At 40.1% G+C, this 254,818-nt stretch overlaps 5 protein-coding genes, 2 long non-coding RNA genes and 2 pseudogenes across 11 annotated transcripts; 6 read left to right on the top strand and 3 right to left on the bottom strand.

Moving 5' to 3' along the window:
* Positions 1-2,347: 2,347 nt before the first annotated feature.
* On the bottom strand, positions 2,348-42,442 carry LOC131397311 (uncharacterized). The gene is made up of 4 exons (XR_009216742.1): positions 42,352-42,442; positions 10,724-10,801; positions 8,710-8,867; positions 2,348-4,067 (listed from the first exon to the last, which is right to left on the bottom strand). It is a non-coding gene; the product is annotated as an uncharacterized LOC131397311 (long non-coding RNA).
* LOC131397310 (vomeronasal type-1 receptor 4-like) lies at positions 31,126-32,141 on the top strand (annotated as a pseudogene).
* A 13,965-nt stretch (positions 42,443-56,407) lies between the features above and the next one.
* On the top strand, positions 56,408-61,059 carry LOC131397681 (vomeronasal type-1 receptor 4-like). Its single transcript, XM_058530752.1, has 2 exons — positions 56,408-56,493; positions 60,038-61,059. The coding sequence occupies exons 1-2, from the start codon at positions 56,408-56,410 to the stop codon at positions 61,047-61,049; spliced, it is 1,098 nt and encodes a 365-aa protein (XP_058386735.1). The 3' UTR covers positions 61,050-61,059.
* Positions 61,060-78,479: 17,420 nt separating this feature from the next.
* On the top strand, positions 78,480-79,492 carry LOC131397905 (vomeronasal type-1 receptor 4-like; annotated as a pseudogene).
* A 20,229-nt stretch (positions 79,493-99,721) lies between these two features.
* Positions 99,722-114,891, bottom strand: LOC131397314 (zinc finger protein 677-like). 2 transcript variants are annotated; one of them, XM_058530109.1, is made up of 4 exons: positions 114,799-114,891; positions 111,056-111,146; positions 107,959-108,085; positions 99,722-101,872 (listed from the first exon to the last, which is right to left on the bottom strand). In XM_058530109.1, the coding sequence occupies exons 1-4, from the start codon at positions 114,825-114,827 to the stop codon at positions 99,804-99,806; spliced, it is 2,316 nt and encodes a 771-aa protein (XP_058386092.1). In that variant the 5' UTR covers positions 114,828-114,891; the 3' UTR covers positions 99,722-99,803. The 2 variants fall into 2 exon arrangements, with proteins under 2 accessions (XP_058386092.1, XP_058386091.1); XM_058530108.1 differs by having other exon boundaries at positions 107,920-108,085.
* An 834-nt stretch (positions 114,892-115,725) lies between these two features.
* On the top strand, positions 115,726-215,462 carry LOC131397350 (zinc finger protein 836-like). The gene is made up of 4 exons (XM_058530151.1): positions 115,726-115,771; positions 139,115-139,164; positions 206,676-206,801; positions 213,453-215,462. The coding sequence occupies exons 3-4, from the start codon at positions 206,765-206,767 to the stop codon at positions 213,968-213,970; spliced, it is 555 nt and encodes a 184-aa protein (XP_058386134.1). The 5' UTR covers positions 115,726-115,771; positions 139,115-139,164; positions 206,676-206,764; the 3' UTR covers positions 213,971-215,462.
* Positions 116,259-126,843, top strand: LOC131397352 (uncharacterized). Its single transcript, XR_009216745.1, has 3 exons — positions 116,259-116,959; positions 118,063-118,320; positions 123,311-126,843. It is a non-coding gene; the product is annotated as an uncharacterized LOC131397352 (long non-coding RNA).
* Positions 153,739-168,761, bottom strand: LOC131397317 (zinc finger protein 677-like). 4 transcript variants are annotated; one of them, XM_058530120.1, is made up of 5 exons: positions 168,704-168,761; positions 167,114-167,181; positions 166,754-166,960; positions 161,441-161,594; positions 153,739-156,521 (listed from the first exon to the last, which is right to left on the bottom strand). In XM_058530120.1, exons 4-5 carry the CDS (start codon positions 161,499-161,501, stop codon positions 154,954-154,956), a joined length of 1,629 nt encoding a protein of 542 aa, XP_058386103.1. In that variant the 5' UTR covers positions 161,502-161,594; positions 166,754-166,960; positions 167,114-167,181; positions 168,704-168,761; the 3' UTR covers positions 153,739-154,953. The 4 variants fall into 4 exon arrangements, with proteins under 4 accessions (XP_058386103.1, XP_058386102.1, XP_058386100.1 ...); XM_058530119.1 differs by lacking the exon at positions 166,754-166,960 and having other exon boundaries at positions 161,468-161,594; XM_058530117.1 differs by lacking the exon at positions 166,754-166,960.
* A 15,643-nt stretch (positions 215,463-231,105) lies between the features above and the next one.
* Positions 231,106-249,630, top strand: LOC131397313 (zinc finger protein 665-like). Its single transcript, XM_058530107.1, has 3 exons — positions 231,106-232,754; positions 238,013-238,139; positions 245,787-249,630. Exons 1-3 carry the CDS (start codon positions 232,740-232,742, stop codon positions 248,108-248,110), a joined length of 2,466 nt encoding a protein of 821 aa, XP_058386090.1. The 5' UTR covers positions 231,106-232,739; the 3' UTR covers positions 248,111-249,630.
* The last annotated feature ends 5,188 nt before the right edge of the window (positions 249,631-254,818 follow it).

Consider the following 254,818-nt stretch of genomic DNA (forward strand, 5'->3'; position numbering starts at 1 on the left):
ATTAGAAAGAAATTGTGCTTATAAATTCTGAACAAGCTGCTGGATAGTAAAATGAGAGACTGAATTCCTTCAGCTCTGAAGAGAAGTAACACCAGCTCCTTCCAGCCATAAGGCATTGTCAGGTGATTGAGAACCTAATGGAGTTGTCTGAGATTGACCCTCCTGACATGCAGTGGCCCCACAGGGAATTCCAACATGATCATTCACTTTAAATAATTAAAGGCCCTTCTGGAGACATACACATAAGGATTGGTCATCCAGCACTCTGAGCCCCCATGGTAGGTTAATATTACCAGCAGGAGAAACCCAGTCACATAAGAGAATGTTCAGAGCCTTTCAGGAAGTGGCACTCACAAGCAGTACACTTCTGACACACTACGCTGTCCTTAGAAACGGTTCAGACTTCACAATAAAATGAAACTAAAAGAAAATGGGAAACTGCTTCTAAAGCCAGCCAACTCCTGAACAGAGAGCCACCCAATGGAACTCCCTTGGCTTCATGTACAATATGAATGGATCAATACTCACAAGTACTTAACAAAATGGGAAGGTTTAACTAAAGCTGAATTGAGTCTTAAATGGCCCAAATGGGGAAATTCAAACTAATTCAAAGTTAGTTTACCTGCATACTCAATTGGAAAGAGCAAGCTATAAAACTAAACAAATAGAATGGGAAGCACATTATAATTGGTATTTAGAAGCTTCAAATTGTGGTAACAATAAAATGACATATTTACAGGAAATTAATCAAAAATTGGTAGAGACTGTGGCTCAATTAGAGAAAGAGAAAAATTCAGAGGCTGTCCCACCTCCTTCACCTCCTCCACCACCTCTGCTGCTGCTTTCAGCACCTCAGAGCTCAGCATTTCCCCCTCCACCTCTTACTTTTCATTCAGCACCGTCACCCCCACCTCCTTCATTGGAAACTTTGTATCCTCTCTTTTCTGATTTCTCATGCCCTGACTTGTCTACTTTGCCTCCTCCTTCACCTCTTCTCCTAAAGGAAACAATAAGCAAATGCCAGGGAACTAATACTGAAAGTAAATCTCAGGAAACAAATACGGAAAATCCTGAGGTCATTGCACCTCGCTATAAGGAAAGACCTATTGGGAGAAGTGAGCCTGCACTTGTGTATACTCCCTGACCTAGAACTGAACTAGAGAATTTAAATAAGGACTACCCAGGCCTTTACAAGGTCCTTTAAGTTTGCTTGGGAATTTGACCTAACTGTTAAAATATGTGAACAAGGAACTCAGATTTATATCAATTTGTGCATTTGCTAGTCTCCAAAAGTAAAGGTAAGGATTGGCTAAGGAGGCAAATTGGAAAGCACCCATAGAAGATTTTCGTTAACATGAGGTTGCTGACTTTCAAAAGTGCAAGGAAATTGCTCTCAACTTGTACCAAGCCATTCCCAGGATTTACCTGAGAAAATAGATTGGGCCAACAATGTAAAGAGATACCCGGAGAAACTATTTTTGATTTTTTTGAAAGATTTGAAAAAGCTATCAAACAATACTCTAGGATGGCGCTTAAGAATTTTCTGCATCTTGTTAATGATCTAATTTTAAATTCCATCGTTCTGGAAGGATTAGTTGAAGAATTAGCCAGCCTAATCAAAAGATATGAATTGGATTACACACTAGTGCACTTGTCACTATTGCAGATAAACTCTCTAAAACTGTAGAAAAGAAAGAAAAAGAGAGCCACTAAGGTTATGAGTGTAAGACTACAACAGCTTAGTGGCCTGATTAAGACATCTTTTGCAAACCCTGACCAGAAGCAAAATGACGACACTTGTTTCTATTAGAAAATCCTGGCCATTTCAGTGTGCAGTGACATGAGATTGCTGCAGGCTTAAATGGAATTTAGAACATGGCAAAGTTTAAAAAATGAGGGACGCTTCAAGAATTATAAAAGGGCGTTTCCCCTCCTCCTCACTAATACCTTAAGGGAAATTGAAAGAACTATCAGAGGGGAAAATTCAAAGACCCTTGTTGATACCCAGGCTACATCATCTGTTCTTAGTCTTGTTCATTGCCCTCTCGCTCAGAGTAAATGATCAATTCAAATCGCAGGAGTTTCTGAATTACCAATTCAGAATTGGTATTACTGAATTACTCAATTACCAATGCAAGTCTTTAAATCAGAGCCAATAACATTTTAATTAGGAACCATCACAGGGAAACACGTGTTTCTGCTGGTAGAGTGTGCTCCAATTCATTTGATTGGATGAGACCTCCTAGAAGCATACAACGCTCACAATACATTTGCAAAAGGGTGAAATGCTTCTAGATTTAGAAATTTTGGATGCTGACCAAATTTTAATTACTGGAAAATTGATGATTATATAATCCATGATTCAAATAGACCAAGAAAAATTTGATGACCTCTTATTGCATGTGCCTAAAGAACCGTGGTCATCATCTTCTTCAGATATTGGAAACATTATACAGTCTACTCCTATTGAAGTGACTGTTGACAACTCTATGCCTCTACCCAATATTTGGCAATATCTACTTCAACCAGAGGCATTAAATGCAGTAAGACCTCTTGTTCATAACTTTCTTGAGAAGGGACTTATAATTCCTTGTACCAGTCCTTGTAATACACCTATCAACAAACAAGAACACCAAGTGGAAAAAGCTGGATGTTTGTTCAAGATGTGAGGCTACAAATAAGATTGTGATTCCTCAACATTCTGTGTTGCCAAATCCACACACTCTGCTCACAGCAATTCCAACAGCTGCTATTTTTCAGTAATTGATTTATGCAGTACCTTCTTTAGCATTCCAGTAGAAAGAGGCAGTCAATATCCCTTTGACTTTATGTAGGAAGATACTTGTACTTTTCTCAGGTACTCAAGGCTGATTTAGCTATTGTAGATTCCTCTAGCAACTCTACCTTATTTCAATGTGTAGATGATTACTCTTATGATCAAAAACAGTACTAGTCTCTCAAAAGGACACAATCCATCTGCAGCAACAACTGGCATCTGAGGGACATAAAGTATTCAAAGGTAAACTCCAATTTTTTTGCCTATTGTAAAATATCTAGTGCATCTAAAATCTAAACATAGACTGTTAACAGATTCTGAAAGGATTAGAGAAATTTTGACTTTTTCTCTCCTGAAAACAAAAAACAATTGAGGAGATTTCTAGGATTAACTAGATATTGCTGGAACTGGGTGCCTAACTTTTCACTTATTGCTCAACCTATATATGCATTACTTGAGTCCAACCAGCCTGACCTGATTGAATGGTGCCAAAAGGAGAGAAAGCAGTAAATACCTTAAAGTCTATCTTGGCTCAGGCACCAGCTTTAGGACACCCTAATTACAGCTTGCCAGTTTTTCTCTTTTTGAAGGAAGATAAAAGAAATACTTTAGGTGTTTTACTCAAAAACATGGTAATCAACATTGACCTGATAGTATAGTCAGCAATTAGATTTAGCAGCAAAAGGATTTGCGTCTTGTACAAGAGCTATTTCAGCAACAGCCCTCTCATGCAAGGTCACTGAAGAAATGATGATGGGGTCTCCTTTAACTATTTATATGCTAGTCAGTTGAATCTCTTCTAAATTCTCGTCACACTCAGCATTACTCTGTAAGCCAATTAACCCCTTATGAAGTTCTGTTGCTTTCTACAGCTAATATTACCTTAGCCTGATATAATAATCTTAATCCTGCTCTTCGCTTCCAGCACCGAAGGAGGAAAATGACCACGACTGCATTTTATTAACAGATTACCTTCTTCCTCCTAGGAATGATCTACAAGAAACTTCACATGATAATTATGACCTAATTTGGTTTACAAATGGGTCTTAAAGAATAGACAAAGACATTCCTGGGCTGGAAATGCAGTAACGTCCTGGACATCAGTGAGAGCTCTTACTTAACAGAAATAAAGTCAGCACAGCAAGCTGAACTAATTGCATTACCTTGAGCTTGTCAATTGTTAAACTCTGGGTTGCGTATATTTATACTGACAGCCATTATGCTTTTGGAGTGCCATCTGATTTTGGAATGCTATGAAAACATCAGGGGTTTTTAACGTCTTCAGGGCAACCTATAATGAAAATGAAAAACAGGTTGCAGAATTATTAAATGTGATGCCACTACCAAAACAAGTGGCAGTTATTACAATACCAGGCCATTCCAAATCTGACACTTTGGAACCTGAAAGAAACCTGCTTATGTAGCTGCTTAGAAGACAGCATTAAAAACCTACCCTGCTCAGCCTCCAAAATGCCCACTGCTCTCTGTTAACCCTGGTAACCCAGTGAAAGAGTTCCTTCTACAGGCTCAAGAAATTGCCACAGAAGAGGAGAAACAAATACGGCAACAAAAAGAGAGAATTTTTGCCCCTACCACACAAATGTGGCTTAGGCCCAATAAAAAGCCAATAGTGCCTATTGGCCACGATTGCCACTGCTCCAGCACATACATCAATTAACTTACCGAGCACCCGAAAAGATGATTTTGTGGGGGAAACAATATTGTTGGAAACTTTCTCACACAGTGGCTCATAAAGCCTATGCTCATTGTGCTATATGTCCTAATATAATCCCAGAAAACCACTTCATGGGTCACAAGGCCACTTTCCCCTTTCTAAGGGGCCCTTTGATGTATGACAATTGGACTTTGTTCAAATGTCACAATCTTAAGGAAATAAATATATGTTAGTATGATTTGTGTGTTTTCACCTTGGGTTGAGGGTTTCCCTTGAAAAAGAGCAACAGTTTTAACAACAGATTAATTGTAACTATGGAAAATAATTCTAGTTTGGGGAATTCTATGGAGTTACACAGTGATGGGGAACTCATTTCACCCAACAAATAAGTAAACCATTTGTGACATTTGGCCAATAATGAAACACTCTCAGTGTGTTTATCATCCCGAATCCTCAGGATTGGTAGAAAGAACTAATGGCACAGTCAATACTCAATTGACAAAACTTTCAGAAGCATTTAATCTCTCATGGCCAAAAGCTCTTGCACTAGTGCTCCTCAATCTTAGGTCTATACACTTTGGTAAACATCAGTTGTCACCTTTCAAAATATTAACAGGACAGCCTATGCAATTAGACGAAAGAATGTATGAACCAATTTGCTCAAAGGAGATATATTTCATTACTGTCAAGGTCTTATTCAGACACTAAAAAGAAATGAAAAATTGGTAGCAGATTATTTTCACAGTGAGCTCCAATGAAATGAAGACCTAAAGGATCACTGACTACAACCTGGAGATTTTGTTTATTCAAAGACACACCAAATTAAAGACTCTTGGCAACCTTGTTGGAAAGAACCATACCGGGTACTTTTAACCAATCCATGCACTGCAAAATTAAGAGGCATAAACTCATTAATTCACATTTCTTCTTTAAATAAGACCCTTCCTTGTGAGTGGATTTCAACTCCTGCTACTGACACCCAGCTTCAACTGACTAAGACAAGTACTACCAAACCAGGATGAGAAGAAGCTGACAGCTGTTGTAGACAGCTGTCCCAAGTTCCCAGACCAGGCCTGTATTGCCAACCTTCTATCTCCCCTTTAAACTCTGGTAATGCTTAAGCTATAAACCATTTATAATTGTGTTAGTAATCATATTCTTGACTATATTAGCAATTTTCATACTTTTACATGACACTAGTCACCTTTCTTGTGTTTTAATTTGCCTTATTGGTACCTTTAATTACTAGTTCTGTAAGCCTAATGCTATCTTTCTACCCCTCTAAACTAGAACAGATCACAGCTTAAGTACAAAATTTTTTATTTAACTAACAGAATGTCATTTAAGGTTTTTTTGATACTATAGTTGTTTATTCAGCCCACATTTGAATGGACTTCTACTGGCAATATCTTCTTACAAAGGCTCATTCCTTTGCTTCACATAATAATCAGTCCAGTTATTGACTATGTTGGCCACCTTCCCCTTTCTAGTACATCTGGGATATCTTTGTGGGGTTTTCCCTTTTAAGGCACAGACTGGAAAGCTCTAAAACAATTAATTATGACAGACAAGTCTAGCTCCAATGTTTACAGTTCATGTGATGTACTAACTATGATCCTGAAACCTGGCCAATATTATTAATGGCATAGGACATGGTTATTCCTTTTCTGTTGCTCAACTTATTCAATTATCTCAACAATTTGCCACTAAACAAAAGAATTTGGATTCTACAGCAAGAACTATGAGAGGTTTCACACAAACCTAGGTTGGATTTGTTTGGCTCACTCCTAGTTGTGAGTCCTTAACTATATCAGTAGCTTCATGCTTGGAACAGAATATATGTTCCAAACAAAACTTACCTGACTGTTCTTGAAAACATGGGATGGATACTGGAAGAATCATGTCAAAATACCATCATTCTTAAAGAAAGTGATTGGCTTGAAACAGACTGGTCTTGAAGGCCAAGCATTTGTTAGGTGGCACCTAATGGAACTCAGTGGTTACGTGGAACAGATCTTTGGCCTTGGCTACCACTTCCATGGCTGGACACTGCTCCCAGGGTTTCCCTTGGATACAGGGAAGAATTCATCCTAATGTAACAACTGTTGCTAATCTTTCTCTCCTTAAAGCAGGATGGTCTCATTCAGTGCTCCACTGGTATGACCACCTGACGACTATATTTGTTCCCTCCATAGGATTAGAAGATGTCATGTTGCATATAGAAGTCCTGAATAAATTTAGTCAACAGGTCTTTAACGATAGCCAAACAGGTATAGCTTATTGAATACTGAGTTGTCTTTAAGGAGAAAGCCTGTCCTTCAAAATAGAATGGCCTTAGATATTCTAACTGCATCCCAAGGTGGTAGTTGTGCTATAATTCAAAATGAATGTTGTTTTTATAGCTGATGAATCTTCCAATGTGTCATCTCTGTTAAACACATGAAAAAACAAGTGAATGCCCGAGGTGATCCCTCACCAAGTCTCGATTTGTTTAGTTGGGTCCCTTCAAATATTAGTTCCCTTCATTGATCCAGATTACAATTCTTATTTTTGTTACTTCTTGGAATTCTTGTATTAGTCATAGTATTCAAGCTAATTAAAGTTTTCTTTACTCAATATTATAAGACTGATATGCAAGATAGAGTAATGATTACTCAACAGCTTGAGATGGTCGATCATTCTTATAACTCTGAATGAGTCTCTTTTCCTGAGAAGGATTATGCTTAAGACTTATTCTTCTGAACTAAACAATTCATTATCATTACTACTACACCTACTCTAGAGTTGTTTACTGTTATAAGTGATGATTAGAAAACCTTGTTTAAGCACATGAACAATGTTTGTGTGACAATCCAAAATTATTGACCTAAGGAATTTTTCCCCTATCAGCATATACCTCTATGTCTACTTACTAAGCTCAGCTAGTGAGCTGCATATGCTCCCCCATGTGCATAACTGGGCAAATCAATAAAATAAAAGCCAACCTCCAGGAGACAGGACGGACCCAGGCAGGAAGCAACCACCCTGGCACTGAGGGACAATAACTTGACCATCAATGCTTTCTATCAAAGGTTTATCAATCAGAAGTGGGAAACTAATGAAGATAATAAAAAGAAGTTTTCACCTATTGAGGTATATGAGGAATTGTTTTGGTTTATAATTTATAATCCTAGTTGGTGGTTGGTGAACATTGCTCCCCTAATTTCTGAGTGTTTTCCTGCTGTCAGCCCCTTTCTGCTCATGAGCCGTGACTCAACTGTATCCAAGCTCTGCTTTGTGTGGATAAGGAATACAAAATTTACTAATATCATCATAAAATATAAATCGTATGTTTTTGTGCAACGTTCAGTTGTTTATTCACTCACACACTGGAAAAGTCAATATAGAATCTAAGGAGATGCTACATGTCTTTCTAAGGAAGAACCTATGGGTATTGGCATTGCATTAGCTAGTTGAATATGAGACATATGTGGGAATAGTCTTGGTGAATACAGCAGCTTTGCATCATTTTGAGGACTAATATCCTGATGAGTGTAGTTTTAATCAAATTCTACTTGGGGCAAATTGAATGAATTTGGGTCTAGCCTCTGAATGAAATGATTCAGAGTGGTTGATCAAGTGTTGTACTTGCGGGAATATCAGGCAGAGTGAATACAGTTAGGAAATGAGTGTTGGATATTGTTGGAAGACAATACTCTGTGGCTTTCCAATGTATGTACGTGTCTTCTAGTAAGCAGCATTGGCAGCTTTTATTCTGAATTGCAGGTCATAGATATCTGTGTAAAAAAAAAGGAACAGTGGAACATAGGGGTAGTTTTACCTTTGGGTCAAGAACAGATTTTTTTGCTGTACAGGAAACCTCTTTGTCTGGATGTTTGTCCGCTAGGCCCACAAGGGTGGCAGCCCTGCCTTCTGGGCCCATTGGAGCATCAGTGATGCCCCCAACATCCTGAGCAAGACCCTGTACCCAAAGCCTAGCCCAGGTCGCAGAGGCAGCCCTGCTGTTCTCTAAATCACCTTCAAGGACATACTTCCCTTTACTTGAGGAATAACACATGTTTACAGCCAGTAAGTTCTATCATCCCATTCTGTACAATCCCAAATACCCAACAGCCTTCCTTCTGAGGTGGGGCCCATGAATATGCATTTTTCACACAATCCCTGGTGGTGCTGATGCTTCTTTCCCCAGAACCCTGCCTCAATAGCACCCCGACCCTCTTTCAGTAGCACTAAGCCAGAGAAAGCAAGCACAGCACACCTGACATCTCACCAGAAATACCGGTTCCAGTGTTTAGCATATGGTGGTGAAGGAATGGAACCTGGATGAGTGATTCCCGTGGAGAGTGAGAAGGCTGCTCCATCGAAGCTCTGAGGGCCCCAAACAAGATGCAGGCTTTGCAGTGGCAGGGACAGATTCTAGGAGAAATGCGGCATTCATAGGTGACCTCTGCACAAGCATGAGCATTTAGTGATGCTGGCCAGATGGGAGAGGCATCAGAACAGGCGGGTTGGGACATGGGTGTCTTTGTACACATGCACATTTGGTTGCAGATAAGGTGGTCTCTTACTTTCTCTGCAGCAGTTACAGGCCTCAGGACAGGGTTAGAGACAGGGTTAGAGCTGTGGATTGCACAATTTGGCTGATACTTTTGAAGAAATAGGGGATGATGATGTTCTTTTAGAGCCTCCAGACCCCAAAGAGGTAGAGTACTGTGTACCAGGTGCAGATTCTGTGTGCAACTGAGATCTGTGTTCACAGTTACACGTCAGATCGCCCACGTGAGGTGGGAGTCCTAGTGTCATCTGTGGGGGACCATTTTGGAATAAGTACTGCTGGTGCCTTAGCTTATTCGTTTCTATTCAAAGTCAAGTCCCAAGACCCTGTTGCTGCCCACGAGGACATCTAGATTTTAGGAGGCCTTGCATTCAGGTATATTAGGTCATGCCCCAGATACTCTGTGTGTGTACATGCATGAGGATTTGGCTGGAAGAACTAGGCAGAATTTAGGGAGAACCTCAATTCATCCAGGGGATAGCACATGTTAGCAGGAGGACAGGTTTGTGCTATGGATCCTGGTTCAGGTAAGGCTAAAATCTGGACTTAGGTAGCTTCAAGATTCTGGGCAAGTGGTTAAGGGGTCCAGATTGGTGGAGGGAACAGGTTGCTGCTGCTGTTTCTAGGCTGGGAGGGGACAGAATCTGCCATGAGATCTTTGGGCACAGGTGTGGATTTGAGGAGACGGAATCTGTAATAGAATAGGCGCTGTTAGGAGGGATTCTGTGTTGCAGCATTTGTTTATGTGGGCAGCACAGCAGGCAGCTGCCTGGGACCAAGCCCCAGTGTTGCCTGGGAGACGGGCACATGGCCAGGAGAATAGCACATGGCTTTCAGGACAAAACTTCCATGTAGACATCCCAAGTCCTAAGTTCCAGCCACTAAAAGGAGGAGACAGGGACTTGAAGCCTGTGTACAGATGCCTGAATGTGCCATCCCTGCCCCTGGCTGTAAAGGCATCATGAATGGATGGCGCAAGAACCAAGGACTACTGGCTATGGAACCGGAGCTCCGGGATCAAGTTAGAGAGGTCTTGGACATTCTCCTTGCCCTTTAGGACCCTGAGAGACCTGACTTTGTGGGCATGATATTGCTTGCTTTGCTAGAGCGCATATTAGAGCAAAGAAGACTTAATGCCTAGCTGACCACAGATGAAGACTAAACATCTAGCTGACCCCAAAAGAAGACTTAACACCTAGCTGACTGCAGACGAAGACTGAACACCTAGCTGACCGTAGAAGAAGACTTCACACGGCTGCATGGACTCCTCCCCTACTCCTTCCTCCCCCTCTCTCCCCGAAAGCTTCTGTACTCAATAAAATCCCAAGCACACCAAGGCTCTGGGAGGCAGACTCCTGGAGTTGACCTTGAGTGATGCAACTGCTCCTCGGTCCTCCGGCCTGGAGTTGACCTTGAGTGACGCAGCTGTTCCTCGATCCTCCAGCTCTCCCACCCCCTGCTGAGTCCGCTGACCGGGTTGCACCACACTACTTGGGTCCGGACCCTCATTCCAAACTCTTTCTTGAATTTCCATGGGTAAGCTCCCCCTAGCTTGGTAGGTAGATCCCCTCGTGGCCCGCAAGGTGCCGGTCGAGTCCCTGCCTCTGCCCTGGGTTCCCGAGGTCACCCAGGGTGCCCAGAGGAGGGAACCTGTCACTGGCCACCCATGCCGGGCGCCTGTCCTAGCCTCCCACCAATAATAGAAAATACTCCTAACCTGTGTCTCTGAGGTCATGAGCTAAGAAGGTCTCACCATCATCTGTGTAGAAGTTCTTCTCAAAGGTTGTACCTGATTCTAAGGACAAGCGACAAAAAGAGAGAAATCCACACTGAAGAATACTCTGCAAACAATGGGTGTGCATTCATCAAAATTGTCAGTATCACTGAAGACAAACGAGTGGCAACTGATACAGGGTAAAGAAACTAAAGAGTCCAGACAACCAAATGCAATCCCTGGACCATGCCTGGATCCTAGATTTATGAAGATATCGTTGTATCACTGAAGGTATCTGTACATGGACCTTCTATTAAATGGACTGTCTAGTGTTGATTTTTTAATTGTGATAGGTGTATTGTGTTACATAGTAGAATGACCCCAACATTAAGGGATCCAAGATCAAATTGCCAGCAAGTTTGATGTCTGGTGAGGGTTTCTCTTCCTGGTTTCCAGACAGCCACCATCATGCTGTCCCTTCACATGGCAGCGAGAGACAGTGCTACTCTCTTCTAAGGACACTAATCCCAATCCCAGCTCCACTCTCATGACTTCAGATAAACTTAATGAACTCCCAAAGGCCCCACCTCCAAATTCCATCATATTGGGCATTAGAGCTTCAACATATGAATTTGAGGGACACAACTATTCTGTCCATAGTAGTAAATATGCACCCACAGTGAGAATGCAATCATGATGCTGTGGCAATCCCCTACCTCAGACCATAAATATATACCACATGTGCACATATCACCATGATCACTGATCCACACTCCGTGATGTCTGTGACGAAGGGCATTCACTCTTTAAATGTAGATAGAGGGGGTGTTTCAATAAAGATGATTCAGTAATGATCTCCAGGGAATAATTTGTGGTATTTCAGTGAATAAGATAGATCTATGTCTGCCAACGATCAAATATTCCCTTCATGGATCACTGATTGTGGAAGCAGTTTGATTAGAATATAAGTTCAGTATGACTATTTTTATGCAACCAACTTGAACCAGGAAAGAGTATGTTAATAGAGTGTTTGTGTGATTGAGAGATAATGGAAAATATATATTGGAATTTGCTCCTGGTTCCTGACAGCGGGCTCTTGAACATCTTGTATTATTCTGAGTGATAAGAGCATTAGGAGCATCCTTTGTTTTAGTATTTAGTTTTTGACCCTAGTTCCAGATAGAGGGCTCCTGAAACACTTCTAATTTCCTGGGAAATTAGGAGTGTCTTTTGTTCTAATAAAGTGACTCTTAGTGGGCTCTTGAATGGTATCTAGATGAGGGGTGGTCACCAGAAAGACCCAGCCATGAAGCTTAGAATTTTCAGACCAGTCACCCCTTTTTCTTGAAAAGGGAGAAGAGCTAAAAACAGAGGTAGTGACAGCTCATGCCTAAATGATGAAACCTTCATAAAATCCCAGTATTATGGTGTTCAGAGAGTTTCCAGGTTGGTGAACACATCCACACAAGGACAGTGATACACCACAACTCCACGGGGACAGAAGCTCTTACTCTGGAGACCGTCCCAGTCCTCCTCTTCGTGTCTCTTCATCTGTATCCTCCATAAAAGCCATTAATAAACTGGTAAGCCTAAGTGTTTCCCTGAATTCTGTGAGCCACTCTAGCAAATTAAATGAACACAAAGAGGAGGTCACTGGAACCTTTGATCTGTAGCCAAGTCAGACACAAGTTTTGGGTAACTTCTGGACCTACCACATGTAATTGGCATCTGAAGTGGGGTGGGAGCAGTTTCTGGGACTAAGCCCTTAACCAGTGGGATTTGACACTATTTTCGGGAAGATAGTGTTAGAATTGGATTAAATTCCACGACACCTTGCTGATGTCCAGAGAATTTCTTGTTGTGGGGAACAATCTCCACACATTTGGTGACCAAAAGTGTCAGAACTGAAGTGTTCTGTGTAAAAGTAAAGGAGACTCACAGGAAAGAAACACACGGTAGAGAAGAACTGGGTTTTTCCCTACACAGAAGACAGTAAAACTGGATTTTTCCTATTGAGTGATGTTAATTTCATTTTTGTGCAATTACAGGTAAAATCTCAGATATACTCTGAAACTAGATAGAAAGAAGGATAAACCTAAAACTTAGGAAACGTGTTGCTGCTGTAAATCACAATGGTTTCAGTTGTGGAGCAATTTTTGTGTAAATATTTTGCACTAAATGTGTTTCTCTAACTTTAGATTTCTATTGCCGCTGTAATAGATTTCCAGGAATTTAGCAGCTGAAAACAACACACATTTGTTTTCTCACAGACCCACAGGTCTGAAAGCTCAAATCAAGGTGTTGGCTGTCCTAGTCTCTTAACTGGAACCTGGTGGAGAATTGCTTCCAGGTTGATTCATGTTGTTGGCAGAATTCATTTCCTTGTACGATTCCCACATGGCTCCCTCCATCTTGAAAGCCAACATTAGCAAATTGAATCCCCCTCCTGTTTTGAATCTCTCTCTTCTTTCTGTTCTATTTATTTGACTTCTGTTATTTAAAGCCTGTGTGATTACATTGAGCCCACATTGATAATCCAGGACAATCTCCTGTCTTAGTCTGTTAGGTCCGCTATAACAAGAATATCACAGACTGGGTGATTTAAACAACAAACATTGATTTTTCACCTTTTTAGAGGCTGGGGAAAGCCAAGAACAAGGTGCTGGCAGAGGTGGTGTCTGGTGAAATAACTTGTCCTGGATTGCTGATGGCCCTTGATTCATCCTATCCTTATGTGGTGAGAGAGAGAAGGCAAGTTTTCTCCTGTAGCTTCTTATAAGAGCACTAGTCCCACTCATGAGGGCTCCACCACGTAACATAATTACCTCCAAAGGCCCCACCATTTAGAACCATCACATTAGGGGTTAGACTTACAATGTATGAATTTGGGGGAGAAATTTCACAAGAATTCAGTCCACAACATAAACTGATGATTAGTAACTGTAATCACATAGTCAAAGTTCCTTTTACCATATAATGTATTATGCCCAAGGTAGTGACACCAAGGAATGGAGATCTGCCTACTTCACTGTGAGACCAGTCAATTTTTTGCAATTATAAAATATTTTTTAAGTGTTTCATAAGAGCAAAACTGTTACCAGAGTTTATCTCTTAGGATAGTTTCATACAAAGGAAAAACATTACGTACGTTATTTCAATTCTGTTTTATTACGTTTTGTTTTTAATGAAAGTATGTGTTACATTTTAGAAATACTACAATAAACAAAGGGACTTGCATCAAGTCAGCCTTCGGTTAAAAAAGATCTTTAAGACATAGGTATTTGAAGGGGTGAGATCTCTTGCCCACACTGAATGCCCATTACCAGTAAACAAGCTCTCCTGTCAGACCCCACTGTGTTACACGTTCTATCTGGAATTCCATTAAAAGAGAGAAATGGTTGGGTGTTGTTCACTCAAAATTCTCCCTCTGGTCCCACAGTATGTAAAATTAAGTGTTTTGCAGAGGCATTTTAAATGAGCAAGACTTGCATCATGGGCTGAATGTACAAACAGTCCAAGAGGTGCTTCCTAGGTAATGAGGGTATTATTGAATGGAGGAATGAATTGAAGACCTCCAATGTGCCCCCGACACCTCCTACCCCTAATTCTCCATATTGCCTCTCTCTCCACCTCTATCGACAATGACCTCCATTCCACCCCCAATAAGGTCTTTAACCGTTCCTTGATCCACCACCATCACTCTCCAACCTGCACCTGTCCCCCCACCACCACCTGATTTCTATGCCTCCACAGAGGCACAGATTTTTCATTCCATCCCTGTTTCAACTCCATCCTCCTCAGTCTTGGGAAGCTCAGACAAGTACTCCTCACCTTCTATCACGTCCACATCCTCCTTCCCCCTTGACCTGTATTTGCCCCCGTCTCAATGAACTAGGCCAATACTCATGTCCTTTTGGCCACCCCCTCAAAATCCCAACCTCAAATGGTGGGTACCATCAGCTCCCTCTGACCTCAATTCATGCCCCAATGTTTGCCCTTTCTCTGGGTCCTTTAGCCTACTCAAGCCCAGCCCCCCTCCAGCTCACTTTGTCTTCTTTTTTTTTTTGGAGGAGATCTGCCCTGGGCTAAGATCTGCAAATCCTCCTCTTTTTTTGCTAAGGAAGACTTGCCCTGGGCTAACATCGGTGCCCATCTTCCTCCACTTTATATGGGAAGCCGCCACAGCATGGCTTGCCAAGCAGTATGTCAGTGCGCACCCGGGATCCGAATCGGTGAACCCCGGGCTGCAGCAGCCGAGTGCCCGCACTTAACCGTTTGCGCCACCGGGCGGCCCCTCACTTTATCTTCTAAAACCATTTTGTCTCCTTGTGCCCGTTACCCCCCTGCAAGGCTCCAGCTCCCCTTCCCACCCTCTGTTGCTGCTTTGGAGCACTAACTACTCACAGGACATCCATACACCAATGATGTCCTGCAATATATTTGCTCTTTCTTTTATTCTCTCTTCACTCACTTTTGAGGCCCTGGCTAGAGGGTGATCACGCCCGCCTTGAGTAGTAGATTAAGTCCACACCCAAAACATTTCCCTAATTGGGCTCTCACATTCTAGGCTACTAGGCATGCACACATATCACTCCAGGACCAGGTATCAGAAAACTGGGGACAACCCCGACATTCCAGAGTCCATGAAATTATTCAAATGAGCCAATTCACAGGGTGCCTGTGAAAGCTAGCTAACTGCACCCTGTTTGCCATGCATGAGGCCCCCCAGAGCTCCAGATTGCATTACCTTTTCCCCATGTGCAACCTGTGTGGTCCACCTGGCATCCTTCTCTGGTGTGGAGCTCCCAGTAGCAGAGTACTGTCTTTCTCGTATCCGAGTGTTGGTGCGCTATGTCCCACCATCAAAAGAATGTTTAAATATTACAAAACATGTATGCTTCCTTCCACTGTGTTCTTTAATCCCTTGTGTACATCAACTCTTTTGTGCCTTTTACTCACCCTGCCCTTGACTCACATCTGCCCACTGTCCCCACATCCCATTACCCACTTTGTTCCCATGACCTCTGTACCCCTTATCCCCTCAGAGCCCAATGTGTGCTAAAATCTTCACTTCTTTGCACATTTAACTCCCTGTGCCCTTAAACCCCTCAGTGCACTTTAAATACACTACACTGTTTAGCCCCCATGTGCATTTACCCACTCAGTCCCCTCTCTCCTCCTGCACTCTCTATCTCCCAAAATACCTATTCTCTCTGGTCTCATCTTACTCTGGGTGGCCCTTCCCTGGGTGGTGTTCCCTCTCATCCCTCCCTCTCTATGACACCTATTCCCAGTGAGACACACACACTCCAACTTTCTCACTACACTCCCACCTAAAAAGGCAAAGCTCTTAGCACCTTTTGAATGCTGTGCATTTAAAATATTATCCCTGTGGGCTGTGGCAGTTTGGAATGAGTACAAAGTGCTGACATTTCCACCCTTTTTCTGGCATTCCTGCACTAGGAGAGATGCACAATTTTCCACATATGAACACATGATTGAAATACTAACCCACCTGGTGACTGTGTGAATGATTATACAATAGTGAGTTGGAGTGTGTCGTTTGTGTGCATGTGTGCATTGTAAATGGGGAAGAATGTGAATGTGAGTGTGTCATTTGTACATGAGTGTGTGTGACTGAGTGCATCAAGAAGGGAATGACTGTGCAGTTGTATAATTGAATGTGTTTCAGTATACGAGTGTGGGTACTCTGTGCTTCTATGTATGTCTTAGTGTGTAAATGTATGTTTGTACATAATATGTGTTTGGAGTATGTGTTGTCAACCATATGGCTCCATTCCATGACTTGGAAATAGAAGGTGTGTTTAGAGAAGAAATACCCTACACAAAGTGTGGTCTAGCCTTTGCCCTCCACAGCTACTGGAAGATGATCTCTAGACCCTTGGAATGTCATGCCTGACACAAGTGTCTTTGTTTGCTTGTGGGCTTGGCCACCAGATAGTATCACAATGTGATTTGTGATTGGGGCTTTGGGCTATGCAGGGTCAGGTCAGCCTCTGAAGGAGCTGGAGACCAAAGCTATCAGCCACACTTTGACAACAAATGGAGAATAAAGGTCAGCCCTCCACACTGTATGTGATCAAGCTCCAGTAAAAACTCTGGACACCAAGGCTTGGGTGAATTTCCCTGGTGTCAATACTCCATGAGTTGTCAAAGAGCAGTGTCAGGAGAGTAACACATCATCATTGCACCAGGACAGGACAACTGGAGCTCTGCTTTTGGTACTTGTCTGGAATTTTGCCTCATGCATGTCTTCACTGTCTGATATTAATTTGTATCCTTCCCTGTAACAAACCATAACAGTGAGTAGAACTGGTCTCACTGCGTGCTGTGAGTCCATCTAGAAAATGATTGACATTAAGGGTAGTTTTGAGAACACTATAAACACCATGCTTTCTTATATGGATATTGCTGTGTTGGCATATCTTATGATCATTGAGTCAGTATTGGGGAAGTACAATATCCAGGAAAATTTCCACATCATCATCTCCAGTTTAATTTGCATTTAGTTATACAAACAAGGCCAATGATTTCCAATGTCAACTACTGACACATTCTTTCTTTTACTCTTATCTCATTAGAAATTATTCCTGGACTCTGTTGTGTTCAGGTATCTGGTGAATACTTTAATAACAATGCCTCTTAGGAGTCTGAACATTAAGAAAGAACTTGATTTTTAGTGGAAGAACTTCTCAGGGAATCCTGTGAGACACACACACCTCACTGCCAGGCCCTCAAGAGGCAGAAAACACTATTTACTATTCTTCCCATATGAGACCCTGTCTTCATCATAGATCACAAAAGAGTAAGAGTCTCTCCAAATGCATCAACAGTCTCTTTGGAAATACTCACAAATACTTGTAATTTGTTTTGGTAATTAGCGACTACGAAAAGGTTTTTCAGAAGTATTATCAGCTCTTCAAGACTGCACTGCCATTGTCGCCACAAGTGAAATGATAATTGTAGTTTTCAGGGGAGGTGAGGTCACAGAGTCACAAACCCATATCTCAGGGTCCACCCACACATGGACTGCCTGTCATGACCATCACACTGAGCCAACCGTCCTGGCAACAAAAAGGAGTCAGATGAGCATTTTCTGTATCAGCCTGAGAGCAGAGTCTTTAAGGAGGGAAATCTAAGTAAGTAATCTAAAGTCTGGAAAAGGGCTTCTGGGGGTATAACAAGGTCCAGTTGCAAAACTATACAGGGAGGCAGAATAATTCCTTAAGAACGAGCTGAGCTTGTAAACAGAGATGAGGATGCTAGACCCTATACCAATACCTGATGGCTTCTAATGTAATTTAATGAAATAGTCACTAAGGATGATTATTGATGAACAATCCCAGTGATTATGAAGAATCATTTTGAAGGGCCTTAAGGATTGTAGTTATGAAATCAGTCTGCTTCACATCACATTAGAGGAAATATAGGCTAAATATTCAGTTTTATTAGACCTGTGCTTATAATGCCTTCATGGTTCTAATACAGAGTAGGATAGAACTGTCACAATTTTTCTAATTTTCTACAGAAACCATACATATGAATTTTTTCTGCAATAAAAAAAGTTCTTATCTATCTCTGACTATATGAGTATATAACTTACTTGAGACTGTCATTGTTTCTCTACTGAAAACATCCCATGACTACGACAGGACTGCTTTCCCTCTTGAAGTTAGGGAGACAGCACATGAGGAAAAAGTAACTTAATGGGTTTCAGACAACAGTTGTCAAGACCAAATGTATGTTGTCTTATTTTCTCTGGTTTAATAATATTTCAGCATCAATCCCAAGCTCACAACTCATTTCCTTATATTTTCAAGTTATGATACACAAGAGTCCGTATTCTACACATTCCACTTGACATGTCTCTTGTATTTTCATATCGTTCACAAATCTTGCCTTATTACTGAATAATTTCACTCAACATAGGTATCAATAAAACCTAAGCATTTGAAAAAAAATCTTAATAATTTAATACCTATCCTACACTGTGTTGTCACATATTAGTATTTCATGCATCATGGTTTTGGGAAAAAGGTAATATTGCTCCATAATTCATTTGATAGATGCCATTGTGTTTTTGTTCCTGGCATGGTGGCAAATGTGTCTTTCTGCTGCCAAACTAATATTGAGCAAATCTTGCATTTTTTAAATCTAATGTGGATGTAGGGAAGTTTCCTTTAGGATTGTGGCTTGTAATTATTATTATGATCTCTAAAGCTTTATCACATTTAATTTTGACCTAGAGAAAAAATTGTTAAAGGAAAATGGAAACTTTTTATAACCAAAATTATAAAATAAAATAAAAATGATATGAAATAAAATGGAAAAGTATAAAATGAAATACTAAATATAGGTCTGGATTATTTGAAGAAACAGCTGACATGCTTTGTTAGTGTAACAAAGGGGTTAGAGTATTGTCTTGGCAACAAGCATAGCCAACTTCATATCTCCACTTGGCCCCCAGCCAGCATATGGATTTAGACAGATCATTTAATCTCTCTGTACCTAAGACTCCTTACCTTTACAATGAAAATAATGCCAGTGCCTACATCATGCAGTTAGGAAAATCAAAGAAGCTACCATATGTATGGCAGTGTAGCGGTGATCCTTACATTCTAAGTGCTACTGAAAGGTTCACATTCCACTCTGGGAAGCCTCTTAACAAACAAAACTTAACAAAATATTTCTCAGAGAGTATACTGGATTTCAGTTGATATGATACACGTAGTCCACACCACATGTTTCAGTGCAGGATCCTCTGGCTCTAAAGACAAATTTCAGTCACTGGGAAATGGCAGAATGGCCTCCAGGGATTTGGCAATAAGAATGGTCTACTTATCTCAGACTATATTTGGAAGTCATTCCCTTTAAAGCTGTCCCTAAGACAATGGCAGCTTTAGTTGAAATATTTCTTTAGTGACTTTTGAATGCAAATTTTTTTTTCTGTCCTCACAGAGCTGGCAAGTTGTGTCCATTGGCACCATCTGCCTCTTATGTGTCTCCTGCCATTGTGATCAACCCTGTGAACTCCAGATGGGTGGAAGTTAAAGTAAATATCCCAAGGATGTTGGGATTTCCGTTTTCCTCTCCTGGATCCTGTATATGCTGGTAAATATCAATTTTCCTATGTATATGATTGCCAATCAGAGCAAAAATCATCACAAAGATTTAGGACTCTACTCTGCTGAATTTCATGACAAAATCACAAACTCACTCTAAACAGTATTGTTATCATGCCCTCATGTTTCATTGCTGGGCTTATCATTTGGGCCAGTTATTCTGTAAGTTTCATCCTGTACAGACACAATCAGCAGGTCACACACATTCACAAGAACAACTTTTCCCCACCAACTTCCAATTAATTTGGGGGGAGGTATGTATTTTTAAAAATTAAAGACACATACACAGGTTATAAATGCACAGCTCAATGGAATTTCACAATGACCACACCTCTGTACACAATACTTAGATAAGGAAACACAATGTTGGGCTAGCCCTGGTGGCCTAGTGGTTAAGTTGGGTGTGCTCCACTTCAGTAGTCTGGGTTTGGTTCTCAGGCATGGACCTACACCACTCGTCCATCAGTGGTCATGCTGTGATGGTGGCTCACACACAAAAAGAGGAAGATTGGCAGTGGATGTTAGCTCAGGGTGAATCTTCCTCAGCAAAAAAAAAAGAAAAAATGAAAAAGAAACACAATGTTGTCAGTCCCCCAGAAACTTTCTTGTACCCTAAGTCATTCTTCCCAAGGCTATTGTTTTCTTGGATATATTTGTAGGAATTAATGTAATTGTTGGAAATGAGTTTAGTACTATCTAACATTGAAAGATTAGATCACTTTTGCCTGTTTAGTATTTTACATAAATTGAAATAAAGCACAGAACATTTAATAATCGCCCTTTTTCCATTCCATATCATTTTTGTGAATTATCTGCATTGTTGCTTATCATTGTTGGCATTCATTAGCATTGCTATATAGAGCATCATTGTATTACTAATACCAAACCAGTAATTGATTCATTCTACTATTAGTGGGCAAATGAGTAGTTTTGCATTTGGGGCTATTTTCAGTAAGAAATAGTGCTGGTATATAAGTTCTGTAAGCAGTCTCTGGTGATACGTGTACAAATTTCTGTTGAGTGAATTCATAGGAGTGGCATTGTTGGAACACAGGATTTCATTTGGCCAGCTAAAGTAAATCTACCACACAGTTTTGCAAATGTTTGTACCAATTTTCACACCCACCAGCAGTGTATGAAATTCTTGGCTTATTCACATTCGTGGCAAAACTTATATTTCTGTCATTTTGATTTTAGATTACCAGGTGGTGTCTGATGATACCAAGTAGTGATATATTTGAATTTTTCTGATTACTTAGGACAGTGAATATTTTTTACACATCTATTATTCATTGAATAATCAGTTTTTGAAGTGATTAAAACATAAGAAGAAGAAGAAGTTTTCACATATTGAGGTATATGGGGAAGCCATTCTAGTTTACATCTGATTCTGCCTAAAAGTTGTTTTTCCCAGAGCAGCCTTATCTGTGGCCCACCAAACATGCAGTCTACATCTGTTTCAAACATTTTCCCAAAGCAAAGAAAGCACTCTTTAAAGATAGGGATGACTCTCTCCCTTTCTGTGATACTAACACCAGTACTTCTTTGAAGATAAGCTTTTCCTCCCAGAGAACCAAGGTCAAGTTGACCTGCTGTACTAAACTGGCAAAACATGCACTAAACTGGCAAAACATATCCTTGTGACTTTGGGGAAAAAATTGTATTCCTGTCATGCTTGATGCATGTTCTGTGCTCTGAAATAGTATATAACCATGCTGTAAACCATGTTTTCCAGAATTCTTTGTTCCCTGGGTAACACAGCACTTCCAAGCTAATCCTCACAGTAGCTCATTGAATATCTCTCTTATCCGTAGATTAGTTTTTGATGATTTGCATTGACATTTTCTGACATAGTCAGCAAGATTTCAGAGAAACTCACCTGAGACCACCTGAAATTTACTTTGAACCAGTGTTGGGAAGCAGCAGAGGCCAATGAGCCCCTCCAGCATGACTGCACTCTTCAGGGACCTCGGTGAGTTCTCTTGAAATCTAGACCTCCTTGCTTCAGTTGACCTGATATTTCTTTGAGCTATTTCAGGTCTTAAGAGTAAGTGTCTTAAGAGAATACTGGTACATATCCTAGGTAAGAGGAACCTAGGGGGACATTTCCTAGGGAAGAAGAACCTAGGGGGACGTTTCCTAGCTGAGAGGTCTTCGGGGGAATTTAGGAGTGAACTGGGTTTTGGCTGTTCTTTTATTTTGGCTTTAATTGGAAAGGAATTGTGCTTATGAAGTTTGAACAAACTGTTATATAGTAAAAGGAGAGATTGAATTCATTCAGCTATGAAGAGAAAGGACATCAGCTCCTCCCAGACATAAGGTGTTCTCAGGCAACAGATAACCTAGTGGAAGCGTCTGAGGATGACCCTCATGATGTACAGTGGTCCCATAGGGAATTCCATCATGATTTTTCACTTTAAATAATTCAAGGCTCATCCACGGACGCACACTTCAGGATTTGTCATCCAGCACTCTGACCACTATGGTAGTTTTTTAGTTTACTGGCGGGAGAAACTAAGACAGTAAGAGAGTGTTCATGCCTTTAAGAAGTGGCACTCACAAGCAGCACTCTTGACACACTACACTGTCCTTAGAAATTGTTCATACTTTACAATAAAATGAAACTAAAAGAAAATGGGAAGCCAGCCAACTCCCAGACAGACAGCCACCCACTGGGACTCCACAGACTTCATGGACAATGCATATGGAGCCAATGCTTTTAAGTAGTTAACAGAATGGGAGGGTTTAACTAAAGATGACTTCAATCTTAAAAGGCCCAAATGGGGAAAATTACCCTATCAAATTAGTTTACTTGCACACAAAATTGACAAAAGCAGGCTATGAAATTAAACAAATAGATTGGAAAGCATATTGTAATTGGTATTTAGAAGATTCAAAGTGTGGTAATAGTAAAATGACATATTCAGAGGAAACTACTCAAAAATTGGTAGAGACTGTGGCTAACTTAGAGAAAGAGGAAAATTCAGAGGCTGTCCCACCTCCTTTACCTCCTCCACCACCTCTGCTGCTTTCAGCACCTCAGAGCTCACCACGTCCCCCTCCACCTCTTCTCCTTTAACACCTCCTCCTACACCTGTTTTTTGGCAACTTTATAGCCTCTCCTTTCTGAACTTTCATTCCCTGACTTGTCTACTTTGATTCCTCCTCCTCGTCTACTCCTAGAGGAAACAATAAGTAAATCCCACAAAAGTAATACTGAAAGTAAGTCTCAGGAAACAAATACTGGATGTCCTAAGGTCATTGTGGCTCCCTTTAAAGAAATCTATTGGGAGAGGTGAGCCTGCACTTGTGTATCCTCCTTGGACTAGAATTGAACTTAAGGATTTAACTAAGGACTTCCCAGGCCCTTTACTAGATCCTTTAGGGTTTTGCTCAGAAATTTAACCTAACTGTTAAAACATATTAACCAGGATACTCAGATTTATATCAGCTTGTACATTTGCTAGTCTCCAAAAGTAAAGCGAAAGGTTGGCTAAAGGAGGCAAATTGGAAAGCACCCGTGGAAGGTTTCCATAAACATGAGTTTGCTGACCCAAAAAAGTGCTAGGAAATTACTTTCAACTTGTAACAAGCCATTCCCAGTGTTTTTCCTAAAAAAATAGATTGCACCATGTCCATCACTGTAAACAGAGGCCCAGAGGAACTATGTTTGATTATTTTGAAAAGTTTGAAAAAACCTTTAAACAATACACTGGGATGGCTCCTGAGAGTTTTCTGCATCATCACAATGATCCAATTTTAAATTCCATCTTTCTGGAAGGATTAGATGAGAAATTAGCAAGGCTAATCAAAATACATGAATTGGATTGGGCCACAGTACACACTAGTGCACTTGTCACTTTTGCAGATAATTCTCTAAAACTTTACAAAAGAAAGAAAAAGAGAGCCACTAAGGTTATGAGTGTACAACTGCAACAGCTTAGTGACCTGATTAAGACATCTTTTTCAGACCCTGACCAGAAGCAAAATGATCACACTTGTTACTATTACAAAACATCTGGTCATTTCAAACTACAATGAAATGTGATGCTGCAGGCTTAAATAGGATTTAGAAAATGGCACAGTTAAAAAGGAAGAGGGATGCTTTGAGAATTATGAGATGGCATTTCCCCTCCTCCTCACTAGTAACGTAGGGGAAATTGAAAAAAATATCCCAGGGGAAAATGCAAAGGCCGACATGGTCCGGATTGTGCATTTTCTATTCTTAACCCTACTCTTTTTCACTGCCTTCTTCCTCAGACTAGCAATCAACTCAAATGGTAGGGTTTTCTGAATTACCAATGCAAGTCTTTGAATCAGAGCTGATAACCTTTTCATTAGGAACCATCACAGGGCAACACGTGTTTCTCTTGGTAAAATGTGCTCCAATTCCTTTGATTGGATGAGACCTCCTAGAAGCATACAATGCTCATATTGCCTTTTTGAAAAGGGGTTAAACGCTTCCAAATTTAGAATATTTGGATGCTGACCAATGCAAATGTTAATTAGTCAAAAATTGACAATTATGAAATCAAGGATTCAAATAGACCAAGAAAAAGTTGATGACCTTTTATTGCATGTGCCTAAAATACCGTGGTCATCCTCTTCTTCAGACATTGGAAACATTATATAGGATACACCTATCGAAGTGACTGTTGACAACTCTAAGCCTCTACCTAGTATTTGGCAATATCCACTTAAACCAGAGGCAATAAATGGAAAAAGACCTCTTGTTCAGAGATTCATTGAGAAGGAACTTATAATTCCTTGTACCAGTCCTTGCAATACACCTATTTAGCTATAAGAAAGCCAAATGAAAACGGCTGGAGATTTCCTCAAGATCTGAGAGCTATTAAATAAGATTGTGACTCCTCAACACCCTGTGGTCCCAAATCCACACACTCTGCCCTCAGCCATTCCAACAGCTGCTATTTTCCTGTAATTGATGTGTTCAGCACCTTCTTTAGTATTCCAGTAGAAAGAAACAGTGAATATCTCTTTGCCTGCATGTAGGAAGATACTTTTACTTTTCTCAAATACTTCAGGCTGATTTAGCTAATGTAGATTTTCCTAGCAACTCTATCTTAATTCAATGTGTCGATGACTTGCTCTTATGCTTAAAAACTGAATTAGACTCACAAAAAGATACAGTCTATCTGCTACAACAACTGAATTCTAAGGGTATCCAAAGATAAACTCCAATTTTGTTTGTCTATTGTGAAATATCTTGAACATTTAATCTCTAAAGATCGACTATTAACTGATTTTTAAAGGATTGCTGGAATTTTGGCTTTTTCTCTCCCTAAAACAAACAAAAAAACAAAACAATTAAGGGAATTTCTAGAACTAACTGGACATTACAGGAACTGGATGCCTAACTTTTCACATACTGCTCAACCTATATATGCATTACTTAAGTCCCACAAGCCTGACCTGATTGAATGGATTCCAAAGGAGAGACAGTAGCAAATACCTTAAAGTCCATCTTGGCTCAGCTTTAGGACACCCCAATTACAGCTGGCCATTTTTCCTGTTTTTGCATGAAGATAAAATAAATACCTTAGGAATTTTACCCAAAAACATGGTAATCAACATCAACCTATAGGATGTTATAGTCAGCAATTCAATTTAGTAGCAAAATGACTGCTGCCCTGTATTAGAGCTATTTCAGCAACAGCTCTTTTATGCAAGGCCACTGAAGAGGTAGTGATGGGGTCTTCTTAACTATTTGTGTCCTATACTAAGTTGAATCTTTTCTAAATTCTCATCACACTCAGCATTACTCTGTAATCCAAATAATCACTTATGAAGTTCTGTTGCTTTCTACACCTAATAGTACCTTAGCCTGATGTAATAATCTTAACCCTGTATCTAGCTTTCAGCACGAGAGGAAAAAAATGACCACGACTGCATTTTAATAACAGATTACATTCTTGCTCCTAAGAATGATCTACAAGAAACTTCTATGGATAATGTTGATGTAATTTGGTTGATTGATGTGTCTTCCTTAAAGGATGAGCGGAGACATTATTGTGATGGAAAGGCAATAACGTCCTGGACATAATTGAGAGCTCTTATTTATAAGAAAAAAGTCAGCACAGCAAGCTGAATTAACTGCTCTAACTTGAGTTTGTCAATTGGCTAAAGATTAGGTTGCAAATATTTATACTGACAGCCCTTATGCTTTTGGAGTGATTTATGATTTTGGAATGCTATGGAAACACTGGAGGTTTATAACATACTCAGGGCAACCTACACAAATGGAAAACAGGTTGTAGAATTATTAAATGCTATACCAATATCAAAACAATTGGCAATTAATAAAATATCTGGGCATTCAGATTCGGACACTTTAGAACATGAGGAAATCAACTTGCTGATGTAGCTGCTAAGCAAGTAGCTTTAAAAACATGCTGTTCAGCTTCAAGAATGTCCACTGCTCTCTGTTAACCCTGCTGCCCAGGGAAAGATTTCCATCTCAGGCTTAAGAAATTGCCATGGAAGAAGAGAAACAAATATGGTAACAAAAAGAGGGAATGTAGACCCCATCATACAAATGTGGTTTGGGCCCAATAAAAAGCCCATAGTGCCTATTGACCACAATTGCCACTGCTCTAGCATATTCATCAACTACCTCATTGGGCACTTGAAAAGATGAATGTGTGGGGAAATAATATTTTTGGAAACTTTCTCCCACAGTAGCTCATAAAGACTATGCTCATTGTACTATATGTCCTAAAAATAATCCCAGAAACCCACTTCATGGGTTACAAGGCCACTTTGCCCTTCCTAAGGGACCCTTTGAGGTATAGAAATTGGATGTTGTTCAAATGTCACCATGTCAAGGATATAAATATATCTTAATAATGATTTGGGGGCCGGCTCCGTGGCTTAGCGGTTAAGTGTGCGCGCTCTGATGCTGGCGGCCCGGGTTCGGATCCCGGGCATGCCCCAAGGCACCACTTCTCCGTCCAACGCGAGGCCGAGTCCCACGTATAGCAACTAGAAGGATGTGAACCTATGACATACAACTATCTGCTGGGGCTTTGGGGGGAAAAAAATGAATAAATAAAATCTTTAAAAAAATAATAATAATAATGATTTATATGTTTTCACATTGAGTTGAGGTTTTCCCTTGCAGAAGAGCAACAGCTCTAACAGTAAGGAAATTGTTAATGAAAAGAATAATCCCTGTTTGGGGAATTCTATGGAGCTACACAGTGACTGGGGAACTCATTTCACTGGACAAATAATTAAATCTATTGTGACATTTGGCCAATGATGGAGCATTTTCACGGCGCTTATTATCTCAAATCCTCAGGATTGGTAGATAAAACTAATGGCACAGTCAATACTCAATTGGCAGAACTTTGAGAAGCATTTAATTTCTCATGACTAAAAGCTCTTCCACTAGTGCTACTCAATCTTAGATCTATGTCCTTTGGTAAACATTGGCTGTCTCTTTTTGAAATAACAACAGGATGGCCTATGCAATTGTATGAAGGAATGTATGAACCAACTTTGCTTAAAGGAGATATCTTGCAATATTGTCAAGGTCTCATTGAGACACTAAAAAGAAACAAAAAGTTGGTAGCAGCTTCTTTCACAGTGACATCCCGGGAGACAAAGACCTTAAGGATTATGGACTACAGCCTGGAGATTTTGTTTACTGGAAGAGACACCAAATTCAAGACTCTTTGCAGGCTCAGTGGAAAAGACCATACCAGGTACTTTTTAACCAATCCATGCATTGTAAAATTAAAAGGCATAAATTCATGAATTCCCACTTCTTATTTAAAAATGAACCCTCCTCCCGAGTGGATTTCAACTCCTGTTACGGACACCACACTTTGACTGACTAAGCCAAGCACTACCAAGACAGGATGAGAAGAAGCTGACATCTGTTATAGACAACTGTCCCAAGTTCCCAGACCAGGCCTGTATTCCCACACTTATACCTCCTCATTTAAACCATTGTAATGCTTAAGCTGAATACAATTTATATTTGGTATAAGAATGATATTCTTGACTATCTTAGCAATATTAATTTTTTTACGTTATGCTAGTCACCTTTCTTGTGTTTTAGATTGCTTTTTCGTACCTTTGAATTATTATTCCTATAACCATAATACTTTCTTTCTACCCCTCTGGACTAAAATAGATCATAGCTTAAGTACAAAATCTTTTAGTTAACTACCAGAATGTCGTTTAAGGTTTTTCTGATACTTTGGTTGTTTATTCAGTCCACACATGGGTGGACCTCTAATGACAATGTCTTTTTACAATGGACTCATTCCTTTGTTTCACATAATAATCATTCCAGTTGTTGGATATGTGAGCCAACTTCCCGCTTCTAGTACTTCTCGTTTACCTTAGTGTGTTTCTCCCTTTCTTTTTTTTTTTTTTTAATTTTTATTTATTTATTTTTTTTCCCCCAAAGCCCCAGTAGATAGTTGTATGTCATAGTTGCACAGCCTTCTAGTTGCTGTATGTGGGACGCGGCCTCATCATGGCCGGAGAAGCGGTGCATCGGTGCACGCCCGGGATCCGAACCCGGGCCGCCAGCAGCGGAGCGCGTGCACTTAACCGCTAAGCCACGGGGCCGGCCCCATGTTTCTTCCTTTCAAGGTACAGATTGGAAAGCTCTAAAACAATTAATTATGACAGAGAAGTCAAGTTCCAGTGTTCACAGATCATGTGATATTACTAATTATGATCCTCAAACCTGGCCAATAGTCAATACTATTAATGGTACAGGACACGGTTCTTCCTTTTCTATTGCTCAAACTATTCATTTATCCCAACAATTTGCCACTAAACAAAAGAAATTGGATTCTACAGCAAGAACTATGGAGGATTTCACACAAATCTGGGATGGATTTGTTTGGCTTACTCCTTGTTAGGGGTCTTTAGATATATCAGCACCTGAGAAGAGAATAAACATTCTAAACAAAACTTACCTCCCTGTACCTGAAACAGGGGATGGATACGCCCGGAATCATGTCAAAATACTTTCATTCTCAGAGAAAGTGGTAAGTTAGGAACAGACTGTTCTCGAAGGCCAAGGATTTATTAAGTGGCACCCAATGGAACTCAACGGTTATGTGGAACAGATCTTTGGCCTTGGCTACCACCTTGATGGCTAGGATGCTGTTCCCTGGGGTTCCCTTGGATGCAGGGAAGAATTTATCCTAAATTAACAACTGTTGACAATCTTTCTCTCCTTAAGCCCAGATAGACTTGTTCAGTGTTCCATTGCTATGACCACCTATCAGTTATATTTCTTCCCTTAAAGGATTGGAAGATGTCATGTCACATATAGAAGTCCTCACTAAATTTACTCAGCAGGTCTTTAATGATATCTCACCAAGAATATCTTTACTGAATTCTGAGATGTCCTTAATGATACAGGCTGTCCTTCAAAATAAAATGGACTTAGATATTCTAACTGCATCCCAAGATGCTACTTGTGCTATAATTCTAACTGAATATTGTTTTTGTACCTGATGAATCTTCCAATCTGTCATCTCTGTTAAAACACATGAAAAAACAGGTGACTTCACAAAATGATCCCTCACCAAGTCTCAATTTGTTTAGTTGGCTCCACTCAGATATTCCTTCCCTTCTGTGATCCAGATTACAATTCTTATTTTCGTTACTTCTTGGAATTCTTGTATTAGGCATAATATTCAAGCTAATTACAGTTTTCTTTACTCAATGTTACAAGACTGACATGCAAGATAGAGCAAGGATTACTCAACACTCTTGATGGTTGATCATTCTTACAATTCTGAATGAGCCGCTTTTTCTGATCAAGATTATGCTTAAGACATTCTTCCAAACTAAACACTTTAGCATAATTACTACTATATCTGTTTTATAGTTATTAACCGTTATATGGTAATGATACAAAATCTCTTTGAAGTGCATGCACAATCTTTGTGAGACAATCCAAAATTACTAACCTAAGCAATGCTTCTAATATCAGCATATACCTCTATGTCTGCTCACTAAACTCAGCTATTTGCCACCGCCCACCCCCCACCATGTGGATAATTGGGTAAATCAATAAAATAAATGTCCAGCTCTGAGGAACATGTTGGACTCAAGCCAGGCAGCATCGACCCTGGCACCAAGGCATAATAACTTGATCATCAATACTTTTTATCAAAAGATTCCCAATCAAAAGGGGAAAAATAACAAAATAATAAGAATATTAAGAAGTTTTCACATATTGAGATATATGAGGAAGCCATTCTGGTTTAAATCTGATTTGGTTTAAAACTTGTTTTTCGCAGAGCAGCCTGACTTATGGCCCACCAAACAGCCACTGTACATCTGTTTCAAACATTTTCCCAAAGCAAAGAATGCACTCTTTAAAGATAGGGATGAATGTCTTCTTTCTCTGACACTATCAGTATTTCTTTGAAGATATGTTTTTCTTCCCAGAGAACCACAGTCATGTTGACTTGCTATGTATGGACTAAATCGTGGCAAAATGTCTCCTTATGACTTTGGGAAAAGAATTGTATTCCTATTATGCTTGATGTATGTTTTTTTTCCTGAAACAGTTTCTAACTATGTTGTAAACCATGTGTCTCTCGAGTGCTTTCTTCCCTGGGGAAGAGAACACTTGTGGGATTCTCCTCACATTAGCTCATTAGATATCTCTCATCTATAAATTTAATTGATTATTTGCCTTGACAGAAGTTTATGTTGGAAAGATTTTCCCATTGTTTATTCCATTGCATGGTCTTTAGGAGTTCGTTGTGATGGATACCAGTTATATTTCTTTCTGTGTGTGTGTGTGTCTGGTTTGATGAGAAAGAGCCTTAATTTTAATATAATCTGAAGTCATTTGATCCATATGACTAATACGTTCTTTGTTGTTTAGCATATATTTTCTTATTGTAAGATCATGGAAATAGTTTTTGTTTATCTATGAAAATATATTAAATCTTTAACATTTAGATCAGCAATCTATTCAGTGTTGACTGGTTTTATGATGTGGGTCGTGATTAAGACTTTTCTTTTTTCCCATATGGCTAGCAAATTTCAGCTTATTCTGGAAACATTGTGTTATACTTTCTTTCCATTTGCTCTCACTTCTCATTGCTTCCCCAGGTTAAAACCACTTCATCCTTAGTGCTGACTTTTCCCTGAAATATACTGGTTATCTCTCCATCTCTTCCTGTCTTGTGAAGTCTTGGCAAACAAACAGGAGCACACATCTCAAGTTACTCTTGGTGACCAAAATCATCAATGAGGCTTTTGGCTCAGAGGAATGACTGTTGCCATAATATAAAGGAAAATGTGTTGAATGACAGAATAGCCTACAGGGACATGACAATAGCAATTATCTTCTTGGCACAGACTATAGTTGGAATTCTGGGCAATTTCTCTCTTCTTTACCATTATCTCTTCCTTTACCACACTGAATGCAGGTTGAAGGCCACAGATTTGATTCTCAAGCACCTGACTATATCCAACACTTTGATCATTCTCTCTAAAGGAGTCTCTCAGACAATGGAAGATTTTGGGCTGAAATATTTTGTCAATGATTTTGGATGCGATCTTCCTTTGTATGTTCACAGAGTTGGCAGGACTGTTTCCATTGGCACCACTTGCCTCTTGAGTGTGTTCCAGACCATCATGATCAGCCCCATGAATCCTGTTGGAAGGATCTTAAAGTCAAACTCCCAAGGTACATTGGCTTCTCAATTACCCTCTTCTGGATCCTGTTCATGTTTGTAAATTTAATATTTCCTATATATGCATTGTGTGAGTCTAACAAATGGAGCATGAAAAATATGACAAAGAAAAGAGATTTTGGATACTGTTTTGCTATGGATCCTGAGATAATCACAGGCTCAATATATGTAGCATTAATAGTATTTCCTGAAGCTTCATTTTCTGTGATCATAATCTGGACCAGTGGTTCCATGATTTTTACCCTGTACAGGCACAAGCAGCGGGTCCAACACATTCACAGGCAAAATGTTTCACCCAGATCCTCCCCTGAGTCTAGAGCCACCCAAAGCATCCTTATTCTCCTGATCACCTTTGTATCATTTCAAACCCTGTCCTCCATCTTTAACCTTTGTATTTTTCTAATTTATAAGCCTAATAGGTGGCTGGTGAAAACTGTTTCCCTAACGTCTGGGTGTTTTCCAACTGTCACCCCCTTTCTGCTCATGAGCCGTGACTCCACTGTATCCAGCTTCTTCTTTGCGTGGATAAGGAAAAGAAAATTTGCTAGTCTTACCGGAAAAATGTAAATTGTATGCTTTTGCACAATTCAGTTTTTTATTCACTCATCACGCTCAAAAAGTCAATATAGAATCTAAAGAGAAGGCACATGTTTTTCTAAGAAAGATCCTATGCGTCTTGGCATTTCATCAGCTTCTTGACTATGGGACATATGTGGGAATAGTGGTGGTGAATAAAGCAGATTTGCCTCATTTTGATGACAAGTATCCTGATGAGTGTAGTCTTAACTGAATTCTGCTTGAGACAAGAATGAATTTGGGCCTAGCCTCTGAATGAGATGATTCAGAGTGGTTGACCAAGTGGTGTACTTAAAGAATATTATGCACAATGAATACAGCTAGGATAGAGTGTTGGATTTTGTTGGGAGACATTACTCCATGGGTTTCCAAAGTATATGCATGTCTTCTTGTAAGTAGCATGGCCAGCTTTTATTCTGAATTGTATTTCATAGATGTTTGTGTAAAAAAAAAAAAAAGAACATTAGAATACAGGAATTTTGTCACTTTTTGGGCAGAGAACACATTTTTTTGCTATACAGGAAAATGACAGGCCACAACTAACGAATATCAATGCCCGAGGTGACACAAATTTTGGAAGTTCAAGAAGAAAGTTAAGTCTGAGAAGTCCCCTGGTCCTCAAGCAACATTAAGAAAAGTCCTGAGACATAGTGGAAAACATTCAAACGTTAAAGGAGGATCAGGGTCAACACTGGCTCCAGAACCACAACATGCTCTCTTGAAATATGAATGATACTTGGCAATGTACTAAGGAAGTCATTCCTTAAAATTCACCTGGCTGGTGAGTAGGAGCTAAAATTGGAGTTAAAGCCCCAAAGCCAGCTTCAAAATTGTCCCACTACAATGCCCCTTCCTTATAACACTTGGCTTTTATTTTCTCCTGCCCCCTCTCCAGACTGTGGTGGTAGAAATATACGAGTTACCACATGCTATATAGCCTATTGGAGGGTAGAGGGAGCAGCCAGGTGTAGTTGTATCCCTCTGCTCCAAAAACAGAGGCACCAAAGATCCTGGAGAAGAGTTTAATCCCTACTGCACAGAGAGATGATCCTAGAAAATTGAAATCAGGAGAATATTAAGGGAAGAATACACAACTAGGATCTTCAATTCCAGATGGAAGTGTCCACCTGCGTCATACAAACATGTAGCAGAAAACATTGTGGACAAGATAATCCATTCCTTGGAATGGAAAGGGCAAGCTCTTCCAAGACTTCAACTTGAAGAAAGGGTCAGGCGTATGTATCAGTCACTTCATCTCAGGAAAGAAATCATTGGAAATTATTTAACAAAAAGCCAAGCCAGTGTCAGGCTCTGACAAAGTCCAAATCCACTTAAAACCAGAACTTTCTTCATGAACAGTAGAGACACTGAAACTCAGGAGAGCAAGACAGTCATTAGCCCTGTGGGGGATCAGAATTGGCCACCCCAAAATGTGTCTCTTTGCCTTGGCTTGATTATTTTTAAGAATGAAAGACTGTGAAAGAAACTTTGGCCTTCCCCCAAACTGCCTAAAAGAATTTAAGACAAAAGGCCTTTGCCCAGTACAGACCATCAGCATGGATAACTCTGTGTATCTACAGACTGTGAGGGTCCTTGCTAAGCCCATCCTTATCAAAGTTCTGTTTACCAAACATTTGCTTTTCCTTTTCCATGTGAATTGCCTTCCTCCCCTTTGAAGTCCCAAATCACTACCCTCAACATCTTCCTTTGTCTTTAGCTGAAAATGCTATTTAAGATGACAACCTCAGCCAGAATGCTGAATTGCTCAGTTTTCCTGAGTCTCTCCCATGTATACATGTTATAAAGCTTTGTTTGATTCTTCTCCTGTTACTCTTTTTCATGTCAATTTAATTCATAGCCCAGCCAGAAGGACCTAAAGTGTGTAGAGGAAATCTCTTCCTCCCCTACAGCCCAATCCTAGGGAAGAAACTGGAGTTTAGGCATTAACTGCATGCATGGGAGGAGGATCAGCTCCAGATGTGGCTCCAGGCCCAGGGAGAGGCCATGAATGGACGTGTTAGTGGCTAGAAGTTATGAGCAATGGACACTGATAAGGGCTTCATTCAACACCCAAAGAACCACCTCAGAGAATCATAGATTTCACTTCTCAATATGTTCTCTCTCTCTCCTTCTTGTTTCATCCCGAAGGCTTCACTGGAAACCTGGAATTGAACAGGCCAGTCTAGGAATAGAGATGCAGGAAAGAGAGGAAGAGGTGAAGTCATTCTGAAAAGGAAATAGAGGGACACACAGTAACTCTGATTTGTTTTGTTTTGCTTTTTCTGACCAACTCTTTGTTCTAATTCTGTTTTAGTAGACTCTGCACCTCTCTTTTTGGTATCCTTTCATCACAGGACCTATTATATTTACCGTATTTCTTTATTTTCTAGACTCTTAGAGATCTGACATTTGTGACCTTGATGACTAGGGAGTTACTGCCTCTCTCATGAGTAGCCAATTTTAGAAAGAGAAAAAGACTTGACAAAGGCATCCCTTTCATATGCAGCCTAACCAATATGGAGCTCACACTCCTAACCATCTCCTTATCCAACTTTCACACTCCAAGCCTGTTTTTCCACTGCCCTAAATAAACCCAGGACGAAGTATCAATTAGAGACAGTCCCTGTGCCCCAAGGTCCATGGGAATTATTCATACCAGCCAATTGTAAGCTGTCTGTCCTGTCTTGACTTTGCCTGGTAAACCACAATAAAGGCTCTGGCCTAGGCTTTGCCTCCTCTCCTGCTTCTTTCTCCTTATTAAAACATGATACTTTCCCTGTGTCCCTGCATGGTACGTGGGACCTTCTTCTCAGAAAATATAAGTAATAAAAGTCATCTTTCTCAATGGAATAGAATCGAAAGCCCAGAAATAAACCCACACATCTATGGACAGCTAATTTTCAACAAAGCAGCCAAGAGCATACGATGGAGAAAGGAAAGTCTCTTCAACAATTGGTGTTGGGAAAACTGGACAGTCACATGCAAAAAAATGAAAGTAGACCATTTCCTTACCACATACGCAAAAATTAACTTAAAATGGATTAAAGACTTGAATGTAAGACCTGAAACTCTCAAACTTTTCGAAGAAAACATAGGCAGTATGCTCTTCGACATCGGTCTTAGAAACATATTTTCAAGCACCATGTCTGACCAGACAAGAGAAACAATAGAAAAAATAAACAAATGGGACTACGTCAAACTAAAAAACTTCTGCACAGCAAAGGAAACCATCAACCTAACGAAAAGACAACCTAGCAATTGGGAGAAGACATTTGCAAACCATACATCTGATAAGGGGTTAATCTCCAAAATATATAAAGAATTCATTCATCTCAACGCCAAAAAACTAACAACTCAATTAAAAAAATAGGCTAAAGACCCGAACAGACATTTCTCCAAAGAAGATATACAGATGGCCAACAGGCACAAGAAAAGACGTTCAACATCATTAACTATCAGGGAAATACAAATCAAAACTACAATGAGATATCACCTCATGCCCGTCAGAATGGCTATAATTAACAAGACAGGAAACAACAAGTGTTGGAGAGCATGTGGAGAGAAGGGAATACTCATACACTGCTGGTGGGAGTGCAAACTGGTGTAGCCACTATGGAAAACAGTATGGAGATTCCTCAAAAAATTAAGGATAGAGCTATCATACAATCCAGCTATTCCACCACTGGGTGTCTATCCAAAGAACTTGAAAACACCAATGTGTAAAGATACATGCACCCCTGTGTTCATTGCAGCATTATTCACAATAGCCAAGACTTGGAAGCAGCCAAGTGCCCATCAAGGGACGAATGGATAGAGAAGCTGTGGTATATATACACAATGGAATACTACTCAGCCATAAGAAACGATGAAATCCAGCCATTTGTGACAACATGGATGGACATTGAGGGTATTATGCAAAGTGAAATGTCAGAGGGAGAAGGGCAAATACCGTATGAGCTCACTCATTAAGTAGTAAATAACAACAACAACAAACAAACACATAGAGACAGAGATTGGATTGGTGATTACCAGAGGGGAAGGGGGGAGGGAGGAGGGTGAAGGGGATAATTAGGTACATGTGTGTGGTGATGGATTGTAATTAGTATTTGGGTGGTAAACATCAGAACATGATGTATTTCATGCAGAAATAGAAGTATAATGTTGTACACTTGAAATTTACACAATGTTATAAACCAATATTACCAAAATAAAAAAAAAATTTTTAATTAAAAACAAAAAAAGTCATCTTTCAGCAGCTTTAGTCGCTCTGTGTTGTCACTCAGTCACCTTTATAAATTAAGACACAGTCACAAAACACTCTCCATGACAGCAAATAGCAATCTGGTTTAGATGTGGGAAAAACAAAAGCACAAGGATTTTATAGGAGGGTGAGGAGAATGCCCTTTGCGGGAAGAGACTAGTAGTTTTAGATTCTAATAACATTCAGGAACTAGGATTCAAGGTCAAAAATTCTAAGACTATAATATAAAGGCTCACACATGTGAAGTGTTTTCTATTTATCAAGTGTTTTCACAGGCAGAATGGCCCATGGGACTCACAATACACCTGTGAGGAATGCAGGCAACATGCCATCTAACCAGAAGATTCTGAGAATTAGGCAGGTTGCCAATATGTCCAAACTCAGGACCAGAAACTTCTGTTTCCAAAACCAACCAATAGTCCTCTCACTACATCTCAACAGATCCTGTAGTGGAGAAAACTCTTTGCTGCCTCCATTATCCTTTTATTCTCATAGATGGGCAGACTATATTTTAGAAATGTCCCAGGACCTGCTTTCTTCCTACAACCTCCTTCCAAGGGCTCGGCTATCTGAAGGGTCAGTGTCCCAAATCTGACATCCTCAGAGACTGGGGACCTGGGACACCATAGAAAGAAGAGATTAAGAGTAACCCTTGAAGGTCCCAGAATTGAATAAGCAGATCCTTAACTTTTGTATTAATTTGCCACAGCTGCTATAGCAAAATACCACAGATTCGGTGGCTTAAACACCAAAATTTATTTCCTCACATTTCTGGTGACTAGAAGTCCAAGATCAAGGTGTGGACAGGTTTGGTTTCTTCTGAGGTCTCTCCTCTTGGCTTGCAGATGCCCATCTTCTCGCTATGTCCTTCGTGATCTTTCCTCTGTGCTCACATAGGTCTGGTAACTCTCTGTGTGTCCAACTTTTTGCTTACTATAAAAACACCAATCATATTGGATAAAACTCACCCTATTGGCCTAATTTTAACTTATTCACCTTCTTAAAGGCCCTATCTCCAAATACAATCACATTCTGAAATACCGGGGTTAGGGTTTCAACATATAAATTCGTGGTGAGGACCAGTGACCCCTTAACTCTCAGCACTCTGAATTCTCCAAATTCATGTGCTTCTCACATGCAAAATACAAGTGTCCTGATCCCAAAATCCAAAAAGATTAACCCATTCTAGCATCAACTATAAGGCCCAAATCTCTTCTAAAAATCATCTGAATCATGTGTAAGACTCCAGATATGATTCATCCTGAGGCAAAAGCCGTCTCCAGCTGTGAACCTGTGAAATCAGACAATTTGTCTGCTTCTAAAATACTATTGTCAAACAGGCATAAGATATTCATTCCCATCCCAAAAAGAGAAATTGCATGGAAGAAAAAAGTCGTAGTTTCCAAGCAGGTCTAAACCTACAGGGCAAATTCCGTTGCATTTTAAGTCTCATCTATTATCCTCTTTGGCTGGATGTTTGTCCTCTGGGCCCACAGGGGTGGCAGCCCTATCTTTTGTTCCCTTGGAGCATCAGTGATGCCCCCAACATCCTGGGCAGCAGCCCTGTACCCAAAGCCTGGCCCATGAGGCAGATGCAGCCCTGCTGTTCTCTGAATCACCTTCCGAGTCATACTTCCATTTATTGAAAAATAACACATTTGCAACCAGATCGTTCTACCATCCTATTTTGTACAAACCCAGAAATCCAATAGACTTCTTTCTGAGGTGGGGCCCATGAATTTCCATTTAACAGAATCCCCGATGGTGCTGATGCTTCTCTACCCAGAACCCTGATTCAAAAGTAAGCCCCCTAATCCCTCTTTCAGAAAGAAAAACCAAGCACATCGCACGTGACCCCCTTACACACTACCATCTCATCTCTACAGAAATATTGTTGGTTCCCTGTATTTTGCATATTACAGGGAAAGAATGGAACCAGGGGTGAATCCTGTGTAGAGCCAAAAGAATATGCAGGCTTTGCCATTGCAGGTACAAATGTTAGGAGGCGACCTCTGTGCAAGAAGGAGCATTTAGTAACACTGCCTGGGAGAGGCATCTGGGCTGGCAGGATAGGAAGGAGAACGCCTCCATGCGCATGCATTTGGGTGTGGATAGGGGTGGCCCCTGGATTTCTCTGCAGCAGTTATAGACCTAAGGTCACCCCTTGGCTGAGAGGTGGGGTTAGAACTGCAAATTGTAGAACTGGGCAGGTACCTCTGAAGAAATCTCTGACAATAATGCTCTTTTACAGCCTCCTAACTCTGAAGAGGTAGAGTACCACATACAGGGTGCAGATTATGTGTGCAGCTGAGATCTGTCCTCACAGTTACCTGTCTGGCTGTCCACATGAGGCAGGAGTCCTAGTGTCATCTGTGGGGTATTGTTTTGGAGTAAGTTCTGCTAGGACATTATCTTACTCATTTCCATTCAGAGTTCAGTCCTAGGACCCTGGTGCTGCGCTCAAGGACATCTAGGCTTTACGGAGACCCGCATTCAGGTCCATTAGGTGATACCCTGGAGACTCCGTGTGTGCGCATGCAGGAGGGTTAGGCCTGGAAGGAAGAGATGGCTTCGAGGGCGATCCAGGACACCTCCAGGGGATTCCTGTGTAAGCAGGAAGACAGGTGTGTGACATGGATCCTGGTTCCAGGTAGGGCAGAAATCTGCACTTGGATAGGATTAGGATTCTCGGTGAGTGGCTCAGGGTCCCAGGCTGGTGGAGAGACCAGGTTACTGCTGCTGATTATTAGGCTGGGAGGGGACAGAATGTAACATGAGAACTTTGGCAACATATAGGGTTTGGGGAGACAGGACTTGTAATAGAACAGGCCCTTTAGGAGGCATTCTGTGTTGCAGAGTTTGTTGATGTGAGTGGCACAGCCAGGCAGGTGTCTGGGCGCAGACCCAAGTGTTGCCTGGGAAAGTGGCGTGTGGCCAGGAGCAAAGCACGTGGCTTTCAGAACAAAACATCCCTGTAGCAACCCTGAGGGCTCAGGCCCAGCCACTAACAGCGGGAGATGGGGCCTCACAGCCTCTGTGCACATGCCTGAATGTGCCACCCCTGCCTCTGGGCCACCTGTGTCTGGTGCCTGTCCTAACCTCCACCAAAAATAGAAAAAACTCATAACCTGTGCCCCTGAGGTGATGCACTAAGAAGATCCCACCATCGTCTGTGTGTAGAAGTTCTATGCAAATGTTGTACCTGAGTCTAAGGCTGAGGGACAAAATGAGAGAAATCCATACTGAAAGACATTCTGTAAACAATGGGTGTGCATTCTTCAAAACTGTCAGTATCACTGAAGACAAAGGTGTGGGAACTGATCTAGATTAAAGAAACTAAAAAGTCAGACAACCAAATGCAATCCTTGTACCATGCCTGGATCCTAGATTTATGAAGACATTGTTGTATCACTGGGGGTATCTGTACATAGACTCTCTATTAAATGGATTGTCTAATGTTTATTTGTTAATTGTAATAGTTGTACTGTGTTAGATTGCACAATGACCCTGACATTAGGGGATCCAAGATTAGATTCGTGGCATGTTCGATGTCTGTTGAGGGTCATTTCCCTGGTTTTCAGACTGCTACCATCATCCTGTATCTTCAATGGCAAAGAGAGAGAGCTCTGGTCTCTTATAAGGCGACAATAATCCCCACCTAAGAGCTCCACTCTCATGACCTCATCTAAAACTGATCAGCTCCCAAAGGCCTCACCTCAAAATTCCATCATATTGGGGATTAGAGCTTCAGCATATGAATTTGAAGGACACAACTATTCAGTCCATAGCAGTAAATATGCACCCACAGTGAGAATGCAATCATGGTGGTTCACCCTTCCCCTGCCTCAGACCATCAAGATATTCCACATGTGCACAAATCAACATGACCACTGATTCACATTCCTTGACGTCTGTGGCAGAGGGCATTCACTCTTTAAATGTAGATGGGGGACTGCTTCAACAAAGATGACTCATTAATGATCTCTATCAAATAATTTGTCATATTTCCGTGAATAGGCTAAATCTACTTATACCAACAATAATATATCCCCTTCATAGATAACTGATTGAGGATAGCACTTTGATTGGATTAAAAATCCAGTATGACAATGTTTCTGCGAAACTTTGAAACAGGAAAAAATATGTTAATAGACTGTTTGCGTGACTGAAAGATAGTAGAAAATATATACTGGTCTCTACTCCTGGTTCCTAACAGAGGGCTCTTGAAGACCTTGTAATTTTCTTGGTGATAAGAGCATTGGGAGGGGCTGACTCGGTGGTGTAGTGATTAGGTTTGTGTGCTTCACTTTGGCGGCCCGGGGTTTGCAGGTTCAGATTCCTGAAGTAGACTTACACGCCGCTCATCAAGCCATGCTGTGGCGGCATCCCACACACGAAAAGTGGAGGAAGATTGGCGCAGATGTTGGCTCAGGGCCAATCTTCCTCACACCCCCACCAAGAGAAAAAGAGCATTAGGAGAATCTTTTGTTCTAATATTTGGGTTTGGCCCTGGTTCCTGCCTCAGGGCTTCTGAAACTTGTAATTTCCTGGGTGATAGGAGTTTCTTTTGTTCTTATAAAGTGACTCTTGGTGGACTCATGAATGGCATGGGGATGAGGACTGGTCACAAGAAAGACCAAGCCAGGATTAGAAGCTTGGAATTTTCACCCCAGCCTCCCCATTCTCCTGAAAAGGGAGAAACGCTGAAAACAGAGTTAACAATTGATCATGCCTACAGGATGAAATCTTTATAAAAATCCCAATAGTATGGTGTTCAAAGAGTTTCCAGGTTGGTGAACACATCCATGCCAGGAGGGTGATGCACCCCAACTCCACAGGGACAGAAGCTCCTACTCTGGCCCTCCAAGACCTCCCCTTTGTGTCTCTTCATCTGGCTGTTTGTATCCTTTAACACAGCATTTAATAAACTGGCAAGCCTAAATGTTTCCCTGAAATCTGTGAATCATTCTAAGCAAATTAATTGAACCCAAGGAGTCACTGATACCTTTGATTTGCAGCCAAGTAAGACAAAAGTTGTGGGTAACTTGTGGACAATTACTACATGTAATTGGCATCTGAAGTGGGGTGGGAGCAGTTTCTTAGCCCATGAGATTTGACACTATCTTCGGGAAGATAGTGTTAGAATTGAATTAAATTGCACAACAGCCTGCTGATGCCCAGATGTGGGGAAAAATCTCCACACATTTGGTGACCAAAAGTGTCAAACTGAAGTGTTCTGTGTAAAAGTAAAGGAGACTCACAGGAAAGAACCATACAGTAGAGAACTGTGTTCTTCTCTACATAGAAGAAGAAAAAACTGAGTTTTTCCTATACAGTGATTTTTTTTCATTTTTGTGCAATTGCAGGTAAAATATCAGATATACGCTGACACTACATAAAAAGTAGGATACATATAAACTTTTGGAAAATTGTTACTGCCAGAGATCAAAATGGTATCAGTTGTGCAGTAATTCATTGTGTAAATATTTTTCACTAAGTGTGTTTCTATGTCTGCAGATTTCTATTGTTGCTGAAACACACTTTCATGAATTGAGCACCTGAAAACAACACACATTGTTTTCTCACAGATCGACAGGTCAGAAAGCTGAAATCAAGTTGTCCACTGTTGTAGTCTCTTAAGTGGAGCCTGGGGCAGAATTGCTTCCAGGCTGAATCATGTCGTTGGCAGAATACATTTCCTTAGAGGATTCCCATGTGGCTCCCTCCACCTTGAAAGCCACCGTCAGCAAATTGAATCCCCTTTGGGTTTTGAATCTCTTCCTTCTTTCTACTCTATTTGACTTTTGTTCTTAAAGGCTCATGTGATTGCATTGGACCCACTTTGATAATCCAGGAGAATCTCCTATCTGAGTCCATTAGGGCTGCTATAACAAGATTATCACAGACTGAGTGGGTAAACAACAAACATTGATTTCTCACCTTTCTAGAGGCTGGGATGTTCGTAAATCAAGGTGCTGGCAGATTCAATGTCTCTTGAGATGTCATACTGGTTTGCTGATGGCCCTTAATTCCTCATACCCTTAGGTGGTGAGAGAGACAGAAAGCAAGTTTTCTCCTGTAGCTTCTTATAAGAGCAGTAATCCCATTCATGAGGGCTCCACCATGTGACAGAATTACCTCCAAAGGCCCCATCTTCTAATACCATCACATTAGGGGTTAGAATTTCAATGTATGAATTTTGGAGGGACACAAACATTTGATCAACAACATAATCTGATGATTAGAACCATAATTACAACTTCAAAATCCCTTTTGCCATGTAATGTAATATAACCAAGGTAGTAACACCAGGGAATGGAGTTCTGCCTACTTCACTAGGAGACCAGTCAAATTTTTCAATGAAAAATGAATAGTTTAATTGTTATCAATATGAGCAAAACTATTACCAGAAGTTACCTCTTAGAATGGTTTCATACAAAGGAAAAACATTACTTACAATATTTCAGTTCTGTTTTGTTATGTGTTATGTCTTATAGAAAGGTGGTGTTACATTTTAAAAATACTACAGTAAATAAAGGGACTTTCATCGAGTCAGTCTCGGGTCAAAAAAATTCTTTAAGACATAAGTATTTGGAGGGGGTCAGGTCTCTCACCAACACTGAATGCCCAGCACCAGTAAACAAGCTCTCCTGCCAGACACAACTGTGGGCACACCTTCTACCTTGAATTCTATTATAAGAGAGAAATAGTGGTGGAGTGTTGTTCCCTCAAAGTTCTCCCTGAGGTCCTACAGTATGAAAAAGTTTAAGGTTTGCGGAGATATTTTATATGAGGAAAATTTTTGCATCATGGGCAGAATAGGGAAACAATCCACGAGTAAGTTGTGAGTCTGATGTAAATGAGGGTGTTATTGAATGGAGGATTAATGATTTCCAATGTGCCCTTGCCACCTCCATCCCCTTATAATTGATACTGCCTCACTCTCTGCCTCTATCAACCATGACCTCCATTCCACCCCTATTTAGATCTTTAACCATTCCTTGATCCAGCACCATCACTCTCCAATCCCTGGACCTGCACCTGTGCCCTCCCACTACGACCTGACTTCTACACCTCCATAGGCCAGCTCTGTCCTGCCCCTACTTTGCACTCCATCTCATTATCCTCTCCTTCCCCCTCACTCCCAGGAACCTCAGCCCAACACTCTGTGCCTTCCATCACCTCCACATCATCCTTCCCCCTTGAGCTATATTTGCCCCCATCCCAGTGAACTCAGTCCAATTCCATGTACTATTGGCCTTTCCCTCAAAATCCCAGCCTTCAAATATTGAGTGCCATTAGCTCCTCTACTCCCCATTTCATACCCACATATTTCCCCTTTTTTTCGCTGCTTTAGCCATCCTCAAGACTGGTTTCTCCCAGATGACTTCATCTTCTAAAACCATGATGTCTTCCTGCACCCATTACCCCCCTGCAAGACTCCAGCTACACTTCCCACTCTCTGTCTCTGCCTTGGAACATTTACTCGCAGGACATACATACACCAACAATGTATTGCAATATATTTGTATTATTTTTATTTTTTTAATGCTCTCTTGACCCAATTTTGAGGCTTTCGCTACAGCGTGGTCACTTCCCCAACTGGAGAAACTGATTAAGTCCACACCCAAAACATTTCCCTAATTAGGTTCTCACACATTGAGCTACTAGGAACACACCCATGTTGCCCCAGGTCCAGGTACCAAAAAACAGGTGACATCCTCTACACCCTAAAGCCAGTGGAATTATCCAAATCAGCCAATTCACAGGGTGCCTGCGAAACCTAGCTAACTCCACCCACTTGCCCTATATAAGCTACCCCTACAGCTCCAGAATGCATTACCCCCTTAGAAGCCCTGTGTGGTCTGCCTGGCATCCTTCTCTGGGGTGGAGGTCTAAGTAACAGAGTTCTGCCTTTCTTGTATTCAAGTATTAGTGTGTTGTGTCCCACCACCTAAGGAATCTTTAAATCTTACCAAACATATATGCTTTCTCCCACTGTGTTTTTTAACCCCTTGTGGACAGGAACTCTTTTGTACCTTTTACCCACCCCGACCTTGACTCGCATCTGCCCACTGTCCCCACATACCATTACCCTCTTTGTTCCCATGCCCTCTGTACCCTTTATCCCCACAGAGCCCAACATGTGCTACACCCTTCACTTCTTTGCACAGTGCACTTTAACCATACTGCACCCTTTAACCCCCATGTGCATATTACTCCCTCAGTACCCTCTATCCTCCCACACACTTTATCCCCCCAAGCTCCCATTCACTCTGTGCCCTCATCTTACTTTAGACTCCCTTCCCCTGTGTCCCCTCTCATCCTTTCTCCTCTTTCACACACATTCCCAGTCATCCCCGCACACTCCAACATTCTCAACACATCCTTTACCTCAAGAGCCAAAGCTCTCAGCACCTTTTGAATGCTGTGCAATTAAATTATTATCCTTGTGGTCTGTGTCATGTTGGAATGAGTATAAATGGCCAACATTTCTGTCTGTCTGGAATTCTGGGCTAGGACAGATGAACAATTTTCCACATATGAACACATGGTTGAAATACTAACCCACCTGGTGACTATGTGAATGATTATATGACACTGAGTTGGAGTGTGTCACTCATTTGCCTGTGTGCAATGTGAATGTGGAATAATGTGAATGTGGGTCATATATGTGCATGAGTGTGTGTGTCAATGTGGGAATAACTGTGTAGTTCTATATTTGAGTGTGTTTCAGTAGGTGAGTGTGGATATGCCGTGCTTCTATGTATGTCGGAGTGTGTAAATGTATGTGTGCATGTACTATGTGCTTGGAGTATGTGTTGTCAACCATGTGGCTCCATTCCATGACTTGGAAATAGAAGGTATGCATAGAGAAGAAATAACCTACACAAAGTATAGTCTGGCGTTAGCCCTCCACGGCTACTGGAAGATGATCTCCAGACACTTGGAATATCATGCCTGATACAAGTGTCTTTGTTTGCTTGTGGGCTTGGCCATCAGACAGTCTCACAATGTGATTTGTGATGGGGGCTTTGGGCTATGCCAGATCAGGTCAGCCTCTGAAGGAGCTGGGGACCAAAGCTATCAGCCAGACTTGCACAACAGCTGGAGAATAAATGTCAGCCACCCAGACTGTGTGTAATCAAGCTCTAGTAAAAACTCTGGGCACCAACGCTTGGGTGATTTTCCCTGGTGTCACTACTCCATGAGTTGTCAAATTACAATGTCAGGAAAGTAACACATCATCACTGCACCAGGACAGGACACTTGGAGCTCTGCTTTTGGTAGTTTTCCGGGATTTTGCCTCATGCATGTCTTCACTGTCTGATATTAATTTGTATCCTTCCCTGTAATAAACCATAAGAGTGAATAGAACTGGTCCCAGTGAGTGCTGTGAGTCCATCTAGAAAATGACTGACACTAGGGTGCTTTTGAAAACCCCCAAACTTGTAGTTGGTGTCAAAAGTGTGTGGGGTTTTTGAGTAGACTATGCTCCCTCAGGTGGACTGAAAACTGTCACAGAGGGAATGGATACAAGACCTTGTTCAAACTGTGAATTTGTCTGTTGGAAAATCCAAAGGAGTGATTTTGGCTTTTAAATGTATGTGTCTTCATTATTTGGGTAACCAATGAATGCTCCTTAATGAAAATTCAGCAAAGATAGGAGAAAAGAGCTCTGGTAACTCTCAATGATCTTAAATTGAGAACGTGGCATTAGCTTTTGTGATTCTTAAAAGAATGTTAGAACCTGTCTGTTAAACCATCTGATCCTGATACTTTTATTTCTGAGGGACGCTATAAATACCATGATTTCTTATATGGATATTTCTGTGTTTGCATGTCTTATGATCATTGAGTCAGTATTGGTGAAGTACAATATTCAGGGAAATTGCCAAATCATCATCTCCAGTTTAATTTGCATTTAGTTATACAAACAAGGCCAATGATTTCCAATGTCAACTACTGATAAGTTCTTTCTTTTACTCTTATCTCATTAGAACTTCTTCCTGGACTCTGTTATGTTCAGGTATCTGGTGAATACTTTAATAATGATGCCTCTTAGGAGTCTGAAGATTAAGAAAGAACTTGATTTTTAGTGGAAGAACTTCTCAGGGAATCCTGTGAGACACACATACCTCACTGCCAGTCCCTCAATAGGCAGACAACAGTATTTACTGCTCTTCCCATATGAGACCCTGTCTCCCTCATAGATCACAAAAGAGTAAGAATCTCTCCAAATGCATCAACAGTCTCTTTGGAAATACTCACAAAAACTTGTAATTGGTTTTGGTAATTAGCGACTACGGAAAAGTTTTTCAGAAGTATTTTCAGCTCTTCAAGACTGCACTGTCGCCACAAGTGAAATGATAATTGCAGTTCTCAGGGGAGGTGAGGTCACAGAGTCATATACCCATATCTCAGGGTCTATTTGCCTCCCTCCCACACATGGACAGCGCATCACGACCATCACACTGAGCCAACCCTCATGGCAACAAAAGGAATCAGGTGAGCATTTTCTATATCAGCCTGAGAGCAGAGTCTTTAAGGAGAGAAATCTGAGTAAGTAATCCAACGTCTGGAAAAGGGCTTCTGGGGGTATAAACAGGTCCAGTGGCAAAGCTATCCAGGGAGGCAGAATAATTCCTTAAGGATGAACTGAGCCTGTGAGGAGAGATGAGGATTCTAGACCCTATACCAATACCTGATGCCTTCTAATGTAACTTAATGAAATAGTCACTAAGGATGATTATTTATGAATAATCCCAGTGATTATGAAGAATCATTTTGAAGGGGCTTAAGGACTGTACTTACGAAATCAGTCCGCTGTTCCTATTACATTAGACGAAACTTAGATTAAATTTTCAGTTTTATTAGACCTGTGCTTATAATGCCTTCATGCTTATAATACAGAGTAGGATAGAACTGTCACAATTTTTCTAATTCTCTACAAAAACCATACATATGAATTTTTTCTGGAATGAAAAAAGTTTTTTATCTGTCTCTGAATATATGAGTATATAACTTACTTGAGACTGTCATTGTGTCTCTACTGAAAACATCCAATGACTATGGCAGGATTGCGTTCCCTCTTGAAGTTAGGGAGGCAGCATTTAAGGGAAAAGTAACGTTATGGGTTTCAGACAACAGTTGTCAGGACCAAATGTATGTTGTCGTATTTTCTCTGGTTTAATAATATTTCAGCATCAATCCCAAGCTCACAACTCATTTCCTTATATTTTCAAGTTATGATGCCCAAGAGTCCGTATTCTACAGATTCCACTTGACATGTCTCTTGTATTTTCATATCTGTCACAAATCTTGCTTTATTGCTGAATAATTTCACTCAACATAGGTTTAATAAATACCTAAGCATTTGAAAAAAAAATCTTAATAAGTTAGTCTCTATGCTACACTGTCTTGTCACATATTAATATTTCATGCCTCATGGTTTAGGGGAAAATGTAATATCGTTCAATAATTCATTTGATAGATGCCATTGTGTTTTATTTCTGGCATGGGTGCAAAGGTGTCTTGCTGCTTCCAAACAAATATTGAGCAAATCTTGCCTTTGTTAAATCTAATATGGACCTAGGGAAGTTTCCTTGAGGATTGTGGCTTGTAATTATTGCATCTACACTTTATTATGACTTGTAAAACTTATCATATTTAATTTTGTCCTAGAGAAAAAATTGTTAAACTAAAATGGAAACTTTTTATAACCAAAATTATAAAATAAAATAAAAAAGATATGAAATAAAATGGAAAAGTATAAAATGAAATATAGGTCTGGATATTTGAAGACATTACTAACATGGTTTTTTAGTGTAACACAGGGGTTAGGGTACTGTCTTGGCAACAAGCATAGCCAAGTTCATATTTCCACTTGGCCCCCAGATAGCATATGAATTTAGACAGATAATTTAATCTCTCTGTACCTAAGACTCCTTACCTTTACAATGAAAATAATGCCAGTGCCTACATCATGCAGTTAGGAAAATCAAAGAAGCCACCATATGTATGGCAGTACAGCAGTGATTCATACATTGTAAGTGCTACTGAAAGATTCACATTCTACTCTGGGAAGCCTCTTAACAAAACAAAACTTAAGTAAATATTTCTCAGAGAGTGTACTGGATTTCAGTTGATACGATACATGTAGTCCCCACCACATGTTCCAGTGCAGGATCCTCAGGCTCTGAAGACAAATATCAGTCACTGGGAACTGGCAGAATGGCCTCCAGGGATTTGGCAATAAGAATGGTCTACTTATCTCAGACTATATTTGGAAGTCCTTCCCTTTAATCATGTCCCTAAGACAATGGCAGCTTTAGTTGAAACATTTCTTCAGTGACTTTTGAATGCAAATTGTTTTCTGTCCTCACAGAGCCAGCAGGGTATGTCCATTGGCACCACCTGCCTCTTATGAGTCTCCCACCGTTGTGATCAACGCCATGAACTCCAGGTGGATGGAAGTTAAAGTAAATTTCCCAAGGATGTTGTGATTTCCATTTTCCTCTGCTGGACCCTGTATATGCTGGTAAATATCATTGTACCTAAGTATATGATTGCCAATCAGAGCAAAAATCATCACAAAGAACAAGGATTAGGACACCACTCTTCTGAATTTCATGACAAAATCACAAATTCACTTTAAACATCATTGTTATTATTCCTTGATGTTTCCTTGTTGGGCTCATAATCTGGGCCTGTTGATCTATAAGTTTCATCCTGTACAGACACAATCAGCAGGCCACAGACATTCAAAAGAATGACTTTTCCCCACCAACTTCCAATTATTTTGAGGGCATGTATGTATTTTTAAAAATTAAAGACAAACACAGGTTATAAATGCAGAGCTCGGTGGAATTTCACAATGACCACACCTCTGTACACAATACTTAGAACAAGAAGCACAATGTTGGGCCAGTCCTGGTGGCCTAGAGCTTAAGTTGGGAGTGCTCCTCTTTAGAGCCTGGGTTTGGTTCCCAGGCATGGACCTACACCACTCGTCTGTAGGTGGTCATGCTGTGGTGGCGACTCACACACAAAAAGAGAAAGATTGCAGTGGAGGTCAGCTCAGGGAGAATCTTCCTCAGCAAATAAAAAGAAAAAAAAGAAACACAGGGATGTCAGTCCCCTGAAACTCTATGGTACCCTGTCAAAGTCATTATTCCCCAGGGTATAGTTTTGTTGGATATATTTGTAGGAATGCAATTGTTGGAAATGAGTTTACTACTGTCTAACACTGAAAGATTAGATCACCTTTGCCTGTTTAGTATTTTATATAAATTGAAATAATAAAGCACAGAACTTTTAATAATGGCCCTTTTTCCACTCCATATGATTTTTGTGATTTTATCTGCATTGTTGCATATCATTGTTGGCATTCATTAGCATTACTATATAGGCCATCATTGTATGAATACCAAACCAGTAATTGATTCATTCTACTGTTAAGGGGCAAGTGAGTAGTTTTGCATTTGGGGCTATTTTGAGTAAGAAATAGTGCTAGTATATGAATTCTGTAAGCAGTCTCTGGTGATACCTGCACAAATTTCTGTTGAGTGAATTCATAGGAGTGGCATTGTTGGAACATAGGATTTCACTTGGCCAGCTAAAGTAGATCTACCACACAGTTTTCCAAAATGTTTGTACCAATTTTCACATCCACCAGCAGTGTATGAGATTCTTGGTTTACTTACATTCTTGGCAAAACTTAGTATTTCTGTCATTTTCATTTTAGATTACCAGGTAGGGTTTGTTGATACCAAGTAGTGTTATATTTGAATTTTTCTGATTACTTAAGACACCCCAATATTTTTACACATGTATTATTCATTGAATAAGCAGTTATTGAAGTGACTAAAACAGTAATAAGAAGAAGAAATTTACACATATTGAGGTATATAGGGAAGCCATTCTGGTTTACATCTGATTCTGCCTAAAACTTGTTTTTCCCAGAACAGCTTTATTTATGGCCCACCAAACATGCATTGTACATCTGTCTCAAACATTTTCCCAAAGCAAAGAAAGCACTCTTTAAAAATAGGCATCTTTAAAGAAAGCATCCCTTTCTGTGATGCTAATACCAGCACTTCTTTGAAGATAAGCTTTTGTTCCCAGAGAACCAAGGTCAAGTTGACCTGCTGTGCATGTACTAAACTGGCAAAACATATCCCTGTGATTTTTGGGAAAAAAATTATATTCCTTTCATGCTTGATGTATGTTCTTTGTTCTGAAATAGTATATAACCATGTTGTAAACCATGTTTTCCAGAACGCTTTCTTCCCTGGGGAACACAACACTTCCAGGCTAATCATCACAGTAGCTCTTTGACTATCTCTCTTATCTATAGATTAGTTTTTTATTATTTGCATTGACATTTTCTGGCATAGTCAACAGGATTTCAGAGAAACCCACCTGAGACCACCTGGAATTTACTTTGAGCCAGTGCTTGGCACCAGCAGAGGCCAGTGAGCCCCTCCAGCTTGACGGTACTCTTCAGGGACCTCGGTGAGTTCTCTTGAAATCTAGACCTCCTTGCTTCAGTTGATGGTCCTGCTACTTATTTGAGCTATTTCATTTCTTAAGAGTAGGTGTCTTCAGAGAATACCAGTCCACATCCTAGGTAAGAGGAAGCTACAGTGGCCTACTGGCCACCTAGGAAAGAAGAAGCTAGGGGGATGTTTCCTAGGTTAGAGGTCTTAGGGGGAATTTAGGAGTGAATTGCGTTTTGGCTGTTCTTTTATTTTGGCTTTAATTGGAAAGGAATTGTGCTTATGAAGTCTGAACAAACTGTTATATAGTAAAAGGAGAGACTGAATTAATTCAGCTATGAAGAGAAAGGACACCAGCTCCTTCCAGGCATAAGGTGTTCTCAGGCAGCTGATAACCTAGTGGAAGTGTCTGAGGATGACCCTCATGACGTACAGTGGTCCCATAGGGAATTCCATCATGATCTTTCACTTTAAATAATTCAAGGCTCATCCACAGACACACACTTCAGGATTTGTCATCCAGCACTCTGCCCACTATGGTAGTTTTTTTAGTTTACTGGTGGGAGAAGCCAAGCCAGTAAGACAGTGTTCACGCCTTTTAAGAAGTGGCTCTCACAGGCAGCACACTTCTGACACACTATACTGTCCTTAGAAATTGTTCAGACTTTACAGTAAAATGAAACTAAAAGAAAATGGGAAATTATGCTTCTAAAGCCAGCCAACTCCCAGACGGACAGCCACCCACTGGAACTCCACTGGCTTCATGTACAATACGTATGGAGCCAACACTTTCAAGTACTTAATAAAATAGGAAGGTTTAACTAAAGATAACTTTAATCTTAAAAAGGCCCAAATGGGGAACATTCAACCTATCCAACTAGCTGACTTGCACACAAAAGTGGAAAGAGCAGGCTATAAAATTAAACCAATAGAATAAGAAGCATATGGTAATTGGTATGTAGAAGCTTTAAAATGCAGTGATAATAAAATGACATATTTACAGGAAACTAATCAAAAATTGGTAGAGACTGTGGCTAAATTAGAGAAAGGAGAATTCAGAGGCTGCCCCACCTCCTTCACCTCCTCCACCACCTCTGCTGCTCCTTTCAGCACCTCAGAGCTCACCACCTCCCCCTCCACCTCTTACTTCTCCTTAAGCACCTCCTCCTACACGTCCTTTTTTGGCAACTTTATATCCTTTCCTTTCGGAACTTCCCTGCCTGACTCGTTACTTTGCTTCCTCCTCCTCCTCTACTTCTAGAGGAAACAATAAGTAAATCCCAGAGAACTAATAATGAAAGTAAATCTCAGGAAACAAATACTGGAAATCCTAAGGTCATTGTGGCTCCCTTTAAAGAGAGCTATTAGAAGAGGTGAGCCTGCACTTGTATATACTCCTGGACTAGAACTGAATTTAAGAATTTAACTAAGGACTTCTCAGATGGTTTAGAAGATCCTTGAGTCTTTTGCTGAGGAATTTAACCTAACTCTTAAAACATATGAAGGAAGATACTCAGATTTATATCAGCTTGTACATATTCTATTCTCCAAAAGTAAAGCTAAAGATTGGCTAAAGGAGGCAAATCGAAAAGCACCCATGGAAGATTTTCATAAACATGAGCTTGCTGACCAAAAAAAGTGCTAGGAAATTACTTTCAACTTCTACCAAGCCATTCCCAGGATATCCTAAGAAAATAGAGTGGACCAAGGTCCATCAATATAAAGAGAAGCCCAGAGAAACTATTTTTGATTATTTTGATATATTTGAAAACACCTTCAAACCTTCCTCTGGGATGGCTCCTGAGAATTATCTGCATCATCAAAATGATCCAAATTTACATTCCATCTTTCTGGAAGGATTAGGTGAGGAATTAGCAAGGCTAATCAAAAGACATGAATTGGATTGGGCCACATTACATACTAGTGCACTTGTCACTTTTGCAGATAAACTCTCCAAAATTTTAGAAAAGAAAGAAAAAGAGAGAGCCACTAAGGTTATGAGTGTACAACTGCAACAACTTAGTGGCCTAAATAAGACATCTCTTTCCAACCCAGACCAGAAGCAAAGTGACCACACTTGTTTCTATTACAAAAAGTCTGGTCATTTGAAACTACAATGAAATGTGATACTGCAAGCTTAAATGGGATTTAGAACACGCAAAGTTAAAAAAAATGATGGATGCTTCGAGAATTATGAGAGGGCATTTCCATTCGTCTTCACTAGTAACTTAGGGGGGAAATTGAAACAAATATCAGAGGCGAAAATGCAAAAGCCGATGTTGGTACCGAAGCTATATTATCTATTCTTAACCCTACCCTTTTTAACTGCCCTCTCCCTCAGACTAGCAATCAACTCACATGATAGGGGTTTCTGAATTACCAAGGCCAGTCTTTAAATCAGAGCTGATAACCATTTAATTAAGAACCATCACAGGGAAACACGTGTTTCTCTTGATAAAATGCGCTCCAATTCCTTTGATTGGACGAGACCTCCTAGAAGCATACAATGCCCATACTGGCTTTTTAAAAATGGGTTAAATGCTTCCAGATTTAGAAAATTTGGATGCTGACCAAATGTTAATTACTCAACAATTGACAATTATAAAATCAAGCATTCAAATAGACCAAGAAAAAGTTGATGACCTCTTGTTGCATGTGCCTAAATCTCTGTGGTCATCATCTTCTTCAGATACTGGAAACATTACATAGGATACACGTATCAAAGTGATTGTTGACAGCCCTAAGCCTCTACCTAGTATTTGGCAATATTCACTTAAATCAGAGGCAAGAAATGGCATAAGACAGCTGTTTCAGGGATTTCTTGAGAAGGAACTTATAATTCCTTGTACCAGTCCTTGTAATACACCTATTGAGCTATAAGAAAGCCAAATGAAAAAGGCTGGAGATTTCCTCAAGATCTGAGAGCTATTAAATAAGATTGTGATTCCTCGACATTCTGTGGTCCCAAATCCACACACTCTGCTCTCAGCCATTCCAACTAACAGCTGCTATTTTTCTGTATTTGATGTATGCAGCACCTTCTTAAGTATTCCAGTAGAAAGACAGTGAATATCTCTTTGCCTTTATGTAGGAAGATACTTTTACTTTTCTCGAATAGTCAAGGCTGATTTAGCTAACGTAGATTTTCATAGCAACTCTGTCTTAATTCAATGTGTTGATGACTTGCTCTTATGCTCAAAAACTGAATTAGACTCACAAAATAACACAGTCTATCTGCTACAACAACTTGCATCTAAGGGACATAAAGTATCCAAAGATAAACTCCAATTTTGTTGGCCTATTCTGAAATATCTAGAGCAACTAACATCTAAAGATCAACGAGTAACTGATTTTGAAAGGATTGTAAGAAGTTTGGCGTTTCTTTCCCTAAACGAAACAAAAAAAATTGAGGGAATTTCTAGAACTAAGTGGATATTACAGGACTTGTGTGCCTAACTTTTCACATACTGCTCAACTATACATGAATTACTTAAGTCCAACCACCCTGACCTGATTGCATGGACACCAAAAGGAGAGAAAGCAGTAAACACCTTAAAGTCCATCTTGGCTCAGGCACCAGCTTTAGGACACCCTAATTACAGCTTGCCATTTTTCCTATTTTTGAAGGAAAATAAAAGAAATACTTTAGGTATTTTACCCAAAACATGGTAATCAACATTGGCCTATAGGATATTATAGTCAGCAATTCAATTTAGTAGCAAAATGACTTCTACCCTGTGTCAGAGCTATTTCAGCAACAGCTCTCTTATGTAAGGCCACTGAAGAGATGGTGATGGGGTCTCCTTTAGTTATTTATGTCTCACACTCGGTTGCATCTTTTCTAAATTCTCACCACACTCAGATTACTAGGTAATCCAAATAACCACTTATGAAGTTTTGCTGCTTTCTACCCTGATACTACCTTATCCTGATATAATAATCTTAACCCTGTACTTTGCTTTCAGCACCAGAGGAAGACAATGACTATGATTGCATTTTAATAATAGATTACCTTTTTGCTCCTAGGCGTGATCTACAAGAAACTTCTATTGATAAATGTTGATGTAATTTGGTTTACTGATGAGTCTTACCTAAAGGATTAGCGAAGACATTACTGGGCTGGAAATGCAATAATGTCCTGGACATAACTGAGAGCTCTTATTTACCAGAAAAAAAGTCAACACGGCAAGATGAATTAATTGCTTTAACTTGAGCTTGTCAATTGGCTAAAGACTAGGTTGCAAATGTTTATACTGACAGCCCTTATGCTTTTGGAGTATATACGATTTTGCAATGCTATGGAAATATTGGGGGTTTATAAAATACTCAGGGCAATCTACACAAATGGAAAACAGGTTGTAAAATTATTAAATGCTATACCACTACCAAAACAAAGGCAATTAATAAAATACTGGGGCATTCAGAACGTGACACTATAGAACCCAAGAGAAATCAACTTGCTGGTGTAGCTGCTAAGCAGGCAGATTTAAAAACTTATGCTGTTCAGCTCAAGAGCTCCCACTGCTCTCTGCTAACCCTGCTGCCCAGGGAAAGATTTCTGTCTCAGTCTTGAGAAACTGCCAAAGAAGAAGAGAAACAAATATGATAACAAAGAGAGGGAATGTTGACCCAACCATACAAATGTGGTTTGGGCCCCATAAAAAGCCCATAGTGCCTACTGGCCACAATTGCCACTGCTCCAGCATGTATATCAACTAATTCATCGGGCACTTGAAAAGATGAAACTGTGGGGAAATAATATTTTTGGAGACTTTCTCCCACAGTGGCTCATAAAACCTAAGGTCATTGTACTATTTGTCCTAAATATAATCCCCAAAAAACACTTCACGGGTCACTAGGCCACTTTCCCCTTCCAAAGGGACCCTTTGAGGTATGGCAATTGGACTTCATTCAAATGTCACTATCTCGAGGATATAAATAAATCTTAGTAATGATTTGTGTGTTTTCACATGAGTCGAGGTTTTCCCTTGCAGAAGAGCAACAGCTCTAACAGTAAGGAAATTGTTACTAAAAAGAATAATCTCTGTTTGGGGAATTCTTTGCAGTTACACAGTTACTGGGGAACTCATTTCACTGGACAAAAAGTTAAATCTATTTGTGACTTTTTGCCAATAGTGCAGCACTTTCACTGCACTTACCATTCCCAATCCTCAGGATTGGCAGGAAAAACTAATGGCACAATGAAAACTCAACTGGCAAAACTTTCATAAACATTTACTTTCTCATGACCAAAAGCTCTTCCACTAGTGATCCTCAATCTCAAATCTACACACTTTGGTAAACATTGGCTGTCTCCTTTTGAAATAATAACAGGATGGCCTCTACAATTAGGTGAGGAGATACATGAAACAACTTTGCTCAGGGAGATATCTTGCAATATTGTCAAGGTCTTATTGAGACACTAAAAATAAATTTAAAAAATGGTCACAGATTCTTTCACAGTGACCTCCCAGGAGACGAAGACCTTAAGGATCATGGACTATGACCTGAAGATTTTGTTTATTGGAAGAGACACCAAATTCAAGACTCTTTACGGCCTCACTGGAAAAGACCATTCCAGGTACTTTTAACCAATCTATGCATTGCAAAATTAAAAGGCATAAACTCATGAATTCACATTTCTTATTTAAAAATGAACCCTCCTCCTGAGCGGATATCAACTCCTGTTACAGACACCACACTTTGACTGACTAAGCCAAGTACTACCAAGCCAGGATGGGAAGCAGTTGACATCTGTTATAGACAGCTGTCCCAAGTTCCCAGACCAGGCCTGTATTCCCAACCTTATACCTCCTCATTTAAACCATTGTAATGCTTAAGCTGAATACAATTTATATTTGCTATAAGAATGATCTTCTTGACTATCTTAACAATTTTAATATTTTTACGTTATGCTAGTCACCTTTCTTGTGTTTTAGATAGCCATTTTGGTACCTTTGAATTATTATTCCTGTACCATAGTACTTTCTTTCTACCCCTCTAGACTAAAATAGATCAGAGCTTAAGTACAAAATCTTTTAATTAACTAACAGAATATCATTAAACATTTATCTGATACTTTGGTTGTTTATTCAGTCCACATCTGAGTGGACGTCTAATGACAATGTCTTCTTGCAATGGACTCATTCTTTTGCTTCACATAATAATCAGTCCAGTTGTTGGATATGTGAGCCAACTTCCTGTTTCTAGTACTTCTCATTTACCTCAGTGTGTTTCTCCCTTTTGAGGTACAACTTGGAAAGCTCTAAAACAATTAATTATGACAGAGAAATCTAGTTCCAATGTTCATAGTTCAAGTGATATTACTAATTATGATCCTGAATCCTGGCCAATAGCCAATACTATTAATGGTACAGGACATGGTTCTTCCTTTTCTATTGCTCAAACTATTCATTTATCCCAACAATTTGCCACTAAACAAAAGAAATTGGATTCTACAACAAGAACTACGGACGGTTTCACACAAATCTGGGATGGATTTGTTTGGGTTACTCCTTGTTAGGGGTCTTTAGGTATATCAGCACCTGGGAAGAGAATAAACATTCTCAACAAAACTTACCTCCCTGTACCTGAAACACGGGATGGATACTCCCGGAATCACGTCAAAATACTTTCATTCTCAGAGAAAGTGGTAAGTTAGGAACAGACTGTTCTCGAAGGCCAAGGATTTATTAAGTGGCACCCAATGGAACTCAACGGTTATGTGGAACAGATCTTTGGCCTTGGCTACCACCTTGATGGCTAGGATGCTGTTCCCTGGGGTTCCCTTGGATGCAGGGAAGAATTTATCCTAAATTAACAACTGTTGACAATCTTTCTCTCCTTAAGTCCAGATAGACTTGTTCAGTGTTCCATTGCTATGACCGCCTATCAGTTATATTTCTTCCCTCATAGGATTGGAAGATGTCATGTCACATATAGAAGTCCTCACTAAATTTACTCAGCAGATCTTTAATGATATCTCAACAAGAATATCTTTACTGAATACTGAGATGTCCTTAATGATAAAGGCTGTCCTTCAAAATAAAATGGACTTAGATATTCTAACTGCATCCCAAGATGCTACTTGTGCTATAATTCAAACTGAACGTTGTTTTTGTACCTGATGAATCTTCCAATCTGTCATCTCAGTTAAAACACATGAAAGGGCCGGCCCCGTGGCTTAGCGGTTAAGTGCGCACGCCCCGCTACTGGTGGCCCGGGTTCGGATCCCGGGCGCACACCGACACACCGCTTCTCAGGACATGCTGAGGCCGCATCCCACATACAGCAACTAGACATACAACTATGTCTAGTGCAGCTATGACATACAACTATCAACTGGGGTTTTGGGGGAAAAATAAATAAAATTATTAAAAAAAAACACACACATGAAAAAACAGGTGACTGCCCAAAGTGATCCCTCACCAAGTCTCAATTTGTTTAGTTGGCTCCCCTCAGATATTCCTTCCCTTCTGTGATCCAGATTACAATTCTTATTTTTGTTACTTCTTGGAATTCTTGTATTAGGCATAATATTCAAGCTAATTACAGTTTTCTTTACTCAATGTTACACGACTGATATGCAAGATAGAGCAAGGATTACTCAACAACTTGAGATGGTTGATCATTCTTACAATTCTGAATGAGCTGCTTTTTCTGATCAAGATTATGCTTAAGACTTATTCTTCTGAACTAAACACTTTATTATAATTACTACTATATCTGTTTTATCGTTGTTCACTGTCATATGGTGATGACTACAAAATCTCTTTGAAGTGCATGCACAATGTTTGTGAGACAATCCAAAATTAATGACCTAAGGAATGCTTCCAATATCAGCATATACCTCTATGTCTGCTCACTAAACTCAGCTTCCCCACCCCGCCACCATGTGGATAATTGGGTAAATCAATAAAATAAATGTCCAGCTCTGAGGGACATGTTGGACCCAAGCCAGGCAGCATCGATCCTGGCACCAGGGCATAATAACTTGATCATCAATACTTTTTATCAAAAGATTCCCAATCAAAAGGGGAAAAATAACAAAATAATAAGAATATTAAGAAGTTTTCATATATTGAGGTATATGAGGATGCCATTCTGGTTTAAATCTGATTTGGTTTAAAACTTGTTTTTCACAGAGCAGCCTGACTTATGGCCCACCAAACAGCCACTGTACATCTATTTCAAACATTTTCCCAAAGCAAAGAATGCACTCTTTAAAGATAGGGATGAATGTCTTCTTTCTCTGACACTATCAGTATTTCTTTGAAGATAAGTTTGTCTTCCCAGAGAACTACGGTCATGTTGACTTGCTATGTATGTCCTAAATTGTGGCAAAATATCTCATGACTTTTGGAAAAGAATTGATTTCCTGTTATGCTTGATGTATGTTTTTTTTCCTGAAACAGTTTCTAACCATGTTGTAAAACATACTTCTCTTGATTTCTTTCTTCCCTGGGGAAGAGAACACTTCTGGGCTTGTCCTCACATTAGTTCATTAGATATCTCTCTTATCTATAAATTGATTATTGATTATTTGTCTTGACAGAAGTTTATGTTGGAAAGATTTTCCCATTGTTTATTCTATTGCATGGTCTTTAGGAGTTCGTTGTGATGGATACAAGTTATATTTCTTTCTGTGTGTGTGTGTGTGTGTGTGTGTGTCTGTTTTGATGAGAAAGAGCCTTAATTTTAATATAATATGAAGTCATTTGATCCATATGGTTAATACATTCTATGTTGTTTAGGACATATTTTCTTATTATAAGATCATAGAAATAGTTTTGTTTATTTATGAAAATAGATTAAATCTTTAACATTTAGATCAACAATCTATTCAGTGTTGACTGGTTTTATGATGTGGGTCGTGATTAAGACTTTTCTTTTTTCCCATATGGCTAGCAAATTTCAGCTTATTCTGGAAACGTTGTGTTATACTTTCTTTCCATTTGCTCTCACTTCTCATTGCTTTCCCAGGTTAAAAACACTTCATCCTGAGTGCTGACTTTTCCCTGAAATATACTGGTTCTCTCTCCATCTCTTCCTGCCTTGTGAAGCCTTGGCAATCAAACAGGAGCACACAATGCAAGTTGCTCTTGATGACCAAAAACTTCAATAAGGCTTTTGGCTCAGAGGAATGACTGTTGCCATAATATAAAGGAAAATGTGTTGAATGACAGAATAGCCTACAGGGACATGACAATAGCAATTATCTTCTTGGCACAGACTATAGTTGGAATTCTGGGCAATTTCTCTCTTCTTTACCATTACCTCTTCCTTTCCCACACGGGATGCAGGCTGAAGGCCACAGATTTGATTCTCAAGCACCTGACTATATCCAACTCTTTGATCATTCTCTCTAAAGGAGTCTCTCAGACAATGGAAGATTTTGGGCTGAAATATTTTGTCAATGATTTTGGATGCGATCTTCTTTTGTATGTTGACAGAGTTGGCAGGACTGTTTCCATTGGCACCACATGCCTCTTGAGTGTGTTCCAGACCATCATGATCAGCCCCATGAATTCCTATTGCAAGGATCTTAAAGTCAAAGTCCCAAGGTACATTGGCTTATCAATTTCCCTCTGCTGGATCCTGTTCATGTTTGTAAATTTAACTTTCCCTATGTATGCACTGTATGTGTCTAACAAATGGAGCATGAAAAATATGACAAAGAAAAGAGATTTTGGATACTGTTTTGCTATTGATCCTGAGATAACCACAGGCTCAATATATGTAGCATTAATAGTATTTCCTGAAGTTTCATTTTCTGTGATCATAATTTGGGCCAGTGGTTCCATGATTTTTACCCTGTACAGGCACAAGCAGCGGGTCCAACACATTCACAGGAAAAACATTTCCCACAGATCCTCCCCTGAGTCTAGAGCCACCCAAAGCATCCTTATTCTCCTGATCACCTTTGTATCTTTTCAAACCCTCTCCTCCATCTTTCACCTTTGTATTTCTCTAATTTATAAGCCTAATAGGTGGCTGGTGAAAACTGCTTCCCTAATGTCTGGGTGTTTTCCAACTGTCACCCCCTTTCTGCTCATGAGCCGTGACTCCACTGTATCCAGCCTCTTCTCTGCGTGGATAAGGAAAACAAAATTTCCTAGTCTTACTGGAAAAATGTAAATTGCATGCTTTGCACAATTCAGTTCTTTATTCACTCATCACGCTCAAAAAGGCAATATAGAATCTAAAGAGAAGGCACATGTTTTTCTAAGAAAGACCCTATGTGTCTTGTCATTTCATCAGCTTCTTGACTATGGGACATATGTTGGAATAGTGGTGGTGAATAAAGCCGATTTGCCTCATTTTGATGCCAAGTATCCTGATGAGTGTAGTCTTAACTGAATTCTGCTTGAGACAAGAATGAATTTGGGCCTAGCCTCTGAATGAGATGATTCAGAGTGGTTGACCAAGTGGTGTACTTAAAGAATATTAGGCACAATGAATAAAGCTAGGATTGAGTGTTGGATATTATTGCGAGACATTACTCCATGGGTTTCCAAAGTATATGCATGTCTTCTTGTAAGTAGCATGGCCAGCTTTTATTCTGAATTGTATTTCATAGATGTTTGTGTAAAAAAAAAAAAAAAAAAGAACATTGGAATATAGGAATTGTGTCACCTTTTGGGCAGAGAACAGATTTTTTTGCTGTACAGGAAAATGAAAGGCCACAGCTAATGAATATCATTGCCCGAGGTGACACAAATTTTGGAAGTTCGAGAAGAAAGTTAAGCCTGAGAGGTCCCGTGTTCCTCAAGAAACATTAAGAGAAGTACTGAGGGCCGGACCCGCGGCTTAGCGGTTAAGTGCGCGCGCTCCGCTACAGGCGGCCCCAGTTCGGATCCCAGGCACGCACCGACGCACCGCTTCTCCAGCCATGCTGAGGCCGCATCCCACATACAGCAACTGGAAGAATGTGCAGCTATGACATACAACTATCCACTGGGGCTTTGGGGGAAAAAAAAAGGAGGAGGATTGGCAATAGATGTTAGCTCAGATCCAGTCTTCCTCAGCAAAAAGAGGAGAATTAGCACAGATGTTAGCTCAGGGCTGATCTTCCTCAAAAAAAAAAAAAAAAGAGAGAGATAAGTACTGAGACATAGTGGAAAACCTTCAAAAGTTACAGGAGGATCAGGGTCAACAATGGATCTGGTAACCACAACATGCTCTCTTGCTCTATGAATGCTACTTGGCAATGTACTAAGGAAGTCATTCCTTAAAATTCACCTGGCTGGTGAGTAGGAGCTAAAAATGGAGTTAAAGCCCCATAGCCAGCTTCAAAGTTGTCCCACTACAACGCCCCTGCCTCATAACACTTGGCTTTTATTGTCTCCTGCCCCACATCCAGATTGTGGTGGTAGAAATATACGAGTTACCACATGCTATATAGCCTATTGGAGGGTAGAGGGAACAGCCAGGTGTAGCTATATCCCTCTGCCGCAAATATGGAGGCACCAAAGATCCTGGAGAAGAGTTTAACCCCTACTGCACGGACAGATGATCCTAGAAAATTGAAATCAGGAGAATATTAAGGGAAGAATGCAGAACTAGGATCTCCCATTCCAGATGGAAGAATCCACCTGCGTCATGCAAACATGTAGCAGAAAACATTGTGAGCAAGATAATCCATTCCTTGGAATGGAAAGGGCAAGCTCTTTTGAAACTTAAACTAGAAGAAAGGGTAGGCATATGTATCAGTCACTTCACCTCAGGAAAGAAATTACTGGAAATTATCTTACAAAAAGCCAAGCCAGTGTCAGGCTCTGACAAAGTCCAAATCCACTTAAAACCAGAACTTTCTTCATGAACAGTAGAGACACTGAAACTCAGGAGAGCAAGACAGTCATTAGCGCTGTGGAGGATCAGAATTGGCCACCCCAAAATGTGTCTCTTTGCCTTGGCTTGGTTATTTTTAAGAAGAAAAGACTGTGGAAGAAACTTTGGCCTTCCCCCTAGCTGTCTAAAAGAATTAAAGATAAAAGGCCTTTGCCCAGTACAGGCCATCAGCATGAATAACTCTGTGTATCTGCAGACTGTGAGGGTCCTTGCTAAGCCCATCCTTATCAAAGTTCTGTTTACCAAACATTTGCTTTTCCATTTCCATGTGAATTGCCTTCCTCCTCTTTGAAGTCCCAAACCACTACCCACAATATCTTCCTTTGTCTTTAGCTGAAAATGCTATTTAAGATAACAACCTCAGCCAGAACGCTGAGTTGCTCAGTTTTCCTGAGTCTCTACCATGTACACATGTTATAAAGCCTTGTTTGATTTTAATCCTGTTACTCTTTTTCATGTCAATTTAATTCATAGCCCAGCCAGATGGACCTAAATTGGGTAGAGGAAATCTCTTCCACCCCTACAGCCCAATCCTAGAGAAGAAACTGGAGTTTAGGCATAAACTGCATGCATGGGAGGAGGATCAGCTCTAGGAGTGGCTCCAGGCCCAGAGAGAGGCCGGGAATGTACGTGTTAGTGACTAGAAGTTATGAACAATGGACACTGATAAGGGCTTCATTCAACACCCAGAGAACCACCTCAGACAGTCAGAGATTTAACTTCCAAATACGTTCTCTCTCTCTCCTTCTTGTGTCATCCCTAAGGCTTCACAGGAAACCTGGAATTGATTAGGCCAATCTAGGAACAGAGATGCAGCAAAGAGAAGAAGAGGTAAAGTCATTCTGAAAAGGAAATAGAGAGACCCACAGTAACTCTGATTTGGTTTGTTTTGCTTTTTCTGACCAACTCTTTGTTCTAATTCTGTTTTAGTAGACTCTGCACCTCTCTTTTTGGTATCCTTTCATCACAGGACCTATTATATTTACCGTATTTCTTTATTTTCTAGACTCTTAGAGATCTGACATTTGTGACCTTGATGACTAGGGAGTTACTGCCTCTCTCATGAGTAGCCAATTTTAGAAAGAGAAAAGGACTTGACAAAGGCATCCCTTTCATATGCAGCCTAACCAATATGGAGCTCACACTCCTAACCATCTCCTTATCCAATTTTCACACTCCAAGCCTGTTTTTTCACTGCCCTAAAACAACCCAGGATCAACTATCAATTAGAGACAGTTCCTGTGCCCCAAGGTCCATGGGAATTATTCATACCAGCCAATTGTAAGCTGTCTGTCCTGTCTCGACTTTCCCCAGGAAACCCCAACAAAGGCTCTGGCCTAGGCTTTGCCTCCTCTCCTGCTTCTTTCTCCTTATTAATACATGATACTTTCCCTGTGTCCCTGCATGGTATATGGGACCTTCTTCTCAGAAAATATAAGTAATAAAAGTCATCTTTCTCAATGGAATAGAATCAAAAGCCCAGAAATAAACCCACACATCTATGGACAGCTAATCTTCAACAAAGGAGCCAAGAACATAGAATGAAGACAGGAAAGTCTCTTCAACAAATGGTGTTGGGGAAACTGGACAGCCACATGCAAAAAAATGAAAGTAGACCATTTCCTTACCCCATACGCAAAAATTAACTCAAAATGGATTAAAGACTTGAATGTAAGACCTGAAACTATGAAACTTCTAGAAGAAAACATAGGCAATATGCTCTTTGACATCGGTCTTAGTAACATATTTTCAAGCCCCATGTCTGACCGGACAAGAGAAACAATAAACAAATGGGACTACATCAAACTAAAATCTTCTGCACAGCAAAGGAAACCATCAACAAAATGAAAAGACACCCTAACAATTGGGAGAAGATATTTGCAAACCATACATCTGATAAGGGGTTAATCTCCAAAATATATAAAGAACTCATGCATCTCAACAACAAAAAAACTAACAACCCAATTAAAAAATTGGCTAAAGACCCGAACAGACATTTCTCCAAAGAAGATATACAGATGGTCAACAGGCACATGAAAAGATGTTCAACATCATTAACTATCAGGGAAATACAAATCAAAACTACAATGAGATATCACCTCACGCCCGTCAGAATGGCTATAATTAACAAGACAGGACACAACAAGTGTTGGAGAGGACGTGGAGAGAAGGGAATTCTCATACACTGCTGGTGGGAGTGCAAACTGGTGCAGCCACTACGGAAAACAGCATGGAGGTTCCTCAAGAAATTACAGATAGAGCTACCATACAGTCCAGCTATTCCACTGCTGGGTATCTATCCAAAGAACATGAAAACACCAGTGCGTAAAGCTACATACGCCCCTGTGTTCATTGCAGCATCATTCACAATAGCCAAGACTTGGAAGCAGCCAAGTGCCCATCAAGGGATGAATGGATAAAGAAGATGTGGTATATATACACAATGGAATACTACTCAGCCATAAGAAATGATGAAGTCCAGCCATTTGTGACAACATGGATGGACAGTGAGGGTATTATGCAAAGTGAAATAAGTCAGAGGGAGAAGGGCAAATACCATATGATCTCACTCATTAAGTAGTAGATAATAACAACAACAAACAAACACATAGAGACAGAGATTGGATTGGTGATTACCAGAGGGGAAGGGGGGAGGATGGATGGCGAAAGGGATAATTAGGCACATGTGTGTGGTGATGGATTGTAATTAGTATTTGGGTGGTAAACATGAGAATATGATGTAATCCATGCAGAAATAGTTGTATAATGATGTACACCTGAAATTTACACAGTGTTATAAACCAATGTTACCACAATAAAAAAAAATTTTTTTTAATTAAAAAAAAAGAAGTAGCAAGAGCAGGAAAAAAAAAAGTCATCTTTCAGCAGCATTAGTCGCTCTGTGTTGTCACTCAGTCACTTTTATAAATTAAGACACAGTCACAAAACACTCACCATGACAGCAAATAGCAGACTGGTTTAGATGTGGTAAATACAAAAGCACAGGGATTTTACAGGAAGGTGAGGAGAATGCCCTTTGTGGGGAAAGACTAGTAGTTTTAGATTCTAAAAGCATTCAGGAACTAGAATACAAGGTCGAAAAGTCTAAGACTATAATATAAAGGCTCACACATGTGAAGTGTTTTCTATTTATCAAGTGCTTTCACAGGCAGAATGGCCCATGGGACTCACAATACACCTGTGAGGAATGCAGGCAACATGCCATCTAACCAGAAGATTCTGAGAATTAGCCAGGTTGCCAATATGTCCAAACTCAGGACCAGAAACTTCTGTTTCCAAAACCAACCAATAGTCCTCTCACTACATCTCAACAGACCCTGTAGCGGAGAAAACCCTTTGCTGCCTCCATTACCCTTTTATTCTCATAGATGGGACACTATATTTTAGGAGAAGTGTCCCAGGACCTGCTCTCTTCCTACAACCTCCTTCCAAGGACTCAGCTATCTGAAGGCTCAAGCTCCCAAATCTGACATCCTCAGAGACTGGGGACCTGGGACCCCATAGAAAGAAGAGATTAAGAGTAACCCTTGAAGGTCCCAGGATTGAATAGGCAGATCCTTACCTCTTGTATTAGTTTACTACAGCTGCTGTAACAAAATAGAACAGATTCCTTGGCTTAAACACCAAAATTTATTTTCTCACATTTCTGGTGACTAGAAGTCCAAGACGAAGGTGTGGACAGGTTTGGTTTCTTCTGAGGTCTCTCCCCTTGGCTTGCAGATACCCATCTTCTCACTATGTCCTTCATGGTATTTCCTCTGTGCCCACACAGGTCTAGTATCTCTCTGTGTCCAACTTTTTGCTTACTATAAAAACACCAATCACATTGGATAAAACTAACCCTATTGGCCTAATTTTAACTTATTCACCTTCTTAAAGGCCCTATCTCCAAATACAAACACTTTCTGAAATACTGGGGTTCAACATATAAATTCGGATTCAACATATAAATTCATGGTGAGGACCATTGACCCCTTTACTCCCAGCACTCTGAATTCTCCAAATTCATGTGCTTCTCACATGCATAATACAATTGCCCTGATCCCAAAATCCAAAAGGCTTAACGCATTCTAGCATCAACTATAAGGCCCAAATCTCATCTAAATATTATCTAAATCGAGTGTGGGTTAGACTCGAGATACGATTCATCCTGAGACAAAATCCCTCTCCAGCTGTGAACCAGTGAAATCAGACAATTTGTCTGCTTCTAAAATACTACTGTCAGAAAGGCATAAAATATTCATTCCCATTCCAAAAAGAGAAATTGAAAGAAGAAGTCATGGTTTCCAAGCAGGTCTACCCCTACAGGGCACATTCCATTGCATTTTAAGGCTCATCTATTATCCTCTTTGGCTGGATGTTTGTCCTCTGGGCCCACAGGGGTGGCAGCCCTATCTTTTGTTCCCTTGGAGCAATAGTGATGCCCCAACATCCTGGGCAGCAGCCCTGTACCCAAAGCCTGGCCCAGGAGGCAGATGCAGCCCTGCTGTTCTCTGAATCACCTTCAGAGTCATACTTCCATTTATTGAAAAATAACACATTTGCAACAAGATCGTTCTACCGTCCCATTCTGTACAATCCCAGAAATCCAATAGACTTCCTGCTGAGGTGGGGCCCAAGAAAAAAAGTGCTGCAATCTGCACTTGGGTAGCATTAGGATTCTCGGTGAGTGGTTCAGGGTCCCAGGTTGGTGGAGAGACCAGGTTACTGCTGCTGATTCTAGGCTGGGAGGGGACAGAATGTAACATGAGAATTTTGGCAACACATAGGGTTTGGGGAGACAGGACTTGAAAGGGAACAGGCGCTTTAGGAGGCATTCTGTGTTGCAGAGTTTGTTGATGTGAGTGGCACAGCCAGGCAGGTGTCTGGGCGCAGACCCAAGTGTTGCCTGGGAAAGGGGCATGTGGCCAGAAGCAAAGCACGTGGCTTTCAGGACAAAACTTCCATGTAGCAACCCTGAGGGCTCAGGCCCAGCCACCAACAGCAGTAGATGGGGCCTCACAGCCTCTGCGCACATGCCTGAATGTGCCATCCCTGCCTCTGGGCCACCTGTGCCTGGTGCCTGTCCTAGCTTCCACCAATAATAGAAAAACTCATAACCTGTGCCTCTGAGGTGATGCACTAAGAAGGTCCCACCATCGTCTGTGTGTAGCAGTTCTACTCAAATGTTGTACCTGAGTCTAAGGGTGAGGGACAAAATGAGATAAATCCACACTGAAGGACATTCTGTAAACAATGGGTGTGCATTCTTCAAAATTGTCAGTATCACTGAAGACAAAGGTGTGGCAACTGATCTAGATTAAATAAACTAAAGAGTCCAGACAACCAAATGCAATCCTTGTACCATGCCTGGATCCTAGATTTATGAAGACATTGTTGTATCACTGGGGGTATCTGTACACAGACTGTCTATTAAATGGACTGTCTAATGTTTATTTGTTAATTGTAACAGTTGTACTGTGTTATATTGTAGAATGACCCTCATATAGGGGATCCAAGATTAGACTGGTGGCAAGTTCGGTGTCTGCTGAGGGTCGTTTTTCTGGTTTTCAGACTGCTACCATCATCCTGTATCTTAATGGCAAAGAGAGAGAACTCTGGTCTCTTGTAAGGGGACACTAATCCCCACCTAAGAGCTCCACTCTCATAACCTCATCTACACCTGATCACCTCTCAAAGGCCTCTCATGACCTCATCTACACCTGATCACCTCCCAAAGGCCTCATCTCAAAATTCCATCATATTGGGGATTAGAGCTTCAGCATATGAATTTGAAGGACACAACTATTCAGTCCATAGCAGTAAATATGCACCCACAGTGAGAATGCAGTCACAGTGGTTCAGCCTTCCTCTACCTCAGGCCATCAAGATATTCCACATATGCACAAACCAACATGACCACTGATCCACATTCCTTAATGTCTGTGGCAGAGGGCATTCGCTCTTTAAATGTATATAGAGGGACTGCCTCAATAAAGATGACTCATTAATGATCTCTATCAAATAATTTGTCATATTTCCGTGAATAGGCTAAATCTACTTATACCAACAATAAAATATCCCCTTCATAGATTCCTGATTGAGGACAGCAGTTTGATTGGAATATAAGTCCAGTATGACAACGTTTCTGCAAAACTTTGAAACAGGAAAAAATATGTTAATAGACTATTTGTGTGACTGAAAGATAGTAGAAAATATATACTGGTCTCTACTCCTGGTTCCTGACAGAGGGCTCTTGAAGACCTTGTAATTTTCTTGGTGATAAGAGCATTAGGAGGGGCTGACTCGGTGGTGTAGTGATTAGGTTTGTGTGCTTCACTTTGGCGGCCCGGGGTTTGCAGGTTCAGATTCCTGAAGTGGACTTACACGCCACTCATCAAGCCATGCTGTGGCAGCATCCCACACACGAAAAGTGGAGGAAGATTGGCACAGATGTTGGCTCAGGGCCAATCTTCCTCACACCCCCACCAAGAGAAAAAGAGCATTAGGAGAGTCTTTTGTTCTAATATTTGGGTTTGGCCCTCGTTCCTGCCACAGGGCTTCTGAAACTTGTAATTTCCTGGGTGATAGGAGTTTCTTTTGTTCTTATAAAGTGACTCTTGGCGGACTCATGAATGGCATGGGGATGAGGACTGGTCACAAGAAAGACCAAGCCAGGATTAGAAGCTTGGAATTTTCACCCCAGCCTCCCCATTCTCCTGAAAAGGGAGAAAAGCTGAAAACAGAGTTAACAATTGATCATGCCTACAGGATGAAACCTTTATAAAAATCCCAATAGTGTGGTGTTCAAAGAGTTTCCAGGTTGGTGAACACATCCATGACAGGAGCGTGACGCACCCCAACTCCACAGGGACTGAAGCCCCTACTCTGGAGACCCTCCCAGACCTCCCTTTTGTGTCTCTTCACCTGGCTGTTTGTATCCTTTAACACAGTGTTTAATAAACTGGCAAGCTTAAATATTTCCCTGAAGTCTGTGAGTCGTTCTACGCAAATTAATTGAACCCAAGGAGGGAGTCACTGATACCTTTGATTTTTAGCCAAGTAAGACAGAAGTTGTGGGTAACTTGTGGACAATTACTACATGTAATTGGCATCTGAAGTGGGGTGGGAGCAGTTTCTTAGCCCATGAGATTTGACACTATCTTCGGGAAGATAGTGTTAGAATTGAATTAAATTGCACAACAGCCTGCTGATGCCCAGATGTGGGGAAAAATCTCCACACATTTGGTGACCAAAAGTGTCACACTGAAGTGTTCTGTGTAAAAGTAAAGGAGACTCACAGGAAAGAACCACAGAGTAGAGAACTGTGTTCTTCTCTACATAGAAGAAGAAAAAACTGAGTTTTTCCTATACAGTGATTTTTTTCATTTTTGTGCAAGTGCAGGTAAAATATCAGATATACGCTGACACTACATAAAAAGTAGGATACATATAAACTTTCGGAAAATTGTGACTGCCAGAGATCAAAATGGTATCAGTTGTGCAGTAATTCATTGTGTAAATATTTTTCACTAAGTGTGTTTCTATGTCTGCAGATTTCTATTGTTGCTGAAACACTTCCATGAATTGAGCACCTGAAAACAATACACATTTGTTTTCTCACAGATGAACAGGTCAGAAAGCTGATATCAAGTTGTCCACTGTTGTAGTCTCTTAAGTGGAGCCTGGGGCAGAATTGCTTCCAGGTTGAATCATGTTGTTGGCAGAATACATTTCCTTAGAGGATTCGAATGAGGCTCCCTCCATCTTGAAAGCCACCATTAGCAAATTGAATCCCCTTTGGGTTTTGAATCTCTTCCTTCTTTCTACTCTATTTGACTTTTGTTCTTAAAGGCTCATGTGATTGCATTGGACCCACTTTGATAATCCAGGAGAATCTCCTATCTGAGTCCGTTAGGGCTGCTATAACAAGAATATCAGACTGAGTAGGTAAACAACAAACATTGATTTCTCACCTTTCTAGAAGCTGGGAAGTTCGTAGATCAAGGTGCTGGCAGATTCCATGTCTCTTGAGATAAGTCATCCTGGTTTGCTGATGGCCCTTAATTCCTCATACCCTTAGGTGGTGAGAGAGACAGAAAGCAAGTTTTCTCCTGTAGCTTCTTATAAGAGCAGTAATCCCATTCATGAGGGCTCCACCATGTGACAGAATTACCTCCAAAAGCCCCATCTTCTAATACCATCACATTAGGGGTTAGAATTTCAATGTAAGAATTTTGGAGGCACACAAACATTTGGTCCACAACATAAACTGATGATTAGTAACCATAATTACAACTTCAAAGTCACTTTTGCCATGTAATGTAATATAACGAAGGTAGTAACACCAGGGAATGGAGATCTGCCTACATCACTATGAGACCAGTCAAATTTTGCAATGAAAAATAAATAGTTTAATTGTTATCAATATGAACAAAACTGTTACCAGAAGTTACCTCTTAGAATGGTTTCATACAAAGGAAAAACATTACTTACAATATTTCAGTTCTGTTTTGTTATGTGTTATGTCTTATAGAAAGGTGGTGTTACATTTTAGAAATACTACAATAAATAAAGGGACTTTCATCGAGTCAGTCTCGGGTCAAAAAAATTCTTTAAGACATAAGTTTTTGGAGGGGGTCAGGTCTCTTGCCAACACTGAATGCCCAGTGCCAGTAAACAAGCTCTCCTGCCAGACCGCACTGTGGTCACACCTTCTACCTTCAATTCTATTAAAAGAGAGATATAGTGGTAGACAGTTGTTCTCTCAAAGTTCTCCCTGAGGTCCTACAGTATGAAAAATTTTAAGGTTTGCAGAGATATTTTATATGAGCAAAATTTTTGTATCGTGGGCTGAATGGGGAAACAATCCATGAGTACGTTATGAGTCCAATGTAAATGAGGGAATTATTGAATGGAGGAAAGAATTAATGATTTCCAATGTGCCCTTACCTCCTCCATCCCCTTATAATTGATACTGCCTCACTCTCCGCCTCTATCAACCATGACCTCCATTCCACTCCTATTTAGATCTTTAACCACTCCTTGATCCAGCACCATCACTCTCCAATCCCTGGACCTGCACCTGTCCCCTCCCACTACGACCTGACTTCTACACCTCCATAGGCCAGCTCTGTCCTGCCCCTACTTTGTACTCCATCTCATTATCCTCTCCTTCCCCCTCACTCCCAGGAACCTCAGCCCAACACTCTGTGCCTTCCATCACCTCCACATCATCCTTCCCCCTTGAGCAATATTTGCCCCCATCCCAGTGAACTCAGTCCAATTCCATGTACTATTGGCCTTTCCCTCAAAATCCCAGCCTTCAAATATTGAGTGCCATTAGCTCCTCTTGTCCCCAATTCATACCCACATATTTCCCCTTTTTCTTGCTGCTTTAGCCATCCTCAAGACTAGTTTCTCCCAGATGAATTCATCTTCTAAAACCTTGATGTCCTCCTGCACCCATTACCCCCCTGCAAGACTCCAGCTACACTTCCCACCCTCTGTCTCTGCCTTGGAACATTTACTTGCAGGACATCCATATACCAACAATGTATTGCAATATATTTGTTTTATTTTTATTTTTTTAATGCTCTTTTGACCCAATTTTGAGGCTTTTGCTACAGCATGGTCACTTCCCCAACTGGAGAAACTGATTAAGTCCACACCCAAAACATTTCCCTAATTAGGTTCTCACACATTGAGCTACTAGGAACACACCCATGTTGCCCCAGGTCCAGGTACCAAAAAACAGGTGACATCCTCTACACCCTAAAGCCAGTGGAATTATCCAAATCAGCCAATTCACAGAGTGCCTGCGAAACCTAGCTAACTCCACCCACTTGCCCTATATAAGCTACCCCTACAGCTCCAGAATGCATTACCCCCTTGGAAGCCCTGTGTGGTCTGCCTGGCATCCTTCTCTGGGGTGGAGGTCTAAGTAACAGAGTTCTGCCTTTCTTGTATTCAAGTATTAGTGTGTTGTGTCCCACCACCTAAGGAATCTTTAAATCTTACCAAACATATATGCTTTCTCCCACTGTGTTTTTTAACCCCTTGTGGACAGGAACTCTTTTGTACCTTTTACCCACCCCGACCTTGACTCGCATCTGCCCACTGTCCCCACATACCATTACCCTCTTTGTTCCCATGCCCTCTGTACCCTTTATCCCCACAGAGCCCAACATGTGCTACACCCTTCACTTCTTTGCACAGTGCACTTTAACCATACTGCACCCTTTAACCCCCATGTGCATATTACTCCCTCAGTACCCTCTATCCTCCCACACACTTTATCCCCCCAAGCTCCCATTCACTCTGTGCCCTCATCTTACTTTAGACTCCCTTCCCCTGTGTCCCCTCTCATCCTTTCTCCTCTTTCACACACATTCCCAGTCATCCCCGCACACTCCAACATTCTCAACACATCCTTTACCTCAAGAGCCAAAGCTCTCAGCACCTTTTGAATGCTGTGCAATTAAATTATTATCCTTGTGGTCTGTGTCATGTTGGAATGAGTATAAATGGCCAACATTTCTGTCTGTCTGGAATTCTGGGCTAGGACAGATGAACAATTTTCCACATATGAACACATGGTTGAAATACTAACCCACCTGGTGACTATGTGAATGATTATATGACACTGAGTTGGAGTGTGTCACTCATTTGCCTGTGTGCAATGTGAATGTGGAATAATGTGAATGTGGGTCATATATGTGCATGAGTGTGTGTGTCAATGTGGGAATAACTGTGTAGTTCTATATTTGAGTGTGTTTCAGTAGGTGAGTGTGGATATGCCGTGCTTCTATGTATGTCTGAGGGTGTAAATGTATGTGTGCATGTACTATGTGCTTGGAGTATGTGTTGTCAACCATGTGGCTCCATTCCATGACTTGGAAATAGAAGGTATGCATAGAGAAGAAATAACCTACATAAAGTGTGGTCTGGCCTTAGCCCTCCACGGCTACTGGAAGATGATCTCCAGACACTTGGAATATCATGCCTGATACAAGTGTCTTTGTTTGCTTGTGGGCTTGGCCATCAGACAGTCTCACAATGTGATTTGTGATGGGGGCTTTGGGCTATGCCAGATCAGGTCAGCCTCTGAAGGAGCTGGAGACCAAAGCTATCAGCCAGACTTTCACAATAGCTGGAGAATAAATGTCAGCCACCCAGACTGTGTGTAATCAAGCTCTAGTAAAAACTCTGGGCACCAACGCTTGGGTGATTTTCCCTGGTGTCACTACTCCATGAGTTGTCAAATTACAATGTCAGGAGAGTAACACATCATCACTGCACCGAGACAGGACAATTGGAGCTCTGATTTTGGTAGTTTTCCGGGATTTTGCCTCATGCATGTCTTCACTGTCTGATATTAATTTGTATCCTTCCCTGTAATAAACCATAACAGTGAGTAGAACTGGCCTCAGTGAGTGCTGTGAGTCCATCTAGAAAATGAATGACACTAGGGTGCTTTTGAAAACCCCCAAACTTGTAGTTGGTGTCAAAAGTGTGTGTGGTTTTTGAGTAGACTGTGCTCCCTCAGGTGAAAACTCTCACAGGGGGAATGGATACACGACCTTGTTCAAACCATGAATTTTTCTGTTGGAAAATCCAAAGGAGTGATTTTGGCTTTTAAATGTATGTGTCTCCATTAATTGGGTAACCAATGAATGCTCCTTAATGAAAATTCAGCAAAGATAAGAGAAAAGAGCTCTGGTAACTCTCAATGATCTTAAATTGAGAACGTGGCATTAGCTTTTGTGATTCTTAAAAGAATGTTAAAACCTGTCTGTTAAACCATCTGATCCTGATACTTTTATTTCTGAGGGACGCTATAAACATCATGCTTTCTTATATGGATATTTCTGTGTTTGCACGTCTTATGACCAGTGAGTCAGTATTGGTGAAGTACAATATCCAGGGAAATTTCCACATCATCATCTCCAGTTTAATTTGCATTTAGTTATTCAAACAAGGCCAATGATTTCCAATGTCAACTACTGACATGTTCTTTCTTTTACTCTTATCTCATTAGAAGTTCTTCTTGGACTCTGTTATGTTCAGGTATCTGGTGAATACTTTAATAATGATGCCTCTTAGGAGTCTGAAGATTAAGAAAGAACTTGATTTTTAGTGGAAGAACTTCTCAGGGAATCCTGTGAGACACACACACCTCACTGCCAGGCCCTCAAGAGGCAGAAAACAGTATTTACTGCTCTTCCCATATGAGACCCTGTCTCCCTCATAGATCACAAAAGAGTAAGAATCTCTCCAAATGCATCAACAGTCTCTTTGGAAATACTCACAAAAACTTGTATTTGGTTTTGGTAATTAGCGGCTACGGAAAAATTTTTCATAAGTATTATCAGCTCTTCAAGACTGCACTGCCATTGTCGCCACAAGTGAAATGATAATTGCAGTTCTCAGGGGAGGTGAGGTCACAGACTCATATACCCATATCTCAGGGTCTATTTGCCTCTATTTCTTATTTAAAAATGAACCCTCCTCCTGAGTGGATATCAACCCCTGTTATGGACACCACAATTTGACTGCCTAAGCCAAGTACTACCAAGCCAAGATGAGAAGCAGCTGACATCTGTTATGGACAGCTGTCCCAAATTCCCAGACCAGGCCTGTGTTCCCAACCTTATACCTCCTCATTCAAACCACTGTAATGCTTAAGCTGAATACAATTTATATTTGGTATAAGAATGATATTCTTGACTATCTTAACAATTTTAATATTTTTACGTTATGCTAGTCACCTTTCTTGTGTTTTAGATTGCCTTTTTGGTACCTTTGAATTATTATTCCTATAACCGTAATACTTTCTTTCTACCCCTCTAGACTAAAATAGATCAGAGCTTAAGTACAAAATCTTTTAATTAACTACCAGAATATCATTTAAGGTTTATCTGATACTTTGGTTGTTTATTCAGTCCACATCTGAGTGGCCCTCTAATGACAATGTCTTCTTACAATGGACACATTCTTTTGCTTCACATAATAATCATTCCAGTTGTTGGATATGTGAGCCGCTTCCCGCTTCATTTACCTTAGTGTGTTTCTCCCTTTTGAGGTACAACTTGGAAAGCTCTAAAACCATTAATTATGACAGAGAAGTCTAGTTCCAATGTTCACAGTTCATGTGATATTACTAATTATTATCCTGAAACCTGGCCAATAGCCAAGACTATTAAAGATACAGGATATGGTTCTTCCTTTTCTATTGCTCAAACTATTCATTTATCCCAACAATTTGCCACTAAACAAAAGAAATTGGATTCTACAACAAGAACTATGGACAGTTTCACACAAATCTGGGATGGATTTGTTTGGGTTACTCCTTGTTAGGGGTCTTGAGGTACATCAGCACCTGGGAAGAGAATAAACATTCTAAACAAAACTTACCTCCCTGTACCTGAAACATGGGATGGATACTCCCGGAATCACGTCAAAATACTTTCATTCTTAGAGAAAGTGATAGGTTAGGAACAGACTGTTCTCGAAGGCCAAGGATTTATTAAGTGGCACCCAATGGAACTCAACGGTTATGTGGAACAGATCTTTGGCATTGGCTACCACCTTGATGGCTAGGATGCTATTCTCTGGGGTTCCCTTGGACGCAGGGAAGAATTTATCCTAAATTAACCACTGTTGACAATCTTTCTCTCCTTAAGCCTAGATAGACTTGTTCAGTGTTCCATTGCTATGACCACCTATGAGTTATATTTGTTCCCTCACAGGATTGGAAGATGTCATGTCTCATATAGAAGTCCTCACTAAATTTACTCAGCAGGTCTTCAATGATATCTCAACAAGAATATCTTTACTGAATACTGAGATGTCCTTAATGAGAAAGGCTGTCCTGCAAAATAAAATGGACTTAGATATTCTAACTGCATCCCACGATGCTACTTGTGCTATGGTTCAAACAGACTGTTGTTTTTGTACCTGATGAATCTTCCAATCTGTCATCTCTGTTAACACACATGAAAAAACAGGTGACTGCCCAAAGTGATCCCTCACCAAATCTCAATTTGTTTAGTTGGCTCCCCTCAGATATTAGTTCCCTTCTGAGTTTCAGATTAAAATTCTTATTTTCATTACTTGGAATTCTTGCATTAGGCATAATAATCAAGCTAATTACAGTTTTCTTTACTAAATGTTATAAGACTGATACGCAAGATAGAGCAAGGATTACTCAACAACTCGAGATAGTTGATCATTCTTACAATTCTGAATGAGCCGCTTTTTCTGATCAAGATTATGCTTAAGACTTATTCTTCTGAACTAAACACTTTATTATAATTACTACTGTATCTGTTTTACAGTTGTTAAATGTTATATGGTGATAACTACAAAATCTCTTTGAAGTGCATGCACAATCTTTGTTAGACAATGCAAAATTACTGACCTAAGGAATGCTTTCATTATCAGCATATACCTCTATGTCTGCTCACTAAACTCAGGTTTCCCCCCGACCCCTGCCACCATGTGGATAATGGGGTAAATCAATAAAATAAATGTCCAGCTCTGAGGGACATGTTGGACCCAAGCCAGGCAGCATCGATCCTGGCACCAGGGCATAATAACTTGATCATCAATACTTTTTATCAAAAGATTCCCAATCAAAAGGGGAAAAATAACAAAATAATAAGAATATTAAGAAGTTTTCACATATTGAGGTATATGAGGAAGCCATTCTGGTTTAAATCTGATTTGGTTTAAAACTTGTTTTTCACAGAGCAGCCTGACTTATGGCCCACCAAACAGCCACTGTACATCTGTTTCAAACATTTTCCCAAAGCAAAGAATGCACTCTTTAAAGATAGGGATGAATGTCTTCTTTCTCTGACACTATCAGTATTTCTTTGAAGATAAGTTTGTCTTCCCAGAGAACCACGGTCATGTTGACTTGCTATGTATGTCCTAAATTGTGGCAAAATATCTCCTTATGACTTTGGGAAAAGAATTGTATTCCTGTTATGCTTGATGTATGTTTTCTTTTCCTTAAACAGTTTATAACCATGTTGTAAAACATGCTTCTCTCGAGTTCTTTCTTCCCTGGGGAAGAGAACACTTCTGGACTTGTCCTCACATCAGTTTATTAGATATCTCTCTTATCTATAAATTGATTATTGATTATTTCCATTGACAGAAGTTTATGTTGGAAAGATTTTCCCATTGTTTATTCTATTGCATGGCCTTTAGGAGTTCATTGTGATGGATACAAGTTATATTTCTTTCTGTGTGTGTGTGTCTGTTTTGATGAAAACAGCCTTAATTTTAATATAATATGAAGTCATTTGATCCATATGGTTAATACGTTCTATATTGTTTAGGATATATTTTCTTATTATAAGATCATAGAAATACTTTTTGTTTATCTATGAAAATAGATTAAATCTTTAACATTTAGATCAGCAATCTATTCAGTGTTGATTGGTTTTATGATGTGGGTCGTGATTAAGACTTTTCGTTTTTCCAATATGGCTAGCAAATTTCAGCTTATTCTGGAAAGGTTGTGTTATACTGTCTTTCCATTTCCTCTCACGTCTCATTGCTTTTCCAGGTTAAAACAATTCATCCTTAGTGCTGACTTTTCCCTGAAATGTATTGGTTCTCTCTCCACCTCTTCCTGACTTGTGAAGCCTTGGCAATCAAACAGGAGCACACAATGCAAATTACTCTTGGTGACCCAAATCTTCAATGAGGCTTTTGGCTCAGAGGAATGACTGTTGCCATAATATAAAGGAAAACATGTTGAATGACAGAATAGCCTACAGAGACATGACAATAGCAATTATCTTCTTGTCACAGACTATAGTTGGAATTCTGGGCAATTTCTCTCTTCTTTACCATTACCTCTTCCTTTCTCACACAGAATGCAGGTTGAAGGCCATAGATTTGATTCTCAAGCACCTGACTATATCCAACACTTTGATCATTCTAAGGGAGTCTCTCAGACAATGGAAGATTTGAGGCTGAAATATTTTGTCAATGATTTTGGATGCGATCTTCTTTTCTATGTTCACAGAGTTAGTAGGACTGTTTCCATTGGCACCACATGCCTCTGGAGCGTGTTCCAGACCATCGTGATCAGCCCCATAAACTCCTGTTGGAAGGATCTTAAAGTCAAAGTCCCAAGGTACATTGGCTTCTCAGTTTCCCTCTGCGGGATCCTATTCATGTTTGTAAATTTAATTTTTCCTATGTATGCATTGTATGTGTCTAACAAATGGAGCGTGAAAAATATGACAAAGAAAAGAGATTTTGGATACTGTTTTGCTATTGATCCTGAGATAACCACAGGCTCAATATATGTAGCATTAATAGTATTTCCTGAGGTTTCATTTTCTGTGATCATAATCTGGACCAGTGGTTCCACGATTTATACCCTTTACAGGCACAAGCAGCGGGTCCAACACATTCACAGGAAAAATGTTTCATCCAGATCCTCCCAAGAGTCTAGAGCCACCCAAAGCATCCTTATTCTCCTGATCACCTTTGTATCTTTTCAAACCCTCTCCTCCATCTTTAACCTTTGTATTTCTCTAATTTATAAGCCTAATAGGTGGCTGGTGGAAACTGTTTCCCTAATGTCTGGGTGTTTTCCAACTGTCACCCCCTTTCTGCTCATGAGCCGTGACTCCACTGTATCCAGCTTCTTCTTTGCATGGATAAGGAAAACAAAATTTCCTAATCTTACCGGAAAAATGTAAATTGTATGTTTTGCACAATTCAGTTGTTTATTCACTCATCACTCTCTAAAAGTCAATATAGAATCTAAAGAGAAGGCACATGTTTTTCTAAGAAAGACCCTATGAGCCTTGGCATTTCATCAACTTGATGACTATGGGACATATGTGGGAATAGTGGTGGTGAATAAAGCCGATTTGCCTCATTTTGATGCCAAGTATCATGATGAATGTAGTCTTAACTGAATTCTGCTTGAGACAAGAATGAATTTGGGCCTAGACTCTGAATGAGATGATTCAGAGTGGTTGACCAAGTGGTGTACTTAAAGAATATTAGGCACAAGGAATACAGATAGGATGGAGTGTTTGATATTGCTGGGAGACATTACTGCATGGGTTTCCAAAGTATGTGCACGTCTTCTTGTAAGTACCATGGCCAACTTTGATTCTGAATTGTATTTCATGGATGTCTGTGTAAAAAAAAAAAAACAACATTGGAATATAGGAATTGTGCCACCTGTTGGGCAGAGTACAGATTTTTTTGCTGTACAGGAAAATGAAAGGCCACAACTAACGAATATCAATGCCGGAGGTGACACAAATTTTGGAAGTTCAAGAAGAAAGTTAAGCATGAGAAGTCCCCTGGTCCTCAAGCAACATTAAGAGAAGTACTGAGACATAGTGGAAAACTTTCAAAAGTTAAAGGAGGATCAGGGTCGACAATGGGTCCCGTAACCACAACATGCTCTCTTGCACTATGAATGCTACTTGGCAATGTACTAAGGAAGTCATTCCTTAAAATTGACCTTGCTGGTGAGTAGGAGCTAAAATTGGAGTTAGAGCCCCATAGCCAGCTTCAAAGTTGTCCCACTACAATGCCCCTGCCTCATAACACTCGGCTTTTATTGTCTCCTGCCCCATCTCCAGACTGTGGTGGTAGAACTATATGAGTTACCTCATGCTATATAGCCTATTGGAAGGTAGAGGGAACAGCCAGGTGTAGTTATATCCCTCTGCACGAAACATGGAGGCACCAAAGATCCTGGAGAAGAGTTTAACCCCTACTGCATGGGGAGATGATCCTAGAAAATTGAAATCAGGAGAATATTAAGGGAAGAATGCAGAACTAGGATCTTTAATTCCAGGTGGAAGAGTCCACCTTCCTCATACAAACATGTAGCAGAAAACATTGTGGGCAATATAATACATTCCTTGGAATGGAAAGAGCAAGCTCTTCCAAAGCTTCAACTCCAAGAAAAGGCCAGGCATATGTATTAGTCACTTCACCTCAGGAAAGAAATCATTGGAAATTATTTAACAAAAAGCCAAGCCATTTTCAGGCTCTGATAAAGTCCAAATCCACTTAAAACCAGAACTTTCTTCATAAACAGTAGAGACACTGAAACTCAGGAGAGCAAGACAGTCATTAGCCCTGTGGGGGATCAGAATTTGCCACCCCAAAATGGGTCTCTTTGCCTTGGTTTGATTATTTTAAGAACAAAAGACTGTGAAAGAAACTCTGGCCTTCCCCCTAACTGCCTAAAAGAATTTAAGATAAAATTCTTATCAGACAGGCCATCAGCCTGGATAAATCTGTATCTGCAGACTATGAAGGTCCTTGCTAGGCCCATCCTTATCAAAGTTCTGTTTACCAAACATTTGCTTTTCCATTTGCATGTGAATTGCTTTCCTCCCCTTTAAGTCCCAAACCACTACCCTCAACATCTTCCTTTGTCTTTAGCTGAAAATGCTATTTAAGATGACAACCTCAGCCAGAATGCTGAGTTGCTCAGTTTTCCTGAGTCTCTCCCATGTATACATGTTATAAAGCCTTGTTTGATTTTTCTCCTGTTACTCTTTCTTGTGTCAATTTAGTTCATAGCCCAGCCAGAAGGACCTAAAGTGGGTAGAGGAAATCTCTTCCTCCCCTACAGCCCAATCCTAGGGAAGAAACTGGAGTTTAGGCATTAACTGCATGCATGGGAGGAGGATCAGCTCCAGATGTGGCTCCAGGCCCAGGGAGAGGCCATGAATGGATGTGTTAGTGACTAGAATTTATGAGCAATGGACACTGATAAGGGCTTCATTCAACACCCAAGGAACCATCTCAGAGAATCATAGATTTCACTTCCCAATATGCTCTCCCTCTCTTCTTCTTGTGTCATTCCCAAGGCTTCACTGGAAACCTGGAATTGAATAGGCCAGTCTAGGAATAGAGATGCAGGAAAGGGAGAAAGAGGTGAATTCATTCGGAAAAGGAAATAGAGAAACACACAGTAACTCTGATTTGTTCTGTTTTGCTTTTTCTGACAAACTCGTTCTAATTCTGTTTTAGTAGACTCTGCACTTCTCTTTTTGGTATCCTTTCATCACAGCACCTATTATATTTACCATATTTCTTTATTTTCTAGACTCTTAGAGCTCTGACATTTGTGACCTTGATGACTAGGGAGTTACTGCCTCTCTCATGAGTAGCCAATTTTAGAAAGAGAAAAGGACTTGACAAAGGCATCCCTTTCATATGCAGCCTAACCAATATGGAGCTCACACTCCTAACCATCTCCTTATCCAACTTTCAAACTCCAAGCCTGTTTTTCCACTGCCCTAAATAAACCCAGGACCAAGTACCAATTAGAGACAGTCCCTGTGCCCCAAGGTCCATGGGAATTATTCATACCAGCCAATTGTAAGCTGTCTGTCCTGTCCTGATTTTGCCTGGAAAACCCCAACAAAGGCTCTGGCCTAGGCCTTCCCCCCTCTTCTGCTTCTTTCTCCTTATTAAAACATGATACTTTCCCTGTGTCCCTGCATGGTACGTGGGACCTTCTTCTCAGAAAATATAAGTAATAAAATTCATCTTTCTCAGTGGAATAGAATCAAAAGCCCAGAAATAAACCCACACATCTATGGACAACTAATCTTCGACAAAGGAGCCAAGAGCACACAATGGAGAAGGGAAAGTGTCTTCAACAAATGGTGTTGGGAAAACTGGACAGCCCCAGGCAAAAAAATGAAAGTAGATCATTTCCTTACCCCCTACACAAAAATTAACTCAAAATAGACTAAAGACTTGAATGTAAGACCTGAGACTACGCAACTTCTAGAAGAAAACATAGGCAGTATGCTCTTTGACATCGGTCTTAGCACGTATTTTCAAGCACCATGTCTGACTGGACAAGAGAAGCAATAGAAAAAATAAACAAATGGGACTACGTCAAACTAAAAAGCTTCTGCATAGCAAAGGAAACCATCAACAAAATGAAAAGACAACCTAACAATTGGGAGAAAATATTTGCAAACCATACATCTGATAAAGGGTTAATCTCCAAAATATATAAAGAAGTCATGCATCTCAACACCAAAAATCTAACAACCCAATTAAAAAATGGGCGAAAGACCTGAACAGACATTTCTTGAAAGAAGATATACAGATGGCCAACAGGGACATGAAAAGATTTTCAACATCATTAACTATCAGGGAAATACAAATCAAAACTACAATGAGATATCACCTCACGCCCGTCAGAATGGCTATAATTAACAAGACAGGAAACAAGTGTTGGAGAGGATGCGGAGAGAAGGGAACTCTCCTACACTGCTGGTGGGAGTGCAAACTAGTGCAGCCACTATGGAAAACAGTGTGGAGATTACTCAAAAAATTAAGGGAGAACTACCATACAATCCAGCTATTCCACTGCTGAGTATCTATCCAAAAGAACACGAAAACACCAATGCATAAAGATACATGCACCCCTGTGTTCATTGCAGCATTATTCACAATAGCCAAGACTTGGAAGCAGCCAAGTGTCCATCAAGGGACGAATGGATAAAGAAGATGTGATATATATAAACAATGGAATACTACTCAGCTATAAGAAATGATGAAATCCAGCCATTTGTGACAACATGGATGGACATTGAGGGTATAATGCAAAGTGAAATAAGTCAGAGGGAGAAGGGCAAATACCGTATGATCACACTCATTAAGTAGTAGATAATAACAACAAACAAACACATAGAGACAGAGATTGGATTGGTGATTACCAGAGGGGAAGGGGGGAGGGAGGAGGGTGAAAGGGATAATTCGGTACATGTGTGTGGTGATGGGTTGTAATTAGTATTTTGGTGGTGAACATGATGTAATCTATGCAGAAATAGAAGTACAATGATGTACAACTGAAATTTTTACAATGTTATAAACCAATGTTACTGCAATAAACAAAAAATTTTAAAAAAAAACATGAAAATATTTAATACTTGGAAATTAAGCAATACACTCCTATGTAATTGATGGGTCAAAGAACAAACACAACAGGTATTAAATAACACTCAGAAATGAATTTAATAAAAATATTTCATGTCAAAAATAAAAAAATAAAATAAATGGACTGTCTAATGTTTATTTGTTAATTGTAATAGTTGCATGTGTTAGATTGTACAATGACCATGACATTAGGGGACCCAAGATTAGATTGGTGGCAGGTTTGATGTCTGGTGAGGGTTGTTTTCCTGGTTTTCAGACTGCTACCATCATCCTGTATCTTCAATAGCAACAAGAGACCTCTGGTCTCTTGTAAGGGGACACTAATCCCCACCTAAGAGCTCCACTCTCATGACCTCATCTAAACCTGATCACCTCCCAAAGGCCTCACCTCCAAAATCCATCATATTGGGGATTAGAGCTTCAGCATATTAATTTGAAGGACACAACTATTCAGTCCATAGCAGTAAATATGCACCCACAGTGAGAATGCAATCATGGTGGTTCAGCCTTCCTCTGCCTCAGACCATCAAGATATTCCACATGTGCACAAATCAACATGACCACTGATCCACATTCCTTGATGTCTTTGACAGAGGGCATTGACTCTTTAAATCTATATAGAAGGTCTGCTTCAATAAAGATGACTCGTTAATGGTCTCTATCAAATACTTTATCATATTTCAATGAATAGGACAAATGTAATTACACCAACAATAAAATATCCCCTTCATAGATTACTGATTAAGGAAAGCAGTTTGATTGGAATGTAAGTCCATTTAGACAATGTTTCTGCAAAAATTTGAAACAGGAAAAAATGTTAATAGAGTGTTTGTGTGCCTGAAATATAGTAGAAAATATATACTGGTCTCTACTCCTGGTTCCTGACAGAGGGCTCTTGAAGACCTTGTAATTTTCTGGGTGATAAGAGCATTAGGAGAGGCCGACTCAGTGGTGTAGTGGTTAGGTTTATGTGCTTCACTTTGGCGACGCGGGGCTCACGGGTTCAGATTCCTAAAGTGGATCTACATGCCTCTCATCGAACCATGCTGTGGCAGCATCCCACACAGGAAAAGAGGAGGAAGATTGGCACAGATGTTGGCTCAGGGCCAACCTTCCTCACAACCCCACCAAGAAAAAAGAGCGTTAGGAGTCTTTTGTTCTAATATTTGGGTTTTGACCCTCGTTCCTGACACAGGGCTCCTGAAACACTTGCAATTTCCTGGGTGATAGGAGTTTCTTTTGTTCTAATAAAGTGACACTTGGTGGACTCTGGTATGGCACCTGTTTGAGGGCTGGTCACCAGAAAGACCAAGCCAGGATTAGAAGCTTGGAATTCTCACCCCAGCCTCCCCATTCTCCTGAAAAGGGAGAAAAGCTGAAAACAGAGTGAACAATTGATCATGCCTACAGGATGAAACCTTTATAAAAATCCCAATAGTGTGGTGTTCAAAGAGTTTCCAGGTTGGTGAACACATCCACGCTAGGAGGGTGACGCACCCCAACTTCATAGGGACAGAAGCTCCTACCCTGGAGACCCTTCCGGACCTCCCCTTTGTGTCTCTTTATCTGGCTGTTTGTATCCTTTAACACAGCGTTTAATAAACTGGCAAGACTAAATGTTTCCCTGAATTCTGTGAATCATTCTAAGCAAATTAATTGAACCCAAGGAGGGAGTCACTGGTGGCTTTGATTTGTAGCCAAGTAAGACAGAAGTTGTGGGTAACTTGTGGACAATTACTACATGTAATTGGCATTTGAACAGGGGTGGGAGCAGTTTCTGGGACTAAGCTGTTAGCCCATGGGATTTGACACTATCTTCTGGAAGATGGTGTTAGAATTGAATTAAATTGCACAACAGCCTGCTGATGTCCAGAGAATTGCTTGTTGTGCGGAAAAATCTCCACAAATTTGGTGATCACAAGTGTCAGAACTGAAGTGTTCTGTGTAAAAGGAAAGGAGACTCACAGGAAAGAAACACACAGTAGAGAACTGTGTTCTTCTCTACACAGAAGAAGGAAAAACTGAGTTTTTCCTATACAGTGATTTTTATTTCATTTTCTTGCAATGGCAGGTAAAATATCAGATTTACACTGACACTACATAAAAACTAGGTTGCACCTAAACCTTAGGAAAATTGTTACTGCCAGATTTCAAAATGGTATCAGTTGTGCAGTAATTCATTGTGTAAATATTTTTCACTAAATGTGTTTCTATGTCTTTAGATTTCTACTGCTGCTAAAACACACTTCCATGAATTTAGCAGCTGAAAACAACAGACATTTGTTTTCTCACAGATTGACAGGTCAGAAAGCTGAAGTCAAGGTGTCTGCTGTTGTTGTCTCTTAACTGGACCTGTGGCAGAATTGCTTCCAGGCTGAATCATGTTGTTGGCTGAATACATTTCTTTAGAGGATTCTCATGTGGCTCCCTCCATCTTAAAAGCCACCATTAGCAAACTGAATCCCCTTCCTGTTTTGAATCTCTTCCTTCTTTCTATTCTATTTGATTTCTGTTCTTAAAGGCTCATGTGATTACATTGGACCTACCTTGATAATCCAGGACAATCTCCCATCTTAGTCTGTTAGGGCTGCTATAACAAGAATACCGCAGACTGATTGGGTAAACAACAAACATTGATTTCTCACCTTTCTAGAGGCTGGGAAATTCATAGATCAAGATCCTGGCAGATTCAGTGTCTGTTGAGATACCTGATCCTGGTTTGCTGATGGCCCTTGATTTCTCATACCCTTAGACAGTGAGAGAGGCAGAAAGCAAGTTGTCTCCTGTAGCTTCTTATAAGAGCAGTAATCCCATTCACGAGGGCTTCATCATGTGACAAAATTATGTCCAAAGGCCCCACCTCCTATTACCAACCCATTGGGAGTTAGAATTTCAATGTATGATATGTGGAGGGACACAAACATTTGGTCCACAACATAATCTGATGATTAGTAACCTTAATTACAACTTCAAAGTCCCTTTTACCAGGTAATGTAATATAACCAAGGTAGTAACACGAGGGAACGGAGATCTGCCTACTTCACTATGAGACCAGTCAATTTTTTGCAATTAAAATGTATATATTTTGAGTGACATCAGCATCATGGCGAAGTGAGCTTTCCCGTAAACTCTTCCCCCAATAACATACAACAAAAGGAACAGTCACAGACCAACAACAGACCCCTAGGAAGCAAAAAGGAAGATCAGAGAGATCCACACTGCCTCACATCTGAGAGTGGATGTACTGGGGCCACCAGAGGAAGTGGGGAGAGGTAAGGAGATATCCTCTCCCTCCCCATCAGATCAGCGATCTGGGTCCGCGTGGCTCCCAGAGAGGGGGGAGGGGTGGCCCTCTGCAGGGAAACTGTAGCTCTTCAGGCTCTCTCAGCCAGTGGGAAACTCCCACACAGAGGACTCAGAACTGCTGCAGGGGTGACATCAACATCTGAGCACCCCAGGAGAGCAGATAACGAAGGGCAAGTGAGAAGCCCCCCACGCCAGGGACCCAGTGGGTGAAAGAGAGAACCCCCCCTCTTCACATGCCTGACACTGAAGCTCAGCCAACCAGACCAGACTGAGAAGCCTGCTGATCACAGTGAGCAGCCAGGGCAGAGCACAGGGGTCTCAGATTACACAGCCCTTAACCCCTACATGGTGGGGGCCGGTGGAAATTGCAACCAGATATTTCCAGGATGAGGAAAACAAAGTGAATTCAGGAACCACAATGCAAAGGTACATGAAATCACCAGACCAGAAGGAAAATGACAAGCACCCAGAAACCAACCCTGAAGGCACAGAAATCTGTAACCTAAATGACAGAGATTTCAAAACAGCTACCATAAAAAAAACTCAATGAAATACAAGATAACACAGTCAAACAATTCAATGAGATAAGGAGTTTCTTCACAAAAGAGATTGAAATCATAAAGAAAAACCAATCAGTACTGATGGAGATCAAGAACACAATGGAGGAGTAAAGGAGAATCTGGAATCTTTAAAGAACAGAGCTGACAATACGGAGGAAAGAATTAGCATTATAGAGGACAGGAATACAGATATGCTCCAGATGGAAGAGGAGAGAGAACTAAAACTAAAAAGAAATGAATAAAGTCTCCAAGAAATATCTGACTCTATTAGGAAATGTAACATAAGACTTATAGGTATTCCTGAGGGAGAAGAGAGGGAAAGAGGAACAGAGAGCCTATTCAAGGAAATAATTGATGAGAACTTCCCAAATCTGGGGAAGGAGCAGGAAATAACAGTAAGTGAAGCCAATAGGTCACCTAAATATGTCAACAGGCAAACGCCCACTCCACGATATTTAGTGGTAAGGCTGGCTAAAGTCAATGACAAAGAAACAATATTAAGGGCAGCTAGACAAAAACAAAAAATAACATACAAAGGAACTCCCCTCAGGCTCTCAGCGGATTTCTCAACAGAAACTTTACAGGCTAGGAGAGACTGGAATGATATATTCAAAATACTGAAAGACAAAAACTTTCAGCCAAGAATACTCTATCCAGCAAAAATATCCTTCAAATATGGTGGAGAAATAGTAACTTTCCTGGATAAACAAAAGCTAAAGGAGTCATGGCCACAAGATATCCACTACAAGAAATACTCACGAAGGCCCTCAGGCCTGAAAAAAAGAAGAGAAAGGGAATACAAAGCTTGGAGCAAGGAGAAAAATAGGTAGATAAAATCATAAAAATAGTAGATCTTTATCGGAATAGGCTAGCAACCACTTAAATACCAAAATCAAAGATCAAAGACGGAAATCACCAAACATAAATATAACCTCATCACTGTAAACACACACTCACAACACAAGATAGAATAAGGTATAACAAGAACGACTTAGAAGGGGAAGAAGAAAGAGATTGAATTGACTCAGTATAAGGAAATAAGAGGCCATCAGATAATGGACTATCTCATACACAAGATTTTTTTACACAAAACACAAGGTAACCACTAAACAAATAATCAAAACAAAATCACAGATGATAAACAAAGAGAAAACTAGAAGAGTCATAAGACAGAACAACCATAATGAATTGGCACTCCGAAACAAATGGGACAAGAAACAAAGGAAATGCAAAAGAACCAGAAAATAAGTGATAAAACAGCAACATTAAGCCCTCATATATCAATAATTACCCTAAATGTAAAGGGACTGAACTCTCCAATCAAAACATACAGAGTGGCAGGATGGATTAAAAAGCAAGACCCAACAATATGCTGCCTTCAGGAAACACATCTTAGCACTAAAGACAAGCACAGCCTCAGAGTGAAAGGATGGAAGACAATACTCCAAGCTAATGGCAAATAAAAGAAAGCAGATGTTGCCATACTCATATCAGACAAAGTAGACTTCAAGATAAAACAGGTTAAGAGAAACAAAGAAGGGCAATATATAATGATAAAACGGACACTCCACCAAGAAGATTATAATCTTAACTTAATAATATCAATTATAAATATATATGCACCCAACATAGGAGCACCAAAGTACACAAAGCAACTATTAACAAACCTAAAAGGAGAAATTAACAACAACACAATAATAGTAGGGGATCTTAATATCCCACTTACCCCAATGGAAAGATCATCCAGACAAAAAGTCAATAAAGAAACAGTGGACTTAAATGAAAAACTGGACAAGATGGACCTAGTAGACATATACAGAGCACTCCATCCAAAAACAGCTGACTACACATTCTTCTCAAGCATGCATGGCACATTCTCAAGGATACACCATATGTTGGGAAACAAAGCAAGCCTCAATAAATTTAAGAAGATTGAAATCATAACAAGCATCTTTTCAGACCACAATACTATGAAATTGGAAATCAACCACGAAAAAAAAACTGGGAAAGTGACAAAAATGTGGAGATTAAACAACATACTAGTGAACAACCAATGGATCATTGATGAAATTAAAAGAGAAATCAAAAAATATCTGGAAACAAACGAAAATGAAAATATGCCATACCAAATCAAATGGGATGCAGCAAAAGCAGTCCTGAGAGGGAAACTCGTAGCGATACAAGCCCATCTTAACAAAAAAGAAAAATCCCAAATAAGCAACCTTAATTTAAACCTAACAGAACTAGAAAAAGAACAAACAAAGCCCAAAGTCAGCAGAAGGAGAGAAATAATAAACATCACAGCAGAAATAAATGAAATTGAGGCAAAAAAAAAACAGTAGAAAGGATTAATGAAACAAAAAGTTGGTTCTTTGACAAGATAAACAAAATTGACAAACCCTTAGGCAGACTTACTAAGAACAAAAGAGAAAAGGCTCAAATAAATAAAATTAGAAATGAAAGAGGAGAAATTACAATGGATACCACGGAAATACAAAGGATTATAAGAGAATACTATGAGAAATTATAAGCCCACAAATTGGACACTCTAGAAGAAGTGGATAAATTCTTAGACTCATACTACCTCCCAAAACTGAACCAAGGAGAAATGGAGAATCTGAATAGACCAATCACAAGTAAAGAGAATGAAATAGTAATCAAAAACCTCCCAAAAAATAAAAGTCCAGGACCAGATGGCTTCTCTGGTGAATTTTACCAAACATTCAAAGAATACTTAATACTCATCCTTCTCAAACTATTCCAAAAAGTAGAGGAAGATGGAACACTTCCTAACTCATTCTACGAGGCCAACAACACCCTGATACCAAAGCCAGACAAAGACAATACAAAGAAGGAAAATTACAGGCCAATATTGCTGATGAACATAGATGCAAAAATCCTCAACAAAATATTGGCAAACCGAATACAGCAACACATTAAAAAGACCATACACTATGATCAAGCGGGATTTATACCAGGGACGAAGGGATGGTTCAACATCCGCAAATCAATCAATGTGATACACCACATTGACAAAACAAAGAATAAAAACCACATGGTAATCTCAATAGACACAGAGAAGGCATTTGACAAGATACGACACCTGTTTATGAAAAAAACTTTCAACAAAATGAGTACGGAAGGAAAGTATCTCAAATAATAAAAGCTATTTATGACAAACCCACAGCCAACATCATACTCAATGGGGAAAGGCTGAAAACCATTCCTCTCAAAATAGGAACGAGACAAGGCTGCCCGCTCTCACCACTCTTATTCAACATGGTACTGGAGGTTTTACCCAGAGCAATAAGGCAAGAAAAAGGAATAAAAGGAATCCAAATAGGCAATGAAGAAGTGAAACTCTCACTATTGGCAGATGACATGATTTTATATATAGAAAACCCTAACGAATCCACCAAAAAACTTTTAGAATAAACGAATATGGTAAAGTTGCAGGATACAAAATCAACATACAAAAATCAGTTGCATTTCTATACACTAACAACAAAGTAGCAGAAAGAGAAATTAAGAATACTATCCCATTTACAATTGCAACAAAAAGAATAAAATACCTAGGAATAAACTTAACCAAAGAGGTGAAAGAGCTGTACACGGAAAACTATAAAACATTGCTGAAAGAAACTGAAGAAGACACAAAGAAATGGAAAGATATTCCGTGCTCTTGGATCGGAAGAATTAACATAGTTCAGATGTCCATACTTCCTAAAGCCATCTATAGATTCAATGCAATCCCTATCAAAGTCCCAACAACATTTTTCACAGAAATAGCACAAAGAATCCTAAAATTTATATGGAACAACAAAAGACCCGGAATAGCTAAAGGAATCCTGAGAAAAAAGAACAAAGCTGGAGGTATCACACTCCCTGATTTCAAAATATACTACAAATCTATAGTAACCAAAACAGCATGGTACTGGCACAAAAACAGACATACAGATCAATGGAATAGAATTGAAAGCCCAGAAATAAACCCACACATCTAGGGACAGCTAATCTTTGACAAAGGAGCCAAGAACATACAATGGAGAAAAGAAAGTCTCTTCAACAAATGGTGTTGGGGAAACTGGACAGCCACATGCAAAAAAATGAAAGTAGACCCTTCCCTTACACCATCCACAAAACTTAACTCCAAATGGATTAAAGACTTGAATGTAAGACCTGAAACTATGAAACTTCTAGAAGAAAACATAGGCAGTACGCTCTTCGACATCGGTCTTAGCAATATCTTTTCAAGTACCATGTCTGACCGGGCAAGAGAAACAATAGAAAAAATAAACAAATGGGACTACATCAAACTAAAAAGCTTCTGCACAGCAAAGGAAACCATCAACAAAACGAAAAGACAATCTAACAATTGGGAGAAGATATTTGCAAACCATACATCTGATAAGGGCTTAATCTCCAAAATATATCAAGAACTCATGCATCTCAACAACAAAAAAACTACCAACCCAATTAAAAAATGGGCAAAAGACCTGAACAGACATTTCTCCAAAGAAGATATACAGATGGCCAACAGACACATGAAAAGATGTTCAAAATCATTAACTATCAGGGAAATGCAAATGAAAACTACAATGAGATATCACCTCACGCCCATCAGAATGACTATAATTAACAACACAGGAAACAACGTGTGGGAGAGGATGTGGAGAGAAGGGAACTCTCATACACTGCTGGTGGGAGTGCAAACTGGTGCAGCCACTATGGAAAACAGTATGGACATTCCTCAAAAAATCAAGGATAGAACTACCATATGATCCAGCTATTCCACTGCTGGGTATTTATCCAAAGAACTTGAAAACACCAATGCGTAAAGATACATGCACCCCTGTGTTCATTGCAGCGTTATTCACAATAGCCAAGACTTGGAAGCAACCTAAGTGCCCATCAAGGGACGAATGGATAAAGAAGATGTGGTATACATACACAATGGAATACTACTCAGCCATAAGAAACGATGAAATCCAGCCATTTTGACAACGTGGATGGACATTGAGGGTATAATGTAAAGTGAAATAAGTCAGAGGGAGAAGGTCAAATACCGTATGATTTCCTTCATTAAGTAGTAGATAATAACAACAATAAACAAACACATAGGGACAGAGATAGGATTGGTGCTTACCAGAGGGGAACGGGGGAGGGAGGAGGGTGAAAGGGAAAATTCGGTACATGTGTGTGGTGATGGGTTGTAATTAGTATTTGGATGGTGAACATGATGTAATCTATGCAGAAATAGAAGTATAATGATGTACACCTGAAATTTATACAATGTTATAAACCAGTTACTGCAATAAACAAAAAACTAAAAGAATAAAAACAATGTTCAAAAAATGCAAAAAAAAAAAAAAGAAAAGAAAAAGCGATGGTAAAATAGAGGAAGGGGCAAGTGGATATGGAGAGACAACAAGAGTGAACCGGAGAAAAGAAGAGGGAGAAAAGAAAATAGAAAAATCTAGATTAAAAGGTATTGCCAGAGAGGTGAAGGGTGGCAAACTGGATGAGAGAGACTTAACCGGTGGTAACAGTGGGGACAGCAAGGGGCAGGTACATCAAACTGAGTGAGGAGGAAATAAAAGAGGTGGGGCCATGGAAGATGGAGAGATGTGGTTCTGGGACGGAAAGAGGGGCAAGACTTACAGGGAGGGCAGAGGGACAAACGGAGTTGGGAGACAATCCCCTGGCATTAATCCCTTCAATGGCTTCCCATTGCCCTCAGGACACTGATTCAAAAGTACTCCCCCTAATCCCTCTTTCAGTAGCACTAAGCTAGAAAAAGCAAGCACAGCGCACCTGACCCCTTTACACACTACCGTCGCATCTCAACAGAAATATTGTTGGTTCCCTGCATTTTGCGTATTATAGGGAAGGAGTGGAACCTAGATGGGTGATTCCTGTGGAGAGCCACAGGCTGCTATAGCAAAGGTCTGAGGACACCAGAAGAAGAAGCAGGCTTTGCCATTGCAGGTACAGATGTGCAAGAAGAAGCAGTTAGTAACACCGCCTGGGAGAGGCATCTGGGCTGGTGGGATAGGGAGGAGACCGCCTCCATGTGCATGCATTTGCGTGTGGACATGGTGGCCTCTTCCTTTCTCTGCAGCAGTTACAGACCTAAGGTCACCCTCTTGGCTGACAGGTGGTGTTAGAGCTACAGATTGTGGAATGGAGCAGTTACTTCGGAAATAAATCTTTGATGATAATGCTCTTTTAGAGCCTCTAGACTCTGAAGAGGCAGAGTACCATGTACAGGGTGCAGACTATGGATGCAGTTGAGATCTGTGCTCAGAGCTACCTGTATGGCTGCCCAAGTGAGATGGGAGACCTAGTGTCATCAGTGGGGTATCATTCTGGAGTAAATTCTGCTGGGACCTTGTCGTATTCATTCCCAGAGTTCAGTACCAGAACCATGGTGCTGCCCTTGAGGACATCTAGACTTTAGGGGACCCTGCATTCAGGTCCATTAGGTGATGCCCTGGATACTCTGTGTGTGCCCATGCAGGAGGGTTTGGCCTGGAAGGAAGAGATGGCATTGAGGTTGATCCAGGACACCTCCAGGAGATTCCTGTGTTAGCAGAAAAACAGGTGTGTGATATGAACACTGGTCCCAGGTTTGAGTGATCAGCAACAAGTCATCACAAAGGACAAAGATTTAGGATAAGCTCTGCTGAATTTCATGACAAAATCACAGACTTACTCTAAACAGCATTGTTATTATTATCTGATGTCTCATTGTGAGCTCACAATACAGGCCTGTAGATCTGTATGTTTCATCATGTTCAGACACAATCAGAAGGTCACGCACATTCACAGGAACAACCTTTCCCTAGTAACTTCCAATTTTGGGGGGGAGACATGTATTTTTTAAAAATTTAAGACACATACACAGGTTATTAGTGCACAGCTCAGTGGGATTTCACAAATGACCACACCTCTGTACACAATACCCAGATCAAGAAACAGAACATTCTCAGTCTCCTAAAACCCTCTTTTGCCCCCTCTCAGTCATTATTCCCAAGGGTGTAGTTCTGGTGGGTATATTTGTAGGACCAGAATTGTTGGGAATAAGTTTACTACTATCTTACCATTTGAAAGATTAGATTACCTTTGCCTGTTTTGTACTTTATATAAATGGAATCATACAGCACAAAACATTTAATAATGGCCCTTTTTCCATTCCATATGATTTTTGTGAATTTATCTGTATTGTTGCATATTATTATTGTGATTCATTAACATTTCTACATAGGACTCCATTGTGTGAATATCAAATGATTCATTGGTTCACTTTATTGTTAATAAACAAGTGGGTAGTTTTGCATTTGGGGCTATTTTGAGTAATAAGTCGTGCAGTATATAAATTCTGTGACTAGTTTTTTGGTGATACAAATTTCTGTTCAGTATATTCACAGGAGTGGAATTGCCAGGACACAGGATTACATTTAGTCAGCCAAAGTATATACTACACAGTTTCCCAAAATGTTTGTACCAATTTTAACACCCACCAGCAGTGCATGAGATTCTTGCTTTATCCACATCCTTCACAAAACTTGGTATTTCTGTCATTTCATTTTAGATTTCTGGGTGGTGTTTGATGGTACCAGGTAGCGTTATATTTGAACATTTCTGATTATTTAGGACGTTGAATATTTTTTACACATGTATTATCCATTGAATAACCTCTTATTGAAGTTTCTATTGGAATGATTTGTGCATTGTCTGTCCTATCTTTGGGAGTTCTTTCAGCTTGTTACAAGCATTTCCGTGTGTGTGTGTGTGTGTGTGTGTGTGTGTGTGTGTGTGTGTTTTGATGAGAACCAGCTCTTAATTTTAACATAATCTAAAGTCATTTCATTCTTATGGTTAATATATTCTGTGCTGTTTAGGATATAAGAATATTTTCTTATTCTAAGACCACAGAAATATTTTTTTTTGTTTTTCTAAAACAGCACAATATATTTAGATCAGCAATCCACTCAGAGTTAACTTGTTTTATAACGTGGGTAGTGATCAAGGTTTTTCTTTTATCCAAAATGGCTAGCAAATTTTAGCTTATTCTGAAAATGTTGTATTATGCATTCTTTCCTTTTGCACTCAATTCTCATTACTTCCTTCAGGTTAAAACCACTTCATCATTAGTGTTGACTTCTCCATGAAATATACTGGTTATCTCTCCACCTCTTCCTGTCTTGTGAAGTCTTGGCAATCGAACAGGAGCACACAGCACAAGTTACTCTTGGTGTCAATAATCTTCAGTGAGCCTTCTTGCTCAGAGGAATGACTGTTGCCATGATTTAAACGAAAATGTGTTGAATGACAGAATAGCCTCTAGGCTATTGACAATGGCAATTAACTTCTTGTCACAGACTATAGTTGGAATTCTGGGCAATTTCTCTCTTCTTTACCATTACCTGTTCCTTTACCACACAGAATGCAGGTTGAAGGCCACAGATTTGATTCTCAAGCACCTGACTATATCCAACTCCTTGATCATTCTCTCTAGAGGATTCTCCCAGACAATGGCAGCTTTGGGGTTTAAACATTTTTTCAATGATTTTGGATGCAAACTTTTTTGTATGTTCAGAGAGTGGGCAGGGGTTTATCCATTGGCAGCACCTGCCTCTTGAGTGTGTTCCAGACCACCATGAACAGCCCCATGAACTTGGAAGGATCTTAAAGTCGAAGCCCCAAAGTACATTGGCTTCTCAATTTTCCTCTGCTGGATCTTGTACATGTTTGTGAATTCAGTTTTTCCTATATGTGTTGTATGTGTCTAACAAATGAAGCAGGAAAAATATCACAAAGAAAAGAGATTAGAGATACTGTTCTGCTACAGATAATGAGAAAATCATAGGCTCAGTACATGCACCATTGATAGTCTTTTCTGAAGTTTCATTTTCTATACTCACTATCTGGGCCAATGACTCCAAGGTTTTTATCCTATACAGACATCAGCAGTAAATCCAACATATTCACAGGAATAATGTTTCCCCCATATCCTTTGCTGAGACCGGAGCCACCCAAAGTATCTTTGTCCTGGTAAGTACCTTTGTATCTTTTTACTCTTTCTCTTTCACATTTGTCTTGCTCTTATTTATAATTCCAACTGACGGTCGGTGAAGATTGCTTCCCTCATCTGTGTGTTTTCTGACTGTCAGCCCCTTTCTGCTCATTACCTCTGACTCCACTATAACCCAGGCTCTGCTTTGTATGGCTAACAAATACAATAATTCCTAATCTCATCAGAAACATGTAAATTGTATGTTTTTGTGCAATGTTCAGTTGTTTATACAATGTTACCCTCAAATACTCAATTCAGAAGCTTATGAAGAATCACATGTCTTCCTAAAGTACACCCTAATGGTTATTGGGCTTTGTTCAGCTGGACCAACATTGGTATAGCAGAGGCAAATAAAGCAACTTGGCCTCATCTCGATGCATAGTATCTTGTAGCTAGCATCGATGCATAGTATCTTGTAGCTAGCAAACCTAACCAAATATTGTTTGAAGTAAATTGAATAGATTCTAGTCTTATCTCCTGTGTCAATTAAAGAGAGTGGTTGACAACTTGTGTCACATGTATGGGAAAATTGGTCAGAAGTGAATATAGTGAAGAAATGAGGCATGAACAGCTTTTCTTCTGTACTGTTTTCACAAATATTTGTGAGAAAAATAGTTTTGGAAGATAGGGACAGCATCACCCTCTGGAACAATGGACAGACTTGTTTGCTATACAGGTAAATAAAGATAATGTTTCCCTTTTAGGCAAAGGGTAGGGCAGGTTTGCTAGTAGTTCCCTTTAAAAGATTGGGTTTTTCTACACTTAAAAGTTCCTCACCTGTGATGCAAACCCATTGCATGTGCTTTGTCCACCAGTCCCTCTCCACATCATCCCGATAGGAATTAGGGAGGCATTGATGAAATCACAATGTTCTTGAGACTGCTGTACCATGGATAATAAAGCCTTTGTGTTTTTTCTGTTTTGCTGTTTTTTTAAGACTTTATTTTTTAGAGCAGATTTAGGTTCAGAGCAAAATTGAGTGGAAGGTACTGAGATTTCCCATATACCTCCTGCACCCCATGCACAGCCTCCCCAACTATCAAAATCCCACACCAGTGGTACATTCATTACAATTGAAGAACCAACATTGACACACCATTACCACTCAAATTCCATAGTTTGTATTAGGTTCACACTTAGTGTTGTATATTCTATAGATTTGACAAATGTAATGACACATATCCATCACTATAGTATAACACAAAAGTAGTTTCACTGCCCTAAAAATCATCTGTTCTCCGCCTATTTGTCCTTTCTTCCCCCTAACACCTGGCAACCACTGATCTTTTTACTGTCTCTATAGTTTTGCCTTTTTCAGAATGTTATATAGTTGGAATCATACACTATATAGTCCTTGCAGATTGGCTTCTTTCACTTACTGATATGTATTTAAGGTTCCTCTATGGCTTTTTTTGGCTTAAAAACTCATTTCTTTTAGCACTGAATAATATTCCATTTTCTGGATGCACCACAGTTTAACCATTCACCTACTTAAGCACATCTTGGTTGCTTCCAAGTTTTGGCAATTATTCATAAAACTGCTATAAACATTCACATGTAGGTTTTGTATAGATATAAATTTTCAACTCACTTGTGTACATACCAGGGAGCGTGGTTGCTAGATCATATGGTAAGACTATGTTCAGTTTTGTAAGAAACCATACACTAAGTGGCTTATAAACAACAGATTTTTCTCACAGTTCTGGAGGCAAAGTCCAAGATCAAGGTGCTAGCTGATTTAGTGTCTGGTGAGAGCCCTCTTTCTGGTTGCAGATGGCTGTCTTCTTCTTGTATCCTCACATGGCAGAGAGTAAGAATGTTCTCTGAGGTCCCTTTTATAAGGGCACTAATCTCTTTCATGAGGGCTCCACTCTCATGAACTAATTACCTCGCAAAGATCCCACCTGCTCATACAGTGACATTGTGGGTTAGAATGTCAACATATGAATTTTGGATGGGAGACACAAACATTTGGTCCATTGTATTCACTTTGTATCCTTCAATCATGCTATAATCACTTATTAGTTCCAAAAGTTTTTTGTTGATTCTGAGTTTCTACATAGATAATGTCATGTGTGAATAAAGACAGTGTTACTTCTTCCTTCCCATAATGATGTGGGATAGGTTTGATTTGATAGGGAAAAAACATGATTCATTCAGAATTTTGAAAAAATTATTAAATTTTATTAATTAAAACATGACAACTATGATACATTCTGAGTAAAATGGTCTTGATGATATAGTGGTTAAATGTGAATCCTATACACGTACACCATACTCTGGTTAATTAAATTCTTGTCTCTGATAATTGCTGTCTTTAATTTCCAAGAATAAGACTAATTCATCTTTGATATACAACAGCTATTTTCTTTAAAAGGAGAGGATGGCAATCACTTCTTCTCCATTATTTCTACTACATAAGCAGTCCCTACTAACCTATCATCACATTCTCATTAAAATCTCAGTCTCTCAATCCTAAGGCCTGCTCTGTTTCATGCTCAGCTGGTACAGCAAAGGTTTCTGATAATCCAGTGGCCCACTGTTGTACCAATAAACCTGTAGAAGAGTATCCTGAACATATGATGATTTACATCATTGTTTTACATATATTCTTCTCCCAATCCCATGCTCTCATTGAAAACCACACAATATTGTATGTTAAAATTCAGCATCCCTGTTCCTTCAGGAAACATGGATATGAATAATCTCCATCTAATAAAGTAGGCCTGTTTATCTATCTTACTGATCCCCTCCCAGAGACCATGAAGGTAACACATGAAATGCATGTGATGAAGGCATAACATCACATTTCAAACTTCAGGTTGAAAGATATCAATAGTAATATAGCCTTTTCAAGAAACCTCAAATAATAAAAATATTTTTAAAATGAAGAAATGGTACACTACCAAAGATCTCCTTGCTCCACCAATACTCATCATTACATGAGTTTCACATGATTTTGACTTTTAATTATTGTGAAGAATTTAATATCTGAGGTCAATTAATCTTCTAGGACTAGAGGCTTAGTTCTCCCTAGTATAAATTCTCTGATACATAGTCTGTTGTGAAAAATGTTTAAATGATTTACACCATTCATTATATTTCTTTACACCATTCATTATATTTCTAAGATTTCTCTCCAGTATGAATTCTTTTGTGAATCCTGAAGTCAGACCATTGTCTAAAGGCCTTGCCACATTCAATACATTTGTATAGTTTCTCTCCAGTATGCATTCTCTCATGACCCCAAAGGTGTGAACGTTTGATAAAAGCCTTACCACACACGTTACATTTGTGTGGTTTCTCTCCAGGATGTATATTTTGATGTCTAGTGAGGCTTGAGTACTGCTTAAAGGCTTTGCCACATTCATTACATTTGTAAGGTTTCTCTCCAGTATGAATTCTCTGATGAATTGTAAGGTTTGAATTTTGACTAAAGGCCTTGTCACACACAATACATTTATATGGTTTCTCTCCAGTATGGATTCTCTGATGTCGAGTAAGGCGTGAACACCAGTTAAAGGATTTGCCACACTCATTACATTTGTAAGGTTTCTCTCTACCATAAATTCTCTGATGAACCCCCAAGCTTGAGCTTTGAGTAAAAGCATTATCACATGTAGTTGATTCACGATGTTTCTTTTCATTATGTATTTTCTGATGTCTAGTAAGGTGTACAAATTGTGCATAAGCTTTATCACATTCATTACATTTATAAGGTTTCTCTCCAGTATGGTATCTCTTATGTTTAGTTAGGCTTGAACGAACAGTAAAGGCTTTGCCGCACTCATTACATTTGTGAGGTTTCTCACCAGTATGAATCCTCTGATGTTCCACAAGACTTGAACTTTGGATAAAAGCCTTACTACATTCATTACATTTGTATGGTTTTTCTCCAGTATGAATTTTCTGATGTTTCACAAGGCTTGAAATGTGGATAAAAGCCTTACCACACACACTACATTTGTGTGGCTTCTCTCCAGGATGTACATTTTGATGCTTAGTGAGGTGTGAGCACTGCTTAAAAGCTTTGCCACATTCATTACATTTATAAGGTTTCTCACCAGTATGAATTCTTCGGTGAATCCTGAGCGTAGACCACTGCCTAAAAACTTTGCCACATTCAATACATTTGTATGGTTTCTCTCCAGTATGAATTCTCTTATGATCCCAAAGATATGAACGTTTGGTAAAACCCTTGCCACATTCATTACATTTGTAAGGTTTCTCTCCAGTATGAATTCTCTCATGACGCCAAAGGTCTGAACATTTGATAAAAGCCTTACCACATTCATTACATTTGTGTGGTTTCTCTCCAGTATGAATTCTCCAGTGATTTGTAAGATGGGAATTTTGATTAAAGACCTTGTCACATATATTACATTTATATGGTTTCTCTCCAGTATGGATTCTCTGATGTCTTGTGAGGTTTGAGAACTGCTTAAAGGCTTTACCACACTCATCACATTTGTAAGGTCTCTGCTCAGAATGAATTCTCTGATGACTAGTAAGGACTGAATAATGGCTAAAAGTCTTTCCACATTCATTACATCTATAAGGTTTTTCTCTAATGTTTGTTTTCTGATGATGTGTAAGCAATGAAGGATACATAAAAACTTTTCCATATTTCTTACAAATGTTGCTTCTGATACTAGGAGGAGGAAATCTTTGAAGTGGTAAAATTGAGGAACAAGTTTTGATAGACTTCTCAACTTGATGACATTCATAAATTTTCTCTTCAGTTTGAAATCTCTGCAATTCAGCCAGATGTGACTGAAAGCTTAATCCAATCCTATTTTCAAAACATTTTGTATATTTGTTTCCTGCAGAGAGTATGTTACTTTTTATTTTTAACAAATTCTTTATAAATGACTTCCCATGTTTGAAGTTATGATACGCACTTTTTATTAAAGAAACACTCTGCTTTAAAGGTAAATTAATGCAAGATTTGCTGTCGTGTTTCTCTTTTTTACTAGTGAGACTTACATTACCTGTCATAAGCACTTCTTTGAAATTTCTTTCTTCATATCCACAGTTACTCTCAAATTCATACATATTTCCCCAGACTTTCCTGAAGTCAAAATCCTCAATGTCATGGCTTTCATATCTTCCCAAGACCATTGGTTGGTATAATTCACCATTATTAATGTCTTTCTTTGGTAATAATTCCTTGATCATAAATCTACCAGAGATATCTGAAAGATATTAAAAAAAGTCTTCATATTAACTAGAATTGGAAGATGAATATTACACTAAAAGTAATATTTACATTGAAGAGATAAAAACTTCTCAAGCAAGGTCTACGAATGTTTAAGAACAGAACTCTTTAATAAAAGATTACATATATTTCAAATTATTTTTAAGGGAAGCCTACTTTCAAACACCCTAGGAAAAAATCGCTCACACTATGTAAACTTACATAAGCTCTGAAAGAAAGTGTATTCTTTGACTACCACATCAAAACACACACTGACTGGCAGTAGACAAACTGGTGTCTCATATTACAAGAGACACAAATATTATATAAATGCATATTTACTGCATAATTATTGCATGCAAAAAAATGCTATAGTATAGCATTATATGAAGTAATGATAATTCATTAAAAACATAATGAATATGATAAATACATGGGAATTATGAATTGCAAAACTAAAAAGCTGATAGGAAAATCAAAAAGAATTTAAGAAAACATCGTTGGAATAACAACATATTCTGAATATCTTCTATAAAACTATCTCTACTCATGCAGAATAGGTATTTTGCAACATTAACAATTGGTAAATTGCAGTCCTATTCTATACTATATACTGAAATCCATAATCTGTAAATGAGAATTAAATTAATAAAAATTTTTAATAAACCAAGATAAATCCAACAGGTAAATAACAAGAAACCACAATTATACAAAATCACAGACTGGAATTCTAATGCTTTCTCCCTTAAGAACAAGAGAAAGACTTATATTCCATAAGGAGTACACAATATGAGAACTGAAAAATATGTTGAGAAAAGTTCCCACATATTCCTAACACTCTAAGTTATGCACATGCCCCCTGATTTTTGAAATATCAGTTTCAGATAAATATATAGTATTATAAAGGTAAGAATGGGGTAAAGCTAATAGCATGAAAATCGTGAAGTATGTTACTCCAAAAGTACATCTCTCCATAAAAACAGCAAATAAATTGGCAAAAACTATCAGAATTATGGAAACTAAACAAATGTTTACAGCAAACGTGTAGATACTTAATCAAGAAAGAGGCAGCTCATGCTCAGTAGGAGAGCTTTCTGGCAGTTTAATTTACCCTGGCCCCATCTCATTCTCTCCAGCACAGAGACAGCCTTGAAAATAGCAGCCCACATTCCTGGCACAAGTCCCTTGTACTGGGAGTGGCAGAGCAAACTTTATTCTCTAACAATTGTGATTTTTACTATGACTTGCCTGGGGGTTCCCTGAAGAACTGAGTCAAAGAGCTTTGCCTTTATTTTGCCTAATTCAAAACTCTCCGAGGGCAGAGGCACTACACAGGGGTGCATTTGTCAAACATTTAAAGGCAAATATAGTAGCTGCTGAACACTTGGGGCAAGGGATTAAAGATGGAGAAAAGAGAAGACACATTGAAAGACCTAGGAAGAAAGGCTGGGGAGTAAAATGCTTTGGGGAATAAGGGCTTTTAAAAGCTGCCACATGGGGCCAGCCCCGCAGCTGAGTGGTTAAAGTTCTGTGCACTCCGCTTTGGTGGCCCGGGTTTGCAGGTTCAGATCCCAGGCGTGGACCTACTCCACTCATCAGCCATGCTGTGGAGGCGTCCCACATACAAAGTAGAGGAAGACTGGCACAGATGTTTGCTGAGGGTGAATCTTCCTCAGTGGAAAAAAAAAAAAAAAAAACTGCCACATATTCCTAGGAATCTAAGTCATACACATGCCCAGGGCTGAGTGATTGCTCAGAAAACATATGAGAAGACCCTAAGGCCTTACCTCCAGCTAAACTTCAGGCTCAGCAAAAGCAGGAGGTAAAGGCTAAGGCAGCATTGTAAATTGCCAGGCTGAGTTCTACAGGTATTCCCAAACACACAAAGTTTATCTCCAAAGACTGGGGTTTTCGTTTCTGTTTTTCTGGGTTTTTTTTGTTCCAGGTATTTGAGAAATTTTATGTCGAATCACTAGCTGACCACTAAGCTAACTAAAGAGAGACTTCAGAGACCACACGTGACAAAGAATATGGACTTTACAAAATTAACTCAGAAAAATTACTAAACAAACAATAGCAACTACAACAAGCAGGAACAACCAATGCTGGGGTGGCGAAGTGGGTGGGGAAGACTGTGACTTCCTGAGTTGCCATATTATAAAATTCAAAATGTTCAGTTTAAAAAAATATATATATGAGGCATGCAAACCAACAATGATGTATGGCCCATACACAGGAAAAAATGGAATTGAACAGCAATTGTCCCCAAGGAAGCCCCGACATTGGACTTTACTAGACAAAGAATTTATATCACTATTTTAAATATGCTCAAAGAGCTAAAAGAAACCATGTGCAAAGAACTAAAGGAACCCAAATAGAAAATACCAATAAAGAGAAATTTTAAAAAGAAACTAAATAGAAATTCTGGAGATGAGAAGTACAAAAACTGACAAAAAAAAATTTTAAAACCCTAAAGGGGTTCAACACAGAACTGAACAGGCAGAAGAAAGAATTAGCAAACTTGAAGATAAGTCAATTGAGATTACCTAACTTTAGGAGCAGAAAAAAAAACAATGAAGAAAAATGAATAGAGGACAAGAGAACTGTGGGACACCTTCAAGTGTACCAACATAGATAATGGGAGCCCCAGAAGGAAATAACCAAGAAATGGGCAGGAAAAATATTTGAAGCAACAACACAGAAATATTTCCAAATTTTATGAAATACATGAATCTACATATCCAAGGAATTCAACAAATCCCAAGTGAGATAAACTAAAAGAGATCCACAGTGAGACACTTTATAATCAAACTGTTCAAAGGCAAAGAGAATCTTGAAAGCAGTAAGAGACAATTTCTCAGGTGAAAGAGTCCTCAATAAGATTAACCATTGATTTCACATCAGAAACCATGGAGGTCAGAAGGCAATGAGATGACATTTTCCAAGTGCTAAAGAGAAATAATTGTCTACCAAGAATTCTATGTATGTCAAAATTATCCTTTAAATAAAGGAAAAATTAGGACATTGCCAGAAAAATAAAAACTGACAGAGTCCCTTGTAAGTTGACCAGTCCTACAAAAAAATGGTAAAGGGAATGCTTCAGGCTAAAATAAAAGAAGAGACAGTAACTCGAATCCACATAAAGAAATAAGGAAAAGTAATAAAGACACTACTCAGGTAAGTATAAGGTCAGTATTAACATATTTTTGGTTTGTAATTCCTTTTTTCCCCTATTGATTTAGAAGACAACAACATAAAACAGTAATTCTAAATCTACATTGATTGATACACAATGTATAGAGATGTAACTTGGGACAATAACAATAGAGGAAGAAGGGACAGGAGATACGTGTGTGTTTGTGTATATATATAGTATATCCAAGTTTTTATATACTATTGAAATTGAGTTGGTATTAATTTTAACTGGATTGTTATAAACTAATATTTTATTTGTAATCCTCAGGGCAATAACTAACAAAACAATTAAAAAATACATAGTAAAGGAAACAAGAAGGGAATCAAAATGGTACACTAGAACGTACCTAACACAAAAGAAGGCAGTAATGGAAGAATTGAGGAGAAAAAAACGACAGAAGACACATTGAAAACAAACAGATAGAGGGCAGAGGTTCTTCTTTATCACTACTTACATTAAATGGAAATGGATTAAGCTCTCTAATTAAAAGGTAGAGGTTGGCAGCATGGATAAAAAAATAGGATCTAACTATATTCTGTATGTAGGAGATTCACTTTAGATATAGATATGTAAACATGCCGAAAGTGAAAGGATGGCAAATGATTCTGTTATGGGCTGAATTGCATCCTCTCCCACAAATTGATATGTTGAATTTCTAACCTCCAGTACCTCAAAATGTGACTATATTTGGAGATAAGGTATTTAGAGGGGTAATTTAGGTTAAATGAGGTCATTGGAGTGGGCCCTAATCCAACGGCTGGTGCCTTTATAAGAGGAGATTAAGACACAGACACACACATAGGAAAGACCATGTGAAGAAGGAGGGAGGAAAAGACAGCCAACTACAAGCTAAGGAGAGTAGCCTAAGAAGAAAAAAACTGCTGACACTCTTATCTTGGACTTCTAACTTCCAAAACTGTGAGAAAATAAATTTCTGTTATTTAAGCCACTCAGCCTGTGGTACTTTGTTATACAGCCCTGGCAAACTATTACAGATTCCATGCAAATAGTAACCAAAAGAGACCTGAAGTGGCTATACCAATAACAGAATTTAAGTCAAAAATTTTTATGAGACAAAGAAAATTGTATACTAAAGAAAGGATAACTTATCAAGGAATTACAACAAATATGAACTTACAACTAAACAAGAAAGCCCTACAATGTATGAAGCAAACACTGACAAAATTAAAGAGAGAAATAAAAACAGTTCGAGACTATTTGGAGACTTCCAGACCCCACTTTCAATAATGGAGAGGATAGCTAGAGAGAAGTTCAATAAGGACAGAGGACTTGAGCAAGACTGTAAACCAAATAGCTCTGACAGACATATATAGAACACTCCACCCAATAACAGCAAAAGACACATTCTCCTCTAGATGCACATGAAACATTCTCCAGGATAGACCATACATTAAACCATGAAGCAAGTCTCAATAAACTGAAAAAGACTGAAACTATACAAAATATTTTCTCCAACCACAACAGAATGAAAGTAGAAATGAATAACTGCAGGGAAACTGGGAAGTTTACAAATATATGGAAATTTAAAAAAACACTTTTATCAGGTGTATAAGCAGTACCATACTATACCATACCATAAGTTTTGGTATGTTGTGTTTTGTTTCTTTCCTCTCAAAGTATTTTCTAGTTTCCCTTTTGATATTTTCTTTTATCCATTGTTTTTTTGAGTAAAAGCAGTTTTACTGCTGGATCAAAAGATCCACCCCACTCCCCTGTTACACATACTTCTTGACGTGAGGCAAAAGCAGAACTGAAGAAATGGCTGGGGCATCTGAAGAGGCAGAGAGGGCTTGAGACAGCCCCATGCACTTTCCTGGGGCCCAATATGCCAACATTTTCCCATCCTGTAAGAAGGTCTCTCAAGTACATGAAATGGGAATGGAACCTGGAGAAGGCCTGGGGCCTGGAGTATGGAGGCTTCAGCTCTGATCTGTGTGGACTGAGAACTGAGTATGAGAATCAGGAAGAAAGAGGACTCCTTATAACCAGCCCTCCTGGTGCACCTCAAGGTCAAGCTACCAAAGAGGACCTAGAGGGCAGATAAGAGTATATTAGAGGTCACGATAAAGATTTTGCCTTGGTCTTTGCATGAGCTAGAGGTTGGGAGGATGAACTTTTACAGGTCTGAAGAAAAGAGTGATAAGTGGAAGGGAAGAAAACTTTCCTTTGAGAGGTCACAAGAAATAAACTTTGTTTTCCCATAGAACTCTTCCACTTGTGGAGAGTTTCTCAAACATTATTAATGGTGCAGCTTCCTCTCCATCCATCTGAGCTCTTTCCTCTGGTCACATCTTTGATACACTTAATTTTTCCCTATATTCACCTGGCTTTGCACAGTCCAGGGCTCGTGCCCTTGCTCCAAAATGGAGATAATATTCAGGTCAGAAAGAGAGATTCCTGCTTATAAGAAAGCCACATGATGTGCTGTGGCTTTTCCAGAATACAATTCCATCCCTTTGTTCAGCTGAGAAGAGAGGACATTACAGATATGTCTAGAAAAATATTTCACAAATTTGTTCACTGTCTGTCTCCCTCTGAATGCTTAAGGAATATTTTTAAAATACAGATATCTAGCTCTCCTCCAAGAACTACTCTATCAAAAGTACAGGGGTAAAAGCAGATCCAGAAACAGATATTTTTCAACATTTGCCGTAAGATTTTGTGATTACTCAACTTCTGGAACCACCACTAATCTAGTGTGGAGTGGGCAGATCATCTGAAGAAAAGGGAAGGTGAAAGTCTAGACGCTACATCATGAAGCTTTTTAGTTCAGAGTCAACCCAGCATCAATTCCAGGCAAGCAAGGCAAGGGCTCCCAAGAGACTCACTAGGGCAGATCCCAACTTCTGGAGGGATGCTATTCTCACCCAGGGAGAGCAGGTTCCTGTAGTTCTCCAACATCACATCCCTGTACAAGGCCCTCTGAGCAGGGTCCAGGCATTCCCACTCCTCCTGAGAGAATTCTACGGCCACATCCCTGAAGGTCAACAGTTCCTGAAATGAAAAACACATTTCACTAATGGACAGTAGGGACGGTTCTTATCTTCACACAATACGTGAAAAGGAGAGAGGTGTAAGGATTGATTCAATTGAAGTGAATGTTCTGACAGATCATTTTGAGCAAGATAATTGTGAACAATTTATATATCCCTAGTTTTGCTTTATTATATTTTTCCATCAGAGGATATCAAATCCACTAAATCACTGTAGATTTCCCATTTTTGAGGACAATAAAAGAAATACATAAATGAAAAATATTCAACACAGGTTGTTTATACGGATGTAGTATATATTATGTTCTACACATTGAGTGATATTCAACACCTAGACGAGCTAGTGCATGAGTGGCATTTTCAGGCACGACAAAGTCCACATATATGCAAAAATATAAATACAAGTTCCCATTTAAAGTCAGATATTTAGCCATTATGGAGTTTATTAGCCAAACGGAGTTTAATCCACTCATAAAAAAACGATTCAAGATGAAAAAATTGACTAATGTTGTATGTTAATTTAGCAGATTAAATAGAAGAAAGATTTATCACAGCAGTAGATCTTTGAAGAAATACTCGATTAAAAATCATGCCAGATAAGAAATTAAAAGAACTGTTATCAAGCAAGACACTTTCACCAAGCATCATAATCTGCAGTAAGCACTAGAAGCATTTCCACTAGAGGTAAGGCTGAGGCAAGTGGGCCAGCCAGGCTCCTGTCATTCACCACTGCACAGGATGCCTGAGCTGGGACGAGAAGAGGGAGAAGCAAATTCCCATCAGGAATTTTACGTGACATCTAATTACAAGAGATTTCCCAAGCTATGTGAAGAAATTAGAAAATTTTATTAAAGAATATACTGATGGATATAACAAAAATATAATCAAAGACTGACAAACCCAATTCTTATTGGAAGATGTGGTGATATAAAGACCTCAGTCATTTAGAAATTCAGGGCAATTCAAATGTAAAAGAAATGTGGAATTTCAAATAAAAAGTCTCCATTGTGTTGAGAGAGAAATAATTTTAAAAAGAAAAATAAAATGGAGGGCCCTGCCAAACAACATGTGAACCTATTAGTATATGTGTATGCATGTGTGTGCGCGAGGGTGTGTAATATACGAAACTTTGAAATCAACAAAATAAAATGGCTAAAAGATATCCACAAAAAAGCCAAATTAAAAATATTTCATTAAATCCAAGTTAAAGAGATAATTTTAAGCAAAAAAAGATTAGCACTAAATGGAACACAATATTTTGAAACTATGCCAGGTGAGGCCTTCTAAAGCAAGATCAGAAAGCAGAGGGCAAGAAGGAAAGAAGATGTATGTTTCATTGCAAAACAATGATAAACTAAGAAAGACACCAGGGCACATGTAAGAATTAAACTACAAAATATAGAACAGCTCCTAAAAATATATCAAAGGAGAACTGAGTAAAGTATGAAAATCCATGTTTTATTTCTACAAAATAATGAAAGTTACTCACAAGTAGTTGGAAAATGGAAATACAAACTAAGATTGCCATTTTCCTCCAAATTTTCAAAATGCAAAAAGATTACAGTACCTGTTTGGTTACATCAGGGGAAATCTCACATGCTGTTGGTGGGAGAGAGTACCTTTGCAGCTTTAGGAGAGGGCATCTGACAGACTCTACCAAAATACGAAATGCACCATGCTTGACCTAGTAATCACATGTCAAGTTGCCCAACCCAGAGAAATCCTCAGACACCAGGAGAGAGGTCAGCCTGCTCATAGAGAGCCACTGTGGCATCCTTTATAACAGCGAAAAACTGTAAAGGTCTCATGTGTCTTCATCAAGAGATTGCCCCAATGAGGATCTATCAAAGGCAAGCTATATCTGTGTTTACTAACATGAAAACAACTTCCAGACATATATTGTGTAAATTTTTTAAATTTGCAGAACAAAATATTACTTTAATAAGCTTCATTGAAGAATTTTTTCTAAGATCTCATTAGGATGCATAAATGCATTTTTATAAGATTTCAGCTGACTCTTGCTACAGAACTGACAACAGTGGTCCCTCACTGAGACATGAGGGATGGTGGAAGACTTGACAGGGAAGAGGATGCTTTACATCTTAGTGCCTAAACTGCTTCTTTGTTTGCAGTTTGACCACAAAATCACACAAATATATATCATGCAACGTTTAAAATAAAAGAAAGGTAATAGTTAATAATAATGGTGGAACCAGAATTTGGCCACAGCCTCTTTGATGACAAAGATAAAGTTTCATGCTCCACGTCTTGGCTTAATTATAACCATTTTTATCTAAAAGATCTGCTGCATGAGAGTCCCTGCAGGAAGACCACGGTCTCTGTGGGATGGATATGCCGAGAATGATTTTTTTAAAACCTGTTACTGTTATATATTTAGGTTGATTGTCTATCTTAAAACCAATTATGGAATAAAACATACTCTATCACTGATGTCTGTTTCTGAACTTTATTCTCAATCATTAATATTCTGGAACCAGAAATGCCATGATTCACTTGTTTAGCTCTGAATGCATTATCAAGTCAGGCAGAGCTGGTTTCCTCTTATCACTCTGGCAGAATTTTCCAACTATTCCTCTACATTAATACATGACTTCCATGTGCAACTTCTTTCATCCTGGTCTACAGAGAGTTGACAGTGAATCCACATGGGGCCCCTAAACAATCCTTGCTGTCCTCAACTGCACTGATACCACAGTGCCCACACCCACCTCCAATCCGTGGATGTGAAGCCCTGCCTAGGACCACACCCAGTGGAGCCCCTTCACAAGTTCCATGTCACCGGGTCACGGTGAGATGGAATCTAAGTGGAGATGAGAGGGACTGAGGGAAGGCCCTGAGTGAGTATGAAGGAACACATCAAGCAGGACACTCAGAGTCAGAGATTAGCAAGTCCAAAGATGGACACTTCATGAAGGAGAGACAGAACAATCAAGTAAGAACATGACTTTACCTGAGGAAGAGCCATTTTTGACTCCTTTTCTTTCCTCTTCCTCCTTTTCCAGGCTTTTTCCTTGGGCAAGATTGGTCTTGAGAAGTTAATCCTGAGTGTCAAAAATATGCTGTTTAATGCTTAGATTCAACATATCTCCTTCCTGTGCCACAACCACACACACAGGGAAGTCCTCACCATGTGGAAAAGACGGTCCTCTGCTGCCCACTACCTCAGGAGGGATTCAGGGAAAATAAGCTCCTACACAGAGACCAACAAGTGAGTTTTTTGACCTCTTTCTTCAGAACTTGCTCCCCTCCTGATGAAGCCCTAACATACACTGCAGCAGTGGGGATCTGGGCTGGACTGACCCTCCCCTTCAGGTCAGACCCGGCCCTGATCAAACCCCATGCAGAGTAGAGCCCCCTCACCTCTCCCTGGATCACAGGCTGATCTCATCCTCAGAAATGGAGGACTCAGAGCCTTGATGCTCAATGCTGGATACAGATCAGAATCAATGCTGGATACAGATCAGAATCACCTGGGATACTTTAAACATCACGGAGGTCCCATTCCACTTGACCATTTGAAGGGCAATCTCTGGGGACAGTGCACAAGCACTGTATTTGCAAAATGCCTCAGCAATCCAATGTAAAGCCGGAGTTGAGCACCACTCAGAGGATCCAAGCCCAGCACACCTCCCACCTGGTGGCTCTGCTCTCCCCTAGGGCATTGCTGTCATGTGTATCCAGCCAGTGGAATGGGAAGGAGCAGAGACAAACATGCAGAGCAGGCAATATGGACCAGAAGTGGGGGTGAGGGAGTAGCTGGATGTTAAAAGGGGGATAGGGGAGGAGACAGAAGCCAGAGAAGGTGCCACTGAGAGATGATGTCAGAACAAAGACCTGAGGAAAGAAGGGATTTTGCCACCTACAAGTGAGGGGTCACAGACTTCTAGGCAGAGGGACACGTATGTGAAGGCCTGAGGTGATGGTGTTCCTGGCTCCAGAAAGGGCAAAGAGGCCTGTGCGGCTGGAGTAGAGTGAGTGAGGAGGAGACAAAAGTAAGAGATAAGATCAGAAAGGGCTGTGGCCTTCAAACATTTTTCCCTGTCCCCAAGATTTTTGGAAACCATGTATTCCCTTATCCATTTTAAGTAAACATCGGTTTTTAAATTTATTTTGTCCTAAGTTAAAATAGTAACAAATAAAATAATATCTTATATATTTTGAAAACATGCTGAGATGTTCACCTAAGCCCCAGGAAGTACAGGGTTGCCCAATACTGAGATGTGGAAGACTGCAGGAGAACACATTTGGGGAGTTCAGGGGGCCATTTTTGGACATATTAAGATGCAAATGCCAGTTGGTTGTCCTGAAAGAGATGTTGAAGAGACAGCTGGATACAGGACTCTGATTTCAGGGGACAAGTCTGGGTGAAGAGGTGAAAAGAGACATTAGTGTTTAAAGTCGAGATGGGATGGGATGGGGTGGGGTGGGGGGGATGGGGGGGGTGGGATGGGATGGGATGGGATGAGATGAGATGGAAAAGCAGTGGTGTAGACAGAGAAGAGGTTCAAGGACTAAGCACAGAGGTGCTCCCATAGTCAGAGACCAAGGAGTTAGGAGAAACAGGCACAGGAAGCTGAGACATCAACAGGGAGAAGAAAATTAACACAGATGATTGGTAGATAGATTTATTTTCTAAAAATAGTGTGATGTGAAAGCCAAGAAAAAAGTGCTTCAAGAAGAGGGAGTGCAGGGGCCTGCCCCGTGGTGTAGTGGTTGGGTTCGTGTGCTCTGGTTTGGAGGCCTGGGGTTTGCAGGTTTGGATCCCAGACACAGACCTACACACCGCTCATTAAGTCATGCTGTGGTAGCATCACATATACAAAATAGAGGGAGATGGGCATGGATGTTAGCTCAGGGCTAATTTTCCTCACCAAAAAAAAAAGAAAAAAGAAGAGGGAGTGCAGCATGCTGTTGACAGGACAAGATGACGACAGAATAAAATACTGATTCAGAAATGGGGAGGTCACTGGTGACTCTGATGAGGAAAATATCAATGGAATGTGGATGTGAAAGTGAGAACTGGAAGCAAGAATTGAAGCAAAGAGTATAAACAAGGTTTTAGAGTATTTTGCTCTGATATGGAGCATAAGAAAGTGCACTTACTACAGTGGGAAATGCAGCTAATAGAGGATTTTTTGTTTTAAAGATAGGAGAATGTAGTAAACGGCTTTTTGTTGTTTTTTTAAAGATAGGACAATATCACCATCTATGTATGCCGAACATAACAATTGCCTAGAGGTAAAATTTGACAACACAGTGGCAGTAGCCAAAGGATGCCATACCGTCCTGAGACTGTTGTACTGCTGGCCCTTTAGCCCCTCCACAGTTATGCCCAGAGACCCACCTCCAGCAAGCTTGCCCCAATGAAAACTCCCCTTCCTGTCACTTCCTGCTTCCCTTCTTGACTCAGACACTCCTACAAGCTCCCATGGTGTTCTACCACTCCCAGTGGACACTTCATGATATTACAGAACCCCATAATCATCAACACATTCTGCCATAGAATCCCACACTGCAATCCTAACATCAATCTTCTTTTCTGGCAGGAAAACACCCACCAACCCATGATCCCATAGTTCCTTCTTGGAGACCTTACCCTAAAGTCAGGCACCGCCATAATGTCAAAATACAAGAGTAATGTCCCCAGTGACCCACATACTCCAACAAGACTCCAATATCTCCTAACAAAACACCCCAAAATGTCATCTGTATTCCACAAAAGACGTGACACCTTCAGAAATGCTTGGCCTGTAATGAGATCCCGCACCAAAACCATTACAGATTATCCCCAAAATGATCCGTGAAATTTTCCCTTTAACCTCTTAGGTCAATGATCCTTGCACTGCTAAGAGACCCCATAGCAGTCACTACGTAGACTGTATATCTTTACAGACTATGATGCAATTCCTGACATCCCTCAGGATGAAGGCGTGAATTGCCCCACAGCCAGGCATCTGGCTGCTGAAGGCTCACAGTTCAATCCCTCCTTGTAAACTAACTCAGCCAAAGGGAGCTGCCTGACCATCAGCATGGCACCTCCCTAGGCAGTGAGTATCCAATGACTGGTCAGTGCAGGATAGAAAAGCCTGTTTCTTCCCTCACACTGGACCAATTCTGGAAGGTTGCCCCACCTCCAGAGCCCCCTGCTGTAGCCAGACAGTGGAAACTGGATTTTTGTCCCGAGGGCAATGGGAAGCCATTGAAGGGATTAATGCCAGGGGATTCCCTCCCTACTCCGTTTCTCCCTCTGCCCTCCCTGTAACCTCTTGCCCCTCTTTCTGTCCCAGAACCACATCTCTCCATCTTCCATGGCCCCACCTCTTTTATTTCTTCCTCACTCAGTTTGATGTACCTGCCCCTTGCTGTCCCCACTGTTACCACCGGTTAAGGTCTCTCTCATCCAGTTTGCTACCCTTCACCTCTCTGAAGATACCTTTTAATCTAGATTTTTCTATTTTCTTTTCTCCCTCTTCTTTTCTCCGGTTCACTCTTGTTGTCTCTCCATATCCACCTACCCCTTCCTCTATTTTACCCTCGCTTTTTTATTCTTCCTTTCTCTCACACAGTTTTTCTCATTCTCTGTCAGACTGTCTCTACTCCGCCCCCCATCCTGCACATTCACAGGTATGGAATAAACACGTCCCTTGCCCAGGAACAGTGCTTTCCAGTAGGGCTTCAGGAACGTAAACGCACCACGGCAAGCACAGCCAGGGGGATGCCATTCGGGCAGGAGAAACACGGTGTCACCGAACGGGTGCAGGTCTCCTCCCCCCGCGCATGGATCAGAGATCTCTCTCAAGTCGGCGACTGCAACGTGGGGGACTAAGGAGGGAGGAGCCCGACTCTAGAGGACGCGTAGATGGAGGGGGTGTCAGGAAAGAGGTGGGGTCTGCAGAGTCCCAAGGCCAAGGAAATGTGTGTACTGCCATCTCTGCCTTGGAGGGACAGAGAGGGGCGAGGCTGGGGGACGAGGGAGGGAGAACTAGAATCCACCTCCGGAGTGAGAACTTCACACAGCGCGGCTGAGAGGGGGAGGGGACGGGAGCCTCCGGGAGTCACCGAGGGGCTGTGAGCAGGAAGACGACGCGGCAGGCGGTGTCTACCTGGACCCAAGGCAGAAAGGCCGGGGGCGGGGACCCGCCTCAGAGCGATTTTAACCCGAAACTGACACGGACCCCCGGACCCGCAGCGGAGCTCCCAGGCCTGGAACGTCTCGCGATTCTGCCTGGACTCATCGAGCGCGGAACGAGCGGATGAAGGGGTTTTGACGTTCGTGGCGACCCCTGAACCTCGGGTGTTGCAGACGCGGGGGCGAGGGGGATGGGGCACCGCAAAGATCAGCATTCAAACAGAAAAGCGAAGACCGACTCACCCGACTGTGCCCCTCGCTCCGCTTCCGGGTCGGCAGAAAACTGCGCGTGCGCGGCGGCGCAGGGGGTGGGGCCCGTAAGGTGCGGGGCGTGGACAGTGGCCCCGACTGGACAGAAAGTGCGCTGCGAGACAGGCGGGGGCCGAAGTAGGGGCGGGGCCTGGAGGGAGCCGGGTCTGGATCTCTGGCCGCCCTTGGACTTTTGCGGAACTGTTTCTCGACTCAACGGTACCAGCTTCTCTGCTCCTGAATTTCCTTAGTGTCCTGTAGACCGAGCTGCTTCCTCGCTATTTTAAGGTAATGTTTCAATTTAAGGTAAAAGATTAGAGTTGTGAGGTCTGCTTCTATTAGAAGCTGAGATGTTTTCCTCTTAAATTGAAAATGGTTGGGGCCGACCACGTGGCATAGTGGTCAAGTGCGCGAGCTTCGCTGCTGACAGCCCGGGTTGGGATCCCCAGCGCTCACGAAGTCACCGATTGTCAGGCCATGGTGTGGCAGCGTCCCATATAAAGTGGAGGAAGATGGGCACAGATGTTAGCCCAGGGCCAGTCTTCCTCAGCAAAAAGAGGAAGATTGGCATGGATGTTAGGGCTGATCTTCCTCACAAAAAAAAAAAGAAAGAAAATGGTTGAATTCAAAGCTCTTTTGGCCAGCAGGTAGTGTTGAGGAATATAATTAAAAATAAAATCATCTCCCAACCCAGAAATCCTCTCCACAAAGGTAGTTGAGAAAGAAAACAGTTGTATTATTGAATAAGCATTAATCTAGAATGTAATGTGCTATCTGCTGAGAGATTGCAAAGACAAAGAAATCTCACCCTGTCATATAAACCAAGCAGATACAACCCTTCGCTTTTTACGTACATGTTCTCAAGATAAAAAATAACTAGTCTTCAAATAAGAAGGCATGACAGCACCATTTGTCACACATAATTCATCCTAGCTTCACTAGGTAATTGGGGTGACCATCGGTGTTAGCTAGTTGGCTTTATCCAGAGGAAGAACAAACTTCTCTTATCTTTATGACAAGAGGGGAATTTTGCAACTTGGAGGAAGACATCTGCTGATTTAGGCACCTACCCTCCCCATAGAAACAGTGAGATGTATGCTATCTCCCTTGATTTACATTTCAAAGAGATGGCTCCCAGGTCCTTGAGGATGCATTCCTGGGTTACAAAATTGGCAAGAGACTTATTTAGCTTTGAAAAAGATACATATACATTTCAAAGAGGCAGAGAAGTAATTTACAAGTTTTCTAAAGGAAATGCTCTAAGAAAAGGGAGGGGAGAAAGTCTCTTCCCTTTCTTTCAACAGAGAGAATTGCCTTTTTTGTCCCCTCTCTTATTTTTGGTTTGTATTTGCCCTTACAGAAACAACATGTGTTCATTCATTCAAGCAATATTTTTTGAACATCTGCTATGTGCTCACAAGAACGGTAGCGTGTACTCTGTCTCAGGAACTGTGCTGGGAACCTCACATAAATTATGTGAGTTAATCCTGTAAATACCCTGGGAGTTGGGTATTATATGTCTGTCTTCCCCAGGAGGATTTAGGTGCCGGGCTTTGCCTTTCTGGGGGTAGAGATTCTCTGTCTCTTCTGTTTCCCTATCATTGATCATTAAAATGATCTTACATGTGATGGTAGCTCAATATATATGGAAGAGAGGAGGCACGAAGGAATGGTGGGACTAGAAAATTCTGAGGGATTTTCTGGTTGTTCATTTGTGTTCATGTATTTTGTTTGTTTTTGACATATGAAGCAACCATTGGGCCCCCAAGAGTTGGAGACATGGTACTTCCAGGAGTTGTCTATGCATAGGTTATAACCAAAAAAGTAAATTCACTTATCAAATTTTAAGTCCTTTGTTCCCCTTTATGTGCATCTGGGTGTCTGGAAATTCTGAGTACCAGTTCCAAACGGGCAGCAGGAGGAGCCACCCTGAACTAAATTCTCCCCTAAACAGTTCTGAGATGGGAGGACCTGAGGGTGGGGGGCAGACGGGAGGGGTGCGAGAGGCAAATTCCTTACCTATGAGGCTATTTTAGAGGGGACCCGGACTGATGATTCTGTTAGGCCCTGGAGACCCCAGCTAAGCAGAGGAGATCGCCTCCTGGGTGCAGATTCTGGAGGCAGCTGAGCTCTGTGCACACAATCATGTAACGCCAGAAGTATGAAGTAGAAATCCAGGAAGTTTTGGGAGGAATAATTTTAGCCAGGACCTATGGGCTAATTATACGTTATATAGCACAGGGTAGTTCTGGGCCCCAGTCCCAGAATTACAGTCCTTGTGCTCTCCTAGGGAAATATGTATTGTAGGACACCCTGAGGGGCTGCCCACTTCCCTGTGTGTGCGTGCCGGAGGGTTTGGGCTGGAAGGAAGAAGCAGAAAGGTGGGGGGAGTAGAGGAGATCAGTTACCCTGGGGGACAGCGCGGGATGGTGGTAGGACTGGTTGGTGCTACAGATTCACATCCAGGTCAAGGCTGAGCTCTGCAGCTTCTTCCTGTGGGCTTGGGGTCAGATTGGGTTCTAGCTGGATGATCAGAGCCCCGAATCGGTAGAGGGACCAATTTGTTGATGCATGTTTAGATCCTGGCTAAGGGGTGCAGATGACATAAGACTTCATAGCAGAAGTGCAGCAACTTGGGCAGAAACGTATAGCAGCACAGTGGGGCTCCAGTAGGAGAAGTCTGGTCCAAGAGGGGTGGAGCCACATGAAGGTCCTGTGGACATGTGCCTGTGTAGGTGCAAAGTGCCATGAAGTGGCGTGGGGACCAAGCTAGGTGCCCAAGGATCGTCGCTTCCAAAATTCCTTGGAGAAGACTTGTCCCAAAGACTTGTGCTCAGGTGAGGTCATGCCCTCTCCCAGTAACCCTAATTTTTTTATATTGCTTCTGTTGTCTAATCGTGACCATAAAATTTATGATGTTGTCTTCAGGTTTTTTTCCGTAATCAGTGGAAAAATGGCAAAGGGAAAAATATTTTTCTTAATATAGCCTCTAGGTTCTTGTTCTATTTAACAGTCCTGGAGACCTCTGACTTTGGTGACTTAGAATGTCTTCCAACAGTTAATGACGTCTCATGTATGACAGTATGAAATAATAGAAAATATATTTATTGGTCTCCGCCCCTGCCTGGTTCCTGGCGTGGATCCTCTAAAAACCCTTGTCATTTCCTAAGTGATAGGAACACTAGGAGCATCTTTTGTTCTAATATTTGGTCTTGAACCTGATTCCTGTCACTGAGCTCCAAAATCCCTTGGAATTTCCTGGGTGATAAGAGTGTCTTTTGTTCTAATGAGGTGAATGTTATTTGGCTCCTGGGTTGGGCCTGGTCACCAGAATGACCAAGCCCTGATTCCAAGCTTGGAACTTTCTACCCTGCCCACCCCCAGTTCTCCAGGTAGAGGAAAGGGGCTGAAAATGGATTTAGTGATCCATCATGCCTATGTGATAAAGCCTCCATAAAAATCTCAAAATTACAGGGTTCAGAGAGCTTCTGGGTTGGTGAACATGTGGAGGTGCTGGGACAGTGGCTTGCCCAGAGAGGATATGGAAGCTCTGAACCCCTTCCCACATAGCTTGCCCCATGCATTCTTCCAAACAGCTGTACCTGAGTTATATCCTTTTATAATAAACTAGTAATCTAGTTAATAAACGGTTTTTCCTGAGTTCTGTGGACCACTCTAGCAAGTTAATCCAATCAGAGGAGGGAGTCATATGAACCTCCAATTTATAGCTGCTCAGTCAGAAGCACTGGTGAGAACCTGGACTTGCGATTTTCGTCTGAAGTGGGGGAGGGAGCGGTCTTGTAGGACTGAGCCCTTAACCTGTGGGATCTGACACTACCTCCAGGTAGATAGTGTCAACATTGAATTGAATTGTAGGACACCCAGGTGCTGTCACAGAGGATTGCTTGGTGGGGGAAACACTACAACACACTTGGTAGTCAGAAGTGTCAGAAGTGTTTGTGAGTAAAAGAGAAACATGGGTGGGAAAGTGTTTTTCCAACTCAGACAGTGACACAACAGAGCCACAGTGAAGACACAGGGCTCTTCAGTGCCATTCAAAGGACAGAAATACTAAGGTTCTTGGGCAAATTTTTTATCATCAGTAAAGTTTCCAATGTTCCATTGTTCAAATATAACATGTATTTATTATTTTTTGAATTTTGCTTGGTGTCGTACTATGTAGTGACAATGTTGAACTGTATTCCAACACTATAATTCTGGGAAATAGCAAAAGTTAAAGAACCTCTCACCCCCACCCACATGTTGCAGGAAACAGCTTACTGCAAAGAACAACCTTTCCCATATGACTTGAGTAAGACTTATGATAGCCCCCTTGTTACCTAGGAACACGGAAAATACAGACCTCCAGATCCCCATCCTTTGTCTCATCAATGATTACTGAATTGTTTGCCCCACTATCAACAGGAACTGCAGGAAATCAGAATAGTATGTCACTTCAAAATATGTCACTTTGGCATATTGATTATTTTGAATTAAAGGCTTAATTCAAACTTAAGAAACAGCCAGTGCAAGAAAGGCACTCTGACCCTCCATTGTCTTCCTGAAAGCAGGAGATCAGTCTCCCATGTGAAAGGTACCGTCCTTGTAACAGGAGGAAGGAAGACATTCTTATCGCCAGAGACAGGGAATTTGGGGCCAAGAAATCTGTACAAAGAAACCTTGTTAAACTAACCCTTATTTTCCTTGTTACTTCTTCATCACTTACTGCCCCTAGCCCGAATCTCTCTGTCTTGTCAGTTCTTCACAGATTTATTGTTTTTTTGTCTAAAAGGTATAAAAACTTCCTGCTCTGGCCACTTCCTCGGGTCTTCATTCTCTTGTGAAGGCTCCCATGTACATGTAAAAATTTAATAAAATTTGTATGCTTTTCTCCTGTTAATCTCTATGTCAGTTTAATTCTTAGGCCCAGCCAGAGACCCAAAGAGGATAAAGGAGAATTTTTCCTCCCTTATGAAATAATGCTTATTAATATGAGTTAATCAAACTTTACTTAAGCTTCTGTCCTTCCGAAACACCCCTGAATTTTAGATCTCTCTGGAGCATTGTAATTCAGAACAAGCCCTAATTCGGAACAACCCTGCCATCATAACAGCCCCTCTCAATGGTAGGCAACTTCAGGGTGAAACATTCCCTGATCAATTATATGTCGTGCCATATGCTCATCTAATCTCCTGTACCTTTTTTTTCTAGCCTTGTTTACCCCTCCTTATAAAAGAAAAGCTCTTTTCTGTCTGGCTTTTGAGACTTTTGCAGATCATGTGGTTGGAGCATTCTCCCTATTGTAACAATCCTTTCAAATAAAACTTCTCCTTAACTAAGTTCAAATCTGTTTTTTATTTGGCAGTGGTAAATATTTTAGTTTTTCATTTGTTCTAGAAAATGTGTATTCTCTATTTTTGTATCACAGGCTTTAAAAGCTATTCATTAGGTCAAACTAGTTCCTTGTGTTTTTCATATTTTTGAATCTTTAATAATTGGCATCTGTTTTTTAATGACATTACAAGGAGACATATGTCAAAATCTTCCTGTGATTTGAGGAAATATCCTTTTTTATTTCTCGTGAATATATCTATTTTGCTCTTACAGTTTTACAAGCAACAAAATCCCTCATAAACAAAATAGATTCATGACTTTCACTTATAATGAACTTTTCCTCTACTGTTCAGAATTTAATGAAAAGTTCCACCATCAGCTCATTTCTTTGCTTAGGATTATGGAAGTCCATGCTGAAACTTCCTTCTTGCCAACACAGTATAGGGAAGGAAAAATAATTTTCTATCTACTCTGAGTTCTTGGCTGAGATGCCTGTAATAAAACACGGATTAACAGGAGAAAAACAGAAGTTATTAAAAAAAAAAAATCTCAGAAGTTTATTAACACCTATACCTCATGTACATGGGAGATACCCAGGGAAAGATGAGTAACTCCCAAGATGGCCTAAGCCAGCTGCTTAAATACCATCTTCAGCTAAAGACAAAAGAAAGATGTGGCAAGGCCACTTATGAGGACTTTACCAAGGACAGCTGGGGTAAACAAGGGTAAAGTTTGTTATGCCTTTGATAACATTCTCATGTGATTTAGAGTTGTGCTTCTCTTCCCCTGCAGAGAGGGAGACACCCTGACAAATGGAGATTTCTTTTAAATGTAATGTAATTCCCCTTGCAAAAGGGTAACTTCTACTCTGTTTTCAGAGCTTCTCCTGTGTCTGCTGTTTCTCGAAATAATCCTTATGCCAAAGGGGCATATTTTGGGATGGCATATTCTGCTGCCCTCTAATGGTTAGTTAGCCATATCACATCACACAGAATAATCTACCTTCTAAAGATCTCAAAATCCATCCCAGACACCGTATATTTTTAAAATGTGCTAATATGTCGTCATGTGTTTACCTTTGGGCCATACCAGGATATTCTGCTCATTTTACCTGAAAATATTTTAAATATGCTAATTTTCTTACCTAAACATCATATTTCAATTGATTACCATTTCTCTATGATGAAATCTTCCACATGTAGGAATGTGAGAGAAACACATATTTCATAGTAGATGTTCACTCACAGATATTGCCATAAAAATTATTGAGGGTGTGGAGAGAGAGGGAGAATCCCCCTCTGCCCTTTCCCTTAAGGTTCTTATGGCTGGCCAAATAATCAACAAGACAGGTTAGCAGGAGAAAATAATACCAAGTTTAATAACATGTATACATGGGAGAAACTCAGAAATGAGCAACTCGTCCCTCTGTCTAAGCTGCTTGCTTAAGTATTGCAGCTAAAGGCGAAGAACGTGTTGGGGGTGGGTAGTGGTCTGGGACTTCAGAGGGCAGGAAGACAATTCTTTTCAGGGTCATCTATAGATAATGTGGTCAGGGAGAGACAGTTTTTTGATAAAAGGGGCTTGGTGCCCCTCCCACTGTAACATCTATTTTACATTATCATTACAGCCATCATGATAGAAGATCTGTTCCAGGAAGGAGCCACCATGTCAAATTCTTTAGGCAGTTAGTGGGGGAGGTCAAATGTCCCAAAGAGAAAACAATGAAGGTAAAGAGATATATTTCAGGGTGGCCAAATCTTGATCTCCCACAAGGGCAAATACGAGGCTGTTAGAAATTTGAAAATCTAATTTTACATTCCTTAGGGGTCAAATAAAAAAAATAGGTATGAATACCCTTAGAAATATTGCAAAATTAATTATTCTTTAGGTGAAAATAAATCGAAATGTCTTCTAAGGACTGTATTTTACAGGCTTTGTTATCCACACCTGACAGAACACTCAGCAATAGAAAACAACTAAAATATATTAGAATTTTTAAATAAAAAATGCTTTCTAATTACCTTTGGAATGATTGTAAAGTGAAATTGAAATTACATTATATTCAGAAATTATTGACAACCATATTGTGATGCCAACAAAGTTTGTCTCAAATGTATTTGAGTATAATTCATCTCAAGTGTGAAACAATATAACAAGTAAAAAAAGAACAGTGCAATTTAATCTATTTTTTTTGAAGTTATTGCTTTTTTAAAGCAATGGTCAGTGACCTAAATTATCACATGCCTTAGCCCTCCAAGCCCTACACCTCAGGTCTTCTCCCTATGAAATTTTCTGGAACTGAGCATAGAGTTGAGCCTCTTACTCAGAGGTGAATGAGAAACATAAATGGAAATGATGTTCTGTTGGGCACACTACATGGATATTGCAGGGTGCGCCCAGACGAAATTTGCATTTCACATTCTAGTTTGCATCGCCTACGCAGACAATTCCAGTCTTGTTTAATTAAATTGCTTAAATTAATTTTAAATGCAGGAAAGTTCCTGGATCCAACCACTGCCCCCCATCGACCCCCCGCCGAGATCCCAGTTCCCAGCCAGACCACTGAATTGTTTCAGCCTCACTAGCAGGACTGGCTTTCCAACTTGCTCGAAAAAATAGCTTGTGACTTGGACGGTTTTCAACTTAAGAAGAAAACATCTTAGTTTCCAACAAGAGTGAGCTACACAACTCTAAGCTTTTACCTTAAAACTGTTTGAAACATTAACTTGAAATAGTTGGGAAGCAACGCTGCCTCTCAGGAAGAGAAACGGGCTCCAACGTTTCCAAAACCCAGAGGCGCTGGGAGCAAAGCCTGGCCCCGCCTGTCCCAGCCCCTCGCGTCCCCGCCTGCTCGTGCTCCCGCCCAAGCCTGCCTCTTTCTACGTCCGGTATCTATGGTTACTGACCCGCCCAGGCTCCGTCTCCAGGCCCCGCCTCTTCTCTCCGCGTGAGTCCAGTTTCCTGCAGACCTGGAAGTGGATAGTGTGGAGGGAAGGTCACTCTGTGGAGACTGAGTTTCATCTTCTATCTGCATTCTGCAGTACCCCTCACCACGCCTGGGGTCTAGGGGTGGCTACAGATCTTAAAATCCTCGCACCCGCCTTCGTGCCTGGGGTCTGGAGGTGGCTACAGATCTTACAATCCGCGCACCGCCTCTCCACGCCAAGTAAATTTAGATGTCACTGTGAGAAGCTGAGGGCGCTTCCCTTTTGGTTTAAAATGTGCGAGATGGGTCCACACCCTTCATGCCCCTCAAGCCTTACCTTTCTCCTCCCCTGGGGGGTGTCACCAACTAGTGCCTGGAGAAATTCAAGGGTGGGTTTGGAAGCAATTAACTTTTTCCAGGTTGTTTCTTTTCCTTTTGTATGTTAAGGAGGTGTAAGGAGCAGCCAGCCTGAAACTGACCAAGTGAGAAACTGAAGGGAGTTGTAACCACCAGCCATCCTGAAACTGACCAAGGCTTGCCACAAGAGCTATGCCCATGACCTTTGCCTTATTTTTAATGCAAAGATCTCTCCAGGAGGAGCCTAGACTTCATTATGTGGAAGCATGTCCTCCCACTGAGCCTGTGCAAGCGAATACCTGACTCTCCCTTTTGAATATTCATTCCCCAACTGAAATAAAAGTTCTTGCTTCACTTTGTTCAGAGATGCCATGACTTTGGAAATGATTCCTTATGGCCTCTTATTTGCTGCAAATACACTTTACTTTGTGAAACAACTTCTAGTGGTGTAGAGTCTCATTTAACTCACCAGGAGGCGGGCTCACTTGGTTCAGTAACAGAGGCAGCTCCAGCCACCATGCTCCAGGAGAGGCTGCGTGTTGTCCCAGGTCCTGGGATTCTGGACCCCACCTGTCTGCTGAGACCCAGCCACTTCCACTCACCTTGCATCATCCTCCGCCAGGTCTGTCCACTCCCCAGGCACCCCCCTCATTAGTCACAGCTTCTCCTCACCTTGCACTAGGGGAGGTGACTAAAAAGGACCTGTCTTGAGACACCCAGTGTTTTACCGTTCCAAATTCCATTCCACTGGATAATATGCTCTCGAGGGAAGCAGGCATCTTATCCTTAGCTCAGGTTCCCTGGAACACAGATGCTGAGACTGAGATTTGCATGCGTGGGTTTAATTGGGAAACTCCTGATCACATCTGAGGAGGAATGAAGGAAGTGGAATTAGGCAGACAGAAATGTTATCCTGCAATGTAGTTAGAACAAAGGCCTGAGCTGAGCCCACAAGGAGCTCTGGCTGCAGGAGGATGGGTGCCTTGGTGCTGAGGGGGTGGATCTAGGAGGTGCCCGTTTTGTGCCAATCTCAGCCTATCGATAACCAATATAATTGTTGAATATTACAGTAACAGGTTAAACTAGGTTTAGACTAAGATAAAAGATTACTGACATCTTTACCAAGTACACATTGGAACAATCTAAAATTATTTATTCGATACTAAAGAATGTTTCCAATATATATGACATAGAGCAGAGAGCCTGTGGGTTGTGGTTGGACCTGCCCTTGTGGTTTTTATTATGATTGCAAGACACCCTTCAGCAATGACCATCAGGAAACCGAAAAAATAAAAGTTTATCACTTACTAGACCTGGAAATTACACAGCACACCTGGGGCCACACAGGGAGGTCACAGGAAGAGAGAGAGAAGGAGTGCACTTGCCTGGGGTTCTGCTTTTATTGGAGTCTAGGGTGGAGTTTAGGGTTTCATGGGCTCACTCTTTATTGGTGAATTTAAAACAATGGGAATTTAAAACATTGGAAGAGAAAAAAAAAAAAGTAGCCCAAATGGTCAGTTATTGAAATCAACCAAGATCTCTAACACAAAGGTGCCTCGGTGCAGTGAGACAGCTTGGTTCTTTATCTAGTCCTGTGGCTGGCAATATATTTATTTGAGATAGCCCTCTTTGAAATGGATGCCTCGGCAATCAAAGTTTAAGTCAGGCACTTGCATTACAAAAAAGAGAAAACTCAATTATCAGGGCTTACACTACAGTGCCCCAGACCATCCACTCCACACAATGACTTCCCTGGGAGCCTGCTAGGGTCATTGTCCAACCCGGAGAGGATTTGTAGGGAGTCTCAGAGAACATTTTGGGGGATAACTTTGGAATTTGGGGTTATTCTGGATTGCAAGTCAAGAAGGTTTCACATGCATTTTGGAAGACCCAAACGAGCATTTGGAGTGTTTTTGGAAGATAGGATCTCAGTGGGGCATGTGCTTCCTTGTAGACATCTGTTGAGAGTGAGGAGAGTGTTCTGAGTGAGAGACTCTTAGTTGTGCCCTCTTCTGCTCCTGATCAGCTCCCCCCTCACTCATGATAAAGACTATTCCAAGGACAATCAGGATCCTTGCACACATCAGTCCCCCAAAATTGCAGCCACGCCAGAGGGTGTACTACTATCCCTCTGTGTGTTGCTGACCTGTAAATTGTGCACCAGTTGCCAGCCCCATGCACAATCTTAGTATGGTATGGCATCCTTCCCCTAGTGCATCATCAATTTTCACATCTTAGGAATTATTTTGGTCAACATACACAGATGGTGGGATTGTCTGTCTTAAACACACACACACACACACACCCCAACGCTTTTTATTCACTCTTTTCTTCTATTGTTAAAGCAAAAAATTCTCTATTAACTACATTTCCCCCTCTAGTAAGTACCCCTTTCCTGTGCTCCCTTTCAGAGCACAGTACAGTAAAAGCTTGTTTATACGCTCTTCAAATCTTACCACCAGTTCTCACTTGAAACCCATCTAGTCAAACTTCCACATCCACATTCCACTGATACTTTCTTGTTCAGAGCCACCAATGACCTCCCCATTTCTAAATCCAGTATTTAATTTCCTGTCCTCATCTTACTTTTCCTGTCAGCAGCATGTGACACAGGTGATCCTCCCTCTTCCTTGAAACACTTTTATTCTTGGCTTTGAGGACACCCCACTAACCTTTATAAACCTGTTTTGTTTCTTTCTCACTTCCCTGATCACCTCTCAGTTTCCTCTGCTGGTGTCTGCTGAACTCCCTGGTCTCTGAATGTGGGAGCATTCCACGGCTTCATCCTCGAACCTCTTTTCTTCTCTGTCTACACCCACTGCCTTTCCTCTTCCTCTCATCTCACAGTTTTAAATGCCACTGCATCTTTCACAATTTCACTTCTGCCATGAACTCTAAATCCCATGTCCAGCTGTCTCAACATCTCTTCTGGGACATCTAACAGGCATCTCCACCTTAATTTGTCCAAAACTGACTTCTTGTCCTCCCCCAATTGCATTCCCCCTGCAGTCTTCCACATCTCAGTTAGGGGCTACTCTTTACTTCCTGGGGCTTAGGTAAGCATCCCAGCATAATTTAAAATATATATTACATTATTTGTAAATGTTTTAATTTATAAGATAAAGAAAAAATTACATGTTCACTTAAAATGAGTGAGAGAATATATGGTTTCTAAAATTCTTTTGAGATATGGAAGAAAAATATTTGAAGACCAAGGCCCTTCCTGATCAGCTTCCCCCAGTGCCTCTCTGCCGTCCTCTCCTGCTTGTCTCCTCCTCCTCGTCATCCTGCTCTGGCCACACAAGTCTCCTTTTCCTGGGGCCAAGGCTGCTACTGCCTCAGGGCCCTCACAGAGGCTGTCCCTCTGCCTAGAACTGTCTGCCCCTCAGATGCAGGTGGCAAACACCCTTCCTCTCCCAGGTTCTTGTTCTGATACCACCTTCTCTGACCCCCCGCCCATTTAACATGCCAGCCACACCCTCACCCCCACCTCTGCTCCATATTGCCTGCTTTGCATGTTTCATTCTGCTCCTTCCCTTTCCGCTGTCTGGATCCTGATGACAACAAGACCCCCATAGGGAGAAAAGAGCCACAAAGTGGGAGGTGTGTTGGGCTTGCCCTCTGAGTGGTGCTCATCCTGGCTACACATTAGATTGCTGATGCACATTGCAAATACATCTCTTGTACCAACTCCCAGAGATTCCTCTTCAAATAATCGGGATGGAGCCCAGCCTCAATAATGTTTAAAGTGCCCCAGGTGATTGTAGTCTGTATCCAGTATTGAGCAGCAAGGCTCTGGGTCCTCCATTTCTGAGGATGAGATCAGCCCTTGATCTATGGAGAGGTGAGGAGGGCTCTGCTCTGCATGGAGTTTGATCAGGGTTGGGTCTGACCTTAAGGGGAGGATGGGTCCAGCTTAGATCCTCACTGCTACAGTATATGTGAGGGCTTCACCAGGAGGGGAGTGAGTTCTGAAGAAAGAGGTCAAAAAACTCACTTTTTGGTCTCTGTGTAGGTATTTACTGTCCCTGACTTCCTCCTGAGGCAGTGGTCAGCAGGGACCTTCTTTTCCACATGATGAGGTCTTCCCTGTGTGTGTGGTTTTGGCACAGGAAGGGGGTATGCTGATTCTAAGCATTAAACAGCATATTTTCCACATTCAAGATTGACTTCTGAGAAAGACTCATGTTGCCCAAGAAAGAGGTCTGGACAAAGAGGAAGAAGAAAGAACAGGAGTTAGTAATGAATCTTTCTCAGGTAGTCATATTCTCAGTTGATTGTTCTGTCTCTCCCTCCTAAATGCCCTTCTTTGGACTTGCTAATCTCTGACTCTGAAGTATCCTGCCTGACACCTGTTTCCCCACACTCACTAAGGGTGAGTCTCTCTCCTTCAGTCTCTCTCATCTCCACTTAGATTCCATCTCACCATGACCCAGTGACAAGGCATTTGTGAGGAGGCTCCAGTGTGTCATGGAGAGATAATTCCTTATTTCAGTAAATTTAAGTTTGTATATATTTTTGTGCATGAATGCATGGATGGCAAGCTCATGGTTTTTATAAAAGACACATCATTATTTCCTAAGTTATTTATTACTTAATAGTTGAAATTATGTCTTAAATATTTTCCATGGCCTCAAATTTTTTCTACACTGTCACATTAATGAACTAAATAGTAGTAAGAAGAGTAACGTTTACATGCATGCACATATGTGTGTGTGCGTATATAATGACCTTTTATGCAGTTCCCTGTTGTTAGCCTTGAACTTGTTTCAAATTTTCTCAGGGAACCCTCTGTTAATGTACTTTTGATGCTGTATCTGTTATATATGTTTAATTCTTTAGATTCAATTCTAAAGCCTGAACACCTGGGTTCAGGAGCTTGCTCTGCCATTTCTTATCGTTTGAACTGAGACAAGTTTCATAGAATGTCGGTGACACAGCAGTCTTCTCAGTAAGGTGGGAACAGATCTGTCTTTAATGAGTGATGTCATTGTTATAGGAGTTAGTGCATATAAAGCATTTAGAGTAATGCCTAGCGCATTGGATGTGTTCAAAAGCTTTTAGTTATTACTGTTGTTATCATCACAATTTTTAGATTCTGACCTTTCTTTAAAGTCCCTGTGGACCTTGTCATCTCTGAAGACACAACTCATGCTCTAGTTCATCTAGATATTGAACATCACTCAGTGTGAAGAACATAATAACTAACACTGCTTATAGATAACCCTCTATGGGTTATTTTTATATTTCTTTTATTTCCACAAAAATGAGAAATCCACACTGATTTAGAAGCTATCATAACCTCTTATGGAAAAGTACAATACACCAAAATTAGGGACACATAACTTGTTCAAAAACACCTTACGTGGATCTGTTAAAACGCTCACTTCAACCAAAGTGATCCTTATTTCTCTCTCCTCTTCTCATTTTGAGTGAAGATAAGAACTCTCCCCATGACTCCTTTGGTGAAATGTGCTTTCCTTTCAGGGATGGTTGACCTTCAAGGATGTGGCAATAGAATTCTCTAGGGAGGAGTGGGAATGCCTGGACCCTGCTCAGAGGGCCTTGTACAGGCACGTGATGCTTTTGGACAACTACAGGAACCTGCTCTCCCTGGGTGAGGATGATTTCCCTCCGGAAGTCAGGATCTTCCCCTGAGTATCTTTGCATTTTCCGTTGTTTGCCTCCTGGGAGCCCCTACATTGCTTCACTGAGATCAAAGCCCTGTTGACTCAGAAAGGAAAAGCTTCATGATGTGGCATCAGGAGTTTAACCTTTCCCTTTCTTCAAGTGATCTGCCACTTCATGATACATCAAGGGTTGTCCCAGAGCTTAAGTATGTGTATAACCTATGACAAACTTAAAATATCCAATTCCCTCTTTTCTGCTCCTGTGCTATTTATTCAGTAGTTCTTGGAAGAGAGCTAGATATCTGCATATTATACTGTTCCTTATGCATTCAGAGGAGGCAATCAGCAGATGAATTTTTGAAATTGCTTTTCAGCTTTATTGAGGTATAATTGACAAATAAAGCTGTAATATAAAGTACAACATGATGATTTGATATACATTGTGAAAGGATTCCCATAATCAAGTTAATTGACACATACATTACTTCACATATTTACTTTTTTTTTTTTCTTTTTGGTGAGAACACTTTTCTACTCTCTTAGCAATTTCAATTATATAATATTATCAACTATAGTCACCATGTTATACATTAGATCCTCAGACCTTATTCATCTTATAGCTGAAAGTTTGTACTCTTTTACCAACCTCTCTCCATTTCCCCCACCCCTCACCCCCGGCAGCAACCATTCTACTCTCTGTTTCCAAACTTGATTTCTTCCCTTGTCACTGCACTCCCTCTCTTTCAAATCTCTTCCATTTTTGCCCCACACCCATTTTGCCCCACACTCATACTATAATTTCTATAGTTAAGAATGAGACAGTATGATGGTACTTGCTCAGTCAGTTCCTCTTTTCTTCCAAGGGCAGAATTTTAACTGCCCTAGTACATTTATCTTCCCACAGATTGGCAAGTACAAAAACTTCTCTCACATGCTCATTACTTCCTGCCCTCTGCTCTTGACCTTCCTGTCTCCTGGCCATCATTCACATGGTACCTTGATCTGTATGGACCACACTGTTACTTCCTAGCATATTAATTTTGTACTCTTGAACCCCCTAATTTCCACAGGACCCCCTCACCCATCATACTACTCTCATTGTGTAAGGAAAGACCCCTACTCATCCATCATATAACTTTTTGAGGACACTACCTAAATCAATATGTACAGGGGGCAATGACTCAGATACCGTTATCCATGAGGGATGGCTGAGTAACACCATAGCAACACAACTCAGTTACGGTGTCTCTGTCAAAGTATTTATTTTTAAGCTCCTGCTATTGACTGTGACTTGTCATTTATACTACCTGGATGGGCAGTCATGCTTAAGAACACGTTGTCTGAACATGTAGGCCCAAGGTCAAATCCTATTTCTCTAACTTACTTTCTCTGTAAAATGGGGTTAAATATACAAACCCTGTGTGCCTACTGTCCTTATTTGAAATATAGTGATAACTTACCTCAAGGGTTTTAAACAAGTTAGTGCTGTTAGAAAGCTTAGAATATTCCATGTTTTATGGTAAAGTCTCAAAAATACGTTTAGTAAGATATAGCAACCCTCTGTCATGTTTTTAATCACATGGTCCTTTGCCTGTGTCTTAGTTTGGCCTGCCATAACAAATACTATAAACCAGGTGGCTTAAACAATGGAAACTTATTTGTCACAGCTCTGGAAGCTGGCAAGTCCAAGATCTTAGTGCTACCCAATTCGATTCTGATTAGGGTCCTCTTCCTGGTTTACACTAATGTCTTCTTGCTGTGTCCTCACATGACGGAAAGAATGAAAAGAAGCAAGCTCTCATATCTATTCTTCTAAGGGCCCTAATCCCGTTCATGACACTCTACCCTCATGACCTAATTATCCCAAAGATCCCAGCTCCAGTACCATTACATTGGGGTTTAGAACATCAACATATGACTTTTGGTGGACGCAAACTTGCAGACCATGCAACCTGCATTATGTTTGGTATGTTTTTATTTTATAGTTTTGTCCAAATAATATTTTATCTGACCTTAGTTAATAAGATTTCCATGCACAAATGCTTTATTACCTATATTTTGTGACCAGTGAACTGGAAAATTAAAGAGCACTGCACACAGAGGGAATTGCCTATTGCTTGGCTGTTACATAACTGCAGTCATAAAATCATAATTGTGATTCCTGATTTCTTTACCCAATTCTTATTCTTTATAATATATAAAGTATATACCTGACCTGATACTTCAAAAGTCAGTGGTCTTAACACAAATTCCAGTTCTCATATTGTGTGCTAGTTCTGGAATAGAAGCCCTTGCTTTTTTCTTAAGAGGGATTTGTTGAGAATTCTACAAATTATAATTTTGTATCATCTTGGTTACTTATTATTTATGTGCTGGTTTTAGCATGAGTTACTAGAGTGTTTTGTTAATTTTCATTATGATTTACAATGATGTTTTTTCAGTGTGTATTATACAACATAACTGACTTATACCACTTGTTAATGTTGCAAAATGGTCATTCTGAGTGAATATAGTTTTATATCCAGTATTCAGAAAAATATTTTATTTTTATAACATTGTTTGATTAAATTCTTCCTTATTTCTCCAGTGCTATTATGGTTTTCCAATTCTAAATTGCCATTTATTTAGATTACTCATTAGATAAATTTTTGTGGATTATTTACCATTGGGGTATTTCATGCTGTGCTTTAGCAATTACTAGTGCACAATAAATATGCTGTAAATATGTATAATATTTTTATCTCTTCACATATGAAACAGCCATATGTTTTCTGTGAAGTAGCATGTGATTTGGGGTCATGGTGGGAAAATACCCCTTCTTTCAAGGCTAACATAAGTTTACATCCTGTGAGTTTTTTGGCCATTGATTGTTTAAAGTAGGCTTTCCTAAATTAATTTGAATTTCATGTAATCACCCTTTTTTATTGAAGAATCCTTTTCTGTTTGTGTTCCTAATAATTAAAGATCATGGTTGCAACAATTCATAACTGTTCAAAATATGCAGTACTTTTGGTGCAATATTACATCCTTCAATATGAAATGTTTACCAACTGTAATTGGTAGGTAACATATGGTTCTTTATATCTTGTACATATCTCTCCTAAATGTGTGATCAAGGAATTACTAGCAAAAGAGAACAGTAATACAGGGGGAGTATTGCAAACAGTGATACTAGAAAGACGTGAAAGCTGTGACACCAAATGTTATGGCTTCAGGGAAAGCCAGAAAAATATGCATGACTGTCAGTGGAGAAATGATGACAGAAGTTACAAAGGAATGCCTGTGACCCATAAGAAAAACCTCACTGGTAGAAAAGATCAATGTGGTAGAATAGATGCAGGAAAATAGGCTTGAATTAAACTTTCAGTCCCATTTGGCTGAAGTGCAAATATTTCAAACTGAAGGGAAAATTTATGGATGTAATCAAGTTGAGAAGTTTATCAACAATGATTCCTCAGTTTCACGACTTCAAAGAATTCCTCCCAGTGTCCAAACCAACATTTCTACTGAATATGGGAATGATTTCATGCATTCTTCTTTACTCACAGAAGACCTAAAAGCACACATTAGGGGAAAACTATAAATATGGTGAGTGTGACAAAACAGTTAATCACAGCTCACACCTCCCCATACAGCAGATAATCCATACAGAAGATAAACCATATAAATGTGATGTACATGGCAAGGTCTTTAGTTGCAATTCATACCTTGTACATCATCGCAGAATTCATACTGGAGAGAAACCTTACCAATGTAATGAGTGTGGCAAAGCCTTAAGTGAGTGTTCAAGCCTTACTAACCATCAAGTAATTCATACTGGAGAGAAACCTTACAAATGTAATAAATGTTGCAAGGTCTTCAGTCAAATTTCAGGCCTTGCAAGTCATAGAAGAATGTATACTGGAAAGAAACCTCACAAATGTAATGAGTGTGGCAAAGCATTTAACCAGAGCTCACATCTCACTAGACATCAGATAATTCATACAGGAGAGAAACATTACAAATGTTTCTCTCAGTTATGATTCACACCTTGCACGTCATAGGAGAATTCATATGGGAAAGAAACCGTACCGATGTAATGAATGTGGCAAGGTCTTCAGTCAGAGTTCAAGCCTACCTAGTCATTGAAGAATTCATACTGGAGAGAACCATACACATGTAATCAGTGTAGCAAATCCTTTATTCAACGCTTAAATCTCACTAGATAATCCATACTGGAGAAAGACCTTACAAATGTAATGAATATGGCAAGGTTTTCACTCAAAATTCAAGCCTTGTAAGTCATCAGAGAATTCATACTGGGGAGTAACCTTACAAATGTAATAAGTGTGACAATGTTTATTATAAGTTCAAGCATGAATTGACATGAGAGAGTCCATACTAAAAAGAAATCTTATAAAAGTATGTCGCAGAGAATTTATACAGGCTTCACAACTCACTAGACATCAGAATATACGTCTTTGATGAAACCATGTGAATGTAATGTGCATACTAAGGCTTTTACCCATAGATCAAAACTGTGGAACATCACAGAACTCATACTGGAGAGCAGCTTTAGAAATGTAATGAATGTGGTAAGGCTTTTTGTCAAACATTTATGCCTTTGATGTCATGAGAATATTTATACTAGAGAGATACCAAACAAATTTACTGAATGTGGAAAAGCTTTTAAGCAACAGTGTGTCCTCAGGATTCACCAAAGAATTCATAATAGAAGGAAATCTTACAAACATAATGAATATTTTAAATTTATTCATGACTTTTCACAACAGACTCCACACCAGAGAATTCATATGAAGAATAACTAAGTCTCAAGTTCTCCAACTGTAACCTGAGATATTACATCCTGCAGAATAATTAAAAGTCAAAATATGTTGAAACTCATAGATAGATATCAAAGATATATCCTAGAAATATTATTCTATGGTTTCTTTTCTAAATCTCTTATAGTTTCAAGTTTTATGGTTTTACATTTCACATTTAAAGCTATGATCAATTTTGAGCTAAAATTTGTACAGGTGTGAAGATTTGGTGGAGATTTTTTTTTTTTGGAGTATGGAAAATAAATTGGTCCAGCATCACTTTTAAAAAATTTCTTTCTTCATTCAATTTCCTTGGTACCTTTGTCAATACTCAGTTGGAAGTACTTGTATGGGGCCATTTCTAGATTCTCTATTCTGTTCCATTCATCTATGTATCTCTCACTCCACAAACACCATATAGTTTTGATTACTTTTTACTATATGAGAAGTTTTGAAATGAATGAGAGTGATTCCAACCACTTTATTCTTTTTTTGCCCAGATGTTTTAGCTATTCTAGTTCCTTTGCCTTTCCATGTAAATTTTAGAAAAATCTTGTTTGTGTCAAAATATCTTGATAGGAAATGCATTAAACCTATTAAGTCACAATCATTTGACATCATTTCTATATTATGTCTTCCAATAAATGGCTGTAGTATGTCTCTAATTATTTGTGTGATCTTTGGTTTCTTTCATCAGCATTTTATAGATTTCAGCATCAAAATCCTGTCAATGTTTTGTTAGATTAACATATTTCTACTTTTTTGAGCAATTGTACATGTTGTATTTTTAATTTTGGTTTCCATGTGTTAATTCTACTATATAGAAATATGATGGATTTTTTTTAAAATTGATCTCGTATCCTTAGAATTTACTCATCTCACTTATTCTAGAGATTTTTGTCGATTCCTTGGCTTTTCTATATACACCATTTCATTAGTTTCCTAATGTGGCTGTAAGAAATTACCACAAACTAAGTGGATTAAAACAATAAAATTTATTCTCTTAGAGTTTTCAAGGTCAGACATCTAAAATGGGTCCACACCACTGTTAACCTTTTTTATACTCCAAGGAGGAATTTGTTTCCTTGTGCTTCCCAAGTGCTGGAGACTGCTTATATGCTTTGCTTCAGGACCCACTTCCTCCATCTTCACAGGCAGCAAGGTAGCATCTTAATATCTCTTTATCTCCATCCTGCTTCCATCACTGCAACAACTTTTGTGTGACTCTAACTCCACCTGCATCCTTACTCATACCCTTCTGATTATATCACATTTATCAAATAATCCAGGATACTCCCCTATCTTAAGATCCTTGACTAGATAACACTTGCAAACTACCTTTTGACATATAAGATATCACTCGAAGGTTATAGGGATAAGGATGTGCGTATCCTTTGGGGGGGCGTTATTCAGCCTACCATAGCCACAATACCTTCTGTTAATGGGTACACTATTATATCTGCCTTTCTGGTATCTATGACTTTTTTTTTTCTTCCCTTATCTCATTGGCTATTCTAATAGTATGTCAACTAGCAGTGGTAAGAATAGACATCCTTGCCTTATCCTCAATCTCTGTGGGGGAAGCATTCAATCTTTCAATATTAAGAGTGATGTCTGCTCTAAGGTAAGATGGTATAGGTGTTCTTTATTGAGTTGAGGTAGTGTCCCTCTATTCTTAGTTTTATGAAAGTTTATATCATAATTGGGTGTTGAATATTGTAAAATGGTTTTTCTGCATCAATTGATATGATCCTGTGATTTTTCTGTAACAATCCGCTACTATTGTGATTTACATTGGTTGGGTTTTGAATATTGAAACAGCCTTCCAGCCTTCAAATAAACCCCATTTGGTCACGTTATACAATTCTTTCTATATATTGTGGATTTCTATTACTAATACTCTGTTAAGAATTTTTGCATCTTTTATTATGTGAGATTTAGTTGGTAGTTATCTTTTTTTCCTTCTATTGCCTTTGTCTCTTTTTGTTACCATGGTAAGACTGGTTACATAAATTGTCCTTTGATTTTCTACATACACCATTTCATTAAATTTCCTATTACTGCTGTAACAAATTACCACAAACTGAGTGGCTTATACCAACACAACTTTATTCTCTTACAGTTCTGGAGGACAGAGTGTAAAATGGATCCATAGCACTGTGCTCCTTCTGGATACTCCAGGTCAGAATTTATTTCCTTGCTTTTCCTGGATTCTAGAGAGCACTTACGCCCTTTGCCTCATGGTCCCCTTCTTCCATCAAAAGGCCAGCAAAGTAGCATCTTAAAATCTCTTTATCTCTGTCCCTCTGCTTTCATCACATCACCAGCTTGCACATGACTCTAACTCTACCTACAGCCTTCTTATTTATAAGAAACCTTGGGACTATATCACATTTACCAGATCATACTAGATAATCTCCCATCTCACAATCATAACGAGATCACATTTGCAAACTCCTTTTTGACATTTCAGGTAACACTCACGAAGGTAGGAGGACATGGATAGCCTTCATGGGGATCATTATTCAGCCTACCACAGCCATAATGTCTTCTGCAAATGGGTACACTATTATATCTTCCTATCCTTTATCATTTTTATTTACTCTTCTTCATTTATTTCACTGGCTAGAACTTCTAATACAATGCCAAATAGCAGTGATGAGAGTGGACATCCTTGCCTTGTTCCCAATCTCTAGGGAAAACCAATCTTTCACCAGTATGATTTTGCTACAAGTTTTTGTAGGTATTCTTTATTGAGTTGAGGAAGTTTCCCTCTATTCCTAGTATTCTGAAAGTTTATACCATAAATGGGTGTTGAATTTTGTCAAATCCTTTTTCTCCATGATTGATAGAATCCTGTGGTTTTTCTTCTTCAGCCTGTTAACATTGTGGATTAGATTGATTGGTTTTTGAATATTGAAACAGCCTTCCATCCCTCAAATAAACCCCATTTGGTCATGGTGTACAATTCTTTCTCTGTATTGTTGATTTCTATTGCTAATATTTTGTTAAGAATTTTTGCATCTTCATGTGGGATTTAGTTGGTAATTATGTTTTTTTTTTCTAATGCCTTTGTCTAGTTTTAGTATCGTGGCAATACTGGCCTCATAAATTGAGTTGGGAAGTATTCCCTCCTCTTCTATTTTCTGAAAGAAATTATGTAGAATTGCTGTTAATTCTTCCTTATATCTTGAATAGAATTGTCTAGTGTCACTGTTGTGACTTTGTGTGTGTGTGTGTGAGGAAGATTAGCCCTGAGCTAACGTCTGATGCCAATCCTCCTCTTTTTGTTGAGGAAGATTGGCCCTGGGCTAACATTCGTGCCCACCTTCTGCTACTTTATATGGAACGCCGCCACAGCATGGCTTGACAAGCAGTGCATTGGTCCACACCTAGGGTCTGTACCTGCAAACCCCAAGCTGCTGAAGTGGAGCACACAAACTTAACTGCTATGCCGTGGGGCTGGCCCCTGTTGTGACTTTGTTAAATTACCATTTGTTAAGTAGAGCCCCCACATGACAGACGGTGAGCCCCAGTTCAACAAAAGACTGCAAGGGAAGGTGAAGTAGAGATGTTAATTACTCACAGGTCCTAGAGGAGCTACAGGGCACAATGTAGGGCAGTCAAGGGGGGGTACAGGCAGAGAGCTTGGGGCAGGACCTAGGTCACATGCCTTTCTTAGAGTCCAAGGATGGAGTGCTTTGGGGTTCCTGGTCTAAGGCTGGATTTGACAATTCAAACCCAAAACAGCAAAGTTTTGGTAAGATTGGAGGGGGTGAGGGGGATCTTATCTAAAGGGCACATGGGAAGAAGGACCTGGGAGGCAGGCAAGAACACATCACAGGGGTGGGTGGAGGACTCATATCAAGAACTTAAACTTGTGACTCTGTAGGCTGTTTTCTAGGGCATGTGCTCAAGGGAGAGGCTAGTGTCAGTTCAAGGTCCCTGCTGGCCACTTGGTCACCCTCCACAGTCATTATCTGTGCCTGAAGATTCTGGATTTTGGGGGGGGGGGGAATTTAAAATTACAAATTCACTTTTAATTCAAAGTATTCCTTCAAGTTATCTATTTCACATTGATGCTAAATGGTATGTTGTATGTTTAGAGGAATTGATCCATTTCATCTAAGTTGTCAAGTACTATATGTGTGTAGTGTTTTTGTAATAGTCCCTTATTATCCTTTTGATTTCTGTAGGTTCTTTAGTAATATTCCCTGTTTCATTTGATATTAGTAATTTGTGTTTTATTTTCCTTGGTGGTTTTGCTAGACGGTTGTCAATTTAATTGATCTTTTCAATGAATCAACACTTTGTTTCATTTATTTTCTCTATTTTTCTGTTTTCAATAGTATTTATTTTTTCTCTTGCCTTTATTATTTCCTTCCTTCTGCTTGGTTTGTGTTTATTTATTTATTTATTTATTTATTTATTTATTTTATGATTTCTTAAATGCAACTTAGATTATTCTTGGATACTTTCTCCCTTTTCTAGTGTTAACATTGAGTGCTATAAATTTTTCTCTCAGTACTGCTTTAGTTAGACCTCATAAATGGTGACATGTTGTGTTTTCATTTTCTTTCAGCCAGCGTATTTCCTTTGAGTCTTCCTCTTTAACCCATGGATTATTTAAAGGTATGTTGTTTAGTTTCCAAGTGTTTGGAGATTTTCCTTTTTGATTTTGATTTGTAGTTGGATTTCTAGTTGGATTCCATTGTAGGCAGAGAACATATTCTGTATGATTTCCATTTTTCTAAATTTGTTGAGGTGTGATCTATCTTGGCATATGTTTTTGAAACAAATGTGTAATCTACTGTTTTTGAGTAGTGTTCTAAAAATGTGGATTAGATCCTGTGATTGGATGGTGTTGTTGAATTCATCCATGTCCTGATGATTTTATATATTGCTCTATCACTTACTGAAAGAGATGTATTGAAGTCTCAAACTGTAATTGTGGATTTTTTTATTTCTCCTTTGTATCCTTTCAGTTGTTGCTTGGCATATTTTGCCACTCTGTTCTTTAGTGCATATACACTTAGGATTGCTAAGTCATCTTGGTAGATTGGCCTTTTATCATTATGTAATTATCCTCTTTTTCCTTGGTAATTTTATATTCTCTGAAATCTACTTTATCTGATGTTAATATAGACATTCCTGCTTTCTTCTGGTTGATGTTTTTATGGTATAACTTTTCTATGCTATTGACATTGTGGGTCAGATAATTCTTTGCTGTGTGAAGCTGTCCTATGTATTGTAGCATGTTTAGCAGCATCACTGGCCTGTGCCCACTAGATACCAGTAGCACCACCCCAGTTGTGACAATAAAAATGTCTCCAGATATTTGCAAATGTGTCCTGGGAGGGTTGATCCTGGCTGGATATCACCTCCATCAATGTAGACATAAGGAAAGCAAAAGATACTAACATGCCATTTTGTTTTCAACTGCATTTGACACAATATTACAATAGAGACCTGACATTAGAAATGAAGTAAGCAGGACTTAAGGATTAACTATATCTCCTCTCCAACTGGTAAACCTTACTATTAAGAAATACTTTGAGGGTCAAGAGCAAGTTAAAACTCACAATCATGGCAAAGTTTAAATGAAGAACATGGCCCTAAATCTCTTTAAGTAACCTGCCAGTTAATTAAAATGGCGCCTGTGAAATTGCTTCTTTTGGAGAAAATGGTTTAGTGAACAGAAGGTACAAGTATGGCTCTCCTAGAAAGGCCTGAAAGTTTCAAAGACCCTGGAATAAATCTAAAGAACTGGGCATGTCTTGCTAAAAATTGTGGGCGTAGCTAATGGAAAATGTAGCTCTTTGGTGCCACATAAAGTACTATTTTTAAAATATTGTTGTAGTGTTGAGAGTTCTACACTATAAAAAAAAAAACTGACCTCATAGACTTACAATAATCTTTGGGACTGTAAAAATTTATGGGAAGGAAGTAGCAGGGGAAAGCTGCTTATTGCTCAAGGAAGGCATAGTTTCTCATACTCTATTAGATGTAACTAAGTGAAGTCAAGAAGAATGAAACACAAAGAGCTGGATATCTATTCTAGAAGAACTGGAGCCAAGAAAGGATCATTCCTCATTCCCATCCCCATGAAATAGGGCTCTGACTCCATCTGCTCAGCAACATTTCACATTTGCTGTGGCCCAGACTACTGAGTACATCCTTTTTTTTTTCTTTTCTGAATGGAAGAGTTTATTGAGGTTTTATTTCTCTGTTCCACCATAATGTGTTATGAGTGAGGAGGACTCCGTATAGGGGTCTGAATCAAGAGGAATTTCATGAGATTCTTGAGATCCTCATTTATGATTGAAGTCATGTTTTGGGTAGGGCTTTTCTTTTTTATTTCTTTTGAGACGGGGTAAATGTATTTTGTGTGAAGGAGGGAGAAATTAATGCTGATAGAAGCTGCACTATCATATATTGTAATATTATTTCCAATAATTATCACCCTCCTGTGAGATTATACATCTCTGCCCTTTGACATCAAGCTTGGCCACTTGACTTAGTAACCCTTCCTTCCCTTTGAGAGGATTTGCTCTTTCATACCCATTTTATGGCAAGTTTAGCTTAGTGAGTTCCTTGGCCAATTAACGTGAGTAGAGATGACATATTTTAATTTTAAATGGAAGCTCTAAAAGCCGTTGTTGGCTTCTTCTAACCCTCTCTTCTCTGTGCTGCAAGAATGGTATGGCCCAGATAGACTAAAATTTTACCCTGAATCCAGGAATCAAATTATGGAAGCAAGCAAGAGGTGAATAATGATAGATATAATATGAGGTAGAAATAAAGGTTTGTTCTTGTAAGCCAATGAGAATTCAGGGATATGTTACCATAGCTCAACTTCCACAAAGGCTACTGGTACACTTTCAATGACCTTTTCTCTTTTCTTTACCCATCTTTACCTCCCAAAGTCAAAGTTATAGATGGGAGCCTATTATCTCCAGTAGTTGTACCACCTTTGAAATCTTGATTTCAAGAATTCCCTTTCTTATCCTCATTCCTTCCATTTTATATTCTCTATTTCCATTAGAATATCCATATATTTTTAATTCATCTAGAAATATATTGCCTGTCATTGTCTAACTACCCTCAATGAATTATGTCTTCTCTGTTATAACATTTTCAACCTGTCATAATCAAATATTTGTAAATAAGAAACTGGACCTCTTTCACCCTGCTGCCTTCACCTGAGTAAGGAAGCTTCAGAACTGGATGAGCTCAGTTACCGACTTAAGTCCCATTACAATCAGGAAGTTCACACTGATGTCCAAAAAACCCAAGCAAAAAAACAAACAAAAAAGTTGAAAGAGCCCTTAGGCTTATAGGTGTTTTGTTAAATTGCTGTCCCTATTCCAAGGGTGCTGTTTTCAGTTTTCCTGCTGGAGTGGCAAATTAGAAATGTTCTGTTTTTTCATTGAATTCAGAATACATTCTAATTTCCTTTCTAATTTTGTCTTTGTCCATGGTTAGTCACGAGTAGGTTATTATTTTCCAAATATTTGAGGATTTTACAGAGATTTTTTCTGTATTGATTCTATCTTAATTCCATTGTGGTCAGAGACATATTTTGTATGACTTGAATTCTTTTAAAATTTATCAAGACTTGTTTGATGGCCAGAATATGGTTTATCTTGGTAAAGTGCTGTGTGCACTTTTAAAGATTGTGTATAATTCTGTTGTTAGATGGAGTGTTCCGTAGATGTAAATTAGGTCGAGTTCATTGATTGATAGTATTGTTGGAATCTTTTAGGTACTTACTGATTTTCTGTCTACTTGTATGTATTATTGAGAGAGGGGGCATGGAAATCTCTGACCATAAGTGTGGATTTGTTTACTTCTCATTGTGGTCCTATCAGGTTTTTTCGGGGGTTTTGAAGTTCTGCCACTAAGTGCATAGTTTATGATTGTCATGTCATTTTAATGAATTTGTCCTTTATGATTATGAAATAGACTTCATTATTCCTGGTCATATTATTTGTTCTTTAATCTTAATGTAGCCACTCTATTTGAATAGTGATGTAGCTGGAAAAAACAGTGACATCACCACAGCTGAATCAATGAACACAATGACAAGGGATCGAGGAAAAGAAAAATAGTTTAATTTCGCCAGCAAAATGAGGCTGTAGTGGGCTTGCACCTGTGGGAGATCAAGATTTGGTCACCCTGAAATCTATCTCTTTACCTTGATTGTTTTCTGAGGGACATTTGACCTCCCCCACTAACTGCCTAAAGAATTTGACATGGTGGCTCCTTCCTGGAACAGATCTTCTATCATGATGGCTGTAAAGATAACGTAGGATAAATGTTACAATAGGAAAGGCACCAAAAGCCCATCTTATCGGAAGTTCTGTCTCTCTGGCCACATTCTCTAGATGGCCCTGTGAGGAGTTGCCAGACAATCATTTACAAGGGAAATCTCCATTTGTAAAGGTATCTCCCTCTCTGTTTTGGGAAGAGAGGGGATGGCCTCATTTCTAGAGGCTTATCAATGTGAAAGTTGAGGCCTTAAATCTGCATAATAACCTTACTCTTGTTTACTGTGCTTTAGTGGTAATCTCCTGTAACTGACTCCCCCCACCCCCAATATCCTCCTTTGTCATTGGCTGAACATGGTATTTAAGACGAGAATTTCTGCTATTGTGTTGAGAAATGCAGTGTCCCTGCTTTCTCCCATGTATACATGTTATTAAACTTGGTATTATTTTCTCCTGCTAACTTGTCTTGTTGATTATTTGGCCAGCCAGAAGAACCTTAAAGAAAAGGGCAGAGGGAGATTCTCCCTCTTCCCCCGACACACCCACAGTCCTCCAGAGGCATTAGGAGTTGGGGTTTTTAAAGGAAAATTTCTGGGAAAGAATGTACTCTATGTGACTGTGACCATTTGCTGGGGGAAATATTGTGGGGGTCCCAGACATTCTGGTGCCGGGGCCGCTGTTACCTCTATCTACAGCAGGAGGTTTAGAGCTGCATTGATCAATCTTCCCAGGCCACTGGAAATTGGGCCCTGGGGACAGGAAGGAAACTAATTTACGGTTACAAAGTTGACAAGGTTTTAGATAGGAGAGGGGGAGTTGTGGCTTTGCAGTTTGGCATCCTCCTACCAGATAAGGGAAGCTGTAGGTGTCCTCCATTTGTCTGTCTCCATGATGAACGGTGGATTCGGTGCCAGGAAGCCAAGGAGTGGGGGAGCTTCAGCTTCTTGATAATTTCTGGATGTCAGTTTCCCGGGAACAAACCTCAACAACTGGTAATTAGCCAGAATTTCAGTGTGAAGCTACCTAGGCTTTTAACAATTTATGACTTCCATTTGCTTTGTGGAATTCAGGGACACAAAGGGTAAAACAACCAACATCTACATGTGACTGTAACTTAGAGAAGCAGGGAAAGGGAATGAATGCTTTCTGGTTTTTAACCCCATATATGCTGGGTTCAATGTAGGGGAACTGATATCAGGGCTGGCATCAAGAAACTACAAGGCTTTTTAGTTTCTTCCCCTGTTACACTGATATAGTTTATCTTTTTTTCCATGTTTTACTTTGTGTCCTTATTTTTTGAAGTGCATGTCTTATAGGAAACATATTGTTGTCTGTCTTTTAAAAAATCCAAATCCAATTGACAATTTTTACTTTTGAATTGGGGTCTTTAAACTATTTCCTTTTAAAGAGATTATTATGTAGTAAATTATTATCTTGCTACTGGTTTTATTTTGTCCCCTTTGTTCTTCTCTTTTCCCTCTTTTTCTGTCTTCTTTGGAATAACTGAATTTTTTATGGGTTTATTTTAACTCCTTTTTTGGTTTATTAGTGTTAGCTATAACTAGTTGTTCAGTGTTGCTTAGGAGTTATACTATACAACTTATCACAGTTTACCTTCAAGTGATTTTATACTCTGTATAGATCACCAGACCCTTGCACGTCTGCTTCCATTTCTCCACTCCTGCTTTGTGCTATTATCATCATAGATTTAACTTTTACATAGGCTATAAACCCATACTGGATTGTTAGTTTTTTAAACAATTAGGAGATTTAAAAATAAGAAATACATTTTTAATTTACCCATGTAGTTACTATTTCTGGTGCTCTTCATTCCTCTGTGTAGATCAGGGGTCTGCAACCTACAGAATATGAGCCAAATATGCCCTACCATCTGTTTTTAAATGATCTTTAATTGCAATACAGCCACACCCGTGTTTAGGTACTTTTGATGCAATACAAGCAGAGTAGAATAGTTGCAACAGAAACAGTATGGCTTACAAAGAATAAAATATTTACCATCTGCCACTTTACATAAAAAGTTTGCTGACTTCTCACCTTTTCATCACGTATCTGAATTACTATAAAATGTGGGACATGAAGCATACTGAAAAGTTAATTTTGTAGTCCAATATTAGGCAGTAGTGACACAAGATTGCTCTTAATTGAAAGAGTAAAACTAGGAATAATTTGGAGTCAGTAGGTCTTGTGCTCATACGAGGAAAACATAAGAGAGACGAGATTGTGTTACTATTTGATTTGAAAATACAATATTATATGTTAAAAATATTTTTTGATGACATTGACATTGAAAGTATAACTGAAGCTTAAAAACTTCCACTATTTTTACTTGCTATGAATTTATAGTGGAAGTAGCAATATACCCCTAGGTGTCTATGGGGGTAGACTACAGGAAAACTGTGTATCTTAAGAAGTCCTGGGATGAAACCACTGACAGTTGTGACAAATGATATTTACTATCTTTCCATTAATCCATTACCCCACCCCACCCCTTGTCCTCTCGGTAATAGTGATGCTGCCATAAAGAAACATGTCTGTGCATTCTCCAAACAGGTCATCATGACGTTGGATCTATTACTTATACCTTAAGCTCTCTAGGGAAATTTTGTTGTTGTTAAAAAGAAGAATCAACATGCAAAAATATACACAGCCAGTTTATGTAGGTTTTGACTTTTAAGTCCTGAAAAATAAAAAAATAAAAAATTCTAACTACAGTAAGTCCCAAATTTTAAATGTCTACAATAGAAACTTAATATCACACCTTGACAAGCCACACGCCAATTGTGGATATTTCTGGTTCATTCTGAGTATGTTCCCATTCTGGCAATTTTCTCCTTCTATTTCCTCCACTCAATTGCCCTTCCCCATTTGTGTTTGCATGACACACTCTTTCAATTAATTAATGATTCTGTTCAAATATCACCTTATCATATGGGCATTCCCTGAACACATTGTTTAAATTAGGACACCCTGTCACTCTATTATTGTACTTATGCTTTCATTGTACTTATCATGATATCATATTTTATTTAATTACCCTTACAGAATATAAGCTACTTGAAGGCAGGGAATTGATTTTGTTTCCTGCTATATCATGAGTAATTAGAATAGTTCCTGACTGACAGAATGAGTGAATGCATTTTATCAGTGAAAAGAAGAAAGTTACTGCAATGCTTAGGCTCATTGATTAGGAGATCAAACGGTTAGGTAAACATATAATTATATTTAAAGTGGCACCACATTCATTACTCCCATAACTATCCAACCTAGTATTCTGAACGTTTGTCATATATTCTCACACTATATTTTTTTAGCGTGAGAATTCACACATTGTGAATTTTAGGCAACAAGAGCTAAAAAGATCCAGCTTGTCAGTGAAAAGATGTTTCCATGATGTTTTTCTAAGCCACAAAATTTGAAATTCAAGATTCCTTCTCAAATGCTCCATTCTACTCCCACCACAAACTATCTCAAGATAAGAGGTATTTTTATAAGATATTTGTCAGGTAGGACAGTCTTTGAGAGTGACAGACCACCTGGAAAACAATGACTGAAACAAGGAGGAGGTTTATCATTCTCACGTAACAGGAAGTCCAGACATTGCAGTGTGAATGTGATGGGTCCTCTGGGCAGCCCTCTCTGCCTGTTCTCCCTCCCTGAGCACTCAGCCCTCGCTCTCCTCAAAGCAAGCTGGCTGCTGCATGACTAAGAAGGGTAAAAGGTGAGGGGCAAAATCCTTCTTGTTGTTACGTTTTATTTACATGGAAATTATAATCCCACGATTTTTTTCCAAATATTATTATTTTTTTTAATTGTATTTATTTTTTCCCCCAAAGCCCCAGTAGATAGTTGTATGTCATAGCTGCACATCCTTCTAGTTGCTGTATGTGGGACGCGGCCTCAGCATGGCCGGAGAAGTGGTGCGTCGGTGCGCGCCTGGGATCCGAACCCGGGCCGCCAGTAGCGGAGCGTGCACACTTAACCACTAAGCCACGGGGCCGGCCCCTTTTCCAAATATTATTAGCTAGATGTTTAATGACCACCATAATTTTAATGAGGAAAGGGAATTTTCAAATTTCATATTAACATCTCAAGAACAGAGGAAGGTAAAAGAAAGAAATGTTAGAGAAAACATTGTGCAGACCAAATTAAAATATCATTTATTGATCATATTAAATGTCAAGGTAGTCAAGGATAATTATGGAAAAAGACAGATTATATCAAGGGACTGTTCTTTATCCTGAAAGTATAATATTCCATGTAACACATCGCCAGTCTCCTCGGTGTTCCAGATGAGAGGCAAACATTCTTAAAGAGTCCTTAGTGTTTTCTAATTTACAGATTTCCTTTGAGCTCTATCTATCTGAATCTAAACTAACTAAAATAATTCTCCAAGTTTTAATGTTGATTCTGATTCTAGTATCAGGGTAGGAACATGAAAGAATCCATTTTGAGATGTTTTTCATTCATACTATCCTACCTTAAAGTGAGAGATATACAAAAGGCTGTAGTTGGGAAATATTCTAATATCACCTCCAAATGTATTTTAATGTTAGACTATAACAATAACAATATAGCTGTTATATCATAACTCAGGGATGTTCATAATTGGGGAACCTACATTAAATATCTCCAATGAAGCAGTAGAGACGTCAATAAAATTTCCCTGGGAATACAGAATATTTTCAATTGAGGTTGAACATTTAAAATATTTATTTTAAAGTTCTATTTGTTCCCCAAAACATGAAATAATTCTTTGTTACATTAAAATTTTCAATTTTTCTTTTATATTCATTTTATTTTCCACATATAAAATATCTGAGTCTTAAACATCAAAATTATATTAAAAATATGTACAAGAATTCCCATTCCAATCTGTGTTCTCAAACATTTTCTTCAATAAGTTACCTTTTGTATGATTTTCAGATTTATTTTTTACCACAAAGAAGATGCTATACATAATATTCTACACTTTGCTTTTTATGTGTGGTGATCACTCCAATATAATGACTTCCTTCTCTCTTTTAATAGCTTGATGTTCATAGCCGTGTGTTCTAATTTCTCAGCCACCTTGCATCAAAGGCAAGGACAGGGTACCAGTTTTGCCAAATAGGGTGTGAGTTGAAGTAATGCATTACTTCCAGGCCAAACCAGTTAAAGCCAGAGTGTGACCTTCTTGCTCACTTACTTTGCAATAATGATGACCAAGGCCCACTTCTGATTGAGAAACCATGAAATGGAAGCACCTGCATCTCTGAGTTACCACTTAGGCATCAGTCACCCTAAAGGGTCTACTGGCCCAGTGTGGAACACTTGAGAGAAAATAATCCCTTTTATATATTAAGCTTCTGGAATTTTTTTGTCTGTTTGTTTTGTTTTGTTCTGTGTTTCCAGAAACCATAGGACATGCCATTCTTTAGAGAGACTTTTGAAAGCAAAACCCACACAGCTTGCTTTAGCAACACCTCCTCTCTCGACAAACTGTTAGGGATCTAGGCCTGAAGTAGGACAGGGCAAGGGCAATAAAATCTGTCTTCCTACATCGTTTGGTCCTCAGTGCTGCTCAGCAATTGCTCTATGTCAATCTGTCATGTTTCTATTGCCAATTTCTTTAGATATTTCATATGTCCCCAAACTCCAACCTATCCTTATCACTATTTTCTTAAAAAATGATAATATTGTAACTATCCAAATATCACTGAATATATTAGGCACCCATTTGAATTCCCTCTCAAAGTTTCAAAAACCGTCTTCAATTTTGAGGTCAATATGTCTGTTACTTTTCTGAACTGCTTTGTCCTTTGTCCACTTGGCACTACCACCATTGCAATTTAATGCTGGGGAGAACTATGTTTTCCAGAAGACCCTTTCCTCTATGGTTCTGGCTAAAAATTGACAACGAGAAAAACCTGAATGGAATTTGAAAGGCAGAAGTAAAGCAGAGTCTTCACCACCATTGCAATTTAATGCTGGGGAGAACTATGTTTTCCAGAAGACCCTTTCCTCTATGGTTCTGGCTAAAAATTGACAACGAGAAAAACCTGAATGGAATTTGAAAGGCAGAAGTAAAGCAGAGTCTTTAATCTCAGGAGACTAAACGCGTAATTTAAGGCCTTCCCACCAACTCTACCTCCACAGTCAAGCAGCCAAAAGCAGTTAACTTCTCAGACATTTCCATGAGCTCTACCTTCTCGCCCACCCTCAGGCTTCATGATGAAGTTGCCAGTGATTACTACTCTGATATTCAAGCTGGAGTCTCCCAAACATTTCATTGCTCAAGCAATGTCCCAAGTTCTTGTCTTAACTTGTGTATTCTTATTCTCAAAGTCACTGTTGTAAATGTTTTCCTGAATAAACAGAGTATTACCGACATTCACAATGTTATTTCCATGTTTCCAAAGTCTGATAATCTCAATCAGCATTACTGTATTGGTCCTGGGTTCATTGGTTCTCCTACCATTCCACCTCAATGAATTATTTTAATAATATTTTTAAAGCCTAAATCTAATTACTGAACTCTAATGCTTAAAAACACCTAGTAGCTGTGACAGCTGGATATCTACATGCAAGAGAATGAAGTTGGACCACTAATCCACACTTTATATAAAATTAACTCAAAATGGATCAAATACCTAGATTTAAGAAAGAAAACTATAAAACTCTTCGAGGAAAACATAGATGTAAACCTTCATAATATTGGGTGAAGCAGTGTTTTCTTAGATATGACACCAAAAACACAAACAACCAAAAATATAGATAAATTTGACTTCATCAAAATTAAAAACTTTTATGTTTCAAAGGATAGTATTGGGAAAGTGGAAAAACAATACATCAAATGGGAGAAAATATTTTCAAATTATCTATCTTATAAGGGTCTAGTTTCTAGAATATTAAAAAAAAACCTCTAACAACTCAATAAGAAAACACACAAACAACCCAATTTTTTAAAAAATGGGTGAATGATTTAAATAGCTATTTCTACAAAGAAGATATAAATGACCAATAAGTATATGAAGAGATGCTCAACATCATTAGTCATGAAAATGTGCAAATCCAATCACAAGCAAATACCATTTCAAAGTGACTAGGAGGCCATACTACTACTACTACTAGGACACTATACTCCTACTATTACTGTTATTAGCAATAATAGTAATAAATCAGAGGTTCTCACAACTCCCTCCTTGGGTTTGATTAATTTGCTAGAGTGGCTCAGAGAACTCAGGAAACCAGTTTACTCACTAGATTACTGGTGTATTACAAAGGCTATTAAAGGATACAAATCAACAGCCAGATGAAGAGACACACAGGGCAAAGTCCTGAACACAGGAGCTTCTGTCCTCATGGAGTTTGGGGCCCAGAATGCTGACACATGGAAGCTGACACATGGAAGCATTCCAGTTCCCCGACATGGAAGCTCTCTGAACCCCCTCCCTTGGGTTTTTATTGAGGCCTCATTACATAGCCATGATTGAGTTAATCATTGGCCAGTGGTGACTGATTCAACAGTCAGCCCCTTTCCCATCCCAGGAAATCAGGACATGAGACTTAAAGTTCCAACATTCTATTAATGGTTGGTTCCCCTGGCAACCAGTCCCCATCTTTAGGTGCTTTCCAAAAGTCACTTCATTAACATAAACCCAGTTGTGAGGGAAAGGGGCTTGCTATGAATAACAAGACACCAATTTCTGCTTTATGGCTTTGAAGCAATTTCACAAACTGAGGAAATAGACTAAATATAACCAAAGAAGTTCCCATTGCTCTTATTATTCATGAAACTCCAAGGTCTGGGGGAGCTGTGAGTCAGGAATTGTGGACGAAGACTGTATATTTCTCCTAAATCACAATATCACACCCAGCAATTCCACTTTTACAAATATACCTGAGAAGTGAAAACATATCCACAAAAACATCTTGTAAAAGACTGTCCATAGAAGAATTTCTAATAGGCAAATAGTGCGAAGAACCTAAAGGTCCATCAAAGGAATTGATAAACAAACTGGAATACAGCTCACCAATAAAAAGTTATGAAATACTGATATTACAACATGGATGACCCTTGAAAACATTATGCTAACTGAAAGAAGGGAGAAATACAGCCACATATTTTATGACTTAATTTATATGAAATGCCCAGAATAGCTACATCCATACAGAACAAAAGTAGCTTAATGTTAGCTTGTAGCCTGGGGGGTGGAGTAGGGAATAATTGCTAAAGGGTAGGGTTTTTTTTTTTTAGAGGGGAGATGAAAGATGAAAATACTGTAGTTGGACAACATTGTAAATATAGTAAATCCCACTGTATGGTACACTTAAAAAGTGTGAATTTTGTTGTATGTAAATTATATCTCAAAAAAACAGATAAATATAATCTAATATCTCCAAATAGAATTCAGAAAATAGTTCTGATCTGCTAACCATGGTTTACAAGGCATTGGAGATATGAGTTCCAGTTCCATTGTAGTAATGGAAGGAAGAGATAATGATGATGGCAGTAATGGCAAGAAGGGGGGGATTTGGAGAGATATATTTTTAGGTAAAATTAACATAATTTTGTTTCCCAAATCCCAGTGGTACACTCGCACATTAGCGACAGGTCTCGTTTCTACATTGAGACTTCAGTTCATTATCTTCTATCATTCCAATTCTCTCACAGAACTCAAAATGTGAGAACCTCTATCTTCATCTTTATAGAACACATACTTTGCATCTGTCATTCCTCTATGTACATTTTCATGCCACACAAATCTGAAAACAACCCCTTGATTTATGTATCCTCCAGTTATTTCACTGAAGTAAAAAGGAAGAAATGCAAATTAAATGTATGAATTGGGCTAAATGGTATTTAAAAAAATAATAAAAAATATGATGAACTAAATGGAATTTTACTACAGTTGAGAAATCATGGAATATACTGCTTTTCACATTAATTTCAAATAGCAATTTTTTTTTCTTTTTTGTGAAGAAGATTAGCCCTGAGCTAACATCCACGCTAATCTTCCTCATTTTGCTGAGGAAGACCAGCTCTGAGCTAACATCCATTGCCAATCCTCCTCCTTTTTTTTTTTTCTCCCAAAGCCCCCCAGTAGATAGTTGTACGTCATAGTTGCACATCCTTCTGGTTGCTGTATATGGGACACGGCCTCAGCATGGCTGGAGAAGTGGTGCGTTGGTGTGCGCCCGGGATCCAAACCCCGGGCCGCTAGTAGCGGAGCGCGAGCACTTAACCACTAAGCCACGGGGCCAGCCCCTCAAATAGCAATTTTTCTAGCCTTTCAAAAGCGGATCTTCTGAAAAATTACTGAATTGTATTTGTCTGATAAACATCTCCACACATTAATTTTCAAGAAGCAAGTGTAAAAAATATCTTAGGCAATTTATCTAAACAGTATTTCACAACCATTTTCAACAATCATATTGTGAAATGGAATCAATGTGTGCATCAGGAAAAGGAATGTAGTATGTCATTAGCATGAGGAAAATTGTGGTCTTTCCCAAACAAGAAGTCAAGAGTTTGAAGAATAAACATTCAGTTTTATATTAAGGAGTCTGACTCCATTTTTGATGTCTGACTATTGACACCCTTTAAGCCTCAACTACACCCATTTCCTATTCTGTGCATCTGGGCAGGGGAGGCTGATGATAAAACTTGCGTGCTCCTTCCCTTAGCACTAGTTGTAAGTTCACAGCACAAATGAGTATGATCACCCCAGTTCCACCTAGTATCCACCATAACACAAGCCAGTCACCATTCCCTGCTCTCTTTCCATTTTTGTAACAACATGGAAAGTCTACCCCACTCTCCCCAGAAAGCCTCACTACGTAATAAACATTCTTCTAACACTTTAGTGTACAGAATGATCGGTCTGTACTAAGTTTGAGTGGGTGCCATCCTGTTCTAGTGGAGAAGACACAAGTGCAAATTAACAAGAAATGTTTTCAGGGTGAATATATGAAGTTTCTAGTTTATCTATCAAAAAGACATCCCACTGTGTTTGTCCATTCTTTACAGGAAATTCATAAATATTGATCTTTTGAAATTATTTCACTGAGTGCTCTCAGCAAAAAAAAATAGACTGCATTATTTTTATCCTTTTTTTTCAAATACATATTATCATCTTTGACATCTTTTTTTTTCCCCCCAAAGCCCCAGTAGATAGTTGTATGTCATAGTTGCACATCCTTCTAGTTGCTCTATGTGGGACGCAGCCTCAGCATGGCCGGAGAAGCGGTGCGTCAGTGCGCGCCCGGGATCCGAACCTGGGCCGCCAGCAGTGGAGCGCGCACACTTAACCGCTAAGCCACGGGGCCAGCCCTATTTTTATCCTTATTTCTGAAATTTTCTTTTATTTCTTAGTATTTGTCATATGCTTACTATATAGTTCCATTTTCACTACATGTGAAGGTGCAACCCAGGGGTCTCATGTCTGCACAAAAAAAGACATGTAGAAATAAAATCACATGGAGCATATTCGTGAATGGAGACGCAAGTTGTAGGGGGTCAGAGTCTGAAATTGCACTGATATGGTATTTTCATTATAACTACAAAAATAATCTGGAGTACACTATGGATAGAATAACTCAAGTGAGAGTTATGAATATATATTTCCAAAATTGTATGTACTTTGAATCTATCATGAAAAGAAATTGATGTCATGTAACTTTGAGAACCTAATGCTGTATTATCAGTGACATTATAAAGTGCCCCAATGAGGTGGGATATGCTCGGGCTGACAGAAGGCACGTGATTCATTCAGGATTACAAAAAAAACGATTATATTTTACTCACTAAGACATGAAACATATGATATATTCTAAATAAAATGGTATCAAAATGCAGTTTCAGTGGCCAAATTTGAATCCTTCACAAGCACACTGTACCCCAGTTCTTTTGATTAAACTGTCCTCTATAACTGTTTCCAAAAATAAAACCAGTTTTCATTAATCTATGATACATAATAGCTATTGGCTATAAAGGTGACAATCATTCACTCTCCATTTTTTTCTACCACATTTGTCATCTCTAGTAACCCATCATTCTACTCACATGAATATCTCATTCTCTTAATGTTCTGGCCTACTCTTGCTGTTTCATGATCATCTGGTAGAGCAATCCTTTGCTATAATCATCAACAGAAGTCCACAGTCATACCAACAAACCTAGAGAAGGAGCCATGACCACAGAAAACATAATTTAGATAACAGTTTTACATCTATTCTTTGCCACTCCCCATGCTCTTAAATTTATACCATAATTTATCTTAAAATTAGTATCCTAGTTTTTGCAGGTTCCATAGATATGAATAAACCCCACCTAATGAAGGAGGTCCTTTCATCTTACCGATCCCTTCCCTGAGACCATCATGGTGAGAAATGATAAGTATGTACTGAAAGTATAACATCAACAGATTTCAAACTTCAGGTTCTAAGTCATCAATAATACTGTAGCCTTTTCAAGAAACCTCAAATTACTGAATAAAAACTTTTTTTAACTGAAGATAATTGGACCGTTCAACAGATGTTCTTGTTGCACTGATACACTTCATTTCATGAGTTTTAAATACTTTTAAATTTTAATTCTCTGTGAAATTTAACATCTGAGGTTGATTAACTTTAAAAAGTAATAGACTTATTTCCTCCTAGTATGGAGGAAAATTCCCAGTATGAATTTTCTTACTTGTAGTCCATTGAGAGAATTGGTTAAACAATCTATCACCTTCCTTACATTTGTAATGTTTCTGTCCAGTATGAATTCTTTGGTGTGGTCACCACCTCAGAATTCTATCCTGAGGTCATTGCTTAAAGATCTTGACACATTCGTATGGTTTCTATCTCATATGAATTCTTTCATGATCACAGAGTTGTACATCTTTGATAAAGCTGATAAAACTTACATTTGTAAGGTTTCTCTCTGGTAAAAATTCGGTTATGTTCCACAAATCTTAAATTTTGGATAAGCCTTGCCATATATTACATTTGTGTGGTTTCTCTCAAAGATGTATATTCTGACATCAAGTGAGGTGTGAGCCCTGGTTATAGGTTGTGCCACATACAGTACTTTGATATGGTTTCTATCCACAATGGAGTCTCTGATGTTGAGTAAGTCTTGAACAGTTAAGTTTTGTCTCAATCATCATCTGTAAGGTTTCTTTCTCCTATGAATTCTCTGATGATCTCCAAAACTTGAGCTTTGAATAAAAGCATTGCCACATATATTAGGTTTATGCTTCTTTTCAGCATGTAGTTTCTGATGCCTAGTAAGGTTTGCAAATTGAGTAAAGGCTTTGCCACATTCATTACATTTGTAAGGTTTCTCTCCAGTATGGATTTTCTTATGTTGAGTAAGATTTGAACGTTCTGTAAAGGCTTTGCCACATTCATTACATTTGTAGGGTTTCTCTCCCGTATGAATCCTCTCATGACCCCAGAGGTGCGAACGTTTGACAAAAGCCTTATCACATTTATTACATTTGTAACATTTTTCTCCTATATGAATTCTCTGATGTTCCATAAGGCTTGAACGTTGGGTAAAAGCCTTGCCACAGACATTACATTTGTGTGGTTTCTCTCCAGGATGTCTATTCTGATGTCTAGTGAGGTGTGAGCACTGCTTAAAAGCTCTGCCACACACAGTACATATGTAAGGTTTCTCTCCAGTATGGATTCTCTTATGCTGAATAAGGCTAGAATGTTCAGCAAAAGCTTTGCTGCATTTGTTACATTTGTAAGGTTTCTCACCAGTATGAATTCTTTGATGTTGAATAAGTTTTGAAGACTGGTTAAAAGCTTTGCCACATTCACTGCATTTGTAAGGTTTCTCTCCAGTATGTATTCTCTGATGACTTGCAAAGTTTGAATTCTGACTGCAGACTTTACCACATACGTTACATTTATATGGTTTCTCTCCTGTATGAACTCTCCGGTGTCTAGTAAGGTGTGAGATGCGCTTAAAGGCTTTGCCACACTCATTACATTTGTAAGGTCTCTGTCCAGAATGAATTCTCTCATGATCTGTGAGGTTTGAGCTTTTGCTAAAAGCCTTCCCATAGTCATTACATTGGTAAGATTTTTCTCTGGCTTGAGTTCTCCTGTGTTGTGCATATAACAAAGAATATTTTAAAAGATTCCTATATCTATTACAAATGTTTTTGACACTAGGAATACTTCTTTGAAGTGGTGAAAGTGAGGAACCATTGTTGACAGACTTCTCAATGTGACTGCATTCAGAAATTTTCTCCTCAGTTTGAAATCTCTGCAGTTCAGCCTGGTGTGCCTGCCAACTTAATTCAGTTCTATTTTCCAAACACTTTATATACTTGTTTCCAGCATTGCTTAAATTATTTTTCAGTTTTAAGGAATTCCTTATGAATGGCTTATCAGAAAGCATGAAATGTTCATATGCATTATTTCTTACTGAAATACTCTGCTTTTGAGGAAAATCAATTGAGGATTTATTATATTGTTGATCTTTTCTGTGAGGGAGACTTTTGTTATGGGTCAAAGGCACTCCTTTGTCATTTCTTGCATCATATCCCCACTCACTGTCATGCTCATGCATATTTTCCAAGACTTCCTTGATGTCAAAATCCTTGATGCCACGCCTTTCATTTCTTTCCAATATCACTAGATGGTATAATTCTCCTTTATCAATGTCCTCTCTTGGTGATAATTCTTTTATTGCAAATCCAGCAGAAAGGGTTCCTATTAAATAGAGTTGGAAGATAAATATTTTATATTGAACTACATAATTACACAAAAAATAATACTTATAATGAACATAGTTATGTAGTTTCTCCAGAATGGTCCTCAAACACTATTATGATATACAGATTTTTTTTGGTTTTCTTTGTATACTTTTTTCTTTTTTTTTTTTGCTGATAAAGATTCACCCTGAGCTAACATCCGTTGCCAATCTTCCTCTTTTTTTTTGGCTTGAGGAGGATTAGCCCTGAGCTAACATCTGTGCCAATCTTCCTTTACTTTATATGTATGGGTCACCATCACAGCATGGCTGACAAGTGGTGTAGTTCCACGCCCAGGATCCAAAGCCGCAAACTCAGGGCCACCAAAGCAGAGCATGCCGAACTTAACCACCAGGCCATGGGGTCAGCCCCCTTCTTTTTATACTTTTAATCATTTTTTCCATAATAATGTTTTCTCTGACCTTAGATAAATTTTCAAAGCATACATTATATACTATACATATTTTTGGTCATATAACTAGATAAATGATACTCCATAGTTAGGAGTTGATCTATATATGAGCTATTATATAACTGCATGCATGATATCATAATTGAGATTTCAGACTGTCTTCCTTAATTCTTAATCTTTACAATAATGTGTGTTTACTAATAATGTGTGTTTAATAATGTATAGGGATATTATGCAAGCAAAAACATACTAAAAAAAGTCTGTATATCACAATAATAATAAATAAAACATTTTAGTAACCCACGATAAATATAGCAAGTAACTTAATAAGTAACCACAGTTATACAAAACAATAGTCTTCGGAATTCTAAAGAATTATTCTTTAAGAACTAAAAACAAAAACAATTATATTCCAGAAACAGCACACAATAGGAAATATGAAAAATATGTTGAGAATCATTGGATTTTGAAATATCAGGTTCAAGTAAACACATAAAATTTATCAATTTGGCATAAGATTTTTAGTCCAAGTGTCCTTGCTAGTTATATAAAAATAAAAGAGTCTCTTTTACTGGAATTCTTAAATTATTTATTTAATTATAATTATTTCTTAATGATTTGAAATCATATCTTTGGATCTTTTCACATTACAATCAAGACACATAAGAGACATTGGGTAAGAAGTGCTCTTACTATATATATTAGTAAATATATACGTCTCGTTATGAATCAATAGAAATTAATACATACTTACACAAAAGTAATGAATTCTGACTTCACAAACATCATCAGAAAATAATACCCTTAAGGGACATTACTAAATGACTTAGAGCACAGTATGGTTGGTATGGAAGGGCAGTATTAGTAGCAGCATTTAAGTGTAGAAACATTTTTTAGCAGTGCCATGGTGATCCACGGCAGAGGTCTATGTACAGAGACGTGGTCAGCAATATTAGTGGCCAATAATAGCCAAAAGAAGGACAGCAATGGGATGTGTGTCATCAGAGACCAGCTGACTTTTTCTGGAATTCATAGAAAAGGAGGACAGGGAACAAAACAGGCTTCATGGGTTAACTGATACATGTAATTCCAAGAACTTAAGAGATTGGGAAACATGAGTAATGCATATTACTAAGTGAAAGAAGATAATCTGAAAAGGCTATATGACATTCTAGATTGCAACTATATGACATTCTAGAAAAGGCAAAACTATGGAGACAGTAATCAGTGGTCGCAGGGGTCAGGAGGAAGGAAGAGATGAACAGACAGAGCACAAAATTTTTAAGGCAATGAAATTATTGTGTATGATACTTTTATGGTAGATGTGTGTCATTGTATATTTGTCCAAACCCATAAAATGTAGAACACGAAGAGTGAATGAACTCTAAGGTAAATATGGACTTTGGGTGATAAAGATGTGCCAGTACAGGTTCATTAATGGTAACAAATATACCACTCTGGTGCAGATGTTGATAATGAGGAGGGTCTGCATGTGTAGGGGTAAGAAATACATAAGAAATCTCTGTTCCTTCCACTTGATTTTTCTGTGAACCTAAAACTGCTTGAAAAAACAAAGTCTATTAAAAAAAATGTATGTTGGGGATGGCCCGGTGGTGTAGTGGTAAAATTTGTGTGCTTCACTTTGGCGCATGGGGTTTGCCGGTTTGGATCCTGGGCACAGACCTAAGCACTGCTCATCAAGCCATGCTGTGGCAGCGTCCCACAAAGAAAATAGAGGAAGATGGGCACAGATGTTAGGCCAGAGCCAATCTTTCTCAACAACAAAAGAGGAAGACTGGTAACAGATGTTAGCTCAGGGCCAATCTTCCTCACGCACACACACACACAAAAATCGTGTATGTTAATAGGTACTAAGTAGGGCCGGCTCCGTGGTGTAGTGGTTAAGTGCGCAGGCTCCACTGCTGGCGGCCAGGGTTCGGATCCCAGGCACGCAACAATGCACTGCTTGTTAGGCCATGCTGTGGCGGTGTCCCACATAAAGCAGAGGAAGATGGGCACAGATGTTAGCCCAGGGCCAGTCTTCCTCAGCAAAAAGAGGAGGATTGGCATGGATGTTAGCTCAGGGCTGATCTTCCTCACAAAATAAATAAATAAATAAATATTTTTTTAAAAAATACGTAGTAATTAATATGACACAGAAGTAAAAGGAATAACTAAGACTATCATTTAAAAATATTCTGGAAGTTATATACGTTTTAGGGAAACTAATGTTGAGTCATAAACACTCAAGAAAGAAATTCTTTAAAATATAAAAAATAATCTTTATTCCATGATTCAACAGCCCCAAATTGTAGATATAAAAACAAAGAACACTAAGAGTATTATGAAAAATATGGAACAGGTGATTAAATAAATAAAAAACAAGGTCATTTATAACAATGAAATTTGCAACATGAAAGTATCAGTGACTTAAACAAAACAAATTACAGTGGACCTACAGATCGTGGCATCATTCAACTTTATAAGGTCCCTCAATAAGATGTGTCAAAATCATATTTGTTGAAAGTGAGTAAATACCACACACATGGCATAAACAGTGTGGCATGAATAGTAGTTTAGTCAACAGTTTCATAGATATTAGGCTGTGAATTTGGACAGTGTTCTCCTTAGGCTAAGTTCCTACATCTTTTCTTGCAGGCTCAAAGGAGATGATCATATTATGTTTAATCACCATTGTCATACTGCTGTAGGGAGGCATCGTTAAATTCCACAAAAACCAGAAGGACACTTATCATAAAGTCAGGCTCCCCTGATACTTTCTATGTCAGTATCCTGGGACATGCTGACCACTCTCCCCAGGGGGTATGTAGCAGGATAATACTGTAACATATTAATCAGTGTTCCTCTTCAAGAATTTTCTGTTACCCAGTAAACAACCTCCATGGGAGAGTCTAATAGAAGTTGTCTATCACCTAAAGGTGGGTTATCACAACAGAAAAAGAGGATGAAACTTCAGGCCCTTAGAATGTATATTTCAAAAGCAAGTTTCAGAGGCAAAATCTTAGAGGAGAATGAGAAATCATGAAGACCAAGGTCCTTCTAGGTTCCTAGACAGGTAGAGAGCTGGAAGACGGAGAAAAGTAGAAGATATGAGTGTAAAATAAGAGAATCAGATTCTGGCGGGTTCTTGAGAAGGAGGTTTGTGCTCTGCCCACGGGCTGTAAGGTGAGTGCCTGAAAGACTGAGATATACTCCCTTAAGCAATGGGGACTAAAGAGAGGATCTCAGTGTCTAGTCTTTATATTACTGCTCAGTAATCTCAAAAGATCCACTGCATTCCTCTTTACACACGTGTGGCAAAAAGAGAACTGAAGAGATGGCTGAGGGGCCTGAACATGCAGACAGGGCTTGACACAGCCCTAGGAAGTTTCATGGAACTCCAAATACAATGGAAGAACAGCTATTTTTTTCCTTTCTCCTGAGAAGTTCTCCCAGGGACATAAAATGCGAATAGAAACTGAATAGGTCCTGGAGTCAAGACTAGAGGCCTCAGCTCTGATCTGTAAGAACTGAGAACCAAGAGAGATCAAGGGGAAAGAGGACTCCTTAGAGACAGCCATGTCAGTCCTTCTCAAAACAAGGGAAAAGATGGTCAAAGAAGCCAGATAACAGAGTGTTGCAGGGCATGATAAATCCTTTTCCTTGGTTCTGTGTGAGGCGGAGCATCACGGTAGAATGCAGGTTTAAACTTTTACACATTTAAATAAGTGTAAGTATGTGGGGGGCAGATTTTCTTTGAGAACTCATAAAATAATTTTTTATTTCCCATAGATGTTTCTCATTTAAGTAGAGTTTCCCAAACAATCTTTAATGGAGCAGCTTACTCTGTGCCCATCTGAGCTCTTACTTGTGTTCACACCTCCATATATTCCCACCTGTCTGCATTTTTTCCTATTTCCACTTCACTCTCCACAGTCCAGAGCTGTTTCCCTTGCTTGAAAATGGAGATAACATTCTGCTCAAGAGTGTTTTCCTCTTATAAAGAAAAATGGAACATGATATGCTATGCTTTTCCAGAACACATTCTCAGCTCTTTGTTCAGCTAAGAGAGGACATTATAGACAGGCCTAGAAAAGTATTTCAAAAATCAGTCAACTGCTTGCCTCATTCCAAATGCTACAGGGTTATTTGAAGTATGCAGGCATCTAGCTCTGTCCCAAGAACTAGTGAATCAAAAGCACAAGAGTAGATATTTTTAAAAATTTGCCATAAGGTTCTCTGACTATTACTGTTCTGCAACCACCACTAATCACACACAATCTGTGCAGAACTTCTGAAAAAAGGGGAAGTTAGAGTCCATGTGCCACACTAGGAAGCCTTTCCTTTCTGAACCAAAACAGCTTCAATCACTCTCTTAAGAACAGGGATTTGGAACTCAGACAAGCGAGTCAGGGGCTCCCAAAAGACTCTCAAGGGAAAATGCAAGGACAGACAAAAGTAGTTACCAACTTCAGAAGGGAAGTTATGCTCACCCAGGGAGAGCAGGTTCCTGTAGTTCTCCAACATCACGTCCCTGTACAAAGCCCTCTGAGCAGGGTCCAGGCATTCCCACTCCTCCTGAGAGAATTCTATGGCCACATCCCTGAAGGTCAACTGTCCCTGAAAGGAAAGCACATTTCACCACATGGACAGGGAGAGGGTTCTTATTTTGACACAAAATGGGAGAAGCAGAGATGTATAAGGATCAAATTGGCTGGAGTGAGTGTTCCCACTGATCTATGTAAGATAATTTTGAGCAAGTTATATTTCTCTATTATTTATAACTGAGGTGAAATTCACATAACATAAAGTTAGCCATTTTAAGATACAATTCGGCAACATTTACTACATTCACAACGTTGCACAAACATCAGCTCTATCCAGTTCAAAAACATCTTTATCATCCCAGAGGAAATCCATTACCCATTAAGCAATTGAATCCCATTCCTCTTCCCCTACCCCGCCCCCCATCCCTGATAATCACTAATATGCTTTCCATCTCTATGGATTTACCTATTTTGGATATTTTCATATAAATGGAATAGTATGAAATGTCTGACTTTTTGTGTCCAGCTTCTTAGAATACTCTTGGTTCATCCATGGTGTATTATGTATCAGGACTACATTCCTTTTTTTACTGCTAAATAATTTCATTGTATGACTATACCACATTTTATTCATTCACTCATCCATTGATGGACATTTGGGTTGTTTCCACATTTTGGCCAATGTTATTTGTACTACTATGAACTTTCATGTACAACTACATGTGTGAATACCTGTTTTCAATTATTCTAGGTATATAAATGGGAGTGGAATTGCTGTGTCGCATGGCTTAATTTTTTTAAGAATCTGCCATACTGTTTTCAACCACAGCTACACCATTTTACCAGCAAAGTATCAGGATTCTAATTTCTCCAAATTTTTACCAACACTTGTTATTTTCTGTTTTCATACGGCCATCCTACTCGGTGTGAAATGATATTTCATTGTGGTTTTGATTTCACATTTTCCTAATAACTAACTTCACTGAACATCTTTTCATGTGCTTGTTGGCCATATGTATATCTTCCATGGAGAAATGTCTATTAAAATCCTTTGAACATTTTTTAATTGGGTTCTTTGTATTTTAATTGCTGAGTTGTAGAGAGTTCTTCATATATTCTGGATACTAGACCCTGACCAGATATGGGATTTGCAAATAATTTCTCCCATTTGGTAGATTATGTTTTCACTTTCACTTATGTTTTCACTTTCACAATATCTGTCAAATGCACAAACATTGCTAATTTTGATCAAGACCAATTTATCTATTTTGTCTTTCTTTCTTTTGCTTCTGGTGTTATATCTAAAACTGCATCACCAAATCCAAGGTCATGAAGACTTAGCCCTATGTTTTCATCTAAGAGTTTTATAGCTTCACATCTTAAATTTAGTCTTTGATTAATTTTGATTGACTTATTTATATGGTGAAAGTTAGAGGTTCAATTTCATTCTCTTTCATGTGGATATGCAATTCTCCCAGCACCATTTAACAGACTATTCTTTTCCCACTGAATGTTTTTGGCACCCTTGTAAAAAAGGAATTGATTATAGATGTATGGATTTACTTGTGGATTCTCAGTTCTATCACTTTGATTATATTTCTATCCTCATGCTGGAACCACAGTTTTGATTACTCTAGGTTTGTGGTAAGGTTTGACACTGGGAATTTTAAGTCCTCCAACTCTGTTCTTTTCTTTCACATTTATTTTGGTTATTTGGGGTCCTTACCAATATGAATTTTACGATCAGGTTTCCCATTTGTGTAAAAAAGGCTGTTGGGATTTTGCTGAGGATTTAATAGCATCTTTATATTACTTTGGGGAGTACTGCCATCTTAACAACAGTAAATCTTCCAATCCAGCAACACCAAATATCTTGACATTTATTTAACTTTTCTTTAATTTCCTTCAGCAAGACTTTGTAGTTTCCCATGTATAAATCTTCCATTGCCTTGGATAAATTTATTCCTATTCTTTTTGATGTTCTTATAAATGGAACTGTTTACTTAATTTCTTTCAATTTGTTGACTGCTAGTGTACAGAAATACAACTGATTTTTGAGTGTTGATATTGTATTCTACAAGTTCAGTGAACTTATTGTCTCTAATAGGTTTTTTTTTTGAGGATTCTTCAGGTATTTCTAAATATGTGTCACGTATTCTGTGAATAAGAGATAGTTTGACTTCTTTTCCAATTTTGACACCTTTTATTTCTTCTTCTTATCTATCTTCTCTGGATAGAACTTCCAGTACAATGTTCAAGTATAGTGGCAAAATGGGGCACCCTTGTGTTGTTCTTGTTATTAGGGGAAAGTTTTCAGACTTTCCCCAATGAGTATGATGTTAGCTGTGGGATTTTAATAAATAGCCTTTTTCAGATTGAGGAAGTTCCATTTTATTTCTAGCACTGAGTATACTCTGTTTTTGTTGGATGGAGTGCTCTGTATATATCTTTAGGTCTAGTTGGTTTACAGTGTTGCTCAGTCCTTTATTTCCTTTTTGATTTTCTGTCTGGGTGTTCTATCCATTATTAAAAGGGGAGTATTGAGGTCTCCAAATATTATAGTAGAACTACCTCTCTCTCTTCAATTTTTGCTTCAAAAAAGGCAGGGCTTAGTTATTATGTGCATATTGTTCACAGTTTTCTATTCTTCATAGATTGACCTTTTAATCAACATATAATGTATTTCAACATATCTGGTAACAATTTTATGAGTTAAGTCTATATTTAGTCTTACAGTTGTATAGCTACCCAGCTAGGTTTGAATGGAACATCTTTTAATCTATTTGAGTATGTAAAATGAGCCTTTTGTAGACAGATATAATGCGATCATTTTTTTTTAATGACAATTCTTCCAATCTTTGCCTTTTAATGAAGAGTTTCTTTACATTTAAAGTAACAGCTGATAAGGGATGCATTACTTATGCCCTTTAGCTATGTGCTTTCTATAGGTCAAATATCTTCGTTTCATAATTCCTCTTACTTCCTTCTTTGTGTGTGTATCTCTGGTGTGCATATCATTTTGATTCCTTTCATATTTACCTTTCTCTATATTTTTTATTTTCTTAGTGGTTACCCTGGGCATTAGAGTTTACATAATAAATGAATAATATTTGAGCTTCAGTTGATACTAACTCAGCTTTAATAGCATACAACAACTGCTCCTAGAGTCTCCCTTTATATTGTTATTGTCAAAAATTACTTCTTTATAGATTTTGCATTCAACAGCAGACTTTAAGTCATGTTGAAGAAAATGAGTTAAAAACCAAAATACAATACTGGCTTTTGTATTTACCTATGCACTTACCTTTACCAGTGTCCTTTATTTGTTCCTACAGCTTTGAGGTACTGGTAGTGTCCTTTCATTTCAGCCTAAAGAACTAAATTTAGTATTTCATGTAGGATAATTATCAGCATAAACTCCCTCAGCTTTTATTTTTCTAGGAGTTTCTTAATTTCACGATCAGTTATGAAGATTAGTTTGCCTGATGTTAAATTCTCGGTAGACTTTTATCTTTCCCACTTGAAATATGTCATCTCACTGCTTCCTGGCCTCCATAGCTTCTGATGAGAAATAGGTTGTGAATCTCACTGAGGATCCCTAGACATGAGAAGTCATTTCTGTCTTGCTACTTTCCACATTCTTTTTTGTCTTTTAATGGTTGATTATGTGTTCTCAAGGATCCCTAGGTATTTATCATATTTGAAGTTCATGGGGCTTCTTGTATATGTAGATTCCTCTTTTCTATAAATTTGGGAGGTTTTCAGCTCTTATTTGTTCAAATATTCTTTCTGCCCTTTCCTCTTTCTCCTTTCCTTCTCAGACTCCTATTATGTGTATATTAGTATGCTTGATAGTGTCAAAAGATTTCTTATTCTCTGTTCATTTTTCTTCTTTTTTCCCCTTTCTTCTGCTCAGGCAGTATAATTCCAACTAACCTATGTTTAGGCTGATTGACTCTTTATTCTGATTGTTAATCTGCTGTTGAGACCTTCTAGGGAATTTTCAATTTTAGCTCCAGAATTTCTATTTCATCCTTTTTCTGTAATTTCTCTTTAATATTTTCTATTTGTTGTCCAATCTGGAGAAATCCTCAGATATCTGTAGTGAAGCTGGCCTGCTCAGAAGCAGCCACTATTGTATTCTTTATAACAGTAAAAAATCGTAAAGAACCCATGTGTCTTCATTAAGAAATACTCCAATGAGGATCTAAAAAGGCAAGTTATCGGGCCAGCCTGGTGGTGCAGTGGTTAAGTGCACGCGCTCCACTTCAGCGGCCCGAGAGTTCACAGGTTCAGATCCCAGGCAGACACCAACGTACCATTTGTCAAGCCATGCTGTGGCAGCATCCCATATAAAGTAGAGGAAGATGGGCACGGATGTTAGCCCAGGGCCAATCTTCCTCAGCAAAAAAAGAGGAGGATTGGCATCGGATGTTAGCTCAGGGCTGATCTTCCTGACAAAAAAATAAATAAAAGTAAAAATGCAAGTTATTGCTATGTTTACTAACTTGAAAACAACTCCAAGATATATGGTGTATCAATATTTAAATCTGCAGAATCAAATATCGTTAACAAAATTTTTACTGAAGAATATTTTCTAAAATCACATTACGATATATATGTGCATTTTTACAAGATTTGCACTAAGGAGAACTAACAGTGGTTCCTGACAGAGACAGTAAGTGATGGTGGAACACGTGACAGGGCAGGGGATATTTTACTCCTTAGTCTCTAAACTGCATCACTGTGTGGAACTGAACCACAAAAACACACACATGAAATATTTAATACAAAAAAGTATAACATTTAACAACAATTAGTGGAATCAGAGTTTGGCCCCAGCCTCTCTGGTGACAGGAAGTTCTGTTCCTATGTCTTGGCTAAATGCTAACCGTTTTTATCTAAAACATCCACTGCAGGAGAGTCCCTAAATGAACACCAGTGTCTTTGGGAGATGGATGTGCTGTGAATAATTTAAAGAACCCTTACTGTTAGACAATTAGGTTGATTCTACATTTTAAAACTAATTATGTAATAAAACACCCTCTCTATTCCTTATTTCTATTTCTGAACTTCACATTCTATTCCAAAGTATTAATATTTCGAAGTCAGAAACACACTGATTCACTTGTTTCACTTCAACTGCATTTATAACATCAGACAAAGCAGGTTTCCCCCATCAGTCTTCTTTTCCAGTTTCCCAGGTATTTGTGCACATAATACATCACTTACATAAGGAGTCTCTTCAACCCTGGTTTACAGAGCTGAACAGGCATCCAGAGGGGGCCCCCACACAATCTCTACTGTCTAGCCTCACTGACACCACAGAGCCTACTCCCCATCTCCAATCCATGCCTGGGTAGACAACCCTTCACAGGATGATCCCCTGAAAGGAGCCTCTTCCTAAGCTCCAGGTCATGGGTCACAATGAGATGGAATCTGCATAGAGATGAGAAGGGACCAACAGAAGGCCCTGTGGGAAAGTCAATATTTTAGGCAGGATACTTCAGAGACAGACTATATTAGTAAGTCCAAAATGTGGCAGTGTAGGAACGAGGGAACAGAAAAATCAATTAAGAATGTGACTTCTACCTGGGAAAGAGTCATTTCTTCCTCTTTCTTTCCTCTTCCTCTGGGCTTCTTTCTCAAGTAAGATTATTCTGTGTGACAAAAATATGTTGTTTAATGCTTAGAAACAACATACCCACCTTCTCTGCCACAGGTTCACATAACAGGGAAAACCTGAATATGGGAAAAAGATGATACTTTGCTGTCCACTGTAACAGGAGGGATGTAGGGACAATAAACTCTTATAAGGAGACCAGTGAGTGAGTTTTTCACCCATTTCTTCAGAAAGCCCTCTCCTCCTGCTGAAACCCACACACTCTGCTGCACCTGCACTGTCCTTTGTCCACTTGGCACTCAGCCAAAGGAAAGTGCCTTATCTAAGTCCTTGGCTCTCCCTGGGCAACCAGCCAGACTGGCTGATGCAGGATGCAGAATCCTGTCTTTTCCATCAATTTGGACCAACCCTAAAGGGCCATGCCAACTCCAGAGCTTCCTGCTGTAGATATACTGAGGAGTTTAGATTTTTGTCCTGAGGGTGATGGGAAACCATTAGAGGGTTTAATGCCAAGAAACGACACAATCAAACTTAAGATTTATCCATGATACAAACAGAAAGAAAGAGAAGCACGACTGTCTCTGAGCCTACACCCCTGCCTCTTTCTTAGTGGTTTTGATTATTTCGGAGGACTGTGACACATTTCCAATTCTAATTATCACTGAGCACCCTCTCAGACACATGCCCAACTGTGAAAATCATGTCAGGGATCCCATTTGCTCAGACTCAGAATTCCTGGTCTACTCTATCATTTCCATGTTACAGCTGGGTGCACTGAGGCTCAGAGGGGGAGAAAGTTTACCAAGTTACCCTGAAGAGGTCTGACTTCAGTGAGCAGAACGGGGTGTAAGTAGTCGCCTGGACAGGGCAGTAGAAAAGTTCTGTTCTAATTCCAGATGACATTTCACATTCCTGAGCAAGAGAAGATTCTCTTTCATGGGTTTAATCAAACTCAAGCATTTATTTCCTCTTTTCCAGAAAAGTATTTAAGAAATGAAGTTACAAATAGTTTTGGAAAACCTGGAAGAGGGTCACTTCACTTGGAGATGGGCTCTGAGCAATCTGTTCATCATGGACACATGAGCTGTGTGGGAACAAAGTTCCACATCCATCCAGCCCATCCTTCAACATCTGTACAGAAAGGACAAAGGGGACGTGAGGGGAACATCCACGTAGTTGGAGACTTCAGCTTGGAAGTCACTAATTTAACAGATCACTTTAGGGAAGGCATAAACTGTTGACTCTTTAACTAGTTAAACTAGGTTTTCAGTGTTAAAAGATTATCAACATCCTTACCAGATGCATAGTGAAATACTATAGTTATTCACAGACATCAAAGAACAGTTCCAGTATATAATAGAGGAGAAACCATATAAACCTCATTCTCTGAACAATAAAATTAAGTGTTGGCCCCACTCAGTTGCAACCTCCGTTTCAATCCCCGCATTCTTTATCCCTAAACTTTCTGGTGGCCTCTAACTCCATGTATTTCTGCTTCTTTCTCCCCATCTCTGTTCCCCCCTGCTCTCCCTGGAGGGGGGCGAAGGGCACATACCCACCTCCTGAGTGAGGACTGGACCACGCGGTTGGGCGCGGGTAGGGGAGTCGTGAGTCAGAGAAAGTTTCTGAGCAGGAAAACGACGCGGCGGGCGGTCGGGGTCTACGCGGACCGAAGGCAGAAAGGCTGGGCGGGCACCTGCCTCAGAGCGATTTTAACGGGAAACGGACGCGGACTCCCGGACGGCAGGGAGCTGCAGGACTCGGGACGTCTACGGCGACGCCGCGAGAGGCGAAAGCAACGAACTCACAGCCAGACGAACGAGCGGTTCAGGGATTTTGCTTACATGGCGACCGCCGAAACCTGGGTGAGGAGAATGGGGGCCTGAAGATTGCGAAGCACAGATACGAATCTGAAAAACCGAGAATAACTGACGGGACTGTGTCGGTAGCTCCACGCGATCCCTTCCCGCCTGTAGGACACTGCGCGTGCGCGTGCGCGTGCCCTTGGGGCGGGACAGGGGGCGGAGCCTCGGAGGGGCGGGTCGCGGGCAGCGGTCCGGACTGGGTGGGGAAAGGGCTGGAGTGGGGGCGGGGTTGACCCTCCCCACCGTCCAGCCCCTTCATGTTTCCTTTTATGTTTGTCCTCCTGCCGGACAGTCTCTGGTTCTCTGCTTTTCGCTTCCTTTGAATCTGTCTGGTGTCCTTTGGAGCCAGGCTAGGTACAGAATATGACGTGTGTGGGCCACTTATATTTCCTCTTAATAAGTTGAAGATGGTTTACGTGAAGGGTTTTTGAGGGGAGCGAATAGGGACGCGTGTCCTGCCAGCGAGGTGGAAGGAGCACAAGGACGGGGCGGGGGGAGGGGTGGGGACGACGACATGAGGGTCGTTGTGGGGCGGCGGTTGGATCTGGGAACGTCTGAGACCCTGGACAGTTACAATTTGTTTAATTAAAGGACAGTCGAAGTTGTCTGTGTAGGTGAGGGAAACTAGAATGTGACATGAAATGCAAACTGTGCCTATGCGGAATGTGCAATTTTATACTAACCCCACTAGAACATAATTTCTATTTTTGTTCCCCATTCACTGGAGAGGGAGAGACACAACCCTGGGCTGAGTTCCAGGGACTTTATGGGGCCAGGCTGTGTGGATGGAGGGCTGAGATGTTGCTTTAAAAGAACAAAAATTTCTGCTTCTGTGGATATAAATTAATTTTTCTTTTTAAAATTTGTTATTCTAATCCGCCCCTCTTGAGATGAATTAATAATTTAAATACGTTTGAGAGGTACTGGATGGCATCCTGTATTTTGCTGAAGTCATTAATTACTAAATATAATTACTATTTCAATTTTTAAAATCTTTTTTCTCAGTTATTTGGGAGAGTATTTTTAACTTGAAAAATAAATTAGAAATTTAATCTAACTTTTTGTTTTGTTTCTGAATGCTTTTTGTCACATGCAGATAATGAGGCTTGTAAATAAGGAGACTCTTTTGGAGATATTTGGCTTTACTTTTAAGTAATGAAATATTGATTTTGAAATATTTCCAGAGACATGTGATAAGGATCTGTATTCCATTAGTGAACAATAACAGCAAAACTAGTTTTTCACATTTGCAATAGCATCATGTACACCCTTAATAATTTTTTATTTGAAATATGTGAGTTAATAGCTCCTTTTCTGTTCCTTGTGGAAATTCTCAATGTGGTGCTGGCTGGACTTGGGATCAAGCAGATCACAACTGTACATGCTCCAGAAACTTTTCAAAGGTTATTTCCAATAAAGGGCACTCTTCTGTTTTCTCCAGAAATAATACCATTTTCTCAAACTTTTAAGGTGTTCTTTATTTTTATTTTTTTTTGTGAGGAAAATCAGCCCTGAGCTAACATCCATACTAATCCTCCTCTTTTTGCTGAGGAATACCGACCGGCTCTGAGCTAACATCTATTGCCAATCCTCCTCCTTTTTTTTTTTTTCCCCCCAAAGCCCCAGTAGATAGTTGTACCTCATAGTTGCACATCCTTCTAGTTGCTGTATGTGGGACGCGGCCTCAGCATGGCTGGAGAAGCGGTGCATTGGTGGCCTGGAATCCGAACCCAGGCCGTGTCTTAACATGAGTACAGCCGTGTTTGGCTGCTCCATTGACCTATGGCCACCAGTGCACAAAGAAATATAAAGCTGCTTTCTGTGTGGTGGGAACTGGCCTTTTCCTGGGAACTGTCCTTTCTCCCACAGAGAGAGTTGCAAGTGGTAACATTTCAAGGCTCTTGGAGCGTGGTAGCACGGAATGGACTGGCCATCTGTGCCGGGATAGGACGATAACCAGAGAGATCAATGCACGTACACAATTACTGGGCTGAGACGTTAGCCAGGGGGCTCAGTGCACATACGCCACTGATAACTATTTGTGCATGGAAACACTAAATGCTTGCTCTGCAAACTCTGTAATTGCTTACTCTGAAAATTATTGATGGTATAAAAACTGCTGGAAACTGAGACCTGGTGAGAGATCCACCTGTGGAAGGGATGCCTTGCCCAGGACGTGTGCTCCTTGCCCAGCCTCGTCGATTGACAGGACTCTCCCGGCAGTGGGATGTGGATATTGTGAGTAATTGATTTGATGTGTTCTCTTTTCGGTCAACTTGGTGTTTTTCCGGTTGATTTGTGTCATTTCTCTTCAGTCGATGTGGATGTTTCCCCTTTCCAGTCGAGCTGATGTTTTTTCCCTCTTAATATTTGACCTATTCGGATCTGTTTGCAGACTATCACCTTTACTATCCTCTATATAATAAAATATACCTTCAGTTTATTTGTTTGGAGTGGAGAGTGTCTTTTATGTCTCCGATCGAATCCCCGAACCTCTCATAACAGGCCGCCAGTAGCAGAGTGGGCGCACTTAACCGCTAAGCCATGGTGCCAGCCCTGTTTTTTTTTTTTAAATAAATGCTTAGACTGAAATGGATTGAAACTTTGGAAGACAAATTTCTCTTGGGTAAAAGAATAAGAACCTTTCTCCTGTCCCTCTCTCTACTCAGGCTCCATGGACTCGGCTCACTTCCCCTGAGCTCTGCTCACTCCAGGCAGAGGGATTTTGAGGTAGTCCTAGATTAAGGAGCCAGGACTGTGCACCATTGGGGGTCAAGAGATGCTGACATCTGAACTCCCCATCTGTTTTTTCTTTAGCCACCTTGCCTTACATGGGGGCCCCTAACCCACATTTTTAATCAAATATTTTCCTCCGGTATTTACACATAACATGTGCTTGGTAATTTTCCTGACCAAATGAAGTGATTTCTCTTGGGCCTAGACAGGAAACTTATTGGTTGGAGGATCCCATGCTCCCCAAGAGAAGCTGAGCCCATAAGAATGTGTCTGAGTAAACCAAGGTCTCCTTGACTCTCCTTTCCTGCCTGGGAATTAGATCTGATAACAGGTGAGGGGTGACAGTGCATTTTAGTATAACTTTTTCAATTTATATTTTTATTAATATTATAAGAAAAAAAGTCTCTAGGCAGTATTTAGAAAAACTGCCTCACGAAAGAACTAGGCCCCTTTTCAGGAGAAAGTCCCGCCCTCCATAAACACAAAGAAAGTTAGATGGAGGCCTCATGAGGGTCACTGTGATGGCCTACAGGAGCACAATGTGTGTAAGGGAGCCAGTGCCCACATCATTCCATGGAAATAACACCGTCCTCCTCCAGGTGCTGCCTGGACCTACCGCAGATGACCATCAACATCTATGTGGCCTTCCAGGCTGACAGCAGAAATTTGATGAGAGCAGAAATTGGTGAATCTGCTGTGAATGAAATCAGGGAACCTTAGAAGACGGAAGCAGTTTATGGGAATGGTTTAAGTTGGTGGAACAAAAGAGCTACAGTTTGGAGATTCTAATTCCCCTGGATGGGGACATGGCCATTGTCTTGACACGAATACAGCCATGTTTGGCCGCTCCATTGACCTACAGCCACCAGCACAAAAAGAAATATAAAAGCTGCTTTCTGCGTGGTGGGAATTGGCCCTTCTCCCACGGAGAGAGTTGCAAGTTGTAACATTTCAAGGCTCTTGGAGCATCATAGCACGGGATGGACTGGCCATCTGTGCTGGGCTAAGACGATAACCAAAGAAAACAATGCACGTACACAACTACTGGGCTGGGACGTTAGCAAAGGGGCTCAGTGCACGTACGCCACTGATAACCATTTGTGCATGGGAACACTGGATGCTTGCTCTGTAAACTCTGTAACTGCTTATATAAACTGCTGGAGACTGAGACCCGGTGCGAGTTCCACCTGTGGAAGGGACACCTTGCCCAGGACATGTGATCCTTGCCCAGCCGCGTCGATTGACAGGACTCTCCTGGCAGTGGGGCGCGGATATTGTGATAATTGATTTGATGTGAAGTAATTGATTTGATATGAAGTAATTGATCTGATGTGTTCTCTTTTCGGTCAACCTGGTGTTTCTCTTTCCGGTTGATTTGTGTCATTTCCCTTCAGTCGATCTGGTGTTACCCTTTCCGATGGATCTGATGTTTTTCCCTCTTATTATATGACCTATTCGGATCTGCTGCTATCTCAGCCGATGTGGATGTTTTCCCTTTCCAGTCGAGCTGGTGTTTTTTTGCCTCTTATTATTTGACCTATTCAGATCTGTTTGCGGACTATCGCCTTTACTATCCTCTGTATAATAAAATATACCTTCAGTCCATTTGTTTGGAGTGAAAAGTTTCTTTTACTTCTCCGATCGAATCCCCGAACCTCTCATAACATAATTGGCGCTGTGAGCAGGATTGGATTAAGGAGATGGCTTTCCTTTTCAAACAAAAGGTAACTGAAGCCAAGGTGGAAGAGATCCCAGGATGGGAGGACCCTCCCTTTTGCACTCTGGCTGGGGAGTTGACTTATAGGTCAGGATTATGTGAATCTTGGGATGTTCATCTGCGAGATATGAATCATTGGATGTGACCAAAACTTTGCAGACAGTAGAAAAAAAGAGATGATGTTTCTTTTCTGGCACGGCGAGGTTGGTGTTTATTGACTGCTTATGGTTGGGCTATGGAAGATAGGGATAAAATACAAAGGAGAAGGTACTCTTGGAAAAAGAAGTTTCAGATTTACAGGCCTGGCTGATGTCACCCAAAATAAAAACTCTTTCCTTGCCATGAGCCTGGCATTCTAGTTTTATTTGGCCCCTCTTAAGTGACAAATAGAGAGCCTAAATATGTATCCAATAGTAATTTGGCGAGCCAGCCAGGAGGCTCTTTGTCGGTGGCTCGGTGGCCCTGGGCTGGGTGGAATGTCCTGGGAAACAGTCTAGCAGCTGCCTAGGTGATTTGCCCTAGGGACTGCTCCCAGTGCTTTCCATCTGACCTGGCACCACTGACCCTGGGCACATTTTTCTTATGACAGGGAAACAGGCTCTAGAATTATTTGTTTGTTTGTCTATTTGTTTGTTTTTGCTTACACCAAAAACTCCCTTCCCCTCCATCTGGAGTCCTGTCTCTTTAAGAGGCAGGGCTATCCCTACTGGAGTGGGAATAATTGTAAGACTTTTACCCGGAATCTGTTAGATGCATCTATCTGTTCTGTTTGGGATCCCATTTGACTGTCTGTTCTGTATGTTTGTAATTTTGAAGGGGGGAAGTTCCATCTGTCCCCAAGGAGAGTCCTCTGGGCCACCTCTTGGCTAAATGGGCTATATTCAGCTAGGAGCCCATATCCGAGAAGATAGTTTTTTTCTTGTAACACCACATGGCCACAATATTCCATAGACTCCAGAGAGGAAAAGTGGCCAAAATGGGGCAATTTCAATTTACCAAAACTGATGTATTTGCTTATGCAATTGGAAAAAGCCAGCTAAAAAGTTAAACAACTAGTGGGAAGCCTGTTTTAATCTTTTGAGGTTTTTAAATAAAATCAAGAATACTGTACTGCCTCTTTAAGAGAAAATAATTAAGTAATTAAACATGCCGGCAGCCAAAGCTGAATCTGCTGCTCCCCTCCCCTCTCTTGCTGAGCTTCCCCACTTCAACTCCCCTGGAATTCCTGATCTGAAATTAAGCAAGTGAAAATAAGTAAACTTTTAAAGTAATTTGAAATTGTGATGGCCATTCTGGAAAACTTCTGTTTCAGATGAGTTCACCTTAAAGGTCACCCTTAAAAGAGAGGCTTCAAAACCTCTCACGATGAAATGCAATCTTTAATTAATACACAGAGACTTCTAGAAGACAAAGTTATTTCAAAAACAGCTTCCAAATTCTTTTTGGTAACTTGAAGCTTTAGAGTTTTGCTAAATTAAGTTGGTAAAAATTTATTGAGTCTCTGGGTCATTTCCACATAAGATAAAACATTAAAAATTGGTTACTAAACATAGATTTGTCTGCCTTTGGTTTCTTATCTCAGAGAAACTAAAAGATGCTTACGTTTATTGATAAACATGTTATGTGCATGTTGAGGAATTTTCTGTGAGAAAGTACACATTTCTGAAAAGTCTGTATATAAAAAGCAAAATGTATATTGTCCATAAAAAAGATATAGAGAATAGAGATATTTTTGTTTATTTTATTAAGAAAGATAAATTTGTCCTAAAGTTCCAAAAAAAGGAAAAAGGCATGGGACAAATTCTAAATGTAAAAAATAAGTGACAGAAGGTTTATGAAAGTAAAGCCCTGAGGAGTTGTGTACATGGTCAAGTTGGCTAAAGTAGGCTAATGAAAAATTAAAATTTGACTTTCTCTCTTATAAAGGTAATTTTCTTAAACTTTTAGTCTGCTCTTTATACAGAGATTAAAAGGTGTTCTTTTGAGTAAGTCTATGTAAAAGACAAAACACCTATGTTTTGTTAAAATAATTTCCTATGTTCAAAAGGACTGAAGTCTCTCCCTTAAGGTTTTTGTTTTTGTTTTTTGACTGTTTTAACTCTCTGTTTGCCTTTAACTGTTTCTGTTGTCAACTTGATTAAATAAATAACTAGGCATTGTTTCCTATTTGACCAAGTGTTTTAAAATCTTTTGATATTTTTGATAAACTTCTGCCAAAATTAAATTTTTAACTTAAAAAGAAATTACCAAAAGACATATGATTATGATGCCAAAATACAATTGTTACTGTATTTCATGTTGATGCTCACAGTTCTTTAATTTCTACAGAACAAAAGTATAACTCTCATGCTGATCAGCTGGTGCAAAGTCATGCAACGCACAATCCAGGCTTAGCACAATGGGTCCACGAAAAGAGTGGACACTTGGGAGAAGAAACTTCATACAGGTGGGCACAACAAAGGGAAATCCTTGTCACCCATGATGATATTGCCACTGCAGTACAACAATGTCAATTATGCCAACAGTTAAATAAACGGGGAGTTCCACACCCCTACCAAGGTCATATCCAAAAGGGATTATTTCCCGCCCATACATGACAAATAGATTTTATTGGACCATTGCCAAATTCTTGTGGATATACTTATGCCTACGCTGCTGTTGATACATATTCTGGTTATTTATTGGCTATGCCAGCTAAAGAGGCCACCCAACAGAGTGCCATAAAATTATTAGATACAATTAAGTTATATTATGGAACACCAAGGCAAATTCAGAGTGACAACGGTTCCCACTTTACAGGTAAGTTGATTCAAACTTATACCAAGGAAAATTATATAAAATGGATTTATCATATACCTTATTACCCCCAAGCTGCAGGCCTCATAAAACGAATAAATGGATTGCTTAAATAACAGTTGAGAAAACTCAGTCATGGCTCATTAAAGGGGTGGCACAACCATCTAAGTACTGCTCCTCTGTCAAGGTTATTACCAGCAAAGATTACAGAAGTGACAACTGCCACCCATGAGTTTATGACCTTAACCTATTGGCCCTTGACTCAATCTGCTCAACTGCCTTTTTGTGCCACAGCCGAAGCGCCTAGATTAGATTTATCTACTGTTTATTCTATTCAATTGCCCCCTAAGAAGCAGTCTATAGTCCCTACTGGGATAAGGATACAATTTTCCCAAAAACACCTTTGGTTTATTAAAAGGACGCTCTGGACTAGCAGCAAAAGGTATTGATGTACTAGGAGGAGTCATTAATTCAGATTACCAAGGAGAAATAAAATTTTATATTATATAATGGTAGTGACACAGTACTAACTATAGAGTCTGGGGAATGAGTGGGACAATTATTGGTGCTTCCCCTCCTGACTCCAAATGTGTCACAAGGACAACCTCCAAGTGAATTAACTAAAAGAGGAATGCAAGGATTTGGGTCTACAGATGGATGGAAACCTGGAGCAAAAGTGTGGGTGACACACCCACCCAATGCGGCTCCCCGTGCCGCAAAAGTAGTGGTCCAAGGGACCACTGCAACACTCATAGTTATGCATCCAGGAAATGAACAATTATATCATGTTCCTAAAAATTCTGTTTCTTTGCGTGAATAGATATTCCTGCTGTGCTCGCTATGCTATGCTGCACCTCCATGTCTGCTGCAGACCTCCACACCAACTAATGCCTCCATAGGACAACCTTTGACCCTGCACTGCTAGACCAACTGCTCTGCACCAGTGGGACCTATAACCTGGACTATGAATGGCCGAGAAATTTGGTCTAAGAAACATCAAACAACTTCTCAATATAAGATAATTTCTCTATTACCCTGCCTTCTGCTACCCTCTGTGATGGGGGCTGATCTGGACTTCTACAAGCTAGTTTGTTAGGCCTAAGTGTTACCTTATCTAATGTTATCTTTGATGCTGTACATAATTTGCAAGATCAAGTTAATAACATTTCATATTCTAAGGGGTTGTTTGATTGGTTACCTTGGGGTTTGGGTCCTTTATTGTGAGACAGTTTTATAATTATTATAGTCATTGGATTTTGGATTCTTGGATGTGCCTTATGTACTTGTGTACAAAGTTCATTGTCAGTGCATATGGTGTCGTATGGTTAATGGAGACGGCCACGGCCAAATATGTCTTGACACGAATACAGCCATGTTTGGCCGCTCCATTGACCTACAGCCACCAGCACAAAAAGAAATATAAAAGCTGCTTTCTGCGTGGTGGGAATTGGCCCTTCTCCCACGGAGAGAGTTGCAAGTTGTAACATTTCAAGGCTCTTGGAGCGTCGTAGCACGGGATGGACTGGCCATCTGTGCCGGGCTAAGACGATAACCAAAGAAAACAATGCACGTACACAACTACTGGGCTGGGACGTTAGCCAAGGGGCTCAGTGCACGTGCACCACTGATAACCATTTGTGCATGGAAACACTGGATGCTTGCTCTGTAAACTCTGTAACTGCTTATATAAACTGCTGGAGACCGAGACCCGGTGAGAGTTCCACCTGTGGAAGGGACACCTTGCCCAGGACATGTGATCCTTGCCCAGCCGCGTCAATTGACAGGACTCTCCTGGCAGTGGGGCGCGGATATTGTGATAATTGATTTGATGTGAAGTAATTGATTTGATATGAAGTAATTGATCTGATGTGTTCTCTTTTCGGTCAACCTGGTGTTTCTCTTTCCGGTTGATTTGTGTCATTTCCCTTCAGTCGATCTGGTGTTTCCCTTTCCGATGGATCTGATGTTTTTCCCTCTTATTATATGACCTATTCGGATCTGCTGCTATCTCAGCTGATGTGGATGTTTTCCCTTTCCAGTCGAGCTGGTGTTTTTTCCCCTCTTATTATTTGACCTATTCGGATCTGTTTGCGGACTATCGCCTTTACTATCCTCTATATAATAAAATATATTTTAGTTCATTTGTTTGGAGTGAAAAGTTTCTTTTACGTCTCCGATCGAATCCCCGAACCTCTCATAACAGCCATATGTAAGGCTGTCAAGAGGGAAGTTTGAGAATATCGTGGCTTCCAGTGTAGGAAACATGGGACAGGCATTTGTCCTTTGATTTTTGGTTCTCCTTTGATTTTGACCCTCAAGATGCTCATGCTCCAAGCTTGTCTCACACTTTTTTTTTATGAATGAAATTACATTTCTTGATTAATATTTTAATATTCTAGTGATGCAATGTTGGCTGGAGGTGAAGAAAACAATTCAGAAGTAGAAAGTGAAAATCTTTCTTCTCCTGCACCCAGTAGATAACCCATTGACATAACCAGGGTGAAGAGTTTAAGGAACTATGTTCTGAAACATAAAAAAAAAATTCACAGTGCTTAATATAATACACAATTCATATTGAGAAACATTTGGTAAAATAATGAAATAATACGGATGGTAATATGTTCCGTTGATTATTCCTTGTTTCATACTCATTTTGTAACAATATAAACCCTTCATTAGTGTGAGCTCTATCTTTCCAGACCATTTTATATACATTTAAGGTACAGAATAGTGCATATAATAATAACATACAGCACACTGTTATTCTGTACTAATAGTTTACATAAATACCACCAGTTGATTTTCTTAATCAAGAGCACTTTCTTGAGATATTTTCTAATATTAAAGAATATGAATGTACCAGAGGTTATTTAATAGTCTCATTTTAGACATTGTTGTTTTATTTTATTTTATTTTTTTTTAAAGATTTTTATTTATTTATTTTTTCCCCCCAAAGCCCCAGTAGATAGTTGTATGTTATAGCTGCACATCCTTCTAGTTGCTGTATGTGGGACGCAGCCTCAGCATGGCCGGAGAAGCGGTGCGTTGGTGCGCGCCCGGGATCCGAACCCTGGCCACCAGCAGCGGAGCATGCGCACTTAACCGCTAAGCCACGGGGCCGGCCCATGTTGTTTTATTTTATATGCTAGCTAGAATGTATAATGATTCTATTCTTGTACTTCTTGGATTTTTGAAGATGTGTGAGTATTATCTGGATGGCTCTGAAAAGTGGCACTGATGATGAAGAAAAGCAGAATATGTCGCCCAAAAGTGTGCCACTCTGGCATATTGATCATTTTGAATTAAAGTTACTTGAGAAACAGCTGGTGCAAGAAGGACAGTGTCCCCCTGAAAGCATGAAATAAATCTCCCCTGTGAAAGGTACCCTCCCTGTACCAGGAGGAAGGAAGACATTCTTATCACCAGAGATAGGGAATTTAGGTCTGAGAAGGCTGCCTTGTTACTTCCAGACTAATTTACTATCCCTAGCCCAAACTTCTTTGTCTTGTCAATTCTCCACAAATTTATTGTTTCTTTGTGTAAAAGGTATAAAAGCTCCCTGCCTGGGTCACTTCTTGGAGCCTCATATCTTCAGGGTTCCCACATGAACAAAATTAAATTTGGTTTTTTTTTTTCTCCTGTCAATTTGTATTATGTCAGTTGAATTATTAGACCAGCCAAAGAACCTAGAAGGGAGCAAGGGAAAAGTCTTCCTCCCCTACAGCTTTGGTGCCCAACATGGGGCTCTCCACTAGCTGAATAATGGTTGTTCCAGGGCTGCTGCAGCTGAGATGTCATAGGACCTCTGACAAGATCTGGCAGCAGGTAAGAATTTTTACCACCTCAGTCTCCTGGATCTCTGTTTGCAGGATCTGGTGGAAGCGAGAGTGGTAAGAGTCCTTTTGTTTTTCTAAATTGAGATTAGCAGGAGAGAATATTTGTATGAATTCGTTCCTTTGGTAAAGATTTGTAATGAGTCCTTATTTTCTATTGATCCCTTTCCTCCCAGAGATGGTCAGTGTTTTCCTTTGTCTCTGTCTTTTGTGTCATTTGTCATAAGGAGGAAAACCATAGGGCAGAACACAGGCATAGGTTATAAGCTTGTTGTTTGAGCCACCGTCACAGACTATTGTGTTCACTCTTCTCACAAGACCAGTGTCTGTTTAGACAAACTCTGCTGTGTAAAAACCAAATGAGCTTTTCCTTCCATCTTGCTCTATGTCCTGAAAGCTTGACTTTGTGATCAGTGAGAATATTCTCGATGGTCTCTGCCAGCCAGAAGATGCAAGTACCAGCTTGATTTTGGTGGCCAGTTCAATAGACTGGGGTTATAAGACACAAAGTCACAAAGAACATTCTCTTTGTCTGGCTGTGCCAACTCTCAGAGGAGTTTATCATAAGGGGTCCCAATCCATTAAGGGACTTTGTTGTCTCAACTTTCATTGTCTTGTTAGTGCTAGAAAAGTCCCATTCCAGTAGCAACTGCCCCGTATCATAGATTAGCAAGTCTGTGAGTCGAGGCATCTCACATTCCTGAGATGAGAGACCAGAGACACCGTTTTCACTACACCACTCTTAACCAACTGTGACAACAAACGTCTTTCCTTTCTTAGGCTAACTCTGGGAGTGAACTGTCTGCATCTTGTGAGGGCTGCATCATTTGCACTCTCTTTTGGGATGCCTCTTGTGCCCATGGTTAAGCCATAAAAAGCCTTATTGGTTTGAGTCACTATTGAGATTAATATAAGATCCTACTCATCAATGGCCAGATAATGGATCCTTTGAACTGGCTATATTTAAAGAAAAAAAATTAAAGAGCTCTCATCTTAAACAGTTGTCTTACTGGTAACTATGGAAACACCAAATTAAAAAGAGGACACAAAGGAATATAATGGCTAGCTTTAAGGACTCCGTTGACAAGATGAAATAACAGAAATTAGAACAAAAATTAAAGTCCACATCCAATGTAAAGTCTCTTTCTTAAAATCCAGCCCCATCTCCTCAGCAATCTCCCTTAACTCCCAAAACTCCTACAACTGTATTTTGTTGTTGAAGCTTCTTGGCAAGTCACCCTTTTCTGTTCCAAAAGGTGGGGGGGAGACATGTGATTCCCTGTTTTGGAACAGCTGTTAAAAAAAAAAAAAAAAAAAAACCAGGGCACCTCATAGTTAAGATGTCTTAGGGACTCTAAAGGCAAAGGAGGGGTTCCACCTGATCTAAAACTCTTTCTTTGCCTCCCTAAAAAAAGAAAACAAAACAAAACAAAACAAAAAAACACTCCTGCTTCATATATATATATATCCACTATGGACCAGGATCTTGTACTTTAGAAAAAAAAAAATCCCCCTTTCCCTGAACTTTTTCCCACTCCCTCTTCCTCAGAACCTATCAGAACCTGTTCCTTTAAAATTAAGCCTTCTGAGGATCCAAGGCTAAACCCTTAATTTCTTATACTGCCTGGACCAAAGCTGAACTTCGAGCCATAGTCAAAGATTTTCCCAAAGTAACTTAAGATTTGCTGAGGAATTTAATATAGTCATTCAAATTTATCAACCTGGCTTCTCTGATTTATATCAGCTAATTCATATGCCTGTCAGTGAAGGCCAGGCCCAGCATTGGATGAAAACTACTAATTGAGAAAATCCTGAAAGATCTCTAGAATTACCCAGGAGACCAACCCACTGATCTTTTGTATAATCAGACTTGAATAATCACTAGACAACATTTGGGCAATTCCTAGGGCTTTCCCAAAGCTAGTTGATTGGAACAAAATTCAGGATTGTGCACAAAAACTTGATAAACCTGTTCACGACTATTACAACCAACTTAAGATTGTTTTTAAAGAAAATTCTGGTCTTCCTTCAGATGTTGATTCCACCCACGCAGCTTTTAACTCTATGTTTATTAATGGGCTGAACCGAAACCTTTCCCTTTAGTAAAAAGGACCAGGATGGAATGGGAAACTGTGTCCTTCCAGATTTAGTTAATCTGGCAAACCAACTCTCTCCCACTCTAGATGAGTCACCTAAGGGAAAGACTATTAACATTCTTAATCATCAACTCTAGCAAGTGAAGGCCCCTAAACAAAACCAAAAACCTCCTAGTTCCTGCTATTATTGCAAAGAGCCAGGACGTTGGAAAAGAATTGTTACAAATTTAAGCACTTCAAGTGCCTTTAGCCCTCTAACTAGCCTTTCCAATGTCCTCCAAATTCTCAGTGATGGGGCTCTGAGGAACTAGAGGGGCTCTTCCCAATACTCCCTCTTAATCTGCTCAGAGAAACATTTCTCCGAATTGGAAATGAATCTCTTCCTGTCCTAACTGATACCAGAGTCACACTCTCGGTGCTCAACCCCACACTGCAAAGCAGCCCCTGCATCAGAGTACTAAAACAGTTCAAATAGTGGGGATTTCTAATAAACCTCAATAGTTTTCTGTCTCTGAACCTATTCCCTTTCGTCTAGGCCCTTTGAGAGACACACACTCTTTTCTCCTTAGTTCCTCCACCCCTATTTATTTATTAGGCCAAGACTTCTTGAAAAAGTATTATGCCAGAATTTCTTTCCCCTGAAAGGGGGAAATAATTCTACAATTTGACAGTAGTCATCAAAACAGCCAACCAGGTGAATTAAATGACACTTTGACATCTTTTATTTCCTCCGTCTCTAACAGTATTAGAGCTGATTCTGGAAACACTGATCACTAGTCCCTATTGAATTAGCTACCAGCCTCCTTATGGGCAAAATTTCCAACAGATATTGGTAAAATTCACAGTGCACCTCCCATCAAGATTCAAATAGATCCCTCAAAACCTCTCCCCAGAATTAATCAATACCCTATAAGTAAAGAAGCTCTTCAAGGTATAAAGCCCATAATAGAGGATTGTAAGGTTGAAGGCCTCATTATCCCTTGTACTAGTCCCTGTAATACTCCTATTCTACCTGTGAGAAAACCCAAGGGCAAGGGTGGAGGTTTGTCCAGGACCTCTGAGCAGTAAACAACATTGTTATCCCTGGACACCCTGTTGTTTCTAACCCTCATATGCTATTAACATCCATTTCCACTGGAAGCAAATTTTTATGGTAATTGATTTACATAATGCATTCTTTAGTATTTCAGTTGATGAAGCAAGTCTATACATTTTTGCCTTCACTTGGGAAGGAAAATAATTCACCTGGACAGTGATACCTCAGGGTTTTACTGAGAGTTTTTCTTATTTCTCACAAATCCTAAAGGCTGATCTGGATGATATAAAGTTCCCTAGGGGTTCTACTTGGTTGCAATATGTGGACAATTTGGTTCTTTGCTTCTCCTCCCAAGTCTCTTCACAGAAAGACAGCATCCACTTGCTAAAGCTTTTAGCCTTAAAGGGACAAAAAATCACCAAGGAAAAATTGCAGTTTGCCCAAACCCAGGTTCAATATTTAGGGCATCTGATATCAAAACAAGGGCCAAACCTAGATCCAGATAGACTTCATGATGTCCTAAGTTTCCCAAAACCCAAAACTAAGTGTCAATTGCAAGATTTTCTTGTGCTAGTTGATTATTGCCAAAATTGGATTCCAAATTTCTCCCTTATGGCCAAACTTCTATATGTTTTACTAAAGAACAACAACCCTGACCCCATTTTATGGGAAGAACAGGACGACATACCCTTTAAAGCCTTAGAGGAGAATTTGATGAACCCACTTACCCTTGGACATCCCAATTATCAGATTCCCTTTTTCCTTTTTGTATATGAAAAAGAAAGGAATGCCCTTGGGATACTCACCCAAAAACACGGGACTGCCATCAGCCCTTAGGGTATTACAGCCAGCAACTGGACCCTGTGGCATGCAGATACCCCCCTTCCCTTAGAGCCATTGCTGCCACTGCGTTTTTGGTTAAGGGCACCAAGAAAATATTGTGAGATCTTAACCATTTTTGTACTGCATGCTGTACAAGTCCTCCTGAATTCTCATCACACTCAACATTTTTTAATCAGCTGCTTTACTTCCTAAGAAATCCTTTTGTTAATGCTCCTTATATAACTCTTCTACATCGTAATAACCTTAACCCTGTTACTCTTCCCTCCATTACCAACGAAGTCCCTCACAACTGCTTAACACTGATGGATCACCTCCTGACTCCTCGTGATGATCTGCAGGAAACTCCTTTTAGTAACACCAACTTCTCATGGTTTACTCACGGTTCTTATTTAAAGGATGACAATGGCAAATACTGGGCTGGGTATGATATTGCAACTCCTTTTGATATTGTTGAGGCAGCACCTTTACTATGGCTACTTTGGCCCAACGGGCTGAATTATATGCTCTTTCACAGGACTGTACTTTAGCCAAGGGGAAAAAACTGCCAATATTTAAACCGAGAGTAGATATGCTTTCAGAGTAGCTCATGATTTTGGGATGTTGTGGAAGTAAGTGGCTTTCTTATTTCCAGCAGAAATAAAATTTAAAATGCCCCCCATATTCAGAAATTATTGGATGCTATACTTTTAGCTCCAGTTTTAGCTATTATTAAGATCCCAGGGCATTCTAAACTTCACCCTCTGGAAGCTAAAGGAAATCACCTTGCTGATATTTCTGCAAGGAATTCAGCCCTTAAAGGAACCAAGAGCAGCAAACCTTTGTCACAGAAGAAAGGGATATTTCTCCCAAATGATCATGTAGAAAAACTGGCTAGAGAAGCCCAAGAATTGGCCTTAGAAAAGGAAAAACAAGACTAACATTCAACAATTGTTGATTTGATAAAAAGAGAAAGCTCTGGTTTGCACCAAATAACAACCCAGTCCTACCAGAGTCTCTAAAATTCCCACTCTTAACCACTGTACATGCATTAATCCATTGATCAAAATGGTAGCATGATTGATTCATGAATCAATATTGTTGGAGAAATATTAACAAGGCAAAAAAAAGTGCCTACCTCACTTGTCCCACTTGTCCACAATACAACCCAGGGAAGCCTGTTCATAACTGCTCCTGGACATTTTAAACTGCCTAATGGACCATTCGAGGTTTGGCAAATGGATTTCATACAACTTCCCCTGTCTCATGGATATAAATATGTTTTAGTCATGGTCTTATGTTTTCTCCCCCGACTGAAGCCTTCCCTTGCAGACAGGCTATTGCCTCTTCTGTGGCTAAAGTCCTCTTGGAAAAGATTATGCCTACCTGGAGAACTGTTGAACTTCAGAGTGATCCAGAAACCTATTTTATTGGTCAGGTACTTCAACATGTCTGCACTGTTTGGCTGGTTTTACAACACTTTCACTGCACTTACCATCTTCAATCCTCTAGTTAAGCTGAATGCACTAACAACATTATTAAGATGCAGTTTGCAAAATTTTTAGAGACAAGCCAAATACCTTGGCCAAAAGCATTGAATTGATCCTTCTAAACCTCAGATCTATCCCTTTTGGGACCCATATACTCGCACTCTTTGAGACAGTCACAGGACACCCAATGCACTTGGCTCCTGCCTCTTGATTCACACCTGATAAAAGCAGATATACTCCAATATTGCAAGGTCCTAATTGCTTCTATTAAAAATAATCATGTTTTGGTAGAGCAATCTTTTCACAGCACGTTCTTGGGACACAGATACCTTAAGCATCACACTTTGCAACCTGGAGATTTTGTCTATTGGAAAAGATACCTCAGGAAGGGCTCTTTTTAACCTAGCCTGAAAGGCCCCTATCTGGTACTGCTAATTAACCCTTGTGCTGCCAAACTGCAGGACATGGACTCACGTGACACAGCTAAAGAAAGCACCAAACCCTGATGGGACCTGCATATCATCCGGTGACCTGAAAGTAAAAATTTCCCTAAATTGAAACAGACAACATCTAATGAGACAGCTTGCCCAAGATGTCTGGACCAGGACTGTTGGAAGTTTGTCTGTCAAACCTCTGATGATGTCATAACACTTCAGATGATCTCCAGTGCCTATGACCTTGATAACATATGAACTTTAGATTAAAAGTGCCTGAGAGTTCTCCCTTCTAACCCTCCTTGTTACTCAAATGTGGATACAATAGGTTTCCAATCTGTGCCCTTGCCCTCCAACATGGGACACAACATCCAGGAAAGATTCCTGGCATGGAGAGACAAAAGGCCAATGAAACCAGAAAAACCCAACTCCAGCAGTGATGTTTTCAAAGATCTCAATCCAAAGGGGGAAACGTATTAACAGAAACCTCATTAAAATGGAGTCAGGAGATCAAAAGGGGGCCCTCTCACACACTGTCAATAGCCAAGCCCAGCAAGAAGAAAGACTGCCTCTTCTTGACTGGCAAGAAGCTCAGCCAATGAAAAGCCACTACACTTGGAAGTCCCAGTCTCCTTCAATGGACTCTTTGTTTCTAATAGCCCCGCCAACTTCCTCTTCCTTTCTATAAAAGAGTTTCTCTTCCCCTTGTTGCTCTGGACTTGTGTGTGGCTCACCATGTTTGCGGCTCACCATGTTTGCAGACTCCAAATTGCAATTCTCTGCTGATCCTGAAGAAAGCCATTTTTGCTGGAGGAATAACTGGCTATTTGTTTAAGGTCAACATTTCCAACATAAGTGGCCCACACAACTCTAAGCTTTTACCTTAAAACTGCTTGAAACATTAACTTGAAATAGGTAGGAAGCAACACTTCTCCACAGGAGACAAAACAGGCCTGAGAAGAGCCGGGCCCAGTGAAGCCCAGGCCTCGCCCGCCGCGCCCCTGGGGCCCCGCGCGGCGCGCCTCACCCACTCCCAGTTCCCGCCAAGGCCCAGCGTCTTGCCAAGTCCCGCCTCCTGCCAGTCACGCCCAGGCCCCGCCCCCAGCCTGCCCCGCCTCTTACCTCTGCCTGGGCGCCCGCAGTTTCCTGCAGACCCGGAAGGGGATAGCGCAGAGCGAGGGTCACATTGCGGAGAGTGAGTTTCTTTCTAGTCCAAACCCGGGCTTCGCAGTCCTCCTGCCTCCCCCAGCGGGGTCTGATTTTCCCTACTGACCTTGAAATTCTCGCCCACACCTCTCCACGTCAAGTAAATTCAGATGTCGCCATAAGAGGCCAGGGGCGCTTCCCTTTCGGTTAAAATCGCTCTGAGGCTGGTTCCTGTCCTTGGCTTTTCTGCTTTCGTCCACGTAGACACCGCCTGTTGCGTCATTTTCCTGCTTAAAACCCTCTACTGACCTCTCAGCCGCGCCATGTAAAGTCCTCTTCTGCGAAGTGGATTTATTCCCTTCGTGGGCCCTTTGAGGGCAGCTCCTGCTGTCGCGCTCCAGGAGGTGCCATGTCCTCTCTCTGGTTTTGGGATTCTGCAGATTCCAACCCTCTTTTAGGACACCGCCCCCCTACCTGTCGCTCCACAGGACTCCTCCTCATAATTACGGCTTCTCCAGACCCTGCGTTGGGGAGGAGACTTGGCCCAGCCAAGTCTTGTGACCTTGTGTGTTCTTGGTCCCAAATTCCATCCCAGTGGAAAATATGCTTTTGCGGGGAGCGGGAGTCGTTCCATCCTCCTCCTGAATGTGTGGGCAAGGGGGATCAGGAGAAACAGAGAGAGAGAGAAATTGAAAAACTAAAAATAGAAATGAGGGAGATCCAGAAACCCATGGCAAAGTGGGGTGGGGGAGAGACCTGCAAAGAAACCGTAGGAATGAAAGAATAAGCTGTGAAAGTAGCAGGGAGAGAAGAAAAGATGGAGTAATTTAGAGAAAAGCAGAATCTCCAGAGAGGTGAAGGGGCGTGAAACAGGGAGATGTGTCCCTGGTCAGAAGTAGCAGTGGGGGCAACAAAGGGAGAGGCAGTTGGGATGGTGGGGTGGTGGGGGAAGGAGGATAAAGGAGCTGGAGCCATGTCAGACAGAGCAAGTTGGTGCTGGGACAGAAAGAGGTGGCAGTGTGTGACATAGAGAGGAAAGGGAGAAATAGCAAGTGTAGGGGAAGCAGGAGAATCCCCCTCTGCCCTTTCCCTTAAGGTTCTTATGGCTGGCCAAATAATTAACAAGACAGGTTAGCAGGAGAAAATAATACCAAGTTTACTAACATGTATACATGGAAGAAACCAGGGACACTGCGTTTCTCAACACAATAGCAGAAATGCTCGTCTTAAATACCATCTTCAGCTAAGGACAAAGGAGGATGTTGGGGGTGGGGGGAGTCAGTTATAGGAGATTACCACTAAAGCACAGTAAACAGGAGTAAGGTTATTATGCAGATTTAAGGCCTCACCTTCCACATTGATAAGTTTCGAGAAATGAGGTCATCCCCCCTCTTCCCAATACAGAGAGAGAGATACCTTTACAAATGGAGATTTCCCTTGTAAATGTAAATGTTTGTCTGGCAACTCCTCGAAGGGCCATCCAGGGAAAGTGGCCAGAGAGACAGAACTTCCAATAAGATGGGCTTGTTGGTGCCTTTTCTATTGTAACATCTGTCGGGGGTGGGAAGAGGGAGAATCCCCCTCCGCCCTCTTCCTTAAGGTTCTTCTGGCTGGCCAAATAATTAACAAGACAGGTTAGCAGGAGAAAATAATACCAAGTTTAATAACATGTATACATGGGAGAAACTCAGAAATGAGCAACTCGTCCCTCTGTCTCAGCTGCTTGCTTAAGTATTGCAGCTAAAGGCAAGGAGCGTGTTGGGGGTGGGTAGTGGCCTGGGACTTCAGAGGGCAGGAGGACAATTCTTTTCGGGGTCATCTATAGATAAGTGGTCAGGGAGAGACAGAGTTTTTTGATAAAAGGGGCCTGGTGCCCCTCCCATTGTAACATCTATTTTACATTATCTTTATAGCCATCATGATAGAAGATCTGTTCCAGGAATGAGCCACCATGTCAGATTTTTTTAGGCAGTTAGTGGGGGAGGTCAAATGTCCTTATTGTCTTCAGCTCGAAATAATCTGCATACCAGAGTGGTGCTTCCTGGGGCAGCTTGCCCTGAGCACCGTCAGTTCCCTCCTCTGAAACTTCCCTAGAAGTTTCACATATTAAAAGCTGAGCTGGTGACTGTGGAGAGAGAAATCATGTTAGTATCCGAGTGATAAGAAGTCTGCAAAGAGAGAAAAGAACGTAGATTAGAATGAGGATGAACAGGCAGGAAAGAACAAATCGGAGCACTTTTCCCCACACTCCATTAAACCAGTCCCCCAATCCTGGAAATAAGTCAGTCCAATAAAATGTGTGAGCTTCGTTTATCTGATGAAAAATGTCAATCTTCTCTTTTAATAGATTTAAGTTAGATATTACTTGACCTGTTTGATTCACATAAAAGCAACATTTTTCTCCAATGATTGCACATGCTCCTCCTTGCTGGGCAGTGAGCACATCCAGAGCACGTCGATTTTGGAGCACCACAGATGCTACGCTGTTAATCTCTGACTGGAGTATGTTCAAGGTTTGCATGGTGGTGTTGAACGCTTGCTCCATTACCATAGAGAGATTTAATATTGCCTTTTCCAACTCATAATCTCCAAAGCTGGGGAATAGGACTCTCAAGGCTGAAAAGAACTTGGAGTTGTGATACACAAGTGGATTTTCCACGATTTCTCGACTGGCACGTTTATGTGGCACAATCTTATGAACAAACGAACCCAAGTTTGTAATTTGGCTAGCATTTAAGGTGGAGTGTTTGGTGACAGAAGGAGCCAGGTATCCAAGTCCACATCGTCCTGACCAATTAGGTGGGAATCCTTTATACACTTTGTTGCCGCATAAAATGAAAAGACCAGTGTAGTTTAAAGACAAGGTTAGAATTGAGTCTGTAGTTCCCAGGATCTGGACTATTTCATGATCTGTGCCACTTGCACTGTTACTACCTAAACATCTCCATTTCCCATGAGCTCCTGTCAATCTGCGAGAACAGAACAGATTGCGGAATAGCTGGTACAGGAGGCCTGCAGTCTGATTTTGGCAGCTATAAAGCCTGGTCTTGTCACCTGACCAGGTGAGTCCAGATTTTTGATCCACCCATATATAGTCTGTGGCATTGGGCAGCCTAACCATGCGGATAGCTGCGATACCCCAAGTTGCACACGGGTGGCTCGTAAGCCATCCAGAGCACTTGGTGATTTGGCAAATGTTTGTGCCAGAGGGAGTAGTGATAGAGTCACTTACAATTCCCTTGAGAGTTCTGAAGATGCCACCTGCGGAATCAAACCACAGAGTTTGATTGCAATATTGTCTCGGTATGTCACCCAGGAAAGGTCCAGCGCCATGTTTACTTTCAATGCAGAGGGAAAAACTTTCACCTATTGCTTGTACTTGGGCAAGGGACAGTCCTTGACCTTCTAAGTAGTCTTTCTGGGGCCCAAGTGACTCACCAGGAGAAGAAGCAGAGTGAAGTTTCCCTTGTTGCGGATACCATACTCTGTTATTCATCCATCTTCCGTACTTAGTCCACCAGGTGTTCATATCAGCAGGAACAAAGACTAGTTCAGGTTCTTTTGCACTATCTAGCTGTTGACATAACCAACAGTCACACTGATTAGTTAGCGTGGCTAGGGCTTGGTAAACTGGCATAAGGGGGTGTTTGGTCTGTGCCCGACCTGTTGAAAAGGAGAGAGTTAGTAAAAGCAAGACACAGATCGGAAAAGAGCCCATAGCGGAGACTTAGAAAGGGAAGAGGTACAGATGATAGAGACCAGCACTCGCCAGTCAGCTTTCTAATAAGTGATTAAAAAAAAAATATATATATATATATATATATATATATATCCACTAATAGTTTGTGTGTGTGAGTGTGTATATATATAGGGAGTTTTGAAGCAAGGGGGACGAAATGGGTCAAAGTAGGTTTTCTTGATCCGTGATCTTGGGAAAAGCTGTCTACTTCGTGATGTCGGCTGCTTCTGGGGCCTGGGTTTTGGCCCTCGAAATCCTTAGTTTAAGGTCACCTGTGGGGATTATCTCCCAGTTGTCTTGAGAGCGATGTTCTGGGTCTATTTTGGTGTGGCTCGCATGGATCCAGGAAGATTTTTCCTTTATTTTGATGGCAGTGCAGGTCGTCAGTAAGACTTCATAAGGTCCTTCCCAGCGAGGTGACAGTGCGTGTTTTCTTCTAAAGACCTTGATGTACACCCGGTCTCCTGGTCGAAAGGGATGGCAAGGCTTGTCAGAAGGTGGTGGCCATGCCTCTTTTACCTGTTGACGATATGCTTCAAGTATACTAGTTAATTTTTGTATATAACAAGTCACAGCATCAAATTGTTCACTTAAGTTCCCATAATATTCATTTAATCCAGGAATTGAAGGTTTAGAGACGCCAGTAGGCATCGGACGTCCAAAAACTATTTCAAAAGGAGTCAGTCCATGCCTTCTATTTGGAGTATTTTGAATCTTCATAAGGGCCAAGGGCAGAGCCTCTGGCCATTTAAGTCCAGTTTCTTGACAGACTTTTCCTAGAGTTCTTTTTATATCTAGATTTTTATGTTCCACTTGCCCTGATGACTGAGGGTGATATGGGGTATGAAATTTTAATGAATACCCCAGAGTTTTTGCAAGCAAGTGGTTTATCTCTGCTGTAAAATGAGTTCCTTGGTCTGATTCAATCCATAAAGGAATGCCAAAGCGAGGAATAACTTCAGTTATTAATTTCTTTACCACTGTTGTGGCATCTGCATGTCTGGTCGGATAGCATTCAGTCCATCCACTAAACATGCAGACAATAACCAAACAGTGAGAGTAACCTCAAGCTGAAGGCAAGTCTATAAAATCCATTTGGAGTGCCGCAAAAGGCAGCGTGGGCCTGGGAGGACTTCCTGGATCACACTGATTTTTCCCAGAGACTTGGTAAGATTTGCAAGTTGTGCACTGGGAGGTGATTTGGTCAGAAATTTTATGGATGCCAGGGCAAAACCAATTGTCTTTTAGTTCTTTAACTATCCCCCGTTTGCACATATGTCCCATTTGGTGGGAGATAAGTGCAAGCCAAAAAGTCAAAAGAAAAGGAGCTACTGGAAGTCCATTTGGTCCAATGTATAATCCATCTGATAATCGTTTGGCACCCTTTTGTATCCAATTGTCTTTTTCAGATTGTGGGGCATTTGCCTGATAGTTAATAACATCAGTCAGGGATAAAGGCGGGTTTAAGAATTGGGTGGAAAACGGATAAGGGGGTCCATAGTGAGGGGGACTCACAATATCCCTGAGGTATTCGAGTCCATGTTAATTGTCTCCCTTTAAATGTAAATGCGAAAAGAAATTGTGAGTCAGGGTGTAATGGGATTGAAAAGAAAGCTGAGCAGAGGTCAACTACTGTAAAGCAAGCTGCATCAGCAGGTATTGAGGTCAGGATGACAGCTGGATTAGGGACCACAGGATGCCGAGGAATTACAAAAGAGTTTATGGCTCTGAGGTCTTGTACAAATCTATAGATTTGGTTCCCGTCTGAGTCAAATTTGCCTTCCTTTTTTACTGGCAAGATTGGAGTGTTACAGGGCGAGGAAGTAAAAAATAGTACACCCTGTTGCAAAAGGGAGTCTATTATGGGTTGAATTCCTCGCTCAGCATCTCTGGAGAGCGGGTATTGGGCTACTGATGGAAACGGTTTATTTTTTTTCCAAGTAACGTGCACGGGCTCAGCACTAAGCAACAATCCTACGTCATTTGCATGTGTAGCCCAAAGACTGGTTGGGACATTCTTTAAAGACTCATCTTCCTCAGAAGGATTTAAATCAGGACAAGTTTCCATCATGGAAAGTAGGAGACTTGGGGCTTGGTCAGAAGGCAAGGAGATAAAAACACCTTTTTCATTACAATTTATAGTGACATTGAATTTACATAACAAATCTCGGCCGAAGAGGTTTGCTGGTGAACAGTCAGAAACTAAAAAGGCATGATGAGTGTTAAGGGGCCTAAAGATATTGGAGTGGGCTTAGATATGGGCAGTGAAATAGGCTGTCCAGAGACTCCAACAGCTTGATAGAATCAGAGGTAACAGGTAGAGATAAATCCTTTGAACGGATAGTAGAGAATGTCGCACCAGTGTCAATTAAGAAATCCAGTTCCCGATCCTCTATTTTAAGCTTAACTGTAGGCTCAGGGGTGCGACTGAGGATCGGCTGACCCCATCATTTGAGGGAGAAATGCCCCTCAGGTGGAGAAAAATGAGCCTTTTGGGGGTGCTGGGGCCAAGCGGGAACATTTTTTAAACTTTCCCTCCTCTTAAGAGCGGGACATGCCCTTTTCCAATGCCCTGGTTTCTTGCAATACCTACAATTGTCCGAAGGCAAATAGGGAAACCTCTGAGTGGGCTTTAGTTTACTTTCAGGGTTGAATTTTTGCTTCTCAAAAGATTCAATTTGCAAAGCAAGAAGAGTTGTTTTTAATTCCTTTTTTTTTTTTGCTTTCTTGCTGACAATTTTCAAAGAATTGTGTAGCAGCCTCCATTATTACACTTAATGGTTGCCCTGCCCAACCAACCACACTGTTTTGAATTTGTTTCTTTATATCAGGAAGAAAATTTCCAACTAAAGCAGAAATTAGGAGATTCCTATGCTCTGGGGCTTCCGGATTCAGTGCAGTGTGTCTTTGGAAAGTCTGAATAAACCGTTCAACAAAAGCTTTAGGATGTTCTCCCTCGTTCTGAGTGCATAATTCAATTTTTGACCAATTAACTTCAGGAGGAAACGCCTCTAGAATCGCTCCTATTAAACCTTGAATATCAGCCTCTAGCTGTGCCACTTCCTGGTCATCTGCAGGAGGGCCTGGGAGAGGGTCTGGCCATCTATTTCCTCTATGAGGGGGGTTTTCTCCAGGGGGCCGTCTGGCCTGTCTGATAACTACAGTGTAGTCATGGGCTGGAAGAGCGCCCCTTAGCAGCCAGTCAAGTTCTCGGTGGGTGGGGCTATGAATAGCCACTAATCTTTCTAATTCTTCTCTAAATTTAGTAGGGTCTTCTGACAATGGAGGCAGGAGAGTTTTATAATTTAATAGATCAGCTGCTGTCCAGGGGACATGAATTCTCTGCAGCGGAGGTCCAGGATACATCCGCAATGGACACTGCATAGGAATGTCTGAAGCTGACAGAGCCTGATTACAGAGCCCTGGAAAGTAGGAGGAGTTGTAAGACACAGCAAAATGAACCTTCCTGCCCTTCCTGGGTGTTTCTACTAAATTTACTTCTTGGTTTTCAGCATTTACACAAGTAACCTGTATGCCCCTTGCTTGGAGGTCAGGCCTAAGCGCCCCCTGTAAGTCTTCAACAGTGAGAGAAGTTAAAACAGGCAGCGGAATGCCCTTCGGAGAAGTTGGAGTCCTGGGACTTAAGGGAACTGGCTGAGGAGGTGACTGAGGAGCTAAGTCTTGAGGGGGAGGATTTGGGCCAGGGGCCCAGAGATCCAAAAGATCTTCTGGGGAGTCAGGGACAGGGAGTTGGGGATATAAGGGAGTGTAGGAGGGAGGAGAAAGGGAATTTTCAGTAAATTTGACTTTCAATCTTTGTTCTAACTCCGACTTTTGTTCTTTCACTTTATTAAGAGATTCCCTAAGGCTAGCCGTTATACTTTTCTGGGTTTTCTTTTCAATTTGATCTTCCCATAAATACCAATAAGGCAGCTGCTTGGGATGAGAGCTCTCTAAAATATTTTTCAAATATAGATGTTTTTCCAATTCAAAGGATCCATCGTCTGGCCATTGACGAGTAGGATCTTCATTTGTATATTTATTCCAATAGTGACTCAATCCAATAAGCCTTTTTAAGGAAAGACCCGGAGGTAACTTTCCATGCTTAGAATAAATCTTCACCATGGACGCAAGAGGCATCCCTGGTGAGGGCGCAGATGATGTAGCCCCATGATGTAGCCCCCATGATCCACAGAATTCACTCCCAAAGATATTCAGAGAAAGTAAAGACCTTCGTTGCACAGGCGGTAAGGATGGTGTAGTGAAAACGGTGTCTCCGGTCTCCCACAATAGTGTGGGACGCCTCCAGTCACAGACCCGCAAATCTGTGACACCAGGCAGGCGATACTGGAATGGGATTTTTCCAGCACTAACAAGCAACGAAGGTTAAGACGACAAAAGCCCTTATGGACTGGGCCCTTTATGACAAACTCCCCTGAGAGCTTGGCACAGCCGGACAAAGAGACAGTTCGGAACCCCAGTCTACTCGACTGGCCACCAAGGTGCACCCCGGTAAATGCACCTTCCGTATGGTGGAGACCAAGGAGAATATTCTCACTGGTCACAAAGCCAAGTTTTCTCAGGACACAGAACAAGACAGAAGGAAAAACCTCATCCGGTTTTTTTTTGTTTGTTTGTTTGTTTTATGTGCACAATGACAGCTTTAGTCACGCCTTAGGTCTCTTGGAGCCAGAATAATACCTGGGAGGGAGGTGCTGCGGGGTTGGGGACTGTGTGCTTTTACAGAGTACCTCGTCGTTGCACGGACATTTTCTTGCAGTTGGCAGGGGACCTGTGTCATGTACCCCGTTCCGTGATCCAACTTATCCTGTCACGGGAGTCTTCTGAAAGTGGCGAGCGCCCTAATGGCTCTTAACTGCTCGACCCGCACCCACTTAAATTTGCGGCCTTTTTGGCTTCCAAGATGCCCTTGGCAATGACCTTCACTTCATGTGCATAATAACCCACAGCAAAGGTTGTAGACGCCGGTCTGGTGAGACTCGCAAACTCACAAGTCTGTGGGGCCGGCCCGGACAGCAGGCTTATAGGGCCTATGCCTGTGTCCTACCCTATGGTATTTCCTTCTTATGACAAAAGACACAGACAAAAGAGAAAAACAGAGACTACCTCTGGGAGGAAAAGGGATCAAGATCAAAACCAAGAGTACTCTACCAAATTTAAACCAAGAGTCACTAAAAGCCCAAGAAACTAGTTTCCCAAATATTTTCTCCTGCCAATCTAAATTTAGAAAGAGAAAAAATTCTCACCACTTCCTTCCGCCGGACTCCGCAGATAGAGATTCCGGGAGGCTGACGTGGTAAGAAGTCTTACCTTTTGCCGGCTTTCGTCAGGCGTTCCCGTATCTCATCATCTGCAGCAGTCCAGGGAGAAGGCAGGTCTTCCAGCCAGAGAAGGCAACTTGCCAGCCAGTGTGGCTCCTGGCGACTACGCCAAAACTGTCGGGGTGGGGGGGAAGAGGGAGAATCCCCCTCCGCCCTCTTCTTAAGGTTCTTCTGGCTGGCCAAATAATTAACAAGACAGGTTAGCAGGAGAAAATAATACCAAGTTTAATAACATGTATACATGGGAGAAACTCAGAAATGAGCAACTCGTCCCTCTGTCTCAGCTGCTTGCTTAAGTATTGCAGCTAAAGGTGAGGAGCGTGTTGGGGGTGAGTAGTGGCCTGGGACTTCAGAGGGCAGGAGGACAATACTTTTCGGGGTCATCTATAGATAAGTGGTCAGGGAGAGGCAGAGTTTTTTGATAAAAGGGGCCTGGTGCCCCTCCCATTGTAACATCTATTTTACATTATCTTTAGAGCCATCATGATAGAAGATCTGTTCCAGGAATGAGCCACCATGTCAGATTTTTTTAGGCAGTTAGTGGGGGAGGTCAAATGTCCTTATTGTCTTCAGCTCGAAATAATCTGCATACCAGAGTGGTGCTTCCTGGGGCAGCTTGCCCTGAGCACCATCACATCTATTTTACATTGTATTATAGCCATCAGATAGAAGATCTGTTCCAGGAAGGAGTTACTATGTCAAATTCTTTAGGCAGTTAGTGGGGGAGGTCAAATGTCCGTGGGAGAAAACAATCAAAGTAAAGAGATATATTTCAGGGTGGCCAAATCTTGATCTCCCACACAAGGATAAGCATAGAGAGCTGGGCAGGGCGCCAGAGCATGGAGACAAAGGAGGTGTAACAGTGTAACCACGGGCCCATTCAGAGCCGGTCTGAACAGACCCCATCTCTTATCAACAAAGTGATTAAGGACTGTCTTTCAGAAAAACTGTGAAGTCACGCAGACAGGGCATGTGCAAAAGAAGAAATCATGACCTGAAATGACCTCGGAACCAAAGAGCCTCCTTCTACGGAACCCAAGGACCCGGACATGACTGGAACTTGAAAGCCAGACTAGTATCAGAAGCAAGGGGTCCCTCATTCAGAAAAATCCGGTGTTAAAATTCCTTCCCAATTTCATCATAGATGTTTAGAACCTCATCATAAATGTTTAAAACCTTACCATAAATACCTGAAGCCCACCAATTGAAACCTGTCCCACCAGTGTTTCCACATGCCAACCTGTTCTCCCTAACCTCTTAAATTTTGTCCCAAATCCTGAATCTAGGAGACAGATCTGAGGGCACAGGCTCCCCCTGCCCACCCCCTCGCCCCCGCTGTCTCCCTGGAGATTGATCTTGTAGAATAAAAAGCTGATTTCTCCCCTCAAAGGCTGGTGCCATAATTAATTGACTCGTTTATGTGCATGGGGCAGGGCAGAGAACCCCAACTGTGTGCGGTAACAACAGGAAAAGAGCCAACTTAGGAGGAGGGGGGCAATACATGGAGATTGGGGACAAACCGAACGAATGGAGAGAGCAGTAAGTGGTAAAACAAGTTGCAAGAATGTAGCAGAACAAGTGTTAGAGAAAGGAATAGAGAAAAGGGGGGGACACAGCAGGGGGAGAGAGGAGCAAAATGAGCAGAAACCCAGGGGAAAAACACAGCAAAGCAAAAAAAGTATAAAGAAGAAAAATAGTCAATGGCACTTGTTCAAGATGAGAAGGTGGGTTTTATTTAGGACCATCCTGGCATGTACTGGGACCACGACAATAGAATTTTAGAGTGGGGGAGAGAGATTAGGCTCAACTCTGAATGGGGCAAGTGGGAATTTAGAGGCAAAGAGCAGAGTGGGTGTCAGTGGATGGAAAATTGCCAAGAGGAAACATCAGGGGTAAGTGCAGTTCTGGTTAAACCGGCCTAACTGGGTTCTTGCTAAAGATAGCCCAAGGTGATCAATATCAGCTTGGGGGCTGGTGGAGGATGAGGAACTTAATCAGATATGGAGGGTAGGAGCTTCTGATTAAACTAAATTTAGCAGGCTTCTTGCTAAAACTAGATTTTATAAGGAAGTGTACAAATGGGCCTAGGAGAAGGTTGAGGAGCCTGACTAAAGTTTGTTCAAGCAAAGAATCCTTGTCAAGAGACAGAGTAAGAGAAAGAAATAGGAGATAGAGATACAGAATAAGGGGAACACACAGTAGTGAAGAGGGGATCTGGTTCCAGATGATTGCTGAGTTGTTTGGATATGGATGATTTAAGTTGTGATATATTGATTTGTGGTTTTATAATCTAATAAATTTAAAAGGTATTTGTTTATACATATGAGGATGAGAATTGCAAAACTCCTGTCTATGAGGCTTGTGCGTTTTGTAATTATTTGTATCAGAAGATAACTTCCATTTGCAATCCCTATTCAGCCAGAGGGCAGTGACTTGATTCAGTCAGTTTGTGGGTCCCCCTCTCCTCTTTTCCTGGGATGGAGGAGGGGATGGGAGAGAGGAGAAGTGGGGCAAGAAATGGCTGACTCTGTCACTACATGGTACTTTTTAAAGGAACATCAAAAGTTGTTTTTTGTAATGGATTTACTTTTTTCTTTCTCATTTCTTTACATTTTAATTCATTGTTCTTTTTGAAAGTTGGGATAAATCTTAGTTCACTCAATTTCTACTTTTTTATAATAATTATTAACTTCTGAAATGAGCTTTGGTGGCATCCTATAGTCGACATCCTATAGTTGAAAGTTTTTTAAATCTTTACCTACATAACTCATTAGCGTTTAAAAACATGTCCAAACTTTCTTTTTTAAGTTAATTGTATCTTGTTCAGATTGAGGCCTGCTGGCTTTCTACTGTTTATCACATATTTTGGAAACATTCTTTGTACCTAATATAAAATTTTAGACTATTTCAATTGGTACTTGCTAAGGATATCAATGGTCTTTTATCTTAACACTCAAAACCTAGTTTAACCAGTTAGTCTAATATTCAATTTTCTTCTCTTTTATGTGATCTGTTAAAATAGTGAGCTGTGAGCTACTAATTTCCTCACGTACCCCTTGTCCATTCTCTGCAAATGTTGAAGGATGGGCTGGATTGACTTGGAACCTTTCTACAGCAGAGCCCATGTATTCATAATGAAAAAATTTGCTCAGACCTTATTTCTGTAGGTGACTCCCTTTCAAGATTTTCAGCATCAATAGCTATGTGTTCACAATTTTGTATTTTATAAAAATGTTACTGTGACTTTCTGGAAAAGAGGAATTAACTGCTTGGGATCAATGTGTTCGAAACTTTGGAGAAGTTTCTTTTGTTCAGACATATGATTTTCCTGGAATTTTTAAGATGGAAAAGTGATAAAGACAAACTCTGCCTATTGGCCTTCCCAAGCTACTATATGAGAATTCAGTTATACCCAGTTCTCCTCATTCATCATGGACCTTCTCATGGTAACTTGGCCCTTTCTCCTCCTTCAGGTTTATGCTCAGAAATGTCTCCTTACCCTCTCCTGCCCCATCACCTAAGTTCTATCCATCATGCAGACTTTAATCACATAACTTAGGTTTTATTGCCTCCATATCAATCACACATGTCAGAAATGCCTTTCTTCATTGCTTACTTTGCATCTTTCCTGTTCTCCTTCCATTGGAGGGTACACAGTCACCATCTCCTTCTCAGGACAGTTGCGGCACCTTACTTTGGGGTTCTGTTTAGATGGTAGGGGCTGTGGGTTGAGCCAAGAGGCTAGAGCAAGTGATGAGAATGGGTGCCATATTTCTTCTGGAAATTTCAATATTAATTGATCTAAACCTCCTGTGGCTACTTATTTTACTCAAAATAAGAGCAGAAGGATGCAAAGAGGCCTACAAATCCCTACAGAACTGTGTCCTCAACCAGTGTGCTGAGATGTCCCTATATTTAGCTTGCTGTGTCCTGCTCCGCTATACCTCCCAGGTCTTCCAGGGTCTGCACACCACCAGGGATCAGTTCCCATATTGGGCAGAAGATGTGCCTTCCACCAGGCGATCTGCTCCGAGTCAGAGACCTGGTTTCACTTCAGGGAGGGTGCAGAGAAGGTTAGGAGCCTGAGGGGGCATGAAGGAGGCACTCTAGGGAATCTGCACTTTGCTTTGAGTGGAAAGAGGTGAGAATAGTGGAACATTGGGGCCTAAGGCTTATGTGGCACATGGTTTTCATTAGAGAGGGCTTGCTGTGGGTGGCTTTATGGGCACAACTCCAGAAGGAGGGGTTAAAAAAGACTGTGACTTAGGAAAAGATTTTCCCAAGAATCAGAAAGCAAACACCATCACGGTGACCTGCAGCACAAATGCTTATCCTTGGGATTGTCCTTGGGAAGATAACAGGTGCCACTTCCATCCTGCCACGCTAGTGGTAGTTACTCTCTACTGAACACACACACAGTCACAAGGCAGCTGAGGTTGGAAGGGCAAGATGTTTTAAACTAAACATGGAACAAGGATATTTCTGCAATGAGCCTTTAGGTCCTGGGAAGGGAGTTTGGAAAGAGGATGGGGAATACTGTTTGGAGCTTACAGCCCAAGTAGTGGTAGGGAGACTCAGGAACCGGATTAAGGAAAAGCTTTGTTCATCCTCACTTGGTGACTCCATGCTCAGCAGTTACTAGAACAGAATGGGATGAGCTAATGGGGTCACATTTAGAGAAAGGATCTTGTCTTTCCACGAAATACACACTCACCCTCTGTCGCACTTCTCCCTTTCTCCATTGTCTTCTCTAGAATGGCAGTGTTGGTGCCTCCCCGGGGTTGGTGACTTGAGGAAGGAAAGTGGTTTGTCTCTTGGTGCCTCTCCTGTGTCACCTCCCTCAAATCTTCTACCTTCCTCTCTAATGATCTGTTCAGACACACACTCGCTGCTGTTCTTCTACTATCAGTTTCTACAATCCCAACACCCATCTAAGACACTAGGATTTGGTTCTGTGAATATTTAAGCCAATGTTCTGCAAAGGGAGAAATTTCAGACACCAGGAACTTTTCTCCAGTGAGAGGTCCGGGCAGCCAGGAAGTCTCTCCTTTGGGCTGAGTTTAGGATCTTTTCACAAAGTGATGTTCTCAGCTTCAGGCAGCTACCCCGTGGATAGCTCACTGTTTCTGATTGAATTACACTTGCCGTCCCCTAATGCTGAGGGCAAGGACAGTGGTCTGAGTGAGGGATCCATGGCTGTACTCTCCTCTGCTGCTCCAAGTCCGCTCTCCCTCTCACACATGATGAAGACTATTTCAAGGACAGACAGGACCCCTGCACACATCAGTCCCCCCAAATGGAGGCCATGCCAGAGGGTGTACTAGTATCACTTTGTGTCCTCGTTCATTAATTTTTTTCACTACATATGGAGTATATACTATATTTCAGGGCTTTTTTTTTTTTTTTTTTTGGTTTGCATCAGGAATAAGAATGGTGAACCAATGAATTATACACCCCTACCTCATCCAGGTTATTTTTAAATGACGGAGACAAACATACCCTTTCAGCTACTTATAGCCATGCAAGTCAAATGCCCCAAAGCAAAGGACTGATGTTCATTCTCCCACATGCCCCCTACTTCCTTGCTTCTCCCTGACCTCGTCATTACATCCAACTCTGCCTCCTCTGTGTCTGTCCCCATGTGGCTACTCACAGTTGGAGAAAAACATACACCCAAACTGACTGGTCTCACTTAATTCCTGGCCCTGTTCCTCTTGCATTTCCCTATTTGTCTATCCATATCTGTCTTCTAGAGCCCCTCAGAAGTCTAACTCATCCTCTTCCATCTTTTTTCTCAAAGACCCTGTTTCTTCTTCAGGTGAGCTCCTTGAGCAAAGGGAAGAGATCTTCTCCAGCTGGCTCACCCCCTGCCTCAGGCCCTGTGCTCTCTACTCAGTATTGACCAGGAGTGGTCTGTCCCTGCTCCTGGCTGTTGCTGACCCTGCAATTGGGCCCCACTTGCCAGCCCCAGTCACAGTGTCGGGACGGTATGGCATCCTTCCACCGCTGCATCATATATTTTTACTTTTTCTGATTTATTTTGATCAGCATACATAATAGTGGTATTTCCAGCTTACACACACACACACACCAAAAAGCTTTGTAGTCACTCTTTTCTTCCATCTTTAAAACAAAAAATTCTCTATTAACTACATTTCTTCCTCTAGTAAGTACTCCTTTTCTGTGCTCCCTTTCAGAGAACAACACACTAAAAACTTGTTTATATTCTTCCAATCTTGCTTCCAGTTGAACCCCTCCAATCAAGCTTTCACATCCACATTCCACTGATACTTTCTTTGTCAGAACCACCAACGACCTCCCCATTTCTAAATCCAGTATTTAATTTCCTGTCTTCATCTTACTTTTCCTGTCAGCAGCATGTGACACAGGTGATCCTCCCTCTTCCTTGAATCACTTTTACTCTTGGCTTTGAGGACAATCCACTAACCTTTATAAACTTATCTATTTGTTTTGTTTCTCACTTCCCTGATCACCTCTCAGTTTCCTCTGCTGGTGTCTGCTGAACTCCCTGGTCTCTGAATGTGGGAACATTCCATGGCTTGAACCTCTTCTCTTCTCTTCTACACCCACTGCCTTTCCTCTTCATTGCATCCTACAGCTTTCAATACCACTACATGTCTCCCAATTTCACCTCTTCAACCAGACTTCTGCACTGAACTCTATATCCTGTGTTCAGCTCGACATCTCTGCTGGGATGTCTAATGGGCATCTCCACCTTCATTTGTCCAAAAATGGTCTTGACCTCCCCCAATCGCATTCCCCCTGCAGGCTTCCACATCTCAGTTAAGAGTGACTCTATACTTCCTGGGGCTTAGATGAACATTTTGTCATGTATATCAAATATGTAAGATATTACATTATTTGTAAGTATTTTGATGTATAAGTTGAAGAAAAAATTAGATGTTTATTTAAAATGAGTAAGGGAATACATGGTTTCTAAAATTCTTTAGAAGAATTCTTCAATTTTTTTGGAAGAAAGATGTTTGAAGACCAAGGCCCTTCCTGATCAGCTTCCCCCAGTGCCTCTCTGCCCTCCTACCCTGCTTGTCTCCTCCTCCTCACCCTGCTCTGGCCACACAAGTCTCCTTCCTTTTCCTGGGGCCAAGGCTGCTACTACCTCAGGGCCCTCACAGGGGCTCTCCCTCTGCCTAGAACCATCTGGATCCTCAGATGCAGATGACAAACAGCCTTCTTCCCTCAGGTTCTTGTTCTGATATCACCTTCTCTGACCCCCCTCCCATTTAACATGCCAGCCACATCCTCACCCCCCCCCCCCATATTGCCTGCTCTGTATGTTTCTTTCTGCTCCTTCCTGTTCTGCTGTCTGGGTCCTGAAGACAACAAGGCTCCCATAGGGAGAAAAGAGCCACAAAGTGGGAGGTGTGCTGGGCTTGCCCTCTCTGAGTGGTGCTCATCCTGGCTTCACGTCAGATTGCTGAGGCATAGTGCAAATACATCACTTGTGCCCAGTCCCCAGAGATTCCCTTCAAGTAGTCGAGGCAGGGCCCAGGCTCAGTACTCTAATGTTTAAAGTGCCCCAGGTGATTGTAGTCTGTATCCAGCATTGAGCACCAAGGCTCTGGGTCCTCCATTTCTGAGGATGAGATCAGCCTGTGATCCAGGGAGAGGTGAGGGGGCTCTACTCTGCGTGGGGTTTGATCAGGGCCGGGTCTGACCTGAAGGGGGAGGGTCAATCTAGTTCAGATCCCCACTGCTACAGTGTATGTGAGGGCTTCACCAGAAAGGGAGCAAGTTCTGAAGAAAGAGGTGGAAAAACTCACTTGTTGGTCTCCATGTAGGATTTTACTGTCCCTGACTTCCTCCTGGGGCAGTGGGCAGCAGAGACCTTCTTTTCCACATGATGAGGTCTTCCCTGTGTATGTGGTTGTGACATAGGAAGGGTGTATGTTGATTCTGAGCATTAAACAGCATATTTTCCACATTCAAGATTGACTTCTAAGAAAGACTCATGTTGACTGAGGAAGAGGCCCGGAAGAGGAGGAAGAGGAAAGAAAAGGAGTCAGGAATGGCTCTTTCTCAGGTCAAGTCATATTCTCAGTTGATTGTTCTACCTCTCCTTCCTGAAATGCCCTTCTTTGGACTTGCTAATCTTCTCTGACTCTGAAGTATCCTCCCTGACACCTATTTGTTCACACTCACCCAGGGCCTTCTCTCAGTCCTTCTCTTCTGTGCTTAGATTCTATCTCATCATGACCCAGTGACATGTAACTTCTGAAGAGGCTCCACTGAGCGTGGTCCTGGGAGTGGTTTCACACCTATGGATTGGAGATGGGTGTGGGCCCTGTGGTGTCAGTGCAATTGGGCAGGAGAGATTGTTTAAGGGCCGCATCTAGAAGCACTGTCAGCTCTCTGTGGACCAGAATGAAAGAAGGTGCACGTGGAAATTAATGTTAATATGCACAAATATTTGGTAAATTCTGGACAAGGAGACCACTGAGAGGAAATCTGTGCTACTAAAGAGGGAATATTGTTTTCAGTATATTGTTATTAGTTCTTATACTTCAATGCCATCCTCTGTCTTGGTCGCAATCACGTGATCTGTGAATTTTAACCAGATCCAACTCTTTGACTCTCTACCCTCTCCCTTTTTTCTTTCACTTTTTCTCTCTTCTACTCCTCTCTTCTCAGGCATCCTGTGCAGTGGTGAATTGCAGAGAGGCTGGCTAGCCCCTTTTCTCTGCGTTGATTTAGAGGAAATACATCCAGTACTTACTATTGATCATGATGTTTGATCACCTTTGATCACAGGTGTTTTTTTCTTTCAAGTCTCCTTTTTTGCATGATTTTTAATTATCCAATAATTTTTCAGGTGTCTACTGCTGCAATACATATTTTTTCTATCTTATTCTGTTAATGTGTACCACTAATAAATTTTCTAATCTTAAATCATTGTTTTATAAGTGGAATGAACTAATAAACTCCATTTGGCATTTTTTTAATGCCTAAATATATAAATGTAAGTGGATAAATTATATTTATATATATATATATATATTTGTGTGTGTGTGTGAGAGGAAGACTAGCCCTGAGGTAACATCCGGTGCCAATCTTCCTCTTTTTTGCTGAGGAAGATTGGCCATGGGCTAACATCTGTGCCCATCTTCCTCTACTTTATATGGGACACCACCACAGCATGGCTTGACAAGCAGTGCATCGGTGCGTGCCCAGGATCCGAACCTGAGAATCCCGGGCCGCCAAAGTGGAACACGTGTACTTAAGCGCTTTGGCACCGAGCCAGCCCCTATATTTATATTTTTGATTATATGTATTTAATAGAGATTCGAGTTAAAGTTTTCTATGTGTATTTTTTTATGTTGTACCACTTTTTTTCAGGCATGATGTAGAATAATGTTGACAAACTTAACTCACTACAGTTTATATATTTTCATTGACCCAGACGGACTGAAATACACATGAACAAAGTGAAGATGAAAAAATTCATCCAAAATATATGTTATTGAGAGACAACTCCTCTCATTTCAATTAAGTGTGTGAATGGATGCACAAGCCCATGGTTTTTATAAAAAACACATCAAAAATAAGTTTTATATTTTTTAACAGTTGAAATTACATCCTAAATCTTTTCCATGGCTTAAGTTTTTTTACACTGTTAGGCTAATGATTTAAATAGTAGTAAGAATAGTAACGTATTATGTTCATGCTTGTGTGACCTTTCATGCAGTTTCATGTTATTACCTTGAACTTATTTCAAGTTTCCTCAGGGAATCTTTTGATGCTGTATCTGTTAACTGTTTGATTTTTAAGTTCAATTCTAAAGCCCATACATCTGGGATCAGGAGCTTGCTGTATCATTTCTTAGCTGTTTGATCTGGGGCAAGTTTCTTAGAGTGTCCATGACACAGTTGTCTCTTCAGTAATTTGGGAACAAATCTTTCTCTAATGGGCTATCCTGTTGTTATAGGAGTTAGTGCATGTAAAGCATTTTGAGTAATGCCTAGCACATAGGAACTGTTCAAAAATTTTGTCATTGCTGTTATCATTATCATCACAATTTTTAGATTCTGACCTTTCTTTAAAGCCACTGTAGACTTTGTCATCTCTGAAGATACCACTCATGCTCCAACTCACCTAGATATTGAATATTACTTGGTGTGTAGAACATAATAATTCATATTTATATATAGATATGATATCTATATAGATATAAATACTGTGTTGATCCTTTTTTTTGTATATGTTATATACTGTGCACAAAAAATGAGAAATCCACACTGATTTGGAGGATATCATTATCTCATATGGAAAAGTGTGATAACCAAAATTAGGGACTTATAACTTGCTCAAAAATGCCTTATGTAGATCTGTAAGAACACTCACTTCAACTGAATCAATCCTTACCCTTCTCTACTCTTCTTGTTTTATGTGAAGAAAAGAACTCTACCCATAGCCCCTTGGTGAAATGTGTTCTTTCATTCCAAGTACAGTTGACATTCAGGGATGTGGCCATCGAATTCTCTCAGGAAGAGTGGGAATGCCTGCAGCCTGCTCAGAAGGCCTTGTATGGGGTCATGATTCTGGAGAACTTCAGGAACCTGCTCTTCCTGGGTGAGGATGATTTCCCTCGAGAAGTTAGGATCTGCCCTTTGGGTATCTCAGCATTTTCCCCTGTTTGCTGCTTGGGAGCCCCTACAATGCTTGACTGAGATCAAAGCCCGGTTGACTCAGAAATGAAAAGCTTCACGATGCGGCATCTGAACTTTAAATTCCCTTTCTTCAGATGATCTGCCCATTTCCTGATACATCAGGGGTGCTTCAAGAGCACATAAAACCTATGACAAACTTAAATATCCAATTCTTTGATTTCTACCCGTGCTTTTGATTTAGTAGTTCTGAATCCCTTTACATTTACTGAGATTTATTTTATGGCTCAAAAATGTGATCTGTCTTGGTAAATATTTTGTGTCCAGATAAAGATCAACATGCAAAAATGAATAGCTTACCAGCATACTAACAATAACCATCTAGAAAATGTCTTGCAAAAAACAGATAAAGATTAATATCTCTGAAACCTATTTTTTTTTTTAGAGATCAGAACAAACAAAATAACACAAAGGATTTGATTAGCCAATTCATGGAATACAAATGGGTAATAAATACATTAAAATATGTTCAAAATCACCGGTAATAATACAAGTAAAAATAATAGTAAAACTAATTCTGATAGTACTTATTAAATCATAAAATATACACACACACATATCAGTGGTTCTTCTCTTTGATCTTCAGTCCTACATCAGAAGCATATTTCAGTCTTTTAGGCTCTTAGCTTGGGGCTGGGGGCAGAGCAGAGTACCATCTCAAGATCCCACAAAATCTGACCCCCTTATTTTGTATTTTTCTCTCTCTTCCAGTGCTCTACCTGGTCTGGACCTTGGCTCGGGGCCGGCCCTGTGGCGCAAGCAGTTAAGTGCGCACGCTCTGCTGCCGTGGCCCGGGGTTCGCCAGTTCAGATCCCAGGTGCGCACCGACGCACCACTTGGCAAGCCATGCTGTGCCGGCGTCCCATATAAAGTAGAGGAAGATGGGCACGGATGTTGGCCCAGGGCCAGTCTTCCTCAGCAAAAAGAGGAGGATTGGCAGATGTTAGGTCAGGGCCGATCTTCCTCACACACACACACACACAAAAACAACAAACCTTGGCTCTTTCTTATTTTGTATTCTCTTAAGTATTATGATTTTGCTTCTGGTACTTGCTTTTGATATGATCATTCTTAAGATCTGAAATGTCATTCTTTCTTGCTGCTGTGATAATCCACCTCTAGGTGATGGACAACTTCTGTTGGACTCTCCCTTGGAGTTGTTTACATGGTAACAGAAAATTCTTGAAGGAGAACACTTTGGCTAATATGTTTCCATGACATCTTATTACAGGTGTGCCTCTTGAAGCCACTGAGTAGAGTGGTCAGCATGTCTGAGGATGCTAAAATAGAAAGTATCACAGGACTGACTAATAAGTGTTTCAAGTTGTCCCTTTTTTAAAAATTTTATTCATTTTTGATATATAAAAATCATAAATATTTAAGGTGTACAATGTTATGTTTTTACATGTGTATTGATGGTGCTCAGGGCAAGCTACCCCAGGAAGCACCACTCTGGTATGCGGATTATTTCGAGCTGAAGACAATAAAGACTCAGAGAACTCAGGAAGAATATTTGAGTTTCCCCTCCCAAACTGCCTAAAGAATTTAAAACAAAAGATCTGTTTCAGGAAGGAGTTATTATCATGACTGCTATAAAGATAATGTAGGATAGAGGTTACAATAGAAAAGGCACCAACAAGCCCATCTTATCGGAAGTTCTGTCTCTCTGGCCACATTCTTTGGATGGCCCTGCGAGGAGTTGGCAGACAATCATTTACAAGGGAAGTCTCCATTTGTAAAGGTATCTCCCTCTCTGTATTGAGAAGAGGGGGGATGAGCTCATTTCTAGAGACTTATCAATGTGGAAGGTGAGGCCTTGGGGCTGCATAATAAACCTTACTCTTGTTTACAGTGCTTTAGTGATGATCTCCTGTAGCTGACACCCCCACCCCCAACATCCTCATTGTCTTTGATTGGACATGGTATTTAAGACGAGAATTTCCGCTATTGTGTTGAGAAACACAGTGTCCCTGGTTTCTTCCATGTATACATGTTATTAAACTTGGTATTATTTTCTCCTGCTAACCTGTCTTGTTAATTATTTGGCCAGCCATAAGAACCTTAAGGAAAAGGGCAGAGGGAGATTCTCCCTCTTCCCCCGACAGTATATGTTGTGAAATGATTACTGCAATCAAACTAATTAACATATCCATCACCTCTCATAGTTACTTTTTTTTTTCTGGTGAGAACACTTGAGATGTACTCTCTTGGCAAATTTCAAGTATATAATATGTTATTAACTATACTCACCATGCTGTACATTAGCTCTCCAGAAATTATTCATCTTAGAACTGAAATTTTATACCCTTTGATCAATATCTCCTCTTTTCTCCCATGTCCTATATATCAGATTTTCTTTATCCATTCATCTGCTGATGGACATGTAGGTTGTTTCCATCTTTGCTACTGTGAATAATGCTGTAATGAATGTGGGAATGCAAATATCTTTTGAGATAGTGATTTTATTTCCTTTGGATATATACTGAGAAATGGGATTGCTGGATTACGTAGTAGATCAATTTTTAATTTTTTGGGGAACCTCCATACTGTTCCATAATGCCTGTACCAATGTACATTCCCACCAACAGTGCACAAGGGTTCACTTTTCTCCATATCCTTGCCAAACTTGTTATCTTTTGACTTTTTGATAATAGCCATCCTAACAGGTGTGAGATGATATCTCATTGTAGTTTTGATTTGCATTTCCCTGATAATTAGTCATGTTGAGCATCTTTTCATATATCTTTTGACTATTTTTATGTTTGCTTTGGAAAAATGTTTATTCACATCCTTTGGCCATTTTTTAATTGGGTTATATGGTTTTTTGCTATTGGGCTGTATAGCTTCCTTATATATTTTTATATATTAATGCCTTATCAGCTATAGAGTTTGCAAATACTTTCTTGCAATTCATAAGTTGCCTTTTCATTTTGTTGATTGTTTCTTTGCTGTGTGGAAACCTTTTAGTTTGATGCTTTTTTTGCCTATGTTTTTGGTGTCAATTCTAAAAAATTATTGCCAAAACCAATGTTAAGGAACTTTTCACCTATATTTTCTTCCAGGAGTTTTATAGTTTCACACCTTACTTTTAGTCTTTAATCTATTTGAGGTTGATTTTTTTTTTTAATTTTATTTATTTATTTATTTTTTCCCCCAAAGCCCCAGTAGATAGTTGTATGTCATAGTTGCACATCCTTCTAGTTGCTGTATGTGGGACATGGCCTCAACATGGCCGGAGAAGTGGTACCTCGGTGCGTGCCGGGGATCCGAACCCGGGCCGCCAGCAGCGGAGTGCGCACACTTAACCGCAAAGCCACCGGGCCGGCCCTTTATACTATCTTTTGTGTGTGTGTGAGGAAGATAGGCCCTGAGCTAACATCTGCCAATCCTCCTCTTTTTGCTGAGGAAGACTAGCCCTGGGCTAACATCTATGCCCGTCTTCCTCTACGTTATATGGGACGCCGCCACAGCATGGCTCAACAAGCGGTGCAACGGTGCACGCCCGGGATCCGAACGGGCGAACCCCGGGCCGCCGCAGCGGAGCGTGTGCACTTAACCGCTTGCGCCACCAGGCTGGCCCCCTTGGGGTTGATTTTTGTGTATGGTGTAAGATAAGGGACCAGTTTCATTTTTGTGCATGTAGATATCCAGTTTTCCCTACACCATTTAGTGAAGAGACTATCATTTTCCCATTATATATACCTAACAGACATTTACAGAACTCTGAGATAATAGAGAAAATATATAATTGTCTCTGCCCCCAGTTCCTAGCACAGAGCCCTAAAACCCTTGTAATTTCCTAAGTGATAAGAGCATGAGGAGCATCTTTTGTTCTGTTGAGGTGACTCTAATGGGGGCTGGTCACCAGAAAGATCAAGCCATGATTAAAAGCTTGGAATTTTTAGCTCTACCCCATATCCTCCAGAGAGGGGAGAGGGTCTGGAAACGGAGTTAATAATAGTCAATCATTCCTGTGTGAGGATGCCTCCATAAATCCCAATAGTAGGGGTTCAGAGAGCTTCAAGGTTGGTGAACACATCCACACTGGGAGGGTGATGCACCCCAATTCCACAGGGACAGAAGCTCCTGCACTTGGGACCCTCCCAGACTTCACCCCATGCATCTCTTCACTTGGCTTTTCATCTATATCCTTTATCCTATCCTTTAATAAACCAGTAAATGTAAGTAAGTGTTTCCCTGGGTTCTGTGAGCCACTCTAGCAAATTACTCAAACCCGAGGAGGGGATCATGGTGGCCTCCAATTTGTAGCCAAATTGGACAGAAATTGTGGGTAACCTGGGGATCTACTACCTGTGATTGGCATCTGAAGTGGGGTGGAAACAGTCTTGTGGGACTGAGCCCTTAACCTGTGGGATCTGACACTATCTCCATGTAGATAGTGTTAGAATTGAGTTAAATTATAGGACACCCAGCTGGTATCATGGAGGATTGCTTGGTGGATGTATCAAATAAAACCCCCAGACATTTGGCGATCAGAAGTGTCAGAAGTGAAGTGTTCCATGTAAAAGAAAAGGAGACACACAGTAAGGAAGAACTGGGTTTTTCCCTACACAGGAAAGACAAAACTGAGTTTTTCTAATGCAGTAACCCTGTTAGCAACACAACCCAGCTCTTATATCTCTCTCGAAGTATTTCTTTCTAAGCTCCTGGTATTTGCTGTGACCTGTTGTTATTTGTACTACCTGATTGGGCAGTTGTGATTATGTACATAGTGTCTGCAGGTCCAGGGTTAAATCCTGTTTTTTTCACTTACATTCTGTGTAAATTAGGATTAGATAAATAAACCCTGTGGGTCCACGGTCCTTATTGGAAAAATAGTGGTAATTTACCTCAAGGTTTTTAAGACAAGTGCTGTTAGATTGCTTAGAATATTGCATGTTTTACAAGAAAAACTCAAAAGTTCCTTTGTTTAATAAGATATATCAACTCTCTCTCATGTTTATAATGAGATGGTCCTTTGCCTGTGTTTACTCAGCTTGGACTGCCATAACAAACACCATAGGCAGGGTGTCTTAAACAATATAAATTTAATTCTCACAGTTTTGGATGCTGAGATGTCTAAGCTCTAGATGCCGGCTGATTACATTCCTGGTGTGAGCCCTCTTCCTGGCTGGTGTAAACCAGCCATCTTGTTGCAGTGTCCGTACATGTTGGAAAGAGCAAGAAGTAAGCTGTCTTGTGTGTCTTCTTATAAAGGCATTATTTAATCCCTTTCATGAATTGTCTACCTTCATTACCTAATTACCTCTCAAAGGCAATACTGTCACTTTGGAGATAATACCGAAACATATGAATTTTGGTGGACACAAACTTTCAGACACTAGTAGCCTCCATTATATCTTGCATGTTTCGATTTTGCAATTTCAACAGACAATGCTGTCTCTGACCTTAGTTAATAAATTTTCCAAGCGCAGACTCTATATCACAAATATTCTGTGGCCAATGAACTGGATACAGTAGTCCCTCCTTACCCACAGTTTCACTTTCTGCAGTTTCAGTTACCCACAGTCAGCCATGATCCAAAGAAGAAGAGTAAGTACAGTACCATAAGATATTTTGAGAGAGAGAAAGACCATATTCACATAACTTTTATTATAGTATATTATAGTTGTTCTATTTTATTATTAGTTATTGTTGTTAATCTCTTACTGTGCCTAATTTATAAATTAAACTTTATCATATAAATTAAACTTGATCATAGGTATGAATGTATAGGAAAAAACATAGCATATACAGGGTTCAGTACTATCCGGGGTTTCAGGCATCCGCTGGTGGTCTTGGAATGTATCCCCCACAGATAAGGGGGGACTACTGTGATTAAAAGGCACTCACTAGTTAGGGAGTTCCCATATTGATTGGTTGTTACATAACTGCAGGCAGTGTTTCAGCATATATTATCAATTTAACTGACATGCACCGCTTTTTAATGTTGCAAAATGCCTATTCTACATGAGCATAGTCTTATAACAGGTATTGAGGAAAATATTTTATTTTTATAATGTTTTATTAAATGCTTACTTATTTTCCCATTGCTGTTTTTGATTTGCTATTCTACATTGACATTTATTTAGATTATTCATTAGATAATGTTAGTATAGATTATTTGCCTTTACAATACATGGTGCCGTGCTTTAGCATTTATTAATTCACAATAAATATGTAGTAAATATGTATAATATTTTTCACCTTCAAATAAGACACAACCATATGTTTACTGACAGTTGTGTGTGCTCTGGGGTTATGGTGGAAAAATACCCCCTTTTCAGGGTTAATATGTTTCCACAATGTGTTTTGGTCATATGTTGTTTGAAACTAGGCTTCCCTAAAATTAATTTGAATTATAAGTAATCACCCTTTCTTTATTAAAAAATCCTATTTCATTTGTGTTCCTAAAAATTGAAGATCATGGTTGAGAAGTTTTTAAACTCTGTTCAATATAAGTATTACTCTTGGTGAAATATTATATTTTTCAATATGAAATATTTATTTAACAACTGTAATTAATACAAAATCTATGGTGCTTTACATCTTGTAGATTTCTCTCCTACACATGTGATCAAGAAATTACAAACTAAAAAGAACAGTAATACAGCAGAAGTCTTCCAAACAGCAATGTTGGAAAGACGTGAGAGCCATGAAATCAAAGATTTTTACTTTGGGGAAATCCAAAAAAATATGCATGACTTTGAGTGTCAGTGGAGAACTTATGAAAGAAATTACAAAGGAGTGCCTCTGACCCATAAAAATAATCTCACTGGTAGAAGAGACCAACATGGTAGAAGGGATGCGGGAAACATGCCAATTGAAAATAGGCTTGGATTAAGCTTTCAGGATGAACTGCAGATATTTTGTCAAACTGAAGGGAAAATTTATGAATGCAATGCAGTTGAGAAGTCTATCAACAGTAGTTCCTCAGTTTCACCACTTCAAAGAATTCCTCCTTGTGTCCAAACCAACATTTCTAATAAATGTGGGAATGATTTTATGCATCCTTCAATACTGACACAAGACCAGAAATCACACAGGGAAAAACCTTGCAGATGTAATGAATGAGTGTGGCAAAGCCTTTTATCAATGCACACACCTCACTAGACATCAGATAATCCATACTGGAGAGAAACCTTACAATGTGGCAAAGTCTTTAGTCAAAATTCAAGCCTTGCAAGTCGTCAGAAAATTTATCCTGCAAAGTAACTTTACAAATGCAATGAGTGGCAAAACCTTTATCATGAGTTCAAGCATGAATTGACATCAGAGTGTCCATACTAAACAGAAATTATAAAAATGTATGTGGCAGAACCTTTATCCAGGCCTCACAACTCATTAGACATCAGAATATACATTTTTGATGAAACTACACAAATGTAACGTGCATGCTAAGGCTTTTACCCAAAGATCAAAGCTGGAATATCGGAAGACTCACACTGGAGAGCATCCTTACAAACGTAATGAATGTGGGAAGGCTTTTTATCAAACATACATGTCTTTGATGCCATGAGAAAATTACACTGGAGAGAAAGCATAGAACTGTACTGAACCTGGAAGGGGCTGTAAACAAGGGTGGTGGGTCCTCAGGATTGACCAAAGAATTCATACTAGAAAGAAACCTTATAATGAATATAATAAGTATATGTACTATAATGAATATAAACCTTATAATGAATATAGTAAATTTTTTAACCAATTCTCACAATGGACTCCACATCAGAGTATTCATACAAGGAATAACTAAGTCTCTAGTTCTCCAAGATTAACCCAAGGTATTACATACTGCAGAATAATTGCAAGTCAAAATATGTTAAAATTCATGACATATGTCAAAGGAGGAAACATGTGGAAATGGCCGATTATGTTCTGTTTATAAGGTATTTTATTCAATTATGTGAGCTTCATTATTTATGACTTTTAACTTGAAATTTGAAGTCTGTTGATATTATGCCTTCCTTACAGGCCTTTCATCATGGTATCTGGGAAGGTCCTACTTCATTAGTTGAGGTTCATTCATATCCATGTTCCTTTTAAAATTAAACATTGTCTGAATTAGAGAGCATGGAGGAGGGGTGGAGAATGATGTAAAATGATGCTGTATGTCATCATGCTTATCGTGGGGTTCTGTTCTCCAGATAGAGGGTCACTGTGGTTTATAGGAAAGGAATGCTCTACCAAATGACCATAAAATGGAGCAGGCCAAGATGTTAGGAGACTGGGATTTATATAGGAGAAGAGTGATACGTTCCTTGGGACTGATTATGTGGTAGAAACAATGCAGGGGAAATGGTGGCCACATTCTCCATTGGTTGGTAATAGCTGTTTTATATCAAAAATTAATGAAAAATTAACTTTATTCTTGGCAATTGAAGACAGAAAAGTTATCGGAGAGGGGAGTTTAATTAAAAGAACCATAATAGTATGTGCATGTGTATGATTCACATTTAATTGCTGATGTAACTTTTGCTACTCTTGGGGTTTTTTTTTCAGCTTTGTTGAGGTATAATTGACAAATAAAATTGTACGATATTTAAAGTGTACATTGTGATGATTTGATATACATATATGTTGTGAAAGGATTTTCCCATCTAGTTAATTATCACATCCATCACTTCACATAATTTCCTTTTTGTGTGTGTGTGTATGCGAACATTTAAGTTCTACTCTCTTAGCAAATTTCAATTATACAGTACAGTGTTATCGACTATAGTCGCCATGTTATACATTAGCTCCTCAGACCTTATTCATTTTATAACTGAAAGTTTGTACCCTTTTACCAACTTCTCCCTATTTCCCCCATCCCCCAGCCCCTGGCAACCACTTTTCCACTCTCTCTTTCTATGAGTTTGACTTTATTTATTTATTTATGCATTTGAAGAAGCAAGCACCTCTTTCAGTCTTTCCAGACTGGTTTAGGTGGGTAAAAACCTTCTCCTGCTAAATCCTCAAACTGATGGAATTGCCTCTGGGATTGTGGTCAAGCAAAGGCTTAAGCCAGGTCACATGGCTCCTATCTCATCCACTGTCCATCTGTGGTTGGCATGCCTGTTACCAGGGGCACAGTTCCTGCCAGGTGCCCAGGTGGATGGGACTGCCTCAGGCACAATGGTTAAGCAGGGATGGAGCCAGGTCACGGGCCTGCTTTCAGTCTGCAATCTGGTCCTGTCAACAGGTATGTTACCAGGGGCACAGGTGGGTGTGTTTGCTGTGCGGTCCATGGGTGCACAGGACTGCCTCTAGGATTATATTTGAGTGGGGCTGGTCCTGGGACACAAGGCGGCTTCCGGGTCTGCAGATGGTGAGCCTGTTACCAGGGGTATGAACAGATGCAGCTGTCTCCAGGCTCCTGGGTGTGCTCCTGGCAGGTCCTTGGGTAGGCAGAACTGCCTTTGGGACTGCAGTAGAGTGGGGCTGGGGCTGCGTCAGAGCCTGCAGTTGGATCCAAAGGAGGGGGGGGGTGTTACCATGCTAGGCATGGCTCCTTCCAGGTCTCTTGGGGGATCAGGCTGCTGGCAAGACCACATACAAGTGGGGCTGGAACTGAATTCACAGAGGGATGGGGCTACTTCCTGTCCATAGCCAGGACAAAGGTTGATGGACCTGCCTTCTCAAAGTGGCCCTCCTTGGTTTTGGGCTCTGCAGGGGGTTTACAACCACCTCTATGGATCCTAAAACTCCCACAAAGGCACTTCTACCACTGGATGGCTGCCTTGTCATTGTTTCTGTAGCAGGACATGGGCTGGATTAATGCTTATTCAATAATAAAACTTCTTTCTCTACTACCTTTGTGGAGAGCATTTCTGGGTTGAGAGATTTTGTTTTTATTTTTAATTATATTTCCCCAACAGTGCTAATGTGGAATAAAGAGTATTTCTTGGATAATTCTATTCAGTTAGTATTAACTAGTTTAGATGTGCTAAATCCTCAATAGGTCCTCACTGCGGGATTACATGAGGACCTTCTAACAGGTATACGGACGCAAAGAGTTTTAAGGTAATATCCAGTTCATCCACATCTGTATGTACTCTCTATATATCCAATCTGAATGAGAATTCACCTACAGCCTTCTCCCCAGGTCACAGAAAACAACACACCTTTCTTCACTTTAATAAAGAAAAGCTTATTTCTCATCAGCTTATGTCTGTAATGGAGCAAGACAACTTCCCCTCCAACTTGTCTTCAGCAGGGCTAGTAAAAGAGGGAATGCCAAGAAAATTTAGATTAAATTTTGAATGTAAACGAGTGTGACATTTTCTTTACTGCTTGTATTGTCTAATCATGACCAGAAAATTCATAATCTCTCTGCAGATTTTTTTCCATGATCAGCAGAAAAATAGCAGAGAGAAAAATATTTTTCTTAATATAACCTCCAGGTTTTTGTTCTATTTAACAGTTACACAGACCCCTGACTTTGGTGATTTAGAGCAACATCTTTCTACACTTAATGATGTCTCTTGTGTGTGACAGAAACAGACACAATGACATGCAGGGCCCTTCAATGCTATTCAAAACCATATAGGCACAGATTCCTGTATTATAAGTTTTAGTTTAAAGTTTCTGATGTTCCATTTTTCAACCATAACGTGTATTTATTATTTTTTGAATTTTGCTTGGTGTCATATTCTGTAGTGACAATGGTGGACTTTACTCCGACTCTGTAACTCTGGAAAATGGCAAAGGTAAAAGAACTCTTTCCCTCTTTTGTGTTGAAGGAAACAACTTACTTGCTGAGAACCACTCCATTAATGTCAATAGGACTCATGATAGGCCCCTTGTTTCCCTAGGAAAAGCCCGATACAGACCCTCCAAATCTCCATCCTTTGCCCCATCAATGATTACCGAATTGTTTGTCCCCCCTGATCCATAGGAGCAATGCTTGTTAACAAGACTTAATCAAACTTTATTTAAGCTTCTCTCCTCTCCCAAGGCCCCTGAATTTTGGGCCACTCTTGAGCATTGTAATCCAGAGTAGATGGCTTTAGGGTAAAACATTCCCTGATAAACTGTGGGGTCATGCCACCTGCTCCTCCACTCCCCCATAAGGGATTTTTTCTAACCTTGTTTATCCCTGAGTATAAAAGAAAAGCTCTCTTCTGTCTGACTTTTGAGACATTTGCAGGTCTTGTTGTTGGAGCATTCTCCCCACTGTAATGATCCTTTTGAATAAAATCTCTCTAAGTTTGACAGTGGTGAATATTTTAGTTGTGCCATCTATACCTGAAAATGTATATTCTTTATTTTTCTAGCACAGGTTTTAATACATATACACAGGTCAAACTGGTTCCTTGTGATTTTTCACATTTTGAATCATTAATAATTCGCATCTGTTTCATATATATATTACAGGGAGATATATGTCAAAATCCTGTGATTTAGGAAATATCCTTTTTTTTCTTATGAATATGTCCATTTTGCTGCCTTGAAAATTATACAAACAATAAAAATACTCCCCATAAACAAAATAGATTCACAACTTTCACTTATAATCAGCTTCTCCTTTACTGCTTTGTGTTTAATGAAAAGTTTCACCACTGACTCATTTCTTTGCTTGAAATTATGGAAGTTCATACTGAAACTTCTTTCTTGCCAACATGGCTAGTTAGCAATATTGCATAATACAGAATAATCTACCTTTAAAAGATCCCAAAATCTGTTCCAGTCACTGCATCTTTTAAAAATGTGATGATGGGGGCCAGCCTGGTGGCGTAGTGGTTAAGTTTTCACATTCCGCTTTGGCAGCCCAGGGTTCGCAGGTTCGGATCCCGGGTGTGGACCTGTGCACCACTTATCAAGCCATGCTGTGGCAGGCATCCCACATATAAAGTAGAGGAAGATGGGCACAGATGTTAGCCCAGGGCCAATCTTCCTCAGCAGAAAGAGGAGGATTGGCAATGGATTTATCTAAAAATATTTTAAATATGCTATCTAAACATATATTTCAATTGATTTCCTTTGCTCTATGGATGAAATCTTACACATGTAGGGATGAGAGGATACATACTTGTAGCAGATGTTAAGTAACAGATATTGCCATAAAAAATATTTAGGGTAAAACTGATTAAAGATTTGAAGCTATGTCCTGAAACCATAAAACTCCCAGAAGAAAACATAGGCAGTAAGATCCTTGACATCAGTCTTAGCAATATTTTTTCTGGATCTGACTCCAAAGGCAAGGGAAACAAAAGCAAAAATAAATGGGACTACATCAAACTAAGAAGCTTCTGCACAATGAAGGAAACCATCAGCAAAACAAAAAGGCAACATGCTGAATGGAAGAAGAGATTTGCAAATCATATATCTGATAAGGGGCCAATATCCAAAATATGCAAAGAACTCATACAACTCAATAACAGAAAAATAAACTGATTAAAAAATGGGCAGAGAATCTGAATAGACATTTTCCCAAAGAAGACATACAGATGGACAACAGGCACATGAAAAGATGCTCGACATCACTAATCATTAGGGAAATGCAAATTAAAACCACAATGAGATATCACCTCACACCAGTCAGAACGGCTATTATCAAAAAGACAAAAAGAAAACAAGTGTTGGCTAGGATGTGGAGAAAAGAGAATTCTCATGCACTGTTGGTGGGAATGTAAATTGGTGCAACCACTGTGGAAAACAGTACGGAGGTTTCTCAAAAGATTAAAAATAGAATTACTAGGGGCCGGCCCGGTGGCGCAAGCGGTTAAGTGCGCGCGCTCCGCTGCGGCGGCCTGGGGTTCGCTGGTTCGGATCCCGGGCGTGCACCGACGCACTGCTTGGTAGGCCATGCTGTGGCGGCGTCCCATGTAGAGTGGAGGAAGATGGGCACGGATGTTAGCCCAGGGCCGTCTTCCTCAGCAAAACAAAAAGAGGAGGATTGGTGGATGTTAGCTCAGGGCTGATCTCCTCACCAAAAAAAAAAAAACAAAAAAAAAAATAGAATTACTATATGATCCAGCAATTCCACTTCTAGGAGTCTACCTGAAGAAAATGAAAACACTAATTCACAAAGGCATATGCACTCCCATGTTCACTGTAGCATTATTTACAATAGCCAAGATATGGAACAACCTAACTGTCCACCGATAGATGAAAGGATAAAAAAGATGTGGTATATGTACAATGGAATATTACTCAGCCATAAAAAGAATAAAATCTTGCCATTTGTGACAACATGGATGGCACTTGAATGTATTATGCTAAATGAAATGTCAGATAAAGACAAATACTGCATGATTTCACTTATATACGGAATCTAAAAAACAAACAAAATCCAGACTCATAGATACAGAGAACAGATTGGTGGTTACCAGAGGGGAGGACAATTGAGGGGTTGAAATGGGTAAAAGGGATCAAGAGGTACAAACAAACTTCCAGCTATAAAATAAATGTCATGGGGATGTAATGTACAGCATGGGGAATACAGTTAATACTGTATTAACTATGTATGGAGACAGATGGTAACAAGATTTATTTTGGTGATCACTTCACAATGTATACAAATATTGAACCACTATGTTGTACACATGAAATTAATATAATATTGTATGTCAATTATACTTCAATAAAAAATTATTGATGGTAGAAATTGTCAACCTTAAATAATATAATTGACAAATTATAAAAGCAACGTTGAGTTTATTCAGGAATAGCAGAGAAATTGCAATTCGGGACAAGCAAACTATGATGAACCATAGGCAAGTCCAAAGAGACAAAGGGAAGGCCAATTTTTATCAGGTTTTAGGAAGAAATTGGGGAGAGTTGTTTTGAATAAAAGTTCACTGGAGAAGGACTAGAGTTAGATGTTGCTGTGGTTTCTTAATGGCTGCAAGTGTTGATTACTGCATTATTGTTGGGGCAGCAAGGGATCTTCCTTGCCTAAAAGCAGGAGATGAAATTCCTATGTGAAAAATGTCCTCCCCTTTACCAGAAAAAAAAACAACATTCTTATCATCACGGATAAGAAGTTGAGACCAAAAGATTTTATACAAAGAATTCTATACAAACAGACCTTGTAAAAATACTACTTATCTTCCCTCTTCTTGCTGGTTACGTAGGCTGTAAGTGTAAGCCTTGCAGTGGGTGACAGCTCCCCCTTCAGGGCTTCCTGACTCCATTTAAAATGAGGTTTTCCTTTATTTTCACAAAGTGAAATTACTGGCTATTTGATAATATAGTTTTACTTGCTTTAGAGTTCATATTAAAGAGAATATCCCTCCTTACTAAATATACCCTTCCAAATATTACAAAACTGACTATTCTTTAGGTGAAAATAAAACCCTATGTCTTCTAAAGACTATATATTTCACAGGCTTTGTTAGCCACACCTGACAGAACATTCAGAAATAGACGGGCCCGCCCTGTGGCTTAGCAGTTAAGTGCGCGCTCTCTGCTGCTGGCGGCCCGGGTGCAGATCCCTGGCGCGCACCCAGGCACCGCTTTTCCGGCCATGCTGAGGCTGCGTCCCACATACAGCAACTAGAAGGATGTGCAACTATGACATACAACTATCTACTCGGGCTTTGGGAGAAAAAAAATTTTTAAAAAAAAGAGTAAAAAAAAAAGAAATAGACAACAAAGAAGAGAGCTAAAATATATTACAATTTTTAAATAAAAAATAAACTTTCTAATTACTTTCACAATGAACATATAGTGAAAGTACAGTATATTATATTTAGATATTATTGACAAGTATATTATGATGAAAGCAAGTTTCTCTCAAATGTATTAGAAGGCAATTCATCTCAAGTGTGGAACAGAATAACAATTATAAAAAGCGCAATTTATAACAATTTTTAAAAAAGTTATTGCTCTTTTTAATGCAATTGTTAGTGACCTAAGTAATCACATGCCTTAGTCCTCCAAGCCTCATACCCCAGGTCTTGTCCCTATGAAATTTTCTGGAACTGAGCAATGTTGAGTTTGGCATGCTGGTTGAATGCGAAATAAAATTCTGTTGGGTGTCACCACGAAATTGCCTATTCTATCAGGGAAAGTTTTGTATTTCACATTCTAGTTTGTAATGCCTACAAAGAAAACTCCAGTTCTTCTTTAATTAAACTGCTTAAATTCATTCTAATTGCAGGAAATGTTCCTGGATCCAACCACCGCTCCACATCGACCCTCCATTGAGATCCCAGTTCCCAGACCGCTGAATTGCTTCAGCCTCACTAGCAGGACGTGTCTGCAACCCGCTGGCAAAATAGCTTTTGACTTAAACCGTTTTCAACTTAAGAGGAAAAGATCTTAGTTTTCAACATAAGCGTCCTACACAACCTAAGGTAAGCTTTTACCTTAAAAATGTTACAGAGGATAACTTAAAATACGCAGGAAGCAACGCGGCTCCACAAGACACGAAAGACGCTCAAGCATTTCTAAACCCTAAGAGACATTTTGGGAGCGAGGCGGAGGGATGCACAGGCCACGCCCCTGAGGCCCCGCCTGCTCCGCCCACAAGGTGTCGCCTCACCCTCTCGCGGTCATGGCGCCGGCTTGGCCTCTCTCCACGCCCCGCCCCCAGACAGTAGCGCCCCGCCCAGGCCCCGCCCCCAGCCCGCCCCGCTTCTTTCCTCCGCGCGCGCGCAGTTTCCCGCAGACCCGGAAGCGGAGGGAGCGGAGCGAAGGTCAGTCTGTGCAGCGTGAGTTTCCGTCTTTCTAGTTTAAACGTGGGTTTCGCAGTCCTGCCTCCTCCACGCCCCGGGGGCTGGGGCTCGCTACAGACCTTAAAATCCCCGCACCCGCCTCTCCACCCCAGGTAAATTCAGACGTCGCCGTGAGGGGCCGGGGGCTCGCTTCCCTTTCGGTTTGCAATCGCTGAGGCAGGTCTTGGCCCTCGGTTTTTCTGCCCTCGATCCACGCGGACACCGCCTTTCGTATCGTTTTCCTGCTTTTAAATCCCTGTACTGATCTTTCTGCCCGCTCCGCGCCATGTAAAGTCCTTTTCCGCGAGGTATATTTGTTCTCTTCGCGACCCCGGAGCCTCGCCCTTCTCGGCCCCTGGAGGCTGCGCCGGTCGCCCGGCCCAGGAGAGGTCGCGTCCTGTCTCCGGTCCTGGGATTCTGGACCCCATCCCTCTCCTGAGACACCCTCCCCGCCCCTTCCTCGCTTCCTCCTCAAGCCAGTCCTTCTGCTCCCCAGGCCTCGCCTTCATAGTGACCCCTTCCCCTGACTCCGCCTTGGGGAACGTGACCTGGGCCTGCCGTGTGACACCCATTGTTCTTCCGTCCCAAATTCCGCCCCAGTGGAAGAAGGTGCTCTTCCAGGAGGCGGGCGTCCTATTCCTTAGCCATCTCTCTGAATTTGTGGGCGAGGGAGATCTGGAGAAACCGAGACAGAGAGGGGCTGAGAGAGAAATAGAACAACTGAGAAGGAGAAAGGAAGAATGAGTGAGAAGAGATGGCAACTAGAGGACGGATGAGGGGCTTGCAAAGAGACAGTACAGAGTGAGAGTAAGCACAGAAAGTAGCAGGTGGATAAAATGGAGAAGTTTAGAGAAAAGCGGATCACCAGGTTGATGAAGGTAAGGAAAATAGGAGACGGGCCCTTGATCAGCGGTAGGCGCAGGGACAACAGTGGTGAGGCACTTCAGACGGGGGATGGGGAAGAGGATAAAAGAGTGGAGCCATGGCCAACAGAGCCAGCTCGTGCTGGGACAGAAAGAGGACAAGGGGTGACAAGGAGAGCAGAGGAATAACAGAGCAGGAAGGAAGTATAGCCACCTGGGGGTGCCAGAGAGTGAAGACAGGGAGTGTAATAGGGATATAAGGAATGTCACTGGGAGAGCAGAGAGGGAGCAGGGGTGGGGGAAGCAACAGGCAGAAATACATGGAGATTTAAAACAATTAGAAACGTTTGGGAGAAAGAGCAACAAGAGGGGAAACAAGTTGCAGAGTGGGGCGGCACAGAGAGAAAAAACAGAAGGGCAGAAAGAGCAGGAGAGTAGAGGAGAACAAAAAAGACAAATAGGGAGATAGATATACAGAATGAGAGAGGAAGACACATCATAGTGAAGAAAGAGGGGTGACTCAGATCCAGATGAGTTGATTGGATATGAATGATTAATTTGTGATATATTGATTCATGACTTTATAATCTAATAATTTAAAATTTTGCTTAAATTATATAGATGATGATGAGAATTGCAAAATTCCTCTGTATCAGACTTGTGCATTTTGTAATTATTTGTATCAGAAGGTAACTTCCATTTGCAATCCCTATTCAGCCAGAAGGCAGTGACTTGACTCAGTTAGTTGTGGGTCACCCTTTTGCCTTTGGGATGGGGGAGGGAGTGTGTTTGGGTGGCGGGGGAGTGGAGGAAGAAACAACTTGGTCACTACATGGTACCTTTTTAAGGGAACATTAAAATAACTTGTGTTTTTTTTGTAGTTTTTTTTACGTTTAATTCATTATTCTTTTTGTAGCTTGAGATAAATCTTAGTTCATTCAATTTCTACTTTCCTACAAATAATGAATAACTTCTGAAATAAGCTTTGGTGACCTCCTATAGTCAACTCTTTATGTTTTTCTAAATATGATATATTCTCAATTTTTTTTTCCACTTTGACACCAGAATTATTTAGATTTTAAAAAAATTAAAAATTGTTTCCCTATTAAATTTGTTTCTGATTTAAATTTCTTTCTCCTCTTTATCTTATATGTTGGAAATATTCTTTGGTAACTAGTAAATAATTTTAGACTATTTTAATGAGTACTTGGTAACAATGTCAATAATCTTTTATCTTAACAGTCGAAACCTAGTTTAACCAGTTAGTCTGATATTCAGTTTTCTTCCCTTTTATGTGATCTGTTAAAATAGTGAGCTGTGAGCTACCAAGTAGATGTTCCCCTCAAGTCCCTCTTGTCTGCTCTCTGCAAATGTTGAAGGAAGCCTGAATTGACTTGGAACCTTTTTCCGATAGAGCCCATCTATCTGTGATGGAGAAATTTACTTAAAAAAACAAAACAAAAGAACCCTCAATAAAGCTGAAATAAAAAAAAAATTTGGCTCAGAGCTTATTTCTACACCTGACCCTCTTTCAATGTTTCCCACACCAATAGTTATATTTTTGCGATTCTGTATTTTAAAAATATTTTACTGTGATTTTTCTGGAAAAGAGGAATTAAGTGCTTGGTATCAATGTGATCAGACCTTGAAAGAGAAGTTTCCTTTGCTCAGGCATGTGAAAGATGATCCTGGTGTTTTAAGTGGAAGGGTACTAAGGACAAACTGCTCACTGGTTCATCCAGCCACCATTTTAGAGTTCAGTTACAGCTAGTTCTGTTCACTCAACTCAGAAATGTCTGCCCCTCTGGGCCTCAGTGAGCCCATGTGTAACATGAAGATGAGAGATTAGACCAGAAACTCTGAGCAACACTGATCTCTGAAATAATTGGCCAAGTTGGGTGTGTGTCTATGTGGCGATTCTTCTTGGAGGGAGTGCCCAGTTGTAATTAGAATTTTAAATAGGTCCCAGTCCTCCAAAAATGAAAAACAAAAACACTAGCGTGGAGTCAGGGACATAGGCTCAGAGTTAGAGAGACCATCATGAGATGTCTTTCTCTGCATTAAGGTAAACTTGAAGGGAGATTGTCACTCCTTGGCCTCCACTGGCTCCTATCATCATCAGGATAAAATCCCATCTCCTCACTGTGGCTACACAGCCCTGTATCACCTGGACCCTGCCAGTGTCTCCAACCTCGTCCTGAGAGCTTACCCTCTTCTCGTGGCTCACTATGCCCCAGTCACATTTGCCATTTCTCTGTTCCCAAACACCAAACCTTTTCTGTTTCAGATCTTAGTTCCTGGTCTTACTCTCTGTCCCCGAATCATCTTGGCTCTGGCCCTTTCTCCTCCTTCAGGTCTAGGCTCAGAGATGTTTCCCTGCCCACTCTCACCCATCGTCTAAAGCTCCCTTGACCAGTCAATGTCTGTCACTTTACTCAAGTTTATTGCCTCCATATCAATCACCCACATCAAAACTGCCCTTCTCCATAGATTATTTTGAGTCTTTCCTGTTTTCCCTCCATTGGAGAGCACACAGTCTCCATTTCCTTCCCAGGACAGCTGTGGCACCTTTGAGGTTGTATTTAGATGGTAGGGGCTGTGGTTTGGGCTGAGTACTCCTTAGGGAAGACCAAGAGGCTACGGCAGGTGATGAGGATGATCCCCTTATCTGTTCTAGATATTAGAACTCTAATTCATATAAACCTGCTGTGGCTACTTATTTACTCAAAATAAGAGCAAAAGGGTGTACTTTTTTTTGTAGAGGCCTCAAAAGGTCTACAGAACTGGTGTCTTCACACAGTCGGCTGAGATGTCTCCATGTTTAGGCTGCTGTGTCCTGCTCCCCTGTGCCTCCCAGGTCTTCCAGGCTCTGCACATCCAGGCACCAGTTGCCATCTTGGGCAGGAGCTTTCCCTTCCAGCAATTCATCTGCTCAGAGTCCGGGATACTGATTTCACTTTGGTAAGGAAGGGGAGAAGGTCAGGACCCGAAGGGGGCATCAGAGAGGCCCCCATTAAAGAGCTATGGTATCTTGAAATTTGCTGTGAGTGGAGAGAACAGGAGACAATGAGATCTGGGGCCTTTCTCTTTTTGTGACATCCTCACTGAACTCAATCCAACCAGTCCTCAAATGCCTTTAAAACTGGACTGCATGATGTCCCCATTTGCTGGCAGATTTTATAGGAGGGCCCACTAATTGATCTCCACACTGAAGGCCCAGTGTCTTTCCATTTGCAGCTTGTGTCCATTCCTGTTGCAATGCCTGGTGCCTCTGTCCCTTTGCCTTTTAGCCCCATTTGCTCATGCACGCACGGAGGAGAGGGAGAAAAATGGGGAAAACTGGACGAGAGCCTGTAGAAGTCTGCAGGAGGGCTGTGGAAGCAAGTGTGGGCCTCTAGATGAGCCCAGTGAATGGTGTGTGCGCCGGTCCCAAGTGTGGATGTGGGATCAAGGGGTATTTGGAACTGTTGGAAAGAGATGTCTCAGGCTTGGCTGGAGCACCTGGAAGTGGGTTTATGGGTGGTTGTGAGGCTGCATGAATGGGTTTGGGGTGTCATAGTGTCTTAGCTCAGGTTCCCTGGGACACAGATGCTGAGACTGAGGTTTGCATGCATGTGTTTAATTGGGAAACTCATGATCTCACCTGAGGAGGAATGAAGGCAGTGGAATTAGACAGAGAAACGTCCTGCAATGTAGTTAGCACCAAGGCCTGAGCTGAGCCCACAGGGAGCTCTAGCTGCAAGAAAATGGGTGCCTTGGTCCTGAGGGGGTGGATCCAGGAAGTGCCCCACAGCATCCACTCCACGTGGTGGCTTCTGTGGGGACTTTTGGGAGAGCAAGAATCATCATGCAACCCGTAGAGTAATTATAGGGAAAATCTCAGAGATCCTTTTGTAGGTTACCTTTGGTATTTTGGGGGTATTTTGAGTCACAAGTGAAGAAAGTTTTAGATGCATTTTGGAAGATACAAAAGAGAATTTGGAGTGTTTCCTTGGAAGATGTTGGGGTCTCATTGGAGCATGTGCATCACTGCAGACATTTCTCTTTTATTAGTAGATTTTGGAGGTGACGGTGTTTGGGCTGGGGATGCTGTGAATGAAAATATGGGTCTTCGGTCTGGTTCGTCCTTGTGTGTCTTCATGTGTATTATTCCATCATGAATGCATGAGTTATTGGGGCTTGGAATGGTTTGTGGGATTTCACAACAGGATGGGGGGACCATTATGGGGTGTTTGGGGAGTGTGTCAGACCCCATGGGAGTTTGTAGGTTTCTTTGAGCCCAGAAGGGAAACTGGATCCTAAACCTCAGAGGACAGAAGGTTTTCTTTAGGGAGGGCCTGCTGGGGCTGGGTCTGTGGGTACAACTTGAGAGGGGCTGTAAGGGCCCATGACTTAGGGAAAGATTGTTCCAAGAATCAGAGGGCCATCAACACAACAGGGACTTGCAGCACAAAGGCTTGTCCTTGGGAAGATGCAGCTGCCACTTTCGTGTTGCCAGGCCAGCTGTGGTTACTCTGCTGTCCTCTCCCTGTCTGTCCCAAAACATGTGTGCACACACCTACACACACACACACACACACACTCACAGTGACAAGGGGAGCAGAGGGACAAGTTTTAAACTAAAGGTGGAACAAGGATACTTCTCCAATGAAGAGGGCTACTGTGTTCTGGAAGGGGAATTTGGGGACAAGAATGGGATCACTCTTTGGAAACTTAGAGCCCTAGTAATGGCAGGGAGACTCAGAAGCTGAATCAAGGAAAAGCTCTGTTCATCCTTAAACCAGGTGACCTCAAGCTCAGCACTTATTAGAATAGAATGGGTGAGCTAATGGGGTCACATTTAGAGAAAGGATCTTGTCTTTCTGGCCAACACACACCCTACATACACTTCTCTCTTTCTCCATTGTCTTCTCTAGAATGGCAGTGTTGGTGCTTCCCCAGGTAGGTGACTTGAGGAAGAAAAGTGGTTTGTTTGTTGGTGCCTCTCCGGTGTCCTCTCCCTTATCTTCCATCTTCCCCTCTACTGTTTGTTCAGACACACAGTTTCTGCTGTTCTTTTGCTGTTGGTTTGCACAATACCAACACCCAATCAGATCAGCATTTGAGGCTGTGAATTTTTAAGCCAATGTCATTGAAAAGTGAGAAATCTTAGACACCGGGAACTTTTCTCCATCAACGGGTCTAGGCAGCCAGGAGGCCTCTCCTCTTTGCTGAGTTTAGGCTCTTTTATTGCCAAAGTGGGAGCGCTCAGCCTCAGGCAGCTACCCCATGGGTCAGCTCACCACAGTTCTAGTTGAGCTTACTCTTGCCTTTCATTCCTGTTGAGGGCAAGGACAGTGGTCTGGGTGAAGGACTCATGGCTCTACCCTCAGCTGCTGCTTCTGGTCTCCTCCCTTCTCATTCATTCCAGGGCAAAGAACTCCTGCACACATCACTCCCCCAAAATGAAGACTGTGCCAGAGGGCGTGCTAGTTTCACTTTGTGTCTTTCTTGTTCATTCGTTTATTCACTACATATGAAGTGTATACTGTACTCCAGGCTTTTTTTTTTCTTTTTGTCTGCATTGGGGATAAAATGGTAAACCAGTGGAATATACTCCCCTACCTCATCCAGGTTATTTTTAAATGATGGAGACCAACACACCCTTTCAGTTACTTACAACTGTGCAAGTCAAAATGCTCCAAAGCAAAGGACTGATGTTCATTCTCCCACAGGCCCCCACCTCCTTGCTTTTCCCTGACGTCATCACATCCAACTCTACCTCCTCTGTGTCTGTCCCCATGTGGCTGATCACAGCAGAAGAAAACATACACTCAAACTGATTGATGTCATTTCAAATTCCTGGCCCTGCTGCTCTTGCATTTCCCTGTTTGTCTATCCATACCTCTCCTCTAGAGCCCCGCAGAAGTCCAACTCATCCTCTTCCATCTTTTTTCTCAAAGACCTTGTTTCCTTTTCATTAAGCCCCTGGAGCAAAGGGAAGAGGTCTTCTCCCTCAGGCCTATCCACCTGCCTCAGGGCCTGTGCTCTCTACTCAGTATTGACCAGGAGTGGTCTGTCCCTGCTCCTGGCTGTTGCTGACTCTGCAGTTGGGCCCCAGTTGCCAGCCCCAGTCACAGTGTCAGGATGGCATGGATCCTTCCTCCACTGCATCATATGTTTTTGCTTTTTGGGATTTATTTTGATCAGCATACACAAAGGGTAGTGTTGTCTATCTTATGCACAAATGGTGGTATTGTTTGTCTTACACACAGACACACACACACACACACACCCGGAACCTTTTTATGCACTCTACCATGTTTAAAAGAAAACTTTCTCAATTACTTATGTTTCCCCCATTTACTCTTTTTCTATGGTTCATTTAAGAGCACAATACACTAAAAACTTGTGTATACTCTGTCTTCAATTCTTGCCTCCAATTCTCGTTTGAACTCCATCCAATCAAGCTTTCACATCCACCATTCCTCTGACCTTTTCTTTTCTAGAGTCACCAATGACTCGCTCATTTCTCAATCTAATAATTTATTTCCTCTTCTTATCTGACTTGTCCTGTTTGCAACACATTGCACAATTGATTGCTCTGTCCTCCTTGAAAGACTCATTTTCTTGGCTTTGAGGACATCCCATTAACCTTTAAAAATCTATTTACTTTAATTTTCTTCTCGCCTCCCATTCACTTCTCAGTTTCCTCTGATGGATTTTCCTGAACTCCCTGGTCTCTGAATTTGGGAGCATCCCAAGGCTTAGCCCTTTAACCTCTTCTCTTCTTTGTCTACACCTACTGCCTTTCCTCCTCATCTCATCTCATGACTTTCAGCACCACCTACATGTCTCCCATTTTCTCCTCTCAAGACCAGATCTCTCCCTTGAAGTCTAGTGTCCTGTTTCTAGATATTTCTGCTGGGACATCTAACAGGCTTCTCCACCTTAATATGTCCAGAACTGATTTCTTGATCTCCCCCAATCACGTTCCCCCAGCAGTTTTCCACATCTTGATTTAGGGTGACCCTGTACTTCTTGGGGCTTAAGATGAACATTTTATCATGTATATAAAATATGTAAGATATTATATTATTTGTAAGTGTTTTAATAATGAGATAAAAAATTACATGTTTACTTAAAATAAGTGAGGAAATACATGGTTTCTATAATTCTTTTGAGATATGGAAGAAGAATGTTTGAGGGGCCAGCCTGGTGGCGCAAGTGGTTAAGTGCACGTGCTCCACTGCAGTGGCCCAGGGTTTGCCAGTTCGGATCTCGGGCACGCACTGATGCACTGCTTGGCAAGCCATGCTGTGGCAGTGTCCCATATAAAGTGGAGGAAGAGGGCACGGATGTTAGCCCAGGGCCAGTCTTCCTCAACAAAAAAAAAAAAAAAAAGAGGAGGCTTGGCAGATGTTAGCACAGGGCTGATCTCCTCACACACAAAAAAGAATGTTTGAATACCATGGCCCTTCCTGATCAGCTTCCCCCAGTACCTCTCTGCCCTCCTCCCCTGGGTGTCTCCTCCTCCTCACCCTGCTCTGGCCACACAAGTTTCCTTCCTTTTCCTGGGGCCAAGGTTGCTGCTGCTTCAGTGTGCTGGCAGAGTCTGTAGCTCTGCCTAGAACTGTCTGGCCCCTCAGATGCAGGTGGCAAACACCCTTCCTCCCCCAGGTCCTTGTTCTTATATCACCTCAGTGGAGCCTTCTCTGACCCCCCTCCTATTTAATTTGTCAGCCACACCGTCACCCTCACTTCTGGTCCATATTGCCTGCTTGGCATGTTTCTGCTCCTTCTCCTTCCATTGTGTGGCTACTGGGGACAAAGCCCCAAGGAGAGAGCAGTGCCAGAAGGTGGGAGATGTCACACCTGTTAGGATGGCAATTAGCAAAAAGACAAGAAATAACAAGAGTTGATGAGGATGTGGAGAAAAGGAAACCCTTGTGCACTGTTGGTGGGAATGTAAATTGGTACAGCCATTATGGAAAACAGTATGGAGGTTCCTCAAAATGTTAAAAATAGAACTATCATATGATCCAGCAGTCCCACTTCTGTCTGTATATTCAAAGGAGATGAAATTAGTATCTTGAAGAGCTGTCTATACTCCCATGTCTCTATTGCCATTATTCACAACAACCAAGATATGGAAAAAACCTAAATGTCCTTTGACAGATGAATAGATGAATGAATAAAGAAAATGTGGTATATACGTACAATGAAATATTATTCAGCCATAAAAAAGAAGGAAATCCTGTTCTTTGTGACACCATGGATGAACTTGAAGGACGTTAAGCTAAGTGAAATAAGCCAGACAGAGAGAGACAAATACTATATGATCTCGCTTGTATGTTGGATCTAAAAAAGTTAAACTCATAGAAACAGAGAGTAGAGTGGTTAGCACTAGGGGCTGAGAAGTGGGGAAAATGGGGAGATGCTGGTCAAAGAGTATAAATTTTCAGTTGTAAAATGATTACATTTTGGGGATCTAATGTACAGCATGGTGACTATAGTTAATAATACTGTATTAGATGCTTAAAATTTGCTGAGAGAGTAAATGTCTGTCACCACACAGACACAAAAAATGGTAATTGTGAGGTGATGAATGTGTTAACTTGATTATCATAATTTTTTCATAGTGTGTAGGTACTTCAAATGATCATGTTATACACCTTAAATATACACAATTTTCATCGATCAATTGTGCTTTAATAAAGCTGGAAAAGAAGGTAGGAGGTGTCCTGGGCTTGCCTCCTCTGAGTGGTGCTCAACCTGGACTTCACATTAGATTGCTGAGGCATTTTGCAAATACATCTCCTGTGTCCCCTGACCAGAGATTCTCCTGCCAATAGTTGGGGTGAGGCCCAGCCTCACTAATATTTAAAGTGCCCCAGGTGATTCCAGTCTGCGTCCAGCATTGAGCACCAATGCTCTGAGTCCTCCCATTCATGAGGGGTGAGATCTGGGCTGAGGGTCAGGGGGCTCTGCTCTGCATGGGATTTGATCAGGGCCAGGTCTGTGACCTGAAGGGAAGTGTCTGGTCCAGCCAAGGTCCCCACTGCTGCAGCATATGTGTGGGATTCACCAGGTGGGGGGTGAGTTCTGAAGAAAGTGGTGGAAAGACTTACTTGTTGGTCTCTGTGTAGGAGTTTACTGTCCCTGAATGCCTCCTATCGCAGTAGCAGCAGAGGACCTTTTTTCCCATGTGTTGAGGTCTTCCCTGTGTGTGTGGTTATGACACAGGAAGGGGGTGTGTTGATTCTAACCATTAAACAACATATTTTCAACTTTCAAGAGCTCTAAGACTAATGTTGCTTGAGGAAGAAGCCCAGAAGAGGAAAGAAGGAGGAGTCAGAAATGGATCTTTCTCAGGTAAAGTCATGTTCTTGCTTGATTGTTCTGTCCTTCCTGAAATGCCATTCTTTGGACTTGCTAATCTTCTGTGACTCTGAAGTATCCTGCCTGACACCTGTTTCCTCACATTCACTTGGGGCCTTCCCTCAGTCCTTCTCATCTCCACTTAGATTCCATCTCACTATGACCCAGTGACATGGAACTTGTGAAGAGGCTCCACTGGGCATCGTCCTGGGCAGAGCTTCACGCCCATGGATTGGAGATGGGTGTGGGCCCTGTGGTGTCAGTGCAGTTGGGCAGCAGGACATGTTTAAGGGCCCCATCTGGATGCACTGATAGCTCTCTGTAGACCAGGATGAAATAAGTTGCACATGGAAGTCATGTATTAATGTGCACAAATATCTAGTAAATTCTGGAAAAGGAGACCAATTAGGGGAAATATGTTCTGCCTGTTTTTATAATACATTTGAAGGCAAATGAGTGAGTCACTGACTTCAAAGTCTTAATGATTGGGGAAGCAAAGTTCTGAAACAGACATAAGTGATAGTGGATCTTTTATTCCATCATCGATTTTAGAATACAAAATCAACCTAAATGTCTAACAGTTGGAGACTCTTTAAATCATTTTCATCACATCTATTTCTGGGAGGTTGCCTTTTCACTCTGTTGATTGTGTCCTTTGACATACAGAAGTTTTCACATTTGACGCAGGTAAGGTTCCAGGCTCATTCTTTTGCATGTAGATACCCAGTTTTCCCAGCACCATTTGTTGAAGAGACTGTCCTTTCCCCATTGTGTAGTCTTGGCACCCTTATCAAAAATCATTTGAGATATATGCAAGAGTTTATTTCTGAGCATTCTATTCTGTCCATTGGTTTATGTATGTGTTTATGCCAGTACCACACCATCTCGATCACTCTTGCCTTGTAATATGTATTGAAATCTAAAAAAGTGAGGCCTCCAACTTTCTTCTTGTTTTTCAAGAGTGTTTTGGCTAGTTGGGGTCCCTTGAGATTCTATATAAAGTTTAGCATTTTTTTTCTATTTCTGCAAAAATTGCCATTGGGATTTCGTTACAGATTCCATTGAATCTATAGAAAACTTTGGATAGTATGGGCATTTTAACAATGTTAAGTATTTCAGTCCATGAATATGGGATGTCTTTCTAGTTATTTGTGTCTTTTTAAATTTCTTTTAGCAATGTTTTGTAGTTTTCAGTGTACAAGTCTTTCACCTTCTTGGCTAAGTTCATTCCTAAGTATTTCATCCCTTTTGATGCTATATTAAATAGGATTATTTTCTTAATTTCCTTTTTAGACTGTTCATTGTTAGTAGTATATAGAAATGCAACTGATTTTTGTGTGCCGATTTTGTATCCTGCAACTTTCTAAAGTTGTGTTTTCGTTGTAACAGTTGTCTTGTGTTTCTACATATAAGATCTTGTCATCTGCGAAAAAGATAATTTTACTTCTTTTACAATTTGGGTAACTTTTATTTCTTTTTCTTGTCTAATTGCTTTGGCTGGGAGAGTGTGCCTGCTTGCCTTCTTCCTTTCCTTCTTAGAGGAAAAGCTTTCAGTCTTTCACCACTGAGTATGATGTCAGCTGTGTGCTTTTCATATATTGCTTTTATAATGTTGAGGTAGTTTACTATTCCTAGTTTTTTGAGTGTTTGTGTTTTGAAAGGTTGTTGAATTTTGTCAGATGCCTTTTCTGCATCAATTGAGATGATCATGTGTTTTTTTTTCTTTCATTCTATTAATGTGGTGTATTACATTGATTGATTTTTGTATATTGAATCAACTTTGCCTCACAGGAATATATTCCACTTAGTCATGATATATAATAATTTTAATATGCTAGTGAATTTGGTTTGCTAGTATTTTGTTAAGGATTTTTTCATCAATATTTATTAGGGATATTGGTCTGTACTTTTCTTTCCTTCTTGTGTCTTTCTCTGGGTTTGGTATCAGAATCATGCAGGCTCCATAGAAGGAGTTTGCACGTGTTTCCTCTTCAATCCTTTGGAAGATTTTTAGCAGGATTAGTCTTAATCCTATAAATGTTTGGTGGAATTCTGCAGTGAAGCCATCTGGTCCTGGGTTTTTCTTTGTTGGAGATTTTTGATTACTGCTTGAATCTCCTCTCCAGTTATAATTCTGTTCCCATATTTTATTTCTTTATGATTAGATCTTAGTGGGTTGTATGTTTCTAGGAATTTACCTGTATCTTCTACATAATGTAATTTGTTGGCATAGTACTCTCTTAAAATCCTTTTTTAAAATTTCTATATCATAGTACTTTCTTATAGTTCCTAAAATTTCTGTAACATCAGTTGCAGTATCTCCTCTTTCATATCTGATTTCAGTTATTTGAGTTTTCTCTTTTTCTTAGTCTAGCTTAGGGTTTTTCAATTTGTTAATCTTTTCAAAAAACCAACTCTTGGTTTGTTCATTTTATATTGTTTTTCTATTTTCTATTTCATTTATCTCTGCTCTAACCTTTCTTATTTATTTCTTTCCTTCTGCAAAACTTAGGTTTAGTTTGTTCTTCTTTTTCTACTTCCTTGAGATATGAAATAACATTTCTGATTTGAGATCTTTCTTTTAATTTAAGCATTTACCACCATAGACTTCCTTCTTAGTGGTGCTGTCACTGCATACAGTAAGTTTTGCTATTTTTTGTTTTCATTTTTATCCAGATATTTTTTGAAATCCCTTGTGATTTCTTCTTTAATTCATTGGTTGTTTAAGAGTGAGTTGTTTAATATCCACATTTTGTGGATTTTTCCGTTTGCCATCTGCTTTTTGTTTCTAGTTTCATTTCATTATAGTTAGAGAACATGTTTTTTATGACTTCAGTCTTCTTAAATTTGTTGATTTGTTTTGTGGCTTGACATGTGGTGTATCATGGAGAATGTTCCATGTGTGCTTGAGAAGAATGTGTTTTCTGCTATTGTTGGGTGAGTGTTCTGTATATGTCTGTTAGATCAGTTGGTCTGTAGTGTTGTTCAAGTCCTGTGTTTCTTTCTTTATCTTTTGTTTGGTTCTTCTATCTATAATTAAAACTAGGGTATTGAAATCTCATACTGTTAATATGTTGCTGTCTGCTTCTCCCTTCATTTCTGTCAATGTTTGCTTCATATATTTGGAAACTTTAATGTTTGATGCTTATAGATTTATAATTGTTATATCTTCCTAGTGAATTGACCATTTTATCATTATGTAATGTCCTTTGTCTCTTGTGACAATTTTTGTTGTATAATCTGTTTAGTCTGATGTAATATAGCCATCCCTGCTCTCTTTAGGATCTTATTTGCATGGAATATCTTTTTCCCTTCTTTCATTTTTAGCCTATTCTTGTCCTTAGATTTGTGAATTTTAAGAGTTCCAGCTCTTTGGGTCTCTCTCATTCCTGCTCTGTATTTTTCTTCCTTTTCCCTCTTCTACTGCTTGGGCTCAGGCATCCTGTACAGAGGTGAATAGCGGGAACCCTGGGAAGCCCCCTTTTCTCCACTGTAATTTCAGACAAAATGCACCCAGTGTTTTCTGCTGATCATGATTTTGGTGAAATGTTCTTGCTTAATAAGTTTTTTTCTTCCTTTTTCCTTTTTTCATGATTTTTCATTATTGAAGAATTTTTTCAGGTATCTACTGCTGTGATAATTTTTTTTATCTCTTTTATTGTGAAGAAGATTAGCCCTGAGCCAACATCTGATGCCAATCCTCCTCTTTTTGCTGAGGAAGATTGGCCCTGGACTAACATCCATGCTCATCTTCCTCTACTTTATATGGGACGCCCCCACAGCATGGCTTGACAAACAGTGCATTGGTGCACGCCTGGGATCTGAACCTGCGAACCCTGGGCCGCCGAAGCAGAGCACACGCACTTAACTGCTATGCCACTGAGCAGGCCCCTAATTTTTTTTTTATGTTAGTCTGTTAAATTAATGTATAACACTAATAACTTTTCTAATCTTGAATCATTGTTTTATTATGAAATGAACTCTGGCTTTTGTTAATGCCTATGTATCTGCATTTAAATGGATAAAATTGTATTTACATTTTGGAATATAGGTATTTTATAGAGATTAGAGTTTAAGTATTCTATTTTTTTTCATATTGGTACAATTTTTTTACTAGCGTACTATAATGGTGGCAAACTAAATTAAGAACAATTAATACATTTTTATTGTCCCAACCATGCTGAAATACACATGAATAAAAATAATAATGAAACAAATCATCCAAAAATATGTCATCAAGGGAAAACTCCTCTCATTTCATTTAATTTGCATGCTTATGTATGTACATGAGTGCATGGGTGTGCAACTCTATGGTTTTTATAAAAGACATAATCATTTCATAAGTTTTATATTTTTTACCAGTTGAAATTACATTTTAAATATATTCCATGACCTTAAATTTTTCCTACACTATCACATTAATGATTTAAAAGTAGTAAGAATCATAATGTATTATGTGTAAGAATGTGTATGTATGTATGTATATAATAACTTTTTATGTAGTTTTTTGTTGCCGGCCTTGAATTTATTTCACATTTCTCAGGGAGCCCTCTATGAATGTACTTTTAATGTTCTGTTACTTAACTGTTTGGTTCTTTAGGTTCAATTCTAAAGCTTGACCACCTGAGGTCTGTGCTTGCTGTGTCATTTCTTAGCTGTTTGACATGAGGCAAGTTTCTTAGAATGTCTATGACAAAGTTTTATCCTCTATAAGATGGAAACAGATCTTTCTCTAATGAGCTATTACATTGATAACAAGTTAGTGCATGTAAAGCATTTAGAGTAATGCTTAGCATATAGGAAGTGTTCAAAAATTTTTAGTCATTGCTGTTGTTATCATCACAATTTTTAGATTCTGACCTTTCTTTAAAGCCTCTGTGGACTTTGTCATCTCTGAAGACACCACTCATGCTCTAGCTCATCTAGATATTGAATGTCATTTGGTGTGTAGACCATAATATCTAACACTTCTGTATAGACAACCCAGTATTGAATTTTTATTTGTATATTTCATGTATTGTCCACAAAAATGAGAAATTCACACTGATTTGGAGTATATCATAGTATCTTATGGAAAAGCATGAGAAATTAAAATTAGAGACACATAACTTGCTCAAAATATCTTTTACATGGATATGTCAAAACAAACAGTTCAACCAAATTCATCTTTACACCTCTCTACTCTTCTCATTTTGTGTGAAGATAAGAACTCTCTTCATGACCATTTTGGTGAAATGTGTTTTTCATTTCAGGGACGGTTGACGTTCAAGGATGTGGCCATTGAATTCTCTCAGGAGGAGTGGGAATACCTGGACCCTGCTCAGAGGGCCTTGTACAGGGACGTGATGTTGGAGAACTACAGCAACCTGCTCTGCCTGGGTGAGGATAACTTCCGTCTAGAAGTTGGGATCTGTCCTTGGATATCTTTCCATTTTCCTTTGTATCCCTCTTGAGAGCCCGCGCCTTGGTTGACTGAGATCAAAGCCCTGGTGACTCAGAAATGAAAAGGTTCATGATGCGGCATCTGGACTTCAAACTTGCCCTTTCTTCAGGTGATCTGCCATTTCTTGAGACATCAGGGGTGGTTCCAGAGCTTAAATATGCATAAAACCTTATGACAAACTTAAAATATCCAATTCTCTGTTTTCTGCCCCTGTGCTATTGATTCAGTAGTTCTTGGAAGAGAGCTAGGTATCTGCATATTATACTGTTCCGTATATTCAGAAAGAGTCAAGCAGTAGATGAGATTGTGAAATATTTTCTGAACTGTCTGTAATGTCCTCCTCAGCTGAACAAAGAGCTGGGATTCTGGAAGCCACAGCACATCATGTTCTTTTCTTCTTATAAGCAGGAATTTCTGTTTCTGATCTGATTATTGTCTCCATTTTGGAGCAAGGGAAAGAGCCCCAGACTGTGGAGAGGGAAGTGAAAATAGCAAAAAACCAAATGGGTGGGAAGGTACCAAAGGTGTGAAAACAGATAAGAGCTTAGAAAAGGGAGAGAGGAAGCTGCACCATTAATAGTGTTTGGGAAACTCTTCTCAAGTGGGACAGTTCTATGGGAAAACAGAAGTTTATTTTTTATGAACTCCCAAAGGAAAGTTTTCTTCCTCCCCAATTTATCACTCTGTCCTTCAACGTGTAAAATTTATCCTTTCACCCTCCAGTGGTGCCGCAGCTTCAACAGAGACAAAGGCAAATCTTTATCGGGACCTACAACACTATTATCTGGCTCTTGTGAACTCTTTGTTTCCTTGACTTTGAGGATCATGGGGTGGGCTGTTTTAAAGGCATCTCTTTCCCTCTTGGTCTCTCCTTCTGTACTTGATTCCGTCAGATGCTCAGTTCTCCGTCCATATAGATCAGAGCTGAGGCTTCCATAGGCCTAATCCCTGGAGCTATCCCGATTCCATCCCCTTTGGCTGTCCTGGGAAGACCTAATCAGAAGATGGCATAACCTTAGCTGCCCTTCCATTCCATCTGGTGCCCCAGAAACTGCATGGAGCACTCAAACCCTGTCTGCCTGTTCATATCCTCAGCCATTTCTTGTGTTGTGCTTTTGCTACATACTTCAGGGGTTTGTGTAATGGCGAGGTAGGTTGGATCTTGTGCAATTGTTACTTGGGAAAACTACAAAGACAGTAGACAGAGATCCTCTTGTTGATCCCCAGTCCTACACGGGGAGGATTTATCAATCTCAGGCTCTTAGCTTGGCATCTGTGGGTAGAACACATGGTCCCATCTCAAGATGCTACAATATCTGATCCCATAACGTGTATTTTCACTCTCTTCCACCTCTCAACCTAGTCTGGGAATATAGAGTCTTCCTGATTTTATATTCTTTTAAGTATGTATGATTTTGCCTCTGAAACTTGCTTTTGAAATACACATTTCTAGGGTCTGAAATGTCATCCTATTTTTTGTTGTGTTAATGCACCTTTAGGTGATGGACAACTTCTGGTGGATTCTCTCATGGAGTGGGTTTACTTGGTAACAGAAAATTCTTGAAGGAGAACACTTTGGCTAATATTTTGCAATATTATCCCACTGCATACAGAAGCACCACTTGAAGCTACTCAGAGTGGTCAGCTTGCCCCTGGATACCGAGATCGCATGTATCATGAGAGCCTAAGTGATAAGTGTTTCTAGTCTTTGCAATTTTGAGGAGTGTCACAAATGCATCTCTCAAGGGCACTGTGACAATGTTGATCACATATACTAATGATCATCCCCTTTGAGCCACAATAAATGGTATAGGAATTTCTCCTGGGAAAACATTGTCCAAGTTCACATCCCCATTTCTCTGAGGCTGCCGACTAAACTATTATTCATGCCACATTTTCCATCCCCTGTGAATGCTATTGTTCATTCTACCTCAACAAGTACAACTTGGAAGCATCTTAGTGAGGGAGCTTATGAAGTTGCATGAGGTCTTCAGTAAAATCTACTGTAATTTTTGTTTAAGCCACTGCTACTTTCATTTTGTATATTTCTTTTTTTTTTTTTGGTGAGGAAGATTCGCCCTGAGGTAACATCTGTGCCAATCCTCCTCTCTTTTTCATATGTGGGGTGCCTCCACAGCATGGCTGATGAGTGGAGTAGGTCCACGCCCGGGATCTGGACCCATGAACCTGGGCCGCCAAAGCAGAGCACATGCAACTTTAACCACCTGGTCCCAGGGCCAGCCCCTCATTTTGTATATTTCTATGCATTATACATGAATTTAATTTTATGTATTTGACTATCAGTTCCATGTTTTTGATGATGCTCTTAGTATTCTTTGTTTTACATTTTCAATGTGTGGAAGATTTGAATTGGGGAATAGATACTATTTCATATATTTTACATTATTTCCTTCTCTAGTGTTGAGGGTATGGCTCGGCAGCAGTTTCCCTAAATCCTACATGAAATCCAGAATATTTTGAAAAGATAGCTTTAATCATTCCTTCTGCTTCTTTTCACCTGACTTAGTACCTAATATTAAGTTATATTTTTGTCAATTAAATTAAATATTACAGTTTTTAAATTGGGAATTTTTGGTATCTTGAGAATATATATATAATATAATTATTTTTATATATATATATATATAGTATATTATTGTTATTGCCTCTTCCCAGAAGTACCATTAAAAGGACTTGCGATAATGTGTTATATAAGATTCATTGCTTCTTCTATAGTGTTTTCAGTTTTCTATGCATAATTTGTTCAGTTTTATGTAAATTTCACTGGGTTTTTATTTCTTGGTATAACCACTATATTCTAATAATTACTCTCCCTGTCTAGATTCATCATATCCATGTTGGTACACTGAATTGATAGTTAAATATCTCATTGTATTTTACGGGAAATTTAGCCCATTTCTTGCACTTTATAAACTTTGTCTCCACTGTTGTCGCTAACATTTATATTTTCTCCAGAATTTCTAAAGCTCTGGATATCGCATTCTTGAGTGAACACATGACAATTGTCTTGTTCCCTGGCTTTCTTTCCATCTGAACTTCATATAGAGTGCACCTGGTTCCTGTTGTCCCACCTGGTGGTGCTGTCCTGTTCTCTGGCTCTTATTTGCTGCCTATGTTGCTCACCACCTCTCTGCACATCAACCTTCTCCATGGGTCTTCACACCACTGCCAGACAATATTTCTGCACATAACTGCTGACACAGCTCCCTGTAATACAAGTCCTTCCCTACTGCATGTCATGTATTATTTTCAAAAGGTTACCTATGTTCTTCTGATGATATTTATGAAGTCTAATTTATTAATTTTGGATAAGTGCACATTGTTTCATTGATTCATAATAACAACTATGTATCTACTAATACATACAGTAGGAGCACCCCTGACCTCATGTCTCTTTTTTATTCTGTCAAATAACTTTCATAATATCTTAGATCATTTGAGCTTAGCAGAGTTAATATATGCCATATTTTTTTTATTATTTGAATATAGATTCAATTGATTACCATGAGTATTTAAATTCACTTGATTTCTTCCTATTTTCCCCTCTCCCCAGCTTCTGGCAAACACCATTCTTCCTTCTATTTCTATGAATTGGACTATTTTAGGTACCTCACATAAGTGGAATCTTACAGTATTTGTCTTTTTCGTGACTGGCTAATTTCACTTAGTACAATGTCTTCAAAGTTCATCCATGTTGTAGCAAATGACAGGATTTGTGTCTTTTTTTCTTTTTGGTGAGGAGGATTGCCCCTGAGCTAACATCTGTTGCCAATCTTCCTCTTTTTGCTTGAGGAAGATTGTCCCTGAGCTAACATCTATTGCCAATCTTCCTCTTTTTGCTTGAGGAAGATTGTCCCTGAGCTAACATCTGTGCCAGTCTTCCTCTATTTTGTATATGGGATGCTGCTACAGCATGGCCTGATGAGCAGTGTGTAGGTCCATGCCCAGGATCTAAACCCACAAACCTAGGCTACTGAAGCGGAGTGTGCAAACTTAACCCCTTAATGCCACCAGGCCAGCCCTGAGGATTTGTGTTTTTTTTAAGGCTGAATAAATTCCATTGTGTATATATACCACATTTTCTTTATCCATTCATCTGTTATTGGACACTTAGGTTTTTTCCATATCTTGGCTCTTCTAAATAATGTTGCAGTGAACATGAGAGTGCAGATATCCCTTCGAGATAGTCATTTTATTTTCTTTTGATATATACCCAGAAGTGGAATTGCTGGATCATATGGTAGTTCTTTTTTTAATATTTTGAGGAACCTCCATACTGTTTTCCATAGTGGCTGTACCTATTTACATTCCTACCAACAGTGCAAAAGGGTTCCTTTTTGCTATATCCTCACCAGCACTTGTTATCGCTTCTTTTTGATGATAGCCATTCTAACAGGTGTGATGTGATACCTCATTGTGGTTTTGATCTGCATATCCTAAGGGAGGAGCTGGGAATTGGGAAGCTTCCTTCTGTTCAATCTCACTGCAACATGCCAGAGAAGGAGTGAGTCAAAGGCGAGCATATTGCCATGAACTTTTCTATACGTTTTTATTCATTGTTTTGAGGGTAGGCATTTGTTTGAGTCCTGAAGCTACTTACCTGGTTTCTAGAGTTTTCCCAAAAGATTTTTTGTTTTTATATTGTTAACTTGGTATCTCCCAGGGGTAATGAGTGCCTGGAGATTACTGGTCTGCCATCTTGCTGACATCACTCTTCATGTCTTTTTTATTGCAGAGATGTATTAAGAGATCCAGTGATACAATTTCAAGTAATTAGAGAAGGCTGCCAAAAGCGATACTATTATTTTTAATAACAAAGGAGTCTTAGCCTAAAAAGTTAATATACCAAAATTGTTAAATATCTTTTTTAAAAATATATTATGTAATTAATGTTTTAGTTAGTTAGATTCTTTTTTTCTTTTTCATCTAATGTGATCACATCCTTAAAATGCTCAGATTTTGGCAACAACTTCCTGCTAGCTTTGTTTCCCCAAACAAACTCTCTGCCCACCCAGCTAGGAGATCATGATTCTGAATCCATGGTCTCCCTACTTGGCTTACCGTTGGTAAGATTTTATTGTATCTGCATGTATATGTACAGAATAAATTCATTCATCTCCTATTGTTGGCCGTTTCCTGTTTTTTCTTTCCCAGTCCTACTGAGAACATTCTTGTATGTATCTCTTGGAATATCTATGTATGTTTTTCTTGAATGTATGCCTAGAAATGGAACTCATGGGAGATTCAATTTGATAAATTTCATAGCAAATGTGGTAAAAAGACTTAAACCTGCTTTTTCCCTACATCATCACACTCTCTCCCTTTTTAAATCTGCCATTTTTGTTCCATACCCATAGTATAATTCCCATGGTTAAAAATGGGACGGTATTAGGGCTGGCCCTGTGGCGTAGTGGTTAAGTTTGTGTGTTCTGCTTCAGCGGCCCAGGGTTTGCAGGTTTGGATCCCAGGTGCAGGCCTACACACTGCTCATCAAGCCATGGTGTGGCAGGGTCCCACATACAAAATATAGGAAGATGGGCACAGATGTTAGCTCAGGGACAGTCTTCCTCAAGCAAAAAGAGGAAGATTGGCAACAGATGTTAACTCAGTGCCAATCTTCCTCACCAAAAACAAAAGGGATGCTATTATGCTACTTGCTAAACTAATTCTTCTTTTCTTCCAAGGTCGGTATTTTAGTTGCCCTCCTACAGTCATATGCCCACAGATCTGCAAGCACAAGCTCTGCTCCTGCATGACCATTACTTCCTGTCCTCCACTTTTGTCCTTCCCCAGTGCTGACCTGTCCTCACATGGTATCTTGATCTGGATGGAATACACTGTTAGTTCCTAGCATAGTAAGTTTGCACTCCTCAACTCCCCAATTTCCACAGCATTCCTTTACCCTCACCGCCCCTCCTCCACTACTAACACTGTAAAAGATGCCCCCTGTTCTTCTATGGGACAACTTTGTCAGGACACAACCTAAATCAACAGGTGCAGGAGTAAGGACTCAGAAACCATTTTCCGGAGGGGGATGGCTGAGTAACTATTATAGTGACTTGGCTCAGCTCTTGTATCTCCCTTGAAGTATTTCTTTCTAAGCTCCTGATATTTGTTGTAACCTTTTGGAACCTGTACTGCCAAGATAGATAGTCATGCTTAAGAACATGTCTGAGTCTGTAGGTCCAGGTTCAAATCCTGTTTCTCTCACTACTTTCTGTGTAAATTGGGTTATGTTCGTAAACCCTGTGAGTCTACTGCCCTTATTTAAAAAATAGTGGTAATTTGCCTCAAAGGTTTTAAAACAAATTAGTGCTATTAGATGGCTTAGAATATTGCACAATTTATAGTAAAGACTCAAAAGTTACTTTTGTTTAATAAGATATATCAACTTTCTGTCATGTTTCTTAAGAGATATCCTTTTGTCTGCATTATATTTTGTGTTTTTATTTTGCAATTTGTTCTCAATGTTTTCTCTGACGTTAGTTAATAAATTTTCAAAGCATGCACTCTGTATTACGTATATTTGGAGCTGATGAACTTGATAATTAAAGGGCACTGCATAGACAGGGAATTGCTCTGTTGATTGGCTGTTATATAACTGTAGTCATAAAATTATAATTGTGACTTCTTACTTCTTTCTCCAATTCCTGTTTTTATAATGTTATGTATTTTCCTGAATTGATATTTCAGAACTCAGTGATCTCAACATATTTCCAATTCTCATATTGTGGGTTCTTTCTAAAATAGATCCTTTCTTTAGCCTTAAGGGGGAATGTTTAGAGTTCCACAGAGTATAATTTTGTATAATATGGTTACTTATTATTTACTGCTGGTTTTATCATGGATGACTAGAACATTGTATTTATTAATTTTTATTGTGATTTACAGATGATAGTCTTTCAGCATGTATTATGCAATATAACTGACATGCACCACTTGTTAATGTTGTAAAATGCCTATTCTTCATGGGTACATAGTTTTATAACAAATATTTAGAAAAATATTTTATTTTTTAAACATTATTTTATTGAATTCTTCATTTTTCAATGCTGTATTTGTTTTGAAATTCTAAATTGCCATTTATTTAAATCATTCATTAGATAAGCTTGTTTTGGATTATTTACCATTACAATATATTGTCTGTTCTTCAGCAATTTTTTTGTACAATAAGTATGCACAATATAAGTATAATATAATATTTTTTCTCCTCACTTATGAGACAGCAATATGTTTACTGCCAATTGGTATGTGCTTTGGGGTCATGGTGGAAAAATACCCTTTCTTTTTGAGAGTTAACATAAGTTTGCACAATATGAGTGTTTCTGTCATAGAGTGTTTGAAACTAGGCTTCCCTAAAATTAATTTGAATTATATATGATCAATCTTTCTTCAGTAAAGAGTCAGTTCCTTTAGTGTTCCTAAAAATTTGAAGATAATGGTTGGGAAGTTTCATAACTGTTCAGTATAATTATTACTTTTGGTGTAATATGTTTTCAACATGAAATGTATATTTATGAACAGTAATTAATATGATATCTATGTTTGCTTATATCTTGTAGATGTCTCTCCTACACGTGTGATCAAGAAATTACAACCAAAAGAGAACAGTAGTACAGGAGAAGTATTCCAAACATTGATGTTGGGAAGACATGAAAGCCAAGAAATCAAAGATTTTTACTTCAGGGAAATCCAGAAAAATATGCATGAATTTGAGTGTCAGTGGAGAAATGATGAAAGAAGTTACCAAAGAGTGCCTGTAACCTGTAAAAAAAATCTCACTAACAGAAGAGATCAACATGGTAGAAAGGATGCAGGAAACAAGCTTTTTGAGAATAGGCTTGGACTAAGCCTTCAGGATGAACTGCAGGTGTTTCAAATGGAAGGGGAAACTTATGAATGTAATCAGGTTGAGATGTCTAGCGACAATAGTTTTTCAGCTTCACCACTTCAAATAATTCCTCCTAGTGTCCAAACCAATGTTTCTAATAAATGTGGGAATGATTTTATGCATCCTTCAATACTGACACAAGACCAGAAAGCACACAGAGAAAAACTTTACCAATGTAATGAGTGTGGCAAAACCTTTAATCGGGGCTCACACCTTACTAGACATCAGATAATCCATACGGGAGAGAAACCATATAAATGTGATATATGTGGCAAGGTCTTTAGTCAAAAGTCAAACCTTGCAAGTCATCAGAGAATTCATACTGGGGAGAAACCTTACAAATGTAATGAGTGTGGCAAGGTCTTTAGCCAAAATTCACACCTTGCAAATCATCGGAGAATACATACTGGGGAGAAGCCTTACAAATGTAATGAGTGTGGCAAAGCCTTTAGTGTGCGTTCAAGCCTAACGAACCATCAAGTAATCCATACTGGAGTGAAACCTTACCAATGTAATGAATGCAACAAGGGTTTTTCCCAAAGTTCCAAACTTGTAAAACATCATAGAATTCATAGTGGAGAGAAACCACACAATTGTAATGAATGTGGTAAAGCTTTTATCCAAAGTTCAAGCCTGGTTGCCCATCAGAAAATTCATACTGGAGAGAAACCATACAAATGTAATGAATGTGGCAAAGCTTTTAGTTTGCATTCAAGCCTAACTAACCATCAGGTAATCCACACTGGAGAGAAATCTTACCAATGCAATGAATGTGGTAAGGCTTTTATCAAGCGTTCACACCTTAGGCATCATGAGAGAATTCATACTGGAGAGAAGCCATATAAATGTACTGAATGTGGCAAGGCCTTTAGGCAATGGTCTGACATTAGGATTCACCAAAGAATTCATGCTGGAGAAAAACCTTTCAAATGTACTGAGTGTGGCAAAGCCTTTACCCAGGGCTCCCACCTCACTAAACATCAGATAATCCATACTGGAGAGAAACCATATAAATGTGATATATGTGGCAAGGTCTTCAGTCAAAATTCACACCTTGCAAGTCATCGGAGAATTCATACTGGGGAGAAACCATACAAATGTAATGAATGTGGGAAAACCTTTAGTGTACGGTCAAGCCTAACTTACCATCAGGTAATCCACACTGGAGAGAAACGTTATAAATGCAATGAATGTAGCAAGACTTTTATCAAGCATTCACATCTTAGGCATCATGAGAGGATTCATACTGGAGAGAAGCCATATAAATGTACTGAATGTGGCAAGACCTTTAGGCAATGGTCTGACATCATTATTCACCAAAGAATTCATGTTGGAGAGAAACCTTTTAAATGTTATGAGTGTGGCAAAGCTTTTACTCAGAGCTCACACCTCACTACACATCAGATAATTCATACTGGTGAGAAACTACATAAATGTGACATATGTGGCAAGGTCTTCCGTCAAAATTCACACCTTGCAAGTCATCATAGAATTCATACTGGAGAGAAACCTTACAAATGTAATGAATGTGGCAGAGTCTTCAGTCAAAATTCACACCTTGTAAACCACCGGAGAATTCATACTGGAGAAAGACCTTATAAATGTAATGAATGTGGTAAATCCTTCAGTGTATATTCAAGCCTAAGTAAACATGAGGTAATCCATACTGGTGAGAGACCTTACAAATGTAATGAATGTGGCAAGGCTTTTAGCAGGTGTTCACACCTTAGGCTTCATGAGAAAATTCATACTGGAGAGAAGCCATATAAATGTATTGAATGTGGCAAGGCATTTAGACAATGGTCTGACCTCAGGATTCATCAAAGAATTCATTCTGGAGAGAAACCTTACAAATGCCATGAGTGTGGCAAAGCCTTTACTCGGGGCTCTCACCTCACCAATCATCAGATAATCCACACTGGAGAGAACCTTACAAATGTACTGAATGTGGCAAGGTTTTTAGGTATTGCCTTAAACTCAGGGTTCACCAAATAGTTCATTCATACTTACAAATGCAATGCATATGACAAAGTTTTAAATTAGTGCTCACTCTTCAATAGATATAAGAATATATATCCTGTAGAGAAACCACACAAATGTAATCTGTGTGGTAAGGATTTTACCCAAAGGTCAAAAGTGGGGGTACATACTAGAGCAATACCTTACAAATGCAATGAGTGTGGAAAAACCTTTACCTTGAGTTCAAGTATTATGCAACAACAGAGAGTCCATATTGAAGAGAAACCATGTAAATGTATGTGGCAGAGGCTCTATCCAGGCCTCCCAATGCACTAGGCATCAGAATATACATCTTTAAGAGAAACCACATAAATGTAATGTGCATGCTAAGGCTTTTACTCAGAGATCAAAACTAGTACATCAGAGGATTTATACTGGAGAGCAACCTTACAAATGTAATGAGTGTTGTAAGGCTTTTCATCAAGTGTCTATACCTCTTAAGTAATGAAAGAATTCATGCAGAACAGAAACTATGCAAGTATACTGAACATGGAAGTACCTTTAAGAAACTGTGTGTCCTCAGGATTCACCAAAGAATTTATATTGGGGAGAATCCTTACAAATGTAATGAATTGGTAAATGCTTTGAGCAATTCTCAGAATAGTCCATAGATCCGAGAATCAATACTAGGAATAAATAAGTCTCTAGTTCTCTGAGATTAACCTGAGATATGACATGCTGCAGAATAATTACAAGTCAAAATATGTTAAAACTTATGACACAGTGTATATCACAGGGACAAGGACGTGTGGAAATGGCCCATTATCTTCAGTATATAAAGCATTTTATTTAATTACTTGAGTTTTCTTGAAAAAGCTACATTTCTATTTAGGACCTTCAACCTGAAGTTTGCAGTCTGTTGATCTTATGCCTTCCATAGAGGCCTCTCACGATGTTCTCAAGGAAGGAATCAATATGATGAAAGGGTCTACTTCATTAGGTGTGGTTCATTCATATCCATGTCCCATGGAAAAACAAGGACATTGAATTGTCAAATTCAATATTGTATAAATTAGCATCAGGGAGGAGCAGAGAATAACGTAAAACTATTGTATGTCATCAGGCTTATTATGTTCAGGGTGCCCTTCTCTAGTCGTGCTACTGTGGGTCATAGGAATGAATGCTTTACCAACTAACCATGAAACAGAGCAGACCAGGACATTAGGGATTGGGCTTTTCATTGGAGGAGAATGATAGGTTACTAGGGACTGATTATGTGGTAGGAATAAAGCAGAGGAAATGGTGGTCACTTTCTCCATTGACTGGCAACAGCTGTTGTATATCAATGATTAATAAAGTTTAGTCTTGTTCTTGGAAATTAAAGAACAGTTACCTGAGAAGGGAGTTTGGTCAAAAGAACCAGAATTGTATGTGCATGTGTATGATTCACATTTAACTATTGGCATTACATTTTGCTACTGTTTTAAAAACTTCAGAATGTATCATAGATACTATGTTTTAATTAATAAAATTTAACCATTTTTTTCATAATCCTGAATGAATTATGTTCCTTCTACCAACACAGTTTCATCCCACCTTAGTAGAATACTTCATAACATAAACTAACAATGCACCATTAGGCTCTCAAGGTTGAAGGAATCTATAACAATTTCTTTCCATGATGGAATCAAACGACATGCAATTTTGACATTATATACTCTAATTTGTACTTGAGTTCTTCTCTACACACTCTATCCCAGGGTATTATGTGGTTATAGCAGTGCAATTTCAGACTCATCCCCTAAAACCTGCCCCCTTTTCATGAACATGCACCATATGATTATATTTCTTCGTATCCTTTTTTGTGCCCAAATAAAACCCATGGCATGGATCTTGCTTTACATGAAGTGAAAATAAAATTTAGTAAGCATATGACAAATATTAGGAAATGAAAGAAAATTTCAGAGATAAGAATAAAAATACAATCTTTTTTGTGCTTGGAGTGCTCCGTGAAATAATTTAAAAAGATCAGTGTTCATGAGTTTCCTCATAAGAATGAACAATGTACAAAAGGAACTTTTTTGTTTGATAGATAAACTGGAAATTTCATATATTCACTCCCAAAACATTTTGTTGTTGCTAATTTGCACTTGTGGCCATCCACTGGAACAGGATGGAACGCTACCCAAAATTTGGTTTGGATATCAAGACTGATGCCACACACTAAAGTGTTATGAGAATGTTTGTTATATAATGAAGCTTTCCAGGGATAGCAGGGTAGACTAACAAGCTGGTCAAAAAATGGCTTGAAAGGACAGAGAATGGTGACTGGCTTGGTGTGTTATGGTGATTACTGGGTGTGGCTGGGGTGTGGGTACCTGCCTGTGGTTTGAACTTCCAATGTACCAAAAGAGGGAGCACTTGGGCTTTTTTAGCAGCTTGCCCATGTAGGGAGAATAGGAAGGGGTTGTAGTGAGGTTTAGAAGGTGTCAGTAGTCAAACATCAAAAAATGGAGTCAGACTCTAATAAAACACTGGATGTTTACTCTTGAAATTCCTGATTTCTTGGTTGGGAAACACCACAATTTTTTTCATGCTAATTATTACATTCCTCTTCCTGCTGCACACATAGGTTCCACTGTAGTATATGGTTGTTAAAGATGCTTTAAAATACTATTCAGATAAATTGCCTAAGATATTGCTACACTAATGAAAATTAATATAATTAATATTAGGAAATGTTTACCAGATAATAAATATTACTAAACAATTTTACAAGTGGAATTTCCCAAAGGATATTAAAATGTCAATTTCAAATTATGGTATTAAGCAATGTGTTACGTGGTTCATTTTCAACTGGATTAAAATTTCTTTCTTTTTTTTTTTTTTTTGTGAAGAAGATCAGCCCTGAGCTAACATCCATGCTAATCCTCCTCTTTTTGCTGAGGAAGACTGGCTCTGAGCTAACATCTATTGCCAATCCTCCTCCTTTTTTTTTTCCTCCCCAAAGCCCCAGTAGATAATTGTATGTCATAGTTGCACATCCTTCTAGTTGCTATATGTGGGATGCGGCCTCAGCGTGGCGGGAGAAGCGGTGCATCGGTGCATGCCTGGGATCCAAACCCGGGCTGCCAGCAGCAGAGCGCGCGCACTTAACCGCTAAGCCATGGGGCCAGCCCCTGAATGGATATTTAAATAAGATGCCATTACACTGATTACCACGTAATCCTACAAGAAAGATTATCCAAGATAAGGCTGGATTTGTTGAGACAAGAATGCTTCACTATTTTGATGGATACAAGAGATATGTTTCCTTTTAGCCAGCAACAAGAGTAAAATGATACCAACTACTGAAATAATTGCAACAATATTGTGGCTAGCTAAGGTTTAGAAACAAAACATGAGTAAGATAAAACTTTTTAGGGTAGATACTGAATTATTATTGATTACAGATCATATAATTATTAATATAGGGCTACTATGAGAAACTATTAGAAATAATGTAATAATTATTGAAATAGACTCAAAAGATATACATGTAAAGTTGCATCTAAAAGCTATGAAAGTGGACACATTAAATAAGTTGAAACAGTAGACAGATTTGTAGTGAGCCTAGGAATGAAAGTGAACTTTAAAAAAATAAGTTTATTGAGATATAATTTACATACCATAAAATTGTTTCATTTTAAGTATAAAATCCAATATTTTTTTAGTACATTTACAAAGTTGTGAAATCATCTCCACAATCTAATTTTAGAATATTTCTATCAGCCCACCCCCAAAATACTTTTTACCAAAAAGAAATATATATATATCACATGATATATTTGAAAGGTAGAAACTGCTGAAATACCTGACCACCACCCCACCCCCAGCCTTGGTTTGAAACCCGCATTGATGATGTTAACATTTTCTAAAAAGCTCACTTAAACTCAAGAAGGAAATTATTTTCATCATAGTCAACACACCACCAACGTTTTCTTTCTAGATACAATTACTGTCTCTATTAAGCACATCATATGTCCAGCACTAGAGAAAAGACACATATTCTACCCATTTTCACTAAGACACATAGTTTCTCTACATAACTAGACTATTGTATTAGTTCCATCTTTTAAAATGTGTGACTATTTCTGGTTTCTCTGTTCTGTTTCATTGATCTATGTGTCTGTTACTCCACCAATACCACATAGTCTTGATTGTTCTTAGTATATTAGAAATCTTGAGATCATGTGGAGTGATTACAACCACTTTATTGTTTTTCAGATATTTTAGCTCTTCTAGTCCCTTTGCCTTTCCATATCAATTTTAGAATTATCTCATTTGTCTACAAAATATCTTGATAGGAAATGCTTTAAATCTATATGTCAATCTGGGGTGAATTGACATTTCTATATTGTGTCTTCAAAGCAATGAATATGGTATATTTTTCTTTTTATTTAGGTCATCTTTGATTTCTCTCATCAGCATTTTGTGGTTTTCAGCATAAAAGTCCTCTCCATATTTTGTTAGCTTTACACATATTTATTATACCTTTTCTTTTTTGAGCAATCATACGTCGTATTGCATTTCAAATTTTTTTCCACGTGTAAATTGCTAGTGTAAAGAAATGTAATAGGGGGCTGGCCCAGTGGTGCAAGTGGTTAAGTGCGCGCATTCCGCTTCGGCAGCCCGGGGTTCGCAGGTTCGGATCCCGGGCACTCACCGAAGCACTGCTTGTCAAGCCATGCTGTGGCGGTATCCCATATAAAGTAGAGGAAGGTGGGCATGGATCTTAACCCAGGGCCATTCTTCCTCAGCAAAAAGTGGAGGATTGGCAAGGGATGTTAGCTCAGGACTGATCTTCCCCACAAAAAAAAAAAGAGAGAGAAATGTAATAGATTTTTGTATGTTCTTATGTCTTGACACCTTGCAAATTTTACTTTTTCTAGAAATTTTTGTAGATTCCCTTGGATTTTCTACATACACCATTTTCTTTTCTTTTGCTGCTGTAACAAACTACCACAAACTGAGTGGCTTACCAACAAAAATTTATTCTTTTACAGTTTTGGAGATTAGAAGTGTAAAGTGGATCCACAGCACTGAGCTCCTTCTGGATACTCCAAGTCGGAATTCATTTCCTTGCCTTTCCTGGGTTTCAGAGGCCACTTACATTCTTTGCCTCTAGTCTCCTTCCCCTACCTTCAAAGCCAGCAAGCTAGCATCTTAAAATCTCTTTATCTCAGTCCCTCTGCTTCCATCATAACACTAACTTCTAGATGACTCTAACTCTACCTGCATCCTTCTTATTTTTAAGGATCCTTGGGATTATATCACATTTACCAGATCATCCAGGATAATCTCCCATCTTACTATCATAACTAGATCACATTTCCAAACTCCTTTTAACATTTAAAGTAACACTGTATAAAGATGAGGACATGGATATCCTTTGAGGGTGCATTATTCAGCCTACCAGAGTCATAGCTGTCTTCTGTAAATGGGTACACTATTATACCTTCCTGTCCTTTAGCGCTTTTATTTACTCTTCTTCCCTTATTTCACTGGCTACATCTTCTAATACAATGTCAAATAGCAGTGGGTAAGAGTGGACATCCTTGTCTTGTTCCCAATCTCTGGGGAAAAGTATTCAGTCTTTCACCATTAAGTATGATTTTGCTGTAAGTTTTTGTAGATGTCTTTATTGAGTTGAGGAAGTTTCCCTCTATTCTTAGTTTTCTTAAAGTGTGTATCATAAATAGGTATTCAATTTTGTCACTTTTTCTCCATGAATTGATAGGATCATGTGTTTTTTTCCTTCAGTCTGTTTACATTGTGGATTAGATTGATTGGTTTTTGAATATTGAAACAGCCTTCTGTCCCTCAAATAAACACTATTTGGTCATGGTGTACAATTCTTTCTTTGTATCATTAATTTCTATTGCTAATATTTTGTTAAGAATTTTTTCATCTTCACGTCGAATTTACTTGTAGTTATCTTCCTTTTGTTTTCCTTTTTTTTTCCCCCCTAATACTTTTGTCTAGTTTTGGTATCACGGTAATACTGGCTTAATAAATTGAGTTGGAAAGTATCCCCTCCTCTTCTATTTTCTGAAAGAAACTGTGTATAATTGCTATTAATTCTTTATACATTTGATAGAATTGTCTGGTTTCACTGTTTTGACTTTGTTAAATCAACTTTTGTTAAGAAGCGCCCCCAGGCGTCAGTGAGCTGGGGTTCAGTAAAAGACTGCAAGGGAAGGTGAAAGAGAGACATTTATTACTCATGGGTCCTGAAGGAGCTACAGGGCACACCTCAAGGGGCCATGTGGGGAAGTCAATGAAAGGTACAGGCAGAGAGCTAGGGGCAGGACCTGGGGCACTTGTTTTTATTAGGGTCCAAGAATGAGGTGCTTTGGTGTTGCCGGGCTGTCCAAATTCATCAATTCAAACCAAAAAGAGCAAGGTTTGGTAATTTTTTTTTTGGTGGGGGTAGTCTTATCTAAAGGGCACATAAGGGGAAGGCCCTGGGAGACAGGGGAGAATGCTTATCACAAGAGCAGTTGGGGGAGTCATATTAGGGACTTATATTTACTTGTGACTCTGTGGGCTGTTATCTAGGGCATGTGCTCAATGGAGGGGCTAGTGTCAGTTTAAGTCCCTGTAGACCACTTGGCCACATAAAATTGATGCCAAGGCAGCAATATTATGGAGTACTTGAGCTACACTCTCAACAATCACCATCTGTCTCTGCAGAATCATTTC

Source organism: Diceros bicornis, chromosome 34, assembly GCF_020826845.1.
Source record: "Diceros bicornis minor isolate mBicDic1 chromosome 34, mDicBic1.mat.cur, whole genome shotgun sequence".
Taxonomy (NCBI): domain Eukaryota; kingdom Metazoa; phylum Chordata; class Mammalia; order Perissodactyla; family Rhinocerotidae; genus Diceros; species Diceros bicornis.

What these genes read in the sequence shown, in the direction of transcription:
- LOC131397681 (XM_058530752.1), top strand. Translation starts at nt 56,408, where the DNA reads ATGGACTATGACCTGAAGATTTTGTTTATTGGAAGAGACACCAAATTC. An exon ending in ACTGGAAAAGACCATTCCAG is followed by an intron (nt 56,494 to 60,037) that starts GTACTTTTAACC and finishes AACTTCAATAAG; the next exon opens with GCTTTTGGCTCAGAGGAATG.
- LOC131397314 (XM_058530108.1), bottom strand. Translation starts at nt 114,827, where the DNA reads ATGGCATCCCCCTGGCTGTGCTTGCCGTG. An exon ending in CCCTGGCTGTGCTTGCCGTG is followed by an intron (nt 111,147 to 114,798) that starts GTGCGTTTACGT and finishes TTTGACACTCAG; the next exon opens with GATTAACTTCTCAAGACCAA. An exon ending in AGAAGTTGGGATCTGCCCTA is followed by an intron (nt 101,873 to 107,919) that starts GTGAGTCTCTTG and finishes AATATCTTTCAG; the next exon opens with ATATCTCTGGTAGATTTATG.
- LOC131397317 (XM_058530117.1), bottom strand. An exon ending in TAACTTCCCTTCTGAAGTTG is followed by an intron (nt 156,522 to 161,440) that starts GTAACTACTTTT and finishes TCTATTTAATAG; the next exon opens with GAACCCTTTCTGCTGGATTT.
- LOC131397350 (XM_058530151.1), top strand. Translation starts at nt 206,765, where the DNA reads ATGATTCTGGAGAACTTCAGGAACCTGCTCTTCCTGG. An exon ending in CAGGAACCTGCTCTTCCTGG is followed by an intron (nt 206,802 to 213,452) that starts GTGAGGATGATT and finishes TACATCTTGTAG; the next exon opens with ATTTCTCTCCTACACATGTG.
- LOC131397313 (XM_058530107.1), top strand. An exon ending in CAGCAACCTGCTCTGCCTGG is followed by an intron (nt 238,140 to 245,786) that starts GTGAGGATAACT and finishes TATATCTTGTAG; the next exon opens with ATGTCTCTCCTACACGTGTG.